Consider the following 256,973-nt stretch of genomic DNA (forward strand, 5'->3'; position numbering starts at 1 on the left):
TAGCCAGAGTGAATTTATGAACGCACTCTTAGGCAGGCGCTCACCAGAGCTGAGAACAGGTGTTGTGCCGAAAATCTTCCCCCTGCCTGAGTCAAATACTTTCTGTGACACACATCAGTCAAATACTTTCTATAGAACAAACTTCACGTCAGGATAGGCAACCGAAAATAATAATGAATGTATTTGTGTTATATTAAACATAGAGGAGGGAGTAAAATGTTGGCAAGCAATAAACGTTTCAGAACAACTATGGCAGAATTATTATCCTTACACTTTCAAAAATATTAGTCGAATAAGACATGTGAGAGATGAATTTTGGGAAATAGATTTATTTATCTACTAATACAAAATCAGTAGCGGATTTAGGGACCGGCGACATGGGCAGCCGCCCGGGGCGCGGACGCTGAAGGGGGCGTTCGCCCAGGGCGCCATACAAGCTAGAATCGCCACATACACTTGAAACAAATAGCCATATCCGAAAACTGCAGACAAAAATGCTTTCTGCTACTAAAATCAGTGAAATGTAGGCTAAACTGACAACGGAATGAAGAGCAGAAATCTCAACAGGCAAGCAGGTCGCAGCAATGAAGAACGCAAAGGGGGGATTCTGGCAGGGGGGAGATTTTCGGCACAACACCGGCACCTATTTCAGTCCACGGTTGCCTACACTGCCCATGTTCATACTGTAGTCTTCAGGGGTGTAAAGTACTTCGGTAAAAATACTTTAAAGTACTACTTAAGTCGTTTTTTGGGTATCTGTATTTTGCTTTACTATTTAAAATGTTCACAACTTTTACTTAACTACATTACTAATGAAAATAATATACTTTTTACTCAATACATTTTCCCTGACACCCAAAAGTACTTGATACGTTTTGAATGCTTAGCAGGACCAAATGATCCAATTCACGCACTTACCAATAGAACTCCCTGTTTATTCCAACTGCCTCTGATCTGGCAGACTCACTAAACACACATGCTTCGTTTGTTAATGATGTCCAAGTGTTGGAGAATAGCCCCTGGCTACCCCTAAATCTAAAAAAACAAGAAAATGGTTCCGTCTGGTTTGCTTAAAATAAGGAATTTGAAATTATTTCTACTTTTACTTTTGATACTTAAGTATATTTTAGCAATTACATTTACTTTTGATACTCAAGTATGTTTAAAACGAAATACCTTTACTCAAGTAAAGGTTAATTGCTATATTTAATTGCTATATTGTAATTACTTCGCCACCATGGCCTATTTATTACCTTACCTCTCTTATCCTACCTCATTTGCACATGCTGTATATTTATCTACTATATTATTGATTGTATGTTTGTTTATTCCATGTGTAACTCTGTGTTGTTGTATGTGTCGAACTGCTTTGCTTTATCTTGGCCAGGTCGCAGTTGCAAATGAGAACTTGTTCTCAACTAGCCTACCTGGTTAAATAAAGGAGATTTTTTTTAAATTTTTGTTAAAAATATTTTATTGGGTGACTTTCACTTTTACTTGAGTCATTTTCTATTAAGGTATCTTTACTTTTACTCAAGTATGATAATGTGATACTTTTTCCACCACTGACTGTTTTTGGCTAAACTTTGTTTCTGGTTGTTGAGTCAATTAGCCCATGCTCATTCAACTCATCTTTCTAAAAAATAAAACGTTATTGCACAATATATTGATTCTGCTTTGTAGTATATGCTTCTGGTTAATGTTTGGAATTTACTGTGTGCTATTCGCAATACCCAACGTCAATCAATGTGCACAGGAATGATTTATACACTGAGTGTACAAAACATTAAGGACACCTGCTCTTTCCATGACCAGGTGAAAGCTATGATTCCTTATTGATGTCACTTGTTTAATCCACTTCAAACAGTGTAGATGAAGGGGAGGATACAGGTTAAAGAAATATTTTTAAGCCTTGAGGCAATTGAGACATGGATTGTGTATGTGTGCCATTCAGAGGGTGAATGGGCAAGACAAAAGATTGAAGTGCCTTTGAACTGGGTATGGTAGTAGGTGCCAAGCGCACCGGTTTGTGTCAAGAACTACAACGCTGCTGGGTTTTTCATGCTCAACAGTTTCCCGTGTGTATTAAGAACGGTCCACCACCCAAAGGACATCCAGCCAACTTGACACAACTGTGGGAAGCACTGAAGTCAACATGTGCCAGCATCCTTGTGGAACGGTTTCGACACCTTGTAGAGTCCTTTCCCCGACTAAATTAGGTTCTGAAGTCAAAGGGGATCGGGGGTGGGAGGGGGGGGGTGTATGTACTTTCAGTGTACATACACTAGATGACTGACACGGGGTGCTGTTTTAATGCCACCGCAGATCCATCTTGGTATTCCCCCACCATTGCTAAAGAAATGCATTCATTAATGTCTACATTTGTTCTATTAAAGACAGACACCTTAATACATGCTTTTACATTGTGTGAGTTAAGCTTACTAAATAGAATGTAAACGTTTTCCTTCAAGTATATTTTCAGTTTTGTTACTGTCCCCACTCCAACAAAAAAACTCAAATACACTGCTCAAAAAAATAAAGGGAACACTTAAACAACACAATGAAACCACACTTCTGTGAAATCAAACTGTCCACTTAGGAAGCAACACTGATTGACAATAAATTTCACATGCTGTTGTGCAAATAGAATAGACAACAGGTGGAAATTATAGGCAATTAGCAAGACACCCCCAATAAAGGAGTGGTTCTGCAGGTGGTAACCACAGACCACTTCTCAGTTCCTATGCTTCCTGGCTGATGTTTTGGTCACTTTTGAATGCTGGCGGTGCTTTCACTCTAGTGGTAGCATGAGACGGCGTCTACAACCCACACAAGTGGCTCAGGTAGTGCAGCTCATCCAGGATGGCACATCAATGCGAGCTGTGGCAAGAAGGTTTGCTGTGTCTGTCAGCGTAGTGTCCAGAGCATGGAGGCGCTACCAGGAGACAGGCCAGTACATCAGGAGACGTGGAGGAGGCCATAGGAGGGCAACAACCCAGCAGCATTACCGCTACCTCCGCCTTTGTGCAAGGACGAGCAGGAGGAGCACTGCCAGAGCCCTGCAAAATGACCTCTAGCAGCCCACAAATGTGCATGTGTCTGCTCAAACGGTCAGAAACAGACTCCACGAGGGTGGTATGAGGGCCCGACGTCCACAGGTGGGGGTTGTGCTTACAGCCCAACACCGTGCAGGACATTTGGCATTTGCCAGAGAACACCAAGATTGGCAAATTCACCACTGGCGCCCTGTGCTCTTCACAGATGAAAGCAGGTTCACACTGAGCACATGTGACAGACGTGACAGAGTCTGGAGACGCCGTGGAGAACGTTCTGCTGCCTGCAACATCCTCCAGCATGACCGGTTTGGCGGTGGGTCAGTCATGGTGTGGGGTGGCATTTCTTTGGGGGGCCGCACAGCCCTCCATGTGCTCGCCAGAAGTAGCCTGACTGCCATTAGGTACCGAAATGAGATCCTCAGACCCCTTGTGAGACCATATGCTGGTGCGGTTGGCCCTGGGTTCCTCCTAATGCAAGACAATGCTAGACCTCATGTGGCTGGAGTGTGTCAGCAGTTCCTGCAAGAGGAAGGCATTGATGCTATGGACTGGCCCGCCCGTTCCCCAGACCTGAATCCAATTGAGCATATCTGGGACATCATGTCTCGCTCCATCCACCAACGCCACGTTGCACCACAGACTGTCCAGGAGTTGGCGGATGCTTTAGTCCAGGTCTGGGAGGAGATCCCTCAGGAGACCATGCGCCACCTTATCAGGAGCATGCCCAGGCGTTGTAGGGAGGTCATACAGGCACGTGGAGGCCACACACACACTACTGAGCCTCATTTTGACTTGTTTTAAGGACATTACATCAAAGTTGGATCAGCCTGTAGTGTGGTTTTCCACTTTAATTTTGAGTGTGACTCCAAATCCAGACCTCCATGGGTTGATAAATTGGATTTCCATTGATTATTTTTGTGTGATTTTGTTGTCAGCACATTCAACTATGTAAAGAAAAAAGTATTTAATAAGATTATTTCATTCATTCAGATCTAGGATGTGTTATTTTAGTGTTCCCTTTATTTTTTTTGAGCAGTGTATATAACATTTTCTCCTTGAAACATTTAATTGAAATTCTGTAGAATTCCAATAATTCCTAGGAGTGGTTGGCTGACAAATTATGCGCGCACATCGATGTGGCCGGACGGCGTGCATTATTATTTCTGAACGGTCAGATAGCTAGCAACAATGACAAGAAGCTGCCATTTGGGGAATCGTAGATGGCTCATTTCAGATATAATTATCTTGTTCTTGATACCGTCTTGTTTTGACTGACATGCTAATATGGCTCAAATTCACTAGCTAGCTAACCAACAACTGTAACAATGTATTTGAGACAAGAGCTCACTGTGACAATGTATTTACAGTTGAAGTCGGAAGTTTACATACACCTTAGCCAAATACATTTAAACTCAGTTTGACAATTCCTGAAATGTAATCCTGGTAAAAATTCCCTGTTTTAGGTCAGTTAGGATCACCACTATATTTTAAGAATGTGAAATGTCATAATAGTAGTGATTTATTTCATCTTTTATTTCTTTCATTACATTCCCAGTGGGTCAGAAGTTTACATACACTCAATTAGTATTTGGTGAACATCATTACAGATGAACGTGGTACCTTCATGCGTTTGGAAAATGCTCCCAAGGATGAACCAGACTTGTGGTCTAGAATTTTTTTTCCTGAGGTCTTGGTTGATTTCTTTTGATTTTCCCATGATGTCAAGCAAAGAGGCACTGAGTTTGAAGGTAGGCCTTTAAATACATACACAGGTACACCTCCAATTATGTGAATTAGCCTATCAGAAGCTTCTAAAGGCATGACATCATTTTCTGGAATTTCCCAAGCTATTTAAAGGCAGTCAACTTAGTGTATGTAAACTTCTGACCCACTGGAATTGTGATATAGTGAATTAAGTGAAATGTCTGTAAACAATTGTTGGAAAAATTACCTGTGTCATGCAAAGTAGATGTCCTAACCGACTTGCCAAAACTAGTTAACAAGAAATCTGTGGAGTGGTTGAAAAACAAGTTAATGACTCCAACCTAAGTGTATGTAAACTTCCGACTTCAGCTGTGTGTACGTTAAACATTGATACAATAGTTTACATGTTGTCAAGTCTAAGCCAACCTGGTCTGTTTCACCCCATAATTGCACACACACACAGGTTTTGTTGGTAAACAAACCTGTCTATGAAGGACTGCTTCTTTTAGTGTGATATCCGGGATCCTTGGGACATCCCTACCCTACTTGAAGTTGAAACTTAAGTCTTAAGTTTAGGGTTACATGCCAATATGGCTGTCCGGTGGCTTTAAAGCCTCTCATTGGCCAATACATAGCATGAGCAATCTAGGGTTTGGTCCTCATTGTCAACTTCTGGTATTCAGCAACCACACAGTTTAACTAGGTACAGACCATAACACAATTGCACCTCTGATTCAGAGGGGTTAAATGCAGAAGATACATTTGGGTTGTGCAACTGACTAGGTATCCCCTTTATTGTACAATAAACATGGAGAATAAGATCTGCAAATGTGTAACTAAACATTGTTACAACTTGAAAGAATACAGCGACAAAGGTAAAATACTGCCTGACCATATTCTTGATAGCATTGTCAAACACTTGCTTTCATTGCACAGTATGAGGATAATGAAAGACTGGAGTCTTGGTATAGAAACACTGGTCAAAGAGTTTAATTAGCAAGAAAAACTGACATGAGTTCAGCAATGGAATGCATAATCTCTCATAACTTACAACTTTAAAGGGCAGGGGAAAGAGAACATTACAGCTAAACTGGCAAAGTCTTCAAAAATGAGACAAAGATCATGAACAGAAAGAAAATATCATTCATGACAGTTAAAAAAAAAAAAAAAAAAAAGTATGGATGGGGGAAACTGAAAATGGACGCAAACATGAAAGGTGGTAGAGCTGAATATGGTGTGGTCGGACGCATAGCGCAGCTCCAACAGACAGTGACTTCAATCACATACACACAAGTTCGGTACAAAACCACAACCAGCAGACTCTCAAGCATCTTGGATTCAAACAACTTGGATTCACCCTTCCACAAGTGACATTTAAAAAACAGGACAGGTGGGGAAAATGTATTTTCTTATACAGGGGTTCCTTTAAAACCCACAATAGTGGCATTTGCTTGGGGAATGAATATCCTAATAATACATGACCTTGAGAGCAGGGTTGAAGTCCATGGCCACTTTTGACCCACTCAGTACTTGTCAAAACAGTTACTCCTTAAATCTTTACCCATAAGTAAAATGTACATTTCAAATGAATTAATTGTTAAAAATGGCATAGTTTGTCATGTCAAACAAGACTGGTGGTGCTAAACAGAAATACCTGCTCTAGTATAAGAAAACTGTTAAAGAACAGTTGAAACGATTTTATAATGTCTGGACAAAACGCATACAGCACTGCACAGTGGGGTCTTTGTACAACTATGTTGTTTTCTACACCCAAACAGTCATCATTGCAGCCAACTAATCATGAGTTTGTAAGCATGCATTTAAGTCAGGTCATATGTTTAAATATAAATTTACTTCATGTCACAATTTCAAAGAAACATAATATTGTTATATCACATACACCAAACATGCGCATGGAAATGCATTAGGGTTTGTTTTGTTAAAATCCTGTCAACTCCCATCCTGGTTATTCTGTGCACTTCTAAAAGATAGCAAATATCTACAACCTTAAGTTGCAGAAGAATAGGCCATGTAATAAAGGGATGCGAGCAGAGAAGCACAAAAACATTGCCAACGAAATAAAGCATGCACTTCTCTTTCCATATACATTTTAGCTTAAAAATCATGTTCACTTGCTCAGACACCAGTAGTATATGTAAATATTATTTTTTTATGAAAACCGTAACATTTAAAATGAAAGCAGTGTAAGAGGAATAGTCAAAGAAAACACAGCTTACACAAATGAGCCTGAATCAAGAAAAAATGGACAGGGGGCAAAACAACCAAAAAAATAAAAAGTAAGAGGATGGTTGTGAATGCTTGTTGAGTGTTGGCAGAGTGCTGCCCACTGTTTGGTCTTGTTTGGTGAAGGGGTTCTTTGGGTTTCACATTTTATTTTGCAGTCATCATTTGCACAAATTCTGAAAGACAAGATTGGAAACATTTGGAGGAGTGAGGCCACACATTATATTAGGCAAATGGTTGTCCATTCTGTAGGGTACTACATGTGTCTAAGCTGACAAGTGATCGACACAGGAACACAAACAGCTGGGTTTGGCCAAATGTGTGGAATTCTGGGATTGGGCCTGACCATATTGAAACAGTAAAAAACACATTTGGGAGCCATCTCAGGGGCTGTATATTTGTATCACAGAATTGTGGTATAACGCCATGTTTTTTTTTATATCAGAGCCGTTTTCTGTTATTCAGCTCAATTATCTACACCTCTAATGATGGTGGAGAGCATGACTGAGTAGGACACTTGGATATCTTGATGTGAAGATCAAATATATTTCCGCACCCAGCTGCTTACCATTCATTATGCTTTTCAATGTTAAAACCTTTCATGAACATAGCATGTCACAACAGTTTGCCCCATCTGCACACACACGAGCCATTCTCCACATTGTCGTTTGATTACTGCAATATCATGGGCACTGACATTTGTCAATTGTTGCCTTAAAAATAAATCGTTATCAATTACAGAAAATTGACACTAGGAAAAGGCAGAGCAAAGCCTATCTAACAGAAGAATGATCAACACATATGATCAAAGGGGATATGATGGTTAAAATATTTGTCCTTTTTACTGTAACAAATGACTCAGCCACTCTTCCATTTTGACATAACAAAGGTGTGAAGAACATTGTCCAACTGAAGAATTAATACCTGAAACAACCTGCTCAGAAATATTGCAAAGACATCAAAACAAGGCAAGTTAAAATGCATGTTCTTGAATAGATTAAATCTGGTTTGACAGCATTAATTTTGTACATTTCATGGCTTGTGTATGGCCAACTGACTGAGTCGCAATTTTCTGGTTAAAACAAGTTTGAGACTAGATAAAAATACGGAAACCGACCTTCGTAGTTGACCTGTCCATCTCCATCGATATCAGCCTCCCGGATCATCTCGTCCACCTCCTCGTCTGTCAGTTTCTCACCAAGGTTTGTCATAACATGACGCAGCTCTGCAGCACTGATATAGCCGTTACCATCCTGCAACACAATAGAGACAGTTTTAGTTTACTGTTAACTAACATGCAGATCGTATTACTGAGTATTTCCTGAATTTTGAATGTCAAATAAACATGAATTTGGTCAACTCTGGAGAGGTTTGAGACATCCAATGGGAGTGATTGGACCCAATGGTTAATATTTGAAGCGCTATGACTGGCCAGTGTAAGACATTTGAACAGTCTCAAATCTGACATTCCCCAGTTTGGCTGACCTTGTCGAAGACTCTGAAGGCTTCTCTGATCTCCTCCTCACTGTCGGTGTCCTTCATCTTCCTCGCCATCATGGTCAGGAACTCGGGGAAGTCAATGGTTCCATTTCCTGTGGATCACAAAGCAAAATTCTCACAGGAGGAAAATAATGATTCTTACAATGTAGGTCTTTCATCCCAATCATCACAGTTTGCGTCCGAACGTTATCAAAACCCTCCATTGTGTGTTCATTCGGGGGGAGAGAAATGGAGAGTATTTGTGTCTCACCATCAGCATCCACCTCATTGATCATATCCTGCAGCTCGGCCTCTGTGGGGTTCTGTCCCAGTGAGCGCATCACGGTGCCCAGCTCTTTGGTGGTGATGGTGCCATCTCCATCCTTATCAAACAGCGAGAACGCCTCTTTGAACTCTGGATGAAAAATGTAGATTGTCACACTCCAGTCTACATTTCCATAATACAACATATTTCACTACACCCATCTAATGTATTGGACAATAAAACAGTGTAATATTAACTTAAACATCTAAAACACCATGGTCATGTTTGAGCAAAAATGGCCATCTTACCAGCGATTTGTTCCTCAGTCAGTTGATCTGCCTGAAAGTAACACATTGTAAATGACACCACTTGATTCTCAATTTTTCAAGTGCAAGAAAGGCTCTAATTTCTTTCAAATGCCACCCACAACATCTAACCCAAGAGTTAATTCCCATATTTTGTCCTAGGCTACAAAAAAAAATCTAAATGTAACAACCGCTAGTTACTTGTGACGTAGAACTTATGCCCATAAGTCTCTTAACCCTACTGCTGTGTTCCAGCAACTCTGAAAACTGTAGTTAATTTAATCTGATTGTCTTAAGGTTCCATGACTTTGTCCACACAGGGCATCTGAACACACAAAATACATTTAGGATGTTTTATTTAACTTTCGTACAACTGTGGTGTTCCCTGTCAAAAATGACCGGTCATTAGAAATGAACGGGTGAGACTACAATTAGTGTATAAAATTGAGTTCAGGCACATGCCCACTCAGACACACTTCCTCTCCCAAACCCCTACATGCATGTGTTTGAGCACACACCTCACTCCCCTTCTTGGCTTCCATGGCAACCCACGGGTTGGCATTCTCACAAACAATCGCAACATTGTTTCAATAATATATAGTACTTCTCTCACAGCTCTGGTATTTAAAGCTTTTTTTATGCCTTACTCATGACACTGGTGAGGAGAGAGTCCTTGTTAAACTTTGACACAAAGTAGTCTGATAAATAGCACAATGTTTAATTGTATTTGTTATAGTCAAAACAATCGATACATTATGATTTTTTTACTCAAAAACGTGTTGTATGAGCTCAGGTCAATGAGGCCTACAGGTCATAAATAGCAAATAGAAGTTCAAAACTTGTAATGTTCACGATAACTTAAGTTGATAAAAAGATCTAACAACATTAGGTGATAATATGTATTATTATGGATTTATAATCAGCTATAGTGGGGCAGTCATTTTGGACCGGGAACACAATTAACATGAAACGAACACAACAGGAGGGTTAAGTTGTATTATTGTATCACTAGTTTGTTAGCAAGTGATGTGTCAAATTAGACCGCCATGCTCCATATTTGGTGCAATATTAGACCAGGCGACAGCACAGTGCCTTAGGTAGAAAGCAACACATTGCATCTGGGGATATCCGGTATGAAATAAGCCACACCATACAAGTAAATGTTAGTTAGCTGTCTAAAGTCACAACACGTTGACGGAACCAACTACCGTAGCTAGACACTACTAGGCATAAACGGCATATACCACCCCACCTCGTCCTGCTAGCGCATTATCAACACGTAAGGATAGGCCTAGGCTAGTTAGCTGCACGAAACTAGGTAGCTAGTGACTAACTACATGTAATTCGATATTTATCTTACGATCGAAGGTAAATGTCGAGCAAAGACGACAGTGACAAAACCAAGAATAGTGTAGTGTGACAAAACAGCCATAGTTAACTATTAATGTTAGCTAACCAACTTGTTTCCTCGGCGTAGTGAAGTTGCCTAGCTACCTGGCTGCCTATGTCGGACACAACTGACGTTAGCTAGTTAACGTTAGCTAAATTACTGATTGACGCACATGTCTAGCTAGCTAACAATACATAACGTTACTGTAGCTCGTTAGCCATCATAATGTGTGTAACCAACAAGTCTGACGTGCTGGCTGTGGCTAACTAGCCAGCCAACACTCATTGCTAGCTAACGTTAGCTAGGCTATAGATATGGCGACACATACATATGTTAAGCCAATTCTATGAATCCAAAATATTAATTTAATCGGACAGCAAAGGGAACTTACCATGTTGTGATGTTATGTTGATTTGATATTGCTAACAATTTCGCGTTAGAGATATGATAATCAAATTTTCCACACAGTCATCCGCGCCTTGCGCTCTTTGCCGCTTCAAGGTAAGTATCACTCCGCGTTGGTTTAGATTTCAAGCCGGACACTGCACTCCCTAGCAACTCGGCTGTCACTATGGTGTCCGTGCGCCGAATAGAATAATAAAGAAAAAAGAAAAACAGAGCGGCAGAAATTGGATTTATCTGCAACCTGGACTATCCTTCTCGTCTTTACTAAAAAGTGGCGTTTTAACAATCGTGGTCAATGTTCGTATTTTAAAACTTTAACTACACAATAATGCTAAATCTCTGTTTCCCTTTTCTTTGGAAACGTAAACTCGCTCATGTCTATGTTTGAATGAGAAACCCAGCGACTTTATACGGGCCACACTGAGCAATGGCGCACATCAGCTGACCCAGTAAACGGGACTAGATTGGTTTTCAGCCACCTGCAATGCGTCATGGAGTCCTCGCAGGGAGTGGAGAGGCTGTTCCAATCTTAAAACCACAAAAACACTTGGCTAAATTTACAAATTGGGATCAGCAGCATAATGTTCAAGAAGCATACACGATTCTGTATAGCCTAGTCATATTGCATAGTAAGCCTAACATGGCTATTTGGAAACCTATTTTAGCGCAACCTGACAGTAGTTTGCACTGAGTTCCAATGTTTCTTCAGAGAAATCATCTGGACTGGATGAATTCAAATAATTGCACATAGGCCTATGCATTTTGAAGTGACCAATGTTGCAAACAGTATGCCCCTTATTTTTTCTATAGTAGAAAGGCCCTGTTTAGAGATGGAATCCCTGTATTGCATGTCGAGAGAACAATTTGAGAAATTCTATGATCGTGCTGTTCTTGTAGGTTTTGAAGTCCAACTCATTATTAACACATGATACCAGCTTAATTTAGAGCTAATTTGACCCCAATTAAGAAAAAACGAAGAGTTTGAGGTAGACAAATGCAGAGCTAGAAACCCCTTTGGATTTCATGGAAGGAAGGTTGACAGTTAGCACCCTCAGGACTACATGACACAGAAAATCAGACAGGCAGAAAAAGAAGACGCGAAGACACCTTCTCAGAAATATAATCCCCTTTTTAAGATCTCAATGTTGCTCTCAGTGTTAAGGTGTCCTCATCGCTCTGCCGAAATTGTGTGCAGCAGATCTTTTGTCAGTGACGAGGCTCTCGGTTTTTATCCCCATCAGTCATCACAGAGGCCCCTGATGCATTCTCCCTTAAACCCCCCCCCCATTTCCATCACTCATCTATACATGACAACTACAACCATTATGAGATCTGTGCTGTGCTTATATAAGACATTCCTTCAAAAGAATATATATGTACAGTACCAGTCAAAAGTTACATTGTAGAATAATAGTGAAGACATCAAAACTATGAAATAACACATATGGAATCATGTAGTAAGCAAAAAAGTGTTAAACAAATCAAAATATATTTTATACTTGAAATTATTCAAAGTAGACACATTTTGCCTTGATGACAGCTTTGCACACTCTTGGCATTCTCTCAACCAGCTTCACCTGGAATGCTTTTCCAACAGTCTTAGAGGAGTTCCCACATATGCTGAGCATTTGTTGGCTGCTTTTCCTTCACTCTGTGGTCCAACTCATCCCCAACCATCTCAATTGGGTTGAGGTCAGATGATTGTGGAGGCCTGGTCATCTGATGCAGCACTCCATCCCTCTCCTTCTTAGTCAAATAGCCCTTACAAAGCCTGGAGGTGTGTTTTGGGTCATTGTCCTGTTGAAAAACAAATGATAATCCCACTAAGCGCAAACCAGATGGGATGTCGTATCGCTGCAAAATGCTGTGGAAGTCATGCTGGTTAAGTGTGCCTTGAATTCTAAATAAATCAGTGTCACCAGCAAAGCACCCCAACACCATAACACCTCCTCCTCCATGCTTCACGGTGGGAACCACACATGCAGAGATCATCTGTTCACCTACTCTGTGTCTCACAAAGACACGTTGGTTGGAACCAAAAATCTCAAATTTGGACTCATCAGACCAAAGGATTTATTTCCACCGGTCTAATGTCCATTGCTTGTGTTTCTTGGCCCAAGCAAGTCTCTTCTTATTGGTGTCCTAGTAGTGGTTTCTTTGCAGCAATTCAACCATGAAGGCCTGATTCACACAGTCTCCTCTGAACAGTTGATGTTGAGATGTGTCTATTACTTGAACTCTGAAGCATTTATTTGGGCTGCAATTTCTGAGACTGGAAACTAATGAACTTATCCTCTGCAGCAGAAGTAATACTGGGTCTTCCTTTCCTGTGGTGGTCCTCATGAGAGCCAGTTCCATCATAGCGCTTGATGGTTTTTGCGACTGCACTTGAAGAAACTTTCAAAGTTCCTGACATTTTCCGGTTTGACTGAACTTCATGTCTTAAAGTAATGACGGACTGTCGTTTCTCTTTGCTTATTTGAGCTGTTCTTGCCATAATATGGACTTGGTCTTTTACCAAATAGGGCTATCGTCTGTATACCACCCCTACCTTATCACAACACAACTGATTGTCTCAAACGCATTAAGGAAAGAAATTCCACAAATTAACTTTTAACAAAGCACACCTGTTAATTGAAATGCATTCCAGGCAACTACCTCATGTAGCTGGTTGAGAGAATGCCAAGAGTGTACAAAGCTGTCATCAAGGCAAATGGTGGCTAATTTGAAGAATCTCAGATCTTTTTTTTAACACTTTGGTTACTACATGATTTCATAAGTATTATTTCATTTTGATGTCTTCACTATTATTCTACAAGGTAGAAAATAGTAAAAATAAAGGAAAACCTTGGAATGAGTAGATGTGTCCAAACTTTTTACTGGTACTGTATAAATAAAAAATGCTTTTCACTAGTCCACACCATGAAAACCCATGGTGTGGAGGCCATTGTGAACCCACATTTATAGTAAGGGGTAGTTTGCTAGTGTTTTAAACTCTGAATGAGGGTTTGTGATACAAGAGGTGAACTGGTTTATACACTAAGAAAAGCAACCACACATCACTAGTGTAGTATAGGTTTTTGTGACCTTGTGTGCATTGTGTCAATCAGCTAAATTTAGATCCATTACACTTAAAGTGTACGAAGGATAACCTCCCCCCCGATGGAAATACAAAAACAACTAGGCCAATGGCAGTCGTATGGCTTGAACGTCATCATTGATTGTTCCTCCCACAGAGGCTTTTCCATCCTAGACTGATCAACAAATAGATTGCACATTTTTACTCTTGAAGGCATATATTATGCTGAATCACAACCATCTCATAATCCACTTCTGTGGGTGCAAACAGCAAGAGTCAATGTGTCCGTCTATAGAGGTGTCTCCCCAGGGTTGCCATATAAATGCTCAATAAGTGTTAAAATAGTCAGGTGAGACAGAGCTCTCCCCATGCGTATCTATAAATAAAGATTTCAAGAGACGTTGAAGTGCACCTGGTCCTGGATGGAAGTCTGAAAGTCTGAATTTTGTAGGGTGGATTGAGGGCTAGCTTTAAGGTCTAATTTTCACACAACATTGCTAGCCTAAATAAAACAGACTAGTAAAGGTTGTATTCAGTTTTATTTATTTCCCTGTTTATCATGCCAATTTAGTATGAGGAAAGAGTTTCAGCCCCTCCACCTTTGATGTGTTTTACACTTCCCTCAGCTGCAAAAGCAATCAGAGAATTCTTGAAACGTGAGAAAGGAGCATTACTTTTGAACACAATTACAACATTTCAGTAAGAGACGAACCAAGCCCCCCCCCAAAAAAAATAAACTTAAAAAATGGCCAATAAAATACACATTTTAAAATGCTCAATTCAATCTGGAATGTATTTTCAGTAACAGCAAGATAGACAGATTGTTGTTGAGGCTTGACTGGTGCTTGCGATGAGGACATTTGCGTTTGTATGTCAGACCAATACCGTATTCTAGAATACATAATTCACAGCAGTTACTATTTTCTAAGCTAAAATTCTGACCATTACCAGTGTGACTAACTATTTTTCAGACATAAAAAACAGAATGCCCTAAAAAAAATCCAATCATAAGTGATTTTAAAATGGTCACCACAGAGAGACAACTACTTTCACATCAATGCCCACATACAGATGGTGCTGGGATCTCCCCCCTCTCTAGGCTACGTAGGGGAACTGTAGCAGGACAGCCTTTCCTGGGCCCAACTCCAGTGCAGAGAGCCCCACAGCACTGTCGGGGGCCAGGTTGGCCTTGTCTGTGCTCACCTGGACCACAGCCTGAGTAGGCCGGTCAGGGTGGGCCAGCTGAAGGGTCACCACGTCGCTGCCCCAGTTGAAGGCAGCGATGTAGCGCCCACTCTGGTCCCACTGGCGGAGGTAGGCCAGGGCAGAGGTGGAGTTGAAAAGGGGAATGTAGTCCCCATGCTGCAGGGAACGCTCTCTCCCACGCAGGTCACTCAGTGTCTTGAAGAAGGAACGGCAGGCGAGCCTCTGTTCTTTCTCCTTCTGTGGGTGATAAGAATTAAACATTAATTTCCTTGCTTTGCCAACAGTTGTATTTTTTTTATCTGAATGAATGTAATGTGCATTAGTGTATATGTATTTTTATTCACAAACAGAATGTGTATGCATTAGCATCTCACTTACCGTAGCAGTTCCATTTGTCTCCTCATCCTCCAGGGAATCCCACAGCATCTTAGGGGACTTTGTATACTGTTATAAAACAATTAACACCAATAAAAATCAAGACAAGATATCCTTTTAAAAAGTGGGACTCATTTCTCCAAGGCTAAAGCTGTTATTTGTTTTGTGATACATTAGTTACGGAAAACCCCTGCTCACCTCATCAGCCAGGGCAATCTCATCCCCATAGTTGAACACTGGGGTTCCGGGCAGCGTGAGCAAGAGCATCTGGTTGAAGTTAACCATGTCTGGGCCCACCAGTGTGGCCAGGTGACCCTCCTTCCTGTCCCCAATGTTCCAGGCTAGCTGGGTCTGGTTGTGGGAGGAAAGCAGCTGCTGGACAGTCTGAGCACGATCCAAAGCGGTCATGGTCTTAGACCGGAGGGCCCCGGATAGGAGTAGGTCCACCCCAGTGGAGTTCAGCAGTTCAGAGACGTCAACAGCAGAGGTCTTCGCAGTCACTCCAATCAGAATCCTGAGCAAGAAAGAAAAAAATGCATCCCTTTACTCAATGAATGTTATCTACACAAGTCACACAATGTACCCATTGTAATAGAATTAAGATCCAGTATCAGCTTTATTCTCGGCAGCAGTCAGTGCAGTTTCCACCACTAGAGGGCACAAGTTCCCAAACAATACCTTCACTAAACCACCAGGGGGCTCACATGCATAACAATCTACTCAGAGGCCCAGTTGAGTGATGTACATAATTGTGGACATGTACTTACCTTCTCTTTCCTTCCGCAGTCCCATTCTGGACAATGGCTCTAATGTCAGCCCAAAGAGACGGAACCACGCTGGCCACGCGCTCTACACCAGACAGCTGGATCCCATCCACACCTTGGTTCAGCCAGAACACCAGGGCAGACTGGACAGAGAGGGTTTACATATTATTAGATAGACACACTCAAATACATTGTTGGGACTGGGTGAGTGGATTTAATGAGTTCACCGAGAAGAAATGCTCCGAACGCTTACCTTGAGTCTCTCAGCAACGTCGGTGACACTGACGTTAGAGAACCATGGTCCGCTTCCCAGATAGTTGGGAGTCAGATCCAGGATCACATTGATGCCTGTCAGAAAGGGGCGAGAGATTTAGTCCATCTGAAATTCAGCTGACCAACAAAATTATCAGCTTCAGCAGGCAACGAATGAAATGGCGGTATAAATATAGACACTGTACTCACTCTTCTTGTGCGCAGCTGTAATGAGGCCTTTGAACTGTTCCAGATTGCCAGCGTCAGAGGAGATCTCCACAAACTTCAGGCCGACAGGGTTGTCTGCGGGGGCAACATGGATGGGCCCAACCACAAGTCCCTTCACCTTCAGCTGGCTCAGACTGTCAAGCTTCTCCTCCACGCCTGTTACACATTAGAAAACGGCTTACTAAGTGTCCATTCATGTATAATTAACACGCTACTGAATTAGGGAGAGCACAACCTTCAGTATGGATTTTAAATCCCATTTGTAAGAAACATTATACTGTTCATTGTCACCTTTATGTAAATACCTCATTTTCTATAAAGCCCTATCAAGTGAATAGTAACTGCCAACTGGAGGGTAATAGCTCTGCTTCGACCAACAAGTTCCAGACAGCCATTGTGTTGCCCTGTTCCTGGTGTGACTAATACCCTCAAACAAGAAACCTGCCAAACCAGTCATTGAGGGTGTAGCGAAGGAACAGGGGAAGAAACTGGATTCTGCTGGTTCAGCAGATCCACATCCCCCAGAGTGGAGTCACAGAAGTGGGAAACTTGTTCATTTGCAAATCTGACTTCAATACTCCTATGGCACACACTTGGAAGTGCTAAAGCACATGCATTTTAAAATATTATGTCTAGTCACATGAACTGCACCAGACCCAATTTCAGTGTCCCCAGAACTTCACTCAGTAACCCCACCCAGTCTATGTGGTTCAATATACTCAAAGTACTACTTAATATAAGCTGTCTGTGACCTAGTGGGTTTCACCACAAATCTGTTATTCATCGTTACCCGTTTCAGTGACTCTTACCCTTCAGATTCTGGGACTCGCTGAAAGCTTGCACATCTCCAATTTGGTACAGAGGTCCATAATTCCACCAGTTCATGGCAGGAAGGTCTTTGCAGCGAGGTGCTTGAACAATGATGGCCACAGCGCCAGCCAGCATCCCCAGCCAGCCCAGCCAGAACAGAATCAGAAGGGCCCATCGTGTACGGACCCACCTTTAGGAGAGAGATTATTAGTCATGCAATATTATACCCTAACTGTTGCATAGCAAACACCCATTAACCTATATTTTCTATTGAGCTACAATGTATTCCAGGTCTCGATGTTTCTTACGCAGGTGTTCCAGCAACTCTGAGGAGTTCCTCTTTGGATAGACCGGTAAATTTAGTCTCAATCTCCTCAGGGATTTTCACTTTAATGCTGCCGTTCTTCTCCGTGCCGGTGGGAGAACCGGCCTCTCCGTTCCCTGCCCCGCCAGTTATTGGCCGCTTCTCCTGGTCCATCTCATTCAACTCCACGTCCTTCATGTCCACCTCGGTGTCCTTAGTCATTGTGACGTTGGTTAAGGTGAGATTCTCTATAAAAAGTAAGATAACAGTATAATTGCTGCCGGGAACAGTTGTGTCTGTCACATTGGGCGTGTTCCTCTGCCCAGGCGTTGCTAACGCATGCCAGATCGTACACCGCCTGGATAGGTATTTTAAGTGTCTGCGAACCACATGTTTATAGGCCCCTTTGTGTTTGCAAACAGTCTCACGAGGGCGATGCGCGCAAGGTAGCGGCAGAACACGGGGGATTTATATTGTGGAACGCCAGCAAAAAAAAGCGTATGTTAATTAAAGCAAGAATCAAAACATAATTGTAAGGGTATGAGAACCCCCCCAAAAAAATATTTACTTAGAAACGTACATCTAGGCTATGTTGAATGGCCGCAGAAGGCTTTGTTACTGCAGCCAAGAGTCACGCGCATCTGTCCCTGACGTCAGCGTGTCGTGGAAACGGGTCAGTAGCGATCGGTCAGTAGATTACGTGGCATTCAACCATTGTTCGACTTATGCAACGTCCGAGCAGCGGAAAGAAACCATGTGTGATACACAAACGATGGTCTTATAGAATGGCAATTGTATGAAACATTGCATCATCTTACAACAAAACACCGAGGCAAATATGGTAATTACAGTATAACTGTGTTTAATATTGTGACATAATTGAAAGGCTAATATATCGGATCTGAGTCAGGGTGGCAAAAGGGGTTACATTCCCATCGCGCAATAGGCTAATTGTTGACTTGATCATCGGCAATTGTTAAAGCAATTGCCACCAATTCAACGAGATAAAATGTAGCCCAACATCCTCATTCAATGCCTCGTCGGTTAAATGGTTACAGTAGACAACATCCTTTGAAACATTAAGATATAGGGGGCTTGCAATCTAGCGTGCGTTAAACCGGTTTGGTCTAGTTTAATTCTAGTGAAGGCATGAGGCACACATGCACCAAGCAGAAAACAGAACAGGCAAGGTGCCATAAAATATATACATTTTATTTTTTATTGTCACTACATAAGTAAAAACGTAACACTATATTTACATTATATAGTGGGGTACGAACAGTTGAAATATGCCTGTATAAAATCAAAATAATTTTCTGTCACTGGACAAACCAATGTCATATCTGCAGGCTATGCGACAAACAGTCAAAGTAGGCCTCAGGAAAACAACCCTCACTTTAGGATACATTTTTTATTTGATTTATTTAACCTTTATTTAACCCAGTCTACAAAACCCAGTCTACATTCACATGAACGTAATAAGCAATCCATCATTACCTGGTCAAGAAAACTGGTCGTGTATTTTTCAGTGCGAGCTCATTTACCTCGTTGCTGAAGAAAATTGTTGATGTACAGCATCCGTGAAGGGCTGTTTATATAGCGGTGTAGTTTTACCACCGCCCAGTTTTAAGGAAGTGCCGACATCACAAATTGCAGATTGATCAATTATGAGTGTGATCAATGTCATCTTTAACTTCAGCACATGCTGACATAACACAAATTCGATCAATTGTACAGTGGACCATTTGAGACAAATCGATATGCATTTCATGGTTTGGCAATTCGGATGTTTGCGTTTGAGAAAGTCCACCTTAAGCGGTCCGCCATTGGCCAGACGTGCATCCCCCATCATGTTTTCATGAGTTGACAAGAAATGACGCAAACAACCAGTGGGAAATAGATCTCGGTGCTCTATATTTGGAATAACAAAGGAGGATAGAACTTTCAAATGGTGAATAATATTATAGGCCTAGTGATCTCCTCTTTAATAAAACTAATTATATTTCTGTGATATTGTCTGGTTATAATTTCCATCCATCCTGCTAGAAAACATCTGCAAAAGACAGAAATTGGAGTTTATGGAAAATATACGATTGTGTTCAAATTTAGATATTGTCACTTTGATATACTGAAATTAGTGAATGATTGAGGACAGTAGGCTACTGTACCAATAGTCTAAAACATCCAAGCAAATAAAGCTCTCAACCTTTGACCTAGAAAAAGCTATTTCCTAAATTGCTGCAAAAATCTCCTGTGTTCATAATCCGTCTTTCCATTTTTTTCAACTCCAGACTCCTTGGACTTGTTTGTGTTATTCTCAAGAACATTTTGGTTATAGGCTATTTATTTATATTGATTCACATTCTCAAGTCAAAGCAATGAGTAGAATAACTAAACCTGTTAAATGTAAAGTCATAATGTAGATTTCTGCCTATATAGACATACACAAAAGTAATTATTCATCATGAGAGGGTCATAAACATTACCTAGTAATGCTTATACTGCCAGAAAAATTAAAATATCACCTTAGTGGTATTTTTTAGTTTTGTTGATTTATACATTGCTGAGGTGTAATCACCATTGAGGACACAATGTCAAGTACACAGTACAAATATGTGAAAAATGTGATGTTTGATTTTTTTGGTAACACTTCATTTTAAAGGGTCCTTGTTACAGTGTGCTTACATATGTAATTACACTGTAACAAGTATTGTAGTTAATTGTAATAACCTAGTTACACAGTAATAACAACATGTATCTGGTGGTAATTGCAGTCTAATTACAGAGGTGCAAAAAGAAATGCTTGTTACCATGCTTGTTACAAATGGGCAATTAGACTGCAATTACCACCAGTTACATGTTGTTATTACAGTGTAACTATGAGTTATTACAATTAACTACAATACTTGTTAGTGTAATTACATATTTAATTACACTGTAGTAAGGACCACTTAAAATTACGTGTTACTGATTTATTTTCCCTATTCTACAAAAGTGGGGGAATAGGGCTTGAAATGATGGATATAACTGGACCTGTGACTTTGTGGCTATGTTAACTAGTGAGACCATTGAGAGTGGAGGCGGCATCTGAAGGGGACAACCAGCAATTTCACGGAGTGTACAGCAATTAAGGTTGCACTGTCCACAGAGTGTTCTGTACACAAAAAATGTCAATCAGAACCTGTCCAGAACCGCTCAAAGTCATTTAAAAAAACAAAAAACAATCTGGATTACAAAATCTTTACTTTTGAAAGACCTTAAGAAGAGATGAAGAAAACACCAGGTGAATGAATTAAAGGCCTATATATGGGTAATAATACAGATAGTGATCAAGTTACTGCATCTCTTTCTATCTTGACACAGTTCTGTCCAATCCACAAGACCCATCATGTAATCTCCTCACAAACTATGTGGTCCTGTTTGGCTCAGTTGGTAGAGCATGGCGTTTGCAATGCCAGGATTGTTGGTTCAATTCCCACGACCACCCATATGTAAAAATGCATTCACTTGTGATTGTAAATTGCTTTGGATGAAAGTGTCTGCTAAATGGCATACTGTATGTTATTATAGAGAGATGTCTGGTTACAACCCAAGATTAGAGTTCAGTGACGGGGGTCACTAATGCAGTGAATCTGTTGTATAGGAGTCTTTAACTCATTTTAATTTGCAGTACAGCCATTGGACATTCTCGATGGGGGTGGGGGGAAACAAGAGTAGAACATGAGGAAGTCTTGAAAAGGGGGGCACATTTGGGATCTTACATGTGTGTTTAAGTCATCAACCAGTTAGGTTACCGATTAGTGCATCTAATACTGTCCGCCAGGCTGTAGTCCTTACGTTAAAGTTTGATACAATACAGGAAAACACTCAACAAAATGCAGTCTCTCCATGAGCCCATCTCCCTCCTTCTGAAGGGCGGAGGCTGGTGGGTGTCAGGTGTCATGTAACCCCAGCGGGGCAGAGCACATTGTGTCCTTTAGGGTCCTCCCTAAAAACATAAACTGAATGTGAAATCAACATGTTTTCATGAAGCGGTCTGAGAGAAGGGTGGGCCTAAGGACACAATGTGCTCTGCTCCGCTGTGTCAGTAGAGAACAATGGAAGTACGCACCGTGTGTGTTTTATGTTATTTTATTCACTATTTTTACTGCTTCCTATTTGCTTTTACTTTTTTCATTTTGTTTTAATGTAAAGTGTGCTGTGATTTTAAATGCACTTTAAATAAAGTTTGATTTGATTTTAACCCCACTGAATCAGACGTTTAATGAAACGTTTTCTTATCTGATTGTTCAACAGATTGTTCAACATGGTAAATCATTGTGGTTTGACATTGCAGACACATTTATCTGCCGTTATCCACCGACGTTTCCTGTCTGTTCGGAAGGGGCCAATGTTCCATTGGGGAGCCTTCTGCACAAGGGCCTCAAAGCTAAACCAACCAGTCATCAAGTTCAGGCAGCAGCCACACAGCTAAAGCAGCCCCATGGTGAACACGGCATCAACATGCAGTGTCAGAAACGCTTGTCATTTTATGACGTTTATGTTAAGCTGGAGGAGTGTAAATGTGCCAGCTTGGAGGAGGTCTCTAAAGCACAGAGTGCCTCCTATGCGTGGTATGACGCACTGCTAGCTCAGCAAAGAAGGTTCCTGTGCGCACCTCAACAAATCCAAACAACTTTGTGCGGGAGCATCTCTTCCCCATGTTCCATGGGAACTCAGCAACCACACATGGCAAGGAGAACGAGCAGGTGGCCTAGGTTAGTCTGGAGAGTAGAGGCACAGTAGTGAGTGTCAAGGAGCCAATGCTTTCTGCAAGCCCAGAGAGAGAGAGAGAAAAGAAAAGCTGTCCCAACAGCAGAGTCCCAACATCTTACCACTGCTACATCTGGCTATCAGCGGAGCCTTGTCTGGCAGCGAAACAGATCATTCAGCCTCATTTACTGCCTTTTTAAAAAACGTAGTGGATATGGCTGACTTGTTTAAACAAATATGGTTTCTACTGACAATTGAGATGTACAAACTATGGCATAAGGGAACGACAAGCAGATAAGAGGCAATCCGTAATTTCAATTAAGACAGTCATGAGCGAGCTAGGACGGACGTTGTCAATATAATTATTTGTTCAGCACTTTTGAAATGTACAGCGACATAATTCCGAACATGGGTTGTTCTTACAGTATTCTCCCTGCACACCAAGTCTGAACCGTAGGATAAATAACGGGGGTATATAAACAGACAATGAAATGTCTTACAATATTCAATAATTATATTTCGCTAAAACAGGCTAAAGGCTACATGTGCACCACCAAGTCAGAACAGTAAGCGAAATTATGAGGGGAAAAGGGACCAAATTATTAGTGTGAGGCACATGGGCTACTAACAGCTTACTACATGGGCTACTAACAGCTACTAACAACATACACTTAGTAACGTTATTACTTTCTTAGCTACAGTATACAGTCCTGGCCAAAAGTTGAGAATGTCCCTCTTTGCCATGCAAATGAACTGAATCCCCCAAAAACACTTCCACTGCATTTCAGCCCTGCCACAAAGCACCAGCTGACATCATGTCAATGATTCTCTCGTTAACACAGGTGTGAGTGTTGACTAGGACAAGGCTGGAGATCACTCTATCATGCTGATTGAGTTTGAATAACAGACTGGAAGCTTCAAAAGGAGGGTGGTGCTTGGAATCATTGTTCTTCCTCTGTCAGCCATGGTTACCTGCAACGAAACATGTGCCGTCATCATTGCTTTGCACAAAAAGGGCTTCACAGGCAAGGATATTGCTGCCAGTAAGATTTCACCTAAATCAACCATTTATCGGATCATCAAGAACTTCAAGGAGAGCGGTTCAATTGTTGTGAAGAAGGCTTCAGGGCGCCCAAGAAAGTCCAGCAAGCGCCAGGACCGTCTCCTAAAGTTGATTCAGCTGCAGGATAGGGGCACCACCAGTACAGAGCTTGCTCAGGAATGGCAGCAGGCAGGTGTGAGTGCATCTGCACGCACATTGAGGTGAAGACAAAGAAGCCACTTCTCTCCAGCCATTTCTCTCCAGGAAAACATCAGGGACAGACTGATATTTTGCAAAAGGTACAGGGATTGGACTGCTGAGGACTGGGGTAAACTCGTTTTCTCTGATGAATCCCCTTCCCAATTGTTTTGGGCATCCGGAAAAAAGCTTGTCTGGAGAAGACAAGGTGAGCACTACCATCAGTCCTGTGTCATGACAACAGTAAAGCATCCTGAGACCATTCATGTGTGGGGTTGCTTCTCAGCCAAGGGAGTGGGCTCAACTCACAATTCTGCCTAAGAACACAGCCATGAATAAAGGATGGTACCAACACATCCTCCGAGAGCAACTTCTCCCAACCATCCAGGAACAGTTTGGTGACGAACAATGCCTTTTCCGGCATGCCATAAGGCAAAAGTTATAACTAAGTGGCTCGGAGAACAAAACATCGATATTTTGGGTCCATGGCCAGGAAACTCCCTAGACCGTAATCCCATTGATAACTTGTGGTCAATCCTCAAAAGGCGGGTGGACAAACAAAAACCCACAAATTCTGACAAACTCCAAGCATTGATTATGCAAGAATGGGCTACCATCAGTCAGAATGTGGCCCAGAAGTTAATTGACAGCATGCCAGGGCGGATTGCAGAGGTCTTGAAAAAGAAGAGTCAACACTGCAAATATTGACTCTTTGCATAAACTTCATGTAAATGTCAATAAAAGCCTTTGACACTTATGAAATGCTTGTAATTATACTTCAGTATTCCATAGTAACATCTGACAAAAATATCTAAAGACACTGAAGCAGCAAACTTTGTGGAAATTAATATTTGTGTAATTCTCAAAACTTTTGGCCACGACTGTACATATCTCCCTGGCATATTACATAATTTATGCAGCAGCATACAAAACATTTTTGGACTCACCTTGTCGTGCTGAGCTCACTTCCTTCCAAACCACTCATTGTTGAATTTGCGATTTCCAACTTTTTGTGTAATGTTGATGTCCAATGGTCAATGAGCACGATACGCTTTTATTTCTCTTCATTATTTCTCTTCATATGACAAGGATTGAAAATGATTTGCCTGTAGATTGTTGACTTGATTCATGATGATGACCGCTAGCTAAGATTTTGAAAGTATGATGTTGACATGATCAGTCCAATCAAAGCTAATGTACATAGGTGATTTGACTCATTTTATCTGTGTCCAATGACCTTGAGCCTTCTTGGATGGGCACTTCTAATGTAACTCTATGTCAGCAGCCAAAGGGCTAGAATTTTTGCAGTGACGTAGTGTCCCAATGAGTGACAGAACACTGAGCCAATCACAACGCAACGCTCTGTATTTTCTGCTGGCTTGCACCACCACCACAGAAAGCACTGAGCTAGGCTGAAACACCTGCATTCTGGAGCTGCCTTACGAAAACAAAAAAGAGACCATGTTTGTATGCAGCTTTATTAACTTAATGATATATATACACACATATATATATATATTTTTACACTGTTTGCAAACTGATATGCGACACGTAATAAAGCCAAAATAACATGCAAAACAGGCAAGCACCAATTTTTATTTATGTTTTTGCAATAAACGTGGGGCTCACCTTCCCTTAATGATGGGTCGCCACTGCCCCTGAGTCGTCTGATAACTCTCTCAACATGTATATGCACATTAGCTAACCTTCTCATGCTTGTGACATCCTCGTTAGACAGCTGGCCTCCTTTCTGAGTGATGGCTGGTATGGCAAGATTTACCTTCCTCTCATACAGCAAATCTCGGATGGTGAAGCCCCTGTCTGCCATAACTTTATCGCCAGGCCTAAGGTATTCCAGGAAGCCAGAGTTTTGGGTGATTAACTTGTTACTGCATCTGCCTCCATGTGCAAGAGAAATAAACATAACGAGTCCACATTGAGAAAATACTTCAGAGTATTGCTGGAAAATAGTGGCTGTATGACCCTCCCCTCTGAAATCGAGATGATGTGCTTTCTGAAGAGTGGTTTCAGGGCAGTCGATGATGCAAGTGGTGTTGGGGAACTTCTCTTTGAAGCACTAAGGCATTGTGTTCTGGATCGTCTCCCTCGGCAGCCATGGAATGTAGATCCTTGTGCTCCTCCATTGTGTCAATCCAGTAGGAAAGGATTCTGCTCACTATTCCCTGGGACACAGCAAAGCGTTCAGCACGATCACCCTGAAGTTAGCTGTGTAGAATTTCTGCAGAAATGCTACACGGTCAAAGAAAACACTGAGAGTTAGGGCAGTATACAACACTGAGCTAGTGTCATTATTCTGGATGGTGTGGGTCAATGGCTCTGCACCACCACATTGGGTTTGTTTGTGGCAGGTGGGCTTGTTGACTGGTTCTCTTGACACGTAGCGGTGATCAGTCAATGCTGGAAACTCCCATTGAGTATCAGCATCTGTACGCTGTGGTGGCACTGGCATGACTCTGCATCACCACAGTTGTCTGCATCTGTAAAGAAATCATAAGAGAGACCACAAGTTCAACAAAGTAAAATACACACAGCCTACTGGTCTTGGTTAGGTAAAAAAAATTAAACACTAACATTTAATAATTTAGCTAGTTAGACATGTCATGAGCATTACCAGTGGCATGCCTGCAATGAAGGGGTTAATCATGGGATGGGGAGAAAGAAGTTGTTGAATAGCTAACAATGTAGGGACTAACTAGCTAGGGTAGTTAGCTAGCAATACTATCAGATGGGCTGTCCTCAAGCTAGCTAGCTAAGTGAGTAAGCTAGGCAACAGTTAGCTAGCTACATACACTATGTTAGGACTTAGGAGTGGCTACCTACTACTAACATAGTTAGCTAAGCTAGCTAACTTCTGCCTGATTCAGGACACCACATCTGTGACGATAGCTAGTGAGTAACAGCTAGCTAACAGCTGCCTGTATGTGTGATGTCCGAATGAGATGTCGCCTTCTGGTCTGTACTGGAGCATCATAGCCTAGCCACTTCTCAGGGAAAGGACACTCTTCAGTCGGCCTCTTATTCACGAAGTGATATGAACACACACAGTAGTTTGGTGGTTTCTTCAAGTTCAATACTTTGAGCCAAAGAGACTGCAAATCAAAAGGAGGCTTAGAACTGAACTCGCTCCTCAAAAAAGTTTAGTGGTCAAAACACTCCTGCTCCATGAACAGACTTCGTTTCTACCAGTTATTGTGTCATCCCCTTACCGAACATAAAATGTCTGTTTTGCGTGAATCCATGATTGGGAAGTTGTGAGAAGTATGTTGGTTATCTAGGCTAGCTGCGAACTATTGACCGGAAATGCTTAACCGGAAGTTCCCCACAATAAAACCTAAACAGAACCCGCCCATATTTCCGGTAAAAATGAGTCTCAAACCTCCGACCTTCTAGTCCGAAGTCCAGCGCGCTATCGACTGTGCCGCAAAAGCATGCTCGTGCGGCAGAGTCGGTATCCGCGCTTATCAACCCAGGGTCATACAATACTGTAGCATTTGCGAAGTCATCAATAGCTATTGTTTCAATTCAACCCAGGGTTCAACTAAAAATAGACAATACATATACAGGGCATTCGGAAAGTATTCAGACCCCTTGACTTTTCCCACATTTTGTTACGTTACAGCCTTATTTTGAAGTTGATTAAATATTTTTTTCCCTCATCAATCTTCACACAATACCCCATAATGACAAAGCAAAAACAGGTTTTTAGAAAAGTCTGCAAATGTATTAAAAATAAAAAACAGAAATGCCTTATTTACATAAGTATTCAGACCCTTTGCTATCAGACTCAGAATTGAGCTCAGGTGCATCTTGTTTCAATTGATCATCCTTGATGTTTCTACAACTTGATTGGAGTCCACTTGTGGTAAATTCAATTGAATGGACATGATTTGGAAAGGCACACACCTGTCTATATAAGGTCCCACAGTTGACAGCACATGTCAGAGCAAAAACCAAGCTGTGAGGTCAAAGGAATTGTAGATCTCCGAGACAGGATTGTGTCGAGGCACAGATCTGGGGAGGGTGCCAAAACATTTCTGCAGCATTGTAGGTCCCCAAGAACACAGTGGCCTCCATCATTCTTAAATGGAAGAAGTTTGGAACCAACAAGACTCTTCCTAGCGCTGGCTGCCCGGCCAAACTGAGCAATCGGGGGAGAAGGGCCTTGGTCAGGGAGGTGACCAATAACCCAATGGTCACTCTGACAGAGCTCCAGAGTTCCTCTTTGGAGATGGGAGAACCTTCCAAAAGGACAACCATCTCTGCAGCACTCCACCAATCAGGCCTTTATGGTGGAGAGGCCAGACGGAAGCCACTCCTCAGTAAAGGTACATGACAGCCCGCTTGGGGTTTGCCAAAAGGCACCTAAAAGACTCTCAGACCATGAGAAACAAGATTCTCTGGTCTGATGAAACCGAGATTGAACTATTTGGCCTGAATTCCAAGCGTCACGTCTGGAGGAAACCAGGCACCATCCCTACGGTGACGCATGGTGGTGGCAGCATCATGCTGTGGGGATGTTTTTCAGCGGCTGGGACTGGGAGACTAGTCAGGATTGAGGGAAAGATGACCGGAGCAAAGTACAGAGAGATCCTTGACTAAAAACCTGATCGAAAGCACTCAGGACCTCAGACGGGGTCGAAAGTTTCCCTTCCAACAGAACAACGACCCTAAGCACACAGTCAAGACAACACAGGAGTGGCTTCGGGACAAGTCTCTTAATGTCCTTGAGTGGCACAGCCAGAGCCCGGACTTGAACCCGATCTAACATCTCTGGAGAGACCTGAAAATAGCTGTGCAGCGACGCTCCCCATCCAACCTGACAGAGCTTGAGAGGATCTGCAGAGAAGAATGGGAGAAACTCCGAAAATACAGGTGTGCCAAGCTTGTAGCGTCATACCCAAGAAGACCCGAGGATGTAATCACTGCCAAAGGTGCTTCAACAAAGTGCTGAGTAAAAGTTCTGAATACTTATGTAAACGTGATATTTGTTTCATTTTTAATACTTTTGCAATAAATTTGCCAAAATTTCCAAAAATCTGTTCTTGCTTTGTCATAATAGGGTATTGTGTGTAGATTGATGAGCAAAAAAATATATTTTAATCAATTTTAGAATAAGACTGTAACGTAACAAAATGTGGAAAAAGTCAAGGGGTCAAGCTTAGGTTCATGTCAAATTACATTTTCAAATTGATATTGAATATATTGGATTCACGTCTCCAATTCAACCAAAAATCTAAGTTAAATAATAGGACTAAATCAAATCAAACTCGATTTACAGTGCATTTAAAATGTGATTTGATTTAGTCCCATTCTTTAACTTGGATTTTTGTTTGAAATGGAGAAGTGAAGCCAACATATCAATTAGAAATTTGAAGACAAACTGGAATTGAAGTCAGACTAAGTCAGTGGCACAAAATATACAGTACATCTCCTTCAAATGTTGATATTTGGTTGTGTTTACAATTCAATATCACTTTTGCAATACAGTAAATAGCCTATTAACTTGTCAACAAGATAAGAAAATATATGTTGGATTCACGTCTCCAACTAAACCAAAAATACAAGTTAAACAATAGGATTAAGCCAGCGGCTCAGATGAAACTATTCAAATATTAGATACAGCTCCTTTAAATTATGATATTTAGTTGCTTTGTCAACCTAACAGAATTCGATATCACTTTTGTATTACAGTAAATAGCCTAAAGTTAATAAGGCTATCTTACAAACTAATGTAAACGTTTTTATCAGGGGCACAACTTTGGTTTGCAGAATATCTAGTTAACAGAAGAAAAGAAAGAGAAAATCCGGACAGAAGAAAAAGGATATCAAAGTGAAACAGTTCTCTAAAGACACAAGAGACAATAATACAAGAAACAACACTTCTGTAGCTTGTCAACTATGTGTCTGTCTATCCCTGTTCTCTCCCCTCTGCATAGGCCATACAAACGCTTCACACCGCGTGGCCGCTGCCACTCTAACCTGGTGGTCCCAGCGCGCACGACCCACGTGGAGTTCCAGGTCTCCGGCAGCCTCTGGAACTGCCGGTCTGCAGCCAACAAGGCTGAGTTCATCTCAGCCTATGCTACCCTCCAGTCCCTAGACTTCCTGGCGCTGACGGAAACATGGATTACCACAGATAACACTGCTACTCCTACTGCTCTCTCTTCGTCTGCCCACGTGTTCTCGCATACCCCTAGAGCATCGAGCCAGCGGGGTGGTGGCACTGGAATCCTCATCTCTCCCAAGTGGACATTCTCTCTTTCTCCCCTGACCCATCTGTCTATCTCCTCATTTGAATTCCATGCTGTCACAGTTACCAGCCCTTTCAAGCTTAACATCCTTATCATGTATCGCCCTCCAGGTTCCCTTGGAGAGTTCATCAATGAGCTTGACGCCTTGATAAGTTCCTTTCCTGAGGATGGCTCACCTCTCACAGTTCTGGGTGACTTTAACCTCCCCACGTCTACCTTTGACTCATTCCTCTCTGCCTCCTTCTTTCCACTCCTCTCCTCTTTTGACCTCACCCTCTCACCTTCCCCCCCTACTCACAAGGCAGGCAATACGCTTGACCTCATCTTTACTAGATGCTGTTCTTCCACTAATCTCATTGCAACTCCCCTCCAAATCTCCGACCACTACCTTGTATCCTTTTCCCTCTTGCTCTCATCCAACACTTCTCACTCTGCCCCTACTCGGATGGTATTGTGCCGTCCCAACCTTCGCTCTCTCTCTCCCGCTACTCTCTCCTCTTCCATCCCATCATCTCTTCCCTCTGCGGACCTGGCATCCTTTCACTCCCTCCTCTCTACATTCTCCTCTTCTGTCTCTGCTGCTAAAGCCACTTTCTACCACTCTAAATTCCAAGCATCTGCCTCTAACCCTAGGAAGCTCTTTGCTACCTTCTCCTCCCTCCTGAATCCTCCTCCCCCTCCCCCCCTCCTCCCTCTCTGCGGATGACTTCGTCAACCATTTTGAAAAGAAGGTTGACGATATCCGATCCTCGTTTGCTAAGTCAAACGACACCGCTGGTCCTGCTCACACTGCCCTACCCTGTGCTTTGACCTCTTTCTCCCCTCTCTCTCCAGATGAAATCTCGCGTCTTGTGACGGCCGGCCACCCAACAACCTGCCCACTTGACCCTATCCCCTCCTCTCTTCTCCAGACCATTTCCGGAGACCTTCTCCCCTACCTCACCTCGCTCATCAACTCATCCTTGACCGCTGGCTACGTCCCTTCCGTCTTCAAGAGAGCGAGAGTTGCACCCCTTCTGAAAAAACCTACACTCGATCCCTCCGATGTCAACAACTACAGACCAGTATCCCTTCTTTCTTTTCTCTCCAAAACTCTTGAACGTGCTGTCCTTGGCCAGCTCTCCTGCTATCTCTCTCAGAATGACCTTCTTGATCCTAATCAGTCAGGTTTCAAGACTGGGCATTCAACTGAGACTGCTCTTCTCTGTGTCACGGAGGCTCTCCGCACTGCTAAAGCTAACTCTCTCTCCTCTGCTCTCATCCTTCTAGACCTATCTGCTGCCTTTGATACTGTGAACCATCAGATCCTCCTCTCCACCCTCTCCGAGTTGGGCATCTCTGGCGCGGCCCACGCTTGGATTGCGTCCTACCTGACAGGTCGCTCCTACCAGGTGGCGTGGCGAGAATCTGTCTCCGCACCATGCTCTCTCACCACTGGTGTCCCCCAGGGCTCTGTTCTAGGCCCTCTCCTATTCTCGCTATACACCAAGTCACTTGGCTCTGTCATATCCTCACATGGTCTCTCCTATCATTGCTATGCAGACGACACACAATTAATGTTCTCCTTTCCCCCTTCTGATAACCAGGCGGCGAATCGCATCTCTGCATGTCTGTCAGACATATCAGTGTGGATGACGGATCACCACCTCAAGCTGAACCTCGGCAAGACGGAGCTGCTCTTCCTCCCGGGGAAGGACTGCCCGTTCCATGATCTCGCCATCACGGTTGACAACTCCCTTGTGTCCTCCTCCCAGAGTGCTAAGAACCTTGGCGTGATCCTGGACAACACCCTGTCGTTCTCCACTAACATCAAGGCGGTGACGCGATCCTGTAGGTTCATGCTCTACAACATTCGCAGAGTACGACCCTGCCTCACACAGGAAGCGGCGCAGGTCCTAATCCAGGCACTTGTCATCTCCCGTCTGGATTACTGCAACTCGCTGTTGGCTGGGCTCCCTGCCTGTGCCATTAAACCCCTACAACTCATCCAGAACGCCGCAGCCCGTCTGGTGTTCAACCTTCCCAAGTTCTCTCACGTCACCCCGCTCCTCCGCTCTCTCCACCGGCTTCCAGTTGAAGCTCGCATCCGCTACAAGACCATGGTGATTGCCTACGGAGCTGTGAAGGGAACGGCACCTCCATACCTTCAGGCTCTGATCAGGCCCTACACCCAAACAAGGGTTCATCCACCTCTGGCCTGCTGGCCCCCCTACCTCTGAGGAAGCACAGTTCCCGCTCAGCCCAGTCAAAACTGTTCGCTGCTCTGGCACCCCAAAGGTGGAACAAGCTCCCTCGCGACGCCAGGACAGCGGAGTCAATCACCACCTTCCGGAGACACCTGAAACCCCACCTCTTTAAGGAATACCTAGGATAGGATAAAGTAATCCTTCTAACCCCCCCCCCCCCTTAAAAGATTTAGATGCACTATTGTAAAGTGGTTGTTCCACTGGATATCATAAGGTGAATGCACCAATTTGTAAGTCGCTCTGGATAAGAGCGTCTGCTAAATGACTTAAATGTAATGTAAATGTAATGTAAATGTTTTAGAAGTGGGGGGGAGATAATTATTTAAATTTTTTATCTGGTCGGATAAACACTCCAAACAGCCTACCCGACCGCTCGGAGGCGTCCACGTGGTCCTGAAGCACACCGTTGCCTCGTTTTGTATCACATTCCAATGATAAAACTGGGGGGGACAAAAATGCAATTTCAGAAGGTGGGGGCGACATGTCCCCCCGTCCCCAGTGAAAGTTGCGCCCCTGGTTTTTATTTAATCTTAAAATTAGTAACTCATCGATAGGCCACATTTTGATGTTACTGTCACTAAAAAAGCCTTATTATGTAATCATAGAAAGCATGCATGTCCAAGATAGCATGCAAAGGTTGCAAGTCTGTGGAGATCTTCACAATATAAATATCTGTGCAGAATCTCAAACGGCATTGATCACTTGCACTTTATATTTTTAGTGTAATGTCAACTACAATCCAGGTCATATGGTTGTGCTGTTAGATGAAGCACAGTGATAACACATTACGTTTTTCTATCTATACAAAATATTTGATATTGTATTCCCATTTGAACTTTGTTGTGATTTTAAATGGTTGAAAGTGCAGTGATAAAACATTTAGATGAAAACTAAATAAAAAATCAGGCATTGTTTTTCCATAGTGTCACATTGGGAATTCAACAAACTTCTGGTTGTATTTTTGAGTGGGTGAATAAAGGTTGAAATCTCAGTGATCAACCGTTTCAACCAAAAATTACCCACATTTCCAAGTTGAAACGACGTGGTGTGCCCAGTGGGAAGTCTTTACAATATCAAAGCCCATAAACTCACCCACCCGTTCAACCCCCAGTGTTGCTCAGCTAAGCAGGGGCTTTGATTGGATCTCCTGTTATTTGTTCCTTTCATTATTGTGGTACCCAGCGGATATTGAATGTCTGAGACGTCCACCTCCCGGTCGCTCAGGTTTAGGCTACATTGTGGAAAACAGAACATTTGTATGAAGTTAAGGTGTTTACATATTTTTTGATTCTACTTTGAAGAAAACATTATTGAGATTAAAATTAGTAGTTTACAACCGTAGTTAAACAACAGTTTAATTTAGCAAATCAGCAAAGAAAAGTGTTCTGCTGACAAATGTTCTGTCATCACTCTGGAATACTTACAAATGAATCACAAACCGCCAGAGACAGACGACAGCTACTGCTGATGATGCGCGCACACACACGCGCGCGGCCACACACACACACACAGAGAGAGACAGACAGACACACACACATTTTCCAGTCTCTCAGAGGAGAACAATACAAGAGGCAAAAATTGGCTTTGCATTTCTGTGCATGGAATTCTAAACTGGATTATGGTTATAGGGAATTCTGGTGGAGTCCTCGGGAGTCGGGACTCACATTGTTAGATAGTCATAAAGCATTCCATCCCAATCTTACAATCAACCAATTCTAATAAATGCATTGCATTCATTGGCACATTCAATTGCGGTTTATAATGAACAAAACGCGTGAATGGGTACATTGTTGCAAAAAAAAAGTCCGAGCTCACAGTTAAGAGTGTTTCCATTGTAGACCTTTACGCACAATTTAACACGCTTGGAACGGAGTGCGTTGTCCGGGTGCTAGGGTGTCCTCGATGGGTCTCACAGGATGGCTTTGCAGAGGTGTTCGTGATGGTGTTGCCGTGGCTGCTCGTTTTGGAGCTCGTACTTTACGCAGGCTGTTTCATCTGTGGAATAATGTCCGCTGCTTCTCTGACAATCACCCAGGTACGAAAGCATTAACGTTTGAAATGTCGGGAACTTTCAACCGCATATGATACATTCTAAACTTGAGAACTCATTTTATCCCTGTATAAAAAAAAATATTAATAGAAATGTATTGACAACATTTCCACACATAGCCTAGGCTACTGTCTGCTGTCACCCTCCTCAAACCGACACTAGGCTATTGGTAGGCTGCTAGATGTAGAGCATACATTGGATATGTTTTTATCGTCCTCTCAACGATGGGTCAAACTTTTAGGTGCTACATCTGTTATGGAAGATTTTTATCAGACTTTCAAGAAACTTTCTTCTATATTATGTTGTCTTTTCCTGCTTTTATCTCAGAATTTGTAACACATCCCAAAACATGTGGGTTGGCCTATAATGAGAAAATAAATGAAATCAGCAGAGATAATCATGTGATCATGTGAAGTCAGTGAATATCGTTGATGACTCTTCGCTAGGCCTACCGGCTTATACAATGTCTTACTGGACTTCAGCTAAATGCAAAATTGTTGCATGCAGTGACTTTGCAATAGATTAGGCTACAATTCCACATAAAAATACTACAGTTTACTATATAATACTATAGTACTTACTATAGAATTATATAGTATTCTGTAGTAAACTGTAGTATACTGTAGAATACTATACTGCACACTGGAGTATCCCTCGATTGTGTAGTTCTTATTATTGAATTTTGTAGTACACTTTAGAATAATATACTACACACTGTATCGATATGCTCGTATACAGTTGAAGTCGGAAGTTTACATACACCTAAGCCAAATACATTTAAACTCAGTTTTTCACAATTCCTGACATTTAATCCCAGTAAAAATTCTTAGGTCAGTTAGGATCACCACTTTATTTTAAGAATGTGAAATGTCAGAATAATAGTAAAGAGAATGATTTATTTCAGCTTTTATTTCTTTCATCACAGTCCCAGTGGGTCAGAAGTTTACATACACTCAATTAGTATTTGGTAGCATTGCCTTTAAATTGTTTAACTTGGGTCAAAAGTTTTGGGTAGTCTTCCACATGCTTCCCATAATAAGTTGGGTGAATTTTGTCCCATTCCTCCTGACAGAGCTGGTGTAACTGAGTTCGGTTTGTATGCCTCCTTGCTCGCACACACTTTTTCAGTTCTGCCCACAAATATTCTATAGGATTGAGGTCCTATAGAATTGAGATTGTGATGGGCACTCCAATACCTTGACTTTGTTGTCCTTAAGCCATTTTGCCAGAACTTTGGAAGTATGCTTGGGGTCATTGTCCATTTGGAAGACCCACTTGCGACCAAGCTTTAACTTCCTGACTGATGTCTTGAGATGTTGCTTCAATATATCCACATAATTGTTGTTCCTCGTGATGCCATCTATTTTGTGAAGTGCAGCAGTCCCTCCTGCAGCAAAGCACCCCCACAACATGATGCTGCCACCCCCGTGCTTCACGGTTGGGATGGTGTTCTTCGGCTTGCAAGCCTCCCCCTTTTCCTCCAAACATAACAATGGTCATTATGGCCAATCAGTTCTATTTTTGTTTCATCAGACCAGAGGACATTTCTCCAAAAAGTACGATCTTTGTCCCCATGTGCAGTTGCAAACAGTACTCTGGCTTTTTTATGGCGGTTTTGGAGCAGTGGCTTGTTCCTTGCTGAGTGGCCTTTCAGGTTATGTCCATATAGGACTCGTTTTACTGTGGATATAGATACTTTTGTACCTGTTTCCTCCAGCATCTTCATAAGGTCCTTTGCTTTTGTTCTGGGATTGATTTGCCCTTTTCGCACCAAAGTACGTTCATCTCTAGGAGACAGAACGCGTCTCCTTCCTGAGCGGTATGACGGCTGCATGGTCCCATGGTGTTTATACTTGCGTACTATTGTTTGTACAGATGAACGTTGTACCTTCAGGCATTTGGAAATTGTTCCCAAGGATGAACCAGACTTGTGGTGGTCTAAAAAAAATATTCTGAGGTCTTGGCTTTTGATTTTCCCATGTTGTCAAGTAACGAGGCACTGAGTTTGAAGGTAGGCCTTGAAACACATCCACAGGTACACCTCCAATTAACTCAAATGATGTCAATTAGCCTATCAGAAGCTTCTAAAGCCATGACATCATTTTCTGGAATTTTCCAAGCTGTCAACTCAGTGTATGTAAACTTCTGGCCCACTGGAATTGTGATACAGTGAATTATAAGTGAAATAATCTGTCTGTAAACAATTGTTGGAAAAATGACTTGTGTCATGCACACAGTAGATGTCCTAACCGACTTGCCGAAACTATAGTTTGTTAACAAGAAGTTTGTGGAGTGGTTGAAAAACGAGTTTTAATGACTCCAACCTAAGTGTATGTAAACTTCCGACTTCAACTGTATATCATTTGCGTATGTCCTGCCCATTCCCCATCCCCCCATATCACAATTTGTGCCACTCATGACTGAAAAACCTACATGCCAAGTATATACCATATATTGTGTTCCCTACAAGTTATAGAAAAGAGCAGAACTGCTGAACCTAACTGTGCAGACCACAGTCCTACCTAAATACTGGTAATGGACAATTTGCTATTTTAATGTTGTTCAGTAAGATTCCTCAAGGAGAAAGCCCCCTCAAAAAAAATATAATTAAAATGAGAATAAAACAAAAACACTAAAATCAAATCAAATCAAATGTATTTGTCACCTACACATGGTTAGCAGATGTTAATGCAAGTGTAGCGAAATGCTTGTGCTTCTAGTTCCGACCAAGCAGTAATATCTAACAAGTAATATAACCTAACAATTCCACAACAACTACCTTATACACACAAGTGTTAAGGAATTAATACGAATATGTACATACAAATATATAGATGAGTGATGGCCGAACGGCATAGGCAAGATGCAGTAGATGGTAAGAGTACAGTATATACATATGAGATGAGTAATGTAGGTTATGAGAACATTATATAAAGTGGCATTGTTTAAAGTGGCTAGTGATACATTTAGTTACATCAAGATGGCAATATGCAGTAGATGGTATAGCGTACAGTATATACATATGAGATGAGTAATGTAGGGTATGAGAACATTATATAAAGTGGCATTGTTTAAAGTGGCTAGTGATACATTTAATTACATCAAGATGGCAAGATGCAGTAGATGGTATAGCGTACAGTATATACATATGAGATGAGTAATGTAAGGTATGTAAACATTATATAAAGTGGCTATTGATAAATTGATTACATACATTTTTCCATTATTAAAGTGGCTGGAGTTGAGTCAGTATGTTGGCAGCAGCCAGTCAATGTTAGTGATGGCTGTTTAACAGTCTGATGGCCTTGAGATAGAAGCTGTTTTTCAGTCTCTCGGTCCCCGCTTTGATGCACCTGTATTGACCTCGCATTCTCGATGATAACGGGGTGTGGCTCGGGTGGTTGTTGTCCTTGATGATCTTTTTGGCCTTCCTGTGACATCGGGTGGTGTAGGTGTCCTGGAGGGCAGGTAGTTTGCACCCGGTGATGCGTTGTGCAGACCTCACTACCCTCTGGAGAGCCTTACGGTTATGGGCGGAGCAGCTGCCGTACCAGGCGGTGATACAGCCCGACAGGATGCTCTCGATTGTGCATCTGTAAAAGTTTGTGAGTGTTTTTGGTGACAAGCCGAATTTCTTCAGCCTCCTGAGGTTGAAGAGGCGCTGCTGCGCCTTCTTCACCACGCTGTCTGTGTGGGTGGACCATTTCAGTTTGTCCGTGATGTGTACGCCAAGGAACTTAAAACTCTCCACCCTCTTCACTACTGTCCCGTCAATGTAGATAGACAGTGAATACTACAGTAAAGTTTGCAAAAACACTACAGTGCATACTGTAGTGATAATGCATGAGAAGCTGGTGTTTGAAGGATATATTGGCACGGGTGTTGTTAGGCCTGAGACGATATATATTATATATATATTACTATATATAAATATAGTAATACTAAAGTATACTATAGTATTTTTTCATGTGGGATTTTTATACAGATGGCAATGACTTTGAAAGGAAATGTGTTGAGAGACAGGAAAATGAAACATGAGTTCTACATTCAGAGTCCTCCCGACTGTTTCACATGGCCCAATGGCACCATATAGTCATCATCTAATGTCCTAAAAGAATACAACTAGACATTTGTGCACATTAATGGAATTTCTCAAGCATTCCTCTCCAAGTTGAATTAAGGTCTCCTGTGCATCCCTACCCAGGCCAGGAAACACAGTGAGGTCTGTGTGTGACAGACCTCACTCTGTTTCCCTGCCTATTAAGGGACGTTCATTTGAGAGCATGTGTATCTCGCCATGGCTAACCAAGCTCTCTTGCTGTTAATGTCCAGTGAAGATACTTCCCATTGTTATAGGTTGTGTAAAGTGCATTAAAACTTCTTAAGGATCCAACCTTTTTTGAAATTTTCGCCTAAAATGACATACCCAATTAAACTGCTTGTAGCTCAGGACCTGAAGCAAGGATATGTATATTCTTGATACCATTTGAAAGGAAACATTTTGAAGTTTGTGGAAATATGAAATTAATGTAGGAGAATATAACACATTAGATCTGGTAAAAGATAATACAAGGAAAGAAAACATGCGTTTTTGTTGTTGTACCATCATCTTTGAAATGCAAGAGAACGGCCATAATGTATTATTCTAGCCCAGGCGCAATTTAGAATTTGGCCACTAGATGGCAGCAGTGTATGTGCAAAGTAGACTGATCCAATGAACCATTGTATATCTGTTCATAATGTTGTAAGACTGCCCAAATGTGCCTAATTGGTTTATTAATGCATTTTCAAGTTCATAATTGTGCACTCTCCTCAAACAATAGCATGGTATTCTTTCACTGTAATAGCTACTGTAAATTGGATTAACAAGAATTTAAGCTTTCTGCCCATGTCAGATATGTCTATGTACTGGGATTTGTTTTTGTTACTTATAACCTCATGCTAATCACATTAGCCTACGTTAGCTCAACCGTCCCGCGGGGGGGGACACCGATCCCGTAGAGGTATCATTTCAATTGCATACTGTAGGATAAATGGCATAGTTATACTGAATGCAACTGTATTGTGTCATGCAGGGCCACTTTAGAGGGCAGTGCATTCTTTATGGGACTGTTGAGTACAACACATCTGGCCTGATCCTGGAGAACCCCAGCCATCCCTCCCTCTGCTACTTTGTGTCAGCCATCTCTGTGTCTGTGGCCATCTACTGCTTCTGCCTCACCCTCTACTGGATCTACACCAGCTGTGTGGAAGAGGAGGTCAAGAGGTGAGAGACAGACTTTCCATGCCTAGTAGTGTGGCAGCAAAGCAGAAATGATTTGATTTGTTTGTTTTGGACTTTTTTTCCTTCCTGTCCTGCACCCCCAGGGGAAGACTGTGGCTGAATGTGACTCTGGGGGTGTGTATGAAGATATTGTTTTTCCTGGCGGTGTCAGGGTGTACCCTGAGGATTGGCAGGGACCGCCTCTGTCTGTCTGCCCTCCACAACGTGCCCTCCATAACCAGGTGAGATGGCTGCCTTTTTTCCCTGTCTTCTCCTGTATCACCTCTTTGCTCAGTGCCCTCTTGTTTCTCATACCGTCTGTGAAATGTGAAATATTGTATGACGTTCTTGTTAATTTGGAGGACTTCTTTCATTTCAGTTGTGAAGAAGCCGAGAATAAAACCTGGGTCAGTCCCTACAATGGAAATCAGTTCTACACGGGCTTGTATAATGCAGAGGTCTGTCCTGACATTGTGCATATCATAATATTAACTAACACATCAAAACGTTATTGCCTTATCAGACCACAAGCTGCTTCAAAACCACAGACCATCTGTTGTCATTGTTATTTAAACCCATGTATTTTATTCTTCATCTCTGCACTCTTCTATTGTCTTTCCCAGAAGTCTGTGTGGGTGAACTTCTTCTTCTGGGTGCAGATCGTGGTGGTGGTGTTTGTCCAGAAACGTCAGGGGTTAGGCTCAAGGTCAGAATGGAGCGTATCTGAAACAGAGCCCTTCTTCCACCGTCCTGTCTGACTCCACCGACCACACCAAGCCAGATGGGTGGCATAATGGTTGTGTTCCTCTGCTCAGACGTTGCTGACGCATGCCAGATCTTACAACGCCTACATAGGTATTTTACGTATCAACCATTAGTTGATGCATGCAACGTCTGAGCAGGGAAACACGACCAATGTGTCCTTGCATCCAGGTCGCTGCATGCAACAACCTAGTTTTGTCCCAAGCTCAAGACAGGGATAACAGTGGGTTAAAAAACCGGATGTACTCAATTATTGGTAATGTAATTAGATTCCACTGCAGTATGAAATAGCCTACCATACACATTTTACTTAATTTGACTGAATTGGCCCCAACTCTGTCATTTGGATAAGTACTTTTATTAAATATGAAACTAAGATTCCTTTTGATAAAGCCACTCAGTGCTGACATTAAAGGCATTACAACCTCTAATTTAGGCCAGCAATGGGGCGCCCTAACAACAATGTGTTTTCCCTTTGAAATAGTGGGAATAGTACAATTAACATTGGAGGTAACTTCTTCCATTTTTGTATACTTATCAGTTTAACCAATTAGTTACACAATTCAGTCACTTCCTGTTATGTAAAATTACCTGCTCAATGTATACTGATTGATGTAACAGCTGTGAAAGTCAAACATTTCCTGTGTATTTCATGTGTTTTTGTCAGAACAAAATCTCTGTCATCGCTAAAATCTTTATTGATTATGAAGTCATTATTAATGAAGTACAGTTACATTGTTACTAGTTATTTTCTAGTACTGAATACGAGTTACCATGGGAACATTTTATGAGAAAAAGGTTTGCAAATAAATAAAAAATATTGTTCCAGATTCACTCCATCACAACCTTTATAAATGGCATTAACTATAGTAAGTCTCCATTCCCAACCACTGACACACAAAATAAATGTTTTGTCATACCCGTGGTATACGGTCTGCTATAAGACGGCTATCAGCCAATCAGCATTCAGGGCTCGACCCACCCAGTTTATAAATGGCATTAAGTACAATAAGTCTCCATTTCCAACCACTGCCACATTCTGTCCCTCCTCTCACCATCAATCCATCCCTCTCCTCTCTGCCCTCTCCTTCACTCCCTCTTTCTCTCAATCTCTTACAGTTTCTTGATGAGTTTGCAAGCTAGTCTTTCTTTTTCTTCTAAGTCGCCATTTTAAGTCTCCAGTTCCAACCGCACTGCACCAGCTGCCTGCGTTTGTTAAACATGTCTAGCTTTGCTGCTTCTATCTGCTGACCCAGGCCCTCCCCCCTCTGCTGAGCTATCACTAGGGCCAACTGTGTGCTCTGCTCATGGCACTCGGCCCTTAGCCGCGTTACCTCTGCCAACAGGCTCTACATGTTGTTCACAACGGAATTCCCCTGCTCCTGAGACATTGTACGGGCTGGGGTAAAGTCAAATATTGAAGGGAAAATCACTGAGGATACACACTCAGACTGATCTGGCAACAACCAAAGTAGAGCATAAAACATCCTACTTGGATTTGTTACTGAGGTGTAGCCTAGTGATTCAACACTATCTTAAAAGCACTAAATATTAATAAACACTGAAATGTTCAAGACAGCAGCATCCGTCTGATTCATCAACCCATGAGATGTCTGCAGGTAGCTTACAGTGGAGCTTATCTCTCCCCAGTGCTAGTAACGTCAACTAACACATTTCAAACACTCAGACACCTTTTCAACCACAAAAGGACAGTTTTACATTTGGCGTCATAAGTGAAGCCAAAGTAATTTGTGGATAACACGTTGCATGTGACAATAAAACATTATATTTAATTGTAACTACCTGCATAAATGCATTATAATTACATTGTGGTTACCAAAGTGATTGCATAACTGCATAGTACCACGTTTTGCTTTCAGAGTTTAAACACTTTGCTCTGATTTATACAAACTCATAATACTGAATGTATGTCTATAAATTTGGAAGGGCCACTTACCAGTGTGAAAATGGAACATGTGCTGCAGCAGTTTCTTCTCTCCTCGTCACCTGAATGGTTTGTACCTACACTTAACAATTACTGGTAGAGTCCCATGCAGTTGATGTGCAGACTCTCATTTGTCATATGAAATGTGACGGGTGCTTAGCCCTTTAAAACAAGCTTAGGGTCAGGGGTAGGGAGAGTAGGAGCCAAATGAAATGAGATTGGTTGCTTTGCTTTGCTTGCAGTCATGCATGGATGTAGTGAGAACCAAAACCAACACTTCTAATTCTTTAAAAAATATATATATATAAATCTGGTTACAATATGTAGGTACAACAACACTGGTTACAACAGTAACGGTAGACCTGATGCTATTTCAAACAGTTACTGTACTTGTCACTAGAGGGAGATGTTATTTACCATATACACCGGTAGTTTATAATAGATTGCACTGTGATTCTCAGTCAATATAGAGAGCATTATTATCAGAACATGTAGATATATCCAGACTTACTTTATTAGTGCTTCTGTACCACCAACACCATCATAATCATCATGTTCATCAACAACAATTAGAATTTGTACTGGTAACACATTAGATACAGCAGAATGAATACATACAGGACTCTTTCAAGATAAGGTGGGGTTTTAGAGTGTTGATGGGATTGAGTTGAGTCACCCAACACATTTAGTGGTTCGGTACCTCTGTCCTCGAACCGTGTCAATATCTTCATACTTGTAAATGTTTTTACATGGACATTCTTTGAAATGTCGGTCCATATTCACTACCATTTATCGCTTTATTGTTATTATTGTGCTGAATAATTTGTGCACCTACTGGCATGTGTGTATGCTGATGTATAGAAGTGTGTCTTCGCATGCTCAGTTTTTGGCTCTGGTCCCAAGCCTTCCGAGCATCGATCACAGATGGTGCTCCTAATGGCATCAGCTGAGCGAGGGGTGGGGGGTTGGGGTAGTGTGAGTGTTAGTGTGAGTATGTACTCTACTGCATTAAATCCATACTTGATCATGATGTATAATTACAACAGTGGGCAGAACTGAGACATGGGAAAACCCCTTTTGAATTGTGCTGAAGGGCAAATTGCTGAGAGGGATTTTTTATTTATTAAAGAGATAATCTTAAAAGCATAAAATGGGATAATTGTGCACTTAACTCTTAAAATATGATTTACTATATCTCTGAGGTCATATCTTGGACAATATTGTTGGCCTCTCGATCGGGCATGTTCTCGAGGAAGGCGAGTAGGTGACAAGCCTCATCACTACTAGTGTATTGGCTAAATTGATTATTTGTTTTACATCTAAAAGTAATATCAAATCTTATTACAATACTCTCTTTGTGGAATGGTAATACTCTCTTTGTGGAATGGTAATACTCTCTTTGTGGAATGGTAATATTCTCTTTGTGGAATGGTAATACTCTCTTTGTGGAATGGTAATACTCTCTTTGTGGAATGGTACTACTCTCTTTGTGGAATGGTAATACTCTCTTTGTGGAATGGTACTACTCTCTTTGTGGAATGGTACTACTCTCTTTGTGGAATGGTAATACTCTCTTTGTGGAATGGTAATACTCTTTGTGGAATGGTAATACTCTCTTTGTGGAATGGTACTACTCTCTTTGTGGAATGGTAATACTCTCTTTGTGGAATGGTAATACTCTCTTTGTGGAATGGTAATACTCTCTTTGTGGAATGGTAATATTCTCTTTGTGGAATGGTAATACTCTCTTTGTGGAATGGTACTACTCTCTTTGTGGAATGGTAATACTCTCTTTGTGGAATGGTAATACTCTCTTTGTGGAATTGTAATACTCTCTTTGTGGCATGGTACTACTCTCTTTGTGGAATGGTAATACTCTCTTTGTGGATTGGTAATACTCTCTTTGTGGAATGGTACTACTCTCTTTGTGGAATGGTAATACTCTCTTTGTGGAATGGTAATACTCTCTTTGTGGAATGGTAATACTCTCTTTGTGGAATGGTAATACTCTCTTTGTGGAATGGTAATACTCTCTTTGTGGAATGGTAATACTCTCTTTGTGGAATGGTAATACTCTCTTTGTGGAATGGTAATACTCTCTTTGTGGAATGGTAATATTCTCTTTGTGGAATGGTAATACTCTCTTTGTGGAATGGTAATACTCTCTTTGTGGAATGGTAATACTCTCTTTGTGGAATGGTAATACTCACTTTGTGGAATGGTAATTGCTTATTTTTTTATTGGCATTAGAGTTTTGCTCCGCATCTAACAGGGAGTTCTGTAAGTTTACAAGTTATACAGTGCCCCTTGAATGAATCTAATAGCTTGGTGAAAAATGAACTACTCCTGATGTTAAGTGCTAACTCAGCAGCTCCTTGATACTTCCATACATTCATGAACAAAGATACAAAGCGATTGTTGTTCATTGTGGACAATGGGACACAGATATTACAGTCTCTTAAGGAAGAGCAACTACATAACTGTCATTTAATCTACTGTGACACAATAGTTTTGTTTCCCTACACATTTTTCACATACAGTACTGCTTTCTCGCAGGTCTGGAAACCATGATTTTTCCATTTGTTTTCTTTCTCCTTCCTTACCCCTCTCTTTAACAACCCTTTCGATATCGCCACATATTCTTCCTCCGTCCCTGTTTTCTTCTCCTCTCCTCTCTCTAATTTCTTGCATCATCCTGAGCCGATTTGCATATCTGCTCTACTGTACATGACCTTTGCCAATCACAGTGACTATCCTGCGTCAAGGTCCTCCCCTCCATGGCAGCTCTCCTCACCATGGACAATCAACACAGGCAAGTGGAGAGCTTCCTGATAAGCTGGTGGTGTCTCTGTCACACAGGCCACTCCCTGCATGATCTCGGTCCTCACTCTCTCTAGTTCCTGCTCTCTATCCTCCTCTAGCTGCAGACTATTCTCGTCCTCTTCATATCCTTCTGACTCCAGGACCCCTCTGCTTTCTTCATTAGCCCGGCGGAGGCCCAGTCCCAGAAACCCACCACCTTCATCCCCTCTACTCCCCATCCCTGCACCAAGGCTCCGGGAGTGAAACAGGCAGGCCTGGCGCATCGTGTGCAAACGGCCCAGAGATAATCCACTGCGGCTGAGGGCTAACCTTCCTCCTCCCATCCTTCCCACTGTCCCATATGTCAAAGATCCTGCCCCCATTACCACATTTCCCCTGACTCGCGAGGGGAGCGAGGAGCTGCTGGTGGACCTGCAGCAGCGTGGGCAGCTCTGTAGGACGTAGCTGGAGCTCCGTCTCATAGGGACATGTGTTGCCCCGGTAAACGCAGAGGGAGAAGATGTGTTGTTGGTGTTCAGATCCATCAGCAAGGCCTCAGAGTAACTGGGCACCATCTGCTGGTTACAGCGAATGTGCCACTCCAGTTCAGTGATGTCCACAGTGTTGACCCTCGATATGACACGTAATCTGGGGCCACCGCGTTGCCCATTCTCCTGGCCTGAGCGGTAGTTGCCCATCTCAGTGCTGTCATTGTCATTGACTTCCTCGTTCTCACCAAACAGCTTCTCCACATGGTAGTGAACATACGCCGTACGGTACTCCGACACCACACGTAATGGCCAGGACAACATCAGGGCTGAGATCAGCCAATACATGCGCCGCCGAGAGAACCAGGGCGGCCACGCCGGGTCAGGAAAGGCCAGCATGTGCTCACGGAAGTCCACGTTCTTCAAGTGCATGCCCTCCCGTGCCTCCATGTAGTCATCCAGACCCTCGTTCTCTGCGAAGAAGCGTGCGCGCTGAGTGAGGTAGGCGGCCTCGGCACGGGCACTGGCAAAGCTGAAACACTTGGTGAAACGAAGGCGTACAGCCGGGTGCTCCAGAAGGCCAAGCAGCTCCTTGGATACGTCCTTTACACCATGTTGGCTGTAGTCAAATTCAGAGCTAGCTGCGTGTGTGTTGACCCGCTCATGGTACACCTGTGTGGTGGTGTAAGCGTCACCATTTCGGTATCGAGTCACCTGCCGTGTCCGTCTCACATAGTGATAGCTGATGGCCTTCCACCAGATACAGGGCATGGCCTGCTGCAGCCTCTGGACCCTGTTGTACACCTTGCTGATCCTCACCCGGGCCAGAGAGGATGTTTTAGAGAAGCAGTGCCAGCACTCCACCAGGTAGACCAGATACAGCATGATCAGGAAGGCCACCGGGATGTAGACGTAGCCGTTGGAGCAGGGGCTGTCATGGTAGAGGCGGGCGCGGACGCCGTAGTAGAGGCCGTGTTCATCGACAGCCATGACGGTGACACGGGAGAAGGAGCACCATCCCAGCGTGGCGAAACAGCCGAACATCAGAAGCGTGAGGAGCAGGCACTTCCAGTGGGACTCTCGGCATAGGGACCCAGGAAGGGACTGTTTACAGGGACGCTGCTACGGGGGAAGGGATAAGAGACAAGGTAAAGCAAATGGTGGGGGGATGGAGGGTTGGGTACAAATATGAGAAGAAATTCGGTTTAGATTTTATAAATGAGTAAGGTCACCGAGTTTAAGTGATGGGATCAGGGGCACAGGTTTAAAGTTGGGCAAAGGAAGGGATGTGAAAGTGGAAAGGACATTGAAAAAATGATGGCGTAAGTGGTGGGAATGGGGTTTTAATGATGAGAAAACATCAAACATCATGACTTGTATGAGGGGTGATAAAAAGGAGAGGAACAGGATTGAAGGACATACAATGGGAGAGGCAAACAAAAAAAACAAGGAAGGGATGTTAAAACTGGATTTTTCTGCAAGAAACAGAAACAGAAAAAACAGAACACATTAAGTGTATTCCATAAGAATACAGACGATTGGGCATTGATCAAAATGCATTTTATGTCAAACAACATTAATAAACATCAATGTTGTCCTCTCATGCTCCCCTGCTCGTCCAGAGATGGACCATTCCAGTCTCTGGAGGCATGGACACGTTTCCAGGCAGAGTGAAACCCAAACCATGCAGCCCCTTTTAAACACTTGGTTTTAGTGGACACTGGATGACGCTGATGCTTTTAGACCTCATCAACAGAGAGAAAGAAGGAGAGTGCGTTCAGCTTTCTTTTCCCAGTGGAGGTTAGTGGTACTGTGGCCATTCATGCTCCCCATGGGAGGATGCACATGGACAGTGAGCAAAGTGGAAGAGTGAAACATGCAGTGACACTCTTGGCCACAAAAAGAGTATTGGAAATAACCAAAGGGCAAACAAAGACAGAGATACAGATAGATAAGAGCTGAGCTCAGAGTATCTGTCTATCTGCTTCACTTTTTTAAGCAGTCAAATGTGCCTCTTGCAGCCATGACAGTGCCCTTGCAGGGAAGGTTTGTTTTCCTAAAAGGCAGGCTGCTATCCAAACGGTAGCTCCGAGGAGGTGTGTTCCTGTTGGCAGAGTTACAGGGGTTTCATTGTGCCTGCATTACAAGGACAAGGGAGCACACTGAGTGAAAGGGAGAGACCATTTAAGTTCACCATGACCCTAGTGCCTCACTTATTACAGATGTTGTGTGTGTCTATCTATAATAATGATGGGCCAACTCTGCACTCATCCCCCACTTAAAGCCAATTAGAGAGGAAGGGATGAAGAGAGGGGGAGCGAATGAGAGAGGGATGGGTAGTTAACTATACATGATGTTTGATAATGGTCAGGGCTAGGAACATCATGCTTTTTTCACTGTGCTATTTCTCTCCCACTTGATCGCTTTCCCTTCCACTCCTTACTGACATTAGCACTATGAAACTACTTCTGTAGAAAAGTCGTTTTTGCTCCTTCTTACAGCCATAAGGACAAGGGCCACATATTCACCTATCAACTATCAAAGCAAGTAGCCAAAATGACAACCTGGACATAGGGGTAGACGTAACATAGTAAACGAAAATCTGTCACACTCAAATTAATATGATATGTTACATTTGGTATGCTATGTATTAATTTCTGGATGTCCATCATCCATTTTGTATGTTATGTTAAGAATCACAATTTGTTGTGGCTAACGTTAGCTAGGTGGCAAGGTTAGGGTTAGCTAACATGCTAAGTAGTTGCAAAGTTGCTACGTTTTCCGTGATGAGATTCGAACACGCAACCTTTGGATTGCTAGATTTATATGCCACCGACCCCCCAATCTATCCAACCAACCAACCAACCACACACCCCCTTTTGTTTTTGCCTTAAGTAACCTTCTGTCTTTTGTAACCATACCAATCAGTAACATATCATACTCATTTGAGTGTCCTGGATTTTTGTTTACTATGTTACGTCTAGTCTATGAGACAAGCCTGAAAATGAAGAATGGTACCTGGCAGATCAATACAGAAGAGAGACAGAGTGGACAAGTATTTTCTTGTTATAGAAATAAATCCCCCCAAATGTAACATATCCTGACGCAATAACAGAAAGGTAGAGAAGATAGATTTACGTAGGTTAATATAGAGAATTTCAGTTTCACTCAACCGTTGTAAATTATTTATCAAGCCTAAGAACTACTGGCCTGAGAGACAGCTTTATTGGGAATGCCTCTCAGATTACAGGCAGGCAGAAACATAATGTGAGTTTGAGTGTGTATAAATGAAAGTAGGTAAGCCTGTAGTCTGAAATTCTTTACTCTACTACATCAGAATACAATTATTCTCAAAGTACGTGGAAGGAAACTGACCATAGATGGCTGCAAACACAATAGAAGACGCACAGCTCAATGTGGTTTGACCCAACAGGGTCGTCTTCAGCTTGTAGTGATACTAGAGACCTCCCTCCCTCCCTACTTTTTTTTTTTGTGTGTGTGTGTGTGTGTGTGTGTGTGTGTGTGTGTGTGTGTGTGTGTGTGTGTGTGTGTGTGTGTAGGGGCCTGGCTTCCCCTGCCTTACCCTCACTTTGAGATGAAGGGCAAAGCAGAGGAAGGGAAAACGGAGAGATGGCCAGCACACAGTTATGTATGCACATCTCTCTACTTCTCTCTAACCCCACAACATTCAATAGAGCACAAAGGCCCCTCAAGTAAAAATGTAACCCCCCCCCCAAAAAAAAAAAAATCACATTACCACACACAGAATTGTGCTGATTTACCCTGACAGGACATCTTGACATCAGATGTGCAAATATCAGCCATGCTCATGGGAAAGTAAGGCATTATAACATGAGACATGTTGCGTATGTAAACAGGAACACTTAAGAGCATGGATATGGTTGCGTCAGTATAATACAATCCCTATCAAAACTCAATAGTGCTCTCCACTTGGCACCATCTCCATCTCTGTCTCTCTTGTATCCATCACCCTGTAACATAAGATCTGAGGTTATAGCTCAGCAACTCTGACTACTACTCAGACAGACCATAATTAGCGACCTTAGACTATAATGTGGACTGATGCTATACCGTTCATTGTAACAAGTCATCCCCAGAGACGATAAGTCTCCTAATCATGATTATGAGGAGTTGAATATCAAGCAGTTGTATGTGGCATTCATATCCTGGTACAGGCAAATAGATGACGGGGAGCTCAATCGTTCACCTCCACTTCGACTGCAATGCAGTTGCGCCCCTCCATTAGCGAGGGGTGACTCTTCAAGTAACCTTGTAAAATGCACGCACTAAAAATAAGAACGTGACTGGACCTACTGTAAAAATAAGAACTACTGTAAAAACCAGAGGGACTCGGATACAACTCCGACCCACCAGAGATACAGAGGTCTGTTTGTGCTCAACATGTTGTTAGTAAGAGGATAACTGTGAGCTGCCCTGATTACAGTAGAGTGGAAACTGAGGTTGAGTAACCAATTAGCTTGAAATTTCCATGCAGTGCAGGCCTAATATGACATGGATTAAATATTCTTGCAGTCGCGCGTTCTATATGGGTCTGGAAATGTTCCTTTTATTAGCCTGTATATTGTAGCCTATGCAGTAGTTTCGTCCCACAACTAGGCACTACGCATCTGTAAACAACACAGTCAAATTCGGAATCGTTAATATAATGTTAATATAAATGCCTAGTTGCGAGAGGACGCTACCTATGCACTAGCGTCCAACAATACACAATTACACACACAGGATCGCACGCACGCACGCGCGCACAAACACATACACACTTCCCAAACAACCTAACCTATACTAATGCTCTACCTCTTCTCTTCTGCCCCCGTTCAGTAAGGGCGCTTCTCCGGTAACGTTCACCGCAGGCATTATTTTGTTCCTCACGAGCTACGATTTGACCGTGAGCATCGGGATCTGTCCGAGACTCCGACAATCAGGGGGTCCAGAGTCGGGACCGCCCCGCATGACAACTCAAGCCCCATGTATGAATACGATCCTCCAAAAGCAAACGTCTTCGAGCATGAAGCATCCCTCCTGACAGGTTATTACCGCACCTCCTACCATTGCCCCAACGGCTTGATTCGATCCTGTCCTACGGGTCTTGTCACACGATCGCAGGACAGTGAAAAAAAAAAACTATTTTCAGGTGTTGTTTCTCGGGTGTCCGTTAAGTCACCAGTGCCACATGTGGGTGTATTGTTAATTCATTGCTGTCGCCTAGCCTACTTCTCCATAGTAGCCTTCTCTATAGTAGTTCCATTGGGTCACTCCATTGGCGCCAACATGGACTATCGAGCGGGGGAACAATGATGGGAGGAAATAAGTCGCAAGAGAGACATCACGTTATTATTTGATAGGCGATTTAGGCTATACCTCCTGATGCAGCTATATCGGTTAAGTGCGATAGCATAGCACGCCATTTATCCGTAAATATATCTTCATCCCACCATTCAGAAATCATGTTCGCCAGATAATTTTGCTCTCCTCCCTTCTTGCTTTTGGTTCATGTGTTTATCCCGTATTCACCTGCACATTTCATCGTCGATGGTTAGAGCTGACGTCACCCAGTTACGAGACAGTCTACCGGTAAGCGCGCATCATCTTCCAAAATGCCTACATAAATGCAACATTTTAATTAGGCCTAGTTAGAGTGGCTATGTCATAGCCTAGATATTGGGGGGTGATAGTGGTTTGTTTACATAGCAGGTTAGGATAACTAAAGTAGCAGGTTAGGATAATTAACGTAGCAGGTTAGGATAACTAAAGTAGCAGGTTAGGATAATTAATGTAGGTCAGGAGAACTAACGTGACAGGATAGCAGAATTAACGTGGCAGGTTAGGATAATTAACGTAGCAGGTTAGGATAATTAATGTAGCAGGTCAGGAGAATTAACGTGACAGGATAGCAGAACTAACGTGGCAGGTTAGGATAATTAACGTGACAGGATAGAAGAACTAACATGGCAGGTTAGGATAATTAATGTAGCAGGTTAGGATAATTAACATGGCAGGTTAGGATAATTTATGTAGCAGGTTAGGAGAACTAACGTGACAGGATAGCAGAATTAACGTGACAGGATAGAAGAACTAACGTGGCAGGTAAGGATAATTAACATGGCAGGTTATGATAATTTATGTAGCAGGTTAGGAGAACTAACGTGGCAGGTTAGGATAATTAACGTGGCAGGTTAGGATAATTAACATGGCAGGTTAGGATAATTTATGTAGCAGGTTAGGAGAACTAACGTGACAGGTTAGAAGAACTAACGTGGCAGGTTAGGATAATTAACGTAGCAGGTTAGGAGAATGAGGTTAAGGTTAGGAAAAGGCTTAGGGTTAAGCTTAGCTAAAATGCTACAGTTGTCAACAACTGTTATCACCGACGTGACAACAAGTTGGAGCTGTACATGTAGCCACAACTGTACAAACCATCAATCTTGACAAACCATCAGTATCTTAACACCGGTTGGTAATTCAGGCCAGGTGAAGGGTGTAGAGGTCGAAATGGGACAGAGCCCAGAGGAAGCCGGGATTAGTGATGGTTCATCCGTGAAAAAAATGCTCTTTTTGGTGAACGTTGGGAAGCGAATAGCATCGTTGAAAGAGACGTTAATTTGCGTCCCAGATTTGCATACTGCTACTACTGTTTGCTTGTGTAAATGGAGATAGAAAGGAGTTCCATGTGATCGTTACTGTGAATTCCTTTTTGGACCTGGGGACCATGAAGAGACCCCTGGTGGCATGTCTTGTGGGGTATGTATGGGTGTCTGAGCTGAATGTTATTTGATTATGCAGACAATCTGGAATTTTCATCACATTAATATTTCTCATAAAAACTAAAAGAGAAGCAGTTAATCTCTCATCAACCAGGAAAGACTGGGGTGCATGTTGTTGATGTTAGTTCTGTATGTGCAGTTAAGGGCAAGGATGCTGCTCTGTTTTGAACCAGCAGCAGCTTTGCTGGTCTCGCTTTGCTGCACTTGACCATATTACCAGACAGTAATCAAGATGGGACAAGACCAGAGCCTGAACAACTAGTACAGTTGATTTTTGCAGGAAGCCTCCTGCGTGGAGCTGGGACCGGTCTCCCCGGACTGGGGAGACTTACAGGAGATTGGGTGCGCAGAGCGGGCACGGGGCACACTGGGCCGTGGAGGCGCACCGGCGGTCTGGAACTCAGGGCTGGCACACCCCGTCCTGGCTGAGTGGTCACAGTAGCCCGGCACGGGCGGAGCGCTGGCACAGGGCGAACTGGGGTGTGCTGGAGAGTGAGGGCTGCCGTGCGTAGAGCAGGCGCAGGGTAAGCTGGACCGAGGAGACGCACTGGTGGCCAGATGCGCTGTGCCGGCGCACTTCTCCCTGGCTGCCGGCCAACTCTCGCCCGGCAACGCTGCGGAGCCCGTACTGGCCGCACCGGACTGTGCATGCGTATGGGCGACACCGTGCGCATTTCTGCGTAGCTCGGTGCTCTCCTCGTCACCCGCTCCCCACGGTAAGCACGGGGAGTTGGCTCAGGACTCCACCCTGACTCTGCTCAACTCCCCGTGTGCGATGCCTCTCGGCCTCATGTAGCTCCCTTAATTTCCTCTCCCAGAAACGTCGTTCTGCCTTTGCTGCCTCCAGTTCCTCCCTCGGTCGCCGGTACTCCCCAGCCTGTCTCCAGGGTCCCTTTCTGTCTAAGATCTCCTCCCATGTCCACGACTCCAAATATTTCTCCTGCTGCTCCTTCTTCCGCTGCTTGGTCCTTTTTTGGTGGGTGGTTCTGTCACGGGTGTCGTAAGGATTGGACCAAGGCGCAGCGGGTAAAGTGCTCATCTTCTTAATTTATTAGAAGAAACAGTCCCATAAGGTGCACAGACTATACAGGAAATAACCACCCACAAAACACAAGTGAAACAAACCTCAACTAAATATGGCCTCCAATTAGAATGATACTGACTGTAACTCCTTATTTAAAACTTCAGTGAACTCACTGGCATTGGGTGCTGACATGTAGATTGTGGAATCATCTGCATAAATAGTAACTTGTGTAAGACCAGTGGCAAATCATTTGTAAAAATAACGGCCCAAAGCAACTCATCAATCTACTCACAGTACCCCATAATGACAAAGTGAAAACGGTTTTCAAGAAATTTTCACAAATGTATTAAAAATTAAAAACAAAAATACCTTATTTACATACAGTACCAGTCAAAAGTTTGGACACACCTACTCATTCCAGGGTGTTTCTTTATTTTTACTATTTTCTACATTGTAGAATAATAGTGAAGACATCAAAACTATGAAATAACACATATGGAATCAGCATTCTGCAGCGATACGCCATCCCATCTGGTTTGTGCTTAGTGGGACTATCATTTGTTTTTCAACAGGACAATGACCCAACACACCTCCAGGCTGTGTAAGGGCTATTTGACCAAGTAGGAGAGTGATGGAGTGCTGCATCAGATGACCTGGCCTCCACAATCACCTGACCTCAACCCAATTGAGATGGTTTGGGATGAGTTAGACCGCAGAGTGAAGGAAAAGCAGCCAACAAGTGCTCAGCATATGTGGGAACTCCTTTAAGACTGTTGGAAAAGCATTCCAGGTGAAGCTGGTTGAGAGAATGCCAAGAGTGAGCAAAGCTGTCATCAGCTTGTTTATCACTTTTTGGTTACTACATGACTCCATATGTGTTATTTCATAGTTTTGATGTCTTCACTATTATTCTACAATGTAGAAAATATTAAAATAAAGAAAAAACCCTTAAATGAATAGGTGTGTCCAAACTTTTGACTGGTACTGTAGGTATTCAGACCTTTTGCTATGTGACTCGAAATTGAGCTCAGGTATATCCAGTTTCCATTGATCATCCTTGAGATGTTTCTACAACTTGATTGGAGTCCACCTGTGTGTAAATTCAATTGAATGGACATGATTTGGAAAGGCACACACCTGTCTATATAAGGTTTCACAGTTGACAGTGTATGTCAGAGCAAAAACCAAGTAAAAACCAAGCCGTAAGGTTGAAGGAATTGTCTGTAGAGCTCCGAGACAGGATTGTGCTGAGGCACAGATCTGGGGAAGGGTACCAAATCATTTCTGCAGCATTGAAGGTCCCCAAGAACACAGTGGCCGACATCATTCTTAAATGGAAGAAGTTTGGAACCACCAAGACTCTTTCTAGAGCTGTCCGCTCCGCCAAACTGAGCAATCAGGGTAGAAGGTCTTTGGTCAGGGAGGTGATCAAGAACCGATGGTCACTCTGATAGAGCTTCAGAGTTCCTCTGTGGAAATGGCAGACCCTTCCAGAAGGACAACCATCTCTGTAGCACTCCACCAATCAGGCCTTTATGGTAGAGTGGCCAGATGGAAGTTACGCCTCAGTAAAACACACATGACAGGCCACTTGGAGTTTGCCAAAAGGCACCTAAAGACTCTCGGACCATGAGAAACAAGATTCTCCGGACTTGAACCCAATCGAACATGTTTGGAGAGACCTGAAAATAGCTGTGCAGCGACGCTCCCCATCCAACCTGACAGAGCTTGAGAGGATCTGCAGAGAAGAATGGGAGAAAATCCCCAAATACAGGTATGCCAAGCTTGTAGAGTCATACCCAAGAATTGAGACTGTAATCACTGCCAAAGGTGCTTCAACAAAGTACTGAGTAAAGGGTCTGAATAATTATGTAAATGTGATATTTCCATTTGTAACTTTAAATACATTTTCAAAACTTTATGCTTTGATGTTATGGGGTATTGTGGGTAGATTGTTGAGAGAAATGTAAAATATATATCTTTTTAGAATAAGGCTGTAACATAACAAAATGTGGAAAAAGTCAAGGGCTCTGAATACTTTCCAAATGCACTGTATCTGATGTTAGAGAAACTTCCATTGAACAACACTCTTTGGGTTCTATTGGATAAATAACTCTCCAACCATGTGATGGCAGGTGATGTAAAGCCATAGCAAGTGATTTTTTTCAATAACAATTGATGATTAATAACATTAAAGGCTGCACTGAAATCTAACGATCATCTATCATCTTATTATCCATTTACTTTAACCAGTCATCAGTCATCTGAGTCAGTGCAGTACAAGTTGAGTGCCCTTCTCCATATGCATGCAGAAAGTCAGTAGTTAACTTATTCTCTGAGAAATAGCATTTTAATTGGTCAAACACAATTCTCTACATCAGTGTAATAAGAACAGGCAGCAAACTGATTGGGCAGCTGTTAGAGCCAGCAAAGGGTGCTTTACAATTTTTAGGCTGTGGAATTACTTTAGTTTCCTTCCATGCCTGTGGACACACACACTCCTTTAGGCTTTGGTTAAAGATATAGCAAATAAATACAGTCTACCATTCTCAATAATTTCCCATCAAGGTTGTCTATACCTGGTAGCTTGTCATTATTAGGTGGATAACAATTGTTTTTTCACCTCTCCCACACTAACTTTACCATTTTTTTTTTTTTTAACTATCCTTCTCTTTCATTATTCAATATGATGGTTCACTGTTCAATGTTGTCATTTCACTTCTTAGTTTTTCCACTTTACTAGTGAGATAGTTATTGAAATGATTGGCAACATCGAAATATTTAGTTATAAATGACCCATCAGCTTCAATGAACGATGGAGATGAATTGGGTTTTATACCCATGATATCATTGCCCTGACCTTAGAGATCCTTTCAAGTCTCTATTTTGGTTGGTCAGGGCGTGAGTTGGGGTGGGCATTCTATGTCCTTTTTTTCTATGTTTGGTATTTCTTTGTTTCGGCCGGGTATGGCCTCAATCAGGGACAGCTGTATATCGTTGTTGCTGATTGGGAGCCATACTTAGGCAGCCTGTTTTCCTTTGGGTTTTGTGGGTGGTTATTTTCTGTTTAGTCATTTGTTACCTGACAGAACTGTTTGGCTGTTGTCGTTTGTTTATTTTGTAAAGTGTTCTCTTTTTTTCATTAAATTACAAAGATGAGCACTAACCACACTGCGCCTTGGTCTACTCCATTCAACAGCCATTACAGAACCACCCACCACAAGCAGACCAAGCAGCGTGGAGAGGAGGACTGGACATGGGAGGACATCCTGGATGGCAAGGGATCCTACACTTGGGAAGAGATCCTGGTCGGAAGGGATCGCCTCCCATGGGAACAGGTAGAGACACTCAGAAGAGCGGAGGCAGCAGAGAAAAGGACCAACAGCAACGGTATGAGGGAACACGGCTGGCATGGAAGCCCGAGAGGCAGCCCCCCAAAAAATTGAATACATGATTGTGGTGAATTTCCTACATTGGTATGACATATTTGAGTCATCTATAAATATTATAAGAAAGGTGTATGTTATACAAAATAAATTCTTTCCTTATGGGTTTCACATTGTTCTTTTTTTTTTTTACAAGTCAACATATAAAAAAAACATGAAAATTACTATATAGACTACATTACCAAAAGTATGTGGACACTTGCATGTCGAACATCTCATTCCAAAATCATGGGTATTAATATGAAGTTGGTCCCCCCCCCCCTTTGCTGCTATAACAGCCTCCACTCTTCTGGGAAGGCTTTCCACTCGATGTTGGAATATTGCTGCGGCTTCCATTCAGCCACAAGAGCATTTGAGATGTCGAGCACTGATGTTGGGCGATTAGGCCTGGCTCGCCGTCGGCATTCCGATTCATCCCAAAGGTGTTTGATGGGGTTGAGGTCAGGGCTCTGCAGGCCAGTATGTTTCTTCCACACCGATCTTGACAAATAATTTCTGTATGGACCTCACTTTGCACGTGGCATTGTCATGCTGAAACAGGAAAGGGCCATCTCCAAACTGTTGCCACAAAGTTGGAAGCATAGAATCATTTTCAATGTCATTGTATGCTGTAGTGTTTAGATTTCCCTTCATTGGAACTAAGGGGCCTAGCCCGAACCATGAAAAACAGCCCCAGAACATTATTCCCTCTGCAGCAATCTTTACAGTTGGCACTACACATTCGGGTAGGTAGTGTACTCCTGGCATCCGCCAACCCCAGATTTTTCCGTCGGACTGCCAGATGGTGAAGCGTGATTCATCACTCCAGAGAACAGCACTTACAGTTGATTGGGGCAGCTCCAGCAGGGCAGAAATGTAACAAACTGACTTGTTAGCGACGCCACATTGAAAGTCACTGAGCTTAGTAATGCCATGCCAATGTTTGTCTATGGAGATTGCATGGCAGTGTGCTAGATTTTATACACCTGTCAGCAACACTTGTCTGAAATAGCCGTGTCCACATATTTTGTATATATAGTGTACATTTTCACATAAGAGTTTCCATGGTTAAGCCTGGACAGCACCTCCCACTGGACATTTGATTTAAATAGTAAACCATCTTCTGATTCCTGAGTGTGTCAGCGCCGGGGACTCGGGATGTGGCTGCGTTACTGATGTCATGTTAATCAGGCCTTTTGATTTGAACATGTGGATTGTTTTAGTTCTGTAGGCAAGGCTACTTAATTTACGGGTCAAGCCTTAGCAGTCATTCTGATCTCGTTCCCAATGATCAGTGCTTTACTTTAGGTTGATGTCCAGCGGTTCTGTTTGTGTGTACTAGGCTATTTGATTGGATTTATGTTACAGCACTGGTAACACTAATACGTGTTGAAATGGAACCTGTTTCTGTCTTCAGTCCTTTGTAAAATTATGATAGATGGGCTACTATGGTATAGGTTGAACGTGAAAGTCTGCCTATACCTCTGAGTTTAGAGAAAGCATTACAATTGGAAATTAGCTATTATAAGCCTCGTTAATGCGATGCATGTCTGCTGAATTCGAGAAATCCCCCCCCGCACTCAGCCCTACTCAATTTAGAGCCACTCTGTGTTGCGGCCTTGGCATACTTTTTACTCAACAGTAAGCGATGAGTAAATAGTATGCAGTTTATATATGTAGTACGCTAGTATGGGTATTCCGACATGGCCAGTCAATCAGGCAATTGTGTCAGTTTGTGTATGTCACATTGGGCTGAAGCTACTGCCCTGGATTCAAGGGGTCTCACTCCTGCCAGGCTTTTGGGAGATCAGGTGGACAACGGTCCCCACGCTCTGGCAGCTTTCATAGCTGGGATAAGTTCCTATGTCACTTATGCCTGGAGACAGCCCTGGGTGGGTCTCTTTTACGTGAATGGAGCCAAAGACCACAGCTCACAGGAAAGACTCAGAATGCCCATCACTAGTGGGGATATACCACTTAGCCAAAAACTGCATGGTCTGCACACTTTTCCCCCACTGAGCTGTGTGGGTTATAATTATGTGCACTATTAAATGCAAAAGATCAATAAAAAAAAAGCACCATGAATAGACTAATAATTTGTTAATATATTGAGGAATCCAAATAGACTATCAGTTGAAAAATTTAAAAACTTAAAAGGAAAGGACAATTAACCATAGACAAAGAAAACATGTTACAGGCAGCAGCTAGTAAATGTAAGTGCATTTTCTTTATTTAGGCATAAGGAGACAAAAACAGAACCCCCACATATACATCCACACTTTACTTGCTCTCATAGGCTTCTTCCAACTTGTGCCACCCACACTACTACATACCCCTGACTCCACATTGTTAAACCATCAATTGATCCCTGTTCAAGCTGTTCTGAAATTTCATCATGAAAAATGGAATGCATTTTTTGTTCACAGCTCGTTTACCGTTTGCTCAAAGGTTTTGGAAATAACAACTTAGTAGAATAAAGTCAAGTTTTGGAATTTGAATTTTACTGGAAGCATGCTGGAAAAAAACTAGATTTAGCTAGACATGCTAAAGAATAACTAATTTGGCAATACAGGAATTACCATCAGATGTGTGAACAGAGTGCATAAATTAACAAGTTAACCCAGTGGGTTGGTCATAGGCTTGCTCGTTAGTTTCTTTCATCTGCCTGATCCAGATAAACCTCCAAACAAGAGACATAACCAGTACTCATCTGTTAAAAGGTCATTCTGTAAAACCCATTTTGTAGTAGTAAATTGCAAGGGCAAATTTTCATCCATTAGACTTCGTTCTTCATGAGTTTGGAAATTGCAAGGCCAATCTCAGGAATGGTGACAAATCTTCATCTATTTCGTCATAATCCTTCATCACAAATTGCCATTTAAGATGTGTCTGTGTTCTTCATTGTGAGAAGTGGAATAATAACCACAAATTTAAACCATGAAACAGCATGCTTGATTTTTCTCCACAACAAAATACCACACCCCCAACAACCTCAAATTTGTACTCTAAACCCCCCTCACCTAATTCCTTATCATACTGGAATGAACAGCCATACCCATGGGATTTACATTAGTTTTTTTTCTTTCCCTGTAGGCCTCAGATCATACCCGAGATGGGATTTATACAGGCCCACCTTCAAGGGTGACCACTGACGAGCCTCCAAGCTTCTCTGCTAAGGTTCGCCGATCTTTGATGTCCTCCAAACCGTTAACTTGCCATTCATGCTTGATACCTACAATTGAACAAAGTGGTCAAATGTGAAGAAAAAACATTGACAAATGAATTAAGTACCCTAGACATACTCACACAGCGGTTGGACAGCATTACGATTCGTTCAACCTAAAAACATAGCGCTCACCTGTGAATTTCTTTTTAATGGCATCCTTTGAGCTGGCGTAGATCATTTTGCTCTTCAGTGGAGCACCATCTGGGGCCCTGAGATACAGAGAACAGGAGAGATGACCACAAGGTTCTGCATTCCTAGTTGTAATCAAACTGACTTTTTAAACCCAGTGCTTAACAGTTACCACTCACCAGAAGATGAAGACCAGGTCCTCTTTCTTGGTCTCCTTGGTCTCGTAGGTGGCGTCATAGAGGGCGTAGCGACAGTCGTCTGCGGGCAGCATCTTGACAAAGTGCAGGTAGGGGTCTGCGATGGTGGTACCCACGTCGCCAGTCAGGATCTCCTTACCCGATTCAAGGACGATGTGTTTCTTGTCCTCGCTCAGGCAGAACAGCACCGCCTTCTTCCGCTTCTTCTTCTCGTCCTCGTTCGCCTGGGCCTTACGCACCTTCATCTCGTTGAAGACTGTAATGACTTCATCGGTCACTGTCACCCCAGAGGCCTAAGGAGAAAAACAATCTTTAATGCATAGTGAACCCAAGAGATCCACGCATTTCATAAATCACTATCTGCCATTGCACTGCTAATTTGAGCATCTTACACCTGCACTGTCCATATCAGTTGACTTTACGGGGCCAGAAAAGATTGAGCAACTGTCATCAGTTACAGTGCCATCAGTAAGTATTCACAGCCCTTGACTTATTCCACTTTGATGTGTTCCAGCCCGAATTCAAAATAGGTAAATCATTTCCCCACCCATCTACACACAATACCCCATAATGACAAAATGTAAAACATAAGTAGACATTTTTGCTAATGTATTGAAAATGAACTACAGAATTCTCATTTACATAAATTCACACCCCTGAGTCAATACATGTTAGAATCACCTTAGACAGCGATTACAGCTGTGAGTCTTCTGGGTAAGTCTAAGAGCTTTGACACCTGATTGTACAATATTACACATTATTTTTTTTATTCTTCGAGCTCTGTCAAGTTGGTTGATGATCAGTCTTGCCATATATTTTCAATCCAATTTAAGTCAAAACTAAGCCACATTCAATGTCTTGGTAAGCAACTCCAGTGTATATTTGGCCTCGTTTTAAATTATTATCCTGCTGAAAAGTGAATTTGCCTCCCAGTGTCTGTTGGAAAGCAGACCAGGTTTCATTTAGTATTTTGCCTGTGCTTAGCTCTGTTCCACATCTAAGCATCCTAAAAAAAACTCCCTTGTCCTTGCCAATAAAAAGCATACCCATAACATAACAACCACCACTAGGCTTGCAAATATAAAGGGGGGTACTCAGCGATGTATTGATTAACCCCAAACATAACATTTTGTTTTAAGGACAGTGAATTTCTTTGCCACAGTTTTACTTTAGTGCCTTATTGCAAACAGGATGCATGTTTTGGAATATTTTTATTAGTTTCGGTTAGTATTGTGGAGTAACTACAATGTTGATCCATCCTCAGTTCGCTCCCATCACAGCCATTAAACTCTGTTTTAATGTCACCATGATGAAATCCCTGAGCATTTCCCTTCCTCTCCAGCAACTGAGTTAGGAAGGATGCCTGTATCTTTGTAGTGACTGGGTGTATTGATCCACAATCCAAAGTGTATTTAATAAATTCACCATGCTCAAAGGGATATTCAATGTCTGCTTCTTATTTACCCATCTACCAGTAGGTGGCCTTCTTTGCAAGGCATTGGAAAACCTCCCTGGTCTTGGTGGTTGAATCTGTTAAATTCACTGCTTGACTAAAATACCTTACAGATAATTGTGGGGGGGTACAGAGATGAGGTAGTCATTCAGAAATCATGTTAAACACTATTATTGCACACTATTATTGAGTCCATGCAACTTATTATTGGAGTTAACGTCTTCGGGCAAGGGGTCAGTATTCGGAAGTTTGGATGAATGAGGTGCCCAAAGTAAACTGCCTGTTACTCAGGCCCAGAAGCTAGGATATGAATATAATTGGTAGTATTGGATGGAAAACTCTAAAGTTTCTGAAACAGTTAAAATAATGTCTGAGTATAACAGAACTGATATGGCAGGCGAAAACCCAAAGACAACCCATCCAGAAATAGTTTTTTTCCCAGCTCACCCTTGATTACTATGGCTGTCAATGGGAATATAAGAGGAATACCTCCCAGATTGCATGTCAGTCTTTAGAAAGAGTTTCAGGCTTGTTTTTTGAAAAATGAGCTAGAATTTGTAGTTTTAGTAAGTGGCTCCCATTTTGGCTGTAGTGTTTGTTGCGCGTTCCGGTGAGGGCGCGTACTTCATTATTTATTTCCGGTATTCTCAGTCTTAAACTTGATCATTTATTTACATATTAGGGTACCTGAGGATTGATTAGGAAAGTTGTTTGATATGTTTGGAAGAAGTTTATTAGTAACTTACAGGATTCATTTGTATGCATTTTGAATGAGGGAAACCAGTGCATTACTGAGTAAAGTGCGCCAATGAAAGACTTTTCTGGGATATAAAGGACTTTATCGAACAAAAGGACCATTTGTTATGTAGCTGGGACCCTTGTGATTGCAACCAGATGAAGATCTTTAAAGGTAAGTGACTTATTTTGCTAGCAGCACATCTAGCCCAATTAGGCAAAGTATTGTTTTTTTATGATAATTATTACAGCTAGCGACTGGAACGAGCTGCAACAAACACTCAAACTGGACGGTTTTCTCAATCTCTTCATTAAAAGACTCAGACACTGACAGTTGTGGCTGCGTCAGGTGATGCATTGTTGTCTCTAACCTCTTGCCCTTTGTGCTGTTGTCTGTGCCCAATAATGTTTGTACCCTGTGCTGCTGCCATATTGTGCTGCGTCGTTGTCTTAGATCTATGTAGTGTTGTCTTATTGTGCTGTGTGTTTTGTCCTATATTTTAATTTAATAAATGTTATACGTTTAACCCCTGCCCCCGTCCCCGCATGAGGCCTTTTGGTAGGCCGCCAGTTCTAAATAAGAAATGTTCTTAATTGACTTGCCTATTTAAATAAAGGTTAAAAAAATAAAAAAATACAAAAATGGGTTGCTCACTAGTGGTGTCAACAATCTACCCAGCTATACAGAACCCAGTTACAGAACGTAATTAAACGAAACATGTTTTATTATCACCTGAAACAATATTTATTCTGGTCATATTTTGCAATCTCCCAAAATAAATGCGATGTCTAACGAGATGCTCTCCTCTATTTAGCGTTAACAACACTACAATTAGCAGTGGGGAGTAGACTACAAAATAATAGATTCCTCGACCGTCAACTGCCATGTCTGGGTGTCAAGCTTAGGAGTCGATTGCTAGCGGAATCTAAGATTCAGTATTTCTGCAATGGTGGCAACTTTTTTCCATAGTTTACTTTGAGAACAAACTCTTGTATCTTCCACAGCAAAGAAAGAGCAAGCTAGCGAGTGAGGGAGATGGGAGGGGCACAGCCAGAACTGTGCATTGGTAATCAAATGAAGTAGGCAATAGGCTATCTAAAAGCTATATTTTGCAATTTCTTGGCTTGCAATGTCTTGCGCAAGTTCACTAAAGTAGGGACAATCAATGAGTAGGCTGAGCTATTCTACACACACCAGCATTTTCATTGCGAAGAGAAAGAGGAGCAGGCGAGGCAGAGAGTCAGAACCGTGAGCATAGATACAGATGACGGAGCTATAGCCTATCAATGAAAATGGCTAAGCTTAACATCATAGTGCCAGTGAATTGAAGTTGAACATCGCCAAATGTGTCAGTTTCATTAGGCCTAATGTGCAATAAAAAGTATCCCCTATAGCTTTTAATGAAACCCTGGCTGGCTGTTGAAGTATTAGGTCAGGGCTCTCCAACCCTGTTCCTAGAGAGCTACCTTCCTGTAGGTTTTTGCTCTAACCCCAGTTGTAACTAACCTGATTTAACTTATCAACCAGCTAATTATTAAATCAGATGTGCTAGATTAGGGTTGGAGTGAAAACCTACAGGATGGTAGCTCTCCACGAATAGGTATGGAGAGCCCTGTCCTAGGCAATTGATCGCAAAGCAGCATCCTTGCTAACCTTTTTGGAAATGGCAAGTTCACTTTCTTACCTATAAACGGTCAAGTGCAAATACGGTTCAATAGTTGTTATTAGGCAGGACGTCTACCATAATGATTATGATCACACTTCAATGTAAATATTATGGGGAGAACTATACATTTGGTAGCCAAGCACGAGTTATCAGTGCAGCCTATTATCGTCTAGACATGACGGTGAAATATCTTCATGTCTACAATAAAAACCTACAGGCTTCCGTCATAAGTCAAATTTGAAAAAAGTATGAATTACTGGGAGCAGTTTAGAAAAAACGAATCATGTGTGAATCGTCCTCTGGAATAATGCACAAGCTTCAATAATCATTACAAAACCAAAGTGTAGTAATACCCGTCTGAATATGGCTATTACATGGCAAAGAATAGGCTTAACAGCGTAGAGTGCGCCGCATCATCCTGTGGGATCCGTCAAGGCTGCACACAGAAAATATCACTGAAATATTTCAGTTCCTACACATGACCTTCTAGATTCAAACCAAATATGAATTTTAGAGGCAAATTGGCAGCATCACGTTCATGTCAGTGCTCATGAACACAAATGTAGTCTTCCTAGAAGGACTGTGCAATAATGAGGTGTGTGTGAGCGCATCCGTTTCAGCATGTTTTGGGAGTAGAGCTAGAGTTGACGCCAACCACATGAGTTGGAGGCAACTCAAATCCTGGAGTCGTGCACAACTAACTAGAATTATACCTACATGTATAAATGACCTCGACTAACCTGTACCTCCCGCATTTTGAATCAGTACATACAGCTTCATTGTTAATTTATTACATTACTTTTATGTAAATATTTTCTTAACTACTTTCTTAAAACTGCATTGTTGGTTATGGGCTTGTAAGTAAGCATTTCACGATAAGGTGTACACCTGTTGTATTCAGCACATGTGCCAATTTGATTTGATTCACAGATGAACAATGAGCAAGATATTTCACTGGATGTATAAATGTGAACCATCTGGTTGGTGTTTTCACTCACTACTAAATATGGTGATAAGAGAAACCCAGTGGCCTGCAGTGGGGGAAGATGGCGTTTTGGTCGACGTTCTGCTTATTTTCTCATCCATTAAACATTTGATCTCCATACAGTTTTCTGTTTCCAAAAGTAGTATCTGTAACAAACAGAGTGGTCTGCATTTGGAATCTTTACCCTTCGCCAAAGATCCAAAAAAAGTATATTGTTTAGGCGTGCAAGGGCGAATTTAGCTATTGCACATGTGCACTTCACTAAGCAGGCATTTCCTTACAGAAATATGCAACCAATAGGATATCACTAGCTCGTGCTTGGCACCTTGTTTGTTCTGCCCACTATGATTAATTTAGTCCCACTGGAAACGACAGGCTCTGGCCTATATTGGGTTAATTATTTTAAAAATATACACAAATATTATCCATTCGGTAGTGGGAAAAGACTAAAGATGTACGGCGTAATTAAATACGTCACGATGTTTAAGGGGACATTGTGAACGAGGCTTTAGAAACACTGGCGCGCGGTTTTATAAGAGCAAGTCAAGTAAGAGGGAAATTGTGGCAGTGTTCCATGGCTTGCTAGTTTGTGCGGCTAACCAACCCTCAATGATCACTGAAATTGTTTAAGAAGTGAACACACGCAGTGAACAATAGACGACACTGAACAAAGTCCATAGATGTATTTCATCATATTCTAAGAACATTGGCAGGTTGTTAGCTAGTTATGGTACACTTCCTTGTACTTGCAGTAAGGGTGGGGTCAGCTGGAACTGGCGGTAGTCACCGGTACTAGTAAGGCTAACGCTTCAACAGCTATCTGGCACGGTCTTACTCTAACATAACATTACCGTGGTTAAATTCAAAGGCAATATAGTAAGGTTAGCTGGTTATACTTACCAATGCCAATGGTGGATAGCGTAACGTTAGTTCGCTAACATTGTTTTGCCGTCTGTTTAACAAGAGGCCTAACAGTTAACAAGGTAGCTTATGTGGCGACGCGGTAACTACTACCAAGGACGCCAACATGCACTAGTTCATGCCAGCATGGTTGAGAGATGAAATGCCGAGGGGCTAGGTTAAAACGAGTTAACTCTGACAATGTAATTGAAATTAACGTTACAAGCCAGTTGGTAAATGTGTGTTCCTAGTTAGCTATCCATCCAGCCAATTTTCATCGACTGTGAAACTATGGTGCGAAATAAAAAACCAATTTCATGTTCAACGGGCCATGTAAGTACCCGTCCCCAATCCAGCTACTGTGTATATTTAGGATAACTAAGTTACAGCGATTTGAAACAAACGTAACGTTACCATGTTTGGGTCTTTTGTCTATCAGCGTCTGAAACGTCGTTCCTCTTGAGCTCGCAGCCTCGGACAACACCAGAAACGCAGAACGCGACTGACAGGTATAGTTTTTTACGGAATGACGTTTCACAGTGGCCACGCCCCCTGCTGTGGTACGGACGTTAAACAAATCCTCACAATCTGCTATTGGCGCGGGAGGGAATGTTACTTTAATCATTTTAAAGCTACCGTGGTATACCTTTTTTGTGCGACCTGACCAAATGTACATGTGAGTTATAGATCTGTCATTCTCACTGAACGCAAGTCTAAGAAGCGGTAGATAGGTTTTTGTGCACTATTTCTATGCTTCCCGTTCTTAAGGTGCATTTTTGCATCTTTTATTTTCAGTTTTGTACACCAGCTTCAAGCAGCTGAAGTATTTGTGGTTATGGGATTGATTCTCTACACTTTACTTGCTTGTTTTGTCACATCAACTGAAATTAGGCAAACTATTAGATTTTTAGCAACCAGGATCTGGCGGAACGATTTCTTTATATATGAGGCTTTTTAAATTATTATTTTTTTAAAGTATTTTAGCAGAGAAAAAAGAAGAAACCCCCACACTGCTCTTAATAGTATCACATCTCTTTTAATACGCTTTACGTATCGGCCTCAATGCCTTCGTCAGAGCTTACACAAAATACAATTGAATACATTTTAGAATAAGGCTGTAACGTAAGAAATGTGGAAAACGTCAAGGGGTCTAAATACTTTCTGAAGGCACTGTATAATATAGTGGGATGAAACAAATTGGCCACGTACCTACCGCTAGCGACATGTGATACAGCTGCCCGGTGAAGCAAATACTGTTGCACCTGTCATCCACACCGGCTTGATATTACATTAGCTAATTGGCATGTAACGGTGACATCCAGATGGTGAACAATACTACAAGTTATTTCTCCCTCTCATATCGTAATAAACATCACTTTCTTTTACAAGTTTTAATTAGCGCCATGCTGTTGTTGTTGCCAGCATAAACGAGGCTCACCAGGACGACTGACTGAACTAACTCCATTCGTCTCCACTCGACTCTCAACCGTGCGACATACGTCATCAATTTGGGCACCAGGCGTGTCCGTATAGCCTCTCCCCATTGGCACCCATTCAAATTAGCCCCAAACTGGCGTTGTTAAGTCAAATCAAATCAAAATGTATTTGCTTCATGCGCCGAATACAACAAGTGTAGACTTTACCGTGAAATGCTTACTTACAAGCCCGTAACCAACAGTGCAGTTCAAGAAGAAGAAGAAAATATTTACCAAGTAGGCTAAAATAAAAATTAACACAATAACAGTAACGAGGTTATATACAGGGGGCATCGGTACCGAGTCAGTGGGGAGCAGAGTGACTATGCATAGGCAACAAACAAGCAGCAAGTAGCAGCAGTGTCCAAGAGTGGGGGGGATGTAAATTGTCCAGGGGTGATTTTTATGAATTGTTCAGCAGTCTAATGGCTTGGGAGTACAAGCTGTTGAGGAGCCTTTTGGTCCTAGACTTGGCACTCCGGTACCGCTTGCCATGCGGTAGCAGAGAAAACAGTCTATAACTTGGGTGACTGGAGTCTCTGACAATTTTATGGGCTTTCCTCTGACACCGCCTATTATATAGGTCCTGGATGGCAGGAAGCTTGGCCCCAGTGATTTACTGGGCCATTCACACTACCCTCTGTAGCGCCTTATGGTTAGATGCCAAGCAGTTGCCATACCAGGCGGTGATGCAACCGGTCAGGATGCTCTCGATGGTGCAGCTGTAGAATCTTTTGATGATCTGGGGGAAAAGGTTTTGTCGTGCCATCTTCACTACTGTCTTGGTATGTTTTGGACCATGATAGTTTGTTGTGATGTGGACACCAAGGAACTTGAAACTCTCGACCTGCTCCACTACAGCCCCGTCGATGTTAATGGAGGCCTGTTCGGCCCGTCTTTTCCTGTAGTCCACAATCAGCTCCTGTGTCTTGCTCACATTGAGGGAGAGGTTTGTTGTCCTGGCACCACACTGCCAGTTCTCTGACCTCCTCCCTATAGGCCATCTCATCATTGTCGGTGATCAGGCCTACCTACCACTGTTGTGTTGTCAGTAAACTTAATGATGGTGTTGGAGTCGTGTTTGGCCACGCAGTCGTGGGTGAACGGGGAATACAGGAGGGGACTAAGTACACACCCCTGTGGGGCCCCAGTGTTAAGGATCAGTGTGGCAGACGTGTTGCTGCCTACTCTTACCACCTGGGAGCGGCCTGTCAGGAAGTCCAGGATCCATTTGCAGAGGGAGGTGTTTAGTCCCTGAGTCCTTAGCTTAGTGATGAGTTTCGTGGGCACTATGGTGTTGAATGCTGAGCTGTAGTCAATGAACAGCATTCTCACATAGGTGTTCTTTCGTCCAGGTGAGAAAGGGCAGTGTGGAGTGCGATTGAGATTGCGTCATCTGTGGATATGTTGGGGCGGTATGCGAATCGGAGTGGGTCTAGGGTGTCCAGGAGGATGCTGTTGATGTGAGCCATGACCAGCCTTTCAAAGCACTTCATGGCTACTGACGTGAGTGTCACGGGGCGGTAATCATTTAGGCAAGTTACCTTCACTTCCTTGGGCACAGGGACTATGGTGGTCTGCTTGAAGCATGTAGGTATTACAGACTCGGTCAGGGAGAGGTTGAAAATGTCAGTGAAGACACAGGCTGGTAAGTCTTGTTCATTCTATTAAATTAAAACACCAAGACTGTTTTGTCATTAGTTGGGAATGTTGTTTGAAATATCAGATACAACATACTTTGGTGATATTGTTATCAACCTACTGCATACCCCTTAGAAATATACATGTTTGTGTGCAGGGTATGCTATTAGCGTGTTGATTAATTGTTGATTTACTAGTGGTAGACATGTCACAAAATGTTTCCCATCCATTTTCATTGTGTTACAAAATAATTAGGTTCCCTAAAAGTTCACTTGTATACACTAAACAAGTATTTTTCCAATCTAGTAGCTGGCGTACTATGGGTATGTTATGCTTTGCAATGTTGATGACAATGTATTATTGATCTACTAGTGCCACATGTCACAACACATCTTTAAACTAGCGTAATCTGGGCATTTTATGGTATGCAGTAGTCATCACACTAGATTAATGATCTACTCATGGCATACATCTCAAAACATGTTTACCAGCCATTTTGTCTGTGTAAAACTTAAGTTTTATGCCCTCAAAGTTCACTGAAATATAGAATAACCAATTATTTTACCCCATCTTTTAAAATGGCTTAATCTGGGCATTTTTGTGCTGCAATGGTCATCACACTGGATTAATGATCTACTAGTTGCACACATCTCAAAAAAAGCCCACCAGACAATTTTACTGGGATTTTTTTGACATGGGCTCATCAAAGTTCACTGTACTATAACTACTTTAAAAAATGATAAAGATAAAGAATGTGTTGATAGACCAAGAAAATGTTTAACACTTTTTAAAATGTATTATCTCTCTTTAATGAAATACAAAGAAAAACCTATCAAGCTCACTTAGATCTTGCTGTGAAGCTCTGTGTCTGTGTACTGTGTTTGTATGTCATGAATGTGAACACATCTTGTTTAAGATTTTTACATTTGCTAAACGGCACCAGCCGGTAGGTTACTGCAGCCTCTCTCTACCCGTGGTACCAAAGTCATTTTTGCAACTTCTTTTGCAACTGGATCCTGGATTTCCTGACAAGCAGACCAGGCTGGTAGGATTGGCAACAACACCTCCTCCACGCTGACTCTTAACACAGGAGCATGTCCTCAGTCCTCCACTGTACTCCCTGTTCACCCACGACTGTGTGGTTTTGCATGACACCAACTCCCCATCATCAAGTTCGCTTACGACACCACGGTTGTGGGCCTGATAACCAACAATGATGCGACAGCCTATAGGTAGGAAGTAAGTGAAGTGGCATTGTGGTGTCACCCCCACGGGGGGCCAGCACAGGAAGAAAAAAAATGTTTAGAAATGAAATGTATGCATTCACTACTGTAAGTCGCTCTGGATAAGAGCATCTGCTAAATGACTAAAATGTAAATGATGACAACAACCTCTCCTTCAACGTCAGCAAAACAAAGGAGTTGATTATTGACTTCAGGAAGCAGAGGAGGGAACAGGCCCCGATCCACATCAACAGGACTGCAGTAGAGAGAGTCACGAGTTTGATGTTCCTCTGTGTCCACATCACCGAGGACTTGTCATGGACAAACAACACCATCTCTCTTGTCAAGAGGGCGCAACGGTGTCTTTACTTCCTAAAGGCGGCTGAAGAAATTCGGTATGCCGCCCGTGGGAACTCTCTAGTATACTACCACTGCACCATCGAGAGCGTCCTGACCGGTTGCGTCACGGCCTGGTACGGGAATTGGTCTATCCACGACCGCAAGGCCCTCCAGCGGGTGGTGAACATGGCCCGGTACATCACTGGGACCGTGCTCCTACCCATCCTGGACATCTACTCAAAACAGTGCCCAACGAAGGCACGCAGCATCATCAAGGACCCCACACACCCCAGCCACGAGCTGTTCTCTCCCTTATCGTCGGGCAGATGGTATAGGAGCATGAGGTCTGCTACCAACAGGCACAGAGACGGTCTCTATCTACAAGCCATCAGACTGTTTAACGCTTGAACTGGACTAACCACCTGCTCTGAATTTCCACACATTAGCACACGTGCACTCACTCAGACACAGACACAAACACACACGCCCATATACACTGAACAAAATTGTAAATGCAACATGTAAAGTGTTGGTCCCATGTTTCATGAGCTGAAATTAATTATCCCCAACATGTTCCATACTCACAAAAGCTTATTTCTTTCAAATATTGTGCACACATTTTTTTCATCCCTGTTAGTGAGAATTTCTCATACGCTTAGATAATCCATCCACCTGACAGGAGTGGCATATCAAGAAGCTGATTAAACAGCATGATCATTACACAGGTGCACCTTGTGCTGGGGACAATAAAAGGCCACTCTCAAATGTGCAGTTTTGTCACACAATACAATGCCACAGATGTCTCAAGTTTGAGGGAGTGTGCAGTTGCCATGCTGACTGCAGGAATGTCCACCAGAGCTGTTGCCACATAATTTAATGTTCATTTCTCTACCATAAGCCGCCTCCAACGTCATTTTAGAGAATTTGGCGTTACGTCCAACCGGTCTCACAACAGCAGACCACGTGTAACCACGCCAACCCAGGGCCTCCACATCCGGTTTCTTCACCTGTGGGACCGTCTGAGACCAGCCACCCAGACAGCTGATGAAATTGTGGGTTTGCACAACGGAAGAATTTCTGCACAAACTGTCAGAAACCGTCTCAGGGAAGCTCATCTGTGTGCTCATTGTCCTCACCAGGGTCTTGACCTGACTGCAATGTGCCCGATACAGTTGAAACCGGGATTCATCCATGAAGAGCGCTCTTCATCTAAGGTGAGCATTTGCCCACAGAAGTCGGTTCCGACGTTGAACTGTAGTCAGGTCAAGACTCTGGCGAGGACGACGAGCATGCAGATGAGCTTCTGGATAAAATACAAAAACATAGTTGCAAAGACAAATTACTACAAAACTAAAATCCAGGACCTAAAGAAGAAAAACGCTACGGAATGATGGGACCATTAACAAAGGACTGGAGACTAAAGAAAACATCAGGAGGGAGAATACAGGTGGAGGGAATTGAAGACAACAATGTGGCTGATGTTTTTAATGTATTTTTTGATGAAGCATGGACAAGCACCACGCCTCTTGCCATCTTCCCCCCTGCTCGTGCCTACAAGGCAGGTTGAGCTGTGCAGCATTGGCCAGATAAAGCAAGCTCTGACCAGACTCAGCCCACATAAAGCGTGTGGGCCTGATGGCATTCCAGCCTGGCTACTAAAAGAGCAGAAGATCTAGCCCCTGTCATCACACACATAGTCAACACCTACTGGCAGGGGACTGTTCCTGCTGCCTGGAAGATTGCCAATGTGTGTCCCATACCTAAAGTGTCAAACCCACGTACAACGAATGACTGGAGGCCCATCTCTCTAACGTCATGCCTTGGAAAAATCCAGGAGAACTTCTTCAACAAAAACCTCATGCCAACAGTTTTATCTGAGTGAACAAATCAGTATGCCTACCTCCCAAAGTCTAGCCCTACTACCGCCCTTGTGAAAGCCACACACGCCTTGCTGACAGCTACAGACTCCAAAAAACCAACAATGGTGAGGGTGTTACTTGCTGATATGTCCAAAGCCTTTGCTTGAGTAGATCACACAAAGCTCCTGCAACATCTGTCTGACATTGAGCTGTGTCCAAGGTTACTAGCCTGACTCCACAGCTACACCACCGGAAGAAGGCAGAGGGTGATGACAAATGGCACTTTTAGCCCTTGGTCAGAGGTTACCTCTGGTGTGCTACAAGGGAGCGTGGTCTCATCATTTCTGTTTCTCCTTCACATGTCCACCCGAAAAGTTGTCTTCAGTGACGCTCTGGAAACTGGGTATGCAGACGATGTTGGGCTGTCCTGAGCCATACCATTAACCAGCATCAAAGAGGACATTTATATGGGCTTGGAGGCAAATCTGTTGGAAGAGTGGGCCACATCCAACAACATGCTCCTTAATGGGAAAAAGTATGTGGAAATTCGGATATGTTTTCCGAGAGCCCATCCACAACCTGCACCACTAATCCTAGGAGGACAGGAAGTACCAGTGGTAACAACAACTAAGTATCTTGGTTTTCATCTAGACTCTAACCTTAGTGGTGAAACACATGTGGAGCAGTCAGTGAGGAAGGCCTCAAAACGCCCGCACGTTTTGACTGTTCTTGCCAGAAATGGCCTACCCACTGAAGATCTGGTCACAGTCAATACTACACTGGTCAGGCCTTGTCTGGAATATGGTGGAGTTCTGTTAGTTGGATGCAGTAAAAAGCAGCAGGCCCAACTAGACAGGGTGCAGAGGAGGGCCTTGAGGATCATCTCCAGAGGTGGAGTAGTCCAACCACAGCTCCCCTCACTGCAGAAGGACATGCACACTCTTGACCATCCACTGAATGACCTGCTCCCTCCAAAAAGAGGTAACTGCACCACCAGGCTCCTGAGAAATAGCTACGAACTGTCCTGTATAACGCCCGTACGAACCGCCTGCAAAACCCCACTCTACCCTCTGCTATCAGACTGTATAATAACTCTAGCTCTTCAATGGTTCTCCCAAAACGTATATATTTTTAAATCACATTTTGATATTAACATTTCTTTCCATCATGAACAATGTCCTGTAATGTTTACAATTGTTCAATATTCTATTTATGTCACATATTATGTTATGTATTTTAAATTAGTGTTTTGCAACTATTAGTAATGTAAATTCTGCATTTCTTCAGTTTCATCTGTGAGCAAGAATAAATAAACTCAAACTCATATTGGAGAAGGGTTAAATTAGCATTATTGTTGGACTTTTGTTGCATTTAGGGGAGCTAACATCTCATTCAGGGGAGCTGAGCCCCTCCTGGCTCCCCCGTAATTCGTATCTTGGGTAGCTCGAGCCTTTAGCCCAGTGCAGGTATTGCCTGTAATCCATGGTTTTTAGTTTAGATACGTTCTTATAGTCACTGTGGGGACGACATCTTCTATTCACTTATTGATGAAGGTCGTGACTATTGTGGTAAACTCCTCAATGCTAATCGGATGAATCCCGGAACATATCCCAGTCTGTACTAGCAAAACACACAGTTCGTTGAGTGCAAGAGTGGTGTTGGTTTGGAGCGGGATGTAGACAGCTGTGATAATTACGGATGAGAACTCTCTTGGTAGATAAAAGGGTCTGCAGCTTACCATGAGATGTTCTATATCTGGTGAACAAAAGCTTGACATTTCCTTCATACTTGAAGTAGCACACCAGTTGTTATTTATGGTAAAGCATACTCTACCTCCTTTCGACTTCTCCGAAGCCGCTGTACGATCCTGCTGCTGCATGGAGAATCCACTGAGTACTACGTGCATAGCGTCATCATCCAGCCACGTTTCAGTAAGACATATAATATTGCAGCTTTTCAAGTCTCTCTGATAGGAGATTCTCAAACAAAGCTCCACCATCTTCTTGAGTGACTGGACATTTGCCAATAGAACGGAGGGGAGCACCGTTTGATTTTCTCTTCGCCTCAATTTCACCAGGACTCCACCTCGTCTCCCGCGTCTATTGCTGCGGCATTTTAGTCGCCGTGTCGACACAATCACCCCTGGGACCAAACAAGGGACGGAGAGTCACTTTCACAAGTGGCCTGTTATGCTCACAGACAGGAGTCTCCCACTTTCATTCCCCTCAGGGTGAAAGGTCAAAAGTTATATTACATTTTTTATTTTGGACAGAGAAGACACACGGAATAATCCCAAACGGTTTGATGTTACAGTTGGGGCATACCGATCCTTCTAGGTGTGTCAAGAGACAAAGTGACTTTGTCACTGCAAAGGGGTTGATCGGAGTGAATTCAATAATCTGTTGGCCAAAGATCTTAAACCATTGACTAAATTGGTAAATTCATTGTTGCCTTTCTGTAATATATTTGACAACAAATAAAATATGTATATTTATTAACGGTGTGGATGGTCAAAAACAACATGTTTCCGGTGTATTTAAGTGGGCAATTCTCAACACTACCTCCAAAGCAAAAATGTTTAGTCAATATTTTTCCTCTGAGATGAAGATTGGTGTAGTTGTCATTAAAAGCTGCATTTGATACCAGATTATCTTAAAAAGGCAGACATATTTCACTTGGATTTCAGTTTGAGTTAAAGATTATTTTGAGATAACATGAGGTAATCTCTCCTAGCTCAGTTCCCCACATAACCCCATTGAGATTGAGGAGTTACTGTAGGTGCCCTCAGCCCCCATTGAGACTGGTGGAGTTACTGTAGCTGCCCTCAGCCCCCATTGAGACTGGTGGAGTTATTGTAGCTGCCCTCAGCCCCCATTGAGACTGGTGGAGTTACTGTAGCTGCCCTCAGCCCCCATTGAGATTGAGGAGTTACTGTAGCTGCCCTCAGCCCCCATTGAGACTGGGTGGAGTTACTGTAGCTGCCCTCAGCCCCCATTGAGACTGGTGGAGTTACTGTAGCTGCCCTCAGCCCCCATTGAGACTGGGTGGAGTTACTGTAGCTGCCCTCAGCCCCCATTGAGACTGTGTGGAGTTACTGTAGCTGCCCTCAGCCCCCATTGAGACTGGGTGGAGTTACTGTAGCATTTGTGTCTGATCTTATTTCTAGTTCTGTTGTCATTGGAGTAAGTCCTAGCCTACCGGTGAAGGGGATCTCATTCATTATGGGAAACGATTTGGCTGGAGGGAAGGTCGTGCCAAATCCTGTCGTTTGTAAGAAACCTGATGTGTTATCAGAAAAGTACCCTAGAGTGTTCCCAGCATGCCGTTACACGTGCTATGTCTAAGAAAGATGCTGGGAGCAAGTCAGAGTTGAGAATGTCAGCGATCCCACATTGGTCGATATGTCTGGGACGTTTATGGGTAATCCTGATTTCACTAAACCTCCTGAGTTGACCTCTACTTTGGAAACCCAAAGGAGAGTGTGTTTGTAGGACCGCTGAAGGAATAGAGGGTCCTTACAAATTAAGTCAAATCAAATTTTACTTACAAGCCCCTAACCAACAATGCAATTAAAAAATATGAATGAGAATAAGAAATAAAAGTAATAAGTAGTTAAAGAGCAGCAGTAAAATCACAATAGCCAGACTATATACAGAGGGTAGCGGTACAGAGTCAATGTGCGGGGGCACCGATTAGTCGTGGTAATTGAGGTAATATGTACATGTAGGTAGAGCTATTAAAGTGACTATGCATAGATGGGGGGCAATGCAAATAGTTTGGGTAGCCATTTGATTAGATGTTCAGGAGTCTAATGGTTTGGTGTAGAAGCTTCTTGGACCTAGACTTGGCTATCCGGTACCGCTTGCCGTGCGGTAGCAGAGGGAACAGTCTATGACTAGGGTGGCTGGAGTCTTTGACAATTTTTAGGGCCTTCCTCTGACACCGCCTGGTATAGAGGTCCTGGATGGCAGGAAGCTTGGCCCCAGTGATGTACTGGGCCATATGCACTACCCTCTGTAGTGCCTTGCGGTCGGAGGCCGAGCAGTTGCCATACCAGGCAGTGATGCAACCAGTCAGGATGCTCTCGATGGTGCAGCGGTAGAACCTTTTGAGGATCTGGCGACCCATGCCAAATCTTTTCAGTCTCCAGTTGACACTTCAATGTCTAGGAAGCAGCTGATTGCGGAACAAAGTAAAGATGTTTCCCTCTCCCTTATTTTTGCTGAGATACATCCAGAGGAGGATTTTGATTAAGTTATTGTGGGTGACTTTGACAGAGATGGTGTTCTAATAAGAAAATGCCGTTCTCGCGCCACTTCTGGGCAAGACGATTGGACCAGGGTATCTGAAATTGTTGTTCCAGTTACACTTCGACAATAAATACTGAGGTTGGCTCATGATGGTAGTTTGGCAGGTCATCTTGGGGCCAACAAAACTTTTGACCGTATTTTGCGTAACTTTTTCTGGCCTGGTCTGAAACAGTATGTTGTGGCTTACTGTAAATCCTGTTGCGTTTGCTAGAGGATGGGTAAACCGAACCAAGCTGTACTGGTTGCACCTTTGCAGCCTATTCCTGCTTTTGACTAACCTTTCAGCAGTGTTCTGGTGGACTGTGTTGGTCCTTTGCCCAAAGCCAAGAGTGGTAACCATTTTCTCTTAACCATAATGTGTCCTGCAATTCGTTTCCCTGCCATTCCACCGAGTAAAATCATGGCTCCCGGTATTGTTAAGGCCCTGGCGAAATTATTTATAATGTTTGGACTTCTGCAGGTAGTGCAGTTGGACCAAGTTTCGAAGGTCTTCCAGTAAATGCTACAACAGTTGGGTGTAACCCATTGCCCCTCTAGTGCCTATCACCCAGAGTCTCAAGGTGCTCTTGGGAGATTTCATCAGACTTTGAAGTCTATGTTGAGAGCTTACTTCTTTGAGTTTGAGAAAGACTGGTATGAAGGGGTCCCTCTTGTGTTGTTTGCAGTGTGGGAGGTTGTGCAGGAATCTCTCGGTTTTAGTCCAAAATAATTTGTGTTTGGACATCATGTCAGAGGTCCTTTGATTTTGCTGAGAGAGAGGTTGTTGCAGGGCGACACCTTAAAAACAAAAAAAATCTGTTGGAGCACATTAGCGCTTTTTGATACAGATTGCACCGCACCTGTTAGTGTGCCGGTGAGAATCTGGAGAGGGCACATCCAAAAATGAAAGTTTGGTTAGATCAGAAGGCTCGAAACCGCATTTTTGATGTGGGTGACCAAGTCCTGGTTTTGGGGTCACTGTTGCAGGCTCGCTTTTCAAGCCCTTACCCCATAGTGGGAAAAAAATGCATAATCTGGATTACATCATCATCACACCGGAGTGCAAGAGGAAAACCCGGCTGTGTCATGTCAACATGTTGAAACCATACTTTACCCGCTACGATCTGGTGGTGAAGTCGGTGGAAACCGGTAGTGATGTTCTGCCTGTGGCCACTGCTGCCATCGTTGACTATAGTCTTCCTCAAGAGTACGAGGAAAGCCCAATACACCCTGTGACAGTTGAGTAACTCAGAGATTCTTGAAAACCTTCATGTCTTTTTGACACACTTGTCTCCAGAGGAACAAGGCGACATTGTTGCCCTGTTTTTGAATATCAGGGTTTATTCTCAATGTGCCAACCCAGACAAATGTACCAGAGCATGACATTGACGTTGGGGACTTGACCCGATCCAACAACATGCCTATTGAGTGAACCTTGAAAAGAGAGAGAAGCTCCGCAGTGAGGTGGTAACTTTCCTCACGAGAGGAATGTTATTACAGATATTGCAGGAGTTTCCCCTTGAAATCATACATGTCCGTGGTAAGGACAACTTGGTTGCTGATTGTCTTTCAAGGGTGGGCAGTCAATAAGTTTTGTGTTTTGTGTTTAGCCAGTGTGTAGCCCTAACTCACAATCAGAGGTGGAAAAAGTACTCAATTGTCATACTTGAGTAAAAGTAAAGATACGTTAATATAAAACGACTCAAGTAAAAGTGAAAGTAACCCAGTAAAATACTACTTGAGTAAAATATTTTAAATGTACTTAAGTACAGTGGTGGAGAAAGTACTCAATTTTCAGACTTGAGTAAAAGTACAAAGTAAAAGCAAATGCTATACATCAAATTCCTTATATTTAGCAAACCAGACAGCACAATTTACTTTTTTATAACTTTTTTTGACAGCCAGGACCACCCTCCAACATTCAGACATAATTTACAAAGGAAGCATTTATGTTTAGTGAGTCCACCAGATGTGAGGCAGTAGCGATGACCAGGGATGTTCTCTTGATAACTGTGTGAATTGGACTGTTTTCCTGTCCTGCTAAGCATTCAAATTTTAACTAGTACTTTTGGGTGTCAGGTAAAATGTATGGAGTAAGAAGTACATAATAATCTTTAGGAATTTAGTGAAGTAAAAGCTGTCAAAAAATATAAATAGTAAAAGTAAAGTACAGATACTGCAAAAAACGACTTAAGTAGTACTTTAAAGTATTTTTACTTAAGTACTTTACACCACTGCTCACAATTTATTTTGACTGCACGTTTGTCAGTATTGGAGTTTTGTTTTGTTTGGGCTTGTTCCAAGTGGACGAAAGTTATAGAAGCGTATGTGATTTTTTTTTTTACTTGTGAGATTTAGGCAACTATGTCCAAAAATTATTTTAGTATAATAAACAGAAAGAATTACAAGATTGTTAAATATATGTGTGTGTGTGTGTATATATATATATATATATATATATATATATATATAATATTTACAACAACAAAAAATGTGTTGTCTTATATTTAATTGTTGACAGCCAGTAGATGCCATGTTTATTTTGGAGAACACAATGCATTTAAGTTGGTTATGTTGTGCAATGGAAGTTGTTTTCTGTTGGTGGTGAGCAAATTTGTCCAACAAAAATATAGGATATATTTGTTGTCTTAAGGGGGAAGGTGTTACAGGTTTAGTTTTTTTCCCATTTGTTTTGAGGTTGGACTTTAGCATGTATAGCTCGTTAGCGCATAGGGCGCACCAATTGGTCACCTCATCAGTCAGTATGTGTAACATCTGTCCTGGTTGCCGTCTCGTTAGTGGGAAGGTGTTTCACCTGTGCTGGCCCAGATGCTATTTAGGAGTGGCTGGCCCTGTCGTCCAGGTTTTCTTGACAGATGTGGAGGGTTAACAGCTTTAGTTGGCTCTCCCCGATTTGATTTCTAGACAAACAATCATTTGTTTGATTTTGTTTTGCTCCACCTGTTTGGTTTGCTTCCTGTCTAAGTTTGGTGTGGGTTTTTATTTTGTTTGCCTCTTGGTTAATTTAGTAGGTGCTCATGGTGGGTGTCTTTTAGGTTCCAATTGTTGCTAGTCAAACTTTCAAAACCCCACCTGTTTTGATTGTTGGTCAGTGACTTTTTGTTAGTTCCCCTTTCTGTTCGAGCGACGTTCTTGCTGGGTAACGTAACAGACGTGGTTGTTTATAATCTATCCAAGTAGGGGTAATAGAAAAAAAACTAACAAGCTGTACAGATCAGTCATGTTTTAATCAAAACAGGATTAAACATGAGGGTTTTCACAATTAGGTCTATACAGTTTGACAGCTGTTGCTGCACATTTTTTCGTTTACTGTATAGGCGAGTGCGGCTCAATGATTATGTATGAAGAATATGCCAGTTATCCAAAGAATAAACATTCATGTCACGCATACAATATGATTTAAAATGTTTGTCCCCGACACCCTGATCCCAATCCTCAACGCTACGGAGAATTTATTGCAAAACAAGCCTTTCCCACAATGCCTCTGTCGTTATTTTCACGACAAGAAGTGAAACGAGCGTTTTATGACGGCCTTGCCGAGAATAAGAGATTTGTACCGATGCGTCTTATAAAGCGCGAAAAAGCAAGTAAAAACATTGACGGTTAAGAAGAACACAGTCACCACTAATGTTGATGTAAAAAATACTGTATTCTCACTTTCGCCAGGGTGGCGCTCAAGTCTACAAAAAATGTGCATACAGATTTGTGGAACGCAAAAGTCACCTAAGAAATATATCCGTACTCAGTGTTTTAGATTAGGCAAATATAATGGCAAACTATAGACTACATAGGCCTATTGGTCTAGGCTATCTTATATCTCCCATGCAGCAAACATACAAATGTTGCTGATTTCAGCACCGTGGTTAGCTCCAGAATTTTGCTAATTTCAGGACCACGGACGTTCCAGAATTGTGTTCATTATAGTACCAGGGACAGTGTCCTGCGTGCCCTTGCGCGCTTAAAAAAAACCTCGTCCAGTGATACAATATTTTGCTAGAAAACTGTAGAAATATTGTAACGTTTTTTTTCGTCGTACAAATTAAAAATATGCGGTTTTCTTGTAATGAAATGCTATTGAGGTACCGGTCATCTCATGGCTTGACCTGCTGACAACAAAAATCGGAAAACCGCATTTCACCACTGCAGTAGAGGGCAGTAAGTGCCTAGTATGAAATGTGCTATTCTCTAGAGATATCCATCGAAGGGAAACAAAGTTGCCCTTTCTGTTGATTTTGACGTGACACAATTGACTTATCAGCGACACCTTTAGACATCTGTCAATGTAATTTAATTTTTTATTTTACAATAAGAATAGTGTTTCTCTACTTTTTTTGTATAAGGTTATTGCAAATTTGATCATTTGTTTTCCCTAATTCTGTGCAGAACCTGACGTTTTCAACTTCACATATGTTGTTTACCCTAACTTACTGTGCCTGCTGCAATATTTTTGCTGGCTACGGTTTCCCCTCGACTTCAAAGATGCGTAACTAATTAAAGGTTACGTGTCATTATTGTTAATTCCTTATATGGCTATGCTACTAAATAATCGTTGTGGCGTGAATACCCTTTTAAATGCGTCATCAATCACCGACTGTTAATGCCAGCTTCACCAAGAAACATGACTCTCAGTGGATCTTTGCAGTCTATCAATAGTGAATGCCTCTGTAAGGCCTCGTGTAAATATGATATCATTTTGATTGTGTATACACTCTTAGGAAAAAAAGGTTCTGAATATAACCAGAAAGGGTTATATTGCTTGCTTCATATATGGCACCCCCAAAGGTTCTATATAGAACCCTTTTGTAGGGTTCTTTGATAAGAATGCCAGGGATTCTTCTCTGAACCAAAATTGGTTCCATATAAGGTTATATTTGGAACAAATTTCGGTTCTATATAGAACCTTAAGGAGTGCCATATATGAAGCAAGCACAGAACCCTTTTTGGTTCCATCCAGAACCTTTTTTTCTAAACTCTGCTGTCTTTTTTGTTCCTCATTAGCTTACAAGATGTGTACGTGGGAAACCAACTATTATGGATATGGATGTCTAGCAGCTTTGGTTGGACCGTCAAATTATTTAGGTTACATCCTATTGTCTCTCTCCCATCTCTGCCTTGCTTACCCTCACAGTGATTGATGCAGTTAAGGTGCAGATGGATGAGGGCCATCTCTGCCTTGCTTACCCTCACAGTGCGTGATGCAGTTAAGGTGCAGATGGATGAGGGCCATCTCTGCCTTGCTTACCCTCACAGTGCGTGATGCAGTTAAGGTGCAGATGGATGAGGGCCATCTCTGCCTTGCTTACCCTCACAGTGAGTGATGCAGTTAAGGTGCGGATGGATGAGGGCCATCTCTGCCTTGCTTACCCTCACAGTGCGTGATGCAGTTAAGGTGCGGATGGATGAGGGGGCATTACTGGAGTGTGAAGTGAATGCTGAAGTTCTGACCAGTTCAGAACCTTCCAGATGTGTGAAAGTCTCTTACATTTCCACACCAAACTGGGCTACTCTTCTAGATCCCTGCCCAGCACCAGAGAATACTAATTGAAAGGTGTATGTTCAATTCCATAAATCTTTATTGTTCCCAAAGCCAAGAACAATGTGGGTGCAAACATAGAAATAGACAAAGGAACAAATACTGTGTGTGTTTGTGATGGAGGAGAGTTAAGCAGTGTGTTTTCTGCAGGCACCATGAGTTTGACAGTGTGTTTACCAGAGAGGTGCTGGGGAAGAATTTCTCTAAAAGTACCTGGACGACATCAGCTGTAAAACAGGGATCACACTGAAGAGCTGCAGGAGACCGGTGAGACTAACACAAACATCACCCTGAGAAGGGGCTGCATTAATATAGTGTGACTCCTGACTGTATTATTAACACACAACTCCCAGCTTGAGAAGAACCTGTCATTGAAGAGCAGCTTAAATGCGGAAGAACAGGCCAGGACATCAGCTGGACAGCACTGCTCTGTCATTGAATTATCTGTCCAGTTTAAGCACTGTCATGGAGAGCGATTTGCCTGCCAGCCATGGGGCTTTTAGAGTGACGTCATGATTAGAAATGCAAAAGTCATTGGATATGGAGCATACCAACACGAAGCACATCTGTCTCTCTTTCTCTCCAGTTTGACAATTTCAACCTGGTGTTCAAAGTGGTGGAGGAGCTCAAGGGCACCCTAGTGGAGAACATACAGCATCACTTCTTGCTATCCAACACTGGCAAGGTGGATACAAGAATAGAGGGAGGAATAATGAAGGACAAACAGGAGGAGTGTAGTGAAAGAGCTCTGTCAACCATAAGTCTAGTGTATATATACTGCTCAAAAAAATAAAGGGAACACTTAAACAACACAATGTAACTCCAAGTCAATCACACTTCTGTGAAATCAAACTGTCCACTTAGGAAGCAACACTGATTGACAATAAATTTCACATGCTGTTGTGCAAATGGAATAGACAACAGGTGGAAATTATAGGCAATTAGCAAGACACCCCCAATAAAGGAGTGGTTCTGCAGGTGGTGACCACAGACCACTTCTCAGTTCCTATGCTTCCTGGCTGATGTTTTGGTCACTTTTGAATGCTGACGGTGCTTTCACTCTAGTGGTAGCATGAGACGGAGTCTACAACCCACACAAGTGGCTCAGGTAGTGCAGCTCATCCAGGATGGCACGTCAATGCGAGCTGTGGCAAGAAGGTTTGCTGTGTCTGTCAGCGTAGTGTCCAGAGCATGGAGGCGCTACCAGGAGACAGGCCAGTACATCAGGAGACGTGGAGGAGGCCGTAGGAGGGCAACAACCCAGCAGCAGGACCGCTACCTCCGCCTTTGTGCAAGGAGGAGCAGGAGGAGCACTTCCAGAGCCCTGCAAAATGACATCCAGCAGGCCACAAATGTGCATGTGTCTGCTCAAACGGTCAGAAACAGACTCCATGAGGGTGGTATGAGGGCCCGACATCCACAGGTGGGGGTTGTGCTTACAGCCCAACACCGTACAGGACGTTTGGCATTTGCCAGAGAACACCAAGATTGGCAAATTCGCCACTGGCGCCCTGTGCTCTTCACAGATGAAAGCAGGTTCACACTGAGCACGTGACAGACGTGACAGAGTCTGGAGACGCCGTGGAGAACGTTCTGCTGCCTGCAACATCCTCCAGCATGACCGGTTTGGCGGTGGGTCAGTCATGGTGTGGGGTGGCATTTCTTTGGGGGGCCGCACAGCCCTCCATGTGCTTGCCAGAGGTAGCCTGACTGCCATTAGGTACCGAGATGAGATCCTCAGACCCCTTGTGAGACCATATGCTGGTGCGGTTGGCCCTGGGTTCCTCCTAATGCAAGACAATGCTAGACCTCATGTGGCTGGAGTGTGTCAGCAGTTCCTACAAGAGGAAGGCATTGATGCTATGGACTGGCCCGTCCGTTCCCCAGACCTGAATCCAGTTGAGCACATCTGGGACATCATGTCTCGCTCCATCCACCAACGCCACGTTGCACCACAGACTGTCCAGGAGTTGGCGGATGCTTTAGTCCAGGTCTGGGAGGAGATTCCTCAGGAGACCATCCGTCACCTCATCAGGAGCATGCCCAGGCGTTGTAGGGAGGTCATACAGGCACGTGGAGGCCACACACACTACTGAGCCTCATTTTGACTTGTTTTAAGGACATTACATCAAAGTTGGATCAGCCTGTAGTGTGGTTTTCCATTTTAATTTTGAGTGTGACTCCAAATCCAGACCTCCATGGGTTGATAAATTGGATTTCCATTGATTATTTTTGTGATTTTGTTGTCAGCACATTCAACTATGTAAAGAAAAAATAATTTAATAAGATTATTTCATTCATTCAGATCTAGGATGTGTTATTTTAGTGTTCCCTTTATTTTTTTTGAGCAGTGTATATTTACAGGGAATTGCATACCTATGTATTCCCAGGTAAATGTTATTGTGACTTTGTTTATAGGCTATTTGACTATATGGTTTATAGAATGATGGATGATCAAATGCTAATTGCCTGTGTTAGTTTCCTTAGGTTCAGGCCCTTCGACGTACTGTGCATCCCTCTCACATGTCTCTATATACCTCCAGGGACTATGCTGATATTGTGTTTGCAAACAGCCGTTTTGAGTCAGGAAAGAGGACTCTGCAGTACCTCTCCTTCCTGGACTTTGCCTTCTGTGCAGACCAGCTCATCAGTTACTGGACAATAGGAGCAGTGGGTAAGATGTGTCTCTATTGATGTGACCAGTCATTGATGGCACCAAAGCAGGCACAATGCTGCTCATTTTAGTAGACAATGCAAAGAAGGCAGTCCCATGAAACATTGCTGGTATAGTATAAATCATTATTTGAACCCAAAACTTTTGCTTTCTGGCACCAGGTCCCATTAGTTTCTCTCTCTCTCTCCACAGATAGCTTGATGGAGGATATGGATGTTGACCTAGAGATAGTTTCTGCATGATCTGAAAGATTTAAAGATTTTGGTTAATGACAAAGACATAGACCAACATAAAAGGTAAGATGGGTGAGAACCATGTGTATGAAAATGCTTGTGGGGGTTTATAGAAATGTTTCCGCCATTGATGTCTTTTTTGGTCCCCCTCTTGACTCTCTTCTCTCTTGTGTCTCTTAGCCTGGTGTGTGATTCTCTGATTGGAAAAAGCTACGTCTACAAGTTGATGGAGGCTAACTTCAAAGTGAGCAACTGATAAGTGCTTCACAGACTAAGATATGTACATATCAGAGTTGGAGTTGTTTTTAACCAGAAGTTAAATACTATATTCAATAGTTAATTAACTCAAAAGTGTCTAAATAATAATAATACATTAATAAGTTAAAGTAAAATATACCAAACCTATATGGAACGACTGTCATATGAATGGAATAGTCTTACATTTCAGACTTTGATTCCTATTCAGATTGCAATGAACATCCCACATCTCTCCCCCCACTGAAACAAAACGGATGGAATTTGAATCTGTTTCAAGTTGTAAGAATTTCTTTGTTGCTCTCTTTTTCTATCTCTGCACAAAGAATCTTTCTAGAGTGCTGATTAACCTTGCATCTGAACTCACACATACCAAAGATGTCAGAGATGTATTCATTGACCTTGTGGAGGTAAACCCCTAATATGAAATTAACTTGTTTTTTGTGATATTTCTCTTTTTAACATGTTTCAAAAACGTGTTGTATTGAGTTCCACTTTTTGGCATTATAGACTGTAGAAACAAATTAGACATGTATGTGAATAAACTGCTTAATCTCTTCTCTATTCCGGCACCAGATGATTTGAGACAGATACCACAAATAAGCAGATCTCTGCAGGCTGGTCTGGACTTCCACCTTATTGATCTTTATTGATCTTACTGTGAATCTGAGTCTTCCCTCACGCATTTACTTAACTACCTCAGCAGTCCACCTCTCCCTGATATTACCTAGTTTTCTCGGTCTCCTTCTGTCTCTTCAGTCCCCCCTGTAAATATACTGAATTATCATTTTCTGATGTGTAAATTGTGACTTAACTCTTTGGGATAGGGGGCAGTATTTTCACGTCCGGATGAAAAGCGTGCCCAAAGTAAACTGCCTGCTACTCAGGCCCAGAAGCTAGAATATGCATATAATTGGTAGATTTGGATAGACAACACTCTAAAGTTTCTAAAACTGTTAATATAATGTCTGTGAGTATAACAGAACTTATTTGGCAGGCGAAACCCCGAGGACAAACCATCCAGGAAAAAAAATTGATGTCAGTGTTTTCTATTGGATTTCTATGGGAAACTAGATTTGAGGCACCTGGTTGCAGTTCCTATGGCTTCCACTAGATGTCAACAGTCTTTAGAAATTGGTTGATGTTTTTCCTTTGAGAAATGAAGAAGTACGGCTGTTCAATGTGAGTATCAAGCCAAGTGGACTCTTTTGTTTCGTGCGCACGACCTGGAGCTCGCTCCACTTTGATTTTATCCACTATTGAACACAGTATATTCCGTCTTAAATTTGATAGATTATTTACGTTTTAGGTTACCTAAAGTTGGATTAGGAAAGTTGTTTGAAATGTTTGGACCAAGTTTACAGGTAACTTATTAGATAATTTGTAGTCATGTTGGGCGAGTTGGAACTGGTGTATTTCTGAATCAAACGCGCCAAATAAATGGACATTTTGGGGATATAAAGAAGAGTTTATCGAACAAAAGGACCATTTGTGATGTTTCTGGGACATATTGGAGTGCCAACAGAAGAAGATCTTCAAAGGTAAGGCATGAATTATATCGTTATTTCTGACTTTCGTGTCGCACCTGCTTGGTTGAAATATGATTTTCATGTGTTTTGTATGATGGGGCGCTGTCCTCAGATAATCGCATGGTTTGCTTTTGCCGTAAAGCCTTTTTTTAAAAATCTGACACGGTGGCTGGATTAACAAGAAGTTAAGCTTTATTTTGGTGTATTGCACTTGTGATTTTATGAAAGTTAAATATTTCTAATAATTTAATTTGAATTTCGCACTCTGCAATTTCACCGGATGTTGTCGAAAGGTTCTGCTAGCGGAACCCCTAGCCGTAACAGGTTTTAAGACGGATGTTTCAACTGTTTAGTAAATGTTTGTGAAGGTGTGAGGGTCTGTTTGGTGTGTGTCTTTAAGGGGGTGGTTAGCAGCAGGGAGTTAGTTGGTCAGGGTTGTCTGGGAGTGGGTTTGGGCCTGAACTGAGACTTTACCAGTGTTGGAGAGTAGTGAACTACATGTAGTTCAACTAGTAATTAAACTGAATTTTGCAATAACTTGGTGTTTGTTTAATTAAATTCAAATCTAGGTAGTTTGTTTTTGCCATGTAGTGGTGTAGCTAACTACTGGAACTACACTTTTCTTGCAAAAATAAAATATGGCTGATGTAGGCAAGAATTTGCTTTCTTTTTCAGCTTCAGACCTGCCTAGTTCTCATCTGAAATGTAGTTTTTGTGTTTAATAGATGTTAACATAATGTGTAATTTTAACTGACTACAGTGTGATCTGTTCTTACAATTTGTATTCTATGGCATTTCAGATTTATATGATTATTTTTCATGAACTAGTTTGGACGAACTACTTTTTCAAAGTAACTTTAGTTAACAAAATGATATTTTTCTTAAGGGTAGCTTTAGTGTAGCTTAACTGAAGCGAGGTCATTTAAGGACTGGGTTTGATTGAATCCAGGTATGTCCTTTCCCCGGAGCGCAGTGTTGGTTCTTTATGCTATTGTTGGTTCTTTATGCTATTGTTGGTTCTTTATGCTATTGTTGCTGCCTGGTTGAGTGATGGATGTGGAATTTGGGCTGAAGACCATGAATTTGAATCCCAGATAGAGAGAGGAATAGACAGAGGACATGGCAAAACAAGAGGGTGAAGAATGGTAGGGCTCAGAGCTGGGCAGCAAGCATGTTGTTTAGGGGGTAAGAATGGACTGTCCCTCCCATTTCCTTTCTCTATCCCAGCCCCCTTTTTTCCACAAACACTTTGTTTCATAGATACACTTTCACACTGCTTTTCACACACACTTTTACACTACCACAACCGCTTCTGCTCTTCCCCATTGTGGCTGTAGGACAAGAGACCTAAAGACAGGACTTGTAAATCACTAAGAAAAAAGGCGAGAGGAAGAGAGATGGCCCATAAAGCTGAACTATAGCCCTGCATCTTGAGGAAGATTTTCTGTGAGCATAAACTGTGAAAGGGTGTCAAGGACGTGCAACATTATACAAGTGCACAGAACTGTGGACTAGAGAAAGAATGCTCAGTGAGTGTGAGTTAAAAAAAATAAAAAAAATGTATTTGCCTTATGATATTTCTGTCTTATTTCATTTTTAAACTTATGTGTGAATGTAGAATATAAAAACAAATGTGAAATGCATTAAGTAGAACGACGGTACTATAGGTAATAACATATCATGCTGTTGTATTATGTCATCTTCTGCCATTTTATTTTTGGCTTTGAGGAAAACAAATCTACTGTGTAAATTCTGCATAAGTTTGGTTGGATTAATTGATCAATTGCTAAATATAAACTCATCTTAACCACTAAAATCCTCCTGAAAGATGAGGCATGTCTGGCCACGGGGTTTACATTTCCACATTTGATTGTAATATTATCCTCAAGTCTGTTTTACATTATTGCACAATGATGAGACCTAAGGAATCCAGTTATGCATAGCTTCAAGTGGTGTCTGTATACCTGCACCTGTGCCCTCTGAGGCCATTGAGGTCATATCTCTGGCACCATTAGACTGGCGTAGTGTGGAATTTTGGAAAGGAGGTCACAGCCCTCTTGGAGTCAGCCTAATTGCTTTAATCTCTCAGAGAATGGTGATGTAGTTATTTGCCAATATCTGCAAGTTTCTCTCTGGATATAGTTGTTCCGTCTCATTATACTGAAAACAGAGGACTTCATGGTGTGTGGCAAGTTATAAAATACACATTCAAACCATTATAATGGTTTGATTTGATACGCGTATCAAAGTTGATCTGATACGCTTATTTGGCCAGCACATACTGTACAGAAATCACCCATGAGACCATGTGGCAGTCGACTCTCTTCCAGTGTGACCATTAGCTTAACCGATTAAAAAGCATGGGCCTAAATGTATCTATTTTACATAATGCAGTTCTGTTCAGGTCACCTTATGGGAGAAACGGAACATGGCAAGCAATTCACGCACAGTCTGAATTGGGATACATGCACATAGGACGAGTATTACTGTATGTGCCATTTATCAAATCACATTTTATTGGTCACATACACGTGATTAGCAGATGTTATTGCGGGTGTAGCGAAGTGCTTGTGCTTCTAGCTCCGACAGTGCAGTAATATCTAACAAATTACACAACATATTCCCAATACACACACATCTAAGTAGGAATGAATTAAGACTATATACATATGGACGAGCGATGTCAGAGCGGAACGGACTAAGATATAGTATAGAATACAGTATATACATTTGAGATGAGTAATGCCAGACATGTAAACCTTAAGTGACTAGGATACCGTAGAATAGTATAGAATACATTATATACATATGAGATGAGTAATGCAAGATATGTAAACATTATTGAAGTTACTAGTGTTCCATTCCTTAAAGTGGCCAGTGATTTCTAGTCTATGCCTATAGGCAGCAGCCTCTAATGTGCTAGTGATGGCTGTTTAACAGTTTGATGGCCTTGAGATACAAGCTGTTGTTCTGTCTCTCGGTCCCAGCTTTGACGCACCTGTACTGACCTTGCCTACTGGATGATAGCGGGGTGAACAGGCAGTGGCTCGGGTGGTTGATGTCCTTGATGATCTTTTTGGCCTTCCTGTGACATCAGGTGCTGTAGGTGTCCTGGAGGGCGGGTTTGCCCCCGGTAATCTCATCATTGTTGCTAATCAAGCCTACTACTGTTGTCGTCTGCATACTTGATGATTGAATTGGATGTGTGCTTGACCACGCAGTCGGGTGATCAGGAGGCGGCTGAGCACGCACCCTTGTGGGGCCCCAATCTTGAGGATCAGCGGAGTGGAGGTGATGTTTCCTACCTTCACCACCTTGGGGCGGCCCGTCAGGAAGTCCAGGACCCAGTTGCACAGGGCAGGGTTCAGACCCAGGGCCTCAAGCTTAATGATGAGCTTGGAGGGTACTATGGTGTTGAATGCTGAGCTATTGTCAATAACAGCATTCTGACATAGGTATTCCTCTTGTCCAGATGGGATAGGGCAGTGTGCAGAGTAATGGTGATTGCATCGTCTGTGAATCTATTGGGGCGATAAGCAAATTGAAGTGGGTCTAGGGTGGTAGGTAAGGTAGAGGTGACATGATCCTTGACTAGTCTTTCAAAGCACTTCATGATGACAGAGGTGAGTGTTATGGGGTGATAGACATTAAGTTCAGTTACCTTTGCCTTCTTGGGTACAAGAACAATGGTGGCCATCTTGAAGCATGTGGGGACAGCAGACTGGGATCGGGAGAGATTGAATATGTCCGCCAGCTAGCTGGTCTGCGCATGCTCTGAGGACGCTGCTAGGGATGCCGTCTGGGTCAGCAGCCTTAACTCCTCTCTCTTTTTGTGTTTCTCACAGATTCTGGAATAGCACTCCGCTTCCTCTCTCCGTGTTGTTGGGGTTTGCCTGTACATTTATGTATGACTGACAGAGGGGTTTGTTTGTGATCGAGTGACTCTGCAGCATTTGTTTGTGTGTCCGCTACTGGTTCTCTGTTTGTTTGCTTGTGTGTAGGAGTGAGGATGCAGGGAACATTTGTGTTACGTGTGTGAGTTTGTCTCCTCCACCGTACAAAGTCTCAGTCACCTCCAGAAGGTGAAGGCCTCACGGTAAGAAATGTCAATCTTCACTTCTCCTCCTTATCATTACTTTTTCGTTGCTTGTTTTTTTTTCCACTATCCACTGAAAGCCAGCTCATGCCTCTCTCCGATAACAATGCCCAGTCATTCCATATGTACCGGAGTCCCTCTTGTAATATTATGTGCATGCAGGTTATGGCACTTTAGCATTGACACACTTTACTTCAGAGAAAGCATACAGTCAACACTGCAATCTCTCTCTCGCTCTCTATATATATATATATATATATATATATATATATATATATATATATATATATATATGGAATGCACAGATGGTTATGAGTGGGCTGTTCAGAGTCAGCACTGTAAAGGTGGGTGGTTTATTTTTGTTGTAATGTTACAGCGAGTGGTGTGTATGAAAGTTCTGTCACTGTGCTTGATGATCTGATGGTGTCACACTGTACTGGCTTTTTCACTTATCTTCTGTCTCATTTATCTTTCGCATATCAATGAGTGTGAGACCAGAAGGCTGCCGGGGGGAGATGAAGTGTTTTAACCACTATAGCAGCTACCTGTGTCTCCCACGCTCTGCCTCTGTCATCACCGCCCCTGAACCCTCCAGCCAGTCAGTGGCCACCCTGCCTGTGGAGTCCTACGAGGCCTTGCGATTGCATCATCTGTGGATCTGTTGGGGCGGTATGCAAATTGGAGTGGGTCCAGGGTGTTTGAGATGATGGTGTTGATGTGAGCTATGATCATCCTTTCAAAGCATTTCATGGCAACAGATGTGTGTACTACGGGCCGATAGTCATTTAGACAGGTTACCTAGGCGTTCTTGGGCACTATGGTGGTCTGCTTGAAACATGTAGGTATTACAGACTGGGTCAGGGAGAGGTTGAAAATGTCAGTGAAGACTCTTGTCAGCTGGTCAGCGCATGCTCTGAGTACATGCCCTAGTAGTCTGTCTGTCCCTGCAGCCTTGTGAATGTTAACCTGTTTAAAAGGTATTACTCACATCGGCGACAGAGGGCATGATCACACAGTCGTCTGGAACAGCTGGTGCTCTCACGCATGGTTCAGTGTTGATTGCTTTGAAGCGAGTATAGATGGCATTTAGCTCGTCTAGAAAGCTTGCATCACTTGGCAGCTCGCAGCTGGGTTTCCCTTTAATCCGTGATAGTTTGCAAGCCCTGCCACATCCGACGAGCATCAGAGCCAGTATTGTAGTCCTGTATTGACGGTTTGCCTGTTGGATGGTTCAACTGAGGGTATAGCAGGATTTCTTATAAGCGCGGGTTAGTGTCATGCTTCTTGAAAGTGGCAGCTCTGAGCCTTTAGCTCAGTGTGGATGTTGCCTCCATGGCTTCTGGTTGGGATATGTACATACGGTCACTGTGGGGACGACGTCATCGATGCACTTATTATTGAAGCCGGGGACTGATGTGGTAAACTCCTCAATGCCATCGGATGAGTCCCGGAACATATTCCAGTCTGTACTAGCAAAACAGTCCTGTAGCTTAGCATCTGCATCATCTGACCTCTTCAGTATTGAGCGCATTACTGTTTGAGTTTTTGCATGTAAGCAGGAATCGGCAGGATATGGTCAGATTTTCTAAATAGAGGGTGAGGGAGAACTTTGTCTGCATCTGTGTGTGCAGTAAACGCGATCTGGAGGTTTTTTCAGCCTCTAGTTGAACAGGTGACATGCCGGTAGAAATATGAATATCTAGATTGCCTAGATGTCTGCATGTTACACAAAAATACCTATCAAGGCCTAACATCTAATACTGCCTACTACAGTAGTAGGGGAACAAATATGACTGGTTTTGAAGACAGAATACCGAGTTAAAATGATTCAGCCCTGCACATACATACACTACCACTACACCTCCCACTATCCTTTCACAGGAAACGAACAACATCAGTGCAATGATGGTCCAGGCCCGTGCTGTGACCGGCCCCGAAGAGTACAACCTGGAGATGGTGTCTGTCAACCCCCTCATGATTTATCAGACTTGCTCTGCCCTACGACCGTCTGTCTTTGTAGGACCATCTGAGGAGACAGATGGAGCAAAGAGAAGGAAACGGAAATAGAGAGTGGGAGACAGATGTGAGATGAGAATAACTGTTAAGGACATGAGACAGGAACATTTCTCAGACACATTACTACTATACATGTATCTTAAAGAAATCTGCCCGGGGCAAAGCAAGTTGTAAAACCATTCTTCCATAATTCTGTGAGTCACCACAAACACACATGCACACGCATGCAGACCAGTGGTGGCTGGTGACGCTTTAAATCGGAGGACGGCTCATTTGTCGTGACTGGAATGGAATAAATGGAACATATCAAACACGTTTTTAATACTGATCGATTTATTCCATGCCAGACATTATTATTAGTTGTCCTCCCTTCACCAGCCTCCTCTGACACACGCACGCATGGCACACTGGCACACCCTGGAATCTAGCCTCTGCAGTGTGCATCATGTTTTCAATAGTTTCTTGCTCCACAAAAGACTAGCCAAGAGGGTCCATTATCTTGTTACCAAGGCAACTGATAAAAACATCCATTCAAAGCTACCATTTCAACCCATGTCATACTGTGTTATTTTTCTCTCCATCAGGGTCGTTCTCTTGCTCTCCTCTCATCCTAACTGTTCTCCAGATAGTTAACTCTTAATTGTAAAGAATTAACATTGCTTGTTCCTATTCATTTTTTTTTTTTTTTTTTTTACAACTTATGTTTGCTTTTTCATGTTACTAAAATGAAAAGAGATGAAGCCAACATTTGGGTGAATGTTTCTTTTAGTTGCTGTTCCTCTTCCACCTCCCTGCTCATGCAGACGCTTAACCTTTCTCTTACCACCTCTTCTGCTTAATTAAGGACCAATAATGGGTTCTCTTGCTGACCATCTTTTCTCTCTTTCATTCACTCTGTCACGTTTGCTTATTTCCTTTTCAATACAAACACAGATAAATGCACTCTTTCAAAACCAGGGACACTGCTAATTACACTACAGTACGTGCAGTTACCATAGTTTAGCATCTTACTTTAAATTGCCAAATGACCTTAACTACAGGTTTAAACGTCACCCTAGCTACATTTTTAAACATCTTTTAAATGAATAGCCTACAACTTAAAAGTTGGTAACAATTGGTTTAGTCAACAGTCTCCTTGTTATTTCAGATTTATCAATGTAATTATGTTGCATCGATGTGGCTAGTTGGTTGAATTTGCGTGAGGTCATCAGCATGCACAGTCTTTGTCTCATTTTAACCCAGATGTCAACCAAAAATCAACAATCGGGTTCAAATGTACAATTCGGTCACAAATCAACCAAATGGTTGATCTGACGTCTTGGTGAGTCTGTGTAAGGGTTCAAATGAATCTAAGTGGTTGACAACATAGCCCTGTTTATACTTGGTTCTAATGTGCAGCCTTTTTCTGGATCTTATCCACATTCTGATTGTGCCCACATTTTTGGACAAGTGTAGACGATTAAAAGATGCATCGTGATCTGATTGTGATCAGATCTTATAAGTGTGAACAGACAAGATCAGGTCAAGATCAGGACGATGGACACATGTTAACAGAAAGTATAAACAGGACTTATGTGAATCCTCCACTGTAGAATTGACTCTTACCTAAGACATGAATCACAGTTATCTGTAACCTAAAAAATGATTTGGAGAAATGTATGTTATTGTCGTGTCATCATATTCATGTTCAAAAGGTTGACATTATGCGAATGTTCCACCTTAGAATTGACCCTTACCTAATACATAATTCACAGTTCTCATCTGTTACCTAAATAATTATTTTGACAAATGGATGTTATTCTTGCTTGATCAGGTTCTTTTTTAAACAAACAGGGTTTTTTTTCAGCTTTGACCCACACACACACGGCCATTGGACTGAAATAGTAGTATGTTGCCACACAAATGTACATTTAGCAGATAGCCTTATCCAGAGTGACATGGGTTAAGTGCCTTGCTCAAGGGCAAAAATAGATTTTTCACCTAGTCGGCTTTGGGACCTTTCTGTTACTGGCCCAGCGCTCTTAAATGCTAGGCTACCTGCCGCCCACATAGTGGCAGAATCATAGAAAGCTGAATCTGATTCCCTTGAGTGAAAAAAGGAATAGTTCAAGTATTTCAGAAGAAATCCTGGTTCACTCAAATCTTACGAAAGAATGCACAGCAAAAATTGTGTTTTCAAGTTTCATTAGTTGTATGTATAGGATACATATGGTATATACGTCCAACGGAAATGGTTACTTGCAGGTTCTTTCTCGACAATGCAACAAGAAATGATAAAAGATAAGAATATGAGAATGCGCATGTGAGATAATGTGTGAGTATGTTTTGGTATGTTTGTACCAGTGTGTTGGGCATTCCTCTGTGGCATCGCCAGTGTAGGAGCTGAGAGCCAGGGAGTCCAGGCACAGACGGTATGTAGGTGGGCAGGAGAAGCAGATGGGTGTGGGTGGTGGGTAGTACAGGGGGTCATGTTGTCAGGGCACACCTGGGATTGGTAGGATTTCATCACAGGGTGCCATGCCATGGGTGACAGGGATCACACAGCAGACTCGGTCTGAGGGAGAGTCTGAATGTACATTAAGATTTAGTCTGAACGTGAATTAGCCTGCCAGAAAGCACTTAAAAGGTTATTATTAATCTTGTTGACCCTGAACAATGACTAATTTGTATATGGAGCATAATAATAACATATTTACAATAAATGGCTAAATCCTCACAACATATTCCAGTGATATACTGTAGCTTCACCGCCAATGTCTTTTATTAACATCTGCCGACGTGAAATGGTTTCTAGGCTTATTTATTCCTGTGAATAAATATATTTTTATATTCCCTGTCCAGAGAAGAGGAAATTGAGTTGGGTCAGGTGGAGAGTAATTTTCTCTCCACCCCTCATGAGTCCCTACTCATCATCATTCCATTAAGAGAAGGGCTTTGACATAACTTAACAAATGCATGCATGAAAGCGGATATGAATAATCTTTCTATTCACATGTAAAAAGTGTAGGACAGTGTGTATGAGTGAAAAACTGATTGTATGTGTATTTTCATTTAGCTTGTCATATCAGAGAAAATGTAATCACATTATGACTAGAGTCAAATGTGCCATCTTTACCTTAGAAAACTCTACAGAGGAGTTTTCTATAATTTGTCTATACTGGAAAGATCATACTGTGCTCTTCCTAAACTGAACTTATGAAGAGATGACAGTGGTCCGTGTAATCATATCGCTCTACATTAAATTGCATTAGATTTTTTTAAATTGCATTTTACATCTCTGACAACATATTTGCTTTATCTGTAATCCGCCTCTAAATAATAGTGTGGTTATCACCTACCTGCTTAAATGGTCTCTTTTGAGAATAATTCATTTCCTTACATCTCTATTTGTGGACCAATGTGGTTACTAAGTAACCACAGTATTGTTGCCATGGGCACATAGATGGAGACAAGCAAGTGACAAGTACCTTGTGCTTGATGAATGAATTAATACAGAAAGAGATGGAAATAAATGCTGAGTTAAAGAAATAAAAACTTGCCAATACTTCTACAGATGCTATAACATGTGGAAATGTCTCTATATACAAAATAGCAAAAATAGCAATTCAAGAATTGGGTGAATCAAAGCCCTGCACCATCAGTGAATAATAGCTGTGTCATAACTCAACACCATTGTGGTTTCAACACCACCCACAATAAAGCTCAGGGTGTCAAACAGTGGTTCCCTCTGTGTCCCATGGGCCCGGACCAAATGGAAGCCAAGAAAATCTCAATCTATCTGACGTTATCTGATTATTCGTGTTTTTATCATTTCAGGAGAATCCAGTCGGTCAGATGTACAGTACATGACTCAACACAGTGCAGTACACTTCGGTGTTGAGTCAGCCGTGTTGTACATCAGTAAAGAAAAAGTGTGTGTGGCTGTAGTCTTATTGGTGGTTGTAGTTAAACAGTATGCCACATTTCTAAAAAGAGCATACTGTTTGACTTCAACACCGGATATATATTATCTTCACTCTAATGTACTGTAACTCCAACTCGATGAACAAATATAATCTTGACCCTTTGCAATTTAGCTGTAATTTGTGCTGACCTCAACCTCCGTATGAAAAGCGAGGGAACTAAAAATCGAGTATCATTACAATCAAAACATTCTATTCAAATCCATTTTCTAAAAATATACTGAACAACCAAGGCAAGAATAAAGCAAGGAACATGTACAAGGCTGAATTCTCGCCAGAGAGAGAAGGGAGGAGTGTGTAGGCGTTTGCTTCGTTCACCTGGAAACAACACTGTGCTTTTGTCATCACTCACTCACTCACTCACTTTCACTCACTCATCCACTCACTCACAGTACACATACAGTGCACATACAGTGCACGCATGCTGTTAGGTTAAGTACATGCAGAAAAACATGCTGAAACATACAGATGGACGCTTTCTATGACAGAGCGAGAGAGAGACAGAGAGCATGCAGTCCTCAATGCTAATCAACCCCTCCCCATCTCCTTTCAAATTCTATTCATACTTATGGTTGCTCAACCAACTCTCCACCCCACCATCAGCCTATATAAAGAATATCCTCGTTCATGGACTTTATTATCACGACACAACTAGTCAACATAGACAGTAACCCTAACGGCCGTCTGCCCCCGGGGAGAGCAACCAGATAATAAAAACGGATAGAGACTAATTACAATTAATTGACAATGCAAACGCAGCTATTAAACTAGTCATTCTCATTTTAACGATTCAGTTATCAAGTTATAACGTTCTAATGAAGATGAAGTGAAGAGGCAGAACAACACCCCGTCTCTACAAACCTTCCAAACTCAGACACCTGTTTCAGACAGGCACGCGACAATGTATCGGTCCACAAAAGGAGCATCGAAGGCTCGGAGGGACCAAATCAACGCAGAGATTCGGAACCTACAGGAACTGTTGCCCATCTCCGATACTGACAAAGCTCGACTCTCCTACCTACACATCATGTCACTGGCCTGCATGTACACCAGAAAGTCTGTATTCTTCGTTCAAGGTAGGTTCAACCTTTTTGTTCTTTGAAATATGTTCACATTAAGTGTGATTAGGCTAATAGGGAAAGCTTGCTTTTGCTCTTGTGGTTTTTGTCACCAGGTGCACTAAAGTTTAACGTGCATGGTTGACAACTTCTTCCGCATATCATGCACTGTAATTCAGAAGTTGATCTATGAATGTATTATTTGGCTACAGTTCTATTTTTCACATAATGGCCTTACAAGTATTTTGCTGTCCGAGGTGTTGAAAGTGTTTGGCGCTGTCCGTGGTAGTCTGTTTCTGTGAGTAAAGAGTGCGTGTGACTCCAACCAGTTTGAGGCATAAAATGCAAATACTAGAATGTCTTATGTGCTTCTTTGTGTTAGTGACCATATTCACAAATAACGTTAGACCTCTTCTTTTCGCTGCCAAAACCAGACGCTCTTCAAGACGAGACCATGGACTTCATGTCTTTTCACGAGCTCTCGGGGCTGATGCACGAACTGTCCGGTTTCATGCTACTCCTGACAAGCGACGGAAAACTTCTGTATCTATCAGACAACGTCGCAGACCACCTCGGGCATTGCATGGTGAGTAGCCTAAGCTACAAACTGGTGGCTGTTGTTACTTTGACATACCATACACTGAAAGTATTTCTACATCGGCCTATGAAAGTCTCATTCAATGTCACTCAACTTGTTTTTCTCATTCAGGTGGACCTGGTTGCCCAGAGCGACAGTGTGTATGATATCATCAATCCTATGGACCACTACATCATGAGGAGCAACATTGCAGGTCTACCAATGACCACTACTGATACAGGTAGACATACCATTATTACTCAAATGTTTACCCATTCTTATAATTACAACAGATTACATCAATTTACATCTCTATTTTCTCCTCTAGACAGGTTATTTCGATGTCGCTTCAATACTACAAAGTTCATCCGGCGGCAAGGTGCGGGGAACAAGTTGATGCTGGTCAGAGCTCGTTGCCTCACCTCACCTTGCCCTGTCTCTGCATACTGGACCTCCAACCCAGTATGGGTGTGTTTCTGCACCCCTCTGAAGACAAAAACGTCTAACCTCACAATCGCCAAGAGTGCCCCCCTCACCCCACCCCCTGAGCACACCTTCCTGCTTGCTTGTTTCCACTCTCAACACAACAGGGACATGAGGCTTTGGGACGCGCAGGACAGGTAAGAATTAGCCTGGTTCATTCTAACACTTTGAATTGTGTATAGGAATGAGAACATGGGGTATGTTATCAACTCTGTCATCCCCCTTTCCCTCCAGTGTGAGTGTGTACCTGGGCTATAATGTGGAATCCCTACGCTCTCGCTCCTGGTACAGCCTGGTTCATCCCAGGGACCTCTCCCATGCCTCTGAACAGCACCATATCCTATGTGAGTACACCCACAATAACACAACTACCCAACCAGACTATAGCACCACAGCCACTTAACATACACTCCAACACAACCAGTAATACAAACCACAGGAGGTCGGCGGCACCTTCATTGGGGAGGACGGGCTCGTGGTAAAGGCTGGAGCAGAGTCAGTGGAATGGTATCAAATACATCAAACACATGGTTTGATGCCGTTCCATCCGCTCCGTTCCAGACATTATTATGAGCCGTCCTCCCATCAGCAGCCTCCACTGGTACAAACACATGAGGAAGACAGACCAGTAAGCAGATGTGAAGATGGCAATGTTTCTGTCTCTGCAGTAAATGAAGGAGGGGAGCGGCAGGTGGAGATGGTATTGCAGGTGGAAACAGCAGACCACTCCTGGGTCTGGCTCTATATGGTCCTCCAGCGGAACAATGGAGAACACCCCATCAGCTGCCACAACTACATCATCAGGTACCACAGCTACACTTGTCATATGCCATTTGTGTACTCTCCAACCTCAATAGATGCAATACAATATATACTATACAAAATATACTATACAATAGATACAATACAATATCTGTGAGATCCAAATAATGATTGTCTCTTTTCCTCTTTCTCTCTCTCTCTCTCTCTCTCTCTCTCTCTCAGTGAGTCAGAGGCGTGGTCAATACGCCAGCAGCTGTGTTTGGAGCAGAACCAGTTCCCTGGGTATTTGGGTTCTGGTCAGAGCCTGTCTAGTCCAGACCAGGTCTTCAGCAGCAGTGGCCTGTCTGCACATTCTTTAGACTTCAGCACTGCCACGTCTGGTGTGAGAGCTTGTGAGGAGCCCATGCAGCCAGTTGGTTATGGTCCTCGGTCCAGCCTGTCATCTCTGGATGAGGAGAATTTCCCCCAGACACATGGAGGACAATACCAGTGGAAACCAAAGTCCAGCCATCTCTCTGTTGGGCCAACCACTGTGTACCCTCCTGCCTCACTGACTGACCCTGCGTCTGATATTCTGTCTCAGAGAATAACCTCTCAATCTCTAACCAATATTTCAGACCCCCTCCCCTCCTCCCTCACCGAGCCCCTTGCCCCTCTTACTATGCCCCACCCTCAACAGATGGGGGAGTTTGCATGCACTCCCCCGTATACCCCTCATCTTGAAAGTGACAGTTTTCCTTTTGGGGAGCAACTGCAACTCAGTTTAGTTCACATCAATGCAGCTGTGTCCTGCCCAATGGCCCATGAAATGATTACCTCAGCACTCAGAGCACCAGCCTTCTCCCAGGCCTTCTCCTCTGATCATCCTGAGCTGTTGTTCCCAGCAGAGCCTCATAGAAAGCTGCCCCCCACCACCAATAGTTTTGGGGGAGATGAATGCTCCATCATGGGCCTGCCACAGATTATGGGGCCTTTGTATGTGGATGTTTCCCACAGGCCCTTCCGTGGCCCTCCGAATGAGCTCCTCCTTACCCCAGAGACATCACCCACACACTGCTCCTTCCTCTCCATAGACAGAGAGCAGGAGAGAGAGAATGAAGAAATTTCTCTCTTGGCTAAATATATTAGCTCTTTAGCTGAGGGATTTTGCTGTGACCCGCTTCTACCCGGAGTGACCCCATCCACCTTGACTTCACCCAGCCTTCAGGCCACATCCCAGAGTTCCTCTCCTCCTTGTGGAGGTGAGTGCCAGCCCTGGAGGGGGCTAGACCCGCCCCTTAGCCGAGAGGATATCTCTCTGTATGAGGAAAGTATGTTACTTGAGAGCCTAATTGAGGAGCTCTCATCGTTCCCTTTGTCCCGCTCTTCATGCTCCTCTTCTCCCTCTTCCTCCTCTTTTAACTCCTCCCCCCCTTGCTCGCCACTCACTCCAGTGAGAAGGTGTAACCCCAACCTCATCGAAGGTGAATCTTCAATTGGTGTAAACCATTTCTGTAGCGTCCAATCAACGCAGTGTAACTGCATGGCAGTGGGTGGAGCTATGATGGTCATCAGGGTGATGGATATGGAGGTGTCAGAGGAGCCTCCATCGTCACTACCATCATCAGCCATCGTTCTCACAGCCTTCCAGGAGGGTGCCTCTGCCTTGGTCCATCCGGCCCCCACCATTGGTTTGCCCGATGCCCAGTCCTTTCTGGAGGAACTGGGTGACATGGGACCTCTGTTTGAGGCAGATGCTTCTTTCACCCCGTCTTGGGGTAACAACTTGAGTTGTATCAACTCCCACTCAACCATGCATTCACAAAGCTTTCACCAAGGTAAGGGGCCATTTTTTGTCATGCTCATATGTTAATATAAGATAGCAGGCTATATTACTGGCACATACATTTGTTTTCATTGTCTCATCAGATATTTTGATGTTACAGTATAAGATGCATGAGACTACTAAGAATTCAGTGTGAATAATACTGGTTGCTGAACTAAATTAACTAACGCTTCTCTGTTGTTTTCTTTCATTTCAGATGGAAGCTTGCGTGACCCTGCGTTTTAAAATAAGTCTGTGACTTACTTCATTCAGTATGGCATATTGTCATATTTTAAGATGCAGCTTTTCCTGTAAAAGCTGAATGTGCAAAATGTATAAAGAAAATCTTCAGAAAGGTGAAAATGTAAATTCTCCTATCCATATTTCGGATACTTAAAATCCAATATTGTATAATACTGTTTTCTGATGATTCAGTTGTACATGCATTACTTTGAATTGATTTTATTGCTAAGTAACCTCATAAGAGGTAATTTAAAGTGCCATATTTAAATTGACTCATAGTGAGGAAGAAGGCTTATTTGAGCACACAAGATCACATGGCACAAATGTATCATACCACAAGAATATTGTTTGGTTTTTAACTATAAAGATGCAGTGCTTGTTTATACACTGATCTACATGTTGGTTGACTAGGGTCTTATTTTGTTGAAAGGATGCATTTAGGTTTGAAAATCATGATGGGTTGTCTTTCAGCATATGTGCTCTTCACATACTGTGTTTAAGTGATCTATTTAATATCTTTTTTTTATATGACTAAAAGTGGAGTGAAAAGTGTGTATTACCAGTGTACCGATAATATATTCTGTACATTCATATATTATATCACTTTCTGATTTATTTATTTTATCAGAAAATGTACATCCAGTACATTAGCTAGTATATTTAATATAAGTGATGGACATTATGTGTTGTTTATAGTTGCCAATGTATTTGGATACCAATCAAAAGCAAATTAAAATCTATATTTTTAGGTCTTTGTGTCTTACTGAGGAATTAGACACTGTATTTCTGTAAATAACCCATCTGCCAGACTTTCCTCTCTCCGCCATTCTCTGGTTTCTATTGTGTGATGAGAGTCAGGGACACTTCTGACGTACATTGTGACGCCTGTCACACAATCTTGACTGTGGGGAACAATCAGCATCCCATACTGCGCAACAGGCTTGAATGTGCCTGCATTTGCATTTGCACACACACACACACACACACACACACACACACACACAGAAACAGTAAAAGAAAGCATGGGGTCCAGTTACAGACACACACACACACACACACACGAGAGAGAAATCAGTATGCTACCATGAACAGCCACATCATATTTAGATTACGTTGATTGGACTAAATCGTTTTTGGTATCTTTTAGTTGACACTGTATTAGACTAAGCATAGGTGATTAGATGATGTTGAAATTTAAATGTTGCTGGAATAGTGGAGCCAGCGCCTGTTATCTTTGCGACTTGCGGTAACTCTGTGGTTCTAAATCAATAGTTGTTAAGTAGTCTGAAAATGTTGTAAACATTGACTTGATTGACCATGCTTTAGGTCATGTAACTGTTTGTTACATGCGATGTTTTGTGGACTTCACCGGACAGATGTTGCTCTCCGGTTTTGTGATGAAACAAAGCTCTGGTTGAATCTATTCTGCCACTGTGTCTTCTTATTGTCTCAGCCTTAGGCCTATATATCACGGTGTCAAGGCATATGAACTAACAGGTTCTAGAGCAAAATACAATTATCACAACACATACACTGACCAAAAGTACGTGGACACCTGCTTTTCGAACATCTCATTCCAAAATCGTGGGCATTAACATGGAAAAGGGGCCCTCTTTCCTGTTATAACAACTTCCACTCTTCTGGGAAAGCAGATGCACCCTTTAATATATTAACTAGAATGATATTAAATTACCCTAATTCTCAAATACCGTCCACCCTCCTGGCCCTTTGCACCCACTGGGTCTTGTAGCGCTGCTGAGCTCTATGAAAGAGGTTCATACTTCTAATGCTCTCTCATTCTATCCTTCCTGCCCTTCCATCCTTGTGAAAATTGAAGAGGGACGAAATTAGACTGAACCTAAATTAGAGAAACACAGGAGAGCGATAAAAGGATAGGAAGACATACAAGGAGGACGGACTTGCATTTTTCCCCCTCCCTCCCTCTCACTTGTTATCTCTCTACCTTTCCCTTCCCTCCCACTCATCCATTCAAGCCATTTGCTTTTTCCTTTCATCTTCCCTCTTTCACACATCTGTGCTCTCTTGTTCATTCAGGCGTACCTCATTCATGGAAACCATCTCCTTATGAGTCATTGACATCATACTCATCTATCCCCCTGTTCTCTTCTCTCTCGCTTTGCATCCGCTTGCTACTTCATCTGCTCTACACAGAACCACATACATAGACATTCACACACAAACAACGCCTCCCCTCTCTTTCTGGTAGATGGATGTGAAGAATTATATCCACCCGGCAAAAAAACCTGTATACAATAGGCTACCTGTGGTGGTTCTCAACTGTTAGATTATTTTCTTCCTGTCAATTATAAACATGGACAAATATATCAAATATAAGGAATTAGTGAGATGAAGATCTGTCATCTTTTGTTTACCCTCCATCACCAGCACACCCCTATTTCAGGGATTCTAAAATATAGGATACCTTGGGGCTTGTTTAGAAAATGTTCGACATCAGATCCAAAATCATAGTCTTATCCTCTGGCCAACTCATGTGCATGGTGTTTTTTTCGTGTAACCGGCCAGTAGGTGGCAGTAGTGCTCTTACAAAAATCTGCAACGGAAGCCGTCGCACTCAATACGGAAGAAAATGTCAAATACTTCCTGCGGTCATACGCGTGAGAGCAGTTATGATTTCTTATTTTCCCTATTGTAATTTTTTATATATATTTTAAAGACACACGTCGGCGGTTTGACCTTCGACAGGAACTGAAAATCAGCAAGTACGATTTGAAAATACTGTAGAGCATGGCTTTGGACTAAATGGTAGGGTTAGCTGCAAGGTTAACAATGTGACACACACAGGTTCCCCTAAATCCTATATTTGCCTGTTTTGCAGGAATGGCGTCATTGGGGAGTCTGAGACCAATGTTGACATCACTTCTGCAAGGTAACTTCATCATGCCTGCCTATTTTGCACAGGCACCGAAAAATGTTGGCACGCACGACTAAGTTGCTTTGTATAAAAGCGTCAGTTTAATGGCACATAATACAATATAGTCATATTACACACACACACACAAGTTTGTTTTACTATCGTGGGGACCAGACGATTGATTCCCATTCAAAGCCATATTTCCTTAACCTCAAAGCCTAAAATAACATTTTTTCTTGTGGGGACTGGTGAAGTGCCCACACTTGTCTGAATCTGTCTTGTTTTACTATCCTTGTGAGGACTTCTGGTCCCCACAAGGATAGTAAAACCAAAAGCAAACGCATAGGCTTGACATGCATGTTCTTGACTTCAGACCTGCAGAGGTGGGGGATCTTACCTTGTGAAGGCCAGTGTGTGGAAGCACAGCTGATTAGACTATAAAGTATTTGTATTGAAGACCAGATTATAAGCTTCTAAATTGAATGGTACTCCTTTGGCTGCAGCAAAATTCTGCACACTCACTGCTCCTTTGCAAAGAAGATTGACTATCCCTACTTCAGAATATCCTCAGCATCTTGTTTAGGCCCACATGAGCTGTTATGTTAACAGTTTACTCTCAACATTAGAAGTTGGAGCAGATCTCATACTCACTCTTTGTACCCTACTAGTGTCTCAGTCTGTCTCCCAATGGTCCGGACCTGTCCTCTCCAGAACTATGGCTACTCTGAATCAGATGCATCGCCGGGGAAAGCCGTCCCCCCCTCCCCCGAGCGTCAGCGCCATGTTCGGCCGTCCCCAGCTGAAGGCAGTGATCCTGAAGACAATGATCCGGAAACCCAAGAAGCCAAACTCGGCCAATCGTAAATGTGCCAGAGTCCGCCTGAGTAACGGCAAGGAGGCAGTGGTCTTCATCCCCGGGGAGGGACACAACCTCCAAGAGCACAATGTAGTGCTGGTGCAGGGGGGCAGGACACAGGACCTGCCAGGAGTCAAGCTAACTGTGGTCAGGGGAAAATATGACTGCGCTCATGTTGTGAAGAAGAAAAATAACTGAGAGGGATAGGGAATGTTTTTTGTTGTATATGTGTAATAAATGTCTTAGTTCAAACTTGGCTTGGACCCAGTGATTGATCTCTTGTGATTTATCCCATGTTTCAGTAATTCCCTTTTCATTTTTGTCTAGTTAAATAAAGGGTAAATAAAAAGAAATAATAAATTGCGGACTTCAGCAATAGACCCCTATGCTATATCCAGAGATGAGCACATTGAGCAGAACCATTGAGCAAATCTCTTTAACCTTTATTTAACTAGGCAAGTCGGTTAAGAACAAATTCTTATTTACAATGATGGCCTACCCCCTGGTCAAACCAACATCTAACCAGGACGATGCTGGGCCGATTGTGCGACCTCCTCTTACAGGATATGAAATAAGATATGAATATTTTGATATCTTGACATTACTGCATTATATAGGAAATAAATGCCTGCAATTTTAACATTAGATTTCTAGCATATGTAAGACTTTTATTTTGAAACGTGAAACAGGCACATAACAACAGCATTCGCGACGCAAACGCGTGTCAGTGGAGGCGGAGCTGAACATTTGAAAGTGGCGGGCAAGACGAGATCCATGACAAGCACCGACTGAAGTTCTTCTGAAGAAAGAAAAACGTTCAGTCGTCTATATTTATTACGTCAACTGATGCGTGGTTACATGCGGTTCTTATTCTATCCTCTAAAAAAATATATAGTTTTAAGAAACATTTAACTAACGTTAGTGGTGACTAGTTACCAAGCTAGAGGCAAACTCATTTTAGCGAACGTTTGTTAGCTCATTGCAGGGGTGAAGACCAACGTCTTGCCAGCCCAAAAAAAGGTAAGTGACCGTCCCTAGATAGGTTACTAAACGTGTTTGGTATGATTAATGATGGTTCAGCTATCGGCAAGATGGCTAACTAGTTAGGTAACCAACTACAATCAAGCTAACTAGCTACATACTAGCTATAATTCACCGTCCGTACTATCAGCAAAGATGGTGGTGGATAAATTTAAAGAGTACACTCACACGCCGTTTACCATTGAACACAAATAGTAAGTTCCGGTCTTCTTAACGGGGGGGTCGGTCTACCAGCGAGGGCGTGTCGCTTCCTGTCTCGTCTGATATCAGTTGTTTTTTAATTAATTACAATGAGGCAAAAGTAATTTTCAGAAAACATCTTTTTCCCGATCTGCACTTTTTCAAGATTTCCTTTTCCTTCAAATGTTTTATTTATTTAACTAGGCAAGTCCGTTAAGAACAAATTCGTATTTACAATTACGGCCTAGGAACAGTGGGTTGCCTTGTTCAGGGGTAGAAAGACAGATTTTTACCTTGTCAGCTAGGGGATTCGATCTAGAAACCTTTTGGTTACTGATCCAACGCTCTAACCACGAGGCTACCTGACGCCCCTAATGACAACATTGCTTTGATATTTGATATTGGGCACACTGTCCATTACATAATCCTTTTATGCATCTGTCACCTATCACCTGATTTCGCAGCATGACAAAGGAGGATGATAAGTCCATCCCCGTGCGGGTTGCCCTGCGGTGTCGACCTTTGGTTACTAAAGAAATCAACGAGGGTTGCCAGACCTGTCTCACCTTCGTGCCAGGGGATCCACAGGTCAACAATCAATTCTACAAGACATAACACAGCACTTGGCATTGCTTCGTCCCGCAACGAGACATTGTTTACAGATTGTTTGTTGCGGAGCTTCTATAGCCTGGCGTCGTTAATCAACCAAACCTAAACTATTTGGTTTCACCAAAATAATGTTTCTGGTTGAGACATTTCCAATATCTCTAGGAACAATTCGATTTGTCTGGTTGATTGTGTCCTTCACTGTCAAATAAGTGTTTAAAACACGTTTTTACCCAGGGTCTTCCATTTTCAGCCTGTAGAAGTAGAGATTATACGCTTTTATTATACGTTTACTCTCGCGTGACTACAATGGCAGCCCACAGGTGGAAAATGGAACACCCTGGATAAAAACATGTTTTAAACACTTATTTGATAACAAAAGACACATGCAACCAGAAAATAGTAAGTATTGTTTCCTACATATTTTGATATGCTTCTGTTTACAGGAAACGTATTTTGGTGAAACCAACTAGTTTTGGTGTGGTTGATCGAGGATGCTAGGTTATGGAAGCTTCTGCAACTAGCCATCTGCAACACTTAGCCTGATGTTTTATCGATTCAATTCCATAAGGGCAATTGTAGTCTATTATAATTCTTCTCTCTTGCAGGTGATTGTTGGCATTGAAAAGGCGTTCACGTACGATTATGTTTTTGATCCTACAACTGAACAAGAGGAAGTCTTCAACAGTGCTGTTTCACCGTTGTTGTGTGGTCTTTTCAAAGGTACAGGGGGGAATTTTTTTTAAACTTTCACACAGGGTTGCCTATAGAACCAATACTGGTTCTATGGGTATGGGCAAAATGGAATGGAATCAATAAGCTGAATGTATAATGTTTCTACTCTTCTTTTCAGGCTATCATGCTACTGTGCTTGCGTATGGACAGACGGGTTCAGGGAAGACCTTTTCTATGGGAGGAACCTATACGTCGGCCCAAGAGAATGAGCCCACCGTCGGAGTCATCCCCAGGGTGGTCAGAATGATCTTCCAGGAAAGAGAGAAGCATACAGATTGTGAATTCTCTCTGGCAGTGTCTTACCTGGAGGTGTGTGGGAACCTCTGTGCATTATTCATCATGATTGTCACAAGACAATGCATGTTTTTACTGTGATAATGGACAAAACAATCATTGTTACCGGTACATTCCTCTTCTCGGAAACTCAAAACAGGGAATCGTGATGCTTAAAAAGACGGGATTCGGATTATTGAAGAAATACATTTCTTTGTGTCTGGAAGGATCCTGGGCGTGTTTTTCTGTAACGTTTTGTCTTAATTTTATGTGCCATAGATATACAATGAAGACATCCTGGACTTGCTCTGTCCATCGGTATCCAAAGATAAACCATCAAACATCAACATTCGGGAGGACCCCAAGGAAGGCATAAAGGTGTGTGAACTGTCTTTTACAGTTGAAAATGTTGCTAAATATGTTTGAAACGTGTTAAATGTACTTGTTTTAAAAGGACTGTTTGGGGGAATGTACTAGAGGTCGACCGACTATGATTTTTCAACGCCGATAACGATTATTGGAGGACCAAAAAAAGCCGATACCGATTAATCGGCCAAATTTAAAAAAAGAAATAAATTAGATTTTTTTTAACATATTTGTAATTATGACAATTACAACAATACTGAATGGACACTTTAATTTTTTTTTAACTTAATATAATATATAAATAAAAATCTATTTAGTCTCAAATAAATAATGAAACATGTTCAATTTTGTTTATGCATTATTTAAACCGTGTTGGAGAAGAAAGTAAAAGTGCAATATGTGCCATGTAAAAAAGCTAATGTTTCAGTTCCTTGCTCAGAACATGAGAACATATGAAAGGTGGTGGTTCCTTTTAACATGAGTCTTCAATATTCCCAGTTTAGAAGTTTTAGGTTGTAGGAGTTATAGGACTATTTCTCTCTATACCATTTGTATTTCATAGATCTTTGACTATTGGATGTTCTTATAGGCACTATAGTATTGCCAGCCTAATCTCAGGAGTTGATAGGCTTGAAGTCATAAACAGCGCTGTGCTTCAAGCATTGCTAAGAGCTGTTGGCAAACACAGGAAAGTGCTGTTTGAATGAATGCTTACGAGCCTGCTGCTGCCTACCACCGCTCAGTCAAATATCAAATCATAGACTTAATTATAATATAATAAACACACAGAAATACGAGCCTTAGGTCATTAATATGGTCGAATCCGGAAACTTATCATTTTGAAAACAAAAATGTATTCTTTCAGTGAAATACGGAACCGTTCCCTATTTTATTTAACGGCTGGCATACCTAAGTCTAAATATTGCTGTTACATTGCACAACCTTCAATGTTATGTCATCATTATATAAAATTCTGGCAAATTAATTACGATCTTTGTTAGGAAGAAATGGTCTTGGCACAGTTCGCAACGAGCCAGGCAGCCCAAACTGCTTGCACAGTACGCAAGAGAAGTGACACAATTTCCCTAGTTAAAATAAATTCATGTTAGCAGGCAATATTAACTAAATATGGAGGTTTTAAAATATATACTTGTGTATTGATTTTAGGAAAGGCATTGATGTTTATGGTTAGGTACATTGGTGCAACAACAGTGTTTTTTTGCGAATGCGCTTGTTAAATCATCACCCGTTTGGCGAAGTAGGCTGTGAATTGATGATAAATTAATAGGCACCGCATTGATTATTTGCAAGGCAGGACAAGCTAGTTAAACTAGTAATATCATCAACCATGTGTAGTTAACTAGTGATTATGTTAAGATTTCATTGTTTTTTTTAAGTTTAATGCTAGCTAGCAACTTACCTTGGCTCATTGCTGCACTCGTGTAACAGGTGGTCAGCCTGCCATGCAGGCTCCTCGTGGAATGTAATCGGCCATAATCGTCATCCAAAAATGCAGATTACCGATTGTTATGAAAACTTGAAATCGGCCCTAATTAATCGGTTGACCTCTAGAATGTACAGTACCAGTCAAGTTTGGACACACCTACTCATTCTAGGGTTTTTCTTTATTTTACTATTTTCTACATTGTAGAATAATAGTGACAACATCAAAACTATGAAATAACACTTGGATTCATGTAGTAACCAAAAAAGTGTTAAACAAATCAAAATATATTTGAGATTCTTCAAAGTAGCCATCTTTTGCCTTGATAACAGCTTTGCACACTCTTGGCATTCTCTCAACTAGCATGACCTGGAATGCTTTTCCAACAGTCTTGAAGGAGTTCCCACATATGCTGAGCACTTGTTGGCTGCTTTTCCTTCACTCTGTGTTCCAACTCATCCCAAAACATTTCAATTGGTTTGAGGTTGGGGGATTGTGCAGGCCAGGTCATCTGATGCAGCATTGCATCACTCTCCTTGGTAAAAATAGCCTTACACAGCCTGGAGGTGTGTTTTGGGTCATTGTCCTGTTGAAAACCTATGATAGTCCAACTAAGTGAAAACCAGATGGGATTGCGTATCGCTGCAGATTGTTGTGGTAGCCATGCTGGTTAAGTGTGCCTTGAATTCTAAATAAATCACAGACCGTGGCACAAGCAAAGCACCATCACACCACCACCTCCATGCTTCACGGTGGGAACCACACATGCAGAGATCATCCATTCACCTACTCTGCCTCTCACAAAGACACGGCGGTTGAAAACAAAAATCTAAAAGTTGGACTCATCAGACCAAAGGACAGATTTCCACCGGTCTAATGTCCATTGCTCGTGTTTCTTGGCCCAAGCAAGTCTCTTCTTCTTATTGGTGTCCTTTAGTAGTGGTTTCTTTGCAGGAATTCGACCATGAATGCCTGATTCACGCAGTCTCCTCTGAACAATTGATGTTGAGATGTGTCTGTTAAACTCTCTGAAGCATTTATTTGGGCTGCAATCTGAGGTGCTGTTAACTCTGAACTTTTCCTCTGCAGCAATGGTAACTCTGGATCTTCCTTTCCTGTAGCGGTCCTCATGAAAGCCAGTTTCATCACAGCTCTTGATGGTTTTTGCGACTACACTTGAAGAAACTTTCAAAGTTCTTAATTTTACGAATAGACTGACTTTAATGTCCTAGGGATAGGCATCCCGCTAGCGGGACAACTTCTGTTGAAACTGGAGGGTGCGCAATTCAAATAAATAATCATAGAAATTATGGATATTAAACAGTTAGGTACATAAGTGTCTTATATCGGTTGAAAGCTTAAATTCTTGTTAATCTAACTGCACTGTCCGATTTACAGTAGCTATTACAGCGAAAACATGCCATGCGATTGTTTCAATACGGCGCCCCACATCAAAATATTTTCCCACCGGCACAGGTTTCATAAATTCACAAATAGCGATTAAATATTCACTTACTTTTTGAGAATCTTCCTCTGATTTGTCATCCAAAGGGTCCCAGCTATAACATGTTGTTTTGTTAGATAAAATCCTTCTTTATATCCCAAAAAGTCTGTTTAGTTGGCGCCATCGATTTGAGTAATCCACTCATTCTAACATGCAGAGAAAGGAATCTGAAAATATACCCCTAAACTTTGTTTTAACAAGTCAAAATGTTTCTATTTACTCCTCAGATACTATAATATTTAGTACGGAAAGAAATATGTTAAATAGGAAACCGATTTTTAGCAGGTGCGTCCTGTCATCATGGTGCGGGAAAACACAAATTTCCCTTTACTAAAACGGATATTTCTTATTTGTTTTGGAAGTTACAAGCCTGAAAAAGACTGCTGACACCCTGTGGAAGCGATAGGAATTGCATCCAGGGAGCTAATTTTCAATATGACCTTATACTTGTCATTCTAAGAGGATGGTCTCCCTCTCAAAAGAAAAAAATCGGTTTGGTTTTTCTTTGGATTTTCTCCTACCATATCTATTGTGTTATTCTCCTACATTACTTTAACATTTCTACAAACAAAGTGTTTTATTTCCAATGGTACTGGTAGCGCCTCCATGCTCTGGACACTACGCTGACAGACACAGCAAACCTTCTTGCCACAGCTCGCATTGACGTGCCATCCTGGATGAGCTGCACTACCTGAGCCACTTGTGTGGGTTGTAGACTCCGTCTCATGCTACCACTAGAGTGAAAGCACCGCCAGCATTCAAAAGTGACCAAAACATCAGCCAGGAAGCATAGGAACTGAGAAGTGGTCTGTGGTTACCACCTGCAGAACCACTCCTTTATTGGGGGTGTCTTGCTAATTGCCTATAATTTCCACCTGTTGTCTATTCCATTTGCACAACAGCATGTGAAATTTATTGTCAATCAGTGTTGCTTCCTAAGTGGACAGTTTGATTTCACAGAAGTGTGATTGACTTGGCGTTACATTGTGGTGTTTAAGTGTTCCATTTATTTTTTTGAGCAGTATATTATGATTTAACACTTTTGCTTACAACATGATCACATGTGTTATAATCTTAGTTTTGATGTCTTTTATTTTGCAATGTAGAAAATAGTAAAAAGAAAAATCCTTGAATCAGTAGGTGTGTCCTATCTTTTGGCTGTACTGTATGTTTAACCCATTCTCCCTATCTTAGATTGTGGGCCTGACTGAGAGGGAGGTGTTCTCTGCCAATGAGATGGTGGGCTGCTTGGAGCTGGGGAACTCAGCCCGTACTGTGGGCTCCACTGCCATGAATGCTGCCTCGTCTCGCTCCCATGCCATCTTCACCATCACCCTGGAGCAGCGCAGAGGGGCAGACAAGTCAGTCTTCTCTCTAGCTTTCTCCCATAGATCTGTCTCACTTTCTAATTTTCATCCCAAGGAAACGTTGCAGTTCATGAATGTATCCGACACGCAAAGCACTGCATACACATTTTTCATATGCAAATCTCTGATATAGTTAATGAAACTAATTTGTTTTAAGTGTGTTGTAAGTTGATTTGTCCTCATTTCTTCCGTTCTGTTTCTAAATGTGTGTCTGTAGATCTGACAATGTGGTGTCAAAGCTACACCTGGTGGATCTGGCCGGCTCTGAGAGACAAAAGAAAACCAAAGCTGAGGGCGATCGTCTGAAAGAAGGTGAGTCAACTACCAGAAGCTAACACTTTGGAAAACAGCAGTAAGCTGTGTGCTTGAAGCCAATTATTGCTTGATTGGAAAATGTGGTCCGAGGCTTCATATGGAGGGTATGACGCAATTGCAGAGCCTCCGGAGGCATGCAGAGACCAAATCAAGCTCTGTACTGCATCGCCGTGGGCCCCAAATTTTGTAACAATGTGGATGGCTCAGTATAGCTCCACATTGACATGATTGGTTGACAGTAGGTGGGGGGTGGTACATCCTGTATAAACACAAACTCACTTCCTTGACAACTTCCTTCATTATCTCTGCTCCGCTAAGCACAAGAAGTATGAAAGCCCTAACGTCTGCAGAGGCTGCATCACAGTAAATGCTGTACGGTCATTTCAGACGTCGGATTGACCATGCTTTCCTTTTTAGTATTGTTACGGCCCATTTATTAGCACAATCTACGTGTTTTAAATGACAGTCCCAGTTCTAATTCATTGTGTGGTTAGTTCGGTATCAGAACCTTATTGACTCTCTGCTGTCTTCCTGTCTGCTCCAGGCATCAGCATCAACCGAGGCCTGCTCTCCCTGGGGAATGTGATCAGCGCCCTGGGTGACGAGAGCAAGAAAGGCACCTTTGTCCCCTACAGGGACTCCAAACTAACCCGCCTGCTGCAGGGTGAGAGCTCAATGGGATGGATGTGTTCAGGGGGATGTGGTCGTTGAGCAGTCTAAATCCTGGCATTGCCGCCCATGTATGTTCTTTCTGGGTCTAGTGGTATCAATTCAGGATTTGCTTTTAAGCACAATGAACATAATAAAGATGTGTTACAAGGCCTTGTGGTAGTCGGATGACTGAGAACAGTCGAGATGCATACGTTGTATACCCTAAGGCAGAGGTAGGCAGCTAGATTCAGCCACAGGCTGGTTTTGTTGGAGCGGATGTTCGGGGGGCCGGAACATAATTTGTACAATGCAAATTGACCCAAAAAGGGATTGTGTTTTCTAATACAATCATTTTATACCTTGATTACATTGAGACACGATCACATGTTTTTTTGTTGTTGTGTGGGAATACTTGGGAACAGATTTTTTTTTTAATTAAACAAATTTTAGCTGAATTCCTGGTGATTTTAGTCTTTAAAAAATATATATTATACCTAAAACTCACTCGCTGGACGCCTGTTGCTGACTCCTGCCCTAAGGCATTCAACACAAAGACGTATTCATCAAAAACCTGAATGTTTCTTAGATTTAGAGACTGAATAGCTGTACTCCATGTTTAAAAGTGGGCATTAAAGAATCAATTCCTGCGTTCTCCAACAGATTCTTTGGGAGGTAACAGCCACACCTTAATGATAGCGTGCGTCAGCCCTGCAGACTCCAACATAGAGGAGACCATCAACACGTTGCGTTACGCTGACAGAGCTCGCAAGATAAAAAACAAGCCTGTGGTCAACGTGGACCCTCGAGCTGCTGAAATGAAACGTCTGAAGCAGCAGGTAGGTAGTGACCACTGACCACCGTACTAAGTGACCCTACAATTCGACCCTACATTTACATGATTCAAGTGTCCAATGTTCTGATGGAATATTTCCTCTTTTGGACACAGGTCCAGGAGCTACAGGTGATGCTTCTGCATGCACGTGGGGGTGTGGCACCAGTGCTTTCTGGGTAATTACTACTAAATCATTTCCCCAACTGACATACAGTTGAAGTCGGAAGTTTACATACACTTAGGTTGGAGTCATTAAAACTTGTTTTTCAACCACTCCACAAATGTATTGTTAACAAACTATTGTTTTGGTAAGTCGGTTAGGACATCTACTTTGTGCATGACACAAGTAATTTTTTCCAACAATTGTTTACAGACAGATTATTTCACTTATAATTCACTGTATCACAATTCCAGTGGGTCAGAAGTTTACGTGCACTAAGTTGACTGCCTTTAAACAGCTTGGAAAATTCCAGAAAATGATGTCATGGCTTTAGAAGCTTCTGATAAGCTAATTGACATAATTTGAGTCAATTGGAGGTGTACCTGTGGATGTATTTCAAGGCCTACCTTCAAACTCAGTGCCTCTTTGCATGACATCATGGGAAAATCTAAAGAAATCAGCAAAGACCTCAGGAAAAAGATCGTAGACCTCCACAAGTCTGATTCATCCTTGGGAGCAATTTCCAAATGCCTGAAGGGACCACGATCATCTGTACAAACAATAGTATGCAAGTATAAACACCATGGGACCACGCAGCCGTCAAACCGCTCAGAAAGGAGATGCGTTCTGTCTCTTAGAGATGAACGTACTTTGGTGCGAAAAGTGCAAATCAATCCTAGAACAGCAGCAAAGGATCTTGTGAAGATGCTGGAGGCAACAGGTACAAAAGTATTTATATCTACAGTAAAAAGAGTCCTATATTGACATAACCTGAAAGGCCGCTCAGCAAGGAAGAAGCCACTGCTCCAAAACCTCCATTAAAAAAAGCCAGACTACGGTTTGCAACTGCACATGGGGACAAAGATTGTACTTTTTGGAGAAATGTCCTCTGGTGTCATGAAACAAAAATATAACTGTTTGGCCATAATGACCATTGTTATGTTTGGAGGAAAAAGGGGGAGGCTTGCAAACCAAAGAACACCATCCCAACCGTGGAGCACGGGTGTGGCAGCATCATGTTGTGGGGGTGCTTTGCTGCAGGAGGGACTGGTGCACTTCACAAAATAGATGGAATCATGACGAGGGAGAATTATGTGGATATATTGAAGCAACATCTCAAGACATCAGTCAGGAAGTTAAAGCTTGGTCGCAAATGGGTCTTCCAAAGTTGTGGCAAAAAGGACAACAAAGTCAAGGTATTGGAGTGGCCATCACAAAGCCCTGATCTCAATCCTATAGAAAATGTGTAGGCAGAATTGAAAAAGTGTGCGAGCAAGGAGGCTGACAAACCTGACTGTTACACCAGCTCTGTCTGAAGGAATGGGCCAACATTCACCCAACTTATTGTGGGACGCTTGTGGAAGGCTACCCGAACCGTTTGACCCAAGTTAAACAATTTAAAGGCAATGCTACCAAATACTAATTGAGTGTGTAAACTTCTGACCCACTGGGAATGTGATGAAAGAAATAAAAGCGGAAATAAATCATTGTATCTTCTATTATTCTGACATTTTCACATTCTTAAAATAAAGTGGGAATCCTAACTGACCTAAGACAGGGAATTTTTACTAGGATTAAATGTAAGGAATTGTGAAAAACTCAGTTTAAATGTAGTTGGCTAAGGTGTACCGTAATTTCCGGACTATAAGCCGCAACTTTTTTCCCACGCTTTGAACCTCGTGGCTTAAACAATGACGCGGCTAATATATGGATTTTTCCCGCTTTCAAATTTTATTTTTATCAAAAAACACATTCTGTGACGTGCTCAGTTTTTTTGCCGGCATGAAGCTTTCATTAGACCAATGAAATTGCCTAACGGGTTAAGGTCAAACAACTTTTTTGTTTACGGTTTAGATTAAATCGAGCGCTCTCAAACTTCCCATCATTCTGATGACGGTAGTAATTTTGTCACCCTCATCATGGCAAAGACACTGAGAAATGCATATGATGCAGCTTTCAAGTTGAAGGCGATTGATCTGGCTGTTGGAAAAGGAAATAGAGCTGCTGCACGGGAGCTTGGTCTTAATGAGTCGATAAGACGTTGGAAACAGCAGCGTGAGGAATTGACTCAGTGCAAAAAGACAACTAAAGCTTACTGCTAATTTTGTATTTTTTTGTTACAAGCCGTGTTTCGTTAAAGCCTGTGTAAAGTTAATTTGTTTCAATGTACCGGTAGGCACCTGCGGCTTATAGACGTGCGGCTTATTTATGTTCAAAATATATACATTTTTTAATTCAGTAGGTGCGGCTTATATTCAGGTGCGCTCAATAGTCCGGAAATTACGGTATGTAAACTTCCGACTTCAACTGTATGTCCTCAGTTCTCTATCCATCTATTCAGCCAAAGAGTCTTTAAACCTTTGAATGGCAAAATGAACATCCAATGGTCCTTGCTATCTAGGATCCTTGGGACATATTACCCCATTTGATAGTGCATTTTAAAATGCACTAAGGTTAGATGAGGGCTATGGTTAGGTTTAGGGTAAGGATGTATGAAGGGTCTTAGATAGCACTAACCGAACTTGGATTCTGGGAGCTTAAAGGTAATTTCCTTGTTAAAGAAATATAAAAATACTACCAGAAAGTATCTCACCCACTCCTTCCATCCCTTCTCTGAAAAAGGACTGAGCCAGCAGAGAACGTGTCCAAGATTCTGGAGAGGACCCGTGCCCTGCAGGTTGAGAACAACAAACTGAGCCGTGCGCTGAGTGAGGCAGCAGGCCAGACTGCCCTGATGTTTGAGAGGATCATCATGGTAAGGACCTGCACTGGTCTTGAACTAGGTCTGTCTTGTCACAGGCCATACCAACATCACACAGCAACGCTGACTGACTGTTTAGAATATTTTGAGATATTACCATGATCGTCACGTGCCATACTTTTTTGTCACTCCAGACAGAGCAAGCAAATGAAAAACTGCAAAGCAAACTGCAAGAGTTGAAACAGCATGCAGCGTAAGTCTGAACTCGTATGTGTTACGCCCATTGTCTTCATTGTCCTTAAGTCATTGGCACCAGAATTCTCTGTTAAAACGTAATGCTTTTCTTTTAGGTGTAAAGTGGACCTGCAGAGGGTGATGGAGACTCTGGAGGACCAGGAGCTGAAGGAGAATGTGGAAGTGATCCAGAATCTGCAGCACGTCATCCTGCAGCTCCAGGTACTGCCAGACGAGGGAGCTCTAATAAACCACAAGGCTGGATCTACTGCTGCATGACTGACTGCATTCAGTCCCTTTTATATGTTTAGCGAGCAAAGCACATCAAACAATTGTCTGCATTCCATTGTAGCTAAGCTGTTGCTGTTCAATGCCATTACTTTATACGCTATGAAATTGACGCAGAATTTTCCAGGAAGTGGCCTGGTAGATTTGTTTTTATTTTGTAGGCTTTTTGAATGGTCTTCAATAGGCAAAAATGTTGCGCAATGGTCTTCAGCACAAAAATGTCATAAAAGGCATCTGGCAGAAGTAAATTCCCCAGTGACAATATAATGCAAATCCCCCAAAAATCTATTTTAATTCCAGGTTGTTAGAAAACGAAAAAGGAAAAATGCCAAAGGGGTGAATACTTTTGCAAGGCACTGTATATAGCTTCATTCTTCTGTATTTTATTCCTCTTGTTACTATTTTTCTCTTTATTCTTTTTTATCTCTGCATCGCTGGGAAGGGCTCGTAAGCAAGCATTTAACAGTCAAGTCTACACCCCTTGAATTCGGCATATGTGACAAATAAAAATGTTATTTGATTTGAAAACCTAACCCCCGGGACATTGTGTAATTATCACCCTGAAAAATAAAACTAACTTCAATGGCAAAGACACACCAGCTGGATATTTTAGTTCCCTACACCATATTTCAGTCCATTAATAAGAAGCTGTTTTGTATTGTGTCTGGGTAATAATGTCTGTGCTCTTGTTCCTCCAGGATGAGAGTGCTGGCCTTGCTGCCACCATTGAGGCGTTGGCTGCAGACTGTGGGGCTGAAGGAGATGACAGCCCTCATGTGTCTGGCAGCTGCAACGAAATCCCAACTGATGGTTCACTTTCTGTAAGTCTATGGTCGTCTAATGCAGAACCCTGTCTGTGCTACAGATGCGCCTCTGCAAGGCTGCTGTTTCCTGAAGACACCCAGATGTGTTTTTGGGGTCATTGCATCTTCACTGAGTCTTTTGTATTGTTGTACATGGGGTTTGTAGGTTTTGTACAATGGGCATGTTGTACGAAACAAATGTGTTTTGTTATCATACAAGCATACATCCTCTTCCCCCACCCTACACAGGCTGCTGCTGACAAAGACTCTACAGAGGGCTTCACTACCCAGCATGCCTTGCGCCAGGCCCAAATGTCCAAGGAGCTGATTGAGCTCAACAACATTCTGGCTCTAAAGGAGGAGTTTGTCCGGAAGATGTGCCAGAACGACAGCCACCTGGAGCCTATGCAGACTGAACACCAGGTAGGACTGAAGAGAAAATATGGGTTGGCTGTAATGGAGGTTGAGAGGGCTGCAACAGGGGAGGCAGCACCAGCACAGCACTTTGATTCTTATCCACTTGGGACGTTTTTGACTGTCTGCTTCAAACTGAACTGATGGAGCTCCTCATTGACTGTTCCCCTTCAGGATAACATCAAGAGTCTGCAGACATCAGTGGGCTCTCTGCAGAAGGAGAAGGAGGACCTCATCCTGGTTCTCCACTCTGCCAAGAAGGACGTTAATCAGGCTAAGTAAGGCAGCTGGCCTCATTGGTGGGGTTCAAACGATGATATTACAGCATCTTTATGTTCAGGCTGTGTATTGAATTGATATGATAGTTATCTGTTGTGAGAGTCTCTTTCATAAGAGCCATGAGCTTGGTGTGTAATCACAACTGTATGTTTAGTATAAACATTCCTCTGCATTTACAATGGAGTCATCAGTAATTTCCCTGTCTCTATTCTGTCCCTCTCCATCTGTCCACCAGGCTGAGCGAGCAGCGTAGGAAGCGTCTGCAGGAGCTGGAGGGTCAGATCACAGACATGAAGAAGAAGCTCCAGGAGCAGTCCAAGCTCCTCAAGCTCAAAGAGTCCTCTGTCCGCAGTGTGGCCAAGCTCAACCATGAGATCCAGGTATGACCGGGTGCTTGCCAGTGGCTGACCTAATCAGCAGGATTTCAGGATAATAAGAGGTTTTCAGTCGACAGTCATTGCAATCTAAAAAAGTTGAATTCGGGCCTTGCGATGGCAATCTAAGACGGGGTTGTTGATGGTGTCCCTGTTTGTCTGCTCTCTTTCCCTGTAGGCTATGAAGAGTCAGCGTGTACAGCTGATGAGGCAGATGAAGGAGGACTCTGAGAAGTTCAGAGTGTGGAAGAATAAGAAGGACAAGGAGGTGTTTCAGCTCAAGGAGAAGGTGTGTTGTGTGTCCGTAATCCATACATAAGACCCATTGTTCACCATATTCATTTCCATGTGGTTAAGATTGATTGTTGTTTAAAAAAATAAAAATTATTCTCACCTCTCTCAGGACCGTAAACGTCAGTTTCAGATGGTGAAGCTTGAGAGTGACTTCCAGAAGCAGGCTAATGTCCTGCGCCGTAAAACTGAGGAGGTGAGGCCTGGGTCTTGTGCGCCGTGCTTCTGTTTTCATCTGCCGACCTAATCGACCAGGAAAAAGTTTTGTGTCAATTCTTCAATGGTTGTTAGCTGGAAGTGAGGGGAGAGATTTCAAATTCTGCGGGTGTTCACCTTCAGGCTGCAGCAGCTAATAAGCGTCTGAAGGATGCCCTGCAGAAGAGGAGTGAGGTGGCCGAGAAACGAAAGGACGTCCATTACAGAGGGCTGGAGGGAGCGGCCGGGAGAGTGAAGGTCTGGTCACCTTTGTTTGATTCTGTATGCGTCGGTGTACTCTGAGTTCTTTGAGAAACTGTTTTGAGTGTGAGGGGTCCTGGTTTGCAAGAAAGGAAACGATTACCATAATGTGTTAAATGAATCTGCGTTGTGTGGTCTGAGTGGTTGTGTGGTTTCAATGAGTGTTGTCGCTGTGTATGCATGTATCAATGACCGAGTGAGTAATGTATGCTGTGACCTGAATCTGACGTACGTATGTGTGTGTGTGTGTGTGTGTGTGAGCAGACCTGGCTCCTGAACGAAGTGGAGGTGCTGGTGAGCACAGGGGAGGCGCGGCGCCACCTGCAGGACCTGCTGGAGGACAGGAAGATCCTGGCAGAGGAGATCTCCCAGCTCAAACAGCAGATGGAGGCCGGGGAGCGGCCCGCTGCCAAAGTCAGGGTGAGTGAAGTTGCTCTCCTAAAGAGATCAATGAGAATCTGAGCTTTTACTAAATGAGGATTCAGTGGAATTTCCACCGCTAGGCTACATGAGGAAATTATGCCTCTGTTTCTCTACAGAAGTTAAACTGTTGTTATTGTGTGTTCTCTCTCCCGACACTTTCACAGCGTCGGACCCTCATCATCTCCGAGCTGGAGAGTCAGGGAGAGCTGGAGGCATCTCTCAGTAAACAGGTGGACAACCTGGAGACAGAGATGAACCTCAGGTGAGTCTGACTAGTACAGACCTTACCCATCACCTCCCACAGCTGAGGGATTCCTTCAGTTCCACTCACATTGACCTCCCCTTATTGCTAATGCATTTGTGTTTTTCATACAAAAGGGTACCCAGATCATGTCTTTTAGTTGCAATGCTAAGCATTTTTGCACTGTCATTGGGTATTCCTGACCATTTTCTCCTTTGCTTGCCTGGAGAAATGTTGTCATAGTAAGGCATTGCTCCAAAGCTTTTCGCACCTTCCAAAGCCTACGCCTTCCCATCTGTTCATTGTTAGTTCCTGTTGATAGGATATTGTGACTGCTGCCAGAAGCAAGTCCTTAAGAACTCGGTTCTTTTAATGAGGACAGAAGAGTAATGATATGTGATTGGCATAAAATGTGATCAAGTATTTACATTTGGTCAAGTGAATCACATCCATGTGCATTTATAGACACACATTCACATCAATCAAATGTATTTATAAAGCCCTTTTTACATCCGCTGATGTCAAAGTGCTATACAGAAACCCAGCCTAAAACCCCAAACAGCAATGAATGCAGATGTAGAAGCACGGTGGCTAGGAAAAACTCCCTACAAAGGCCAAAACCTAGGAAGAAACCTAGAGAGGAACCAGGCTCTGAGGAGTGGCCAGTCCTCTTCTGGCTGTGCCGGGTGGAGATTATAACAGTACATGGCCACATGTGCTGTTCCATGGATTTCCTCCTAGGAGTGCCCAGATAGCTGACCTACAACAGAAGGTTTTGGACGCAGACAATGAGGGGCGGTTGAAGCAACGCTGGGACAACATCACTACTATAGTGGAGGCCAAGTGTGCCCTCAAGGTCCTCATGTCAGAGGTGAGACACATTCGCATATCGTTGAACTGCATGCTTTTTAGTCTCACAAAGCAAATTGGAAATGTCTCAAAGCATGTTATTCTCTGCCTATTAGCCTACCTTGTAAGCTAATGTTTACTGACAAAATGCATGACCACCAAAAATGTTACCGGCTCCACAGTTGGTGTCTGCCAAAACGGCCAGTTCTAAGCTGGAGAGTGACCTGAAGCAGGAGAAGGGCAACATGCTGGACCTGCAGAAGACTATGTGTGATGAGAGGAAGCTGATGTCCACCATGGACATGGAGAACCAGCACCACCTGGTGGAGCTGGAGCAGATGCACCAGGAGAAGGTCCTGTACCTCCTGGGCCAGCTGCAGAGCAAAGAGAGACAGTCTGTGGAGAAAAAGCAGGAGGAGGAGACTTCCAAACGGGAGAGCGAGCTTCTGCAGCGTCTCAAGTTCCAGGTCTGTCACACTGTCCTCTCAGCTACTGTGCACACTGACATGTTATAGGAATGGTCATACAGTCAGTAAGGTCACATGCACTTGTTTCTACTAGTAATCCTCATTGTCCATGTAGGTTGACTGCACTCAAAGTTCAGCTCAGAGTGTTCAGGTTGAAGCCAAAACTGCATAAAGGTTCTAACCCCCTCCAAATATAATGTCCGTCTCTACAGGAGGATGAGATTGAAAAGATGCAGAAATTAAATGAGCAAAACCAGAGGCTGTTGGATGACAATGAACAATACAAACAGGTAAATACACAGCTGGGCATATACAAGGACAATATAACACTCAAAGCTATATACAAGAACAATGGTCTATAGTTACCATTATTATTCATTCGATTTGTAAATGGCTTTTCTCACACCCATTGCTCTAAAAGCACAGGTTATTATATTTTGAAACATTAAGGTCTACTATTTGTTGAAACTGTCCATATCAAGCAACATTTGTTCTGTTCTCAGAAACTAACACTGCTCCAGTTGGCCAGTGGGAAACAGATGAACGTCCTGCCAGCATCCACTCAGTCCCCAGACGACTCCTTTGAGTACATCCCGCCAAAGGTAAGCCACTGACATCCTTCCTTACCACTGTCTATTTCCATATGCAAATGTTAGAGGAAAGATTACCCCTATATGAGTCTAGGGGAAGCGGACCCTGGCCTAGGCCAGTGCTGGGAGGTTGCACCATCTCACTGGTGGTGTTCTTTACCTCCTGCAGCCTAAAGGTCACCGTTTCACTGCAGCTAAGGCTCCCCTGAATATGGCCATCGACATTGAGGAGCTGGAGTCTGTCTCCGAGTCAGAGGAGGAGGATGAGTGGTGCCCTGAGAAGAATGAGAGAGGCCGTAACAGAAACTCCAACGTCAAGAAACCCAGGGCAACAGGGGTGAGAACTTAGTCTATATTAAATGATTTTGTGAGATGGGCAACACTGTCATTTTAGAGATGGTCAGATCACGATTATCATGCATTTGCAGTGTTAAAAGTTTGCGTATTTGTTAAGTGTGCCTGTAAGGGTCGCTGTGGCAACAAGCTGTGCCGGTGCCGTAAGGGAAATATGACCTGTGGGGAGAACTGCCAATGTGACCATGAGAAGTGTCGTAACGTCGGCAACCCGAGGTCCAGTACAGTAAGTTGAAAAATACTCTTGTATTCTACATAAGCTCCCGACATCCAATAGAATGTTTCATTGTTTGTGCATATTTTTCAGAATCATTTCCCTCTCTTCCTAAAAGCAGGACTCTAGCGAAGTCACAGATGATGGGTCCAAAGATTCAGTTTCTATTCTTCAAGACCCCACAGCCATTAGCTCTGGGGATACCACATTCTTTAAACCACCCTGTGCCACTCCCACCAAGGTAGGCTTCTCTATACCATCAACAATGGGCTCAATGGTTGTAACATCATACCCTTAACAGACTCATCACACTCTCTTCCAGAAGGGTACTGTTTAAGCGTCAAGGTGCCTTGGGTAGTGTTATGGTTGAGTTGGTAATGAATCTGGTGTGGTGATATTATTTTACACTGAGCTGCACCTAAAGTGGGTATTGGGTATTTCAGATCATGTCCTTATTTAGAGTGCTGAAAATAGATTTTTCCTTGCTTTATTCTTATAGCTTGTGAGGAAGACTTCTGTCTCTGCTGAGGAGGAGGAGGAGGAAGAAGATGATGAAGATGAAGAGAGGAGCACAGCCAGCTTCTTGAAGAAGAAGAAACGAGCCCTTACTAGCTTCCAGAACAGCTTTTTCTCTGGATGTACGCCCATCAGGGAAGAGTCTTGAGGTGGGCAAAGGAAGCTAGTATAGACAAATCATGCAAGAACTTAGCCCCTGCGAAAGGATAGTCCTTTCATCTGTTTTTGTCAGTGTTTTTTGTTATTCTTTTTTTTTCAATGTCTTAAATGTCCACTCCTACATTCCTTGTAATAAAGTGTAGCAATTGATTCTAAATTCGACATCACTCTTTTATCTGTTTGAATCTGAGGGCACTGGAAAATTCACTTACTCTGAACTGACTTAAATGTCTTAATTATGAGGGCTGAAATGCACTAACAAGCTGATTTAATTTGATGTTGATCATATAAGGGAATTATTTTGTCACTTGAAATGTAAATGTTTAATAGGTTGTATGTAATGGATTTTCTATCAATAGGAATTCATCATTTTTTAATACTATTTTTTTATTGTTATCCATAATAAATAATTCATGATTATTTGTCCTATAGTTAATAAATCTCATTCTTTAATCAGTCCAGTCCAATGATCACCCTTTCAGTATGAAGGATTCTGGATCAGCATTGTAATGTTGTCGTTAGTCTTCCCATTTGAAGACTATTGCAGTGTTTTCACTCGGCTCCCAACCTTTTTAATGCTACAGTCCATAGTCAACATGACATCCACTCTGAACTGCTGCCATTTTAAGACTCAGTCAAAGCAATGTGGTTGTATAGAGGGGCAGCTTTGGTCCAAATTCAAAATGGCGTCTGAGAGCACTTCAAACCTTACGCTGAAATAGATAATGGCCCAGGGTGATTTGGATGATAGAGGTCTGGAAACATTTTAAAGCGACAACAAAAATAACTGTGCCCTGGTTATACACAGCCCAAATACTCTTACGTTTTATTTGGCTGTATTTTTGCATTGAGTTTCCTTCTGCTCATCCAATATTGCAGTGTGTTATCTGACTGTTTATGCCTACCTAGCCATATGTTCTATCTGATGGGTGACAGAAGGCAATTTATAGTGAGGTTTGTGTTGCATCTGTACATGGCTCTTGGTTGAGCGAATGAGGGAGAGCTGATTTTTATTATGCAGTCAGTGTTTGCAGAAAATTCAAACGAGTTCTAAGTTCTGATGTGATTACTTCTCTGACCTGAATATATGAATGCCGATGAGGCTGTGCAGCCAGTCAACCATTTGGATTTATATCTGGAAATGGCAAGAAGGCATTCCTCTACTGAAGGTTGCCAACAGTGCGAACTGCTGAGGCACATAATTTAGCATCAGAAGGTGTCTTTGGAATACTATTGGTTGGTAGTGTCTATCTGACCGTGCCAAGCATGCTTTAATTGTGATCTAAATATTTTCAGACATGCTATTTTATCATGTTTTGTATACACATCAGTATTAATGGAGCTCAATTGAAATATGGAGGTAGTTGTCACCATGATCAGTCTGAATTGGTTGACAGGGTGCCTCTGAGGCTGCGTTTACACAGGCAGCCCAATTCTGATCTTTTTCCAACAATTGGTCTTTACACCAATCAGATCAGCTCTTTTGCCCATAATGGGGCAGCATGTGTAAATGCTGCCAGAGGTTGCCAGATACGGAAATGTTGTCGCCAACATGTTGCTGAGTAAAGTGCTTTAATTTAGTCAGGTGTGGGGGGAAAAAATTTAATCTAATGACCCAACTGTCTGGGTCTCTATTGTTATTGAGGACCATGCCCCTCAGCCTTTGAAGAGATTAGATGTATGACTCATATCTGTGGGGGCATATGCCTAATGGACGAAATTAGTTTCAAATTAAGAGTACTTGGAGGCCTGTTGCTCACATCATCTAGACAGCTAATGTTTCTTGCTGCCTTGTCTTACCCTTTAATGTCAGAAATGTTCACCATTACAACCATATTTGAGCCTGTTACATAGATCACAAGTGCATATTGTAATGTTATTGGAAGTAATTTCTATATACAGCTTACTTTATCCACACTTCTACAAGTGTGGATAAATTCTAACTCTTTTTCGTATGACAAGTAATGCAGAACAAATAATTGTTTACTGTCAGGTAATCCTCTTTCCAATTTGAGGACAATACATGAAATCTGAATGCTATCTGTCATGTTCACAATCTGGTGTTTATCAAACTACCTCGGTGCAGCTGTCCAACTGTTAAAAGATGCCTCAGGCAGGCACCATTAAATCAACTGTACTTTCCTGGAATGTGGCGAATGCTGCCATTTCAACTGCATGCAAGAGACCAACAATGCCTACAGGAGAATACTTAACTGTTTAAATACCCCAAAATGTTGAACCTGTATCTCCTGGGACAATCATTGTTTTCCGTGATGAAATGCGTCACATTAAATCATTTCTGGGAGATGGACAATTTTGGCCACCCTCTAAATCAGTGGATGTGCTACCTGTCCCAGACCTGCTGGAACCCTGACCTGTTCACCGGACGTGCTACCTGTCCCAGACCTGCTGGAACCCTGACCTGTTCACCGGACGTGCTACCTGTCCCAGACCTGCTGGAACCCTGACCTGTTCACTGGACGTGCTACCTGTCCCAGACCTGCTGTTTTCAACTCTCTAGAGACAGCAGGAGCGGTAGAGATACTCTCAAAGATTGGCTATGAAAAAGCCAACTGACACTTACTCTTGAGTTGCTGACTTGTTGCACCCTCGACAACTACTATGATTATTATTATTTGACCATGCTGGTCATTTATGAACATTTGAACATCTTGGCCATGTGCTGTTATAATCTCCACCTGGCACAGCGAGAAGAGGACTGGCCACCCCTCATAGCCTGGTTCCTCTCTAGGTTTCTTCCTAGGTTTTGGCCTTTCTAGGGAGTTTTTCCTAGCCACCGTGCTTCTACACCTGCATTGTTTGCTGTTTGGGGTTTTAGACTGGGTTTCTGTACAGCACTTTGAGACATCAGCTGATGTAAGAAGGGCTATATAAATACATTTGATTTGATTTGGTATGGGTCACCAAATTAATTTATATATGGGGAAGATTTTGTTTTGAATGCAGCCTAGTACTGTTGCAATTCACCTATCTTCCACATAGGGAAGAAATTCTAGGTGTAGTACAGATTATTTTATGGGACAATATAAGGTGCCTTCGGAAAATATTCAGACCCCTTGACTTTTTCCATATTTTGTTACTTTACAGCCTTATTATAAAAATAAAAAAAAATGTATCCTCAAATCGACAATACCCCATAATGACAAAGCAAAAACAGGTTTTTAGAAAAGTTTGCAAATGTATTAAAAATAACAAACATACTATATTTACTTAAGTATTCAGACCCTTTAACTCGAAATTGAGCTCAGGTGCATCCTGTTTCCATTGATCATCCTTGAGATGTTGGTACAACTTGATTGGAGTCCACCTGTGGTAAATTAAATTGACTGGACATGATTTGGAAAGGCACACACCTGTCTACATAAGGGCCCACAGTTGACAGTGCATGTCAGCAAAAACCAAGCCTTAGGGTCGAAGGAATTGTCCATAGAGCTCCAAGACAGGACTTTGGGGAAGGGTACCAAAAAATGTCTGCAGCATTGAAGGTCCTCAAGAACACAGTGGCCTCCATCATTCTTAAATGGAAGAAGTTTGGAACCACCAAAACTTCCTAGAGCTGGCCGCCCGTCCAAACTGAGCAATCGGGGGAGAAGGACCTTAGTCAAGTTAGTGACCAAGAACCCGATGGTTACTCTGACAGAGCTCCAGAGTTCCTCTTTGGAGATGGTTGTCCTTCTGAAAGGTTCTCCCATCTCTGCAGCACTTCACCAATCAGGCCTTTATGGTAGAGTGGCCAGACCGAAGCCACTCCTCAGTAAAAGACACATGACAGCCCGCTTGGTGTTTGCCAAAAGGCACCTAAAGATTCTACCACCATGAGAAACAAGATTCTCTGGTCTGATGAAACCAAGATTGAACTATTTGGCCTGAATGCCAAGTGTCACATCTGGAGGAAACCTGGCACCATCTTTACAGTAAAGCATGGTGGTGGCAGCATGCTGTGGGGATGTTTTTCAGTGGCAGGATTGAGGGAAAGATGAACGGAGCAAAGTACAGAGAGATCCTTGATGAAAACCTGCTCCAGAGCGCTCAAGACATCAGAATGGGGCGAAGCGTCACCTTCCAAATGTGTATATACAGTTGAAGTCGGAAGTTTACATACACCTTTGGCCAAATACATTTAAACTCAGTTTTTCACGATTCCTGACATTTAATCCAAGTAAAAATTCCTTGTTTTAGGTCAGTTAGGATCATCACTTTTATTTTAAGAATGTGAAAGGTCAGAATAATAGTAGAGAATGATTTATTTCAGCTTTCATTTATTTCATCACATTCCCAGTGGGTCAGAAGTTTACATACACTCAATTAGTATTTGGTAGCATTGCCTTTAAGTTGTTTAACTTGGGTCAAATGTTTCGGGTAGCCTTCCACAAGCTTCCCATAATAAGTTGGGTGAATTTTGGCCCATTCCTCCTGACAGCTAGTGTAACCGAGTCAGGTTTGTAGGCCTCCTTGCTTGCACACGCTTTTTTTAGTTCTGCCCACAACTTTTCTATGGGATTGAGGTCAGGGCTTTCTGATGGCCACTCCAATACCTTGACTTTGTTGTCCTTAAGCCATTTTGCCACAACTTTGGAAGAATGCTTGGGGTTATTGTCCATTTGGAAGACAAATTTGCGACCAAGCTTTAACTTCCTGACTGATGTCTTGAGATGTTGCTTCAATATATCCATGTAATTTTCCTCCTCATGATGCCATCTATTTTGGGAAGTGCACCAGTCCCTCCTGCAGCAAAACACCCCCACAACATGACGCTGCCACCCCCATGCTTCACGTTTGGGATGGTGTTCTTCGGCTTGCAAGCTTCCCTCTTTTTAGATGTTCTTTGGGTGGTTGCCCATTCTTGATACAGACGTGAAACTGTTGGGTGTGAAAAACCCTGCAGTGTTGCAGTACTTGACACAAACCTGTGCGCCTGGCACGTACTACCATACCCAGTTCAAAGGCACTTAAATCTTTTGTCTTGCCCATTCACGCTCTGAATGAAACACATGCACAATCCATGTCTCAATTGTATCAAGGCTTAAAATCCTCCTTTAACCCCTCTCCTCTCCTTCATCTCCATTGATTGAAGTAGATTTAACAAATAACTTCAATAAGGGATCATAGCTGTCACATGGATTCACCTGGTCAGTCTGTCATGGAAAGACATGTTTTGTAAACTCAGTGTATACTTCATTGAGTACAATTCTACTCCAATCATCTTGCTAATGTATCACTTGTGCATGTAGAAACATTTCATTGGGCTATCACACAGTCATATCAGGATTCTAACCTGACTACAGATGAGACAAACTTCCAAAAATACCAATAACTTATCAATGATTTGTTTTGGGACTAGGGGGTGGCCAGCTCATTGTAGCAAATATAGTTTGCTGCTCTCGCAAATAACCATTTGCAATATACAGTAGTTCAAATGAAGATGGGCAATACGGTGCAAAAGGATTGGGGGCTTCAAGCTGATGTTAATTACGTCAGCCTAGCAGTTTGGAGGGCTCTGCATGTGTTCTCTCCAAACCTGGAGCGTCTTTATCTGCTGAGCGCTGAGAAACCTCGCTGTCATCCTCCATTTTAAGGACTGACTCAGGCAGCTAGCCATCTGCAGTGATGTATACCTACACTTTTAGGGCAAGCATGTCACTGTCTGACCTTGGTGTCACTCTCACGTACACTATGATAGAAGGGGTCTTGGGTGTTGTGATCTTACTGTTGTCATCTGTTGGGTAAATTATAAGGACACTTTCCCAATATAAAGCTGATCCGTCCCTGTCCCGCCGACTCTAGTTCGTAACAACGACAACACGACTTAAGGTTAAAGGAAGGTGATGTCATTGCATGACGGGCTAGAACTCATTAGATAACTAGTTCACACCTGCTGCAACCCCAACAACGGGCAGAACCGAAAGTATGATTTTCGGCAAAACTGTAACGCTGGTTCATTTATAGCCTAAAACCAGGCAGGTATGTCTATGTACCACCTTACGTTACACTAAGTATTACACTGTACCTGCCTATAACACCAATGTAATAAAGAGGCACTCTGACATTTTGATTGGTTACTTAAACAGCATGTAGTGGCCCAAGCAATATTTGGAGTAGCCTACATTGGTATTTTGGTATAGGTCACTTTTCACGCAACTTCGATACAAAGTGATTTTCGTAGCAGGTTAGGATATAATTTTCGCTAAACCTTTTCCTAACCTTAACCTCAGTCTCCTATCCAACCTGCCACGTTAATTATTCTAACCCGCTGCGTAAATTCTCCGAACCCTCTACGAAAAAGACACTTAGATATCGAAGTGGCATGAAAAGAGTGTTTCCCATTTTGATATGGTATTGTGAGAGCAATCGAATCCAATTTCCAAGTCTGCTATTCCAAAATCCCTGGCGCGGCAAGTCGATTCTGGAGAGTAGCAGAGGCATTAACTGCAGCTGATGTGACTTCATGGCAGGCGAGAAGGGCTGACAGAACATTATCCGACTACAACGAAATGTATTTAAAGGGATGCATGTTTTCTTTCTCTTAGAGAAGACGGATACAAATAGTCTAAAGAAGCATAAATGGTAAAATATATATCCTTACGCGGTTGAGGCCGAGCTGATTAGAAGCTGAGGTGGATAGCGCACGCAGCAATTTTTTTGCGTAATTCGCAGCAAGAATTCCGATTTGACAGACAGAAGATACTGTGAGACTATACGCATTATGCGTAGGAAACGATTTCAAAACATTTCCTGGATCTTATTTCGGCGTTGAGAATACGAAAGATATTTATTACTAACCTGTGTTCTATCGCTGTGAATATCAGTGACTACAGATGATCACATTTCCCCCCCTCCCCGAACATCAGAGGCTATCAGGCTAATGGTAGCCACTGTGAGGAGCTCGAGTAACCAAACCCCGAGGATTTCAGAGTTGGAATAGAATGCTGCTCTATCAAAATGTATTACATTCAACGGATGACAAGGTCCAAAACAAATCTACATCAAACTTTCAGCGCTGATATGACGCTGGGGTTTAAATACGATTTTTGAAACTGTCCGAGAACTGACACAAAATACAGGTGCAAACTGATCAGCTGGTTTGTTGAAATGACTTGGTCAGCGCTGACGCTGTCTGATGATGGATCAAACTGCATAGCCAAATGCCATTTTACTTTGCGTCGACTTGACGTTTGGAGCTGCAACACATTGGGTCAGTTGTTTAGCAAGAAGTTCGGATGAAAGTAAACATCTGGTACAATGTTAAGCTACATGGTGCGAAGCGTAATGTACTATTCGTGCTAAAGCGTATGGGTCCTGCGTACTCAAGCTCCCGACTCCCACACAAAAAGGATTCTCTGTGCTGCTGGGGGTGCAGTGCAGTAGCTGTCACAGCTCCACATCTGGCTACTGGCTGTCTAGTTAACTAGCTAGCTAACTGTCTCAAACTCTGTGGTCTCTCTGTTGTATAGCTAGTGAATTAGTTCCTGTATCATTCGAGAGAAAGATTGCTTTGTGAAATCACTTCGGTGGTTATCGTGTTTCGAAGAAGAGGCCTGTATTTTGGACAATATCTGAGATCAATCGAAACGTTTGAAGTGGTCCAGTGCTGTCTTCTAAAGGAAAACACTTAAGGATTTTGCGTAAGGCACGTATTTTTTAAAGGCAGAGTTGGGTGACATTGCGGTCTCTTTATATCGAATATAACGTCGCCCGACAAAAAAAGGGAAAGTGGGGCATTGTCCATCATACGTATTAACGCAGTGGGATTTTTACGTCTGGCCCGCGTTTCCACCCACCCCTCCCGCGTTGACGGTGATGGGTCGGAAGCGGTGTGTCGGTGCAGATTGTTCCAAGATGGCGGCTGGGTGCTGCGGGGTGAAGAAGCAGAAGCTGTCGGGATCCCCCGGGTCGGGGGGTCCTGGCGGGGTGGGGGCGGGTAACGGGGTGGTAGGGACCGGACATTGTGGCTCGGACTTGGGGATTGGTTCCTCCTCGACTGTGGTGGCAGGGAACATGAATCGAGTGAACGGCCTGGGGGGGTCCTGGGGGTAGTAGTAGTAGCACCAACGCATTGTCCCCAGCCCCAGGAGGCTACAACTCAACTGGCATCTCCCCGAATCTTAGCCCGGCATGTGGTTCGGGAAGTGGAGGCAGGAAGATGGTTGTTTCAGCGGAGATGTGCTGCTTCTGTTTCGACGTGCTTTATTGCCATCTGTATGGATACCAACCTCCCCGAACACCCAGGTTTACAAACGATCCCTAGTAAGTTCTATTATTATGTTGTTAGCCAGCTAGCTTGGTAGTTAACTACCGGTGCTATTGTGAACATTATCATCGACTGTCTAGTTAAGATAGCTAGTAGTATCTAATGTTCTTAGCTAGCCAGCCATCCGATAACGAAACAATTACAATGTGGCAGTTTAATAACAGTCTGTTAGTTGAATTATGCAAGGTTGGGAAGTTAATATATTGCTGCTGCCACTTGGATAAATAAGTTATTTTCACTAGGTGGTGTGGTGCCCATGAATGCTAGCTAGCTAGCTAGCTAGCTCAACAAAGAAAAAAGTAGCTAGTTAGCATTAATGGCTACGTTAACTTGGTAGCCAGGCAGGGCGAGCGTTGCCACTTCCCAGTTGAGAAAGTTTGGAACACCTCACACAGTGCGTGGTGTGTTTGTCATTTTATCTACTTGTTGGAAAATGAAGCTGCTAGATTCTATTCCGTCATCTAACATAGAGATGTAGAACGTTGATAGCGAATGTGTTTGTTAGCTATATGGCTAGCGCGCTAGTTGCCGCTGTCTGAGCAGCCAGCATTCAGGTTAGCGAGGTAGCATACCTCATCCAGGGAAACTTTAAAGGGGCCATCTGCAGTTGTTAAGTACATTTTTTTGACTAATAAAATAATTATGTACCCATTTGATTCCTGAAGAATATAACTTAGAAATGCCGTATGAGCTTAGTTCAACTGTCATACCCCACCAGAACCCAAAATATAAGTTTGTTTTACGGCAATGTTTGTAAACAAAGTAATTCTAAACTAACACTATATGGCCACAAAACATGGTTAAAACAATAATGATATCATTGATGGTCAGACATTTTATCAATAGCTGTCTATGAATTTGAGTGGTTACATTTCTCCAGCCCCATCCCTCATCTTTTATTAACCCTATCAGTCCCGGGACCCCAGCAAATATTTGATTTTCATTTATCTGTATTAGCCCATGTTTTACATTTATTAGCCCATGTTTTTCATTTTTCTTTCTTCAGGACAACAAGTATAACACACACATAGTTGCATTCATGAGTTTTGGTGACAAAGGTCAATAAAAAAATATGTTCCGAAAACCTGATAAAAATGTATTTATAAGAATGCTGTATGTAGTTTGCTCATCGGGAAATGAATATCCAACTAGTCAGTGACAACTTTGTGGAGTTTGGGATAAATACATTCTGTTATGGTAATATATGAATAAAGGATAGAATATTGTGGTCACGTCACCACACCAAATAATACCTTAGTCATTGTGATAATCTTGTGACATATTGTTTCTTATATGTCCTGCTAGTCAAAAAACTGGTTTGACAGATCTCGCACAAAACCCCAAATGGCCCCAAAATCATTGATGCATTTCAGCATTGTTGCTACCATATACATTTCACACTGATTCTGTCTACACTCTGTTAACTAGAATATTAGCGCTGCTGTGCCTTCATTTGAAAGTAAAATGAACATGCTGTCCTGTGTATGTATATCCTATGTAATTCTAGATGTTTGAAACTTCATAAATGGGAGGCCTGGAGACAAACTATCGATGCCATTTATTTCAACATTGTTTTCTTCTTTATAGAACATCAGACATCAACATGCAGCTCAAAACATTGTTATGCGTTAATTCTTTTTGAAATATATTTTTTTATTATGGCAAACGCAGTGCCTTCAGAAAGTATTCAGACCCCTTGACTTTTTCCACATTTTGTTACGTTACAGCCTTATTCTAAAATTGATTAAATTGTTTTTCCTCATCATTCTACACACAATACTTTCCAAATGCGCTGTAGATACAGGTTTCTGTATCCCACTTTTTATCGTCATTCCTTTTGGAAATTGCTGACGTTTCTATAGATATGTAAGGGAAAGAGTGCATATAACATATTTATCTCTCCTCTCCCTTTCACACACATGCATACGCCTGATCACATGAAAGTATATCCTTCCCATTTTTGTCATGTTGGATAGAGGAGGAGTAAAGTAATTGGTTGACAGTTGGACACGTGATCCCATTTCTCAGTTTACACGAACAGGGATTTCTTGAATGAGAGGTCTAGTATATATATATACTAGTGAGAGTATCCGGGTTGCTATTGGTCTATTGAATTGAAGGGTATTTTCCCTTGATTCTGAAGTCCAGTTTTCAGCTAGTGTGTAATGCTAACCAACGTCTTGTGTATGTTGTCATACTGCGTATTCACCCAAGCACGATGCAGAAGAAGAATAGTCTGAATCAGTATGTTCTTTGAGTGTGACATGAAGCAGCTAGTGCTCAGGGCCATGGGGATAATGCACTGTAATCCGTTGATCTGTCTGATGCCCGCTGTCTCTGGATTTAGAGGTCAAAGGAAAGTTCTGCCTGATGTCAGGAAATGGGACTGAAAATCCAAGCATGGAGTGGTAGATGGGAGGGGTTGGAGGAGGTTGGAAACCCAGCCTTTTATTTTCCTTCAAAGGGAAATTCCCCCGTGAAATTATTATTTTATATCCAGTTCTGCTGTTCTGGAAAGACTAAACAAAACCTGAACAAAAATACACGTGTGTGTGTGTGTGTGTGTGTGTGTGTGTGTGTGTGTATAGCATTAGGAACTGCTCTTTCCATGACGGACTGACCAGGTGAATCCAGGTGAAAGCTATGATCCTTTATTGATGTCACTTATTAAATCCGCTTCAGAGTAGATGAAGGGGAGGAGACAGGTTAAAGAAGATGTTTAAGCCTTGAGACAATTGGACATGGATTGTGTATGTATTCCATTAAGAGGGTGAATGGGTAAGACAAAATATTTAAGTGCCTTTGAACGGGCTATGATAGTAGGTGCCAGCATACCGGTTTGTGTCAAGAACTACAACGCAGCTGGGTTTTTCATGCTCAACAGTTTCCCAATTGGGTGGTGGACCATTTTTGATACAAAGGACATCCAGCGAACTGTTGGGAGCATTGGAGTCGACATTGGCCAGCATCCAAGTGGAACGCTTTAAACAACTTGTAGAATCGATGTGGCTGTTCTGGGGGCAAAAGGGGGTGGAACTCAATATCAGCAAGGTGTTCCTAATGTTTTATCCACTCAGTGCATGTTGGGCTGTTTTTCTTCAGTAGAAGGCATCTCATACATTCATATATGTGTATGTATGTATATCTATCTATCTATCTATCTATCTATCTATCTATCTATCTATCTATCTATCTATCTATCTATCTATCTATCTATCTATCTATCTATCTATCTATCTATCTATCTATCTATCTATGTGTGTTTTTTAAGGTTATATATTCTTAAATGGGGAATTGATCACCCAGAGGTGGTTGTTTGCAGGAGGCAACGGAATACACACGGTTCCAGCCCCTCCACTCGGTTCTGACATTACTATGGTACTAATATAGAGCGCTGTCTGCAATCTCTGTCCATCTATGAAGACAATGAACTGAAAGCCCCGCTGTTTCTATCTCTTTTAACGCAGTTGACATCTTTATGCTAATGTTCGTATTGAATAGCAAGGGCTTTCGCTGTGTTGAGACTGCACTCGGGTCCTCTCCAAATTTACCCCCGTTAGCCCGTAAGTCCAAAACGGAGACGCGAGTAGTCTGATCCGTCCAGGCGAGTGTGTTTACCACCAGGAGGATTCACCTGATCAGATGGGTGGGATCAGCTCCAGGAGGAAGAGGGTTGTTGTTGTCTTCTGGGCATGGCCCATCACCATGGCTGTATAATAAAGCAGCTCTGCTGGGGCTTATAGGAACATTAAACTTACCCTTGTACCTCAAGCCTCCAGATTGATTTATTCTACTAGAATGGGGTAGATGTACTGGGCCTGCCAGGTTGATACCAAGTGGCCCACGCAACCTGGTTGTTTCTGCTGAAGGAACTGATGTGAGGAACATGACACCAGTCCCTCCCATCCCCCATCTGATCTCTGCACACACTCCTGCCCACAACACCAGCTCCACTTGTGACCCATACATTAGTAGCCAAGGGAGTGTATTATATGAATAACAACTATTTTCTCAACTTGGTAGATACTTAGCCATAACAACAATATTGAATCTCCTGAATCTCCAGCTTTCACACAGTGTGAAAGCTGGCACTGGGCCTGGGGATTGTAGTGTAATGTGCAATTGTGACTGGTGGGACTGACGTCATCAGGACTGATTAGTAGTCGGTCTGCAGTGTGAAGGTGGCTGTGTGAACTGGGCTCCAGATGTAGCAATGCGCATGAAAACGCCCCTGCAGCTTTTTCTACTGTTTCCACAGTTTGGGATGGCACGGGCCTTCTTTTTATGGACTGATTGGTACAAAGCAAAGGATTAGAAGCAACTCTTAAAACAGGATGTGATGACATAAAACCTATTAACTAATGTGTACCTGTCAAGACTTTCCCTTTGTTTGACTTAGTGTTTTAAATGAAGACTGAGTGACTAACTGGGCACAGTTAAATATGTTTGACAAAGCTTTTTAAAAGCAGCCTTTGTTTGATGTGCTTTGCAGAGACATAGCGTGTCCTCAGAATTGGACCTCTGCAGTGCAGAAAGTTGGTTCTCCGACTGGATTCCATCCCAATGTGTTTGTGTGCCCGAGTTGGCCATGGATGAATACCAAATGGATGAATACCAAATGGGAAGAGATGGATCACCCTTTTACACATCTCATTTAATTGAAACCTTTGAGGATGTCTGCTCTTCACTCTTCAGACATAAAGAATAGTCGGGGTGGGGGTTGCTATGGTATGTGAGGATAGCGTTGGCTGTGGGGGGGGGATGGATGATGAGTGGAACCGTCAAGGTCACAGTATGGCACGTGATGCGATAGGACATCCCTTTAGTATGTGGCCGGCAGGCTGGGATTAGTGTTCAGAATTGGCACACTGAACCGAGTGGGACATCTGGGAGAGGAGAGAGAGAGGAAAAAGAGCCTGAATAGCACGATGAGCACCTTTTTTTTTTATAGGTGCCCAGAGAAGAGCGTTACAGCATCTGAATGTACATTTTCAGTGGACAGAAAGACCATGCTGCTCTGTTGATACCTGCCTGAACAGTGAAGACGATTTTCTGGTTTCTAGCCGATTAAACACAGGCCTACTTTGTAGTCTCCCTTTCATATCTGCCCTATTGTCCTTTTTTTAAACCATTTTCATCACTCCACCATGGGGTTTTAGACAGATTTTTGTTTGCTTAGACCTCATGGTGTGATTTGATTCATCAGCAGTTTATTAATAGAAATCAATGTTTACTCGCATGAGTCTGTCTTTTTTTTAACATACTGAACCCATCAACCCTGGCTGCATGTCAAAAATGTACTCCGTCGACCCATCCCTCCAGAACACACACCATAGAAGAAGGTTTACTTAGCAGGCACAACTGACCACTCACTCACGAGACCCGTCATGGATTTTTGTCATGAAAATATCTGATAGAACATTTCTCTAACTGAAAAAAGAATTTCAGTTTTGAAATGGAACTCCCGCTTTTGTCAGACCAGTGGAAGACTATTGATAAATGTGTTCTTTCACCCCTCAGAGGTGTTTGGGGCAACAACTGAAGCTCTTGTTGGCTGTCTTTGCCTCTGCCCTCGTTTTCCCATTTGACTCACACCACGGCCTCTCTCAGGCTCACCTTGTTTGCCAAGGGGTTCCTCGGCCAGATTAAAAGCGATTCATCTTGAGGGAGCTGCAGGCTGGCTTGACTGACTCACTGACTGGCTGTCTGGAGGAACTTGTCTCTCTGAAGTCATCCCATTACATCAGAGCTAAAGTTGTCTGCCTGCCCCTCCAGAGATCACTTCTTATTAGGATCGACTGACATCAATCTGTCTTTCGTTTCTCCCTCTCTCAAGCATGTTTATGCGACGCATCCGTCTCTCACACACACTCACTCTGACAGATTTTTCTGTTGTGCAGTCTCTCGCTCTCCTACCCATCTCCAGTCTTCTTTCAGACTGAAGGTCACTGTGAAGTGGTTGTCCACCGTTCTGTTCTTTTCAGACACTTATCGAGTGCTGTCTGTGCAGTCCAGAGAGGAGTGGATTTAAATGTAGGTTGGCTGCTCCTCAGTTTTGATTATTCGGATCCCCATTAGCCGACGCCAATGGCGACAGCTAGTCCTCTGTCTAAACAGATCTTGCTGATAAAAATGTTGATTAACAAGCAACACCTCCTTTCCTCACTCTGTATCATATTCTCTCCCAAGGCCATCTTTCCTCCCTCCCCCATGCATTGCCCTGGCTTTTAAATATACACTATATATACAAAAGTATGTGGACACCCTTTCAAATTACTGGATTCGGCTATTTCAGCCACACCTGTTGCTGACGGGTGTATAAAATCGAACACATAGCCATGCAATCTCCATAGACAATACATTGTCAGTTGAATGGTTTTACTGAAGAGCTCAGTGACTTTCAACATGGCACCATCACAGGATGCCCCCATTCCAAAAAGTCAGTTTGTCAAATTTCTGCCCTGCTAGAGCTTCCCCGGTCAACTGTAAGGGCTGTTATTGTGAAGTGGAAACGTATAGAAGCAACAACAGCTCAGCTGCGAAGTGGTAAGCAACACAAGCTCACGGAAAGGGACCGACGAGGGCTGAAGCGCGTAGTGCGTAAAAATCATCTGTTGTTCCCTGGAGTGATGAATCACGCTTCACCACCTGGCAGTCCAACGGACGAATCTGGGTTTGGCAAATGCCAGGAAAACGCTACCTGCCTCAATGCATAGTGCCAACTGTAAAGTTTGGTGGAGGAGGAATAATGGTCTGGGGTTGTTTTTCATGGTTCGGGCTAGGCCCCTTAGTTAAATTGAAGTGAAATCTTAACGCTACGGCATACATTCTAGATGATACTGTGGTTCCAATGACAATGCCCCTGTGCACAATGCAAGGTCCATACAGAAATGGTTTGTTGAGATCAGTGTGGAGAACTTGACTGGCCTGCTCTTGTGGCTAAATGAAAGCAAGTCCCGCAGCAATGTTCCAACATCTAGTAGAAAGCCTTCCCAGAAAAGTGGAGGCTGTTATAGCAGTAAAGGGGCGACCAACTCCATATTAATGCCCATGATTTTGGAATGAGATGTTTGACGAGCAGGTGTCAATATACTTCTGGTAATGTACATGAAGTCATGAACCTCAAAGGCGTTTATATTAAGAATAGTTCTACAGTGAGGGGAAAAAAGTATTTGATCCCCTGCTGATTTTGTACGTTTGCCCACTGACAAAGAAATGATCAGTCTATAATTTTAATGGTAGGTTTATTTGAACAGTGCGAGACAGAATAACAACAAAAAAATCCAGAAAAACGCATGTCAAAAATGTTATAAATTTATTTACATTTTAATGAGGAAAATAAGTATTTGACCCCTCTGCAAAACATGACTTAGTACTTGGTGGCAAAACCCTTGTTGGCAATCACAGAGGTCAGACGTTTCTTGTAGTTGGCCACCAGGTTTGCACACATCTCAGGAAGGATTTTGTCCCACTCCTTTTTGCAGATCTTCTCCAAGTCATTAAGGTTTGGAGGCTGACGTTTGGCAACTCGAACCTTCAGCTCCCTCCACAGATTTTCTATGGGATTAAGGTCTGGAGACTGGCTAGGCCACTCCAGGACCTTAATGTGCTTCTTCTTGAGCCACTCCTTTGTTGCCTTGGCCGTGTGTTTTGGGTCATTGTCATGCTGGAATACCCATCCACGACCCATTTTCAGTGCCCTGGCTGAGGGAAGGAGGTTCTCACCCAAGATTTGACGGTACATGGCCCCGTCCATCGTCCCTTTGATGCGGTGAAGTTGTCCTGTCCCCTTAGCAGAAAAACACCCCCAAAGCATAATGTTTCCACCTCCATGTCTGACGGTGGGGACAACACTTTCACCCAGTTGTCCTCTGAATCATTCAGATGTTCATTGGCAAACTTCAGACGGGCATTTATATGTGCTTCCTTGAGCAGGGGGACGTTGCTGGCGCTGCAGGATTTCATTCCTTCACGGCGTAGTGTGTTACCAATTGTTTTCTTGGTGACTATGGTCCCAGCTGCCTTGAGATCATTGACAAGATCCTCCCGTGTAGTTCTGGGCTGATTCCTCACTGTTCTCATGATCATTGCAACTCCACGAGGTTAGATCTTGCGTGGAGCCCCAGGCCGAGGGAGATTGACAGTACTTTTGTGTTTCTTCCATTTGCGAATAAACGCACCAAATGTTGTCACCTTCTCACCAAGCTGCTTGGCGATGGTCTTGTAGCCCATTCCAGCCTTGTGTAGGTCTACAATCTTGTCCCTGACATCCTTGGAGAGCTCTTTGGTATTGGCCATGGTGGAGAGTTTGGAATCTGATTGATTGATTGCTTCTGTGGACAGGTGTCTTTTATACAGGTAACAAACTGATATTAGGAGCACTCCCTTTAAGAGTGTGCTCTTAATCTCAGCTCGTTACCTGTATAAAAGACACCTGGGAGCCAGAAATCTTTCTGATTGAGAGGGGGTCAAATACTTATTTCCCTCATTAAAATGAAAATCAATTTATAACATGTTTAACATGCATTTTTCTTGATTTCTTTGTTGTTATTCTGTCTCTCACTGTTCAAATAAACCTATTTCAATTTTTCTGTCCCTCTCTTTATGATGGTCATCATGAATAATACTATATCTACCTCTACAAGTTGCTCTGTTCAACAGCTGCATCTTCTTCTGGAGAACTAAGTGAATACTGTAGACTGGAGATGCCTATTTATACTCCGCTCTGAGCATAGACATCTGCTTAGCTGTGAATGAGGCTGGAACCCTTTCATCGTCTTCCTTATCTGCCCAGATTGTGACTTAGTGATGTCTGTACTAACAAAGTGTATTAACCTAGGCAAGGATCTGCCTTTTGTGTTGTGCTATATCTTTTTTTTTTGATATGGTGTGTGTATATATACTTAGCTAGCGACAGTAATCCTGGGGGTTATTGAGAAAAGGTCTTGTGATTTTAGGGCAAAGAGGTGGAGCTGCTGCCAGGCTTTTAGTGGATTAGTTGGACACCCTAATCTGCAATGTTTCCTGCATATGAGGATCTTGTGTCGGTGTGTTTTAGTGTTTTGTTGGCAAGAGACTAACCATGACAAGGCGATCAGTTTACAGGGAAGGCAAAGTAGTATATCAGTTGGTGCAATGAAATGTTACTGACTGCTGCCTCATTTGTCTGTCTGTCTCAAATGGATTTTGTCTCCCAATGGGCAGTCGAGCTCAAAATGTGGTGCTGACTAAGTCCAAATGGCCGTAATTAGAGGACAGAGTAAACTGGACAGGTTTTCACAGCCACAGAGCTGCTTTGAAAGAAAATGGTAACTTTTATTTTATCCAGAGAACACCTGAATGTAAAACATAGATGATCTCTCTAACAGCAAAATACACTGAACAAAAATGTAAATACAACACGTGTTGGTCCCATGTTTCATGAGCTGAAATAAAAGATCCCAGAAATGTTCCATATGCACAAAAACCTTATTTCTCAAAAATGTTGTACACAAATGTGTTTATATCCCTGTTAGTGAGCATTTTTCCTTTGCCAAGAGAATCCATCCACCTGAAAGGTGTGGCAGGCATATCAAGAAGCTGATTAAACAGCATGGTCATTAGACGGGTGCACAGACAATAAAAGGCCACTCTAAAATGTGCAGTTTTGTCTCAACACAATGGCCACAGATGTCTCAAGTTGAGGGAGCAAGCAATTGGCATGCTGACTGCAGGAATGTCCACCAGAGCTGTTGCCCGAGAATTGAATGTTAATTTCTTTACCATAAGCCGCCTCCATCATTTTAGAGAATTTGGCAGTATGTCCAACTGGCCTCAACTACAGACCACGTCTATGGCTAGTGGTTTGCTGATGTCAACGTACAGTGCTCCATGGTGGCGGTGGGGTTATGGTATGAACAGGCATTAGCTACGGACAACGAACACAATTGCATTTCATCGATAGCAATTTGAATGCACAGAGATTCCGTGACGAGATCCTGAGGCCCATTGTCGTGCCATTCATCCGCCGCCATCACCTTATGTTTCAGCATGATAATGCACAGCTCTATGTCGCAAGGATCTGTACACAATTCCTGGAAGCTGAAAATGGCCCAGTTCTTCCATGGTCTGCATACACACCAGAAATGTCACCCATTGAGCATGTTTGGGATGCTCTGGATCAACGTGTACAACAGCGTGTTCCAGTTACCTCAAATATCCAGCAACTTCGCACAGCCATTGAAGAGGAGTGGGACAACATTCCATAGGCTGCAAATCAACAGCCTGATCAACTCTATGCGAAGGAGATGTGTCACGCTGCATGAGGCAAATGGTGGTCACACCAGATACTGACTGGTTTTCTGCCAGATGGTGAAGGATGATTCATCACTTCAGAGAACACGTTTCCACTGCTCCAGAGTCCAATGACGGCGAGATTTACACCACTCCAGCTGATTATTGGCGTTGCGCATGGTGATCTTAGGCTTCTGTGCGGCTGCTTGGCCATAGAAACCCATTTCATGAAGCTCCCCACAATCAGTTCTTGTGCAGACGTTGCTTCCAGAGGCAGTTTGGAACTTGGTAGTGAGTGTTGCAACCGAGGACAAACGATTTTTACACACTTCAGCACTCGTTGGTCCTGTTCTCTGAGCTTGTGTGGCCTACCACTTTGCGGCTGAGCTGTTGTTGCTCCTAGACGTTTCCACGTCACAATAACAGCATGTACAATTGTCCGGGCAGCTCTAGCAGGGCAGAAATTTGAACTGACTTGTAAAGAAGGTGGCATCCTATGACAGTGCCGTGTTGAACGTCACTGAGCTCTTCAGTAAGGCCATTCTACTGCCAATGTTTGTCTATGGAGATTGCATGGCGGTGTGCTCGGTTGTATACACCGGTCAGCAACGGGTGTGGCTGAAATAGCTGAATCCACTAATAAGTGGTGTCCATATACTTTTGTATGTATAGTGTATCTGTGACCAACAGATGCATATTTGTATTGCCGGTCATGTGAAATCCATAGATTAGGGCCTAATACATTTATTTCAATTGACTGATTTCCTTAAATTAACTAACTCAGCAAAATCTTTGGATTTGTTCCATGTTGCGTTTATCTTTGTTCAGTGTATATAACAGAATGTAGCCATCTTATTTTTAGTACTTGCTACACATTGTCAATCAATATGTGTCAGTGCAATGTGAGGTAAGAAAAACCCTTTGCCGGTGTCCAATATCACCACTAGGAATGTGAGAAATCAATGCAAATATTGCCTCAATTGTTTTTCTCAACCCTAAGTGGGTCCTGGATCTTCAAATAAACACCCAATAGAGGGTAGGCCTGGTTTTTACATGATGTTCTAATGTGTTAAACTCTAAAGGTCCCAACATTGTCTTCCCTTCTCTTTCAGCCCGCTGTTCGTCACATGGAAAATAGGCAGAGACAAGCGGTTGAGGGGATGTATAGGTACATTTTCTGCCATGAACCTGCACTCAGGACTCAGGGAGTACACCCTTACCAGGTAAGCCTCTCTCTTAACTTGATCATCATGCCCAGAGGTCCAAGCATGTACTGCGCTTTCCTTTAGGCTAAACCACTGCAGTCAGGCTTTTTCTCCAAACAAAAGTCTCCCTCAGTGGAAGATAAAAGTAGAGCAGCTGGTTCCGACCCGTCAAGCGCTATGAGGCGGAGGGTGGTGAGCAGTGACGGGGGAGACGAGTGTAGGCGCTAGCAGACGCACCGTGTCTGTGTTGTCTCCCTGTAGTCTGCTGGGATATCTCCGGAGGGACTTGGCTGACTGTCACACTTTTGCCTCATAGGCATGAACAACAAAATAGGGGAAGGGAATGAGGGATGATGACAAATCCCTTTTGTGGTATTGAAGTAAAAAAATGATCTGGGTGTAAAGTTGATTTATCTTTTGTGTCTGTTCTTATTATTCAGTCACTGAACGAGACCCCCGCCATCAGAGCAACAATTCTGCTTTGTTGGATTATGTAAGGAAAGGGCTCATTGATCGGGGACAAACGGCATACCAGCTGGACAGGAAAAAATGACTGTGTTTGAATGGGCGGGGGGTGCACGTAAGGCTGAGCTGTAGCTCTCTGTTGCTTTCTCACACACATATAGTGACATACACACTACACTCACTCACAGACACACACTGACATCTGGAACTGGGCTCCTATTGGCTACAAGTTAAGACTCCTGCCAGCCTCCTATTGGCCAGCGCTGTTGCTAGGATGATTCCACACTGAGGCCTATAGAGGAGGTGATGCGCTGCAACAGAGAGATCAATGTTTCTGCTGTTACAGCAAATGTCAAGTTGGACTCGACTAAATCAATTCATTTATTTGATCTGATAACATAGAAGCCCTTACAATAGCATTTCAGCCAAAAAATAATGTTTTATTTAGTTGACATGCATATTTTTTAAGAGCCTCAAGCAGAGTTTCCCTTAGCTTTCGTTTTTAAGTTCACCGTAGGTAGTCAAGGTTCAAGGATAATGCTTTTAAAAGTTTCTTCTGTGGACTGAACTGTACCTAGGTACCACAAATTTCAGTCCTCCCGTTTTTTTGTGTGGTTTTTTTAGAGGGGGAGAGCAGCGTGTTGTCAGGGGGAACCAAAAAAACAGGGCGAGGAGTCCAGATGAGGATGCCAGTAAAGCTGAGGGTTTTCTTCACTCAGTATGAATGCCTTTGTGAGCACGAATGTCATTAGTGAGGCCTGGGTTTCTTCTGGGGAAAAAGGGGGCCTTTTTGTAGTCAACTCGTAACAGTAATGTTATCAATATTACTGTCTTCTTTGATCAAAAGGATAATCCTTCATGTTTTACATGCAAAAGTAATTATGCTATGATTTTCTAGCTTGTTTATCTGAAAATAGCTGTATCTGATCATATATTTTGCTGAGCCAAACAGACAGGGCAGCTTTAGTTTCTGTCTCAGGGCTCGTGCTAACTTATGGTCGTTTTTTGTTTTCAGACACTTTTTCCTCCAGCTGCATTCCAATCTCCCTGGTTCTCATTATTCAAATTTGAAGATCTCATAATGCCACAATCTCACCAGGCAGAACAGAATGCATGCCTGGGAAGATGTTATTGTGTCAAACACACAGTTTGTTTCTGACTGTGCCTGTCCCATCCTCCCTACAAACAATTGTGGTTCGCCTCTGCTGCTGATACTTTTTTAAAACCAATGTTTTAAATAATGTTTTCAAAGAGCAGAATGTTCATGGCTGAGGGAGAGAATGATTATTATACAGTTGCCTGGAAGCCGCTATTGTACCAAGTAAGCCGTGTCCTATAATTATCCAGTTAATGTTTAGGGAATTTAGGCTATACCTCAGCAGTTCTACAGAACACCCCTCCCACTCTTACATATACAAAAATATAACAAGGAGCTTGTGCCTTGGAGCTTGGGTGTGTGTGTGTGTGTGTGTGTGTGTGTGTGTGTGTGTGTGTGTGTGTGTTTTCAGTTATGTGTACGTCAAAGGACATTTGGTGCTGAATAAATCATGCAGCACATGCACATCCAGAGGAGGAACAGCCCCAGGGACTTCCAGGAAGGTTTTACCTCCCTGAGAGATGCTGCTCAGTGCTCACCCTGGCTCTCAGACATGTATGTAACTCATTTACACTGTCATGGCCTGTTCAGATGCATCTTTGCCTGTTTAAAGGGCCCCAACAGTCATTCTGATTCACATGTAAAATAGCCTTTTGTGTGACTAAAACATCACACACACAATTTGTCTGATTTTAAAATGCTCAAAATTTGAGGAAAAGTACTTATTCTCTCATGTCCAGCTACCAGGAAGTCTGAAAAGACAGACTGGGCTAATAGGCCGAGTGGCGGGGGAGCTTACCTTGACGTAGTTCTTTGAAAATGCCTATATCAAGCAACATGGACCCAGTGTTGCAGCAAGATTATCTCAAGGAAATCTGCTGATACACAAAGCAGCTCCCATTGTTTCGCAAATTATTAGTTTATCGTGTTTGGTTATTGTAACAGCATCAATATAGACAATGTTGACCATATAATTTAGCTAACTAGCCCAAATACAATTGTCAGCAGTGTTTATCAAGCTAGCTATTTCATCTTGGACAATTTTACTTTCAAATCACATTTTATTTGTCACATGCTTCGTGAAAGAAAGATGTAGACTTAAAGTGAAATGCTTACTTCCCAATAATGCAATCCAACAAAATTAGAAATGTTTAAAAAAATTATAACACAAGGAACAAATACACAATAAGTAATGATAACTAGGCTATATACGCAGGGGTACGAGGTAATTTGAGGTAGAAATGTTCATATAGGTAGGGATAAAGTGACTAGGCACCGGGATAGATAATAATCAGTAACAGCAGCTTATGTGATGAGTCAAAAGACTTAGTGCAGATATTCCAGGTAGCAAATAGTTAGTTATTTAGCAGTCTTATAGCTTGTGGGTAGAAGCTGTTCAGGGTCCTGTTAGTTCCGGGAACCGCTTGCTGTGCAGGTGAGCGTCTGGGTATATTTCCAGGATGAAGCTCCCAACCAACAGTTATTGTGCTGACGTTGCTTCCAGAGGCAGTTTGGAACTCGGTAGTGTGTGTTGCAACCCGAGGACAGACGATTTTTACACGCTTCAGCACTTGTCAGTCCTGTTCTGTGCGCTTGTGTGGCCTACCACTTCGCGGCTGAGCTGTTGTTGCGCCTACATGTTTCCATTATTAACAACACAGTTGACCGGGGCAGCTCTAGCAGGGCAGAAATTTGACGAACTGACTTGTTGGAAAGGTGTCATCCTATGACAGTGCCACGTTGAAAGCTACTGAGCTCTTCAGTAAGGCCATTCTACCGCCAGTGTTTGTTTATGGAGATTGCATGGCTGTGTGCATGATTTTTATACACCTCTCAGCAACGGGTGTGACTGAAATAGCAGAATCCACGAATTTGAGGGGTGTCCACATACTTTTACATATACAGTACCACTCAAAAGTTCAGACACACCTACTCATTCAAGGGTTTTTCTTAATTTTTACTAAACTCAGCAAAAAAAAGAAACGTCCCTTTTTCAGGACCCTGTCTTTAAAAGATAATTCGTAAAAATCCAAATAACTTCACAGATCTTCATTGTAAAGGGTTTAAACACTGTTTCCCATGCTTGTTCAATGAACCATAAACAATTAATCAACATGCACCTGTGGAACGGTCGTTAAGACACTAACAGCTTACAAACAGTAGGCAATTAAGGTCACAGTTATGAAAACTTAAGACACTAAAGAGGCCTTTCTACTGACTCTGAAAAACACTAAAAGAAAGATGCCCAGGGTCCCTGCTTATCTGCGTGAATGTGCCTTAGGCTGCAAGGAGGCATGTAGACTGCAGATGTGGCCATGGCAATAAATTGCAATGTCCGTACTGTGAGACGCCTAAGACGGCGCTACAGGAAGACAGGACGGACAGCTGATCCGCCTCGCAGTGGCAGACCACGTGTAACAACATCTGCACAGGATCGGTACATCCGAACATCACACCTGCGGGACAGATCAGCATGGCAACAACAACTGCCCGAGTTACACTAGGAACGCACAATCCCTCCATCAGTGCTCAGACTGTCCCCAATAGGCTGAGTGAAGCTGGACTGAGGGCTTGTAGGCCTGTTGTAAGGCAGGTCCTCACCAGACATCACCGGCAACAACGTTGCCTATGGGCACAAACACACCGTTGCTGGACCAGACAAGACTGGCAAAAAGTGCTGGTTGGATTCGCGTTTATCGTCGACGGAATGAGCGTTACACCAAGGCCTGTACTCTGGAGCGGGATCGATTTGGAGGTGGAGGGTCCGTCATGGTCTGGGGCGGTTTGTCACAGCATCATCGGACTGAGCTTGTTCTCATTGCAGGCAATCTCAACGCTGTGCGTTACAGGGAAGACATCCTCCTGCCTCATGTGGTACCCTTCCTGCAGGCTCATCCTGACATGACCCTCCAGCATGATAATGCCACTAGCCATACTACTCATTCTGTGTGTGATTGCCTGCAAGACAGGAATGTCAGTGTTCTGCCATGGCCAGCGAAGAGCCCGGCTCTCAATCCCATTAAGCATGTCTGGGACCTGTTGGATCGGAGGGTGAGGGCTAGGGCCATTCCCCCCCAGAAATGTCCGGGAACTTGCAGGTGCCTTGGTGGAAGAGTGGGGTAACATCTCGCAGCAAGAACTGGCAAATCTGGTGCAGTCCATGAGGAGGAGATGCACTGCAGTACTTAATGCAGCTGGTGGCCACACCAGATACTGACTGTTACTTTTGATTTTGACCCGCCCTTTGTTCAGGGACACATTATTCCATTTCTGTTAGTCACATGTCTGTGGAACTTGTCCAGTTTATGTCTCAGTTGATGAATCTTATGTTCATACAAATATTTACACATGTTAAGTTTTCTGAAAATAAACGCAGTTGACAGTGGGAGGACGTTTCTTTTTTTGTTTGTTGCTGAGTTTATTTTCTGCATTGTAGAATAATAGTGAAGACATCAAAACTATGAAATAACACATATGGAATCATGTAGTAACCAAGAAAGTGTTAATAAAATCAAAATATATTTGAGATTCTTCAAAGTAGCCATCCTTTGCCTTGATGAAAGCTTTGCACACTCTTCATGAGGTAGTTGAGAGAATTCCAAGAGTGTGCAAAGCTGTCATCAATGCAAAGAGTGGCTACAATCAATAAAGAGTGGCTACAATCTAAAATAAACTAATCCAAATATATTTTTTATAACACTTTTTTTGGTTACACCATGATTCCATATGTGTTATTTCATAGTTTTGATGTCTTCACTCTTATTCTACAATGTAGAAAATAGTAAAAATAAAGAAAAACCCCTGAATGAGTAGGTGTGTCTGAACTTTTGACTGGTAGTGTGTGTGTGTGACAATCAATGATGTCAAGAAGTTTGTATGATTCTCCTGTTTGGCATGTCTCTTGATGTAATGACATTACGACGGTGTCAGAGTTTCGGGCAACTTTCCCCATGCTTTTGTTCCATGCTGGCTAAAGACCTAGCTACCTTTATGATCAAACTTTATCGTTGTACAAGCAACAGTAAAAGGAAATAAGGCAGTATCTAATTTCATGCAAAGTAGGCCCATGTGTATTACATTTGGTTATTGTTTAAGTCATATTTCTTAAACATCTTTCACAGGGTTAGTGAGCTTTAACCAACCTGATAGCCTCGCTGGCCCACAGTGGGGGAGAGAGAGGATGCAGTTGATAACTGTGTTGTTTTTGTGTGTGTTTATACGTCTGTGGCTGGGATGAGACAGAGGAGCAAACAATTCATTAAAGAATGCATTCACGCTATAGTGGCTGGGTACAAGCGGTTTCAATGTTTCTCTGTCTGTGTGTTCCTCACGTGATCTGCGCTCGCGTCGAAAGGGCCTTGCTGCAAAGCTTCACCCGCCCAATGATCTGTCATTCACCGTAGGAATGTCATACATTAGTGTGTGTTCGCTGTACTGTTTTATAGATATATACTGTGAAGTAACTGACCACGTTTGGGAGGTCAAGCTCATCAATTCTCTCATCACTTCTGTCATTTATCTTTGGGACCATAGATCCATTCATTGTAGCCCCTCTACAACTGGTATTAAACATATTAAAATATTTAGTAGATAGATGACAATCGGATCACTGTTTGGCGTCCATCTGGTATTATACTGCGTTTTATGGATAAGCCTACCTCAGCAGCGTTGGTCTGTAGAGAATAAACCGCTTAGTATCCTGCTCCACCTCTCACTGTCAGAGGATCTTACAAAGCATGTTGTGTCTCTGTAATGTGTTATGCATGCTGTTCAGAGCAGCCATTTTGTAGAGAGTTAGATCATCGGTTTGTTTTAGAAGACGGCCCTCGTGCTCTGAAACTACCAGCCAGGCAGACTTGTCACGTCCCTGTTGTACTCCCCTCTCGCTCTGCTAGAACTGGAGATGACTGCACCAGGAAAGGAATGTGGACACATCAACTTAGTGGATGCAGTGTTGTTTGTATTCAGCTATAGGCCTAAATGTAGCTTATAACCGTGAACACGTGTGAAACACAGTATTAAGCCAAGCGTATTTGAATAAAAGGGGCTGCTCAGGAAAACTACAGGTTTATTTGTACAATGACTCATCTGAGACTGAGGGTAAGCCTCACTACTCTCCTGTATTTCCAGAGGTTTGTGGGCAATGTTTGTGTGTGCATCCATATTGAGTCTACTGTCTGAGGAATATTTGCCAACCCTGCCCCTCTAATCAATCAGTTTGATCTGCTGCTCTGCCACCAGCAGCACGAAGCGTTCCCCTCTCTCCCATGGAGTCTTTCAAGGGAGCTGCAGGGAATGGATGCAACACGGGCATTAGAATAATTTCTCCAGCCATGGCTGTTTAGCCACAGGCTCTTAGAGCCGATGTCATAGCTGGTCAGGACATTCTAGAATGTGGGTGGACTGTCTACGATCCTGTTTATCGTGACGAAAATGATCGTGTTTTCCACCCTCCTCGCCATTAACCATGTTAACACAGGAAACGGAGGAGCCAGTGAAATGCGAGAAATGGCAGGTATTGGGAGGGCCTGACTCGTAGGGGATGTGTAATTTGTTGCTAAGGGCCTCTGTGAAATGAAGGATGACCAGCTGAAAGCTCTTGAGTCTAGATTGTAGCCTCAAGTGTTTTAGTTGAGGCTTAGCTGTTTGTTCTGTAGAAGGGTGCTGTGTTGTCTTAATAGATGAAAAGATACTCGCATATACACAGAAATGGGTTCCCTGCACTCCGCCTTAGCTGACCCTGTAATCGAATCAAATTGTATTTGTCACATGCACCGAATGCCACAGGTATTACCGTGAAATGCTTACTTACGAGCCCTTATCCAAGAATGCAGAGTTTTTAAAAAGCAATTATTTGCTGAATAACCTAAAGGAAAAATGGTAATAAAATAGCGATAACGAGGCTATATACAAGTCAATGTGCATGGGCACGGGCTAGTCGAGATAATTGATTTTACATGTAGGTAGGGGTAAAGTGACTAGGCATGGATAGTAAACAGAGTAGCAGCTGTGTGTGTGTGTGGTTAGAGTCCAGTGAGTGTACATCGAGCCTGTGCAAGAGTGTCAGTACATAAAGTAAGTTATGAGTAAGAATAAAATAAGGGAGTCAATGCAAATAGTCCTTGTGGCCTTATGGCTTGGGGGTAGAAGTGCTCCGGTGTCGCTTGTAGCAGAGAGAACAGTCTGACATTGCTAAGGCCTTCCTCTGACACCGCCTGGTTATAGATGTCCTGGATGGCAGGAAGCTCGGCCCCAGTGATGTACTGGGCCGTACGCACTACCCTCTGTATGCCGAGCAGTTGCCATACCAAGCAACCATACCATACCAAGCAACCAGTCAGTATTCTCTCGATGGTGCAGCTGTAAAACTTTTTGAGGAGCTGAGGTCCCTTGCCAAATCTTTTCAGCCTCCTGAGGGGGAATAGGCGTTGTCGTGCCCCCTTCACGACTGCTTGGACCATGATAGTTCCTTAGTGATGCGGACACCAAGGAACATGAAGCTCTCAACCTGCTCCATTGCAGCCCTGTCAACGTGAACGGGGGTGCACACGGCCCTGCTTTTCCTGTAGTCCACGATCAGCTCCTTTGTCTTGCTCACGTTGTGGAAGAGGTTGGCACCACACTTCCAGGTCTCTGACCACCTCCCTTTTGGCTGTGTCGTCGGCAAACTTAATGATGGTGTTGGAGTCGTGCATGGCCACGCAGTCATGGGTGAACAGGGAGTACAGGAAGGGACTAAGCACCCACCCCTGAGGGGCCCCCGGTTTGAGGGTCAGCGTGGCAAATGTGTTGTTGCCAACCCTCACCACCTGGGGGCGTCCCACCAGGAAGTCCAGGATCCAGTTGTGGAGGGAGATGTTCAGTCCCAGGGTCCTTAGCTTAGTGATGAGCTTGGAGGGCACTATGATGTTGAAAGCTGAGCTGTAGTCAATGAACAGCATTCTCACGTAGGTTTTCCTTTTGTCCAGGTGGGAAAAGGCAGTGTTGGAGTGCAATAGAGATTGTGTCAATCCTTGGATCTGTTGGGGCGGTATGCAAATTGGAGGGGGTCCAGGGTTTCTGGGATGATGGTGTTGATGTGAGCCATGACCAGCCTTTCAAAGCCCTTCATTGCTACAGACGTGAGTGCTACGGGCGGTAGTCATTTAGGAAGTTTACCTTGGCGTTCTTGGGCACAGAGACTATGGTGTTCACTTTGAAACATGTAGGTATTACAGACTGGGTCAGGGAGAGGTTAAAAATGTGAAGTGAAGACACTTGCTAGCTGGTCAGCATATGTTCTGAATACGCGTCCTGGTAATCCGTCGGACCCTGCAGGCTTGTGAATATTACATCCGACTAGCGTCAATCGGTGTAGTAGGAGTCGATCTTAGTCCTGTATTGATGCTTTGCCTGTTTGATGGTTCGTTGGAGGTCGTAGTGGGATTTCTTACAAGCGTCTGCATTAGTGTCCCACTCCTTGAAACGGCCAGCTCTAGTCTTTAGCTCATTGCGGATGTTGCCTGTCATCAATGGCTTCTGGTTGGGATATGTACGTACGGTCACTGTGGGGACTACGTCATCGATGCACTTACTAATGAAGCCGGTGACCTCAATGCCATCGGATGAATCCCGGAACGTATTCTGTGCTAGCAAAACAGTCCTGTAGCTTAGCATCCGCTTCCTCGGACCACTTCCGTATTGAGCGTGTCACTGGTACTTCCTGTTTTGAGTATTTACACGTAAGCAGGAATCAGGAGGATAGAATTATGGTCAGATTTGCCAAATGGAGGGTGAGGGAGAGCTTTGTACGTGTCTCTGTGTCTGGAGTAAAGGTGGTCCAGAGGTCCCTCTAGTTGCACATGTGACATGCTGGTAGAAATCAAGGAAAACAGATTTCAATTTTCCTACATTAAAGTTCCACTGCTGTCTTGTCAGGTCCTCTCTGCTTATCATGCCATCAGCGTGCCCTCGGATCCTGAAAAGTCAATTACTCTGAGAGATCACTTGCTGTGTGATGTCAGCCACAGACAGTGAGCTGGCCTGTTTTATGTCTTCATTATGTTGCTTCTCTCCGTCTCCCACTAGTAAGAAAAATATCCGGGCCGGTCTCTGCTGAGCTCAGCTTGTCACTCCCAATCCCGGACTGAAAGAAGCAGAGTTTATTTAACACACTGCTATTCAGTGTTTTAGTTTGTTGTTACAGTAAAAGCATATAGAAGAGACAGACCCTTGATAGAATGCCATCACCACATGGGCATTTCACACTTACGGTTGAATTAGGCAAAGGGTGTGGTATGTTATGGCACATGGACTGTAAGTACGAACTGACTCCTTTAATCTGTCTTGTCTGCTGTCATGACACGGGCAGGAAGGTGCTGTCTTCATGTGCAGGAACGGTTGCAACTTGCAGCAGTCTTTTGTTAGGGTGGAGTGGGGGAGAGAGAGGAAAAATTTGAATCCCGGGTGGGGGTTGAAATGAAGTCTGTGGGTCCAGCCAATATGGAGACGCACCTACCAACAAGTCATTTATATTTTACATCCCCTCAGATGGGCTGTTTCTGAAGCAGTTTTTTTTTTTTTACTGCTGTACACACATTTTCTATACATATACTGTCTATACACACCATTATACACTGAGTGTACAAAACATTAAAGACACCTGCTATTTCCATGACATACTGACCAGCTGAATCCAGGTGACGGCTATAATCACTTATTGATGTCAGGAGACAGGTTAAAGAAAGATTTTTAAGCCTTTAGTCAATTGAGACATGGATTGTGTGTGTGTGCCATTCGGGGGGTGAATGGGGAAAACAAAATATTTAAGTGCCTTTGAATGAGGTATAGTAGTAGGTGCCAGGTGCACCGATTTGTGTCAAGAACTACAACGCTGCTGGGTTTGTCACGCTCAAGTTTCCCGTATGTATCAAGAATGGTCCACCACCAAAAGGACATCCAGCCAACTTGACACTGTGGGAAGCGTTGGAGTCAACATGAGCCAGCATCCCAGTGGAATGCGTTCAAAACCTTGCCCAACAAATCAAGGCTGTTCTGAGGGCAAAAGGGGGGTGCAACTCAATGTTAGGAAGGTGTTCTTAATGTTTTGTACGTAGTGTGTATATACAGTACCAGTCAAAAGTTTGGACACACCTACTCATTCAAGGGTTTGTTTAATATATTCTACATTGTAAAGAAATCAAAACTATGAAATAACATATATGGAATCATGTAGTAACCAAAAAAGTGTTAAACAAATCAAAATATATTTTAGATTCTTCAAAGTAGCCACCCTTCGTCTTGATGACAGCTTTGCACACTCTTGGCATTCTCTCAAACGTCTTCACCTGGTATGCTTTCCAACAGTTTTTGAAGGAGTTCCCACATATGCTGAGCACTTGTTGGCTGCTTTTCCTTCACTCTGCAGTCCAACTCATCCCAAATCATCTTAATTGGTTTGAGGTCGGGTGATTTTGGAGGCCAGGTCATCTGATGCAGCACTCCATCACTCTTCTTCTTGGTCAGATAGCCCTTACACAGCCTGGAGGTGTGTTGGGTCATTGTCGTGTTGAAAAACAAATGATAGTCCCACTGAGCGCAAACCAGATGGGATGGCGTATCGCTGCAGAATGCTGTGGTAGCCATGCTGGTTAAGTGTGCCTTGAATTCTAAATAACTCACCGACAGTGTCACCAGCAAAGCACCATTACACCACCACCTCCATGCTTCACGGTGGGAACCACACATCCGTTCACTTACTCTGTGTCTCACAAAAATCTCAAATATGGACTCATCAGACATATTTCCACCTCTCTCATGTCCATTGCTTGTGTTTCGTGGCCCAGGCAAGTCTCTTCTTCTTATTGGTGTCCTTTAGTAGTGGTTTCTTTGCAGCAATTCGACCATGAACGCCTGATTCACGCAGTCTCCTCTGGACAGTTGATGTTGAGATATTATTTGGGCTGCAATATCTGAAGCTGGTAAATCTAATGAACTTAACCTATGCAGCAGAGGTAACTCTGGGTCTTCCTTTCCTGTGGCGGTCCTCATGAGAGCCAGTTTCATCATAGCGCTTGATGGTTTTTGCGACTGCACTTGAAGGAACTTTCAAAGTTCTTGAAATTTTCCGTATTGAGTGACCTTTAGGTCTTAAAGTAATGGACTGTCATTTCTCTTTGCTTATTTGAGCTGTTCTAGCCATAATATGGACTTGGTCTTTTACCAAATAGAGCTATTTTCTGTATACCACCCCTACCTTGTCACAACACAACTGATTGGCTCAAATGCATTAAGAAGGAAAGAAATTCCACAAATTAACTTTTAACAAGGCACACCTGTTCATTGAAATGCATTTCAGGTGACTACCTCATGAAGCTGGTTGAGAGAATAGTAAGAGTGCAAAGCTGTCATCAAGGCAAAGGGTGGCTACTTTGAAAAGACTCAAATATAAATATATTTTGATTTGTTTAACAGTTTTTTTTTTAATATATTTTTTTACTACATGATTCATAGGGGCGGCAGGTAGCCTAGTGGTTAGAGCATTGGGCCAGTAACCAAAAGGTTGCTAGATCGAATCCCCGAGCTGACAAGGTCAAAATCTGTCGTTCTGCCCCTGAACATTGCAGTTAACCCACTGTTCCTAGGCTGTCATTGTAAATAAGAATTTGTTCTTATTTGACTTGCCTAGTAAAATAAAAAAAAGGAGGATACCTAGTCAACTGCACAACCTTCGATTGAAATGTGTCTTCCGCATTTAACCCAACCCCTCTGAATCAGAGAGGTGCGGGGGGCTGCCTTAATCAACATCCACGTCTTCAGCGCCCGGGGAACAGTGGGTTAACTGACTTGCAGAACAACAGATTTTGACCTTGTCAGCTCGGGGATTCGATACAGCAACCTTTCTTATGTGTTATTTCATAGTTTTGTTGTCTTCACTATTATTTTACAACGTAGAAAATAGTTAAAATAAAGAAATCCTGAAATGAGGTGTGTTCAAACTTGTACAAACACACTATATTTATTTATATTGTATGTACTGTGTGTGTGTGTGTGTGTGTGTGTGTGTGTGTGTGTGTGTGTGTGTGTGTGTGACACCTCTTCAAATTACTGGATTCGGCAATTTCAGCAACCCCCGTTGCTGATAGATGTATAAAATGTAGCATACAGCGATGGAATCTCCATAGACAAACATTGGCAGTTGAATGGCCTTACTGAAGAGCTCAGTGACTTTCAACCTGGCACCGTCAAAGGATGCCACCATTCCAACAAGTCACTTAGTCAAATATCTGTCCTGGTCAACTGTGTGGTGTTATTGTGGAGTGGAAACTTCTAGCAGCAACAAAGGCTCAGCCACAAAGTGGTAGGCCACACAAGCTCACAAAACGAAACCACTGAATGCTGAAACGCGTAGCGCGTAAAAATCATCTGTCCTCGGTTGCAACACTCACTACTGAGTTCCAAACTGCCTCTGGAAGCAACGTCAGCACAGTAACTATTCGTTGGGAGCTGTAAAGCTTGCCACCATTGGACTCTGGAGCAGTGAAAAAGCCTTCTCTGGAGTGATGAATCACGCTTCACCATCTGGCAGTTTTGACGGACGAATCTGGATTTGGCGGGTGCCAGGAGAACGCTACCTGTGGCTGAATGGAAGCAAGTCCCCGCAGCAATGTTCCAACATCTAGTGGAAATCCTTCCCAGAGAGTGGAGGCTGTTATAGCAGCAAAGGGGGGACCAATTCCATATTAATGCCCATGATTTTGGATTGAGATGTTCGACAAGCAGGTGTCCATATACTTTTGGTCGTGTGTGTAACCTGGGTGGTTCAAGCCCTGAATGCTGATTAGCTGAAAGCTGTGGTATATCAGACCGTATACCACGGGTATGACAAAACATTTTTTACATTTTTACTGCTCTAATTATGTTGGTAACCAGTTTATAATAGCAATAAGGCACCTCGGGTTTGTGGTATATGGCTGCATTGCGTCGTGCCAAATAACAGCCCTTAGCCGTGGTATATTGGCCAAATACCACACCCACTCTGGCCTTGTTGCTTAAATATATTCCGGACTCTGACATTGCTCGTTGTGATATTTCTTTTTTCTTTTTGGATTATGTGTGTATTATTATTTCACTGTTGGCGCTAGAAACACAAGCGTTTCGCTACATCTGTGACCAATAAACATAGTTTATTTGATTTGAATCATGGAAGATGTCGGCTAATGCCATCTGTCTTCTGAAAGGATAAAGAAATATGCTTGCAGGGTTTCCTTATTTAAATGTTCTCTTACCAAAGAGATTTGATCTTTATTTTCATTATAACCATAATGCCCTCGGCTTAGTGTGAGATGAAATGCAAATATAACTTTGGGTAGACATTGTCCTTGATAATCTGTTGGTCTTCCAGTTGGAACTGGTTCAAAGTAATGATGCTTATTTTCACCCTAAACGTCCCGTGCCTTTGTCTCCACAGTGCTCTTAAAGACAGCCGCTTTCCTCCCATGACGAGGGACGAGCTGCCACGCCTCTTCTGCTCAGTGTCTCTGCTCACCAACTTCGAGGACGTCGGTGATTACCTTGACTGGGAGGTAAGAGACTGAAACAAGCCAGGTAGCTATTAATTCATCTAATGCAATACTCTTCAGTCATTGATTTTTCATTGAAATGAAATGGCCTCCACATATGTGAATCCAGCAGTTTAGATTGCCTGTGCCCCGGAGAGCAGTACACTCCCCACACAGAGCACACTGTAAAAGACAATCTCCAGTGTGAAGTTGAGATGAGAATTGGATACGGGAAGGACTCTGCTGCAGTGGCACCTTCATGTCCTGAATGAACTGGACCCCATTGCAGCCTGGAGATTCACACTGCAAGGATGATTTAGGCAGACAATCAGCATACACACACACACACACACACACACACACACACACACACACACACACACACACACACACACACCACAGGCAATATGACTTCGTAGTGAGGACATAAGCAGTCACCTTGTTGACCCAGAGGGGCTATACTGCAGGGAGTGGGCCCCAGGGGGGTAGGGTGGAACAAGGGTTGTGACGTGGGTGGGTAAATTGTGTATCACCTACCGGTTTGGATTATAATGGGAACAATCCTCTGAGCTACCTTGACTGGATCGTGGCCCTGTGCCGAGTGTGCTGGTTTACAGGGACACATCCTGTCTCCCTCCATCCATTCACTCTCCTATTACCGTGGCCCTCCAGTTCTCACCCTAAACCTCCAATTCCCTCGCAGCCTCTCATCCCCCCCTTTCACACAATATAACCCAGTATGTTAGGCTTAGTGCAGCAAGACATATTTAGGCATTCTAGTAGGTTGGACAGTGTGGCCGAAGGCATGTAGTTCGTATAGATTTCTCTCTCTGTTGGTCCTGTCATTAAAGTGATCTCTTCTTCTCTCTCTCTGTCCTTTCTCTGGCCTGTAGGTGGGTGTTCATGGCATTAGGATAGAGTTTTTCAATGAAAAAGGATCAAAGCGCACCGCCACCTATCTACCTGAGGTCGCAAAAGAGCAAGGTAAGTGGAATCCTGTGTCCACCTTTATGATCTCTGAATGACTGGAGGTCTTTGTTGTAGAGCGGAGTGGTATTCAAGGGGGACATAAAGGGGGATATTCAAGAGGAATTAACCTTCTCTGTGCAGGATGGGACCACATTCAGACCATAGATTCCTTACTACGAAAGGGAGGCTACAAAGCTCCCATCACAAATGACTTCAGGAAGACCATTAAGTTGACCAGGTAAGAGGCTGCTCTCCTTTCACACCGGATGCTGTCTGACTTCCACTGCTGGCTTGGGTTTTGCCTTAAGTGTAAATTCTGGAAGTGGAAGTGTTGCTCACTGCTGGGAATATGTGACTGGTGCATAATTACTGTAGGTGACCCTCCCAAAGCCCACCCTGGTCCTGTTTGCCACCGTACCTCCAGGGAGATCAGTGACCGATTACTGCTAGATCCATAGCAGCATTAGGAAGTAAAGATTGTAGTGCCGCTGCCAGGTAAGTTGGGGTAACTATGCCTTCTCTAACTTCCCTCTCCTCCTGCTCAGGTACCGTAGCGAGAAGATGACGAAGAGCTATGCGGAGTACATCGCCCACCGCCAGCACCATCACTATCAGAATGGCATCGGGCATCCTCTACCCCCATACAACCATTATTCCTGACAGCGAGCCGCATGACCAATCACTGAACCTCTCTGCGGACCTTTTCCCAGGAGAGCCCGCCCCCTCCTGGTCTAGCTATCTCTACTACTGTACCATTTTATGATGATAGTTTCCGTTGCCATGTTGACGCTCTCCCAGACGTTGACGTGGCAACGGGTGGCAAAATAAGCATAAATTGATAACGACGAGAAAAAACATTTTTTCCCCCCTTTTTATCCTCCTATTGATTTAGTTTTTGCAGCATATATATTGATATCTATAACCCCTTTCGTTCATATTTTTGACAAGTAAACGAATACTAGATTTTCTTAAACTTTGATTATTTTCAAAGAATCCTAATCAGGTTTTTGATTCTGTGGATGGAAGCAAGTCATATATGGTGGACTAGTCTTGCATAATGGTATATGCTCATATTTTGTATAGGCTTTTCTACAGTGTTCCCTTCTATTAGGAATATGTGTTTTTCTGTTGATTCCTTTCTTAGTAGCCTGATTGACATTGTGTGTATCATGTAGCAAGCCATCAGCAGTTCTGGAAGGTTGCATCGTTTCCTCAATTTTGCGATTCCTCTCAAAAAAGTATTGACTGTTAAGGTTGGTTTGGCCTTTTGTAAACCGTTGTAGTGATGTAATTGAGTAGGTGTTGGGACTTGTATACCCAAGATTTTACATTGTGGGGTTGTGATGCCACACAAACAATATTAGCTGGTCTTTATTGCGTTACCCTACAAAACCTGTTTGCTTTTCTGTGTGTGGTTAGCCGTTTGTGAAGTGCACATCTGACAGGACATTGAAACTGCTAGATTAAATTAGGAATAGGATCATGTCAAAATATTTCCCACCATGCTTGACAGAGCCGTTCATTTTCACCCGAGTGCTCATGGTGTTTTTGATAAACACTTCTAGACTTTATTATTTTTTAATTGAACCTTTATTTAACTAGGCAAGTCAGTTAAGAACAAATTCTTATTTACAATGACGGCCTACACGGGCCAATTGTGCGCTGTCCTATGGGGACTCCCAATCATGGCCGGTGGGGATACAGCCAGGATTCGAACCAGGGTGTCTAGTGACGCCTCAAGCACTGAGATGCAGTGGCTTAGACCGCTGCGCCACTCTGAAACTTGAATTGAATTTGTCCGGCTACAGTTGTTATTTTCCCCCTCTCATTAAAACTTGAGAAATGTATGGAGGAAGCCATTTTAACTTCAAATTAGGTTCTGTTCTTTGTCATTGTGAATCAGGCGAGGAATGAATGTGATCTACAGGGCTGGAGGATGTGGTTGGGTTGGAGAGTTGACTGCGGAGTACAGATAAATAATGATCCAAGTCATTGACCTCTGAGAAAAAGGCCTTCATCCTGTTATTCCATGGCAGTTAGTTTGAGAGGAAAAACCAATGAATGAGACTTGAGTCTAGTGACGGGCACATGCTAAAACTACTAAAAGCCATATTCTCTTTTTAATGCATGCTTTGTAAGAGTGGTCGGCTTTTGCTGTTTGCTTTTCTCCCCTCTAATAAGTAACTTCTCCGTGTTTACTTCCGCTACGAGTCAACTTCCGCTACGAGTCAACTATATTCTGGTGGCTTTGGTCCCAAAAGTTGTTTCCCCTTCGATTGTGCTCTGTGCTTGGTCCTGGTTAGGAATCTGGGCCTGTGAGACATTATCTGGCCTTTCTCTAGTTACTCTGTGGACATGGGTTAGCATCAAGGTTTGAACTCCTTTGTCCTGTTTGTGTCCTCCTCACCTCCACTGGTTCGATACCATTTTAACTGAAGCTCGTGGCCACAATGACACTTAATTTAGCTTGATGTAATCAATGTTTACATCCACATATGTTACATGCTCGATGACTGCCCGGTTGCCATAGATGTGCACTTTCATGTGCTCTCGTCAAACGTTAGGAGCTGCTGTGGAGGCTACTGGACTGAGTAGCTAGCTAACGTTAAACCCCTGGCTCTGATCGTCATCGGTTGAGTTGTTCAAGTCACCCCTCCATTAGTTCCTCTTCATTACATGCTGTTGCTGAGGTGCTTGCTGTTTTCAGGACGAGTTACTCCCCATCTCTGTGCCACTAGAGACCATGCATAGGTTGTTGGTCTGTCTTGTCAGCTGGTTTGCAGCAGCTTTTGGCTGAGTTGGTGGGAACCGATGCAGAGGGAACTAGAAAAGGGTGGATCAAGCTGCATTTAGTCAAACTCGACATAAAGAGCCAGGGCTTTTAAAGGAGCAGGGAAGACATTTCCCCTCCCCCTCAAAGTATTCTTCATTGTCAGTCACATCCACGTCCAGTGGTTGGTTTGTTTTAACAAGTGTCGTTGAGGGTTATCTCGTGACCTCTGTGTAGTGTACAGGATTTGATTTGTGTTTTTTGTGGTGACTGACAGTTTTGAGGGGTGCTTGTAAAAAAAATAAACATATTTTCGTAACAGCCTTTACCAACTGACAGTAGGGTAAATCATTTAATTTAATTTTTATATGCAAAATGTTAAGGGCTTTTGGCACTCCATCCACAGTAACCCGAAATGACCCAGATTTCAGTTGTGTTGCCTTAACGAATGATTAAATAAATGTGGACCGGTAAAATGGTGTTCCTCTGTCCCGTACTGTACTGGCGTCTAACCCCTGACCTCAACCTACAGGGCAGTGAAGGTGAACCGGATTCACCCTCGGATAGACACATTATCGTAGTGGGAGGCAGATGGGAAACTTTTGTGGTCAGACAGGCTACTTCATTAATATAGCCCAGTGTAGAAGTGGTTCAGATGATGTGAAAATAAGCTAATCTCACCTGTTCACTGTGGTTCCCTGCTCAGAGATTGGATGACCTTTCCATCATATCCTCTTGGGGTCAGGGAGCTGATGCCTCAGACCATGCTGCTTAGTAATATTGACAGGACAAATTGGCCTACTTAAAGAGAGATTTTGGCCTTGTAGTTTGTCACAAAAACAGTTTTCAGAGAACTGTGGGAAAAGCTATCCTTGCTGCTGAACAGTCAGGTACCCATTTTCTGGTCCATTAAATACAGCACAACCTGAACTTTTTCTGGTCATGCTGCAAAACCAAGTCCACCGCTGTCTTTTACATGCTTGCCGATTTTATATGTATACACAAATGCAATCCATTCTGTTGCATGTGTGTATGTGTATAAAACATGCAGAATGGTTTAATCCATGACATGCTTGATCTACAGCGTAGAGACTCGTATAACTCGTAAAAATAAAATATATTAAAAAAATAAAATGGTGCTATTGGACCTCGTGTTGGGGCGGTCGCGGGTTTCGTGACTGGTCATGCGGACTCATCGATCATATCCGACTTATTATCCTTGATATATGCAGATCTGTTCAACAGGTGTTTTTTCCCTACCAGTGTAAGTCAACACCCTGCAGGTTTGAAAGGACAAGAAGTCCCAACTAATCCCCCCTCCTCGCTTCTCTACCCCCAACTCCCTGCCTCATGGCCTTGGGGTTAAAGGTGAAATCTGTCGTTCAGTAGATGGTGTCATCAGAAGAGAACATTCTCTCCTGCGCTGGGACAGTAAAGAGTTGGAGTGAACAGGGCTGTCACCCCTGATACTCCATCGTAGGCCCTTTCCTTGCCCAGCCCACGACTGGATGTTCCAACAACACTTCATGTTTTACCTCTCTGTGTTAAATCATTTTTACAGCTGTCCTGTACCCTATACTCATCCATGGGGTTGATTAACAGCTTAAAGGAAAGGTTCTGACTGAAGGCTCTTACCAACTCCCTCAAAGGAAGTCCAGCGTTTTAGCCTTCTTCAATATTGCCATGCATGTACAGTAAGTCTCTATAACAGTGGTTTCTTTAAGCTAAAGGCCATGTTGCGACTTGGCTGGACGTGAGGGTGGGTTTAATGGGCAGGTTTAGTGACAGCTGGACGAGTGATTGCTGACGTCATCAGGATGCTCACATAATTAATGTTTGACTGAGACCATTCGTTATCATTAATGTATATCAGGGGAGCCTGGTAGGAGGAGCTATTGGAAGACGGGCTCATTGCAATAAATGTAATGCTGTCAAACATATAGAAACCACGTTTGACAATGAGCCCGTCCTCCTATAGCTCCTCCCACCAGCCGCCTCTGAAGTATGTTACTTTCACATGGAAATGACTGAAAGTTGTCATTTTTTTACCTCAAGTCAAGATTCATGAATACCAGTCAAATGTGATTCTGACTGCTCATTTGCAGCACACCTCTGCCCATTGTTCATACTGACACAACTAGGATAATGTTAAAGACAGAATGTCATTTGGTTCCATACCAGGGTTTAGGGTTTAGTCCCAGCATTCCTTGTATGCATATATCTTTGTTGAATGCTTAAGCTCATATTACCTTTTGTATGTTCGACCGAACCAAAGATGCCTCTGGCCACGTCCACATGCTGCTCTTCAGGCCTGGCTTCCTGTCCTTCCAAAAAACACCCCTGCAAGAGACAAAATGACTTTTCTGTCTGTTTTTCTTTTTTGTACGATTTCTAACTTGTCTTTTGATTTCTTTAGCAACTGCTTATTCAATGAATTTTTGATTCTGTTTGAAGCCTTACCAGGCATCAAGGATAGTGAAATTACCTGGTTGGACAGTTTATTTTGTCACAGATTTTTTCATTATAATTTGTGCAACAAAAAATAAAACCCCATAGCGTGCCTCCTAGATTTATGGGTTTCTATGTGTTTTTTCCTAAAGACCAGCAGTTATACTTCATATATAAAAGATGAGTTTCTCTTTTTTATGCCATTAAAGATGAAAAAGCCTCTTTTCTTTACTCTGGACCCAGTAGCTGCACTGGAATACAATCGCACTGATATACAAATGAATAAAACTTTTATAAGAAAATGTACTTTAAGAAAAAAAACTTTTTTGTACATCAATTATTTTCAAAAAAAAAATATTTTGGATCTAGTTTCTAAATTAATTGTGGTTTTCTATGTTCAGAAAATTAGACACCAAGTTGAGACATGTTGCTGTGCAGAGTGACAGTCTCTGCTGTGGTGGCATGACAGGATGTGGGGTTGCCTGGCGTAACCCCTCACACCCACCTTTTATTTCTATTTTTGGTTCACTTTAGTAACTTGAAAATGTTGATGGAATAATATGAACTGGGAAATAAACGACTTACCTTTAGAGCTAGATCCTTCCCCATTGAATTGCTGTTAGTGTGATGAAACGTAATGGGCATTTATGATAGTATGGCATAGAAAAAAATTACCCACCCCCAAAAAGTGTGTGGGGGGGGGAAAAAAATCGTATATATTGATGGGTTATCAGTGGGTATGTGAGCAATGGCTGTGGAGATGTAGTTAAACATTTACCTTAAAATCATTTATCCAATAAAACATTTTAAAACCAAGTGAAAAAATAAATTGTGTGTGCATGTTTTGTGTAATGGGTGTTTTGTTATTACAATCCAACATGGAGTTGGAGCTTGATTGAATGTTATACAATACAAGGTTATTTACAGCTTGGATAATACTAAGTCCTTAGTAATGGGAAGGAAATTATATTGTTGGTGGTACACATTGGTAGAGGTGTTCTCCCTTACTATATAAATCCAATGAATTATTTATTAGTTCCTGAGCTACTGAGAAGACCATTTAAGGACAGATATCACATTTATTGTCAATATAGCACATTGCACATCCAACCCAAAAAGTGTACAAAAGTATACCGTATCCCTTGTTTTTGTAATGTGTACTGGTAAGGGAACACAAAAATCCCTCATTACAAAATGGGAGCAATCGAAGTGATAGGGATTAGGAAATTGTATTTAAAACCCTATTAAAACAGATACTTCCCTTAAAACAGGGGTTCCCAATGACTCTTCTAAAGTAGAGCTATGCAGGTGATACATTAAACAAAAGTATGTGATCGGTTATATAGGATGTCTATATTGGGATAGATATATGAACTAAAATTGGGCTGCCCCTTAAAAATAGCCAACATAGAATGTAGTTTGAAGTGTAATGTATAGAACATTTGATAGAGAATTGACGTTACACACACATTTCATCCGCAACCTTGATATGCCCTATGAGCAATAAAGGCTCTCTTCAATCTGTATCACTGAAGTCATATGTAGCGTTTACCGCTAACTCAGGAACATTGCCTTTACATTTCAATCACGCTGTAATGCCGAACTTCCGCAATACGGATTTAATAGAGCCCTAAATCCCTTTAATGAATCATCTCTACCTTTCAGATCCCCCTCTCGACAGGCACAGGACATCGCTCCTCTCACCCTTCTGACAACCGTGCTGTATCCAAATACCTACAGTGCATTCAGAAAGTATCCAGACCCCTCGACTTTTTCCACATTTTGTTACAGCCTTTTTTTGTAAAAATGGATTAAATAAAACAAATCCTCAGCAATCTACACAAAATACCCCATAAATACAAAGCAAAAATGTTCGCACATTTAAAATAAAAAAATAACAGAAATAACTTTTACATAAAGAATTCAGACCCTTTGCTATGAGCTCAGGTGCATCCTGTTTCCGTTGATCATCCTTGAGATGTTTCTACAACTTGGGAGTCCACCTGTGGTAAATTCAATTGATTGGACATGATTTGGAAAGGCACACACTTGTCTATATAAAAAGGTCCCACATTTGACTGCATGTCAGAGCAAAAACCAAGCCATGAAGTTGAAGGAATTGTCCGTAGAGCTCAGAGACAGGATTGTGTCGAGGCACAGATCTGGCGAAGGGTACCAAAATATTTCTGCAGCATTGAAGGTCCCCAAGAACACAGCGGCCTCCATCATTCTTAAATGGAAGAGGTTTGGAACCACCAAGACTCTTCCTAGAGCTGGCTACCCAGCCAAACTGAGCAATCGGGGGAGAAGGGCCTTGGTCAGGGAGGTGACCAAGAACCCGACGGTTACTCTGACAGAGCTCCAGAGTTCCTCTGTGGAGATGGGAGAACCTTCCAGAAGGACAACCATCTCTGCAGCACTCCAGCCACTCCTCAGTAAAAGGCACATGACAGCCCGCTTGGAGTTAGCCAAAAGGCACCTAAAGGAGACCATGAGAAACAAGAATCTCTGGTCTGATGAAAACAAGGTTGAACTCTTTGGCCTGAATGCCAAGCGTCACGTCTGGAGGAAACCTGGAACCATCCCTACAGTGACGCATGGTGGTGGCAGCAGCATGCTGTGGGGATGTTTTTCAGCAGCAGGGACTGGGAGACTAGTCAGGATCGAGGGAAAGATGAATGGAGCAAAGTACAGACAGATCCTTGATGAAAACCTGCTCCAAAGCACTCAGGACCTCAGACTGGGGCGAAGGTTTACCTTCCAACAGGACAACGACCTTAAGCACACAGACAAGACAACACAGGAGTAGCTTCGGGACAAGTCTCAGAATGTCCTTCAGTGGCCCTGCCAGAGCCCAGATTTGAACCTGATCAAACATCTCTGGACAAACCCCAAAATAGCTCCCCATCCAACCTGACAGCTTGAGAGGATCTGCAGAGAAGAATGGGAGAAACTCCGAAAAATACAGGTGTGCCTAGCTTGTAGCGATATACCCATGAAAACTTGAGGCTGTAATTGCTGCCAAAGGTGCTTCAACAAATTACTGAGTAAAGGGTTTGAATGTAAGGGGTCTGAATACTTGCAGAAGGCACTGTAGGCATTTGGATACAGCACAGTTGTTATTTTTGTTTTTATTTAATAATTTTGTAAGAATTTCTAAAAACCAGTTTTTGCTTTGTCATTGTGGGGTATTGTGTGTAGATGTATTAAATCGTTTTTTTCATCAATTTTAGAATAAGGCTGTAAGCTAACAAAATGTGGAAAAAGTCAAGGGTTCTGAATACTTTACAAAGGCACTGTACATCAAGATACCTTCCTGTAATTTCCCCTCATCCATAATGATCCAACAGGACAGACACTTGTCTGCATTGTCTGTAAAAAGGCCCCTTACATTCTATCTTTCACCTCTGCAGTTTAGTAAAATCAGTGATGGAGAGATGGGACAAAGATGCAGGAGCCCTCTCATTTCTACCACTTGATCCAGCGAAGACGTGAGGAACAGGTTTCTCCTTGTCAGCAGAGGCTGTGACCACCGATATGACAGAGACCGCTGCATCACAACCGTTACTCTTCTAACAAACAAAATATCACAAAGTGATGGCTTTTACAATGGATTAAACATGTCAAAGATAATGTTATCTTAAATACAAACACAAAATGGCAACTTGCCCCAAACCTGGGCAAGCACAAATTAAGAGTTTAAAGTGTACAGTAAATGACAATTCAGTGATATGTGGGTTAGCCCCATTTTTCTGAACATAACTACAAAAGGCAACTTTAGAAATAAAAAAAAGAGTAACTTTAAGAAACATGAGTAACTCATGTTCAGGAAATCTGACCAAAAGAAAAAGCAAATCTCCCCTGGCCAACCACACACCAATTACTACCAACTCCAGCAGTCTTCCCATCATGTGTGCATGCAAGCCAACCCTAACACAAAAATAACTTTCATTTACCCTGAAATGCCTAATTCTTTACAGTAAAAAAAAAAAAGGTAAGTGGTACAAGATGCATTAAAAATGTTGATAGAAAATCCCAACATAAGAACAGGCATTGGATTTAAAAAGGCTACGTCCGTGTGAGTCTGTCGGTCTGTTCAGTCGACCTTGCTGCGCAGTCTGGCGGTGTCCAGCAGGTACCTGCAGGTGGGGCCGGTGTGGTAAGAGAAGAGGGTCAGAGCCTTCCCATGGACCAGGGTCAGCAGGGTCTGGTGACCCGCAGCCCAAACCCGGTACCAAGGCCCGTAAAATGGGTCAGAAACCGCTGGACACAACATGTTATTCAGGTTGACCTCGGTCATCTGGGAAGAGGGAGAGAAAAAGACAGAAGTGAGAGACTAGCTAGCAGAAACACAGAGGCCTTGCTTGGTGTTTGCTTCATTCGTGACTTCAGTCAGGCTATAAGAGAGCAGTCACCTGTGTCACACAGCTCATTTGTCATGCTAGTGTGTCATGTACAGTGCCTTCAGAAATATTTACACCCCTGGACTTACTCCACTTTGTTGTGTGACAGACGGGTTAGAAATCTATTTTAATCCCATCTACACACAATATCCCATAATGACAAAAATGTACACAAGTATTCACACCCCTGAGTCAATACATGTTAGAATCACCTTTGGCAGCGATTACAGCTGTGAGTCTTCTGGGTAAGTCTAAGAGTTTTGCTCACCTGGATTGTACAATATTTGCACATTATTTTTAAAATTCTTCAAGCTCAAAGTTGGTTGTTGATCATTGCTAGACTGCCATTTTCAAGCCTTGCCATAGATTTTCAAGCCGATTTAAATCAAAACTGTAACTAGGGCACTCAGGAACATTCAATGACGTCTTGGTAAGTAACTCCAGTATATTTGGCCTTGTGTTTTAGGTTATTGTCCTGCTGAAAGGTAAATTTGTCTCCCAGTGTCTGTTTGAAAGCAGACTGAACAATGTTTTCCTCTAGGATTTTGTATGTGCTTAGCTCTATTCTGTTTATTTTTATCCTAAAAAACTCCCTAGTCCTTGCCAATGACATGCATACCCATAACATGATGCAGCCACCAACATGCCTGAAAATATGAAGAGTGGTACTCAGTGATGTGTCTCCTATTACAGCCATTAAACTGTAACTGTTTTAAAGTCACCGTTGGCCTCATGGTGAAATCCCTGAGTGGTTTCCTTCCTCTCTGGCAACTGAGTTAGGAAGGACGCCTGTATTTTTATAGTGACTGGGTGTATTGATACACCATCCAAAGTGTAATTCATAATTTCACCACGCTCAAATGGATATTCAATGTCTGTTTTGTTTTTGTACCCATCTACCAATAGGTGCCCTTCTTTGCGAGGCATTGGAAAACCTCTCTGGTCTTTGTGGTTGAATCTGTGCTTGAAATGCACTGCTCAACTGAGGGATCTTACAGATAATTGTATGTGTGGGGTAAAGAGATGAGGTAGTCATTCATAAATCATGTTAAACAGTTATGTTATTATGTGACTTGTTAAGCACATTTTTACTCCTGAACTTATTTAGACTTGCCATAACAACAGGGCTGAATACTTATTGACTCAAGACATTTCAGCTTTTCATTCTTTATTAATTTGTAAATATGTCTAAAAACATAATTCCACTTTCACATTATGGGGTATTGTGTTTAGGCCAGTGACACAAAAATCTCAATTTAATCCATTTTAAATTCTGGCTGTGTAACATTTTTGGGAGGAAAAGGTCTGTGTGAAAATACTTTCTGAAGGCACTGCATCTTTACTCAAGTACATCACGCAAACTCTCTCTCCATCCAGCATCATGTTTATGTTGAATCCTCTTAAATAACTGTCATGCACATTCTATGTTTTATCTTACTTTACTGCCTGTGTCCTGTACAATGCTGTATCAATTAGGGATGCACATTTTGGTCAATTCTGCTGCCGACTAACCGACCCTCATTAACTTGTCAACAAACGGTATAAAAATGTCCAAAGAGTAAAATGTGACCAACAGAAAAGACTATGAATGTATACAAGGAATAGACATTTTTCATTAAGAGCTTTAAGCTTTGTTTTGCCTTCAATAGACTGAACTGCTGTTTGTGGTGCACCAGCTGTTTGCGGATCTTGCATGTTAATGGAAACATGCAACAAGAGCAAGCCTATCGTCTTACAGTCAAAAGGCTATAGCCTGTTATTGAACATGCAACGGCTGTAACGAAGCAGCTAATAAAACGTACATTTTCAAACATTTATCAAAATGCAATTTGCGGGAAACAGTTCTTAACAGCGCATCTAATTATTATTTAAAAAAATATAGTTTATTTAACTAATGCGAGTGGTTCCCCATATGTGACAGATATCGTCTAGAAACGTAGAAAATAAATAACTAGGATGGTAATATGACTAGGACTGTTCCTTTCGCTTCAGGACAACAGAAGAAAGTTGATATGAAAACCAATAGAACAGGAGAGAAAAGCTGGTTAAATGGCATAAGGAAGTCTTTATAAAATAATTGCTCCAAATTTCTATGGTTGGATTTTGGCTAGACTACTTTGAAGCAAGGTAAGACATTCCTCATTATTTGAAGTAAATTAAAACGTTCAGGTTCCAAACAATTCGAGTGCCTGAAGCTCCCATTGTAAAGTGGTGGGTGACGCGCTGACAGCCTGCCTACCGTTGACTATAGCCTCTGCACTCGAATGGAGAATGGGAGGCGCACTTTAATTACCAGTTGAGATTGAGAAATAGTAGCTCTTAAAATCGTGACCATCAAAATAGTTAACATGCGATTGCATTTAGAATTGTTATGTGCAGAGGTCTGTGGTACTTCAGTACTTCAGACAAGTGATGGGCCATTCCAATCCTCAAACTAAACTCTGTATGCTGTGCGCATGTGATAAGATACATGACGACTAACGACAATACACACGCGTTAATTTAAATTCCACTAAATGATGCAAATTTCCCTATAGAGGTATGCACGACCAGTCAAATGTACTTTCGGCAGCTAAACATTTAATGGTTAACCTCCCTAGCATCAATATATGATCTATGTCTGTAGGGTACAATCTTGTCAACATCCTGTATTTCTGTGTCATGTGCCTCATGTTACTGGCCTCTCCTTTAAGAGCGAGGGGAGCCGTTTCACCGAGTGTCCAGTAGAGGGCTCCCTCAATTAGTCTCTTACCAGGCCCAGGCCCTGCAGGAACAGGAAGTGATAGAGGAACAAGATGCCAGTGGAGAGGATAGCCCACCACATGTCCCCTAAGGGCTCCGGCTTGTACACACCTGCAGTGGGAGAGAATAGACAATGCATGAACATTATACAAAAAACACAGAGCTGAAGATCCAGTTATGGATTGCTTTCAGTTTATTGGCTGGGAGATTAAATCACCATTGGCATTCTTACTCCCCCGTCAAAGAATGCAGCTGGTAGTGGACCTTTTTCTTCCAGAGACCATGCTTTCCCACTTTGTTCAAAACCAGTGCTGACTAGGGATGGTGGTGTCTAGCTTGTTTGCTGTTTCACAAGCATAATCACATGGAGCCTTTGCATTCATGAGGCCCTTCCTACCCCATAGATCCCCATGTACCCCTCCTCCTCTCTCTGGGCCTGTGGGTGTCTCTCCAACAGAGGATTGATTGAAAACAGGTCCATGTGTTGAGGCATTTTTCCACCCCTGTGCTCTAGTCGAGACAGAGTCAATTAAGTCCGGGCCAGAGAGAGACAGCCCAGCAGCACAGAGCCAGGAACAGAGTGGAGGGGTGGAGAGGGGAGGGGGAGCTGAGGGAACAAGCCCTCCATTCATTGTTCCCTCGCTTGCTCTCAACCCAAAGCCCAGTGGACTAGATAGCACTCTGCCATCACAATGCACAGAGAGCCAGTACAGACACCCAGATACACAGAGATTCCTTATCACAGAGTCATCATGAGCTTGGCTAGGACTCTGAGCTCTCTCTTTGTCTCACTGCCATTTCACATCAGCCATTGGAGCAGAATGCATAGACATGGAGTTCCCCTCCCTGCCTTTGGGACTCGGGGCACAGTGACTCACAAATTCCACTGTATAATTGACAGAGCAGTATCCTATCAAATACAGATGTTGCCACTAGGCAACATGAAGTCATAGCCTACTGTGAACTCCTCTACAGTACAGATATGGGCTTGGTTGTACTGTAGTTGTGTTGTTTAGCTCACCTCCTCCCAACTCTTTGGAAAGCAACTTTTCATTTATACATCTAGTACACAGTGAAACTGCTATGACAGCCCACCCCTATTGTTTAGGGATATGAATCCTTCCTTATGTTCAAAGATATGTTACACGTGTATGATACGGACTTGGTTGTTCCAAATTTGTATGAATCTGTTAGGAGCCAGGGTGTGAATTTGCTAGGAGCCAGGGTGTGAATTTGCTAGGAGCCAGGGTGTGAATTTGTTAGGAGCCAGGGTGTGAATTTGTTAGGAGCCAGGGTGTGAATTTGTTAGGAGCCAGGGTGTGAATTTGTTAGGAGCCAGGGTGTGAATCTGCTAGGAGCCAGGGTGTGAATCTGCTAGGAGCCAGGGTGTGAATCTGCTAGGAGCCAGGGTGTGAATTTGTTAGGAGCCAGGGTGTGAATCTGCTAGGAGCCAGGGTGTGAATTTGTTAGGAGCCAGGGTGTGAATTTGTTAGGAGCTAGGGTGTGAATCTGCTAGGAGCCAGGGTGTGAATCTGCTAGGAGCCAGGGTGTGAATCTGTTAGGAGCCAGGGTGTGAATCTGCTAGGAGCCAGGGTGTGAATTTGTTAGGAGCCAGGGTGTGAATCTGCTAGGAGCCAGGGTGTGAATCTGCTAGGAGCCAGGGTGTGAATCTGCTAGGAGCCAGGGTGTGAATCTGCTAGGAGCCAGGGTGTGAATCTGCTAGGAGCCAGGGTGTGAATCTGCTAGGAGCCAGGGTGTGAATCTGCTAGGAGCCAGGGTGTGAATCTGCTAGGAGCCAGGGTGTGAATCTGCTAGGAGCCAGGGTGTGAATTTGTTAGGAGCCAGGGTGTGAATCTGCTAGGAGCCAGGGTGTGAATCTGCTAGGAGCCAGGGTGTTCGTGATGTTGTCCATCTTCTTTCAAGCGGTCATAGCAGTTACATTTGAAGCAGTTTAGCTTCTTAACTGTATTGGAGAGAAATAGTAAATCACAGATCGAGAGCTCGTTCAATTCTCTTTGTTCAAATTGTAGTCCAGGCTTTTGTCGTCAGTTGGGGAGCTAATTTGAACATAGGCCACCATAGTCTTTTCTTCTGAATTGTTGTTAGGTAAATGATTACTCTTTTTCATAACCATATATGTTCTGCTTTGATGTTAAACATCTTCAAAAAAAATTATGGCATGTCAACACTGGTGTTGAGGCCATGCACAGAACAGCTAGCTGGCAGGCATATTCACTGTCATTTCAACCTCTCCTTGTTCCAGTCTAACCCCACATTTTTTAAGATTACCACCATCATTCCTGTTCCCAAGAACTTTAAGGCTTCGTGCCACAATGTCTACTGCCCTGTAGCACTCACATCTGTAATCATGAAGTGCTTTGAGAGGCTGGTTATGGCACACAACTCCATCATCCTAGACCCACTCCAGGGAGTAGTGCGTACGCCCCAGTACGTCACTGGGGCCAAGCTTCCTGCCAGCTAGGATCTCTATACCAGGCGGTGTCATATCAGGCCCTAAAAATTGTCAAAAGACTTCAGCCACCCTAGTCAGAGACTGTTCTCTCTCCTACCGTACGGCAAGCGTTAGCGGAGCGCCAAGTCTAGGTCCAAAAGGCTTCTTAACAGCTTCTACCCCCAAGCCATAAGACTACTGAACAGCTATTCAAATGACTACCCAGACTATTTGCATTGCCCCCCCTTCTTTTATGCTGCTGCTACTCTCTGTTTATTATCCATGCATAGTCACTTTACCTACATGTACATATTACCTCAATTACCTCGACTAACCGGTGCCCCCGTGCAATGACTCTACTGGTACCACCTGTATATAGCCTCGTTACTGTTATTTTACTGCTGCTCTTTAATTATTTGTTACTTTTATTTTTGATTTATCCATTTTTTACTTAACACTTATTTTTCTTAAAACTGCATTGTTGGTTAAGGGCTTGTAAGTAAGCATTTCACTGTAAGGTATACACCTGTTGTATTTGGCGCATGTGACAAATACAATTTGATTTGAATTTGCATACCGCCCAAACAGATCCAATTGCACTTCCACGGCACTCACCCACATAGATAAGAAGAATACCTATGAGAGAATGCTGTTCATTGACTACAGCTCAGCGTTCAACACCATTGTCCCCTCCAAGCTCATCAAGCTTAAGACCCTGGGACTAAACACCTCCCTCTGCAACTGGATCCTGGACTTCCTGCCGGGCCGACACCAGGTGGTGAAGGTAGGCAACAACACCTCCGCCACGCTGATCCTCAACACGTGGGGCCTCACAGGGGTGTGTGCTTAGTCCCCTCCTGTACTCCCCATTCACCCACGATTGCGTGGCCACATTACTCCAACATCAAGTTTGCTGGCTACACAACGGTGGTAGGCCTGATCGCCAGCGACGATGACACAGCCTACAGGGAGGGAGGTCAGTGACCTGCCAGTGTGGTGTTGTAACAACAACCTCTCCGTCAGTAAGACCGAGGAGCTGACACACGCGTGAGGAAGGCAGGTTCAACAGGTTTGGCATGGGCCCTCAAATCCTCAAAAAGTTCTACAGCTGCACCATTGAGAGCATCTTGACTGGCTGCATCACTGCTTGGTATGGCAACATCACCGCCCTCGATTACATGGTGCTACAGAGGGTGGTGCGGTCAGTCCAGTACATCACTGGGACCGAGCTCCCTGCCATCCAGGACCTCTATATCAGGCGGTGTGAAAGGAAGGCCGGGAAAATCTCCCGCCAGACTCCAGCCACCCAAGCCATACTGTCCTCTCTGCTTCAGCACAGCAAACGATACCGATATATCAAGTCTGGCACTAACAGGCTCCTCAACAGCTTCTATCCCCAAGCCATAAGACTGCTAAATGGCTAACTAAACAGCTACACAGACTAAGTTGACCCTTGTATTTCATTTTTGCACTGCACTCACAGGGCCCTACACACGTACGCAACTGACACACACACACTCACTTCATCATTGGTCACACACACTCACCATATCTACCTCTATCATTCCAGTATCCCTGCACATTCTACCTATGGTACTGGTACTGACCCTGTATAAAGTATGCTTACTTACTTTCTCGTGTTCTTATTTTTATGTGTTTTTGTTCTACCTTGTTAATTTATAGTATTACATTGTTATTGATTACTGCATTGTTGGGTTTATAGGTTGCAAGAAAGGCATTTCAATGTACTTATGTGTGTGACCATAAAACTTGAAACTGGTTGCAAGAATGGCATCTCTACACTAGATGGCAGTCTGTCAGTTTTCCCCAGGTCTCCACCTCGGTCAGTGCAACAATCTCACAACTGGGAGAAGGGTTTCGATTGGTTGAGTTAAGGTAGCAGTGATGAATAACTCGAGATGGTTTCATTTCTAGGGAAGCACCCATGGAATTGAGACAGAGCACAGAATTCCATAAGTGCAAAAGAAGATGGAACGTACCTCCTTTCCTGAAGAGGTATACCGGCACCAGGTAGAGCATGGAATGCTGAATGTAGTAGACCTCCTTCTCAAACGGAAGCTGAACACAGACAAACAGAACAGAACAGATCGGTGTTCAGCATCTACATGAACATCAGCTTCATTTCAGCATATACACATACATGAGTGTTTTCCTTACTACAATGAACGTTAAACATTGTCCTCCTCCTGCAATTGACATTGTTTGGCTATGGAAATGTTTGAAAGCACAATTGGATCAAAACATGGCTGGTGTTTAGTCTGTGAATAAAAGTGGCGTTCTGGTTTCAGTTAGGCTAATTTCCATTAAAAACAAGAGAACCATTCCCATAGGCATCAGAGTGTAACAGCTCTGTAAAATGGCCAGCTAGCCTTAACAGTAAAAAGATGTGAGTGAGATTGTGGCTGGAGAGGAAATGAGGTGTCTGTGTAAAGCACAGAAAACCCACAGGCTATACACCTTCTAGACCAGGGGTAATAATCCATGCTGCTGCAGGGCTGCATAGTCTTACAGTTAATCACATAACAAAGCTATTCTTTACACTAAACACAATCAATTCCTGTCCATATGGTGACTTCTCTTAATGCATTACATCTAGGAGGAAATAAAGAAAGAAAACACTACGACCATAGATCAGCGGTATTTAAAGTCGGGGAAACTTTACTATTCTAATATTTTTTTAACAAATAATTAAAAAGCACAGATTATTGTATGGGACAATACAAAGGTTTTTGAGATTTTTTTTTTTCTTCTTATAACTGAGTACACGTATTTATTGGTTTCTTTTTATTTTGATAACAGATTAAAATGTAATGAATTGAAGGTTATTTGTTGATGTAAAAATCTAAAATTTGTCATTAGATTTGGGGTGGGGTCAGGAGAAATTCTTGTGGGGGAAAAAAAAAAATGGGGTCCCCGCTAAAAGAAAGTTAGAATACCACTGCCTTAGGTGATCGGTTATGACCTTATCGATGTCTGTAGCGTAGACACAGAACTCTCCTCCAGCCTGCAGACAGACGGGTGTGTGTGTGGAGCCTCAGTGTTGGTCAGGGGTTCCTGAGAGTTGCAGGTCACGTTCTGCGGTTACTGGGCCAACACAAACCCTGCCTGCCTGCCAGACAGCAATAAAAGGAGGTAGGAATTGGTGGCCACAGACCAAGAGCAGGTTAAGGGAACTCAAGTGTACTGAACAAGGCCAAAGTCACATAATAAGGCCTTAGTTATGTAAGTAGCCTTTGTCTTTACTGTTCAATTCCCCTCTCCTATACATGAATTACAGTTGACAGCATGGCTGGAATCCTTGACTTGAGACATTCGAAGGGTGCATTTACTTTCTAATAAGACAAATCTTCTGAATGAACTAAAACAATTCAAAATGCTTATTGCATATGAGAATGACTAAAAATCGCTCCAAACTGGACGCCACAGATGAACAACCTTCAGGAAATAAAACTACATTTCATTCGGGTATTGTGAACTGAACTAGCAGAATGTGTTGTACGATCTGGTTATTTACCACCATGTTCGCTTTGGTTAACTATTAATAACTTAGTTAGAAATAAAGTATACAGTGCCTTCAGAAAGTATTCACACCACTTGACTTTTTCCACATTTTATTGTGTTACGGGATGAATTTAAAATTGGCCTACACACACACACATACAACCCCGTAATATCAAAGTGGAATTATGTTTTTAGAAACTTTTACAAATGTATTAAAAATGAAATGCTGAAATGTCGAGTCAGTAAGTAATCAACCCTGTTGTTATCGCATGCCTAAATAAATTCAGGAGTACAAATTTACTTAACAAGTCACTTAATAAGTAGTGTGACGACCCTCCCACTGTCTGCCGAATTCTCTCTTTGCTCTTGTTTTCCTTATTAGGAGGTCGGTGGGCGTAGCCGGGAGGGTCATCAGCGAAATGGGACACAACTGGGCTCGGGTGTGTCCTGGTGATAAATACACCTTTCCCTCATTCATTGAGGAGACTCACTCCACGCAGACATACAGTTGGATTTTGGTTATGGCATTTTTGTAGCCGTTTTGTGTGTTTGCTTTGGCACCTCTCAACACCCCTCATTATCACATTTATGCACGCAACCACTGACTTACACTACTGACTACACACCCCATTGTTACTTGTTAACTTTAAATTAATAAACACATTTGTTATTTGTTTATCTCCACGTTGTCTCCTTTTTGTTACGGGCTACAAGCCGGTTTGTGACAGTAGCATGGACTCACTGTGTGCAATAGTGTTTAACACATTTTTATTAACTACCTATTCTCTGTACCCCACACATAAAGAAAATGTTAAGGTCCCTTAGTCGAGCAGTGAATTTCAAACAGATTCAACCACAAAGACCAGGGAGGTTTTCAATGCCTCGCAAAGAAGGGCACCTATTGGAAGATGGGTATACATTTTTTTTTTTTAAAGCAGACATTGAATATCCCTTTCATCATAGTGAAGTTAATAAATATACTTTGGATTACCCAGTCACTACAAAGATACAGGAGTCCTTCCTAACTCAGTTGCCGGAGAGGAAGGAAACCGCTCAGGGATTTCACCATGAGGCCAATGGTGACTTTAAAACAGTTACAGTTTAATGGCTGTGACAGGAAGAAACAGGATGGATCAACATTGTAGTTACTCCACAATACTAACCTAAACAACAGAGTAAAAAGGAAGCCTGCACAGAATAAAAAAATATTCCAAAACATGCATCCTGTTTGCAATAAGGCTCTATACGGCTCCTGAGTGGCGCAATGGTCTAAGGAGCCGCATCTCAGTGCTAGAGGCGTCACTACAGACTCTGGTTTGATTCCAGGCTGTATCACAACCGGCCGTGATTGGGATTCCCATAGGGCGGCGCACAATTGGCCCAACCTCGTTAGGGTTTGGCCGTGGTAGGCCGTCATTGTAAATAAGAATTTGTTCTTAACTGAGTTGCCTAGTTAACCTTTTACATCTAGACGTTCCGCTAGCGGAACACCTGCTCCAATATCCAATGATAGGCGTGGCGCGAATTACAAATTCCTCAAAAATACAAAAACTTCAATTTTTCAAACATATGACTACTTTACAGCATTTTAAAGACAAGACTCTCCTTTATCTAACCACACGGTCCGATTTCAAAAAGTCTTTACAGCGAAAGCAAAACATTAGATTATGTCTGCAGAGTACCCAGCCAGAAATAATCAGACACCCATTTTTCAATCTAGCATATAATGTCACATAAAGCTAAATGCAGCACTAACCTTTGATGATCTTCATCAGATGACACGCCTAGGACATTATGTTATACAATACATGCATGTTTTGTTCAATCAAGTTCATATTTATATCAAAAACCAGCTTTTTACATTAGCATGTGACGTTCAGAACTAGCATTCCCACCGAACACTTCCGGTGAATTTACTAAATTACTCACGATAAACGTTCACAAAAAACATAACAATTATTTTAAGAATTATAGATACAGAACTCCTCTATGCACTCGATATGTCTGATTTTAAAATAGCTTTTCGGTGAAAGCACATTTTGCAATATTCTGAGTAGATAGCCCAGCCATCACGGCTAGCTATTTAGACACCCACCAAGTTTAGCCCTGACCAAACTCCGATTTACTATTAGAAAAGTTTGATTACCTTTGGTGTTCTTCGTCAGAATGCACTCCCAGTACTGCTACTTCAATAACAAATGTTGGTTTGGTCCCAAATAATCCATAGTTATATCCAAATAGCGGCGTTTTGTTCGTGCGTTCAAGACACTATCCGAAGTGTAAATAAGGGTCACGCGCACGACGCATTTCGTGACAAAACATTTCTAAATATTCCATTACCGTACTTCGAAGCATGTCAACCGCTGTTTAAAATCAATTTTTATGCCATTTTTCTCGTAAAAAAGCGATAATATTCCGACCGGGAAAGCGTGTTTACGTACAAAGAGAGAGAAAATAACAGCATGGGATACCCTCGTGCACGAGCCTGAGTCTCATAGTACTGTGACCGGCCACTATCCAAACGCGCTAATGTGTTTCAGCCAGGGGCTGCCTCGATATCATTCCCATGGGAGCCGTAGGAAGTGTCACGTAACAGCAGAGATCCCCTGTATTGGATAGAGATAATCAAGAAGGCCAAGAAATGGTCAGACAGGGTACTTCCTGTACAGAATCTTCTCAGGTTTTGGCCTGCCAAATGAGTTCTGTTATACTCACAGACACCATTCAAACAGTTTTAGAAACTTTGCAGTATTTTCACGGCCAGATAAAAAAACGTACCCGATTTAATCTGGTTACTACTCCTGCCCAGAAACTAGAATATGCATATAATTAGTAGATTTGGATAGAAAACACTCTAAAGTTTCTAAAACTGTTTGAATGGTGTCTGTGAGTATAACAGGCCAAAACCTGAGAAGATTCCATGCAGGAAGTGCTCTGTCTGACAATTTGTTGTCCTTCTGTTACATCGCTATCACAGCATCTGTGCTGTAACGTGACACTTTCTAAGGCTTCCATTGGCTCTCTAAAGCCGCCAGAAAGTGGAATGGGGTGTCTGCTGTCTCTGGGCAAAGTATAGGAGCAGAGTTTGTAAGTGGTCAGCCTGGGGACAGTGAGACTGGAGATGTGCGGTCACGAGAACTCGCCATGTTTTTCTTTCTCTCTTTGAATAAATACAACATTGCCCGGTTGGAATATTATCGCTATTTTACAAGAAAAATAGCATAAAAATTGATTTTAAACAGCGTTTGACATGCTTCTAAGTACGGTAATGGAATATTTTGACATTTTTTGTCACGAAATGCTCTCGCTCGTTACCCTTCGGATAGTGACCTGAACACACGAACAAAACGGAGGATATTTGAACATAAATATGGATTATTTGGAACCAAAACAACATTTGTTGTTGAAGTAGAAGTCCTGGGAGTGCATTCTGACGAAGAACAACAAAGGTAATCCGATTTTTCAAATAGTAATTCTGAGTTTAGGTGACCCCGAAGTAGGCGGATGTCAAAATAGCTAGCCGTGATGGCCGAGCTATTTACTCAGAAAATTGCAAAATGTGCTTTAGCCGATAATTCTTAAAATAATTATGTATTTTGTCAACGTTTATCATGAGTAATTTAGTCATTTCACCGCAAGTGTTCGGTGGGTATGCTAGTTCTGAACATCACATGCTAATGTAAAAAGCTGTTTTTTGATATAAATATGAACTTGATTGAACAAAACATGCATGTATTGTATAACATAATGTCCTAGGAGTGTCATCTGATGAAGATCAAAGGTTAGTGCTGCATTTAGCTGTGGTTTGGGTTTATGTGACATATATCCTTGCTTGGAAAATGGCTGTGTGATTATTTGTGTCTATGTACTCTCCTAACATAATCGAATGTTTTGCTTTCGCTGTAAAGCCTTTTTGAAATCGGACAATGTGGTTAGATTAACGAGAGTCTTATCTTTAAAATGGTGTAAAATAGTTGATTGTTTGAGAAAATTGAATTGTGGTATTTTAGTTGGTTTTGTATTTCGCGCCTTGCGGTGCCATTGGCTGTTGGCTAGGGGTTCCGCAGGCGCTAGCGGAATGTCTGTCCTCAACAGGTTTAAGAGACTTACCCAGAAAGACTCACAGCTGTAATCAAATGTATTTATAAAGCCTTTCTTACATCAGCTGATGTCAGAAAGGGCTGTACAGAAACCCAGTCTAAAACCCCAAACAGCAAGCAATGCAGGCGTAGAAGCACAGTGGCTAGGAAAAACTCCCTAGAAAGGCTGGAACCTAGGAAGAAACCAAGAGAGGAACAACCATATGAGGGGTGGCCAGTCCTCTTCTGGCTGTGCCGGGTGGAAATTATAACAGAACATGGCCAAGATGTTCAAAATGTTCATAGATGACCAGCAGGGTCAAATAATAATAATGACTGCCAAGGTGATTCTAATTCTAACATGTATTGGCTCAGGAATGTGAACAGTGGTGTAAAGTACTTAAGTAAAAATACTTTAAAGTACTACTTAAGTCGTTTTTTGGGGGGTATCTGTACTTTACTATTTGACAAATTTTACTTCACTACATTCCTAAAGAAAATAATGTACTTTTTACTCCGGACATTTTCCCTGACACCCAAAAGTACTCGCTACATTTTGAATGCTTAGCAGGACAGGAAAATGTAGTCTAATTCACACACTTATAAGGAGAACATCCCTGGTCATCTCTACTGTCTCTGATCTGGCAGACTCACTAAACACATGCTTCATTTGTAAATAATGTCTGAATGTTGGAGTGTGCCCCTGGCCATCTGTAAATAAAAACAAACCTAGAAAATGGTGCCGTCTAGTTTGCTTAATATAAGACATTTGAAATGATTTACACTTGTACTTTTAATACTTAACTATATTTTGGCGATTTCATTTACTTTTGATACGCAAGTATATTTTAAACCAAATACTTTTACTCAAGTAGTATTTTACTGGGTGACACTTTTACTTGAGTCATTTTCTATTAAAGGTATCTTCACTTTTACTCAAGTATGAAAATTGGGTACTTTTTCCACCACTGGGTGTGAATACTTAAGTAGATAGTGATTCATTTTCAATAAATGTGAGGAAGGGTACAAAAACATTCCTGCAGCAATTAAGGTCCTCAAGAACACAGTGGCCATCAGTATTAAAATGGAAGAGGTTTGGAACCACCAAGACTCTTCCTAGAGCTGGCTACCCAGCCAAACTGAGCAATCCTAGGAAGAAGAGCCTTGGTCAGGGAGGTGACCAAGAACCCAATGGAACCTGACAGAGCTCCTCTGTGGAGATGGGAGAACCTTCCAGATAGACCTGGCACCATCCCTATGGTGAAGCATGGTGGTGGCAGCATCATGCTGTGGGGATGTTTTTCAGCGACAGGGACTGAGAAACTAGTCAGGATTGAGGGAAAGATGAATGGAGCAAAGTACAGAGAGATCCTTGATGACCTGCTCCAGAGCACTCAGGACCTCAGACTGGGGCGAAGGTTTACCTTCCAAAAGGACAACAACCCTAAACTCACAGCCAAGACGGTGAAGACCAAGACAACGCACAAGTAGCTTTGGGACAAGTCTCAATGTTCTTGAGTGGCCCAACCAGAGCCCGGACTCGAACATCTCTGGAGAGACCTGAAAATAGATGTCCAGCGACACTCCCCATCCAACCTGACAGAGCATGAGAGCATCGGCAGAGAAGAATGGGAGCAACTCCCCAAATACAGATGTGCCCAGTTTGTAGAATCATACCAAAGAAGACGTGAGGCTGTAATTGCTGCCAAAGGTGCTTCAACAAAGCACTGAGTAAAGGGTCGGAATACTTATGCAAATGTGATATTTCAGTTTTTGCTTTGTCATTATGGGGTATTGTGTATAGATTGATGAGAAAAAAACAAGTTCATCCATTTTAGAATAAGGCTGTAACGTCACAAAATGTGGCAAAAGTAAAGGGGTCTGAATACTTTCTGAAGGCACTGTAACTCCTTATGGACACGATGACACTAAATCAAACCCCAGAACGTCTAGATATGATGTGTGAGTGAGACCATGCCCCATGGGAAGGAGAGAGAGAAAATGGATGTTTCTCAATATGCATACTACAGTGCTCCACACTCATGCGCGGAGGGCATTCTCCGAGGACGTTCTTGTGAGGATGAGAGTGTGGAGAAAGCATCAAACATTTCATTTGAGAAGCATGCCCACTCCTCCTACTGTATTACCTCACGCTGCACCTCCCATTCACTGTACCTTCTTCCAGCCAGGACAATGGCAATAGAGACGAACCAAGATATACACAAAGCAAAAGTTATTTCAGAATTATCAGCTAGCCTTTGCCTTGATGACAGCTTTGCACACTTTTGGCATTCTCTCAACCAGCTTCACCTGGAATGCTTTTCCAACAGTCTTGAAGGAGTTCCCACATAAGCCGAGCGCTTGTTGGCTGCTTTTCCTTCCCTCTGCGGTCCAACTCATCCATCTCAATTGGGTTGAGGTCGGGTGATTGTGGAGGCCAGGTCATCTGATGCAGCACTCCATCACTCTCCTTCTTGGTCAAATAGCCCTTACACAGCCCGGAGGTGTGTTGGGTCATTGTCCTGTTGAAAAACAAATGATAGTGGGACTAAGCACAAACCAGATGGGATGGCGTATCGCTGCAGAATGCTGTGGTATCCATGCTGGTTAAGTGTGCCTTGAATTCTAAATAAATCACTGACAGTGTCACCAGCAAAGCACCCCCACACGTCCTCCTCCATGCTTCGCGGTGGGAACCGCACATGCAGAGATCATCTGTTCACCTACTCTGTGTCTCACAAAGACACAGCGGTTTGAACGAAAAATCACAAGTTTGGATTCATCAGACCAAAATACATATTTCCACCTGTCTAATGTCCATTGCTTGTGTTCCTTGGCCCAAGCAAGTCTCTTCTTCTTATTGGTGTCCTTTAATAGTTGTTTATTTGCAGCAATTCGACCATGAACGCCTGATTCACGCAATCTCCTCTGAACAGTTGATGTTGAGATGTGTCTGTTATTTGAACTCTGTGAAGCATTTATTTGGACTGCAATCTGAGGTGCGGTTAACTCTAAAGAACTCATCCTCTGCAGCAGAGATAACTTGGGGTTTTCCATTCCGGTGGCTGTCCTATGAGAGCCAGTTTCATCATAGCGCTGGATGGTTTTTGCGACTGCACTTGAAACTTTCAAAGTTCTTGAAATATTCTGGTTTGACTGAGCAGGTCTTAAAGTAATGATGGACTGTCGTTTCTCTTTGCTTATTTGAGCTGCTAAGGAAAGAAATTCAACAAATTGACATTTAACAAGACAGACCTGTTAACTGAAATGCATTCCAGGTGACTACCTCATTAAGCTGGTTGAGAGAATGCCAAGAGTGTGGAAAGCTGTCATCAAAGCAAAGGGTGGCTAATTTGAAGAATCTCAAATATAAAATATATTGTGATTTGTTTAACACTTTTTTGGTTACTACATGATTCAATGTGTGTTATTTCATAGTTTTGATGTCTTCACTATTATTCTACAATGTAGAAAATAGTAAAAATAAAGAAAAACACTGGAAAGAGTAGGTATCCAAACTTTTGACTGTTACTGTATTTCTCTGCACACTTTCCGTTGAAGCTTGCAGCAATGCACGCTTCAACATATATGTACATACGGAATATGCATTTGAGAAGAGCCCTCCGTGCGCCGTTTTGTACGGTAGTATGTATTTTGAGAAACACCCAGTGTGTACCTCACTGTGACGACACTCCCACTCTGTCTGCCGTATTCTGTCTCTTTGCTCGTTTTCCTTAATAGGATGTCGGTGGGCGGAGCCGGGAGGGTCGTCAGCGAAATGGTACACACCTGGGCTTGGGTGTGTCCCGGGATAAATACACCTCTTCCCCATTCATTGGGGGGACTCTCTCCATGCAGACAGTGATAGATTTTGGTTGTGTCATTTTTTGTGGCCGTTTTGTTTGTTTTGGCACCTTTCAACACCCCTCATTATCACATTTATGCACGCATCCATTCACTGACTACACACACACACACACACACACACACACACCATTGTTAATTGTATTTAGTTTACTTCTGTTAATACATATATTATGTTATTCCTTATCTCCACGTTGTTTCCCTTTTTGTTACGAACTTCGAGCCGGTTTGTGACACACCAAAATAGGACAGGAACCAAGCGACTGAGTAATGAATCTGAGACACTTCCATAACCATCTGACCTGATGGTATTCTAAATAAATAGCATTATGTACAAGTTCACTTCCAATCAAATCCTCAAACCTACAGGAACTGATCACAACACCTCTAAAAACATTTACATTACATTTACATTTAGCCTGTTGGGGCTCGGGGGCAGTATTGAGAAATTTTGAAAAAAATATGTGCCCATTTTTAACTGCCTCCTACACCAACTCAGAAGCTAGGATATGCATATTATTAACACATTCGGATAGAAAACACTGAATTTTCTAAAACAGTTTGAATGGTGTCTGTAAGTATAACAAAACTCATATTGCAGGCAAAAACCTGTGAAAAATAGATTTAAAAAAATGTGAATTTTGTGACTGTACTATTTAGTGTCATTGTTTTATAGATACCATAGTGAGAAAGGATTCATTTCGCAACACCTACGGCTTCCACTAGATGTCAACGATCTTTATAAAGTTGTTTGAAGCGTCTATGATAAACAGAGAGCAAATTAGAATGCAAGGAAGTTGACATGTCGTCACTTAATTTTTTTGCGCCTGCGCATAAATCTGAGAAGCGTGAGTTTGTCATTAATTGTTTATCAAGACATAGGATAGGTTGTGTGAAAATATTACTGATGTTTAACGTTAAAAATGGACCAAAAGATTAATGCTAAACAACGTTTGACATGTTTGAACGAACGTAAATAGATTATTTACTAGTTTTTTTTTAGCTTTTCGGCGTGATTTTACAACCCCCCCCACCATGTTTTGTGGGAGCATAATGAACGCTAACTACTTGGTGTTATTTGGACATAAATTATGAACTTTGTCAAAAGAAACCACATTTGTTCCGGACCTGGGATTCCTGGCAGTGCCTTCTGATGGAGATAATCAAAGGTAAGGGGATATTTACAATGTTATTATCGATATTAGATGATGCTAACTGTATAGCATAGCTTATTGTTCTTAGCATAGCACCCCGTTTATTGCAAAATGTGATTTCCCAGTAAAGTTATTTTGAGATCTGGCCATTCGGTAGCAATTACGAGATGATAATATATTATTCTTTGAATGACAATATTATAATTTACCAATGTTTTCGAATAGTAATTTTGTTATGTTCACCGGAAGCATTTCAGAGAAGAAAAAATCGGAATTTCACGCTACTGTAAAATGCTGTTTTTGGATATAAATATGAACTTGATGGAACAAAAAATGCATGTATTGTATAACATAATGTCCTAGGAGTGTCATCTGATGGAGATTGACAAAGGTTAGTGCATAATTCTAGCTGGTTTCTGCTTTTGATGACGCCTGACCTTGAATTGAAAATGGATGTTTGTACTTTTGTGGCTATGTACTGTCCTAACATAATCTAACTTTATGCTTTTGCCGTAAAGCCTCTTTGAAAATCGAACAATGTGGTTAGATTAAGGAGATGTTTATCTTTTAAATTGTGTAAAATAGTTGATTGTTTGAGAAATTGAAATTATTAGATTTTTGATGTTTTGAATTTCCAGCCTTGTTAGCAATCCCGACTCGGGGTTCATTGCTAACCTGTAGCCCCAACAGGTTAAGTCATTTAGCAGACGCTCTTATCCAGAGCCACTTTACACTTTACCACTTTACAATAGTGCATCTAAATCTTTTAAGGGGGGGGGGGTTAGAAGGATTACTTTATCCTATCCTAGGTATTCCTTAAAGAGGTGGGGTTTCAGGTGTCTCCGGAAGGTGGTGATTGACTCCGCTGTCCTGGCGTCGTGAGGGAGCTTGTTCCACCATTGGGGTGCCTGAGCAGCGAACAGTTTTGACTGGGCTGAGCGGGAACTCAGAAACAAATGGTAATAATACAGATTAGGCAGAATTCTTGAGGAAGACAAAATAAACCTTGCATACTGTGTTGTGAGAGCCTGTTCGGGGGCTGGGGCAGCCAACACCATTGAATTTAGTCTTGTGCAAGAGAAACCAAAGCCCTTTTGAGTCGTCAATGGATTTAAGAATGGGTCTATTAAGGGAACTAGAACTAATAAAATGTGGGCTTGGTTTCCATTGCTGATGTGAGTAGTAGTAAGAGAGACACTATTCCAGAGCAGGGAGCAGAGCTCCTCTGAAGGGAAAGTGAAATGCAGCAATGAGAAAAGCCTGAGGACAGAGCGAAGAGGAAGTGGGGGTTGAGGCAGTTTTACAGCTATTCAGTCAGCAGTAGCCAAGTACAGATACTGTAGGGCTCTGCTTTCACTTTGTCACATTCAATCACAGAGTCCGGAAGGCTCATAAAAATTATCTACGTCACCATGGTTACATTGGGTTGAGACAAATTGATATTTGCTGAGATGCTTTACAGGGTCTGCAATTGTCAACTACACAGTTACTTTTGGTTGTCCTCTGGACAAAGGACAGTTGTTAAATTCCTATCCCACAAGTCAAGAAGATCCAGCATATTTTTTGTCCTTAAAATGCTTCTTTCAAATAAATATGGCGCTTTAATCATAAGCCATGCAAGATGTGTTTGTATGCATGCACGCACACAGTACAAAAAGAAACGCAACATTTCAAAGATTTTACTGAGTTACAGTTCATATAAGAAAATCAGTCAATTTAAATATATGAATTCGGCGCTAATCTATGAATTTCACATGAGTGGGAATACAGATATGCATCTGTTGGTCACAGATCTCGTCATGGTATCTCTGTGCATTCAAATTGCCATCGATAAAATGCAATTGTGTTCGTTGTCAGTCGCTTATGCCTGCCCACACCATAAGTACTTTACACGACTGCGGTGGGGTTAAGTAAAAATACTTGAAAGTAGTAAACTGGTGAGGGCCCAAAAAAGGTGCCACTTTTTTTTGCACTGAAACATGCAAAAGAAATCCCTGCTAGGGGGAAATGCAGGTTTTAACTAATTAAACAACAAACAATATGATCTACATGATCAGTCTCTGTGTGTAAAATAAGTGGTTAATGTGAACCTCACTCACAGCTAAAAAATGTAAAGAAAGCAATTCAATGTTTATTGTTGCCTAGACTTTACTGCAAATGACACTGAAGTCTTGAAAGAAAACACACTAATATTGCAGTTAGTCATGACAGCCTTTATAATAGAACGCTTGTGACCACAGACATCTAAATATTGCACTAGGGAAAAAAACATCTTAAAGTAGAAATAGAATGAAACAAACAGGCATTCTATTTTTGCTCTATTAGTGACCACCATAGTAGACATCGATCAAGTGCACAAGGCTACATGTGTGCGAAAATAACATTCACTGAGTAAAACATTAAATATTCCCCCCACACAAGTGTTACTGTCAAGTTCAACACAACAAAAGCAATATATTTGGGCTACACTGCATATTATTACATTGTACACTTTCTGCCTGTGGACATCTGTTCTACAATGTGCCAGCAAAGCATGATACCCTTTGTTGGCATAACTGGTCTCTTTCAGGCAGAGACTACACCTGGCATACCCATTTTTATCCACTGTATTGAAGAAGTGAGAGGGAAAGTGTGTGGTGTTCCTTTCACCTCTATAGTGGCATCCAGCTTAAGTCTGGCCCAGCTCCAGCTGCACTTGTTTAACAAGCAACGCCTCAATTCACCTAATTCTCTCATTCTGAAAATTAACCACATATTGTAGAGGGAAAACATTAGTTCACAGATAGTAGTTACTTCGTTAGCTAGTTAACGAGTTAACATTTCACAGATTGCCAGGGTCCAGTAAGCAACTAACGCGTTATAACTTGAGGAACGGCAAGGAGTCGTATAACATTACCAGTTAATACTATAGCGAATTGGTTAAGTTACTAATGTTAACTCATCTGATGTTGTAACGTTAGCTAGCTAACTTTAGCTGTCTGACTTTATTAGCCAAATAATTTTCACACCATAAACTCAATTATTTGATCGGTTAAATTGGCTAATGTTGCTCAACATTTCTCTGGCTAGCTAACGGAGAATTCAATCCAGCTAGCAAGATACTGAACAATGCTAATACTTGTTCCACCACACCTTCTCCCTCACCTCAAACTTTCCAAATGCCAGTTGTTTTTTCAGTTCCTGCTCATGAAGTACACTTCATCACCTTCTCACCCCCGTCTACGTGGTCAGGCTTCTCACCTACCTCTTCGCTATCGTTCAGGGGACACTGTTGTAAGTTAATTGGCAAACTGCCTTTCCACTCTGCACTGTCTTTCCAGAGCGCGCGCTGATGGTGTAACTAGCAAATTGGTTATCTTCTCTCTTTTCAGGCATGTGCTGCATTCTGTTGTTGTGTGAACAATTGGGTTTGAGCCTCGGACACAGACGGTATTGCTCCAAACGCGTATCACTTGTTCGCATACAGCCAGTAGTCATCCATTGGAGTGTGCCCCTGGCTATCCGTAAAAAAGGAAAAAAGGTGCCGTCTGGTTTGCTGAATATAAGGAACTTGAAATGATTTATACTTTTACCTTTTGATACTTAAGTATATTTTAGCAATTACATTTAATTTTGATACTTAAGTATATTTAAAACCAAATACTTTTACTCAAGTAGTATTTTACTGGGTGACTATCACTTTTATTTGAGTCATTTTCTATTAAGGTATCTTTACTTTTACTCAAGTATGACAATTGGGTACTTTTTCCACCACTGCCCCACCAGCACAATGTCACTCTGATGCCCATACAACAACATACACGTGGTCTGTGGTTGTGAGGCCGGTTGGACATACTGCTAAATTCTTTCAAACGATGTTGGAGGCAGCTTATGGTAGAGAAATGAACATTCAATTATCTGACAACAGCTTTGGTGGACATTCCTGCAGTTTTATATTTTTGTTCAGTGTGATATGCATCATGAAATCTTTGAAACTATGAAGGAGTGAAAGTGAGAGACTGCAAAGCACGCTATTACAGTGAATGGAACTGATGCTAGATGATGGTTACTTACCAGTCTAGTGTTGACCACAGGGAAGACGAGGGCCAGTAAAGCACCGTTCAGCATATGGACCTGAAGCCTGCTGACAGAAAGACAACACGTCAGAAAATGTTTTGCATGTCAGCAAAGGTTTAAGATATATAACGTTCAAAATACAGAAATACAGCTGATATGATGCAAAAAGCAGCATCATATGATGCTAAATGCATTAAACTGGTTGTATTTCTGTATTGTTAAAGTTAGCTATTTAGAAAACTTAATTGGTGACATCCAAAACATTTTTGGACTATATCAACAATGGACTAAAGAAACAAATACCAAAAGATGGTTTAAAAAAATCCACCCAAAAACGAAGTATGCTTAAGTTTGGTGAAGATTGGTGCATATGGCTTGCAGCCATACCATATGATACCATCTGCACTTCAGCGTCACAGTGCTAAGCTATAGAAACATGTGCTACACCGGTTTAACACCAGACTGGCGGTTTAATGCAATGAACTTGCATTTGATTGCTGACCATCTTCAGCACGACATATGTGACATGCCATATCCCTGAAGCTTGTGTGTTACATCACGTTCCCTTTCCTCATGGAACTGTAATTAGCCTACATACCAAATTGTATATATATATTTTTTTAAATGTACCTTTATTTAACCAGGTAGGCCAGTTGAGAACAAGTTCTCATTTACAACTGCGATTTGTCACATGCGCCGAATACCAGAGGTTTAGACCTTACCGTGAAATGCTTACTTACAAGCCCTTAACCAACAACGCAATTTTAAGAAAGTAGAGTTAAGTAAATATTAACAAAAATAAATAAAGTAAAAAATAAAAAACAAACACAATAAAATAACTTGGGTGACTGGAGTCGTACAATTTTTTGGGCCTTCCTCTGACACCGCCTAGTATATAGGTCCTGATGCAACCGGTCAGGATGCTCGATGGTGCAGCTGTATAACTTATATTTTCAGTCTCCTGAGGGGGAAAAGGCATTGTCGTGCCCTCTTCACGACTTTCTTGGTGTGTTTGGACCATGATAGTTCGTTGGTGATGTGATCACCAAGGAACTTGAAACTCTCAACACGCTCCACTACAGGCTCATCGATGTGAATGGGGGCCATGTTCAGCCCTCCTTTTCCTATAGACCACGATCATCTTTTGTTTCTATGCAGACTTGTTCAGCTACATTTCAATTATCTTCTGACTGTGTGGCAGAAGGACAAAGCAGGGCCCTGATTGAAATAGGGAGGGTTGTGGAGGTCACCATGGCTGAGCTCCAGCCCCAGTCTTCCTAATGAGAGTAGAGGCCAGAACAGGGCCCAGGTGTCCTGCAGTGATCCCCACCTTGGGTTTCCTCCCCCTGCTGTAAGACCCTACCAGAGCATGACATTTGAAACCAGTGCCATGCAAATGTAGTTTCATCATCTGGTGGTCAGGCTGAGGTTCCTTCTCAGGACATTTGATAATCACAGCCGAGGTGTGTAATGTTGCAAATAAGTGTTTTATTTTGCACAGCAACTTAAAAACCTAAGTGGACTCTCATCATTGAAGCTCATGTTGAAAAAAAGCTGCCATCATAGGAATCTCATGTTAGTGTTTTGGCTTCCCCCTGTATGTTAGCTAGGCTAGGGGTTAAGTTTTTGGGTTCAGGGAAGAGTTAGCTGACATTAAATTAATTAATTAATTAATTACATACTATGCTGTTTGTTACTTAAATAATTGTCCTTTGTTATATGCTAGTATGTTTTACTGACATAAACTTGTCTTGTGTGACTTAGTAAAAAATCTGAGCGTACAGATTTATGAGCCGTTTTGGGAGCCACCGCAGTATGTGACCTCCTGTGTTTACAATTGGCAGGAATTTAGCTACAGTATGTGGGAATTGCAGGGAGGAACAGAGAATGGTGGCGATATCGGCCATCTTGATCTGCACAGATTATCTAAATTACTATCTACAACTCTGTTCCCCGGCCCTGTTTCTGCACATCTGCTTACTGTCACACAGATAAGAGGATGTACCTTCTATAAAAGGAGAGAGACAACTCTGTTCGTTGGCCTCTGAACTATGAGTGATTGTTGAATTGCAAGATTGTTGCAAATCTTATAATAAAGTTGCTGTTTGAACAATCTACAGTCTCTCCCCTTTTGGTTAGAATTTCCACCACACATGCTATGTAGTTGCGAAGTAGCTAAAAAGTACTAAGTAGTTGCAAAGTAGAAAGTAGTTGAAAAGTTGGTAATTAGATAAAATGCTAAAGTTGTCCATGATGAGATTCGAACACGCAACCTTTGGGTTGCTTGACGTTCACGTTATACACCCACCCATCCTGAAGTAATCTTTGTTCTTATGTAACCATTCCAAATGTAACATATCATACTAATGTAGGTGTCTCAGATTAACATTTACCATGTCTCTTATAGTCTATAAGACAAGGCTGTCAGTTAAGGTGGTGTTGAGATTTCATGACAGTGGGAGTGTGTATTATGAAGGTACTCACCTAAAGATGACCATGGCTGTTTTACATGGCGGACAGGCCAGCAGGAAGATCTGTGGAAAAATAACGCTCGTCAACAATGTTTTACAGATCTTGTGTTATAAACTCCAAACCTTGTCATCTACATGTTGCTGTAGAGCATACTGGATATGCTGTCGTGCTACATGAGAGCAATAAAAGCTGCTTCCAAAATGGTCATAGAATGTTTTCAATGACACCCAACACCTACAGGGGAGATATATCCTAATATATATATATATATATATCTGAGTTGTTCTTGCCATAATATGTACTTGGTCTTTTACCAAATCGGGCTATCTTCTGTATACCACCCCTACCTTGTCACAACACAACTGATTGGCTCAAACGCATTAAGGAAAGAAATTCCACAAATGAATGTTTAACAAGGCACACATGTTAATTGAGATGCATTCCAGGTAACTACCTCATGAAGCTGGCTGAGAGAATGCCAAGAGTGTACAAAGCTGTCAAGAAGGCAAAGGGTGGCTACCTTGAAGAATCTCAAAATATAAAATACATTTTGATTTGTTTAACACTTTTTTGGTTACTGCATGATTCCATGTGTGTAATACCATAGTTGACGTCTTCACTATTATTCCACAATGTAGAAAATAGTAAAAAAAAAAAAGGAAGAAAAACCCTGGAATGAGTAGGTGTGTCCAAACCTTAGACTGCAATAATATATAAACATTAGTTTGTATACCTGACCTGTGGATGAGTATATATGCGAGTACACACACAATCTATCTATCTACATATATACAAAAGTATGTAGACACACATTCAAATTAGTGGATTTGGCTATTTCAGCCTCACCAATTTGTGACAGGTGTATAAAAAAGAGCACACAGCCATGCAATCTCCATAGACAAACATTGGCAGTAGAATGGCCTTACTGGAGAGCTCAGTGACTTTCAACGTGACACCGTCTATGATGCTACTTTTCTCACGAGTCAGTTTGTCAAATTTCTGCCCTGCTAGAGATTCTCCAGTCAACTGTAAGGGCTGTTATTGTGAAGTGGAAATGTCTAGGAGCAACAACGGCTTAGCCGTGAAGTGGTTGACCACACAAGCGCACAGAACGGGACCGCTGAGTGCTGAAGCACACAGCACGTAAAACTCATCTGTCCTCGGTTGCAACACTCACTACCGAGTTCCAAACTGCCTCTGGAAACGTCAGCACAATAACTGTTAGTCCGAAGCTTAATGAAATGGGTTTTCATGGCTGAGCAGCCGCACACAAGCTTAAGACCACCATGTGCAATGTGAAGCGTCGGCTGGAGTGGTGTGAAGCTCGCCGCCATTGTGATAAATCACGTTTCACTATCTGGCAGTCCGACAGATGAATCTGGGTTTGGCAGATGCCAGGAAAATGCTACCTGCCTCAATGCATAGTGCCAACTGTAATGTTTGGTGGAGGAGGAATAATTGTCTGGGGCTGTTTTTCATGGTTCGGGCTAGACCCCTTAACTCAACTGCATAAAATTACATTCTAGACGAGTCTGTGCTTCCAACTGTGGCAACAGTTTAGGGAAGGCCCTTTCCTGTTTCAGCATGACAATGCCCCCATGCACAAAGTGAGGTCCATACAGAAATGGTTTGTCGAGATCGGTATGGAAGAACATGACTGGCCTGCACAGAGCCCTGACCTCAACCCCATCAGACACCTTTGGGATGAATTGGAACGCCAACTGCGGGCCAGGCCTAATCGCCCAACATCAGTGCCCGACCTCTAATGCGTGTGGCTGAATGGAAGCAAGTCCCCGCAGCAATGTTCCGACATCTAGAGGAAAGCCTTCCCAGAAGGGTGGAGGCTGTTATAGCAGCAAAGGGGGGGCCAACTCCATATTAATGCCCATGCTTTTGAAATTAGATGTTTGACGAGCAGGTGTCCACATACTTTTGGTCACGTAGTGTGTATACTGGCTTCCTTCATAAGATGCTTTTTGTCCAACTCTAATCTAATTATTACAATATCAATTAAGGTCAGGGAAGTTCTTACATGACTTACAGTCAAAAGAACAAGAACAGACTTCCAAGCAAAAGATACTTATCAACCATTTACATCACAGTAACTCTGCAGTAAGATTGTTATTGCACCCACTCAAACATGAGTCATTTAATCTGTAACCCGAGGTAGCTGAGATGATAGAATCACATGTAGAACTGACTTCTATGACCTCTGTGTCTGAGATCTGCAGTACTGTCCTGTCTCAATCTGTTGATCGCAGGTTGACTGAGGAAGACGAGGAGGCTATTGAAGGCCAGGCTGCCACTAGCAAACTAGTCCTACATGGAGAGAAAAGACCCTGCGTATTGTGTACCCTAGTTTTTGTCTAATTTTCCTCCAGTGAAACGAAGTGTGCAGATGAGGAACATCTGTCCTTCCACACATTTCCTGACAGAGCCAGAGAAGGAGCAGGTTAATTTCAGCCTGTGGGCTGAGGAGCAGGAGGACCTCTCCCAACCAGTTTGTCAGCAGGAGTAAGATCCCACGTGACGTGAGACACAAAAGTGGAACAGGATCTGATTTGGAATGTTAAGTAATGGGATGACATCAGCACCTCCTTCCACTCTGCTCCATTCTAATGGCTGAGATAACCACAAGAAAAACAGCATCTATCCACCAGCTCCCATTAGGGCTGGGTGGTATGCTGTATTTTACAATATACTGGTATTGATGCACGAACCGGTTCTGGTTTTTACGTTACATTCTATAACATTATTTTGAATAATAATACCAGTGATGGTGTAGACCTAAATCAGTAGGTTGTTTGTGCAACAGTATCTTCTAAATCAAAGAGGAATACGTGAAGCATGAATATATGAGCTACATGAAGTAGCTAAGAGAAGACATTCAATGTAGCCAAAGATTATAGGGTCCCCTAAAAAACACAACACTTGGGTTCCTACCCTGTCACAACAAAAACTATTGCCATTTTCACGCGTTGTCATTTTCATGCGTTGTCATGTCAAATAACACCTTATTCAAAGTGCCCACTATTATATCCTAACTATAGACTTAGAATAATCATTATATTTACATGATTCCAACAGTTCACACAAGTGTTTAGCTCTAAATTGCAAGTCAAATCCCAATTGCAAATTTTTAACAAAATTAAGGCATAGTTTGCTGGCCCATATCGTGCAGCCCCGCGTGGCATAAAATACCAGCAAATACCGTCAAAATGTTTTAAATACAGTGATATGATATTTTCGCCATATCGCCCAGCCCTAGCTCCCATGTGCAGTAGACCAACACTCCGCATGTATAATGGCTGCAGAATTGATTTTAATTGCTTCACCTCAGAGTGAGAATGATCGATAAATTGAACACTTAAACCCTTCTAAACTGCAATTCACTGCATAGGCTACTAACCCAAAGTAGATGCCCTCTAAAATATTTTTCACTCCCTGAAGCATTTCAAAAACTCATCCAGACAAACATTTCCTGTGGCAGAGAGGTGGACACTGGGCAGGCAACTCTGTGGCTGGAGCAGGATGAGTGTGTAAAGTGGCCTATCCTTCCTGAGGGACAGAACGTCTTCCTGTCTGACTGTGGAGCAGTGAGGAGCATGGGAGCACAGGGTTCAGGGGGCGAGCTCTGGCCTTGACAGATCAAGACAACCATGAGAATGACATCTGCCTGAATGACACAATGTCCTCTGAGCATTACAAAACAGAAACACTACTAGCAGTCTAGCACAATACTCACTAATATGAAGTAGGGTTTAATATTTAGCCGGTATTTTACAAATGTTCCATGCTGATAATAAATCATTTTTCTCCTGGATAACCCGGTATTTCAGGCAAAAACCAGAATTCAAAAGCATATAAATAGGCCTGTCTGGATTTGATTAGGGCTTTGATCGAAAATTCAGGCCTACAAAGTTACAAGTATAGGCTAGCAAATTAGAATGTTGAAATATAATAGGGCCTATTTGTATAATTAGTAGGCTGATGCATATACACACACCTTTCATAATATTTCCCCTAATGTTATTAGCGTGCCTCTTGCTCTCTCTATTGTTGCGTCTTTCCTTCTTCGCTTTCAACAGTTACTTTAAGTTTAGTTGTCCTTGTCTTAATCATTCTCATGACATCGTTGAATAACATAGGACTAGAATTAGATTCAGAAGGCTTTCACTTCTCTTCACGAGGATCGAACGGTTATGGGTCTGAATAAATAACTGCTATAGCTGCTGCCATCGTGCGTTCGCTCTTCTTTCAAACTACCCGTGAGTTCTATTGGCTGCTGTATTTAACATTCAGGCAAACAAAAGCTTGCGTCTCTCTTCGAATAGTCTATAAGTAATGCAAAAAAATAAAAAAAATGTCCAGCAGGCTATTCTAGTCTAGCTTTTCCAGCATGGGACTCTTAGAGCTAAGGAGCGGTTTGTAAGGAGAGAGCAAAGGTGAGTGCGTATTGTGCAAGAGAAAGAGGCTTTAAGTTAGAAGCTTATTATGCATAACCAATCATTAATTAACTAAATATAATGCTAAAACTGCATTGAATGTATTGCCTGCAAGAGGTAGGCTAGTACGTAAACTACTGTTCAAAAGTTTGGGGTCACTTAGAAATTCTTGTTTTTGAAAGAAAAGAAAATTGTTTGTCCATTAAAATAACATCAAATTGATCAGAATCACAGTGTAGACATTGTTAATATTGTAAATGACTATTGTAGCTGGAAATGGCAGATTTTTTATGGAATATCTACGTAGGCGTACAGAAGCCCATTATCAGCAACCATCACTCCTGTGTTCCAATGGCACATTGTGTTAGCTAATCCAAGTTTATAATTTTAAAAGGCTAACTGATCATTAGAAAACCGTTTTGCTAATATGTTAGTACAGCTGAAAACTGTTGTTCTGATTAAAGAAGCAATAAAACTGGCCTTCTTTAGACTAGTTGAGTATCTGGAGCGTCAGCATTTGTGGGTTCGATTACAGGCTCAAAATGGCCAGAAATAAAGATCTTTCTTCTGAACCTCGTCAGTTTATTCTTGTTCTGAGAAATGAAGGCTATTCCATGCGAGAAATTGCCAAGAAACTGAAGATCTCGTACAACACAATATACTACTCCCTTCACAGAACAGTGCAAACTGGCTCTAACCAGAATAGAAAGAGGAGTGGGAGGCCCCGGTGGACAACTGAGCAAGAGGACAAGTACATTAGAGCCTAGCTTGAGAAAGACGCCTCACAAGTCCTCAACTGGCAGCTTCATTAAATAGTACCTGTAAAACCCCAGTCTCAACGTCAAACATTGAAGAGGCGACTCCGGGATGCTGGCCTTCTAGGCAGTTGCAAAGAAAAAGCCATATCTCAGACTGCCCAATAAATATAAAAAATTAAGATGGGGAAAAAAGAACAGACATTGGACAGAGGAAGATTGGGGGGAAAAAAGTGTTATGGACAGACAAATCTAAGTTTGAGGTGTTCGGATCACAAAGAACATTCGTGAGACGTAGAAAAAATGAAAAGATGCTGGAGGAGTGCTTGACGCCATCTGTCAAGCATGGTGGGGGGAATGTGATGGTCTGGGGGAGCTTTGGTGGTTGGTAAAGTGGAAGACTTATACAGGGTAAAAGGGATCTTGAAGAAGGAAATCACTCCAGTTTGCAACGCCATGCCATAACCTGTGGACGGCGCTTAATTGGAGCCAATTTCCTCCTACAACAGGACAATGACCCAAAGCACAGCTCCAAATTATGGAATAATTATTTAGGGAAGAAGCAGTCAGCTGGTGTTCTGTCTATAACGGAGTGGCCAACACAGTCACCGGATCTCAACCCTATTGAGCTGTTGTGGGAGCAGCTTGACAGTATGGTACGTAAGAAGTGCCCATCAAGCTAATCCAATTTGTGGGAGGTGCTTCAGGAAGCATGGGGTGAAATCTCTTCAGATTACCTCAAAATTGATAACTAGAATGCCAAAGTTCTGCAAGGCTGTAATTGCTGCAAATGGAGGATTCTTTGACAAAAGCAAAGTTTGAAGGACATTATTTACAACCTTGTCAACATCTTGACTATATTTCCTAGTCATTTCATGCGCATATATATATATATATAAATAACTTGATTATCTATTTTGGATGCAATTTGAATGGAGTTGATGGAGGGAGAAAGACAGAACTTGCAAGTGCACTGATATAAAGCAATACTATTCAAGTGATTGTCTGTTTTAAAACTCTGCAGCAAAACATTTTTTTATTCACTATTTAAAAAAAATAAGGTGACCTCAAAGCCAGATGGAGATAGGTAAATTAGACACGCATTCAGTCTTTATATTACTGTAGCACAGACAATGCTGCAGCAAATGTAGGCCTACCTGTCACAAGCTTCCATGAGATAGATGACAGGTCTACATCATTGTGAACCTCGCTCCATACTGAGATGGGCCAGCTTTCCCCACACTGAGCGATGATGATGATTCATCATGCAGAGGTCGTAGTGAAGCCAGATTTAGACATAGCATATAATTTAATAGTTCCATTTCAAGCCATGCTCTTCATATAAATAATGTATTATAATTTACCGGTTTCTTACAGTCATTTATCCCGGGAAAAGGGAGTAGTTTTGGGCGGTAAATTGCCATTCAACCCTAATATGAAGGCACGCTCACACAAGTGCAATGAACAAATGTTTGTAAACTGGTAATATAATATTCATATTACCTTTTCTTTTAGGCTCCATCATTGAGCTTTTTTTGTAATTTAAAGTAGAGAACAACCGATAATTGGCCGAGCCGATATTGGCCTTTTCTAGTCTATTGGCCCCTTCTCTATCAGCTTTGCAAATAGTCCCTCTACATAGCAAAACTGATGCTATGCCAGCCGCCGCTCACCGCCTGAGCCTCGAGCACTGCACAATGCCGAAGAATGTTTAGCTGGGAAAAATCATAATCTAGCTCATTCTCCAACAGAAAGTGCAGTATTGAGAAATGGATGAATTTACAGTGACCAAAAATCGACCTCCTGTTGCAAATATTAGTAGAATTCACTAATATTAAGGCTCGTGTTGACGTGCCCGACATGCATGCAATATGCAAGCTAGCTAAGCAGATAGCTATGTGACCTGTTAGCAAAGATTCCGATAACCAACCCTTTCATCTGTGGTGCTAGCTAGCTGTATTAGCTACTATGCTAGCTAGCAGGCTAGATAAACATGGTGCTAAGATATCAGATAGCTATCTACGTTGGCTGTTAGCTCCTAACATTAGCAGGTTATCATTTTGAAAATGCTCAATTTTCAGCAATGAGCCATCTGACTTGCGGTGTAACCACAGAGTTTCTAAACCTCTTTGGTGTAAAGTAAGCTATTTACTGGTGTGCTGATCTGATCAGCTGCAACCGTGTCCATACAGTAAATTGACAGTTGATAGTCGGATTCGATGATGGTCGTAATAAGGAAAGGAGGAAGTGTTTTAAAATGCCTGAATAAAAAAGGTTGGCAATAGGTTTAGCTACCTAAGAATCGACCTGCATGTTCTAGACCAAGAAAGCTGTAGAGCAGTGTATGTGTATGCATTCTCACTTCAACTACGGGCAGATTTGAGTCAGACAGAACGTGCATTGTCGCTTCATATTTTTTCCCTACTCTTGCTGTCATTGTTATATTACGCACATTCATGGCTTGGTAGCAAATGTCGTCGCCATTGAGCTAGTTATCGTAGTAGCAATAAACCGTTGCCAGCAAGTCATATGAGCAATGGAGAGAGATTTGAAAGGGAGTGGAGTTACAGCCTCGCTCTATCCAATCGTAGCCAATTTCTTGACAGATAGCTGAACTAGCCAACCGAGTCGTTATGAATTTTGTCCTGGCAACTGAGTTGTTTAGAGATGCGTCCTGACAGCTGAAAAAAAAGAGACTATACATAGTAGTTTCATTAGCAACCGTGATCACAAATGACTTTACGTTGGACCATTTGCATTGAATATACAGTTGAAGTCGGAAGTTTACATACACTTAGGTTGGAGTCATTAAAACTCGTTTTTCAACCACTCCGCAAATTTCTTGTTAACAAACTATAGTTTCGGCAAGTCGGTTAGGACATCTTTGTGAATGACAAGTAATTTTCCCAACAATTATTTACAGACAGCTAATTGACATCATTTGAGTCAATTGGAAGTGTACCTGTGGATGTATTTCAAGGCCTACCTTCAAACTCAGTGCCTCTTTGCTTGACATCATGGGAAAATCTAAAGAAATCAGCCAAGACCTCAGAAAAAAACATTGTAGACCTCCACAAGTCTGGTTCATCATTGGGAGCAATTTCCAAATGCCTGAAGGTACCACGTTCATCTGTACAAACAATAGTACGCAAGTATAAACACCATGGGACCACGCAGCCATCATACTGCTCAGGAAGGAGACGCGTTGTCTCCTCGAGATGAACGTACTTTGGTGCGAAAAGTGCAAATCAATCCCAGAACAACCGCAAAGGACCGTGTGAAGACAGAAAACAGGTACAAAAGTATCTATATCCACAGTAAAACAAGTCCTATATCGACATAACCTGAAAGGCCGCTCAGAAAGGAAGAAGCCACTGCTCCAAAAATGCCATAAAGAAACAGACTACGGTTTGCAACTGCACATGGGGACAAATATTGTGCTTTTTGGAGAAATGTCCTCTGGTCTGATGAAACAAAAATAGAACTGTTTGGCCATAATGACCATTGTTATGTTTGAAGGAAAAAGGGGGAGGCTTACAAGCCAAAGAACACCATCCCAACCGTGAAGCACGGCAGTGGCAGCATCATGTTGTGGGGGTGCTTTGCTGCAGGAGGGACTGGTGCACTTCACAAAATAGATGGCATCATGAGGAGGAAGATTACGTGGATATATTTAAGCAACATCTCAAGACATCAGTCAGGAAGTTAAAGCTTGGTCGCAAATGGGTCTTCCAACTGGACAATGACACCAAGCATACTTCAAAAGTTGTGGCAAAATGGCTTAAGGACAACAAAGTCAAGGTATTGGAGTGGCCATCACAAAGCCCTGACCTCAATTCTATAGAAAGTTTGTGGTCAGAACTGAAAAAAACGTGTGCGAGCAAGGAGGCCTACAAACCTGACTCAGTTACACCAGCTCTGTCAGGAGGAATGGGCCAAAATCCACCCAACTTATTGTGGGAAGCTTGTGGAAGGCTACCCAAAACATTTGACCCAAGTTAAACAATTTAAAGGCAAAGCTACCAAATACTAATTGAGTGTACGTAAACTTCTGACTCGCTGGGAATGTGATGAAAGAAATAAAAACTGAAATAAATAATTTGCTCTACTATTATTCTGACATTTCACATTCTTAAAATAAAGTGGTGATCCTAACTGACCTAAGACAGGGAAACTTTACTCTGATTAAATGTCAGGAATTGTGAAAAACTGAGTTTAAATGTATTTGGCTAAGGTGTATGTAAACTTCCGACTTCAACTGTATGTTATTTTATATTCTCAAACTAACAACAGTGCCTAAATTATGTCCTTCTATACAGGTGTGGTATGCTGGAGTGATGCTTCTATGTAAATGTTGTTGCTCAGTAGGCTAATATCAATCCAAATGTTGTGCGCCAAATACAACAGGTGTAGACCTTACAGTGAAAGGCTTAATTACAAGCCCCTAACACTTATTTTTCTTAACTGCAATGTTGGTTAAGTATTTACAAAAAAAAACCTTAGTAAAAATGTTTAATACAATAGAAAAATAAATAGATAAACAAAATAACAGTAACGATGCTATATACAGGGGGTACCAGTACAGAGTCAATGCGCGGGGGCACAGGTTAGTTGAGGTAATTGAGGTAATATGTACATGTAGGTAAAGTGACTATGCATGGATAATAAACAGAGTAGCAGCAGAGTAAAAATGGGGGTGGGGTTCAATGCAAATAGTCCAGGTAGCCATTTGATTAGCGTTCAGGAGTCTTATGACCTGGGGGTAGAAGTTGTTAAGAAACCTTTGAGCTAGAATTGGCGCTCCGGTACTGCTTGCCACGCGGTAACAGAGAGAACAGTTTGACTAGGGTGGCTGGAGTCTGACATTTTTCAGGGCCTTCCTCTGACACTGCCTGGTATAGAGGTCCTGGATGGCAGGAACCTTGGCCACAGTGATGTACAGGGCCGTACGCACTACCCTCTGTAGCGTCTTGCAGTCGGAGGCCGAGCAGTTTCCAGACCAGGCGGTGATGCAACCAGTCAGGATGCTCTCGATGGTGCAGCTATATAAATTTGAGGATCTGAGTACCCATGCCAAATCTTCTCAGTCTCCTGAGGGGGAATAGGCATTGTCATGGCCTCTTCACGAATGTCTTGGTGTGTTTTGACCATGATAGTTTGTTGGTGATTTGGAACTTGAAGCTCTCCACCTGCTCCACTACAGCCCCGTCGATGAGAACAAGGGCATGCTCGGCCCTCCTTTTCCTGTAGTCCATGATCATCTCCTTTGTCTTGCTCACATTGAGGGAGAGGTTGTTATCCTGACACCATACTGCCAGGTCTCTGACCTCCATATAGGCTGTCTCATTGTTGTCGGTGATCAGGCCTACCACGGTTGTGTCATCGGCAAACTTAATGATGGTGTTGGAGTTGTATTGGCCATGCCTGAACAGGGAGTACAGGAGGAAACTGAGCACACACCCGAGGGGCCCCCATGTTGGAGGATCAGCATGACAGATGTGTTGTTACCTACCCTTACCACCTGGGGGCAGCCCATCAGGAAGTCCAGGATCCAGTTGCAGAGGGAAGTGTTTAATCCCAGGGACCTTAGCTTTGTGATGAGCTTTAGAGGGCAATATGGTATTGAACACTGAGCTGTAGTCAATGAATAGCATTCTCACGTAGGTCTTCCTTTTGTCCAGGTGGGAAAGTGCAGTGTGGAGTGCAACAGCGATTGCATTATCTGTGGATCTGTTGAGGCGGTATGCAAATTGGAGTGGGTCTAGGGTTTCTGGGATAATGGTGTTGATGTGAGCCATGACCAGCCTTGCAAAGCCCTTCATGGCTACAGACGTGAGTGCTACGGGGCAGTAGTCATTTGGGCAGGTTACCTTTGTGTTCTTGAGCACAGGTACTATGGTGGTCTGCTTAAAACATGTTGGTATTACAGACTTGGTCAGGGACAGGTTGAAAATGTCAGTGAAGACACTTGCCAATTGGTCAGCGCATGCTCGGAGTACAGGTCCTGGTAATTCGTCTGGCCCTGCGGCCTTGTGAATGTTGACCTGTTTAAAAAGGTCTTACTCACGTCGGCTACGGAGAGCGTGATCACACAGTCATCTAGAACAGCTGGTGCATGCTTCAGTGTTGCTTGCCTTGACGCGCGCATAGAAGTCATTTAGCTCGACTGGTAGGCTCCTGTCACTGGGCAGCTTGTGGCTGTGCTTCCCTTTGTAGTCCGTAATAGTTTGCAAGCCCTGCCACATTCGACGAGTGTTAGAGCCATTGTAGTAGGATTCAATCTTAGTCCTATGTTGACGCTTTGCCTGTTTGATGGCTCGTCTGAGGGCATAGCGGGATTTCCTATAAGCTTCCGGGTTAGAGTCCCGCTCCTTGAAAGCGGCATCTCTACCCTTTAGCTCAGTGCGGATGTTGCCTGTAATCCATGGCTTCTGGTTGGGGTATGTAAGTCGCTCAGGATAAGAGCGTCTGCTAAATGACTTAAATGTAAATGTATGTATGTACGGTCACTGTGGGGACGACATCGTTGATGCACTTATTGATGATGAAGCCAGTGACTGTTGTGGTGTTCTCCGCAATGCCATTGGAAGAATCCCAGAACATATTCAAGTGTGCTAGCAAAACAATCCTGTAGCTTAGCATCTGCGTCATCTGACCACTTCCGTATTGAGCGAGTCACTGGTACTACCTGCTGTAGTTTTTGCTTGTAAGCAGGAATCAGCAGGATAGAGTTATGGTTAGATTTGCCAAAAGGAGGATGAGGGAGAGCTTTGTACGCATCTCTGTGTGTGGAGTAAAGGTGGTATAGAGTTTTTTTCCCCCCAATCTGGTTGCACGTGACATGCTAGTAGAAATGATGTAAAACAGATTTAGGATTCCCAGCATTAAAGTCCCTGGCCACTAGGAGCGGCATCACTGGATGAGCATTTCCTTTGCTTATGGCCTTACACAGCTTGTTGAGTGCGGTCTTAGCGCCAGCATTGGTTTGTGGTGGTAAATAGACAGCTACAGAAAATATGAAAACTCTTGGTAAATAGTGTGGTCTACAGCTTATCATGAGATACTCTTCCTCAGGCAAGCAAAACCTTGAGACTTAATATTAGATTTCTTGCACCAGCTGTTATTGAGAAAGACACAGACCGCCACCCCTTGTCTAATTGGATGCAGTCGTTCCATCTTGCCTATGCACAGAAAACTCAGCCAGCGGTATGTTATCCATGTTGTCGTTCAGCCACAACTCGATGAAACATAAGATATTACAGTTTTGAATGTCCCGTTGGTAGGATAGTCTTGATCGGAGCTCATCCATTTTGTTATCCAATGATTGCACGTTGGCTAATATGACTGATGGTAGAGGCGGATTAACCACCCGCTGTCGGATCCTTACAAGGCACCCCGACATCTCTGTCTCTTCTTCATGCGAATGACGGAGATGTGGGCCTTGTCCGGTGTCTGAAGTAAATCCTTTTCGTTGTTTACTCATTAAAGAAAAATCTTTGTCCAGTACGAGGTGAGTAATGGCTGTCCTGATATCCAGAAGCTCTTTTCGGTCATAAGAGACGCAGGCAGAAACATTATGTACAAAATAAGTTACAAATAACGCGAAAAAAACCTGCACACAATAGGTTAGGAGCCCGTAAAACGGCAGCCATCTCCTTCAGGTGCCATATAAAAGTCTCAAACAGATTTGATGTCCTCTGAGGTACCAATGACTCCATTGGTCAGCCAAAATAAATGTAATACATCAATGCATGCACACACTCCTATTGAATATGCATTCACTTGTATTGTGAGTAGGCCTATGCCATTTTAATTTACCCAGTTTATCAAGAGATTTAGCATTCAAATAAAAGTATTACCATTATGTTGTTATGGTGCTACAGATGACAATCTGTTTTCCTTCCATGTGGGACTTATAATAGCCTACAGATCAACATTTGCATAGAAGCATCACCCCAGCATATCACGCATTTATGGAAGGACATCATATAGGCACTAAAGGTCGACTTCAAGTTTTCATAACAATCGGTAATCGGCATTTTTGGACACCGCTTATGGCCGATTATATTGCACTCCACGAGGAGACTGCGTGGCAGGCTGACTACCTGTTACGCGAGTGCAGCAAGGAGCCAAGGTAAGTTGCTAGCTAGCATTAAACTTATCTTATAAAAACAATCAATCTTAACATAAACTAGTAATATCATCAACCATGTGTAGTTAACTAGTGATTATCTAGCTTGTCCTGCATTGCATATAATTGATGCGGTGCCTGTTAACTTATCAAATCACAGCCTACTTCGCCAAACGGATGATGATTTAACAAGCGCATTCGCAAAAAAAGCACTGTCGTTGCACCATTGTGTACCTAACCATAAAAATCAATGCCTTTATTAAAATCAACACACAAGTATATATTATTAAACCTGCATATTTAGTTAATATTGCCTGCGTTCTGTGCAAGCAGAGTCAGGGTATATCCAGCAGTTTGGGCCGCGTGGCTCGTTGCGAACTGTGTGAAAACCATTTCTTCCTAACAAAGGCCGTAATTAGTTTGCCAGAATTGTGACATAACATTGAATGTTGTGCAATGTAACAGCAATATTTAGACTTAGGTATGCCAGCCGTTTGATAAAATACGTAACGGTTCCGTATTTCACTTAAAGAATAAATGTTTTGTTTTACAAATGATAGTTTCCGGAGTTGACCATATTAATGACCTAAGGCTTGTATTTCTGTGTGTTATTATATTATAATTAAGTCTATGATTTGATAGAGCAGTCTGACTGAGCGGTGGTAGGCAGCGGCAGGCTTTTAAGCATTCATTCAAACAGCACTTTCCTGTTCTTCAAGCACTGCGCTGTTTATGACTTCAAGCCTATCAACTCCCGAGATTAGGCTGGCAATACTATAGTGCCTATAAGAACATCCAATAGTCAAAGGTATATGAAATACAAATGGTAGAGAGAGAAATAGTCCTATAATAACTACAACCTAAAACTTCTTACCTGGGAATATTGAAGACTCACGTTAAAAGGAACCACCAGCTTTCATATGTTCTCATGTTCTGAGCAAGGAACTTAAACGTTAGCTTTTTTACATGGCAAATATTGCACTTTTACTTTCTTCTCCAACACTTTGTTTTTGGCATTATTTACACCAAATTGAACATGTTTCATTATTTATTTGAGACTAAATTGATATTATTTATGTATTATATTAAGTTAAAATAAAAGTGTTCTTTCAGTATTGTTGTAATTGTCATTATTACGAATATAGGAAAATCAGCCGATTAATCAGTATCCGATTTTTTTTGGTCCTCCAATAAATCAGTATCGGCGTTGAAAAACCATAAAATCGGTCAACCTCTAATAGGCACTGCTGTCAGTTTGAGAATATAAAATAACATTCAATCCAAATGGCCCAACGGTCATGATTTGTGATCAAGGATGCTTATGAATTATTATTTTTTTGTATCGTTTGCTCTATAACCTGTTTGTTCATAGGCCTAATATATCACGGTGGCAAGGCATAAGGCCAAGACAAGTCATCAGTGGCAAAATAAATTCAACCACACCTTTGTTTCATTACAAATCCGTAGAGCAACATCTGTCCAGTGAAGTCCACAAACAGTTACATGGCCTACAGCATGGTGAAGCAAGGTAAATGTGTCTGGCAATTTCTGACTACTAAACTATTGATTTAGAACCACGGAGAGTTACCGCAAGTCGCAAAGAAACTATTCCACCACCATTTCAACATCTACTCACCTATGCTAAGTCTAATACAGTGACAACTAAAAGATACCAAAAACGATTTAGTCCAGTCAAACTAAATATATTGTGGCTGTCCATGGCACTGATTTCTGTGTGCAAGTAGAAAAAAAACATGTTGACTTACACTACTTGTAGTATAGTAATGCCATCCTCCTCTTCCATGTTGCCTAAACTGTCATACATAACACACTTTTTGTTTATGTTGTCCTAGGCTACCTGGCTAAAATGCTTGCTCGCTAGCCTAACTTCCTTTCATGGGCAACGATGCACCAGGCCAGCTAGTTAACATTAGACGTCTACATTTTCATTTTATTTAATTAGGCAAGTCAGTTAAGAACGAATTCTTATTTCCAATGACATCTAGCTACATATTGAACTTCCATCCTCTCAAGCCAGGGGCACAATGTATGAATTTATGGTTGGATCAGAATCACTGTTATAATCATTGGCCAGTACGAAGAATTAGGTAAAACCACAAGTCCAAATCCCTATCTTCATCCATGGCTAATTTAGGAAAGGGACAATTTTAGCTAGCTAGTCACTGGAGGACAACACAATGAGATGCAACAATCCAAGTTTTTTTTTCGTCAATGAGGATTGGCTTCTGATGTGATCGGTCTGATGCTTTCTTGACACTTTTTTTGGTGCACCAGGACCATTCACATCTGAGCTCACTCAGTTTCTTTCTCTTGTGAGATACATTTCCTTCAATTTGCAAGAGGCTGAACGTATGAAAACAGAGAGACGAAAGATACAAATTAAGGTATAATTTTTTTCTTACATTTTTTGGGGAAGCATGGCTTCCCTTGACATCCATGAATACACACCACTGGGTATCTAACAACAACAAAAAATTGGGCCAAGGCATGGAAGGCTTGGCACATTCTTATTTGCATGTCCAGGCAGGTAACAATGTGCAGCACCAAGGGAAGGAACCAGAGGCCCCATGCTAAGCCCTGCAGTCATAGATTTCCTGTTCTCTGCTGGGTGCAATGGCATGGTGAGCCATGTTGTCATCTGCTTAGTTGTGTTGTTCAGTACAATAGACCCTTATGAATACAACTGCTGGCCCATTCTCCCCCAACACCAATTAAAGAAGCATACATTCTTCTAACCCATGATAATCAATCTCCAGAGACTGGTTCAGCTCATATTCAAATCAAACATCCTGGGACATACACATGATGGGACAATTCTCTTTCCAGGGATTTCATTTTGGGTGCCATTTAATGAGATAATGACAGGAAAACGCATTAGTTATTTGAGTGCACGGCTGCACGCTATGCTTTGGTTCCAGTGAGACGACGGTGTGTAACAATGGGAAGTCTGAGATGAAAATGCAGAATGCAATCCAAACAGATCAATGTCCAGGTGGCACTTACAAGATCTAGAAGCCTCTAGGTTACAAGGGACGCTTAAGCTATATACAAGGTTCAGTTGTTTGAGCAGGCCAGAGAAGTGATCAACTGACCCCAAGGTATTCCTGTTTGATATGACCCCCAGCTTCTACATTGTAGGTCGATTCACTGAGTGATTTAGCAATCATTTGACACAAACGCAAATTGATAGAAGAACCATTGCCTAAATTAGTTTGTCGTCGGTCTTCTTGACTGGCACTGTCCCACTCTCATACTGACAACACTGGAACTCAGTTGCCCTGGGTTTAGGTACCTAACCCCATAGACCTCTCTGGCACTCACCTCTGCATAGCTCATAAGTGATGGCTTTTATTTAACTAGGCAAGTCACTAACTATATAGAGTTCAACCATGGAGCCCACCTCCCCACCCTTAAATGAAAACATACATTTTGTTGTTGCTGCATTTATTTGACAGCATACTACACCGCAGAAAAATCCATTGTTCCTTTGCATGTAAACCCCCCCAACTAACTCCAAAATAATGGTCACAGCAGCAGCTCATCTTTGTCCACAGACTGACCAGATGCCAGACGGATGCTGATGAGGGGCCACAGAACAGACCTGTAATTCTAAACCCCTGGGCCTGGTTTCTCAAAATCATCTTAAAGCTAAGTTCATCGTTAGAACCTTTGTAGGATCATTGTCTAGTCTCCAAGAGGTTCCCCAAAACCATAGTTATTAACGTTGCACTTGAAAACCTAATCTAGAACAGCTAAGTGTGTTTAGATGCTTTGCCCTTCTGCATCACTTTATAGATCTCTAAACATAGATAAACCATGTGATTCTGTCTCTGTGACCGCCGATAACTTCCGACTACAAATACAAAAGTTGCCAATGTCTTTGCAGTTGATATAAACAAGCAACATAGCCTAAAAAGATGCTTCAAATTATAAAAATATAGAAAACAGTAGGCTATAGGCCTATTTCAAATCATATTGAAATACATTTCATGTTCAATCAATCGAGTTCTATTTTGCTACTTGTAGGCTAAATATATTGAACGAATGCGTAACCCTAACATGTGCACAATGTGCCAAATCAGTGATTTAGTAGGCTATCTGTAGGTATCCAGAGAGTCATACCGAGATATTCGGTAATACCTGCACTGAACACAAGGGGCACTGTTTTCAAACCCCACTGATACTCTAATTCGAAGGTTAGCAATGCTAACAAGTACATGTAAAAATCACAGAGAATGCTAACTAAATGCTAACAAGCACATTGCAAACATTTTATAGTGTCTGACCTAAACTATACAAGTAATACAAAAATGCTACTCACAGTTTTCTGTATTCACAAAACAAATATTAGACAGCAAGGCTTGATCCAGGAGAGGATTCTCTGCTGTAACTAAGCCAATGCTGTATTTTGTAAGAAGCTAACAGGGTAGCTAGACAGCCAACTAGCTACTAAATTAGAAAACCAAAGGCACAACTCCAGAGCATTTAGCACATTTTAGACAGTTAACTTAATAGTTTGAAGAAATCTAGCTGGCAAACATTTAGTTGTGAATTCCATATTGTAATCAGGCTCCTGTCTCGTTGTTGTGTGCTTGTAAACAAAAACCACTTGACTGGGGATTACTGGTAAATTTCATAATGACAAATGTTACAGGATAAATGAAGAACACAATCTTCTGTATCTCCTAATGTATTGAACAACAAAAAAAATGCTACTAAATGTTCACATTTATTTAAAAAAGTCAAATAAATATTTGACTGTATTGAAAAATAATCCCATGGCTTTTTCCAAATACCCAGGTATACACGGTATACTTTCCAAATCTATGATTTTGTGCATTTTTTGGGGGTAAGCATTAGAATAAGCCACCTCAACATTTTCAGCCATAGGGGGTAATAGGTATAGAAGCCCGTTCCCGCCACCAATAAAATAAAATCTGACTACGAGTTATGAGATAGTAAGACATAATTGTATTTTTTATTTAACTAAGCAAGTCAGTTAAGAACAAATTCTTATTTACAATGACGGCCGACCAAAAGGCAAAAGACCTGCGGAGACGGGGCCTGGGATTAAAAAACAACATAAATATAGGACAAAACACACATCACGCCAAGAGACAACACAACATAAACAGACCTAAGACAACAACATAGCAAGGCAGCAACACATGACAACAACATGGTAGCAACACAATATGGGAGCAGCACAAAACATGGTACAAACATTATTGGGCACAGACAACAGCACAAAGGGCAAGAAGGTATAGTTAGGGTTGCAAAATTCCAGGAACTTTCAATAAATGCTCTGGTTTTACAAAAATCCAGGTTTGAGGTTTACGGATTTCCTGCTTATTCTATCCTGATTCCGCCCTACCTCTAACCAGGATTTCGGCACACCGGGGAATTTATTGAAAGTTCCAGTAATTTTGCAACCCATGTCATAATTATGAGATAGGTTTAGGCAATCTGTATCACATGAATTCAATGAGATGAGTTCGAGTTTGGTCTGCCATGTAGCACGCTTCTGTCTATTGAGCTGGTCAGGTAGGTAATCCTGTCTAACGCATGCATATATATATATATATATCTCATAGTAGAACTGCATAAGTGTTGCTCTCCACTTTCTGGAGGACCAAGTTTTGAAATCAGTGGAATTAGAGTATGATAGCTAAGGTGATGGAGAAAAAACACCCGTCTCTGGATTACATCTTTAAACTAAGGGCAACCATGGCAACCGTAAAGAAGAGGGAGAAGCGTCCACCCATGTATACAGGTAAGCGTTTAGCCAGCTACAGTTTCAGATATGACACATTTCTAATTTAGTCAGAAAGTCATTTTCATTTCAAGTTAACCTCTCTAGGGTAGGTGGCACCAAATCGTCCCACCTACGTAACAGCCAGTGGAATCCTGTGGCGCGTTATTCAAATACCTTAGAAATGCTATTACTTCAATTTCTCAAACATATGACTATTTTACACCATTTTAAAGACAAGACTCTCGTTAACCTGTTTAGGATAGGGGGCAGTATTGACACGGCTGGATAAAAAACATACCCGATTTAATCTGGTTACCACTCCTACCCAGTAACTAGAATATGCATATACTTATTACATATGGATAGAAAACACCCTAAATTTTCTAAAACTGTTTGAATGGTGTCTGTGAGTATAACAGAACTCAAATGGCAGGTCAAAACCTGAGAGATTCCTTTACAGGAAGTGGCCTGTCTGACCATTTCTTGAACTTCTTTTCCCATCTCTATCATTTACTAAGGATCTCTGCTCTAACGTGACACTTCCCACGTCGTCCATAGGCGCTCAGAGCCCGGGAAAAAACAGAATGTCGCCATTCCAGCCCCAGGCTGAAACACATTATCGCCTTTCTCAAGTGGCCGATCAAGGGACACTGGCTTATGCGCGTGACCCCGACCGCCCCCGCCTTTGGGATTTTTTTCCTCTGTTTGCCGAAAAGGAGATTCCCTGTCGGAATATTATCGCTTTTCTACGAGAAAAATGTCGTAAAAATTGATTTTAAACAGCGGTTGACATGCTTCGAAGTACGGTAATGGAATACTTAGAATTTTATTGTCACGAATTGCGCCATGCGCGCGACACTTCTTTACTATTTCGGATAGTGTCTGGAACGCATTCGAACAAAACGCCGCTATTCGGATATAACGATGGATTATTTTGGACCAAACCAACATTTGTTATTGAAGTAGCAGTCCTGGGTGTGCATTCTGACGAAGACAACAAAAGGTAATCAAACTTTTATAATAGTAAATATGATTATGGTGAGTGCTAAACTTGCCGGGTGTCTAAATAAGCGAGCCCGTGATGCCTGGGCTATGTACTTAGAATATTGCAAAATGTGCTTTCACCAAAAGCTATTTTAAAATCGGACATATCGAGTGCATAGAGGAGGTCTGTATCTATAATTCTTAAAATAATTGTTATGCTTTTTGTGAACGTTTATCGTGAGTAATTTAGTAAAATGTTAGCGAATTCCCTGGAAGTTTGCGGGGGGTATGCTAGTTCTGAACGTCACATGCTAATGTAAAAAGCTGGTTTTTGATATAAATATGAACTTGATTGAACAAAACATGCATGTATTGTATAACATAATGTCCTAGGGTTGTCATCTGATGAAGATCATCAAAGGTGAGTGCTGCATTTAGCTGTCTTCTGGGTTTTGGTGACATTATATGCTGGCTTGAAAAATGGGTGTCTGATTATTTCTGGCTTGGTACTCTGCTGACATAATCTAATGTTTTGCTTTCGTTGTAAAGCCTTTTTGAAATCGGACAGTGTGGTTAGATTAACGAGAGTCTTGTCTTTAAATAGCTGTAAAATAGTCATATGGTTGAGAAATTGAAGTAATAGGATTTTCAAGGTTTTGAAAATCGCGCCACAGGCTGGCAGTGGCTGTTACGTAGGTGGGACGAATTCGTCCCGCCTAGCCTAGAGAGGTTAATCTAACCACACTGTCCGATTTCAAAAAGGCTTTACAACGAAAGCAAAACATTAGATTATGTCAGCAGAGTACCCAGCCAGAAATAATCAGACACCCATTTTTCGAGCTAGCATATAATGTCACATACACCCAAACCACAGCTAAATGTAGCACTAACCTTTGACGATCTTCATCAGATGACAACCCTAGGACATTATGTTATACAATACATGCATGTTTTGTTCAATCAAGTTCATATTTATATCAAAAAACAGATTTTTACATTAGCATGTGACTAGCATGTGACTAGAATTCCCACCGAACACTGCCGGTGAATGTACTAAATTACTCACGATAAACGTTCACAAAAAGCATAATTATTTTAAGAATTATAAATACAGAACTCATCTATGCACTCGATATGTCCGATTTTAAAATAGCTTTTCGGTGAAAGCACATTTTGCAATATTCTCAGTAGATAGCCCGGCATCACAGGGCTAGCTATTTAGACACCCAGCAAGTTTAGCACTCACCAAAGTCAGATTTACTATAAGAAAAATGTTATTACCTTTGCTGTCTTCGTCAGAATGCACTCCCAGGACTTCTACTTCAATAACAAATGTTGGTTTGGTCCCAAATAATCCATCATTATATCCAAATAGCGGCGTTTTGTTCGTGCGTTCAAGACACTATCCGAAAGGGTAAATAAGGGTGACGAGCATGGCGCAATTCGTGACCAAAAAATTCTAAATATTCCATTACCGTACTTCGAAGCATGTCAACCGCTGTTTAAAATAAATTTTTATGCCATTTTTCTCATAAAAAAGCGATAATATTCCGACCGGGAATCTGCGTTTAGGTAAACAGACGAAAGAAAATAAAGCATGGGGTCGACTCGGGCACGCGCCTAAGCCCATAGTACTCTGATCGGCCACTTGCCAAAAGCGATAATGTGTTTCAGCCAGAGGCTGCCTCGATATCGTTCAGCTTTTTCCCAGGCTCTGAGAGCCTATGGGAGCCGTAGGAAGTGTCACGTTATAGCAAAGATCCTCAGTCTTCAATAAAAAGAGCCAAGATGAAACACAACTTGTCAGACAGGCCACTTCCTGCATGGAATCTTCTCAGGTTTTGGCCTGCCATTTGAGTTCTGTTATACTCACAGACACCATTCAAACAGTTTTAGAAACTTTAGGGTGTTTTCTATCCAAAGCCAATAATTATATGCATATTCTAGTTACTGGGCAGGAGTAGTAACCAGATTAAATCGGGTACGTTTTTTATCCGGCCGTGTCAATACTGCCCCCTAGCCCTAACAGGTTAAAAAGTGTACTGTTAGCCACCTAGCTAACGTTAGCCACCTAGCTAACGTTAGCCACCTAGCTAACGTTAGCCACAACAAATTGGAATTCGCAACATATTATACGTTTTACAAATTCATAACATATTGTATGAATTGTAATTTGTACATATCATATGAAATGGATGATGGATATCCACAAATAAATACATACCATGCGAAATGTAACATATCATACTAAATGGAGGGAGACAGATTTACATTTACTATGTTACGTCTACCCCTGAGTCCAGGTTGACGGAAAGGGTGGTACGAATTTACTTGTTGCATGTACACATTTCTTTCATATGTTTTTTTGAATAGGCGTTGTACCTCCTCCAGTGTTTAAAAAAATAAATAAGCCGTTACATCAAACAAAGTCAGTGCAGTCTAATCTTTTACATTTTAACACATCTGATTAAATGCCATCACCAACAGTCATATCTCTGCAATCAGTCACTCTGTTGACGGCTGTATATGAAAACACCTTTTCACAGGCTGCCGTTTATCTAGCTTGTTTGCACTTACTCCTTATTTACCAGACAAATATTGGTTAAGACATAGTTCTCCCCAGCTCCTTAAAATTTGCTAGTTTGCTAGCTCAATTTCTTTATCTTTGATGCTTTTATCAATAGTAACTTCATAATATTCATCATCTAACTCATGATATATGGCTGGCTTTTGTATTTGGTGTAGGGCTGGGTGATATGGCCAAAATATCATATCACAATATTTTTCATTAAAAAAAAAAGGTTTTGGTTCATATTTGTTGTTAGTGAGTTATTAGCCCAGTTATAGATCATTTGTAGTCAGCAATAGGGGAGTGATTGCTTCCTACAAGAACACTAACATATACATTTCAAGACATCTTAGAAAAAAGCTTTTTTTCTGTCTTAAAGAGGCAGTGTTGTATTTTGATACAGGCTTGAATAAGCTAAGTAAAGGGTAGCATAATTTGTCTGATTCTCTGTAATAATGGTATGGGAATAATAATGCAGTTTATTTTGAAAAGTGGTTTCTTGCATCAAACAACAACATTTTCAGTGACCTCCTTGTCTGAAGGACAAGTGGATAAACAGGTTCATGTCAAGCCCTGCATGTTTTTTTCAAAGTGTCATGGAATGTAGGCCTACATTGAACACCACACATTGGCTGCTTCTGTAGGCTGAATGATATAACAGCTATTTCCATGTTAAAATGCTATAGGCTGCATTTTCTCCATTGTTTTTGATGGTAGGCCATGCTTGTATGATCAAATAGCCAAAGTACCCTACTTGGTCACTGTTAACTGGAACTTAAAGTGGGTAAAGCCTGTCTTCACAGTAAACACGCTGGAAGTTGCACATCATTTTCACAATGTTTAAGTTTGCACTCGGCAGACTAGAAATTTGCTCAATGCTGAAAAAAAGGCCTTGTTAATTAGTGAACTGTTGGAATTGTGGAAATATAATTATTCTATAGCAGAATATGTGACCAACCGGTTCGTTTCGATCTTAGGAGCACAATTGGGAATTGTGTTTTTTACATTGGATAGAAGTAGAGACTTCTAGTAGAGCTAGAAAATTGAGGAACAATGGGAAAGTAATTCTGCTTTGAAAGTTGATAAACTTGTAACCTCACTTGAGAAAAGGGTTGATCCCAGCTTTCTTTCCTAACAACAGCAGTCAAGCACCCAAGCTAACTGGCTAACATTGACTAGCTTATTAGCTTCTTCCAGACACAAATGAGAGAACTCTGACCATTTTACTCACCCTAGCAGAGCTGGTTAGGCTGTTTTTGTGTTATCCAGAGCATTGGTGACTGTAACTGTGCTGCTGGCAACAATTTGTTTTTTTGCCAACGTTTACTGACACCGTCCGTATTCAACGGGTGTTGAACGTTTGTAAATTCAGCAGTTATTCTGTGCTATGGCACACTCAGACGAGTGCTCTGAAATCAGAGTAGACAGCCAGAGTGAATTTACCAGTTAGATCTATCAACAGTTTTTGCAGTGACATCATGAACATTCTATTGAAATGGTTACTTGCATAGTGGAGTCTTTTATTAGGACATGTAGCTAGCTAGCTAAACAATGAACCATAATCCCAGCGTTACTACCCTGCTTGAGCTAACCAACCCGGTTCAATGTTAGCTAGCTAACAGGAGGCTTTAACTAGCAAAGCAAATTGCTCAGCGATTGATTTTATTTATTTATTTTTATTTCACCTTTATTTAACCAGGTAGGCCAGTTGAACAAGTTCTCATTTACAACTGCGGCCTGGCTAAGATAAAGCAAAGCAGTGCGACAAAAACAACAACAGAGTTACACATAAACAAACGTACAGTGAATAACACATTAGGAAACAAAAATAGAAAAATCTATGTACAGTGTGTGCAAATGTAGAAGACTAAGGAGGTAGGTAATAAATAGGCCATAGAGGTGAAATAATGACAATTTAGCTTTAATACTGGAGTGATAGATGTGCAGATGATGATGTGCAAGTAGAGATACTGGGGTGCAAAAGAGCAAGAGGGTAAGTAATAATATGGGGATGAGGTAGTTGGGTGTGCTATTTAAAGATTGGCTGTGTACAGTGATCGATCGGTAAGCTGCTCTGACAGCTGATGTTTTAGATAGGAATAATACTACACAGATCATACACCTAACGTTAGCTGGGGTTAGAGGCAATGTTCCCTTCACTCTAAGGGACTGCCGCGCAGAAGAAATAGCAGCCTGTGCAGAGAAGCACGAGATTGAACTTCACTGAACTTTCTAGTGTGTGAATTGTGATCGAATCAATGCAATATTAGCCACTTTCAATGCAGCATACCGAATCAAAATGAACTATGCAAGAGATTTTCTTGTAGGCAGAGCGCATTGGAGTAGGATTCTAATGCATTGATAGGTACGACTCAGGCCCATACTTGTCACATAATTGCGTGCCATAACCAATCCGAGCTGCAGTATCCCTACATGCAAATAGACCATTGCCATATATGGATCTGTGCCATTTACTTCAAACTGGACTGCGTTTACTTTGTTTTGAGCTCAAAGCAAGAGCTGCATGTAGCCACGTGTGTACATTTGTTCATATTCGTTGCTAGCAAGTGAGTTATTAGCCCAGTTATAGCTAATTTCTAGTGAGCAATGGGAGAGTGGTTGCTTCCTACAAGAGCACAAAAAGTGTACATTTCTAGCCATCTTTGAAAAGCAAGTCAGGTAAAGGGCTTTTTTTCTGTCTTAAAGGGGAAGTGTTGTATTGGAGACATGCTTGAATAAACTAAGTAGCCAATAGGCAGACGGTAGCATAGTTTGTCTGATTCTCTGTGATAATGGTATGTGAATAATAGTTATTGTATTTTGTAAAGTGGTTTCTTGAGTAAAACAACATTTTCAGTCACCACCTTGTCTGAAGGACAAGTGGATAAACAGTTTAATGTCAATCCCGACATGTTTTTCCCCCCCAAAAGTCTCATGGAATGTAGGCCTACATTGAACACCACACATTGGCTGCTACTGTAGACAATGATAGAACAGCCATGTAAAAATGTTATGGGATGCTTTTCCCCCATTGTTTCTTTATGGAAGGCAACTCTGATAGGCTACATTTTGATCAAATAGCCACAGTAGCCTACTTGGTCACTGTTATAACTAACTTAAAGCGGGTGCAGCCTCAGTGTTCACAGTAAACGTGCACCAGAAGTTGCACAGAACTGTCACAATGTTTCCGTTTGGACTCAGCAGACCTGAAATTTGCTCAGTGATGCTTTTTTTGTTGAAGGAACATCGGTTAGGGGTTATGGTTAGAGTTAGGGGAAGGGTTAGCTAACATGCTAAGTAGTTGCAAAGTAGCAAAATTGCTCAAGTTGTCCGTTATGAGATTCAAACACTCAACCGTTGGGTTGCTAGATGTTCGCATTATACACCCACCCATAATTTCATGTTTTACTTTAAGTAACCATACCAAACATAAAATATCATACTCATTTGGGTGTCTTGGATTTACATTTACTATGTTACGTCTAGTCTATGAGAAAAGGGTGTTTACGTTTAGACTTGGGCTTCAGTGCCCAATAAACAGACTTTCTTTATGACTGCAGTATTGTCCTAACATGCCCTTTCTCTGATCAATGATCTGAAACTGGTAACATTACATATTACATGATTCAACATGATCCTTTCAGTTAATTTGAGTGGGATTAAATCAGACAATTACAGTGCAGTGCACCCCTTTGGGAAGAGGGATACTCATGCATGACATTACAACAGATGAGCCCTGCCTCCTCAACACCCTCTGTGTTGAGTGCTCTCCAAATGTTGTTGGCTGTGGTTCAATATACACACACACACCTTATAGTCAGACTGAGGCTGACTGAACAAACTGCTATTCATGATATCCTCAAATAATTTCTCTATTACTTTTCTTCACCATGTGTCTCTAGTTTTGTCCCCTCTTTGCCATCAAGACTCTTAAAGTGTAGGCTACATCAATATAACTCAAGAAATAGGGAGTGAGGCTAGTGAATCGGTTTACCATGTCAGATAATGCCTGAAGTTTTCATTGGTTATTAAGGAATATTTCATCCTAGTAAGGCATTCCTTTGATTTTCCAATTTCTCCCATCACTGACGCTGATTACGCAAGTAAAACACAGGGTCGGTTGTAATTAAACTACATAATGTATTGCCATATCCACATGAAAGATATTCATAAATCTACATACAATTAGCTAGTTAAAATTCAAGTGGGTGAGTGTTCTCCAGTCCAGATTGTGAGCCATGTATGCTAAACCTAGAAGTTGAGTGAAAACATGGCAGAAGATTTCTACTTAATGTTAGACACGATGGAAAGGCAAAAGTGTTTACCGAGAGGCAGATAAAATGCTTACTTAGTGGATCATGTGCTGAAACAGACAATGGGCATAATCTTTGTACATAGCATAGGTCTCTACACAGAAATTCACAATGCACATTCAACACTAAAAAAGTAGTGCTGGTAGGCCAATCTTAAATTCAACGTCTGCTAAATGACTTAAATGTAAGTTACAATTTAAACTTGGGAGATATCTTACCTGCACCATGGTCATAACATGACATGGATTCAGTAGGTATATCACTGTCTTGGTGGCGAATTTGAATCCGACCTCTACTCCAAACGTCATACACAGAGCAACCAGCAACAGGTTCTTGCCGAAACTGTCCTGTTTCGTCCTTGGCCCATCTTTCGCAATCTCTTTGAGTTCTTTACAAATGTTGATTTTTCTCAATGCGACGACAACTTCCACGATGGAAATCAGAACCATGACAAAACTCTCGCTGATACGTTGTTGCGGTGCAAGAAAGGCGGCACATTCTGGGCCCCCGTTGCCTTCAAACTTTGGGTCCACGCCGCCATACAACCAGTCTAAAAGACTGTAAATGTTATATCTAGACATATTCCTCTTCTCGTGTTGGAAAAGGTAGGAACAAGACGGAATAAAAGACAGTACACTGATTTCCTGTCGAAACATGAACTGCAGTATTTCACCTCGGCAGTGATCTCTATAAAGCTGAGGCAGAAATGTATCCACCAAAGCTGCCACCGCCTCCTATTCTTGACAAGTAGTAATAGTAGCAACAAATCAGCTAGCTTGCGTGGACGGGAACTCGGTGGCCAACAGTGCCAGTGCGAGACCAAATTCCAGGGGGGTCTCTAGCAAACTATAGCTGCTTCTCATTGACATGGAAACGTGGACATTCAAATAACAGCTGTGATTACAGTAGCTAACAGCATGTCATGGCCATGTTACCAATTTGCTGTGGAAAATAGCTAACTGCAAGCAATTGCTAACGTTAGCTAGCAGGTGGCAGCCACATCCGTTTGACAAATATATTGGCTAACCGGTAGGAAGAAAATTGTCCAAAATTCTCTAAAACGTCCGGCTGTAGTTCTTCCGTTGCTATATCTCACCAAGAAAGGTAATTTTCAGCACCCAGTTGCACGATGTGTCACAAACCAGCAGAACTGCAAATATTTTACATCGATCCAGCACAAGTGTGGAAGTAGCTACTGACTGTTAGCTAGCTACTGTATCTAACTAAATGGTTACATTACAACTATATGTGATTTAACGTGCATCGCAAGATACAGTTCTTGCAGCAACGATATTTTATATTAAATAATGTTATAGCTTTGTTCACAAAACCAGTATCAGTTAGTCGTAAACCATTTCAATTTGTCTCTACACTAAATTACTTCCTGGATTGGATAGCTGCATTTAACCCCGCCTTCTTTCCAAGGAACGTTCAGTTAACCCCTTGATGCTAGACCCTAATGTGTTCACATCCCATATGCCTATAAATGTACAATACGCGTTATCTGTGTAAAAAATATATAAATACATTCAATAAGAATAACAACAGTGTTCCAGATTTATGGAACAGTTTCCCCTGTCAGATAAGAGAGAGGCAAACACCATTGAGGGTTTAAACATATAATTTGAGGTAGAAACCAATGTATTAAACTGTTCAAATAAAGTTTAGAATTATTATTTCAGTCGACAATTAGACACTTTAGTTTAGTGGACCTATGTTGGGTGCAGGGGCGAAAATCTGATATCAACTTTGGAGGGGACAATTACATTACATTTTCTCAAGAGCAATTCCTGAGGGGGACACCAAAAGTAGTGCTGTAACACATTTAATATGGTAAATGTATATTGAGGAACCAAAGAAATAAGGTGTTTGACGTACTCCTAACTACCGGTACCCAAAACTACACAACTAATCACAACAGCAATACCATTGCCTTTAACAAATCTTAGTTCAGTCACCAGTTTAAGTTGAGAGTGGGGGTATCCATGGCATTTTCCAATTATGTTCCTATTTTACAAGTCCAAAAAATGGAGAACCTTTCATAATGTTGCCAAACAAAGACTCAACAAACTTACCTGAGACTCCCTGTCTCTGCCAGTCTGTCCCTGCATATCTGTCCCCAACTCTGCTGTCTGTGTGCCATCTGTTGCCTGCTCTGCCTAATGACATCATTGTGAAACATTTCCATTAGAATTTCATTTCTTTCTTATGAACATTTTATCAACTAGTCTTTGAGATATTAGGCTACTAGGGTTCTTACTTTGCGTTTTGGTGTACTGAAAAATACTCTGATGTCTGTCTTTTTTCTGCCATTTTTCTACCTGGTTGGCTACACACACACAGTATGTAGGTTATTTACAGTAGGAGATGGGCTTCTATCATCTTATCTTCTATCATTCTATATGGGCTTCGATCTAAAAGGTAGCTAGCAAATGTGAAACGGATTGCAGTGACAAGAGTTGACAGCTGTATGAGTTCACCATTTACACAACATATGCTGCAACCTTTTGTAATTTTAATCGTTTGTTTCATATTGGCTGGCTTCTAACAATAGCTGAATTTGCAAAGCTAGCGAGCACCAATTCAGTGGTGTTTGCTATAATCTTTGCTACCCGGGTTAAATAAAGGTGAAATAAAATATATAAATAAAAGTTCCCTTGCGACAATTTAGCTTTTGCAACGAGACCATTAAATATATTTAAAACAATGGTAGAAGAGAGTGTAGTTCTGTTCAGTTTATCGCTAACCTTATCTCAGGGACTTTGAAGCACTAACTTACATGCATGCTGATCTTGGAATAAATTGACGATAGCAAAGATTCCATCTTTGACGACGCCACATAAATGGAATAGGTACTAGCTAGCTTAATAGTTAATATTTGCACGCTAGCTCTGCATATTCAGCTAGTGTGTGTGCGCGCGATTGACTGGATTAACCTCACGTCAGTTACGTGCATTGAGTGCCTTTCAGACAGTAGATACGACCTCTACGTTACCTTGCAAGCTAAGGAACTGGCAGTGGATCAAACCATTGTGAGGCAAAGGGTGGGGGGGTCGCAATCTTTTGAAACTTAAAAACGAGCTATTAAGTGTCTATAATCAGCACAATTGCTTTCATTGCGTATTATTAATATTATTTAAATTACATAGTTATGTTTCAGTGATATATTGGGGGGGACAAATCATATTTTTCCCAGGATGGGGGGGTCGTGTCCCCCCCGTCCCCCCCGGGATTTCCGCCCCTGGTTGGGTGTAGCCATAGGGTGTGTCTTTCGCAGTATCCTCAGCAATCGGCGTATTCGATTATGCTGAGCCGCGGGGGTTTCGGGCGAAAGAGGGGTGAGAGGAGCGTCATGTTCAAATCAAACTGTAATCGGTGCAGTTTAGTTTTGTTACAGACAAGGCAGCATGGTGCATTGTCCAGAAACATACAACATCTCTTTTCCATAAAATAAATGTTCTAATTTTCTGATTATTTTTCATTGGGAAGGCAGATGAAGCGTTTTATCAAAATCAATCACTTTTGCATGGGAAAACATAATCCTAGTAATTACTTCACGTGCTTAATTATGTCACTTTTGTTTTGAGGCGATTTCACCATAGACTTTGGACGGGGCAGCTGGCTCACGCCCGGGAGGCAGCCCTGTTCCAAATCGAAAGCATTCAACTTTCAGCCGATGCTGAACAGGGCTACGCATGTGCCCGGGCGAGATTATGATGATTCTTCTTCTTCAATGTACAATGTCCAAGGCGCAATCGTGCAAACACCACCTCTTACTTCCTAATCCCAATTTTGAATTTTGGTCCACCGACCTTTGGAGGGCATATAAATGCCGGCCCTTGGGCTCAGAGTCCCATCTCTTTTTTTTATTATTATAATTTATTTGTATTTTATTTCAACTTTATTCAACTTGGCAAGTCAGTTAAGAACAAATTCTTATTTACAATGATGGACTACACCGGGCAAACTTGGACCGACCAAAACCTGGGCCAATTGTGCACACCCTATGGGACTTCCAATTATGGCCGGTTGTGAACAGCCTGCCACACATCTATAAAAATGGCCCTGATCTTACATTTGTCCTCACCTCTACCCAGTGGAACATTAATATTGATTATATCTTGTTTAAAGCTCTTTTAGCCATCTGGTCTACAATTTAATTCCCTTCCACACACAAATGGACTGGGACCCAGTAGAATCTTACTACTACTACCAGTCTCTCAATTCTCCATAATAACATTAATTCCTCCAATAGTAGGTCACTCCTATTAGATTTGCCAGCTGATACACTATTCAATACAGACAGGGAATCTGAGCATGTTATAATTCTGACAGGTTCAACGTCCTCAATCCAGAGTCACTTTACCTCTACCTACATGTACATTTTACCTCAACTAACCTGTGCCCACACACATTGACTCTGTACCGCTACCCCCTGTATATAGCCCCACTGCTGTTATTTTATTGTTGCTCCTTAATTATTTGATTTTGATTTCAGAGCAACTACTATCGCCAACAGTTCAACTGAGTATGCTGACAGTTAATCTGTTAGTCTTCTATATATCTCCACATCAAATTCAGGAATGTAAATCCTTGCTCCGGGGTGAGAAACTGGAAAAATGCTTTAAAACTTCTTCCAATGTAATTGTCAACCAGTTTCCCTATATCACTGACTTCTGACAAATCTTTTATTTTCTTTACCAAGGTTAGAGCAACAACAGGATCTGGGACTAACCATGGAGGAACATCCCTTATCACCACAGAAGGGCCAACCTCCAATTCCCTCAAACCCCTCTCATCAGCAAGCTTTCCAACTGTCCAACCAAAACCACTGCCTAGTTTAATAGTATATTCTATACAGTCATCTAGAACAGTAGCAGTGGGATGATCAACCTTTCAGCCTAACCCAATAAGCTAATGACAATTTATTACGCTGTATATCCAAAAGAATCTACCTCTACTAATAAGGCAACTGCTCGGCATCCGACCGTAAGGCGCTACAGAGGGTAGTGCGTACGGCCCAGTACATCACTGGGGCCAAGCTTCCTGCCATCTAGGACCTCTACACTAGGCGATGTCAGAGGAAGGCCCCAAAAATTTTTCAAAAACTCCAGTCACCCAAGTCATAGACTGTTCTCTCTGCTACCGCATGGCAAGCGGTATCGGAGCGGCAAGTCTAGGTCCAAAAGGCTCCTTAACAGCTTCTACCTCCAAACCATAAGTCTGCTGTACAATTAATCAAATGGCGACCCAGACTATTTGCATTGACCCCTTTGTTTTTACACTGCTGCTACTTGCTGTTTATTATCTATGCATAGTCACTTTACCCCTACCTACATGTACAAATTATCTCGACTAACCTGTACCCCCGCACATTGACTCGGTACCGGTACCCCTTGTATATAGCCTCGATATTGTTATTTTATTGTGTTACTTTTGACAATTCTTTACTTAAGTTTATTTGGTAAATCTTTTCTTAACTCTTTCTTGAAATGCACTGTTGGTTAAGGGCTTATAAGTAGTCATTTCACGGTAAGGTCTACCTACACCTGTTGTATTTGGCGCATGTGACAAATACAATTTGATTTGATACAGATGTTGATTTAAATGAACCAATACATATCCTTAAAGCTATATACTCGATTCTGTCCAGCCTCTGAAGCCAAGTCTTCGTCGCTGTTCCAAAAACTATACACCCATAGTCAATTGGCATCCTGATCAGAGCTCTATAAATATCCATCAACGATTGTCTGTCAGCACCCCATTCATAACCAGAGACCGAGCGCATAAGATTCACCACCTTCTTACACTTTGTTTCAACATTTATGGCATGATCTTTCCATGTATATCGCTCATTGAACCAAGACCCAAATATTTGTACTTAAAAACCCTCCCCATAGACTGTCCATTATGAAACAACTGTATATTATCAGCAACTTTCTTCTTTGAGAAGAACATACAGCAAGATTTCACCACTGACAATTTAAAACCCCAGTCAATCGACCATCTTTCAACATCCTCTATAGCTTGTTGAATACATTTGGTCACATGAGAGACTTTCCTTCCCTTCTTCCAAATAGCTACATCCTCAGCATATAGGGAAGCCCCAATGCCACTACCTACATTCAAAAATACATTGTGAATCATAATATTGAAGAAAATAGGACTGATAGCACTGCTTTGAGGAATACCATTGTCAACTCCATAGGCATCAGATAAAATGGATCCTATTTCAACTTCAAAAGATTGATTAAATAAGATGTCCAAAATCCAGTTATATAATCTCCCACCAATACCAAGTCTTTCCATCTTAATCAGTAGGCTTTCTCTCCACATAGTGTCATATGCCTTTTCAATGTCAAAAAATACATTAGCCATTACTTCTTTCATGACCAGAGTTTTTTCAACTTCATTGCTCACCTTTACTAATGCATCCAAAGTAGATCTACCTACCTTTACATAATCCACTTTGACATTGACTCAATAAACCTCTATGTTCCAGGAAATAAATAAACCTCTATGTTTCCATCAGTTTACACAAGTTAGAGGTCAGTGCTTTTGGTCTGTAACTATCAGCAAGTGAAGGGTCCTTTCCAGGCTTTATAAATGGTAGTATTACTGCACGTTTCCAACCAGAAGGTTATTTTAGAATTTTTTTATTGAACCTTTATTTAACTAGGCAATACAGTTAAGAACAAATTCTTATTTACAATGCCGGTTTACGTCGGCCAAACACGGACGATGCTGGGCCAATTGTGCGCCGCCCTATGGGACTCCCAATCACGGCCGGTTGTGATACAGCCTGGATAGGTATAACCCCCTCACTTCAAATCGTATTAAATAATCCCAGGAGAACATACATAACCTAATCAGGTATATGGTTAAACATCACATAACACAACTGATTATGATCTTGGGCTGTATATCAACAGTATCCCTTTTCTTCAAATCAAATGTTATTTGTCACATGCGCTGAATACAACAGGTGTAGAACTTACCGTGAAATGCTTACTTACAAGCCCTTAACCAACAACGCAGTTCAAGAAATAGAGTTGATCAAATGTTTACTAAATAAACTAAAGTTAAAAAAAATCTAATCAATCATAAAGTAACACAAGAAAATGTACATAACAATAACGAGGCTATATACAAGGGGTACCGGTACCGAGTCAATGTGCAGGGGTACTGGTTAGTCATGTTAATTTGTAAAGGGACTATGCATAGATAATAAACAGCAAGTAGCAGCAGTGTAAAAACTAAGGGGGGGGTTTGGACCTAGACTTGGCGCTTCAGTACCGCTTGCCGTGTGGTAGCAGAGAGAACAGTCTATGACTTGGGTGACTGGAGTCTTTGACCATTTTTTGTATATAGGTCCTCGATGTCAGGAAGCTTGGCCCCAGGGATGTATTGGGCCGTACTCACCACCCTCTGTAGTGCCCTGCGGTCAGATGCCGAGCAGTTGCCATACCAGGCGGTAATGCAACCGGTCAGGATGCTCTTGATGGGGGAGCTGTAGAACTTTTTGAGGATCTGGGGACCTATGCCAAATCTTTTCAGTCTCCTGTGGGGGAAAAGGTGTTGTCGTGTCCTCTTGACAACTGTCTTGGTGTGTTTGGACCATGATTGATTGTTGGTGATGTGGACACCAAGGAACTTGATGTACACATTAACATGAGCATGTAAAATCTCACACTTGCATTGCCTTATATACATTGTCCAAGTAACTCCACTTTGTACCCTCGCAAAAGTCTTCCCCAACAAGTCTGCTTTTTCTTTATCAGTTACGGCCAATTTTTTACCCACAAACCCAGGCGAGATTAATCAAACCCCCTCATTATTAGTGCGTGCACGCCCTCTAGTGGTTTTCATTTTTCTTCACAGCTGAAGTGACCCAGGAAATTTCATAGGACATATCATCCGATATCACTCCATGACTGCACTCCCCTCCCTGAAGCTTGTGCTTTCCCACCTGCCCATGGAGAGAACCTACAGGAGATGGGTAATCCAAACAATGGACTTGTAGGGTTCATGCAGCAATGGCAGTGGCTATTAAGTATTTTTTGACAAGAATATAATTTTTTTGCTCAGAACTTGTATATAATATGCACTGAACGTAAAAGTAGCTAGGATTAGAGAATGCAACCAAGATGTAAAGGTAAATGTGCCACCCTGTCTTGACTTAATCTGTGCTTTGGTTTTACCAACAAAAACCAGATGTTTTAGTCTGGTCTAATACTGGCTCCCTCCCAGTGAACATCAAAGACAATGTATATACAGACAGAAAAAAGCCCCACCCACCCTCTGGGGTGGGCGGTAGTGATGAGCAGTTACTTTCTGTACTTTGGGCTTCAAAACACTAAAAAATTTCCCCTCTATGGATGCTGGTGTCAGTATGATTCACCAAAATGTTTATGCAAATGAAAAACTTCTAATGGAGTGCACAGCGAAAATAATGAAATTCTGATTTCTTGAAAAGATTATGAGATCACTGCAGCACTAAGAGGTCAACTTCGCCCCCACCCATCACACTTTCGCTGTTGTAAAAGGTTTTTATGTCAACACATACAATCCATACTTGGAAATATCCAGTAATATCAAAGGCATAAACATTTGTAATAAATGTCTTTATTTTTATTTTGTATTATTAAACTTTATCTACTTACTACTTTGTAGCTACTTTGCAACTACTTATCATGTGAGCTAACCCTTTCCCTAACCCTAACCCCTAACCTTAACCCTTAGCTCTGGGGTTCTGAAACTTTTTCGGCCACGGACCCCTTTTTGATAGCAAATTCATCAGTGACCCCCTCATAATCAGAACACAACGCGAGTGAGATAATAAATGGCATACAAGGAGTTTTACCATGACTTCATGTGCAAGGCCGGAAGAAACAAATCTCAGTTTATTGGAAGGAACATTTTAAAGGTTCAGCTCTTAGCATTGGAGAGAAGAAAAAAAACTGTTTAAGCTAATTTCCTGCAATTCTAACTTTGGTAAAAAGTTAATATTAAGATATCCTTCCCATCAATACTGTCCCAGCATCAACCGTTAAGGCCAGTTCTATGACTGTCCGGCAAATGTGTTACGAGCCTGTCATCTTGTGGTCATCACACAACACCTGTAGTGAACTTTCAAGAATAAAGTCATAACAAGTCTGCTAATTCTCTGAACTTTTCAGAAAACGTTGTGATCATAATAACCTTATATGTTCTGTTTTTAACAGATCCTTCTGAAAGTCTGTTCAAATGTAAATGTTAAATGAAATGTATTCATGAAATAAAAATGCTCCTTTGCTGTTTATTTTTCCTAAAGAAATGTACATAGCCCTGGTCATATGGCCTAATCCTTTTTTATTCTTTTCATGGCCATGATACTGTAGTAGCAAGAGAGAGGTCAAAGAACACCACAACTAAAACTTTCACTAGCATGACCCATTGTCTGTAGCAAAGAACATAAGAACAGAATACAACAGTAGTGACTATGGGGAAAAAAAGACAACAGAACATTTGCAAAAAGCACAAAAATCTGAAGTCATAATACACAATCCATAGACAATGTCAAATGAAACACTGTTCTCTCTTATCTTCACACTAAATATGAACCCAGTAAATTTATGAAGCAATATTATGTAGTACTAATCCAACTGCTAATGTTTCAAAGAAAATGTGGTTATTAAACTCTCTGCTAATAAAGTTCATAATGACACACAAGTTATGTACATTTTGAGCGTAAGTGCGTCAAAGAGCTACAAGAATTGGCTGTGGGGACATTCCCTAAAAGCTGACTAATTCATAATTCCCATCCAGCTGCCGGGAGAGACCCAGGGGAAATTTGATTGAGTGTGACATTACTAAACCATGGTCACTGTCCCCTTCACTGTCACACAAACTTTTCAAGGCAACCCAGAGGAACCTGTCCTCTCAGACAACACAAACATAGGGCAACTCAATGTTTAAACGACTCTCTTCTGCAACCGAGGAAGTAACCTTTTTCTTCTTAGATTCTTAGAATTCGGGGTCTACTGAAGCAGGAAGGATGTGGAGCAATAGGCAGTGCTGCAGAGAGTCACCAAATGAGAGATTCAGGTGGAGACAGGTCCACACAAACCAGCGGGTAGGTCTATGAAGAAATTGTTTCGTCTTGAATGTTCATACAGTTGAAATAATATTTATAAAATAACAAGCTGCATGAGAATAAATGTATTGCAGCCTCTTGTATAGTTTAAGTCTTTAAAAAACAATGAGTTATTGGCTCTTTCACATATCTAGTGGTTCGAAAAGGAACCATCATGAAAGTAGATTTTAGATTCTATATAGCTGGAATAAAATGTAGCTAATTTGTATAAAGATGAAAAGATAAGATTCTGACCCTACATTCATTAAATATGGAAGTCAAGGTTGTGCCATTAACATTAAAAGTCAGATCTGGTAAATGTGACATAACATTAACCATCCAATAAACATAGACATCACCCATCCTTAATGAACAGGACATTTCCTTGTGAGAAATGAATGTGTGAATGAATGTTGTAAAGGTAGTGTGGACACTCTTGGGAAATAAATCTGTAAACTCTGTGAATGATAACTGGAGCATGGCGTTCCCTTCTCCGTCCTACAAACACAAATGTATAGACACTTTCACTTTTACAGTGTCCTTTAAAACAGCATGTAAAACACAACATGTGAGATTGGCTTCTGACAAACCTTGCTGTAATGATATGCACTGTAACTCAAAGTTAATGGAGATGTAAAACTGGATTCAATTTTAATAAAGAATATATTATTGTATCTTTTCCAAGTGTTTCTTGGGGTCAAGAAGTGGTTGTTTGTAATCGATAAGGCAAACATTTGCTTTTAAATTGCCAGGTTAGCCTGGCTAAAATATATGCATTGCCATCTATTTTTATTAAAGAGAATGGTTTGATTTTCACAGCTCAAAGATTGGAAATATTTCCATTTCCATTGAGCTGCAGGCGCCTTCAAGATGGATGTGGACTCTCAACATGGGTCACTGACACCAAGATGTCCATGGCTCACCCAGTACTCAGTGTAAGGTCTGTGTGATCAAAGTACAGCTACATCTGATTACTGGGTCAGTAATGACATTATAAGCTGCATGTGCCCAAACTGAGCACCTCAATAGGTATGGGGACCATTATGCCAACTGTATTCTTGTTTAATAAAACACATCTTTGACTAAGTACAGTGTTGATTATTATTTATTGGTGTCTGCTAGACCAGTGTGATGAAGGGACAGAGATGAGAAGAGGAAGCCACTTTAGACTATTGAGATGCAGCCTTTCTGAGCCAAAAAAACCCACTGTGTCCTCTGCTCTACTTTCCCTTGGAACTTTTCCATCCTTTCTCACTTGGATACATTCAAAATAACAACAACACAAAAGTATATTAGTTGTCTTAACACTTTAATCCAGTTTCCAAACCAAGGAGTCCAACTTTGAAGAAAGCTTGGAGTGAGATTTTACCCAGATGGCGTCCTTCACCAGGAAAGTTGTAGTGTTTCAAAGCTAATTTCCTGGAAATCTATGTATTTTGACATGGCTTAGGCCTAAAAAAAGTGTCAGGTGTATTCAGAATGCTTTGAACATTAAATGAACACTCAAAATTCAACAACTTTGTTACTTTGGGATTTTGGGGGAATTAAATTTAAGGTTTACTAATATTTTTGCAAACATTTTTTAGGTGGTTTGACACTTTATGCAGACAGTAATGCAATTAGATGGGGAGACAGGCAAATGGGAGAAACAGTGGGAAGGTCAGTGGGAATGCTCTGCACAGGAAATACTAATATGAATGGTTGATGGCAGTGGGTAACCAAATCATAGATTACAGTCTCCTTGTCCATAAACTGCCTTCGAGGTAAGGACACAAATGTTGTCTTTTGTAATTTTGGTGAACTATCTTTTTAAAATAGGCCTGGAAGAAAATCCTGCTGGCTCTCCAGGAGGGTTGGCCATCCCTGAGCTGTTTCCCAAGTGATTGGTATTTGAAAATGTTCTTGTTATAACAATACATTTGTCAAAAATCACTCTACCTTCTATCACTCAATCTAATCAATATTCTAGTGGTTTATGCCTACTAGTTGAAGAGCCTTGCCATCATCTTACTCTACATAGACAAAATATGATGCTTTGTGAGTCCCCCTACCATCTCTGCCTAGCATGTGCACAGTGCTAAAATGTCAAAGAATATATTCTAGGCCTGGAGCATTTAATATCCAATGCTTATTTGTAGGACATTCAAAACTGTCTATTAATGGCTGCAAAAATACATAGCCTCAAATAATTAATTTCAAATATCAGATTCCAAATCTATGATAACACTGCCAAAATTGGGAAGAAGAGGGATAATAAAATACTGTTAGTGTGGGGAATAACAGTAATGTTCTTGCTGACAAGCACACTAACTACCCTTTATTTTAGCCCATTGATAAGAATGAGAATTGTTCAACTGATCAGACTAAATAAAGTAAATTGATAATAAAATCTCCTGAAGACAAGATAACATAAATCTTCCCCTACAATTAACCAAATGCAACCTTAAGGTCCTCAATGATGTCACCATTGCCCTTGATTTTAAGCAAGATTGTACTGCTATTTTTACTGACTTGGCCAAAGCTTTTGATACAGTAGACCATTCCATTCTTGTGGGCTGGCTAAGGAGTATTGGTGCCTCTTCGGGGTCTTCGGCCTGGTTTGCTAACTACCTCTCTCAAAGAGTGCAGTGTATAAAGTCAGAAAATCTGCTGTCTCAGCCACTGCCTGTCACCAAGGGAGTACCCCAAGGCTCAATCCTAGGCCCCACGCTCTTCTCAATTTACATCAACAACATAGCTCAGGCAGTAGGAAGTTCTCTCATCCATTTATATGGAGATGACACAGTCTTATACTCAGCTGGCCCCTCCCCGGATTGTGTTAAATGCTCTACAACAAAGCTTTCTTAGAGTTCAACAAGCTTTCTCTACCCTTAACCTTGCTCTGAATGCCTCCAAAACAAAGGTCATGTGGTTTGGTAAAAAGAATGCCCCTCTCCCCACAGGTGTGATTACTACCTCTGAGGGTTTATAGCTTGAGGTAGTCACCTCATACAAGTACTTGGGAGTATGGCTAGACGGTGCACTCTCCGCTCATATCAAAGCTGCATGCTAAAGTTAAATCTACACTTGGTTTCCTCTATCGTAATCGCTCCTCTTTCACCCCAGCTGCCAAACTAACCCTGATTCAGATGACCATCCTACCCATGCTAGATTACGGAGACATAATTTATAGATCGACAGGTAAGGGTGCTCTCAAGCGGCTAGATGTTCTTTACCATTCGGCCATCAGATTTGCCACCGATGCTCCTTATCGGACACATCACTGCACTCTATACTCCTCTGTACACTGGTCATCTCTGTATATCCGTCGCAAGATCCACTGGTTGATGCTTATTTATAAAACCCTCTTAGGCCTCACTCCCCCCCATCTGAGATATATACTGCAGCCCTCATCCTCCACATACAACACCCGTTCCGCCAGTCACATTCTGTTAAAGGTCCCCAAAGCACACACATCCCTGGGTCGCTCCTCTTTTCAGTTCGCTGCAGCTAGCAACTGGAACGAGCTGCAATAAACACTCAAACTGGACAGTTTTATCTCAATCTCTTCATTCAAAGAATCAATCATGGACACTCTTACTGACAGTTGTGGCTGCTTTGTGTGATGTATTGTTGTCTCTACCTTCTTGACCTTTGTGCCCAATAATGTTTGTACCATGTTTTGTGTTGCTACCATGTTGTTGTTATGTTGTGTTCTGCCTTGCTATGTTGTTGTCTTAGGTCTCTCTTTATGTAGTGTTGTGTGTTTTGTCCTATATTTATATTGTATTTTTTATCCCAGGCCCTGTCTACGCAGGAGGCCTTTTGCCTTTTAGTAGGCCATCATAGTAAATAAGAATTTGTTCTTAATTGACTTGCCAAGTTAAATAAAAGGTTAATAAAAAATTAAATAAATATATGCATATTTATAATCAAACTTACACTTTTGGGTTCACAATCTTTTTGACAGAATTCTTTTAGTTACAAATCAGGTCACCGTGCCAAACTTCCCTGCTAAAACAGCGCTACCGTGCTGCTCTTTTGACTGTTTTAGAAACTCAGCAGAGAACCTTCTCGCTCTCCATTCAGCTCCCATCTCATCTTGAGGGGCGTTACTTTAAAATGCAAATCCTTACATTGCTAGACCAATCATATGCTTCAATGTGCCACTGTTCAGTGCTTTGGCAAGACAGGACAATGATAGAGATTCCGTGCGTGATGTTAAATTGCGGTCTCAGTTGCTCCGATTTCAAAATGATTTGAGCACAGTTGAAAAGTTAACGCACTATATACAATGGACTAATTAGAAAAATAAAAACAGTACTTTCCAATGCGTGAGATAGAAGAGGTGCGGCGTGTGAGCGTGAGAAGAGAGTCAATACGTGTAGTGCTAGGGCAAAAAACACAACGTACACCCAGGGGCCCACGACCGAGTTTGGGAAACCCTCAATTTGAGCTATGGTCTAATGAACACCAGAAAGGCAGGATGTGTGTAAAGGCCCTATACATCGAAATGGTACTGGGCCAATTTTGTGATGTAACACGTGACATTTCGGATGGGCTGGGTTAAAACCAAATGAATTGAGAAAAATGGCCGAGAAGAATAAAGGTGAGAAACAAGCTAGCAATAGACATTTTTTAAATATATTGCCCTCGCTAACTATATCACAAAATGTAGTCTTTAATCTGAGTAAAGTGGTCAAATACCATCAAACAAACGCAGTTACGTTAATGCACATGAACACGGTTGTCCTTCGGAAGGTTAGTTAGCTAAGGTAGAATGTGTAACGGTTTATGCTAACAATCGCAGTTAGCTAGCGCTCAGTCTAAATGCGGACCAGCGTTCTTTGTTTGCTAGTCCCCACGCCTGCTATTCAGGGTGGGAGTGCTACGTATTTTGTCAAATGAAATGCTTACTAACTCCATGTTGCTAACTAGCTTCCAGTGCCCTGGGTGTGTTGGTTGGTAGCTAGCTGTGGTAGGCTAATTACTGAACTGGCTAGTTACAACATTTTACATACTACGACACACACTGGGCTAGTACAATCACTTCGAAAATGTATTACTCCTTAACTGTTATGACATTACAGTATGTCTGACTGTTTACTGACAACTGCTGAGGTCTCATATGAGGGGCTAGTGTGAAGGAAGGCCATGTTATAGGACCCCGCCTACTTGTTTTACACTGAACCAAAATATAAACGCAACGTGCAACAATTTCAAAGATTTGACTGAGTTAATAGAAGAAATCAGTCAATTGAAACAAATAAATTAGGCCCTGATCTATGGATTTCATATTACTGGGAATACAGATATGCAAATGTTGGTCACAGATACCTTTTTTTTTTTAAAGAAAAAAAAAGTAGAGGCATGGATCAGAAAACCAGTCAGCATCTGGTGTGACCACAATTTGCCTCATGCAGGGTGACATCTCCTTCGCTTAGAGATGATCAGGCTGTTAATTGTGGCCTGTGGAATGTTGTCCCACTCCTTTGATGGCTGTGCGAAGTTGCTAGATATTGGGGGGAACTGGAACACGCTGTGGTACGTGTCGATCCAGAGCATCCCAAACATGCTCAATGGGTGACATGTCTTGAGTATGCAGACCATGAAAAACTGACATTTACAGCTTCCAGGAATTGTGTACAGATCCTTGCGACATGGGGTTGTGCATTATCATGCTGAAACATGAGGTGATGGCGGCGGATGAATGGGCCTCAGGATCTCGTCACGGTATCTCTGCATTCAAATTGCCATTGGTTTAAAATGCCATTTGTGTTCATTGTCAGTGGCTTATGCCTGCCCATACCATGACCCCACTGCTACCATTGGGCACTCTGTTCACAATGTTGACAATAGCAAACCACTCACCCACACAACGCCATACATCTGCCATCTGCCCGGTACAGTTGAAACCGGGATTCATTTGTGATGAGCACACTTCTCCAGCGTGATAGTGGCCATCGAAGGTGAGAATTTGCCCACTGAAGTCGATTACGATGCCAGACTGCAGTCAGGTCAAGACCCTGGTGAGGATGACGAGCATGCAGAAGCGCTTCCCTGAGATGGTTTGTGCAGAAATTCTTCGGCTGTGCAAACCCAGTTTCATTAGCTGTCCGAGTGGCAGGTCTCAGACCATCCCGTAGGTGAAGAAGCCTGATGTCGAGGCCCTGGGCTGGTGTGGTTGCAAGTGGTCTGCAGTTGTGAGGCTCGTTGGACGTACTGCTAAATTTTCTAAAATGAGGTTGGAGGTGGCTTATGGTATAGAACTGAACGTTACATTCTCTGCCAACAGCTCTGGTGGACATTCCTGCTGTCAGCATGCCAATTGCACGCTCTATCAAAACTTGAGACATCTGTGGTGTTGTGACGACAACTGCACATTTTAGTGCCCTTTTATTGTCCCCAGTACAAGGTAATCATGTTTAATCAGCTTCTTGACATGCCACACCTGTCAGGAGGATGGATTATCTGGGCAAAGGAGAAATGCACACTAACTGGGATGTAAACAAATTTTGTGCACAATATTTGAGAGAAATAAGCTTTTTGTGCGTATGGAACAGATTGTGGATCTTTTATTTCATCTCATGAAACATGGGTCCAACACTTTACATGTTGCATTTTATATTTTTTGTTCAGTGTATTTGTAGAATCTTCTAGTATCACTGATAATGCCAAGGAGGGGGGAAAAGGATACTATTTGAAAGTATTAACAGGACAATTCCATAAAACTGAATGAAAGGGTTTCACTATGTTTTGCAGGATATGTCAAAGATTTGGTGTCTGCCAGGCCAGTGTTTGTTCTTAACCCAGACAAAGCTCTTGACTACTGAGCTAATCACAAGTCTGTCTGACTGAACGAGAACTCGATGCCCATTAGATGTCTTTGGGCTGGTCTATTTTAGGCTTGTACTTAATTCAGCTTTTCCCAATCTTGGTCCTCTAGACACTCTAGCGGCATCAAATGATCAGAGTTTGACGATTAGTTGACAATTTGAATCAGCCGTGTAGTGCTAGGTCAAAAACCAGAATGTGCAGCCCTTGGGGTCCCAAGGACTGAGTTTGGGAAACCCTGACTTAATGGGCAGAGATTTTTGATATACTGATTCCATGGCACATGGTTTATGAACTGATACACAAAACAATGCTGGATTCAAAACTTAGTTTTTCATTTAAAATTATGATACAAAATTCCTGCAACCGATAGAATGAGATATATACTGAGCTGGCAGATTTTGCTGCAACTAGACAGAATCATTAGATCACTTGTTTTGGTACTGCTCATATGTAGCTTGTTTTTGAAGAATTGCAACATTTACCTGGAGCTAACTCTGTAAATAGCACTGCTGGGTGATTTGAAAAGTCAGTCAATCGAACAATAATATACTACTCTTAAGCAAGCATTTGTATCTTTCATTTGCAATCTGTAGACTATGACAATAGAAAGGTTCAGAACTTTGGTGAAATGGCACAGTTGAAAATGTATATAGCAAATGGAAATCAAAACTGGATGGTTTTCAGAGATAGATGGGAGGTACTGAAAATAACAAAATATAACTAATGTCAAATATAATGTCTGTAAAATGTATGTATAAGCTGGAAGTATATGTGGGGATTGGAAATTATGCAGGTCTACCCCCTAAAAAACGATCTAACTTAACTGTCTGGCATCCGACGTGGCGTAAGATACACAATGCACACATTATTTCTACTGTTGAGGCCATCCAACATGCATTTCAGTGTCTTGCAAGGTTATGTGAGCCAAGGACGATTAAGCGTATGACACATTTTTAATTATGACTTGTTCTTCTAGTTAAGAGTGAGGAGACCTTTGAAGTCATGGACGTAGTAGAGTATGCCAAGAAACAGAGATGGTGGAACAAAATATTTGGCGAGAACTCTGGGCCCGTAGCAGAGAAGTATAATGTTGCCACCCAGCTTGCCATTGGTGGAGTGTCTGGCTGGTGAGTCGATCAGTCCTGAATGTGTTAATATTAAACAGAACTAAGCCATGTGAATCTGGTGGTACAATTTAACCAATTAAATTACTTACCAGTTCTCTGTTTGACTGCTGTGTTACCTCTTAGGTGTGCAGGGTATTTGTTCCAGAAAGTTGGGAAGCTGGCAGCTTCGGCAGTGGGTGGAGGCTTCTTTTTCCTTCAGGTAGGGCTCGACTTCTTTACGTACATTTATTTTCTTGTTTTGATGATCCTTAGTTCTAAATGACACCTGACCAATTTATTGAGCCACATTTAAAACAGATTCTGACAGTAATGTTTCATTAGGACATATAGCCTTCCCTGTAGCTCAGTTGGTAGAGCATGGTGTGTGCAACGCCAGGGTTGTGGGTTCGATTCCCACGGGGGGCCAGCACAAAAAAGAAATGTATGCATTCACTACTGTAAGTCGCTCTGGATAAGAGCGTCTGCTAAATGACTAAAATGTAAAAAAAAAAATGTAAAAATGTAATGGAGGTGTGTTTTGACCGTAGACTATGGCCGTGTCCGAAATCTGGCTTGCCTACTACTTACTTAAACTGCATACTGTGGACTAATCATACTACATACTATTTAGAATGTACTGTTCAGAAAAGCAGTAAGTAGCAAATATTAGCAAACTAGGCTCATCCTACTGAGAATGCAACATCTAATGCGCAGTTGCGTTGATTCCTGCCATTCGTTCATTTTGGTACAGCGCGTCCCCTTAGCTGTTTATCAGCTGTTGTCAAACACACACACAGGTCTCAAAGACGATTCTCTGGCCTCCTGAGTGGCACAGCGTTCTAAGGCACTGCATCGCCATAGACCTGGTTCGATCCCAGGCTGTGTCACAGTCGGCCATGACCGGGAGACCCATGAGGTGGCGCACAATTGGCCCAGCGTCGTCCGGGTTAGGGGAGGGTTTGACCGGCCGGGATTTCCTTGTCCCATCGTGCTCTAGCGACTCCTTATGTCGGCCGGGCGCCTGCAAGCTCCATTTGGTTGCCTGCAAGCACCCTTTGGTTGGCAGCTGGACGGTGTTTCCCCTGAAACATTGGTGCGGCTGGCTTCTGGGTTAAGCGAGCAGTGTGTCAAGAAGCAGTGCTGCTTGGCAGGATCGCGTTTCGGAGGATGCATGGTTCTCGACCTTTGCCTCTCCCGTGTCTGTAGGGGAGTTGCAGCGATGGGACAAGCCTGTAACTACCAATTTGGATATCACGAAAAGGGGTAAAAGTACAAAAAAAGGAATAACAAAAAAAGACTATTCTCTAACTCAAGTGTACAGCAAATTCTACTAGATGAAAATACAAAATGAGTTTGACATCCTGGCATTTAAAGCATCCAACATTTTAGAATGTCACAAACGACTATGGACAATTATGGAATGTAGTACATGGAAGATGGGGGGCCAGTACAAATAAAAAATGCATGAAATGTATGCATTCACTACTGTAAGTCGCTCTGGATAAGAGCGTCTGCTAAATGACTAAAATGTAAAATATCAATAGCCCTTTGTATGGAGCATATGGGATGACAAATACACTGATAGAAATTAGTTTGCTCTAATTATTTCTCCAATGTTTGTTATTCTCCTCAATGCAACCCTTGCCCAAGTACTTAGCATTAGGAAAGTGTAAAATGTGCTGTCAAAAGCTTTAATGGTATTTTTCACTGTTAAAATGCTATATTTTGTTGCAAGCAAAATGTATCATTCTGGGAGAAGTAATAAAGTGAATAGTCTTTTAGAATGATTTTGTTTGTGAGAGCTTTGCGTGCGTGAGCATTGCAAAATAAATCTACACATGTCAATAATTTCATCCAAACTGCTCGCGCGTCAACGAGCGTCTGCATAGCCAGGCACTAAAATAGAACTTGGTTCTATTTTTGATGCTTGAAGCGCTGCAAGTCCCGCCTCTCCAATCTCCTCATTGGTTCTTAGGAGCATATACTAGAGGTCAACCAATTATGATTTTTCAACGCCGATACTGATTATTGGAGGACCAACAAAAGCCGATCCCGATTAACCGTCTTTATATATATATTTGTTTAGGCAAGGTGTGTATATATATATATATATATATATATATATATATATTTTATATATATTTTTTGTAATAATGACAATTACAACAATACTGAATGAACACTTTTATTTTAACTTAATATAATACATAAATAAAATCAATTTAGTCTCAAATAAATAATGAAACATGTTACATTTTGGTTTAAATAATGCAAAAACAGTGTTGGAGAAGAAAGAAAAAGTGCAATATGTGCCATGTAAAAAAGCTAACGTTTAAGTTTCTTGCTCAGAACATGAACATATGAAAGCTGGTGGTTCCTTTTAACATGAGTCTTCAATATTCCCAGGTAAGAAGTTTTAGGTTGTAGTTATTATAGGAATTATAGGACTATTTCTCTCTATACCATTTGTATTTCATATACCTCTGACTATTCAATGTTATTATTGGCACCATAGTATTGCTAGCCTCATCTCGGGAGTTGATAGGCTTGAAGTCTTAAACAGCGCTGTGCTTCAAGTATTGCTAAGAGCTGCTGGCAAACACAGGAAAGTGCTGTTTGAATGAATGCTTACGAGCCTGCTGCTGCCTACCACCGCTCAGTCAAATATCAAATCATAGACTTAATTATAATATAATAAACACACAGAAATACGAGCCTTAGCTCATTAATATGGTCAAATCCGGAACCTATCATTTTGAAAACAAAAAGTTTATTCTTGTGAGCCCAAACTGCTGCATATACCCTGACTCTGCTTGCACAGAACGCAAGAGAAGTAACACAATTTCCCTAGTTAATATTTCCTGCTAACATGAATTTCTTATAACTAAATATGCAGGTTTAAAAAAATATACTTCTGTATTGAGTTTAAGAAAGGCATTGATGTTTATGGTTAGGTTCATTGGTGCTTTTTTTCGCAAATGTGCTTGTTATATCATCACCCGTTTGGCGAAGTAGGCTGTGATTTGATGATAAATTAACAGGCACCGCATTGATTATTTGCATCGCTGGACAAGCTAGTTAAACTAGTAATATCATCAACCATGTGTAGTTAACTAGTGATTATGTTAAGATTTGATTTGTTTTTTTAAAGTTTAATGCTAGCTAGCAACTTACCTTGGCTCATTGCTGCACTCGCGTAACAGGTGGTCAGCCTGCCACACAGTCTCCTTGTGGAGCGCAATGTAATCGGTTACCGATTGTTATGAAAACGCGAAATCGGCCCTAATTAATCGGTTATGCCGATTAATCGGTCGACCTCTAGCATGTACCCAGGTGGGTGATTGAACGCTGAACTGAGGTCCACACTCCAGTCCAGTTGGTGATGGTAATACACCTTTAAAGTTGGTTTTCAACTGCCATATCAAGTCCAAAGAAGATGAAGACAAAAGAAGACTGAAGGAGGAAAGATTACAAGAATCTGTGGCTTAATTGCCGGAGTAGAGAACCTTGTGCATTTCAGATAAAATAACAGCCCAATGTTTATATCCCCGAACAAATTATCTAGCAACAGCAAGCTAGCTAGCTAAATGGCCATGAATGTTTCATGTGTTTCGACCTGTCCCCAAATTAATATAGGTGGGTGAGTTTGTTTTGATATTTCAACCTGCGTGTCCTGATCGTGTCTGGTGTGGAAGGACAAAATCAACATGCGCGCGTGATGGCGCACGCGGACACACCTGGTCTAGTCAACATTGCATTTATGCCTTGTATCATATACATATTTTGGAATGTTTATCTGTATATTTTTTTTCTTATTCTTTTCATTGTCATTTAGGTCATTATTGTGGAGTCACTACAATGTTGTTGATCCATCCTCAGTTTTCTCCCATCACAACCATTTAAAATCATTAAGCAGTTTCCTTACTGTCCTGCAGCTCAGTTCAGAAGGACGACTGCATCTTTGTGTCTGGGTGATTTTAATACATCATCCACATCATAATTATTAACTTGACCATGCTTAAAGATATAGTAAATGTTTGATTTGATATTGTAACCGATATACCAATCACTGAGGCTGTTGAAAAGCTCTCTGGATTTTGTAGTTGAATCTGTGCTTGAAATTCAATTCTTGACTGAGGGACCTCACAGATGTATTTATGTACGTATGTATGTGGGACAGAGGAAGGGGTAGTCATTCAAACGTCATGTCATCCCCTATTATTTCTCAGAGTCCATATAACTTTTGAGATTAGTTAAGCCAAATGTGACTTCTGAAATAATTTAGGCTTGCCTAAACAAAGGGGGTGAATACTTATGGAACAAATTCATTTTTTAATTTGTAAACATTTGTAGAATTTTCTTTTCACTTTGACATTATGGCATATTTTGTGTAGATCAATGACAAAAAATTACAATTAAATCTTTCAATCCCACTTTGTAACGCAACAAAATTGGAAAAAAGTTAAAGGGGGTGCATACTTTATATAGGTATTGTATCTCAATGGTTATGATGATCAAGTCACACTGTCATTATTGGTGGGTGTGATTAATTTCCTTCTAGATTGCCAATCACACAGGATACATCAAAGTGGACTGGAAGAGGGTGGAGCGTGATGTAAACAATGCCAAAAAGCAGCTGAAGTTGAATGCAGAAAAGCCCACTAAGGAAGTCAGAACAAAAGTGGATGAGGTAAGGGGTTATCATGGTCTACTACAAAATGGTGGATGTTTCTTCTCTGATTCATGTTTAATATGCTCAGAACTAAAATTATTTTGAAGTCATCCACACCTTTTGTTTTACTCCAGAGTATAAAAGAGAACAATGTTAAAGAACAATACTCTGCAAAACTTTACCATCGATTAAAGGTGCTTTTTCTTTTTTGTCTTACCAGGTGCAGACATTTGTGAAGAAGAATATTATCCTCACAGGAGGTTTTGCTGGGGGATTTCTGCTGGGCCTGGCCTCTTAAGAGCCTCTCATTTCGGTCTTTACTTAATGTTTGTCTCATACAAGGCTGAAAACAGCTTAAACCTAAGCAGCTATCTAGATATGTAAGTAGACTATATTGATATCATATGTCAAGCTAATTCATAGGCTTGATGTGTTTTTGGGCTTTTGGGCATGTGTCAATTTGAAAACAACCGTTTAGATACTATGTCTGTGGTTAAAGTTTATGCATGGTCTGTGCACATATGGCAGGAGCATTGGCTTTAATTTTTCTATGGGTTGTTTTGGTGTGGTACTTATTTGAGAGATTATTCAGATTCACTTCAATAGTTTTATCTGTATGCATTCAGATGGAACTCAGGGTTCTCCCCAGGATTTTTTAAAACAAGGTGTTTCTGCTGAGTATGGCTGGGGGGTGGCCCGATGTGGTGTAGTGGACTCAGTTTTTTTTATTTTATAATAAAACATTTTTACACCTGTAACTGCCATTTCCTGCAATCTAGAGAAAAAATGGCCTATGATACATAAAGTGGCGCAGCGCCTCTTAAATTCTATGGAGAGGACCCTGAAACTGGAGCAATGCACTTTAACGTGTTTTCCCTAATGTGGGATTTGTTTTGTAATATCCTGCATTTTCTAAGTTAAGATCAACAAGGTTGTTATGTGTTTAAATGTTACTTCAGACCAAAGGGTTTGAGTTAAAAGCATCTACATGTATGAGTAAATACTGTATGACAGGACTAGGAGGCCACAGTAACTCAAGTTTGAATGGTATTTGAAGTTAGTCTTACCTGAAAATCAGTGACATTTCAAAGTATAACTCAAAGAAAATCATGTATGCATATTAACCGTCCCCAATAGTATTGACTTATTTACCAGTACAGGAGGTTGCATGTGAAGTATTTATTTGAGATCAAGTAGTGAGAAGGCAAGACTGGACTTTTGATTTTGCTTTCTAATTCCCTGCTTAAGAGTGAGGCGTGTCATGTGTGTAAGTACAGGTTGTGTGCATTATCAAAAGCTAGGGTGTATTCATTATTTGGATTCTGTTGTAAAATGTAGTGCAACGAAACCTGTTTACTCCAAACGTACATTTTTTTGCAATGAAAACTATTAAAAAAAAAACAAATTCAGGTAGGTTCTGTTTGCTTCCTCGTGTAAATGTTTTTTGTTGCAAAGCTTTTTGCAACAGACCAAACATTTCACAACAGACTAATGAATACACCCCTGCCTAACAGCATACAAGGCTCGTGTTTCACAAATGACTATGGACAATTATGAATGTAATACATGGAAGATATCAATAGTCCTTTGTATGGAACATATGGGATGACAAATACACTGATATAAATTAGTTTGCTCTAATTATTTCTCCAATGTTTGTTATTCTCCTCAATGCAACCCTTTCCCAAGTACTTAGCATTAGGAAAGTGTAAAATGTGCTGTCAAAAGCTTTAATAGTATTTTTCACTGTTAAAATGCAATATTTTGTTACAAGCAAAATGTATCATTCTGGGAGAAGTAATCAAGTGAATTGTCTTTTAGAAAGATTTTGTTTGAGAGTTTTACTGACTGCATCCTCCGAGGATAATTGACTGTCAATATAAACAACTCTATTACATTACAACACGGATGGGCAACTCCAGTCCTCGGGGCCTGAGTGGTGTCACACATCTGCCCCAGCTTACAACTGTGACACCAATTGTGATCTTCAGTTAAAAATGTAATTAGTTTAATCAGCTGTGTTTGCTAGGGATGGGTTAAAAGTGTGACAGCACTCCAGCCCCCAAGGATGGGTGTTGCCCATCCCTGCATTAGAAGCGTTGTCATTATATACTACAGTTTCAAGTGTCCACAATCATGTCAGGATGTAGCAGGGCTTTTAGGCTCTGTTGACTTCTGTTCCCTCACAAACCCTAAACCATCAAAATAGTGGCACAGGCCATATATAAACTCCCAGTAATTTATTGGGTATTTACCAACGTTTTGGCATCACTGTGCCTTCGTCAGGGTAATGTCATGAATACTTGAACCAGGTTATGTAGACAGTGTAATTCTTGCAACCAATGACAATAGTGAGGGGTGTGTCTTAATGATTAAGTTAATTAAACTATTAAAAACAGTTTATGGCATTTAAATATTAGGCTATTATCATATAGGAACATAATTGAATATTGTACATAATATTAGCATCAACATACATTGTTTAATTCAATTTCACATGTTTAATTGTTTTGTATTTCATATGTTACATGTAATCTTTTGGTTCAACCTTAATGCATAATAAGCATCATCAACAGGGGGAACATATTAGGTGTACGCTAATAATCTGTAGAAAGAATATACATTTATAAGACTTGTTCATAAAAGAAAGAATTGTTCATATGCAAACCCTGAGCAGCAGACTTCTCACCTGCATGCTCACAGCACTGCACCTGCTCTCTATGTACTTGTTTGCCTGGAAGAAAAACACAGTGGGCTAAGTTAATGTAATACATGAAACCCAATCAGATATCAAAACATTTTTTCACATTAGAAATAATATAAATAGGTAGATAATGCTGTGGAAAAAAACATCACCTTGCAAACACTTCTGAATTGTGCATGTTTGCTTCTGACAAGGATCTTTGTGGCATTGTACAACTATAGAGAAAAGGGAAAACATTTTGAACGTTTATTTAACGAGGCAGGTCAGTTAAGAACAAATTCTAATTTACAATGATGACCTACCAGAAGGCAAAAGGCCACCTGCGGGGCGGGGGCTGGGATTAAAAATAAAATAAAAATATAGGACAAAACACACATCACAAGAGAGACCTAAGCATGGTAGCAACACATGACTGCAGCACAAAACATGGTACAAACATTATTGGGCACAGACAACAGCATAAAGGGCAAGAAGGTAGAGACAATACATCACGCGAAGCAGCCACAACTGTCAGTAAGTGTCGGCATGATTTAGTTTTTTTTAATGAAGCGATGGAGATAAAACGGTCCAGTTTTGAGTGTTTATTGCAGCTCGTTCCAGTCGCTAGTTGCAGCGAACTGAAAAGAGGAGCGAACAAGGGTGTGTGCTTTGGGGACCTTTAACAGAATGTGACTGGCAGAATGGGTGGACGATGAGGGCTGCAGTATATATCTCAGATGGCGGGGGGAGTGAGGCCTAAGAGGGTTTTATAAATAAGCATCAACCAGTGGGTCTTGCGACGGGTATACAGAGATCACCAGTTTACAGAGGAGAATAGAGTGCAGTGTCCTATAAGGGCCATTTCTGGACATTATTAATTAATTACGTGGACAAATATTATGAACCATTAACCACCAGTAGATATTACAATTATTGATGTTAAACTCATGATTTTATACCTGTTCTTCAAGCCTTACACACAATATTTGCTGCAAACGTCTCCGGAATTTCGGGTGCTTACTCAAATGTCGTCCGTCTGGATTGGTTGCGCTATGGACTTTGCTGATTAAATTGCAGATAATAATAATAATTCTTATTTTGTTTGTCAAATTTTTTTTTGTGGATAACGCACGACTATAAAACGTGTACGATTTTGAGCGATAAGTGGTAAAATAGTTTGTTACACTAATGTAGGTAGGACCACAGACTTATCAGACTCCTTGCAACAACGGAATGTTGTTTCTGTAACAAGTTTTGATAGAAAAGTCGCTAACAAGCTAGCTTTAGCTTGTGAAGTTTGAGAGATAGCTTGTAGTAATTGATCATATTTTTTTGAGAACAAGACAGTTGTAGTACTATAACATGGCAGTGAGCGCAGTTCACCTCGAATCAGATGCTTTTTTGGTTTGCATGAATCATGCATTGAGTACCGAGAAGGAGGAAGTAATGGGACTTTGCATCGGGGAGGTAACGTTTGCAAGCTAGCTATTTAGCTAAATAATTTGATAGCAAAGCAATAACTAGCTAGTTGCCAGTGGCGTGTCCATAACATTTTAAATGGGGTGGCCAAAGTGGGGCATAGACCCAGTTTAGGAGGGGGAGGGCATAACATTTTGATGCAAGGTGGATATTTTTCAGTGTAATTATGATGGTTCGACAACGCATTAAAGCGCGAGTATATGGGTATCTCATACCTAACGCAGTTAGCATAGGCTCGCGAAACTACCTCTTTACTTCCTTTATACTGGACACATACAAATGGTATCCACGCGTTCACCCGACTCTGGGGAAGTGGATAAAGCTATATCCGAAAAACTGTAATTTGGAAAGTTTGAGGTGAGGGAGAAAGTGTGGTGGAACAAGTATTGTTAGCATTGTTATGTATCTTGCTAGTTGGATCGAATTATCCGTTAACTAGCCAGTGAAAGCTAACTTAACTGATCACATAATTGAATTTATGGTGTGAAAGTTAGCTGGCTAATAAAGTCAGACAGCTAACGTTAGTAACCTAACCAATTCGCTATAGTATTAACTGGTATGCGACTCCTTGCTGTTCCTCAAGTTATAACGCGTTAGTTGCTTACTGGACCCAGGCAATCGGTGTGAAATGTTAACTAGCTAACGAACTATCTGTGAAAGGAATGTTTTCCCTGTGAAGTATGTGTTTCGTTTTCAGAATGAGAGAATTAGGTGAAAATTAGGTGTTGCTTGTTAAACAAGTGGATTCAGGGATGAAGTGTAGCTGGGCCTGGCTTAAGCTGGATGCCACTATAGAGGTGAAAGGAAACCACACACTTTCCCTCTCTCTTTTTAAATATAGTGCAGATAAAAAGGGGTATGCCAGGTGTACTCTCTGCCTGAAAGAGACCCTTTGTTGGCATAATTGATAACATGGCCTGCTGGCACATTGTAGAACAGATGTCCACAGGCAGAAAGTGTACAGTAATAATGTGTAGCCCAAATATATTGTTTTTGTTGTGTTGAACTTGACAGTAACACTTGTGTGGGGGGAATATTTAATGTTTTACTCAGTGAATGTTATTTTTGCACACATGTAGCCTTGTGCACTTGATCGATGTCTACTATGGTGGTCACTAATAGAGAAAAATAGAATGCCTGTTTGTTTCATTCTATTTCTACTTTAAGATGTTTTTTTCCCTAGTGCAATATGTAGATGTCTGTGGTCACAAGCGTTCTATTATAAAGGCTGTCATGGCTAACTGCAATATTAGTGTGTTTTCTTTCAAGACTTGAGTGTCATTTGCAGTAAAGTCTAGGCAACAATTAACATTGAATTGCTTTCTTTACATTTTTTAGCTGTGAGTTAGGTTCACATTAACCACTTAATTTTACACACAGACTGATCATGTAGCTCTTTTGTTTTTTAATTAGTTGGCACAGATTATTTTGCATGTTTCGGGGCAGAAAAGGTGTCAGCTTTTTGGTCCCTCACCAGTTTGCATCCCTGTTCATTTTGTCCCTTGACACTATTATAAATCAATTACTAAAGTCTTCTTACAGTGTTTGCATTCAAAGTCAGAATTGTATATAATGGTTTTAGCGTACAGCAGTAAATTCACTTGAAAGTGCCATCCAGAGTGTGAATTACACTGTGAAATTCTAGGGGTTTCTATTTTTTTATTTTTATGGGACATCCTATGTGTGCATGCACACATGGGCTTTATAGTAAAGATGTAATTTAACTGTAAATATTGATACAAATGTTTTATGTGTCAAAAACATAGTGATTGGTTGTGTTCATATCTGATTGTCATACAAATCACTCTTAAAAAGTAGGTTACCTGTGCATGTTTTTCTACTCCAAAATAAATCTAGCATTTGAACACTGCACTGTGCACCCGCCATTTGGATGGAAAGGGACATCTATTACAAACACCATACGTGTAATGACGCTAAGCCTACAAAGTGGTGTTCATTCATGGATTCAAAGGAAGGCAGGCTTTTTACAATAAGGAAACAAATGTATAAAATGATTACACATTCATGTCTATCTCTGTTTCATAATTTTCCCTCAATTCACAAGGGGCTCTATCTTATTTCACCAGAGAAAGCGTCTGAGCGAGGCAAACGGCGCCCCTCTGTCTTAGTATCTGGAGCCCATGTATCTGATGCTGTCTGGCCAAAAATAATGTGACATGCCGTACTCTTTTTATCCAGACAGTATCAAATACATGGGCTGCACATACTAAGACAGAGCGGTGCTGTTTCGCTCTCACGGATGCTTTCTCTGTTGAGATTGATGGGTCTTTCTGTCCGTACGCGTCTTGGTCAAAATGATCAATATGTTCAGAGACGATCAATCAGAACTCAGAATTTCTGGAGGCCCACTGGGGGTGGCCAATCAGATTTCGGGGGGGGCCATGGCCACCCCCTGGACACGTCTCTGCTATCTGCATGCATATTATCTACCTTTAATGTACCCTTTGTTACATTCATATTCTCAATTGGCATATACTCCCAACTTGGTATTAGGGGCACCTGATATTGATTCTAGCTGGCTACCCTGTTAATTCTTCAGCTTTCTAAAGTCACTTGGTTTGTTTACATAGGTGGACACCAACCGCATCGTCCACATTCATTCTGTTATTATTCTCCGACGCTCGGACAAGAGGAAGGATCGCGTGGAAATTTCGCCTGAGCAGCTGTCTTCAGCGGCAACCGAAGCGGAGATATCCTTTGTGCGATGTCTCATTCAATAACTTAAATCTCTCTCTTCTGGTTGTGCCTTGAAGGAGGTCAGGGTTACGTACTCCGTGACAGATGTCGGTGTGACAGGTAGCGGTATCATAGAATTCCTGAGGCCATTGCCATTGTCTCATTTTGATAATCAATTTCCTTAGTAAGAGCTACAGGTTGGCTGAAATGACTGGACGACCGATGCGTGTAGTTGGTTGGTACCACTCTCACCCCCACATCACTGTGTGGCCATCACATGTGGGTAAGAACCAGAGCACCCCTGAACCACATCAATGCCACAACGTTAGTTCTCACTGTTATGGCAAACTTTTTCAGTCAGTGTGTCTGAAAGTCATTAATTTTCTACGACAGATGTGAGGACACAGGCCATGTATCAAATGATGGACCAGGGCTTTGTTGGGCTGATATTCTCCTGCTTCATTGAGGATAAGAACACAAAAGTAAGGGTTAAATGACAGCAGTTTTAAAATATGTAACGTCATTTTGATTTACAAAGGGGCTTCGAACAAATTCTATTATTATTTTGCTCTTAGACCGGTCGAGTTCTCTACACCTGCTTCCAGTCTGTCCAAGCCCAGAAAGGCTCTGAGTAAGTGTGCCCCTGTTTGGAAACCACTGTTTGCAGTGAAATGAATATCCTATCCAGATGTTAGTTAAAATCATCTAATAACACTTAATTTTGTTCGTTTTCTCCCTCATGACTATTAATCAGACAAAGATTTAATTGATTGTCTTTTGACACAAATACTGAATTACATCCCTGATCTGTGTTGATAAAGGTATGAGAGAATCGAGATCCCAATTCATGTGATTCCACACGAGGCCATTGGGAAAGTGTGCCTTGAGTCAGCAGTGGAGCTTCCCAGAATCCTCTGCCAGGAAGAGCAGGACACCTACAGAAAGATTCACAGGTAGGTCGCCTCAGAAGCCCAGGGGAGCATTCAGTTTGGTTCAGAGTTGGCTACGTTGCGTGACTGTTTTTACTGAATGACATGTTTCCCCAAAACAATGTGCACTGTTCTTCGACAGCCTTTGATGAGGTACGTTTGCTCCTATTTCGTGGGTGTGGCAAGCTGTGGCATGATCAATATGGGTGTGACCATTTGAATCGCAAAACTTGTGCAGCACATCATACACACACCATACACAATCGCCCTCTGGGCCACCATAATCACACCGTTCTTCAACTGGTCATTCAGTACAGTACCATTTCAGTTGAATTAACCATTCAATACCATTCTGTCGTACTGAAAGAACTTCATTGGACTATGTAAACTAGAAACCACATGTCCTGAGGCTGCATTTATTGTAGCTGGGGATTTTAACAAGGCTAATCTGAAAACAAGGCTCTCCAAATTCTATTATCATATCGGTTGTGCTACCAGGGCGGGCAAAACCCTACTGACCCTGGGTCTCGACCCCGCCCTGTGCAACTGGGTCCTGGACTTCCTGATGGGCTGCCCCCAGGTGGTGAGGGTAGGTAACAATATCTCCACCTCGCTGATCCTCAACACTGGGTCCCCACAAGGGTGCGTGCTCAGCCCTCTACTGTACTCCCTGTTCACCCATGACTGCGTGGCCATGCACACCTCCAACTCAATCATCAAGTTTGCAGATGACACTACAGTGGTAGGCTTGATTACCAACAACGACAAGACAGCCTACAGGGAGGAGGTGAGGGCCCTCGGAGTGAGGTGTCAGGAAAATAACCTCACACTCAATGTCAACAAAACCAAAAGAGATAATCGTGGACTTCAGGAAACAGCAGAGGGAGCAGCCCCCTATCTACATTGACGGGACAGTAGTGGAGAGGGTGGAGAGTTAAGTTCCTCTGCGTACACATCACGGACAAACTGAAATGGTCCACCCACACAGACAGCGTGGTGAAGAAGGCGCAGCAGCGCCTCTTCAACCTCAGGAGGCTGAAGAAATTCGGCTTGTCACCAAAAACACTCACAAACTTTTACAGATGCACAATCGAGAGCATCCTGTCGGGCTGTATCACCGCTTGGTACGGCAGCTGCTCCGCCCATAACCGGAAGGCTCTCCAGAGGGTAGTGAGGTCTGCACAACGCATCACCAGGCGCAAACTACCTGCCCTCCAGGACACCCACACCACCTGATGTCACAGGAAGGCCAAAAAGATAATCAAGGACAACAACCACCAGAGCCACTGCCTGTTCACCCCGCTAACATCCAGAAGGCGAGGTCAGTACAGGTGCATCAAATCTGGAACCGAGAGACTGAAAAACAGCTTCTATCTCAAGGCCATCAGACTGTTAAACAGCCGTCACTGACATTGAGTGGCTGCTGCCAACATACTGACTCAACTCCACTCACTTTAATAATGGGAAAATTGATGTAATCAATTTATCACTTGCAACTTTATATTATTTATATTAGATAATGTTTACATAACCTACATTATTCATCTCATATGTATATACTGTATGCCATACCATCTACTGCATCTTGCCATCTTGATGTATCACTAGCCACTTTAAACAATGCCACTTTATGTTTTCATAACCTACATTACTCATCTCATATGTATATACTGTACTCTATACCATCTATTACATCTTGCCTATGCCGTTCGGCCATCACTCATTTATGTTTTTATGTACATATTCGTATTCATTCCTTTACACTTGTGTGTACAAGGTAGTTGTTGTGGAATTGGTAGATTACTTGTTAGATATTACTGCATGGTCGGAACTAGAAGCACAAGCTTTTCGCTACACTTGCATTAACACCTGCTAACCATGTGTATGTGACAAATAAATTTGATTTGAATGCACCCCAGGGATCTGATGTTTTTGTTCGAAAGCTCGGAAGTTTTCCTCAGGGAGACAGTAAAAAGAGGTGGAGTCTAGATGGAAACTAGTGATGCATTGGCACTTTTCAAACCAGTGTGATATTTCATGTGGGTGGAGCTCTGAACGAAGGTTGTATTTCTGAACATTTGTCTGACTTGCAACAAGCTAGCTAGCATTAGATGCAACACTAATGTCGCATAGGCTACTAAAACTTTGTTCTACACGGTAGTAAAAGAGACAAAACAAGGAAGAGCCTCTCCTGGGTGAAAATGTAATTCTACTCAGTCATTTAAATGGGAGCGTTAACAGCCAGCGCTCCCATTCAAATGCAAAATCCGGTAATAAAGTTCTCTAGACTTCCAATAGTCAAGTCAACGAGATGCAATTTGGATGGATGGCCCCGCAAGACTAACTGGTAGGTACCTCTGATTTGGAGTGTGTTGAGACCCCCTGCAATTTCCTTTGCCACGCAGAAGATATTTCCCCTTTTGTCTACCATAATATACAAAATTGTCTTGCCGCAAAGACTGGTTTCAGAAGAAAATACTATGAACTCAAGGCAGCTCATTGTGTATTGCTCATTGTTAATAGAATAATTTCAGGATTTCATTTCTTTGCAGCTTAACTCAACTGGATCCGATCACGAAGATACACAATGGCTCAGGTTGGTCTCTATGTATTTGTTGATAACTGATATTTAATTGTCAGTATGCATATTAATATCCCCAACGATGCATCCATGTCTTGACTGTGCTTTCTTGCTCCACTTGACGTTTGTGTGTGTTTCAGTCTTCACTAAGAACCTGTGCAGCCAGATGTCTGCTGTGAGTGGTCCCCTGTTGCAGTGGCTGGAGGATCGTCTGGAGCAGAACAAACAGAACATCGTTGAGCTGCAGCTGGAGAAGGAGAGACTAACTCAGGAGTTGGCAACCATGTGAGAGGGAGAGAGTTAAGAAATAGACACGTGGGCCTACCGAGTGGCGCAGCGGTCTAAGGCACTGCTTTGCAGTGCTTGTGGCGTCGCTACAGACCCAGGTTCGATCCTGGGCTGTGTCGCAGCCAGCCGCGACCGGGAGACCCATGAGGCGGCGCCCAATTGGCCCAGCGTCGTCCGGGTTAGGGGAGGGTTTGGCCGGGCGGTATGTCCTTGTCCCATCGCGTTCTAGCGACTCCTTGTGGTGGCCTGGGCGCAGTGCACGCTGACTTCGGTCGCCAGCTGTACGGTGTTTCCTCCGACACATTGGTGCTTCTTGGTTAAGCGAGCAGTGTGTCAAGAAGCAGTGCGGCTTGGCAGAGTTTCGGAGGACGCATGGCTCTCAACCTTTGCCTCTCCCTAGTCCTTACGGGAGTTGCAGCGATGGGACAAGACTATAACTACCAATTTGGATATTATGAAATTGGGGAGAAAAAGGGGTGATGTTGACATGTTCCTCATAGTGCCATAGACCTAACACGAGAACAAGTGACTAAGTGAATCTCCTCATTGCTAACTGAATGCCACCACACACACCTTAGGGAGTGTTTTCCTGTCATCCTCTGTGTACTATTAAACACTATACTGTATTTACTAGAACATGTCACTACCACACTAAAATGTTAGATTTGTCTTTATTTTAGTTCCTTGGCACCGAGTATTGGATGTGTTTTTCCATATTGCTGATATATTTATATTTTCAATGGCTGGTGCAATGTACTGTGAGCATGAAAGGATGTCCCGTGTGAATTGCCAATTCAAAATGTGACAACATAGTATATCCAGGAATTTGCTTATTATAAAGTAAAAAAAAAAAAGAAATGCTAACTTTTGTTGCAATATGTCATGCTTTATTTGTGCTCTCCAAGTTAAATCAAAGCCATCTCCTTTGACAGCGATTGGATTTCTTGTACTTATGAATGTTTTCGTAAGGTATTTCATGGAAATGTTCCAAACCATTAACTTTGTCCGCTCCTGCAGAGTTTTGAGTCCTGAGTGAGGCATTTTGTCATGTTGGTTCTCATAGAAGGGCAGAGGCACAATTTGTTATTAACTATTTCATACGAGGTGGGGGATATTGCTTTACATCCGTTTGGAAAATACAGCGTTGTTAGCTAAACGATGTCTACATGTGAATGTATGGTGTAAACATCGTAGCTTATTTAGCAGCCATTGCTTAGTCATTGTGTGCGTTGTCATGCTTGTATGGGTTCTGTTGTTTTTGAGGGATTAAACAGATTTTTCTCTCTGACTCACCATCTTAAATATTTTTGTCAGTTGACTGAAGCCATACCAGTTTCAAATCTAAGCAATGCTCAAATTGGGTGAGCAGTTTAAATAATGACTGGCTTCATCTATCAGTACACCAAACACAATCAAAAGTAAATGTTTTTAGTACAGGGATAGGTCAGCATGGTACCAACAGCACATATTTATGTTGATTGGTTAAAATAACCCAACATTTTCAGATGGCCTGGTTCTGTGTGTACTATGGAAACAAATAATGTAGACAAGCTTTGAAAAAGATTATCTTCTGACCATCTCTGTGTCTGAGAGTTGCTATAGGAACAGCTTTGCCCATCAGCTGGAGTGGTTCAGTATTCTGGCTGAGTCATGCCGCAGCGCTCACATCAGGGAGATGGAACGAGCAATTTCCTGAGCCATCTTCATTATGGTCTTATTGAGTGATACCTCACAATGCTGAAATAGCCTTCCGCGAGGAGAAAAAGTTGCTATGTGAGAGGAACTATAGAAGGCCCTGTTAGCTGTAATGCCAACCAGAAATCAGTGGCAACTGCAAGGCATCATGTATGTCAGATGATGTACATAGTATGAAGGCCTTTAAAATGTTTTGATAAAATTTGATTTGATGTCTAAAGCTCACTTGAAATCTGGCAATCAGAATGCTTTGGCTGTCATTCTAATCACTATCACAATTATTATTACATCCCCAATCATCCACACACCTTATTTGGTATTCCACTAGGTAGCGGCATTGTTCTCGAGATACAAGGCTTTTTGCATCTCAAAAATAAAAGACAACAGATGCTGAAATGGCCAGATTACCGAAGTAAATATGTGCTGGATTCTTACTTGGTTTTGTGTAATCACATTTTCATCAACAACCCAACACAGATGCTCTCATCAGTGATTCTCTGTGGATGGTGTTTGCCTACGCAGCATAGCATTGCTAATGTGAGATGGCATTGCTTGCATCATTCACTGTGGATCCGAGACTCTCCATTATAGGGGTGGAGGGAAGGGAACCCATGATTCTCGGGAAACGGAGGTTGGGTGACAGGTTGATTACGATAAACTGCTGACCGGGAACTGTGTCTGCACCATTGCTGCCTGCTGTAATTCATGGTGACTTCTGCCTCAGCCCGACCTAGGTTATAGAACTGTAATATATTGCTTCAGAATAGATAAATGGCTAAAGTCATCCTCTGTTAAACCTTTCAGATGACTTTAACATGCCACATTATAAGGGAATTCTGTTTCAGGTATCATTCGTTACCAATGCCACAAATTAAGCATTTAGAAGAAAAAGTGCAATTTGTTGTAGATTTATTGAGGTACTGTCATTGCAATCTAATCCAGAGGGGAACATATATTGTCAGTGGACCTATTCCAAGCAATAATT

General features: G+C 42.0%; 12 protein-coding genes and 1 long non-coding RNA gene across 17 annotated transcripts; 7 read left to right on the top strand and 6 right to left on the bottom strand.

The window, feature by feature from the left end:
- Positions 1-5,726: 5,726 nt before the first annotated feature.
- On the bottom strand, positions 5,727-11,254 carry calm3b (calmodulin 3b (phosphorylase kinase, delta)). The gene is made up of 6 exons (XM_014196468.2): positions 10,835-11,254; positions 9,057-9,087; positions 8,755-8,898; positions 8,490-8,596; positions 8,122-8,257; positions 5,727-7,180 (listed from the first exon to the last, which is right to left on the bottom strand). Exons 1-6 carry the CDS (start codon positions 10,835-10,837, stop codon positions 7,152-7,154), a joined length of 450 nt encoding a protein of 149 aa, XP_014051943.1. The 5' UTR covers positions 10,838-11,254; the 3' UTR covers positions 5,727-7,151.
- A 3,193-nt stretch (positions 11,255-14,447) lies between these two features.
- slc3a2b (solute carrier family 3 member 2b) lies at positions 14,448-19,579 on the bottom strand. The gene is made up of 9 exons (XM_014196469.2): positions 19,364-19,579; positions 17,871-18,114; positions 17,562-17,752; positions 16,735-16,908; positions 16,526-16,620; positions 16,276-16,415; positions 15,707-16,022; positions 15,512-15,577; positions 14,448-15,370 (listed from the first exon to the last, which is right to left on the bottom strand). Exons 2-9 carry the CDS (start codon positions 18,086-18,088, stop codon positions 15,023-15,025), a joined length of 1,548 nt encoding a protein of 515 aa, XP_014051944.1. The 5' UTR covers positions 18,089-18,114; positions 19,364-19,579; the 3' UTR covers positions 14,448-15,022.
- A 5,845-nt stretch (positions 19,580-25,424) lies between these two features.
- LOC106603162 (uncharacterized) lies at positions 25,425-27,450 on the bottom strand. Its single transcript, XR_001328379.2, has 2 exons — positions 27,086-27,450; positions 25,425-26,356 (listed from the first exon to the last, which is right to left on the bottom strand). It is a non-coding gene; the product is annotated as an uncharacterized lncRNA (long non-coding RNA).
- Positions 27,451-33,937: 6,487 nt separating this feature from the next.
- Positions 33,938-42,027, top strand: LOC106603164 (transmembrane protein 179B). The gene is made up of 5 exons (XM_014196471.2): positions 33,938-34,411; positions 39,502-39,692; positions 39,794-39,931; positions 40,069-40,147; positions 40,313-42,027. Exons 1-5 carry the CDS (start codon positions 34,316-34,318, stop codon positions 40,445-40,447), a joined length of 639 nt encoding a protein of 212 aa, XP_014051946.1. The 5' UTR covers positions 33,938-34,315; the 3' UTR covers positions 40,448-42,027.
- Positions 42,028-42,375: 348 nt separating this feature from the next.
- Positions 42,376-51,299, bottom strand: LOC106603163 (transmembrane protein 151B-like). The gene is made up of 2 exons (XM_014196470.2): positions 50,523-51,299; positions 42,376-46,808 (listed from the first exon to the last, which is right to left on the bottom strand). Exons 1-2 carry the CDS (start codon positions 50,580-50,582, stop codon positions 45,147-45,149), a joined length of 1,722 nt encoding a protein of 573 aa, XP_014051945.1. The 5' UTR covers positions 50,583-51,299; the 3' UTR covers positions 42,376-45,146.
- Positions 51,300-59,146: 7,847 nt separating this feature from the next.
- LOC106603165 (cofilin-2) lies at positions 59,147-66,800 on the bottom strand. Its single transcript, XM_014196473.2, has 4 exons — positions 66,645-66,800; positions 60,473-60,783; positions 60,297-60,373; positions 59,147-60,170 (listed from the first exon to the last, which is right to left on the bottom strand). The coding sequence occupies exons 1-4, from the start codon at positions 66,645-66,647 to the stop codon at positions 60,058-60,060; spliced, it is 504 nt and encodes a 167-aa protein (XP_014051948.1). The 5' UTR covers positions 66,648-66,800; the 3' UTR covers positions 59,147-60,057.
- A 31,160-nt stretch (positions 66,801-97,960) lies between these two features.
- On the top strand, positions 97,961-102,305 carry LOC106603031 (neuronal PAS domain-containing protein 4A-like). Its single transcript, XM_045716246.1, has 8 exons — positions 97,961-98,451; positions 98,868-99,019; positions 99,143-99,251; positions 99,339-99,630; positions 99,728-99,837; positions 100,162-100,297; positions 100,478-102,012; positions 102,277-102,305. The coding sequence occupies exons 1-8, from the start codon at positions 98,277-98,279 to the stop codon at positions 102,303-102,305; spliced, it is 2,538 nt and encodes an 845-aa protein (XP_045572202.1). The 5' UTR covers positions 97,961-98,276.
- Positions 102,306-104,892: 2,587 nt separating this feature from the next.
- LOC106603189 (28S ribosomal protein S12, mitochondrial) lies at positions 104,893-106,307 on the top strand. Its single transcript, XM_014196513.2, has 3 exons — positions 104,893-105,043; positions 105,160-105,210; positions 105,864-106,307. Exons 2-3 carry the CDS (start codon positions 105,162-105,164, stop codon positions 106,247-106,249), a joined length of 435 nt encoding a protein of 144 aa, XP_014051988.1. The 5' UTR covers positions 104,893-105,043; positions 105,160-105,161; the 3' UTR covers positions 106,250-106,307.
- Positions 106,308-106,793: 486 nt separating this feature from the next.
- On the top strand, positions 106,794-125,609 carry LOC106603166 (chromosome-associated kinesin KIF4). Of its 2 annotated transcripts, none has more exons than XM_014196475.2 (30): positions 106,794-107,071; positions 107,737-107,860; positions 108,487-108,601; positions 108,732-108,922; positions 109,166-109,264; positions 113,395-113,561; positions 113,785-113,879; positions 114,427-114,546; positions 115,194-115,369; positions 115,480-115,541; positions 118,148-118,280; positions 118,421-118,479; positions 118,577-118,682; positions 119,447-119,569; positions 119,801-119,974; positions 120,140-120,243; positions 120,480-120,624; positions 120,797-120,907; positions 121,022-121,105; positions 121,249-121,362; positions 121,630-121,785; positions 121,953-122,050; positions 122,771-122,900; positions 123,061-123,345; positions 123,558-123,635; positions 123,849-123,947; positions 124,105-124,272; positions 124,390-124,515; positions 124,622-124,744; positions 125,003-125,609. In XM_014196475.2, exons 2-30 carry the CDS (start codon positions 107,738-107,740, stop codon positions 125,165-125,167), a joined length of 3,729 nt encoding a protein of 1,242 aa, XP_014051950.1. In that variant the 5' UTR covers positions 106,794-107,071; position 107,737; the 3' UTR covers positions 125,168-125,609. The 2 variants fall into 2 exon arrangements, with proteins under 2 accessions (XP_014051950.1, XP_014051951.1); XM_014196476.2 differs by having other exon boundaries at positions 124,625-124,744.
- A 6,788-nt stretch (positions 125,610-132,397) lies between these two features.
- LOC106603167 (AMME syndrome candidate gene 1 protein-like) lies at positions 132,398-166,040 on the top strand. Its single transcript, XM_014196477.2, is given in 7 exon segments — positions 132,398-133,215; positions 133,217-133,443; positions 144,832-144,942; positions 158,934-159,048; positions 159,918-160,008; positions 160,135-160,231; positions 160,539-166,040. Coding segments are annotated over 7 exon segments (975 nt in total). The 5' UTR covers positions 132,398-132,996; the 3' UTR covers positions 160,654-166,040.
- Positions 166,041-167,941: 1,901 nt separating this feature from the next.
- On the bottom strand, positions 167,942-222,328 carry LOC106603168 (transmembrane protein 164). 2 transcript variants are annotated; one of them, XM_014196478.2, is made up of 6 exons: positions 221,147-222,328; positions 193,968-194,017; positions 191,481-191,550; positions 176,809-176,887; positions 172,367-172,467; positions 167,942-169,511 (listed from the first exon to the last, which is right to left on the bottom strand). In XM_014196478.2, exons 1-6 carry the CDS (start codon positions 221,582-221,584, stop codon positions 169,308-169,310), a joined length of 942 nt encoding a protein of 313 aa, XP_014051953.1. In that variant the 5' UTR covers positions 221,585-222,328; the 3' UTR covers positions 167,942-169,307. The 2 variants fall into 2 exon arrangements, with proteins under 2 accessions (XP_014051953.1, XP_014051954.1); XM_014196479.2 differs by having other exon boundaries at positions 167,944-169,511; positions 191,481-191,547; positions 221,147-222,327.
- A 13,033-nt stretch (positions 222,329-235,361) lies between these two features.
- On the top strand, positions 235,362-245,277 carry LOC106603170 (FUN14 domain-containing protein 1A). 2 transcript variants are annotated; one of them, XM_014196484.2, is made up of 5 exons: positions 235,362-235,630; positions 238,835-238,985; positions 239,109-239,184; positions 243,526-243,654; positions 243,857-245,277. In XM_014196484.2, the coding sequence occupies exons 1-5, from the start codon at positions 235,612-235,614 to the stop codon at positions 243,932-243,934; spliced, it is 453 nt and encodes a 150-aa protein (XP_014051959.1). In that variant the 5' UTR covers positions 235,362-235,611; the 3' UTR covers positions 243,935-245,277. The 2 variants fall into 2 exon arrangements, with proteins under 2 accessions (XP_014051959.1, XP_014051960.1); XM_014196485.2 differs by lacking the exon at positions 235,362-235,630 and adding an exon at positions 237,334-237,436.
- Positions 245,278-246,728: 1,451 nt separating this feature from the next.
- Positions 246,729-255,581, top strand: LOC106603169 (lys-63-specific deubiquitinase BRCC36-like). Of its 2 annotated transcripts, none has more exons than XM_014196482.2 (8): positions 246,729-246,853; positions 250,390-250,509; positions 250,691-250,778; positions 250,889-250,977; positions 251,071-251,126; positions 251,317-251,448; positions 253,977-254,020; positions 254,146-255,581. In XM_014196482.2, the coding sequence occupies exons 1-8, from the start codon at positions 246,749-246,751 to the stop codon at positions 254,292-254,294; spliced, it is 783 nt and encodes a 260-aa protein (XP_014051957.1). In that variant the 5' UTR covers positions 246,729-246,748; the 3' UTR covers positions 254,295-255,581. The 2 variants fall into 2 exon arrangements, with proteins under 2 accessions (XP_014051957.1, XP_014051955.1); XM_014196480.2 differs by lacking the exon at positions 246,729-246,853 and adding an exon at positions 247,515-247,786.
- Positions 255,582-256,973: the final 1,392 nt, after the last annotated feature.

Source organism: Salmo salar, chromosome ssa04 (assembly GCF_905237065.1).
Source record: "Salmo salar chromosome ssa04, Ssal_v3.1, whole genome shotgun sequence".
Lineage (NCBI taxonomy): Eukaryota > Metazoa > Chordata > Actinopteri > Salmoniformes > Salmonidae > Salmo > Salmo salar.

Coding starts and splice junctions, on each gene's coding strand:
- LOC106603170 (XM_014196484.2), top strand. Junction 239,185..243,525: donor GAGGCTTCTTTTTCCTTCAG/GTAGGGCTCGAC, acceptor ATTTCCTTCTAG/ATTGCCAATCACACAGGATA. Junction 243,655..243,856: donor TCAGAACAAAAGTGGATGAG/GTAAGGGGTTAT, acceptor TTGTCTTACCAG/GTGCAGACATTTGTGAAGAA.
- LOC106603164 (XM_014196471.2), top strand. CDS start 34,316: ATGGTGTTGCCGTGGCTGCTCGTTTTGGAGCTCGTACTTTACGCAGGC. Junction 39,693..39,793: donor GTGGAAGAGGAGGTCAAGAG/GTGAGAGACAGA, acceptor CTGCACCCCCAG/GGGAAGACTGTGGCTGAATG. Junction 40,148..40,312: donor CGGGCTTGTATAATGCAGAG/GTCTGTCCTGAC, acceptor TGTCTTTCCCAG/AAGTCTGTGTGGGTGAACTT.
- calm3b (XM_014196468.2), bottom strand. Junction 8,258..8,489: donor CCTTCAGAGTCTTCGACAAG/GTCAGCCAAACT, acceptor ATTGTGTTGCAG/GATGGTAACGGCTATATCAG. Junction 7,181..8,121: donor TGGACAGGTCAACTACGAAG/GTCGGTTTCCGT, acceptor CTTGTCTTTCAG/AATTTGTGCAAATGATGACT.
- LOC106603169 (XM_014196482.2), top strand. CDS start 246,749: ATGACTGCAGCACAAAACATGGTACAAACATTATTGGGCACAGACAAC. Junction 250,510..250,690: donor CAGCGGCAACCGAAGCGGAG/ATATCCTTTGTG, acceptor AGTAAGAGCTAC/AGGTTGGCTGAAATGACTGG. Junction 251,449..253,976: donor ACCTACAGAAAGATTCACAG/GTAGGTCGCCTC, acceptor ATTTCTTTGCAG/CTTAACTCAACTGGATCCGA.
- LOC106603163 (XM_014196470.2), bottom strand. CDS start 50,582: ATGCCTGCGGTGAACGTTACCGGAGAAGCGCCCTTACTGAACGGGGGC. Junction 46,809..50,522: donor ACGGGGGCAGAAGAGAAGAG/GTAGAGCATTAG, acceptor CTTCCCCCGTAG/CAGCGTCCCTGTAAACAGTC.
- LOC106603031 (XM_045716246.1), top strand. CDS start 98,277: ATGTATCGGTCCACAAAAGGAGCATCGAAGGCTCGGAGGGACCAAATC. Junction 99,838..100,161: donor TGAACAGCACCATATCCTAT/GTGAGTACACCC, acceptor CTGTCTCTGCAG/TAAATGAAGGAGGGGAGCGG. Junction 100,298..100,477: donor TGCCACAACTACATCATCAG/GTACCACAGCTA, acceptor TCTCTCTCTCAG/TGAGTCAGAGGCGTGGTCAA.
- LOC106603168 (XM_014196478.2), bottom strand. CDS start 221,584: ATGTTTCGACAGGAAATCAGTGTACTGTCTTTTATTCCGTCTTGTTCC. Junction 172,468..176,808: donor ATACCTCTTCAGGAAAGGAG/GTACGTTCCATC, acceptor CTCCCACTGCAG/GTGTGTACAAGCCGGAGCCC. Junction 169,512..172,366: donor TCCTGCAGGGCCTGGGCCTG/GTAAGAGACTAA, acceptor CCCTCTTCCCAG/ATGACCGAGGTCAACCTGAA.
- LOC106603165 (XM_014196473.2), bottom strand. Junction 60,374..60,472: donor GACCTGGTCTTCATCTTCTG/GTGAGTGGTAAC, acceptor TCTGTATCTCAG/GGCCCCAGATGGTGCTCCAC. Junction 60,171..60,296: donor CATTAAAAAGAAATTCACAG/GTGAGCGCTATG, acceptor GTTCAATTGTAG/GTATCAAGCATGAATGGCAA.
- LOC106603189 (XM_014196513.2), top strand. CDS start 105,162: ATGGCGTCATTGGGGAGTCTGAGACCAATGTTGACATCACTTCTGCAA. Junction 105,211..105,863: donor GTTGACATCACTTCTGCAAG/GTAACTTCATCA, acceptor GTACCCTACTAG/TGTCTCAGTCTGTCTCCCAA.
- LOC106603166 (XM_014196475.2), top strand. CDS start 107,738: ATGACAAAGGAGGATGATAAGTCCATCCCCGTGCGGGTTGCCCTGCGG. Junction 119,570..119,800: donor CAACTGATGGTTCACTTTCT/GTAAGTCTATGG, acceptor CACCCTACACAG/GCTGCTGCTGACAAAGACTC. Junction 119,975..120,139: donor CTATGCAGACTGAACACCAG/GTAGGACTGAAG, acceptor GTTCCCCTTCAG/GATAACATCAAGAGTCTGCA.
- slc3a2b (XM_014196469.2), bottom strand. CDS start 18,088: ATGACTAAGGACACCGAGGTGGACATGAAGGACGTGGAGTTGAATGAG. Junction 17,753..17,870: donor AGAGTTGCTGGAACACCTGC/GTAAGAAACATC, acceptor TCTCTCCTAAAG/GTGGGTCCGTACACGATGGG. Junction 16,023..16,275: donor ACTGCGGAAGGAAAGAGAAG/GTAAGTACATGT, acceptor TTTCTTGCTCAG/GATTCTGATTGGAGTGACTG.